General features: G+C 54.6%; 5 protein-coding genes and 1 pseudogene across 18 annotated transcripts; 4 read left to right on the plus strand and 2 right to left on the minus strand.

Moving 5' to 3' along the window:
• The first annotated feature begins 26,891 nt into the window (after positions 1 to 26,891).
• Positions 26,892 to 77,303, plus strand: PPP2R2D (protein phosphatase 2 regulatory subunit Bdelta). Of its 14 annotated transcripts, none has more exons than XR_016388214.1 (12): positions 26,892 to 27,023; positions 27,110 to 27,202; positions 53,172 to 53,269; positions 57,087 to 57,252; positions 57,660 to 57,772; positions 60,651 to 60,828; positions 62,440 to 62,604; positions 65,115 to 65,284; positions 65,358 to 65,449; positions 71,532 to 73,846; positions 74,007 to 74,189; positions 74,495 to 77,303. XR_016388214.1 is itself a non-coding variant. In XM_089898374.1 (10 exons), the coding sequence occupies exons 1-10, from the start codon at positions 27,017 to 27,019 to the stop codon at positions 70,022 to 70,024; spliced, it is 1,254 nt and encodes a 417-aa protein (XP_089754500.1). In that variant the 5' UTR covers positions 26,892 to 27,016; the 3' UTR covers positions 70,025 to 70,492. The 14 variants fall into 14 exon arrangements, 10 of the variants coding, with proteins under 10 accessions (XP_089754500.1, XP_030615187.1, XP_022424138.1 ...); XR_016388215.1 differs by having other exon boundaries at positions 76,952 to 77,303; XR_016388216.1 differs by lacking the exon at positions 71,532 to 73,846 and having other exon boundaries at positions 26,893 to 27,023.
• A 780-nt stretch (positions 77,304 to 78,083) lies between these two features.
• On the minus strand, positions 78,084 to 89,984 carry BNIP3 (BCL2 interacting protein 3). The gene is made up of 6 exons (XM_022568434.3): positions 89,801 to 89,984; positions 82,462 to 82,612; positions 82,039 to 82,123; positions 80,747 to 80,856; positions 80,516 to 80,668; positions 78,084 to 79,076 (listed from the first exon to the last, which is right to left on the minus strand). The coding sequence occupies exons 1-6, from the start codon at positions 89,844 to 89,846 to the stop codon at positions 79,031 to 79,033; spliced, it is 591 nt and encodes a 196-aa protein (XP_022424142.1). The 5' UTR covers positions 89,847 to 89,984; the 3' UTR covers positions 78,084 to 79,030.
• Positions 89,985 to 113,019: 23,035 nt separating this feature from the next.
• JAKMIP3 (Janus kinase and microtubule interacting protein 3) lies at positions 113,020 to 205,194 on the plus strand. Its single transcript, XM_022568415.2, has 24 exons — positions 113,020 to 113,149; positions 115,257 to 115,376; positions 160,262 to 160,489; positions 174,270 to 174,767; positions 180,358 to 180,573; positions 182,031 to 182,150; positions 182,706 to 182,852; positions 183,085 to 183,216; positions 184,410 to 184,445; positions 185,263 to 185,322; positions 186,651 to 186,779; positions 187,431 to 187,559; positions 188,474 to 188,557; positions 190,052 to 190,114; positions 191,966 to 192,064; positions 192,851 to 192,949; positions 193,036 to 193,089; positions 195,980 to 196,045; positions 197,006 to 197,074; positions 197,163 to 197,240; positions 200,355 to 200,558; positions 201,981 to 202,046; positions 203,800 to 203,841; positions 204,482 to 205,194. Exons 3-24 carry the CDS (start codon positions 160,355 to 160,357, stop codon positions 204,638 to 204,640), a joined length of 2,685 nt encoding a protein of 894 aa, XP_022424123.1. The 5' UTR covers positions 113,020 to 113,149; positions 115,257 to 115,376; positions 160,262 to 160,354; the 3' UTR covers positions 204,641 to 205,194.
• Positions 131,365 to 158,883, plus strand: LOC149747350 (uncharacterized; annotated as a pseudogene).
• Positions 205,195 to 225,488: 20,294 nt separating the features above from the next.
• Positions 225,489 to 241,863, plus strand: DPYSL4 (dihydropyrimidinase like 4). Its single transcript, XM_022568402.2, has 14 exons — positions 225,489 to 225,654; positions 229,244 to 229,332; positions 229,991 to 230,175; positions 232,130 to 232,294; positions 234,134 to 234,195; positions 234,292 to 234,372; positions 236,073 to 236,141; positions 236,509 to 236,629; positions 237,542 to 237,698; positions 237,954 to 238,095; positions 238,691 to 238,861; positions 239,130 to 239,309; positions 240,822 to 240,987; positions 241,735 to 241,863. The coding sequence occupies exons 1-14, from the start codon at positions 225,616 to 225,618 to the stop codon at positions 241,824 to 241,826; spliced, it is 1,719 nt and encodes a 572-aa protein (XP_022424110.1). The 5' UTR covers positions 225,489 to 225,615; the 3' UTR covers positions 241,827 to 241,863.
• Positions 241,864 to 244,265: 2,402 nt separating this feature from the next.
• STK32C (serine/threonine kinase 32C) lies at positions 244,266 to 260,138 on the minus strand. Its single transcript, XM_089898376.1, has 10 exons — positions 259,977 to 260,138; positions 255,874 to 256,047; positions 254,976 to 255,013; positions 254,787 to 254,876; positions 253,978 to 254,081; positions 253,253 to 253,369; positions 251,936 to 252,061; positions 251,730 to 251,861; positions 245,851 to 245,918; positions 244,266 to 244,793 (listed from the first exon to the last, which is right to left on the minus strand). Exons 1-10 carry the CDS (start codon positions 260,093 to 260,095, stop codon positions 244,649 to 244,651), a joined length of 1,113 nt encoding a protein of 370 aa, XP_089754502.1. The 5' UTR covers positions 260,096 to 260,138; the 3' UTR covers positions 244,266 to 244,648.
• Positions 260,139 to 280,930: the final 20,792 nt, after the last annotated feature.

Consider the following 280,930-nt stretch of genomic DNA (forward strand, 5'->3'; position numbering starts at 1 on the left):
GCGCGGGGCGTGCTGGGGGGACCCCTCCCCAGAACCAGCCCCGCTCTTGCAGCAGGAACAGGACCTGGGCAGTCCTGTAAATCGTCGTAGATCCCACACCAGAGGCAGGAAGCAGAGCCCCCAAGGCTGCCTGACTGCATCAGGCTCCGCTCTCCTCCCTAAAACACTCCTAAAATCAGGGACCCTAACACTGATGGTGTGCCCACGTCATGCCCTGCCCCTGCCCCAGGGCCTCTCCACGCCTACTTGCTCCTTGAGATTTTAGAGGCCAGTGCCTCTCCCTCTCCCAAAAACAAAAGGATGTAAGGCATTTGCCTCCAGAAGGCATGTTCCCCAGAGTCCCAAGGGGGCTGGCAGGTGGCTCGGGCAGCCCCTTCACCCTCTGTTAGGAGTGGGGTGCACACTGGCAGCCGGGCTGTGGAGCTGATGCCCAGCACCTAGAGCCGGGTGACAACCATCGACCAAGGGAAGGTTGTCCCATCCCACGGGGGCTGAGCGGGGCTGAAGCGGGGGAGCCGGAGCCACCTTCCCCTCAAAACCACCCCCTCTGGCTCCCTCCAGCAGGCCCCCCGCCCCCTGCAGGAGCACACGGAACCCCTGCGCTGGGGCCCGCCCCTGCCTTCCCTCCCCATCTGTCTCCCATGGACGTGGCAGGTTCCGGACTGCTGTGGAAGACAGGCCTGTTTAAAACACCAAACACAAACCCCAGCTTTAAGAACACGCCAGGTCTTCCCTGGTGGTGCAGTGGTTGAGAATCCGCCTGCCGATGCACGGGACACGGGTTCGAGCCCCGGTCTGGGAAGATCCCACACGCCGTGGAGCGGCTGGGCCTGTGCGCCACAACTACCGAGTCTGCGCTTCTGGAGCCTGTGCTCCACAACAAGAGAGGCCGCGACAGTGAGAGGCCCGCGCACCGCGATGAAGAGTGGCCCCCGCTCACCGCAACTAGAGAAAGCCCTCACACAGACCCAACACAGCCAAATAAATAAATAAGTAAATAAATAAATAAAATTTAAAAGAAGAAACACATGCCACACACAAATGCATACAACCTCAGGGGAGAATCCATCAGGAAGGTGTCTTGTGTACCTGAGAAGACGAGGGGGAGGGGCAGCTGCAGCTCTTCTGTTACAGTGAGTGGTGCCAGGGGACGGGATCGGACCCCGCAGCGCCCCCGGGTCCCCTGGGGACCTGCAGTCGTACTCCCTAGAGAGCACGGAGGGAGTCCGGCTCCCTGGGGGTCAGGGCACGCTGGAGGCCAGCACTCCAGAGCCTCCACCATCCAAGGCGACCCCCTCCCCCCGCCCACGAGGCCGCACCCCCGGTAGCACGCGGGGGCCCTGGTGGCTCTCTGGGGCTCACAAGGCCTGAACGGGTTCAGGGGAGGCCAGACCTGGGCCGGGGTGCAGGCAGCCACGTGGAGCCCAACACTGACCCCGACGTCTGCCTGGCTGGGTTGGCAGTGATGAGGTCCACTTGAACAGCTCAAGGGCAAGCCCAGGTCAGGCCCTGCTGGGGAGGACCCCAGACCCCAGACCCTGAGCTGGGTGTTTGCAGAGAGCAGGGCCGGGCTGCCCCTCTCCACCCTCCTCCCGAGAGCCTCCCAAGAGCCGCCCGTGGCCCCTCACAGCTTCTGCTCCACTGGCTCTGACCCTCCAGAGTCATTGCCCAAGTGACCAGTGCTTTCTGCCTCACTTACATCAAGGCCATAAGATCTAGACCATCTGTCTGGCTAGACTTTTTCCACTGAACCTGGGGTCAGAGGTCACTGACGAGCCTGGCACCCTTGACCCCCACCTGTGACCAGGGTCCCCAGCACGGCTGCTGTGCCCAGTAGAAGCTGCGGGAAGGTTGTCTTCCTCAGAAGTGAGAGCTCAGAGCTTGGCCAGCCCCAGGTTGTATTGTGATCACACGCCACCCTAGGAGTTTGCCATGAAAACAAAAGGGAATGAAAAGAAATGGGGGAAGAACCTAGGGGTAAGACGGGAATAAAGACACAGACCTACTGGAGCATGGACTTGAGGACACGGGGAGGGGGAAGGGTAAGCTGGGACAAAGTGAGAGAGTGGCACGGACATATATACACTACCAAACGTAAAATAGATAGCTAGTGGGAAGCAGCCGCGTAGCACAGGGAGATCAGCTCGGTGCTTTGTGACCACCTAGAGTGGGAGGGATAGGGAGGGTGGGAGGGAGATGCAAGAGGGAGGAGATATGGAGATATATGTATATGTATAGCTGATTCACTTTGTTATACAGCAGAAACTAACACACCATTGTAAAGCAATTATACTCCAATAAAGATGTTAAAAAAAAAAAAAGCAATGGGGGAGGTGGAGCATGGTGTCCCACTCCCCAGTCTCGGCCTCATGGGATGCTTGCTGTGTCTGGCGGTGCCTTGACCCCAGAACAGGCACTCCTGATAGCCAGCTGCAGCCGCTCCCAGAGTCCAGAGCAGCGGGCAGGTGCTTCCCTGGGCCAGCACCCAGCCCTCCTCTCCTCCCTGGGAGCAGCCCACCGGAGAGCCGCGCACCAATGCGGCCGAGGCACCGGCCAGCGCCCCCTGGACCCACTAGTGCCTCCAGGTGCCCCGTGACACCCCGGCTGGGGAAGGGTGTCAGACCCTCTGGGTAGATCGAAGAGGTTCCCGTTTAGTGATCCAAGAGGACTGTGGGTCTGAGACGGCTCAGAAAGGCCAGACCACAGAGGAAAACAAACACTTGACTTTAAGCACGCGGTTTTTGTGAACGAGTGTCTATTTTTCTTGAAAGCAGCACGGTCTAACCCCACGACACACAAGCAAACAGACCTCAGGACGAGGCGTCCTGCTGGCCGCACGCCCGGCTCACAAGGCCTTTACTACAGGAGAAACCATTTATTTCATTCCTTTGAGATGCCTTGACACGTAAAACACCTGCCCATGACACAGCCCCTCTGCCCAAGGAAGGGCTGCCATTTGCAGAATGGCCCAGACCTGCTGGCCTGTGTGGCAGTGACGTGGTCCCCGGGCCTGAGAGCCACCGTAGCTCGCCCGGCCCCACTCGGGAGGAGCAGAGCATCCGGAACTGGCCCAGCTGGAGCCCGGCCCTCCGGGGCCCAGAGCTGCTTCCTGAGAGAGGTCACCTCTGACCCACCTGGGCAGAGGCCTGAGAGCTCACACTCCCGCCATCCCCGAGAGCAGAAGAGGCTCGGCCCTGCTCCTAGGGGTCCCACCAGTGCTCCCCATATGTCCTGCTGTGACCCTTTCCTCCCCGGATGCAGCAACTCTACCCCCAGCCAGAGCTATGTGGTCCATCCCCCAAGCAGCTGCAAGGAACAGGAGCCCCACGCCAAACCCAGGGACCCCGGGAGGAAGATGGTGGGGACACGGGGATGCTGCATCAAAAGACAGGAGCCCTACGCCAAACCCAGGGACCCCGGGAGGAAGATGGTGGGGACACGGGGATGCTGCATCAAAAGACAGGAACCCTACGCCAAACCCAGGGACCCCGGGAGGAAGATGGTGGGGACACGGGGATGCTGCATCAAAACACAGGAACCCTACGCCAAACCCAGGGACCCCGGGAGGAAGATGGTGGGGACACGGGGATGCTGCATCAAAAGACAGGAACCCTACGCCAAACCCAGGGACCCCGGGAGGAAGATGGTGGGGACACGGGGATGCTCCATCAAAAGACAGGAACCCTACGCCAAACCCAGAGACCCCGGGAGGAAGATGGTGGGGACACGGGGATGCTGCATCAAAAGCCTGAAATCGTTCTTGCTTTTTACCAAAACAGCCCACTTCTGAGACCTTATCTTGAGGCACAAATGGGGGTTTCTCTTCAAACAAAGGCGTTACGGCCACTCCTTCCAAAGACCCCCTGAAATGACAGAAGAAATGTTTTGTAAATGTGAACCCACGAGCACAGAAGGCCACCGGAGAGAGATGGCGGAAAAGTTTCTGGAGAGAGGCAGGGGTCTGGGCAACACGGGAGTTCTAAGCGTTAAGCTCAGCCCCCAGCTGAGGTTAGGGGTTGTTAGGGGCCACACTGAGGAGACCCACAGGTGTAGAAATTGGAGCCCAGCCCCCAGTGTCCAGGGAGGTCCCCCAGCAAGGCCTCTTCGGGGACCCTCTGGTCCCTCTCACTTGCCTCACTCTTTGACACTGAGGAGCCACCAAAGACCAGAAGATGCTTGAGAAAACGCCTCTGTTAAATTAAAAGAGGAAGTACGGTGGGGGAACAGAGGAAGTGCAGGGTACCAGAGGAAACGTTTTAAAGTTATAATTATTCCCGACATTGATAAGAAACGATACTGCATCTGTGAAAAATCCAAAGGGTCCCCTCTGGGGAGAAGCGGGGCGCAAGGCATAGGGTTTTTGTTGCCCTACAGAACAGCCACAGTCAAAATACAGGACACTTCCATCACCCCGAAAATTTCCTCCTGCTGGCTTTTTAATCAACCTTCTCCCCACCTTCAGTCCCTGGCAACTACTCATCTAATTTCTGTTCCTCTTGATTTTTCTCTTCCTGGATGTCGTATGAATAGAATCATTGCATTTTTAATCTGGTTTCTTTCACTTCACGTGACATCCTTCGGATTTGTCCATGGCATTGTGTGGCTTCGGTCTGTTCCCCTTTCCTGCCATGTCATGGTGCTTCACACAGACAGGCCACAGTTTGCCCATCCACTCGCCAGTCGAAGGGCATTTGGGTTGTTCCTTGTTAGGAGCAGTTACGAATACAACCACTCTAAATATTCGTGGACAGGTTAAGTGAAGGTAACGTTTTCAGATACATGATTTGAAAAGATTTTTTCCCCCAGTTTGTGGCTTGCTTTTCCCTTTTCTTAGCAGCATCTTTCACAGAGGAGAAGTTTTTCATTTTGATGAAGGTCACTTTACTGACTTTTTTCTTTTATGGCCTGTGATTTTCGTATCATACCTAAAAAGTTTTTACCAAATCCAAGGTCATAAAGATATCCTCCCATGTTTTCAACTGGAAAGTTTTCTGTTATTCCAATAGGTATTTAAAGTTAAATTTGAGAGCTTGTTGGGACAAAAGAAGCAATGAAGGAAATAAAATGGAGGCGAGGGGGATAAATTAGCCATTATCAAGTAGGAAAGAATTGGAAAATCACGTAAATTTTCTGGATGGATTATCTTGTGGATACACCTGTCATAGTACTAGGAAAATGCAATTAAAGCCGAATACATAAAGTCGTTCCTAGAGGGCAGATATAGTCAGAAAATTAGAAAGCAAATCAATGAAATTACAAAATTAGTTTAAGCCACTGAAAACGAGGGGCAGGTGTTGGACACATTAGCAAAGCAACCAATCTAGACACCTACCATTAACTGTATTAGGTACATTTTTAGTCTGAGTATTTTACAGGCAGGGAAATGTACAAAGTGATCTCTCACGGTACTTTCTCGCACAGATGCTTTCCAGAGCACAGGTGGGAAACTTCCTTTCTTCATCAAAGGAAACCTTCTCTCAGGAAAGTGCCAACCGTGACTACTGCACACGTGTGGACAGCAGCTTGGTGCTTTAAAAAAAAGTCCTGAGTCGGAGGCCAAAAAATAAAGGACATAAATACATTTTTTTAAAGTTTAAATCACAAAAGGGGGGGGGAATCTCATTTGACAACCACTTCCTAGAGAAAAGGAAGCAGTTCCACGCTGTAATAAATGCAGGGATTTAAAATGTGGGGCAGAGGGAGGGGAGAGAGAAATAGGAAGAAAAATCCCCTGCAAAGAGGGTGTGAAGGTGGATGAGAAGAATGAGGAGGAGGGGTTGAAGACCAGCCAGAGCAAGGGGGAGGCGAAGGGGAGAAATGAGCTCGCCGTTCGCGTCAGACTTTGGGGAAAGTTGTCCATTCCAACAGTGTTGAAGATGTAGCCATTTTCTTGGCAATTTATTATTGATTATCTATGTGTGAAATAGATTTAGGTTTTAGAAATTTATTTTGCAAGCGCATGTGTCAGTTAGGTCTGGACAGATATCCCTGGGTGATCAGTACTTACCCCATCACACGATGCCTGATTTCGGGGGTCCTCATTCCAAAACGAGACGGCTTCATTCCTCAGCCTCTGAAGGCTGGGCTGGAAACCTATATTCATGTCAGGTATGAAACGACTTTTCCACTTCACATCGAGCTTTGATTTAGTTAAGGAACGTTCAGGGAACACGTGTACTGAGAACCTCTCCCCTCCAGCTCTGATCCAGAGCAGTTAACAGAGCGAAGCCGGCCTGGTCGCGGGAGCTCCCGCCATCCGCGTCGGAACACTGCCCTCTGCTGCCCACGGGGAGAACGGCAGGCCGTCCCCAAAGCCCAGGAGGGGCAGGACCCTCAGGGTCCCACACCCACCCCGAGGCCGCCCTCCTCCGCCAGGAGCCGGCGGGAGCCCACGCTCGCGGCCCAAGAGGCCGGTGCAGGATCCCAGCACCCCTCCCAGACAAGAGGGTGCGATTCCTGGTCCCGGTTCCACCCCCCCCCTCCGGGCTGTCCCCCTGCTCTGACTGTTCCCTGTAAAGTGGGAATGAATGAGTGAATAAATGAACGAATGAGTGAGTTAACAGAATGATGTGAAGCAAAGGGCCCCGTGACCCCTCCCCTGGTACCTGGTGCTAAAAGAGAGAGGAGTTTCAAATTCAAGCAAGATTTAAGAAAAAACAACCTCCATTGACCCATTTCTTGCATTACCGAGAATGAAATCTAAAGAACTGATGCTAAATATTCACAATGTTTTTGCATAAAAATATCCCTATAGTGACGTGCGGGGGCCTGGGGGCCGCTCAAGCGCCCTCCGATGGGACGCGGGCAGGACATTAGGCTGTTGTTAAAAACGATGATCAAAAAGATTTTTTAAATATGGGGGAAAGCAGGATTCAAAGTTGTATCTATAATTTAAAGCAATTAAATTAAACTTATGAAACATATGAAACTTATAAACATATGAAAATTATAAACATATGAAAATTAGCTAAGCTGACTGTTTAGGGAGGCAGGAGGGTAGCGTTGTCCTTTGGGTGGTAACTTCCCAGCTACTGCAGTAACTCATCTGTGTAGACGTGCAGTTGGGGATGTTGATAAGTAAATGTCTTTAAGATACGTGGCCCCCAGGCAGGTCACAGCCTGGACCGAGCCTTCGGCTACAAGGCCAGGGAGTTGTGCCCATTCTGGGGAGGGGCAGAGTGTCCCCAGGAGGCTGAGCTGCCTCTGATTCTCTGAAGGTGGTTGTCACTGATACACACACAGGACACCACTGCGACCCTTGTGTCCCGAGGCTGAAAAGGAGCAGAGGCCATACCCCGGCTCTGTGGATGATGGGGGCCAGGAAGAAAATGCTGTCAGGGCTGTGCAGCTGGGAGGACCCCGGGCGGGCCGGGAGCCCGGGGCAGCCTTCCGTGCGACTGGCACGGGCACCCTGCCTGCAACCCGAGTCACCGCCTCAGCACGCACCTGCCAGGTGCGGGGGCCTGAGGAGGGGGCAGCCTCCTCCGGCCGCGGAAGGAGCCCCTGCCTTCCATCTGGAGGGTGACCTGAGTCTGTAACGGGGCTGATAAGGACACAAAAGGGTCGCTCTCTGAGTTGACTTCTCTCCGGATCCATCAGAAAACTCCTGCGGGCTCTTCCGTTCTTGCTCCAGTGTCGCCAAAAGACACCGAGAAGACCCAGTCTTTTCAGAAAAATAACCTTCCCCCCAAAAATAAATAACCTTCCTGATTGAAGCTGCTCTGTCGGAAGGCGTTTGTGAAGTCTGGGCTCCCGCGATCCCCCTTCCTCCAGGGCCACACTGAGCAGCCTGACTGAATGGCGACTGGCTGACCAAGACACTGAGCCAGGGGGCTCCCTCCATCCTTCTCTCTGGGGGAAAGGCTTGTGGGAGGCATGGGGGGGGTGGCCTCCGGGCTGTGTCTGCTGTGGCCACCCACAGGGGCGAGCTGGGCAGAGCCAGGAGGATGACAAAGAGAGGATCACACTTGAGGCCTCGTCGGCCACCTGACCTGGAGGAGGGGCCAGGCTGCCTGTGCCTCCCCGAGACCTGGAAATCCCTTCCCAGGCCCGGAGTCACTGCCAGGGGGCCCAGAGAGAGGGTATCCCACCAGAAACCCACAGCCCAGCAGCCCCTGGGCAGCAGGAAGGCTAGCTGGGGACGGAAAGGGAAACCGTGCTTGCAGAGGCCACGGGGGCCCTCCAGGCGGTCTACAAGCCTGGGCTACAAGCCTACCACACCCCAGAATGCACACAGCACCCCTGAATTTACAAAGGTGGCTGTGAGGATAAAACAAAGGAGTGGGGATGAAACATCTGCACAGTGACGGGGGCCCTGGGGCAGCCTGGGGCAGCAGACTCCACAACCTTTCCCCGAGGGGAGAGGAAAGAAACAAGGTGAGTAAGAAAAATACACCCAATCCAAAAATGCACAGAAGACCTAAATAGACATTTCTCCAAAGATGATATACAGACGGCCAACAAACACATGAAAGGATGCTCAACATCACTAATCATTAGAGAAATGCAAATCAAAACCACAATGAGGTATCACCTCACACCGGTCAGAACGGCCACCATCAGAAAATCCAGAAACAGGGCTTCCCTGGGGGCGCAGTGGTTGGGAGTCCACCTGCCGATGCAGGGAACACGGGTTTGTGTCCCGGTCCGGGAGGATCCCACATGCCGCGGAGCAGCTGGGCCTGTGAGCCATGGCCGCTGCGCCTGCGTGTCCGGAGCCTGTGCTCCGCAACGGGAGAGGCCACAACAGTGAGAGGCCCGTGTACCGCCAAAAAAAAAAAAAAAAAAAAAGAAGAAAGGAAAAATGGAATTACTATATGAACCAGCAACTCCACTTCTGAGTATAGACCCAAAAGGATTCAAAGAAAGGACTCAAACAGGCATTGGGTTGGCCAAAAAGTTTGTTCGGGTTTTTCTGTAAGATGTTATGGAAAAACCCAAACAAACTGTTTGGCCAACCTAATATTTGTAGACCCATGTTCACAGTGGCATGATTCACACTTGCCAAAAGGTGGAAAGAATCCAATCCGTCAGTGGATGAGCAGAGAAGCAAAATGTGTCCATCCACGTAATAGAATGCTATTCGGTCTCTAAAGGAAGGAGATTCTGACACAGGCTACAACATCGATGAACCTGGAAGACATCAAGCTAAATGAGTTAAGCCAGTGACAATGTGGGATTCCACTTATATACGATACATAGATTAGCCGGATTCATAGAGATAGAAAAGTAGATTTGAGGTTACCAGGGGCTCAGGGAGGGGGTAGGGAGTTAGTGTTTAATGGGGACAGAGTTTCTGTTTGGGACGATGAGAAAGTTCCCAAGATGGAGGGTGGCAATGGTTATACAACATTATGAATATACTTTAACGCCACTGAACTGTACACTTGAAAAGAGTTAAAATGGTAAGTTTTATGTTACATATATTCACCACGATTTTTAAAAAGTAAAAATAAAAATAAAATGTACTTTTAAAAAGTTCAGGGTAGGTCCCTTGACAGCCCCTAGACCAGCCTGGACAGACTGAGACAGGCTGGGACCTGGGACCATTTGCTGCAGTGCTTGCACCTGGACAAACCTCTCCTAGAGCAACAAAATACAAAAACAAAAAACTATAAGGGACTAAAAATAACTGTGTCATGTGCAGTTGGGGCAAATTCTGGACAAAAGATACAAAAAGACCAAAAAAGCCCAACTGCCACTTCTGAAGAGCTGGGCGCAAAAGCAGGGGGTCGGGAGCAAAACCAGGGCACTGCACAGGCCCCCTGCACACGGCACCGACGGGGTGAGCAAACCACTGACGCCACGCTTCCGGCCCAGCCCCTGGACGCACCCCTACCCTCACTGCGTATAAGGAAGCAGCTCGCCCCGCCTTGGGGAGCGAGGAAGGGAATCTGTGGTTCTCACTCTGCCCTGCTGCAGCAGGGCCCCCAATAAAGCCTTGTCTGAATTTCTTGTCTGGCCTCTTCTCAATTTCTATTGATTGGGGAAGCCAAGAATGCTGTCCGTATCAAGACAACAGCCCAACTAGTCTGACAAGACAAATACAAAAGCTCAGAAGGCTGTGAGTGGCAGTGCCCAGGCCTGGGAAGGGAGGATGCCTGCAGGCGTGGGTCATCGAAGTCTGTGCCCAAACGCCCTGAGACCTGAGAAAGCACTTTTCAAGCTGACCACAGGAAAGAGTGAATATCATTTTATGTTCTGACAATAATAAACTAAAATTTCAACTTGATTATATTGAAACTGTCCCAAATTTATAACCCACCACATTTTGCGATTGAGGCAAAACAGACTCTGTGAGAGCTTTTGCTCTGTGACTCAGCAGATCCTGTGTCCTTTAAGGCCACAGAGCAGACCTAGAGCCCCGAGGCCCAGGGCCGGGCCCAGGTTGCCCTTTTACACAAGGGGACAAGGGGTGTTTTGTGGTCTGAAAATGTCTCTGAGAGGTTGAAGAGGTTCTGTACCCAGCCTGAAGATCTAAGCAGGAGACTCATTTGGACTCTTTAAGGACCTTTATCATAAGTGATATACAAATAGACGAACAGCAAAAAGCCTTCCAAGGAGGTCTTTGAGTCCTAAGGCCTGGTAGATGGATTGGCTTCCCCATCCTCTGCCACAGAGCAGTGCCACTGCTACGCTGAGGCTTTGGGAAGAAAGGGCTCTGGGTTTCTTGAGAAGCTGAGGACAAATGGGGATAGGTGTCCCCAGTGGCCCCCTGATAATAATCATTGTGAATTCTGTCCTAAACCTACATTAACAGACATGAGAAGATTTAGGAGAGGGCTGGACAACGGGAGAAAGATGGACTTGCCAAGAGGGGGCGGCAGCCATGCGGTACCACCTGATCCCCGCGAACCCTTCAGGGCAGGCCAGATTCTCCCAGCATGCCCCGGATGGCCTGAATTCTCCCTGAGTCTGGGATTCTCTCAGCATGCACAGTGATGGCCTGACCCTCCCATGATCCTGGGATTCTCCCAGCAGGCACAGCAGTGGCTGGACCCTCACTGGAGGTGGAAATGCAGACCAGCTGCCCCAGAGGCTCCTTGCCCTTCTGTAAAGAGAGGGATGAGCTCTAGGCCACCTACTCGAGTATATCTCCCGATATGGTAAACCATTAGCCACAGAAGCTAGTTCACTTAAACTTAAATTAATTAAAATTACATAAAATTTAAAACTCAGTTCTTCAGCCACACTAGCCACATTTCAATAACACCATTTCAACAGTCGCTAGTGGCAACTGTACTGGACAGTGCAGACCTAGAACATTCCATCTTGGCATGAAATTCTATTTGCAGAGTTCTCCTAGGTGTAAAACTCTGATTCTCACCTCCAGGCCACACCCTCCCTGTCTGGGTACCAAGGTCACCTCAAGGATCAATTACTTCACATCTACTCAGTGGGCCCCAAGAATTGAGCAATTCCAGAAGCAAGAGGAAAAACTCCAGAGAGCTCCCCCTTTCTGCCCACATGCTCAGTGGATGTTTCTGGACTATCCCCCAGTGTGTAAACAGCCAATGAAACCATAGTCATGTTGGCGTCCCAGGAAAACAGAGGACAGCTTGAGAAGGCTGGCGGGAGAGAATGACACTGCCGCCCCCCTGCTGGGGCGTACGCTCAGATGACATAAATCCACATTTACTAAATAAAGCTGCAGCGTCACCCATGTAAGGCGTGGAGTTGACTTTTCCCTCCTAAAGCCTTCATAATCACTTTTATTATTAGGCCAGAATTCTATCTCAGTTGAAATTTTCTGTTTTTGCATCCTATTAAAAGTGTTAATAAGCTGTATTTAAGACCTTACCTTGCCACAGGCCTACTAGAGAATGGACTTGAGGATATGGGGAGGGGGAAGGGTAAGCTGGGACGAGGCAAGAGAGTGGCATGGACATATATACACTACCAAGCGTAAAATAGATAGCTAGTGGGAAGCAGCCGCATAGCCCAGGGAGATCAGCTCGGTGCTTTGTGATCACCTGGAGGGGTGGGATAGGGAGGGTGGGAGGGAGGGAGACGCAGGAGGGAAGAGATATGGGAACATATGTATATGTGTAACTGATTCACTTTGTTATAAAGCAGAAACGAACACACCATTGTAAAGCAATTATACTCCAATAAAGATGTAAAAAAATAATAAAAATAAAAGCCCTTACCCTGCAATTATGTCAAACAGACTAAATAAATCAACACTGGCTCTAGTCCATTCAAGGGAAAAAACTGAACTGCTGCTAATTTAACAAATATTTCAGAAGTCAGAGCTGATGAACATTTAATGCTGTCCAAAGCATATTTGCTCTATGGCGATAAACATGGGGGGCCATTACCTGCAAAGCCTTGTGTCAGGGGGGTAGGGGAGGTAAGTGGATGGGCCTCGCGCTAGACCCCGGGGTGGGAGAGAAGGAGGGGATCACAGAAAGGGGGAAGGCAACACGGGTGATTTGACAGGACCCGGGGTTCCGACGCTCGGGTGTCCACATTCCTCTTTCTTATTGACGACCAACGGGCTCATCTGAGAGCAGCATTATTAAAGAGCTGCCCTCCCCCCCTTTAATCAGCCATGTCCCCGAGAGGTCCGTTGGGTGGAGCTCTGCAGGGGCCCCTTGGGTCTCCAGGGTGCAGCTCGCCGGGCTCTTTCCACAGCTCTGATCATTCTCAGTAGTACTGCTTCTCTCTTCCCCCATATATGACACGGAGAACATTGTTAAGAGGTAAAAATGAGCCCTAAGACTAAACTCCAATCAATTCCCAGACAAAAGTTTCAACACACTCAGGCAGTCACATCTCCAAATAACACCACCAAAGGCCTGAGTGGCTGAACCCGGGGATTTCCTCCTGGCTGGTAGGAGGGAAAGAGAGGGGCAGGGGCAGGCCCGCCAGGCGCAGGGCCCACGATCGCCCAGGGAGAAATGACGGGGTCCACACCAGGGAGACTGTGACAGGTAGGATGACACCTAACCCAGGGCTGCTTGAACTTTCTCCAAATTCAGAGGCAAGTGAACTCAGCACGCCAGCAGCGATCTGGGGTGTGACCCGGGACTGCCCGCCACGCACAGAAAGTATCGTACAAGGTTTTTTTGTTGTTTTTTTGTTTTTTTTTTTTTGCAGTACGTGGGCCTCTCACCGTTGTGGCCTCTCCCGTTGCGGAGCACAGGCTCCGGACACACAGGCTCAGTGGCCATGGCTCACAGGCCCAGCCGCTCCACAGCATGTGGGATCTTCCCGGACCGGGGCACGAACCCGCATCCCCTGCATCGGCAGGCGGACTCTCAACCATTGCGCCACCAGGGAAGCCCTCGTACAAGTTTTATTCACGATTTTTTAATTCCAATACTGTATTTCTCTCTATGTATTATATGTTCATTCACCTTCATATAGAAATACTGCTAAGTGAGTTACCATGGAGTAAGACGGTGGTCCAGGAAGGTACATCGTTTTTACCCAGTGGGTTGTGTGCTTGGGGACCCCAGCACGGAGGGAAGCAGTCCAGGCTGAGAAGCAGAGACAGAAGCGCTGCCCAGCAGGTGGAGACCTGGCCAAGGATGATCGCTCTTCACGAACACTTGCGCTATTATGGATGAAGTGGAGCAACTCCCAATCTCAGGGCGTTTGGACTCGCCTGCACCTTCCCGCGTCCGCAGGCAAACTCCACTGCTGTTAAACGCGTGGCCGGTCAAGTGGCCCAACGGCCCAGACTCAGCACACCAGCCTCCTTGGACACTTGTAATTGTGTGTCCAACTAACGGCAACGATGGGGCACCATTCCCAGCCAGCATGCAAGTGCTCTGTAGTCTACAAATGTACCCAAATTACTCATTTATTGTTATTTATATTATTTATGGAGTCTCGTTTTTCCAAACCAATTACTGAATATTTTCTCCTCCACTCTGATATACTGATCTAAAATGCCGAGCGTTAAAATGTTGAACACAAACTGAGATCCAAATTACAGCGAAATGAACCTTCAGGTCTTGGGATAGACGTTTCTGAAGCCTATTTGAACACGTGTATTTAGAATATCAGATAACTGAGAGATGGTAGAGAAAGGTTGTAAAATGTAAGGAGCTATCGCTTCATCACAGGAACTCTGGCGACATTACAGAGCGCTCGCGGGCATCACGTGTTTACGATGTGGGACACCCATCTCTCGATCACTCATTCAGCTGCAGAGGCCAGGTCTAACCAAGGGGAGACCCAGTGGGCGGGCAGATAAGCCCACCAAACATCACCGCCGTTCACAGCTCAGCCTCTGGGCCCAGGGTCCGTGCAAGGCTCGCTCCTGTCCCCCAGTGTTTTATGACCGCCTACCACACACCGAGCCCAGGGGAGACTGTGTGACTCCGGGCCCACGGGCGGGGCCTTACTTAGGGGTCCTCTGTACCCACCAGCGCAGAAGTGGAGAAGCAAGGGCCCACCGGGCCCTCAAGCTGCTCAGTCTGGAGGAAAGCACCAGACTCTGTGCTTGGACTCGGGAGGTAAGAGCCATCACTTCACATCTAGTTGCCCAAATGATGTCTTTCCTGGGCCCCTGGCATCTCCACCTGGGGGCTGCCAGTGCCCCTCCCTCAAATCCCACGTGGGAGAACCTAAGAGGCGTGGTTTCTAAATCCGCCTGCTACTGCCCCCTGCTGCTACCAGGTGTCACTGCAGCGACAAGGCCCGGGGTCCACTGTAGCCCGTGGAGCCCTCTACCTGGTGCCCAGTTGCCCAGGCTGTGAGCTTCACGGATGTCCAGCCTCGGCTTCTCCAGTCCTCGCTGACCACCAGCCATTTCCCACTGGCCACCATGTCACCACACCACCCGGGCCAGCCTCCTCGGGTGGCCCAGGTCCTTCCTGCCTGGGGATCTAAGTGGGGGGTCCCATCCACTGAGAACCCCCAAGGCTGAGCCTCACAAACCTGACCCCTGGCTGCCAGGAGCCCACCTCCACATGGGGAGAGGGAGGATTGGCCTTGGGGGTCCCCTGACGCCGCTCCATTAGTGTGACAAGGAGTGCTGGTCGTGGACTCGACTCAGCCCAGAAGGGTGGCTCTCGTCTCATCCACCGGACAGTGGTGAGCCCCGCAGCCTCCCAGCCCTGGCGGTCCCAGTGGCTTCATCCCGAGCCAGGGTGTCGGGGCTGCGGGAGAAGGAGCCCAGGCCTGGGACACACGGGGGCCCTGGCCCGGTCGCCAGGTGAGGGCAAGGGGCTGGCTTGGGACCGCCAATCCCCCTAAGAGGAACCGCCTCTTTGTGGCTGATCCTGGCCAGTCGCTAGCCAGTGTCCCTCCATCCTAGGAAGCAGCTTTGATGCTCTCGGGGGCCGTAGGTCTGCATGAAATGTGGGCCGAACGTGGTGGACGGGTGGTTCCTGCAGGCGGTGAGGGCCCAGGGCCCGGCCCCTCGCAGCTGGGTGTGTCCAGCGTGGCTCTGGCTCAGCTGTGACCCAGGACCCTGGGGACCAGGGTGGGAGGTGCCCATAGTCCCATCCACAGTCACGCGGGTGGCTTGGCCTCTTTCCTCTTGCCTTACGGAGCCTGATTTGTGACACAAATCAGGAAAGAAAGCTCTAAGCCCTGTGAAGAGCCACCGAGGACAGTTTCCCGGCACTCTCTGCTCAGGGTGCCAGCGGAACCCTCCACGGGGGCGACGACGCAGCCGGGGCAGCTTCATCCGTGTTCCCTTCGGGGAACTGTGTTTCCCGCGTCCACCCCAGCGGAGGGACCAGTGCCCGAGGGAGTCCTGAGAAACCGGCATCTTCCTCCAGAGGGGGCCAGGCAAGGCCTGTGTCCTCATCTCTAAAGCAGGGACAGTTACAAGAAGACGATGAAGATGGGGGGATGGGGGAATAACCTTGGAAAATACAACCGGGAAGTCCTAGTAAACTCAACAGCACTGTCTCATCTCACACGTCCTCTGGTTTTCCGCAAATTAGCAGAAGTCCAGCAAAAATTAAGGCACTAGAGCAGAGGCCGCAGGCGCCCACCCTTTAAATGAGGTGCAAGGGCGCCACCCTGTGGCAGCTCTCTCTCATCTGGTTTGCAGCCACTTTCTAGGTTCCGGCTCTGATACGGTGCGTTCTGCATCTTCCTTCTTTAAGTTTATTTATTTGGGTGCCTAGGACGTCCACACACCCCACGCAGCACGTACAGTCCCGCATCGTGCCGGAAGGCCCGGGGGAGCCGGGTGGTCAGCGGACAGCCTCCTGGCTGCGCCTTGCCTTCTTTCTGCCCTGGGGAGTCCGGACCCCGCCCCACCCTGGCCGAGGGGGTGTCTCCTGAGAGTGTGTCCCTGGATATCTCCCCAAGTGGTATGCGCAGAGCTCCAACCACAGAGCCTGGAAGATAAACAGTGAAGGGGGCTCAGCCGTGGGTGGGGCTTTCTGCCCCCGGGAGAGGCAGGTACCAAGTCAGGGAGTGTGTCATGAACCCAAATTAACTTGGGGCTGCTCACACAACCCAAAAAGGATGCTTTGTCTCTCTGGGGCCCAGGGATGGATGCCAGACTTTGTCTCCTATCCCCAGCTGTTGGCCTGACCCCAACCCCAACCCTCCAGACCCCCAAGGTCACCTCCACCCAGCAGCTTCCCTCCTCCTATAGCAGCAGTGGACCTCGGCTGGAAGACTTCAGCAGAGGCTGTGTGGCTCCATCGGGGACCCTGGTCAATGGCAACGTGCCCTCTCCCCCAGCCCCAGGGTCAGTGATCGGGGACCCCTTCCCGGGATGGCCTTGAGACCCAGGAGATGAGGGGGCAAAGTCTGCAGGGAGGGGCTGGCTGGGAAAGAACACTCCCCTTCTGGCCCCCTAGGAGCAGGACTGTTGGGCCCCAGGGTAGCCAGCTCTGGGCCAGAGTCCTGGGCCCCAGGCCCGAGGGTGGAGCCTAAGGAGTTGAAGTGGGTCCCCCTTCCCATGGTGGGAGGAGACACTACTCCCCACTCATAGTCTCTAATGCAGAGCCGGGCTCAGAGCATGGCAGGGGCTGAGCTGATGTGTGGAAACGGGACAAGTACCCCAATTCCCACCATCACCTGCTTTAGAAGGCAATCACAGGGTCGCCCAGGGAGGGGCCCGCCTCTGCCCTCCCCAGCGGGCTCCTGGGCCAGAGGAGGAGTCCGGCGTGGGTAGGAGGGCCGGGCTGGGGCAGAGGCTGACTGGGGACTGGGAGAGGCGGGTAGGGTGTGAGCGGCCCTGGCGGAGAGTTTTGCCGAGGACAGCAGATCAGCCACGAAGCCTGTGGGCCTCAGGTCTCTGCCGCCTTCAGAGGGAGGTGATGCCCCCCCCTCCCCATACTCCCACTGTCACCAGTGCCCACCCTCTGAGGCCTGAAGGACCCCACGCAGGAGTGCCACTGCCCCCACTCAGGGGCCAGGTCAGCACCCTGGACCCAACCGTCCCTGCCTCCTGAGCTCTGGCCACATAAGCCCATCAGTTCCTCCCTTCCTGGCCCCAGCTGGCCGGCGGGGGGAGGGGTTTCATCAGCCCCAGTGGGTCACCCCTGTGTCCTGGGCCTCCCTGCAGACTGGCCTTGTGGCAGGAGCTCACCTGCATCTGCCTCAGTTTTTGTGACTCTTCAAGTGAAGGTTTTCCCAATACATCCTCATCTTCAAGGTGTCTAAGTTCCACAGTGCATTTAGAAGAAATGCAGCACAGAAATGGGGCCGACATCCAAAAGGAATAAAACACCATTTAAAATCTTCACTGCGGCTGCTCAGAAAGCATCAAGGTGGACTGCCCCACAGGAGTCCTTGCTGTCTGCCTCTCCATTGCCCATGGGGCCTCTTTCCAGGCTTCACCCCAGCTCTTCACTTAGCCCGGTAGCTGCAGTCCACTTGCTCCCCCTGGGTGTCTGCATCTGTCATTGTCTCCTCTGTGCTGACCCTTCCTGCTGCTGACCGCTCAGAGATATGGGCCCAGGTCCTAATCCCTGGAACCTGTGAAAATGACCTTATTTGGAAAAAAGGGATTTTGCAGGTGTGGCTAAGCTAAGGATCTTGAGACGAGACCATCCTTGATGATCTGGGGGGCCCTCACAAGTGTCTTTTCGAGGGAGGCAGAGGGAGACAGATGCACGGGGTCGGGGGGGCGGCCATGTGAGACGCAGGCAGAGGTTGGAGTAATGCTGCCACAAGCCAAGGGATGCCAGCAGCCACTGGAGCTGGAGAAGGCAAGGAACAGACTCTCCCCTCCAGCCTCCAGAAGGAGCATGGCCCGGCCGGCATCCTGATTCTGTCCCAGTGGTACTGCTTTTGGACTTGTGGCCTCCGGAACTGCGAGAGAACAAACTTCTGCTGTTTTAAGTCACCACACCTGTGGTGACTTGTTACAGCGGCACAGGAAACTCATACTCCACCCCATCTAATTTCTCTGGACTCCTTTGTATATTTTGGATACAAGCCCTTTATCATATGTTCCTTTTGCCAGTATGCTCTCCCAGTCTGTGGCTTGTCTTTTTATTCTCTTAATAGCGTTTTTCACAGGGCAGAAGTTTTTTAATTCTAGTGAAGTATAACTTATACATTTTTCTTTCTTGGATTTGCCCTTGATGCTGCATCTAAAAACTCATCTGCAAACCCAAGGTCACCGGTATTTTCTCCTATGTTATTTTCTAGAAGTTTGCATTTTGCATTTAGGTCTGTGATCCCCTTTGAGTTAATTTCTGTGAAGGTGTAAGGTCTGTGCCTAGATTTGTTCTTTTTTTTTTTTTTTTAGATTCGTTCTTTTGCAGGTAGATGTCCAGGTGGCCCAGAACCACTTGCTGAAGACTATCTGTTCCATTGACTGCCTTTGCTCCCTTGTCAAAGGTTAGCCAGCTACATTTATGCGAGTCTGGTTCTGGGCTCTCTAATCTGTTTCACTGGTCTATTTTTCTCTTCTCTCACTGTGCCCATTACCACAGCTTTGTATTAAGTCTCGAAGTTGAGGAGCATCAGTCCTCGGCTGTGTTCTTTGTTCTTCACTGTGCCCATTACCACAGCTTTGTATTAAGTCTCGAAGTTGAGGAGCATCAATCCTCAGCTGTGTTCTTTGTTCTCCTTCAGTATTGGTCTCGCTATTCTAGGTCTTTTGCCTCTACATATAAACCTTAGAATCAGTTCACTGATATCCACAAGACAACTTGGTGGGATTTTGAAAGAGCTTGCATTGAATCTATAGGTCAAGTCAGGAAGAACTGACATCTTGACAATACTGAGTCTCCCTATCCATGAACATCGACTGTCTCTCCATTTATTTAATTATTCTTTGACTTCTTTCATCAAAGTTTTGTCATTTTCCTAATATAGGTCTTGTATATATTTGTTAAATTTATACCTCAGTGTTTCTCCTTTTTTGTGCTATTGTAAACAGTGTTATGTTTTTAATCTCAAATCCCATTTGTCATTGATGTTATATAGAAAAGCAATTGACTTTTTATTGAAGTATAGTTGATTTACAATTATGTGTAATTTCAAGTGTACAACAAGGTGATTCAGTTATACATATATATATTCTTTCTCATACTCTTTTGCATTACAGGTTATTATAAGATATTGAATATAGTTCCCTGTGCTATACAGTAGGTCCTTGTTGGTTATCTATTTTATATATAGTAGTGTGTATCTGCTAATCCCAAACTCCTAATTTATCTCCCCCTGCTCCCGCTTTCCCCTTTGGTAACCATAGTTTGTTTTCTATGGCTGTGAATCTATTTCTGTTTTTGTAAATAAGTTTACTTGTATCTTTTTTTTTGATTCCACATATAAGTGATATCATATTTGTCTATCTCTGTCTGACTTCACTTAGTATATGATAATCTCTAGTTGCATCCATATTGCTGCAAATGGCATTATTTCCTTCTTTTTTATGGTTGAGTGGTATTCCTTTGTGTATATGTACCACATCTTCTTTATCCGTTCATCTGTCTATGGGCATTTAGGTTGCTTCCATGTCCTGGCTATTGTAAATAGTGCTGCTATGAACATTGGGATGCATGTATCTTTTCAAATTAGAGTTTTCACTTTTTCCAGATATATGCCCAGGAGTGGGACTGCTGGATCATATGGTAGTTCTATTTTTAGTTTTTTAAGGAACCTGCATATTGTTTTCCATAATGGCTACACCAGTTTACATTCCCACCAAAAGTGGAGGAGGGTTCCCTTTTCTCCACACCTTCCCCAGCATTTATTGTTTGTAGACTTTCTAACTTTTTTTTTTTTGGCCCTAAGGATTGTGGGATCCTAGTTCCCCAACCAGAGATCAAACCTGAGCCCCCTGCAGTGGAAATGCAGAGTCATAACCACTGGACCACCAGGGAATTCCCTGTAGAATTTTTAAATTATGGCCATTCTGACTGGTGTGAGGTGGTACCTCATTGTGGTTTTGATTTGCATTTCTCTAATAATTAGCGATGTTGAGCATCTTTTCATGTGCCTGTTGGCCACCTGTATGTCTTCTTTGGAAAAATGTCTATTTAGGTCTTCTGCCCATTTTTTGATTGGGTTGTGTCTTGTCGTTGTTGTTGTTGTTGTTGAGTTGTATGAGCTGTTTGTATATTAATATTTTGGAAATTAAGCCCTTGTTGATCACCTCATTTGCAAATATTTTTCCCATTCCATAGGTTGTCTTTTCGTTTTGTTTATGGTTTCCTTTGCTGTGCAAAAGCTTATAAGTTTGATTAGGTCCAATGTGTTTATTTTTGTTTTTTTCCTATTGCCTGGGGAGACTGATCTAAGAAAACATTGCTACAATCTATGTCAGAGAATATTTTGCCTATGTTGTCTTCTAGGAGCTTTATGGTGTCATGTCTTATATTTAAGTCTTTAAGTCATTTTGAGTTTATTTTTGTATATGGTATGAGGGAGTGTTCTAACTTCATTGATTTACATGCAGCTGTCCAGATTTCCCAATACCACTTGCCAAAGAGATTGTCTTTTCTCCATTGTATATTCTTGCCTCCTTTGTCATAGATTAATTGACCACAGGTGTATGGGTTTACTTTGGGGCTCTCCATTCTGTTCCATTGATCCATATGTCTGTTTCTGTGCCAATACCAAGCTGTTTCGATTACTGTAGCTTTGTAATATTGTCTGAAGTCTGAGAGGGTTATGCCTCCAGCTTTGTTCTTTTTCCTCAGAGTTGCTTTGGCAATTCTGGGTCTTTTGTGATTCCATATAAATTTTGGGATTATTTGTCCTAGCTCTGTGAAAAATGTCATGTGTAATTTGATAGGGATCACGTTAAATCTGTAGATTGCTTTGGGTGGCATGGCCATTTTAATAATATTAATTCTTCAAATCCAAGAGCATGGGATATGGAAAGCAGTTGACTTTTGTATGTTAACCTTGCATCCTGCAACCTGGCTATAATTGCTTATTAGTTCCAGGAGGGTTTTCTTCAACAATTCTTTCAAGTTCTCTACATAGACAGTCATGCCATCTGTGACCAAAGAGAGTTTTGTGTTTTCCTTCCCAATCTGGATCCCTTTATCTTTTTTTCTTGGCTTTCGGCATTAGCTAGGACTTTCAGAATGATGTTGAAAAGGAGTGATGAGAGGCACATTCTTGCTTGTTTCTGATCTTAGAGGGAAAGCTAGTTTCTCACCATCGAATATGACATTAACTGTAAGGTCTTTGCAGATGTCCTTTATCAAGTTGGGGAAGTTCCACCCTATTAAACATTTACTAAGTTGTGTGTGTGTGTGTAAGACCACATTCATAATGATACAACTTGACTCTTCTCAGGTTTCCTTTTATAGTCTTTGGTTGAAATTTGCGTCTCTCACATTGAAAGCCTTGGTTCTTACCAACTTGGCCAAATGGCTCATCTGCTTTGTCCCACAAGGATGGGCTGTGGTGAACCCTGGATTCTGGCTCTGCTCCCTGGCAGGGACCAGGAGGGGAGCTGGTGTCCCAGAAGATGGGCAGCCAGCATCCCTGGCTTCCTAGAGAGAGCAGGGGTTGGGGGGCAGAACCCTCCCGATGGGCCATGGAAGTCATTCCCGGCTGTAGTTTGGCCTGCGTCCTGGGGCAGCACGGGTGGCACTAAAGGGACCCGGGTCTGGCTCCCCTCTGCCCCTCTCAGCCTGAGCCCTGGGCCTCGCACAGGGCAGGGCAACTCGTGCCTTCTACCTCTTGGAGTCTGCACTTTATTTTTTAAATTCAAATAAAAATAAATCAAAGGATGCGTTTCCTCCCAGGATGTATCACATTCATCAAACTCACACTCTGCAAGACAGTGGCCGTGGGGCAGCCATGGTCTCCGAGCAGAGGCTGTATTTCAAGAGCCACACCCTTGAAACCAGTGGCCTGAGGACCAGCTCCGCCTCCCAAGGGGGCCAGCCACAGCCCTGTTCACGGAGACCCGTGTCGAATGAGGGCTATGCTTCTTCTTTGCTAACGGTGGTTTGGCACAGGTCAGATGAACTGTCCACCCCCCAGGCGGTCCTGGTCGCCACCAGGAGGCAAGTCTATGCTAACACAGCCCAGTGGTCCTCCCCTCCACGTAGGACGCAGACACAGAGGGCTCTGTATCTGCTGCTGCCCCTCCACGGTGCTCACCCACCCAGAACGCTGAGCCTCCCATGTGGCCCCCGCCCCGAAGGTTCCCCCATTTCCAAGATGCTTTTGTGGGCACAGTGCCCAGCTCCGGGAGCACCCTCTCGCCTGTCCCCAAAGCACCTTCGCACTTCCCCGCGCGGCCAGCAGAGGGCAGCAGGCAGCCGAGGAAAGGTGGGCAGGGCCTGGGTCCCGCCAGTGCGGCCGCTGGCGGGGCAGCCAGAGCCCCTCGGCCACATCCTCCAACCTCGCCCCCGCTTTGGCAGTAAGCGCTGGGGGCCGTAGCATGATTCCCCTCCTCTCTAAAGCTCAGCGACTAAAATCACCCACATTTAGACACAGGCGACAGTTTTCAGAGATTCTGCCTGTCTTTTCTTGCGACCGCGTGACCTCTTGCGGCCGAGCGGGGATGGCCGATGCTCCTGTCTGCCAAGCATGAGGAGACAAACTCGGGCCCGGGATCCCTACGGGCCTGCGGCTGGAGACGCAGAGCAGGATTCGGAAACTTGTGACTCAGAGTCCAAGCGCCTCGGCGCCCCCGTCCCCCGGAGGGACGTGTGGACACCGGCACCCAACCGGGGCTGAGCACTCTGGTCACCACGCTCACAAAACAGGGGCCGCCTGGGGCGCCCATCCCAACTGCGCTCGCCCACTTTAGAGCAATTCCCAGGGGCTGCTGTAACGGGGTCCACACCTCCAAGTTCACGACCACGTGCTGGGACTTGTTTTTAGAGCTCAAACAGCTCCTGGGAACCAGCACGATCCAAGGTTGGGGCAGGTGGGAAGGGCACACCCTTGCACTTTGCATTTTCAGTTGATTCTGGAACTCTGTCTCAACTTGGGGGCGTGAGACCCAGTAGCGTGCCCGAGTGAACCCCTAGGTGTAATGGGCGCTTTGCACCTCACGAGGCCAGTGTCTGAAGCTGACGGTCGCCGCAGGCAGAAAGAAAGAGTTCAAGAAAAGGGGTCTCATCACAAGGCATATCTGAGCTGATGCAGGAGACGGAGGACAAACATGTGGGTTCTGGAGCGCAGCTGGGGTGGGCGGGCCCTTTCCTCCCGGGGCCTTCTGCAGCCTCTCAAAGTCACCTGATCAGTCAGGCTGACTCGTCTCCCTCAGGAGGCTGGGAGACTCAGATTGCCAAGGAGCCTTTGAAGAACAAAGATCTTTTTCAATGTACAGAATTCCTAAGTTACTAAGATAAATGGGGGAAGATTTGACATTTCTCGCACATAATTTAAAATTCAAATCTGCTTCCAGTAAAGGAAAATTACAAGATATTCTGAACTGCGATTCAGATCCTTTTGCTGACATGAGGGCTCGAAGCTGCTTTAGATCTGCCTTAATTTCTATCATCTGGAGAACAAAGCCACATTATGGAATATCATGAAGCTAATGTTTTTATGTTTGAAAGGAAGTTATTCTGGATCCTTTCATTCTGCGTAAATTTCTGAGAGTCACCCCTCTTGTTTGTATCTGTAGCTGCTTCCCTGTCATTACTGAGAAGTATTCCCTTGTATGAATAACAGTAAGCTAGACTCTAATATGCACCAGGCATTTCACAATCTGGCCATGAGATCTACAAATAATAAAACAAGAAAAATGCTTTGCGATACCCAGTGACTTGTAAACACCAATCAGAGTCCAGAGTAACTCACTGGATATTTAAAGTTCGCTGGCATTATGCAACAGAATGGTTTAAAATCTCTTGATATCAGCTGAGGCACAGTGGGACACAAAGGAGGCAGCTCTCTTTTCAGGAATATGTTCCTTTTGTGTTATTTTTGTTGTTTTAAGATTTTAATTTAATGGTAGCTAATTAACCAAAGAGTGCAGTCTAAACTAAAACTAATTCTCTTGCTATCACTTCCAAAGACCTATCTTTAACACACATTAAAGCAATTGCATATAAGAGAGTCTGAGAGTTAACCTGGGTTTTCAACTGCTCAAAGACCAGCTAAATCTATCAGTAAAAAAGGAGATTACAGCCCCACTTCTCCACTCCTATTCACAACAAAGGATTGTTGCCCCTCACTTCCTTCACTCTCGTCTTACTTTCTCTTCAAGCCTCTCAAGTGGGATGCACCAGCCACTCCACAGTGACTGCTCTTGTCACAGTAAGGGCGTCCCAGCTGCTACAACCAAATGGTCCCTCCTTGGAGCTCCTCCCACGGAGCTTGAGAGCAGACCCCTTCCTGCCCCGTCTTCATGGGCTCGGGACCCCACGCGCTCCTGGTTCTCCAGCCCACCTCCACGTGGCTCCTCCTCCTGGGCTCTGTCCTCGGTCCTCTTCCCCACTTACTCTCCCTCCTGGGGTGAGCTCACCCAGTCTCTTCTGGCTTGAAATGTATCTCGATGCTGGCGCCTCCAGAACCTACAGCTCCAGGTCGCGACTTCCCCAAGAGCTCCACGTCTGGGTGTGCAGCTACCTTTGCAACCGCTGCGCAAGTTCACAACCAATCTCTCAATCGGCCTGCACCCCTGCACCGGCCCAGCCATTCTTCCTGCAGCTGTTCCCATCTCGGCACCAGGAAACTCCCTTGGACCGGGTGCTCAGACCAGGGATGCAGTCATCCCCAAGTCCCTTCTTTCTCACACCGCAACCACTTCACAGTCAGCCCCCGGGGCGCTCCGCCTTCAAAATGCCTATCTCTGAAGACTGACCAGTTCTCAAGCCCTCTCCCCAGGACCACCACATCCATGACCACTTGACCGTCATCCCTCTGCCTGGACGACCTTGGCTCCCTACAGTGCATCCTCAGCAGAGCAGCCACAGTGGCTCCGTTCAAGGCCAAGTCAGCCGTGACCCTTCCCTGCTCATGGCCCCATAGCTTCCTATCTTGCCTGGACTCCATCCTGCTTCCCGGCACAGCCTCCTCCCGATGTCCGCGTGGCTGCCTCACCTCCTCGAGGTCTTCTCCAGTCACCCTGTTTAAAACTGCAACCTAGATGCACTCCCTTGCCCTCCTTCCTTGCTTTATTTTTCTATCCAACTTCATCTGACTTACTACCTATTTTGCTTTACTCCTGCTATTTTCTTTTATTTTATATATAAATTTATTTATTTATTTTATTTATTTATTTTTGGCTGTGTTGGGTCTTTGTTAATGTGCAGGCTTTCTCTAGTTGCGGTGAGCAGGGGCTACTCTTCGTTGTGGTGTGTGGGCTTCTCATTGTCGTGGCTTCTCTTGTTGCGGAGCACGGGCTCTAGGCGCACAGGCTTCAGTAGTTGTGGCACACGGGCTCAGTAGTTGTGGCTCTCAGATTCTAGAGTGCAGGCTCAGTAGCTGTGGCACAAGGGCTTAGTTGCTCCGTGGCATGTGGGATCTTCCCGGGCCAGGGCTCGAACCCATGTCCCCTGCATTGGCAGGAGGATTCTTAACCACTGCGCCACCAGGGAAGCCCACTCCTGCTATTTTCTGGATCCCTAAACTGAGATGTAAGCTCCCTGAGGGTAGGCATTTGCTCTGTTTACCCCCGCATCTCCAGGGCCGTGAACAGTGTGGCACATAGCACGAGCTGATCAAAAAATAATATTTGTTAAGTGGACAAATGTTCCTGATTTGGAATGATCATCTTCTAGAGATGCCACATGGTAACTACCAACTTCACAATATCACTGAAAGGAGTTATGATTTCGGACACATAAATCCCACAAATGAATAATCCCTCCGTAGGCCACAGAAAACACACCCAGGAATGAAGGAACGAACGATGGGCACGCTGTACCGCAACACCGTTTCCCTAAGATTGTACACTGATGGGGGCTCAAGGAATCCTGGTAGACAACGTGAGCTCTGTGCAGGGCTGCCGTCAAAGGTGTACACTGATTACCGGGACTCCAGCTGTGTCCGAGGAGAGTGATTTGCAGTGCGGCCTGGGTCGGTGGGCCGGCATGATGCTCTCAGGTGCTGGGCGCTCCAGGTGCGGCCCGGCCCGGAAGCTCCGCCCACCGGCCACTGAGCGCGCTCCCCATTGGCTGCTCCGCCGAAGGATCGCGCTCTCATTGGCAGAAGGCTCTAGGAACGGGCCCGGTTCGGCCTCGCGGCCTCCAAAACTCCCCAGAGGGACGGACGGCCGGCAGCGGACCCGCGGCTGATCTTCAGGGGAGCACCAAGCTCCGGGCTCACAGCCGCCCATCGGCCGGGGCGTCCCCGGCGGCCCTGAAGCCCCGTTCCCAGGGAGCGGGGCGCGGCGCAGGTCGCGCAGACGCAGTCGGCGCACCGGGAGGACCCACGCCCCCGCGGCCGTGCGTCCCGCCCCGCCCCGCCCCGCTCGGAGACTCCCGGAGGCCCCGCCCCCGCCCCGGCCGTCGGAGGCGGCGGGGGATGACGTCATCGAGCGGGACGACGGGCATTGGGCGCCATTTTGAAAAGGGAAAAAAAAATACGGCGGCGGCGGCGGCGGCGGCCGGGCTGAGGTGCTTGGGCGGCAGCAGCGCGGCGGCCGCCTCGTACGTCCGCCGCCGCCTCGGCGCCCGGCCGCGCCCGGCCGCGCGCCGGCCGACCGGCCATGGCAGGTGAGGGCCCGCGCGGGGCGGGGCCGGGAGCGGGCGAGGGGCGAGGGGCTAGGGGCGCGAGCCTGACGCGCCCGGTGTATCCGCAGGAGCCGGAGGCGGCGGCTGCCCTGCGGGCGGCAACGACTTGCAGTGGTGTTTCTCGCAGGTCAAGGGGGCCGTGGACGAGGACGTGGCGGAAGGTAAGGCCGTGCACCTGGGCGCTCCGGGGCCCGGCTGGGCCGCTCCTGGCCGGGGCGCGGGGCGGGCGCGCGATCGGAGGTCCGGTCCGCCGGGGAGGCGACGCCGGCCCGGTCCCTAGGGGAGGCGGCCCCGGGGGTTATGTCAGGGGCCCAAGGTCGCGGAGCGCGCAGATGTCGGGTCTCCCGAGTGGATTTTGGGTTCTTTGCGCTGCAAGTGGCTGCCTCCTGCGTTTGTTGGAGCTCCGGAAATAACTGCAGAAGCCGGGGACTCGAGAAACATAAGCTTGGGGTAACTGCAGACTGGCAGGAGTCGGGTGGGGAATCGCTCCGGCCTGGGTCAGGTCGGGGCCTCTGTCCAGTCACCTGTGCGATGGGGGCATCCTGTCCGGCCTCAGTTTCTTTTTTAAAAACAGGGTCGGACCCCTTGGTGCTTTAGATTGCTTTCTAAGGTTCCGAAGTTTTTCAGTTTTCTTATCAGCTCTTTCTCCTTCTCCGGCGGCGTGTCTTAAAGTTCCTGCTGCAGATTGCACCTTTGAACTTTGCGGTGTTGAGGTTGGTTGGTCTTTTCCGTAACGATGGTCGCAGGGGAGCGGCGTTGCGGGGGGCGGGGGCGCTTCCCACGGCGCCGCGTGTCGTCCTGAAGGAAGAACGCCTAGACTCGTGCCCGTGCGCGCGGTGCAGCGGCTCGGGAGTGTAAAGTCAGGCAGTGACTCTTTTGCTGTTGTTCAGCCGTCTTACTCAACATGGTGAGCCTTTAATCCTCTCTTAAAAAGTTTTTGTGTTTGCGTGAGCTACACCTTCTTTGCCCCAAGTAACTAGCAGCCTCTGGTCAGGTGTCCTGCGCCTTTCCTCCACCGTGCCCAGTCCCGTGACCCTTGGCTCCGTCCTCCTTTGCTCTGCACCTCCCCCTGGCAGAGTGACATCTGGAGATCCTCTGACATCTGGAGACAAGCAGTGCCCAGATCAGTAAGCAGGTAAAACGGTGCTTCAGGAATTTGTGAAGATGTATCTGACTTGAGATTGAGATTTTTCTTTACATTCACATAAGGTACGTTTTTTTTTCACTTTGCAGTGCCAAGTGGGTGACCGGTCAGCTTACTCAAAATTCCTATCAGGGATAAAGCAAAACCCATTTACTCACGGGTGGGAAGGTGGGAGGGCTTAATGCCTGTCTTAGCTTCTGGTTTCTTTCCCTTTTTAAGAAGGTTTAGTTGATAAGCCGAATGAATTAAAATGTAAGTCTAACTAAAATGGTGTATTTTAAGTGTGATGTTACACTTCGAAAATGGTATTCTTTACTTTTAAAAGTCTTGACGGAAATATTTTGTTCTCTGAATCAAACTGGAACTTTTTGCAATTTTACATCCCTACTTTAAGTAAAATTTTGACTACATCTAAAAGTTTGGTATTTTGAGTTACCTATTTTGTAAGATCGCTTTGTGGTAATTACCACATTTTGTTTGTTTGTTTGTTTTGCGGTACGCGGGCCTCTCACTGCTGTGGCCTCTCCCGTTGCGGAGCACAGGCTCCAGATGTGCAGACTCAGCGGCCATGGCTCACGGGCCCAGCCGCTCCGCGGTATGTGGGATCCTCCCGGGACTGGGGGCACGAACCCGCATCCCCTGCATCGGCAGGCGGACTCTCAACCACTGCACCACCAGGGAAGCCCCACATGTTTTTTTGATCGTGTGTATTCACAGCTCTCTTACTTCATACTTAATCCTCTATCAGGGTTAACACATTTATAACATTCATTATTTTGTCAAGTAGTCGTGATACTACCTGTTTGAATTGTACTATTTCCATAAAAGTCCATGAGAAAGAAGAAAAAAGTAATTGTTAACAGCTAGCGACTGTTAAGCAACGAGAATAAAGAAGCTGGTGGTGAAGCGTGTGCCCAGACTCAACCTTGGTGAAGAAGTGTTGATAAGAGATAATTAACGGGAGATGTAATTTAAGGGAGGTCACTGGACGTCAATACTTGGACTGTAGGACTAGAGGTATAGTAAATTTATTTGTGCAGATTTGTGGGTGGTGAGGTGTTTCGCTCTTTAAGGTTTTGCTCTGTTCCAAGCTCCACTTTGCAGAGTTCTCCGCTAACCCTAAATTTCGTGCCGTCTTTCTGCTTTCCGCTGCTGTGAGTGATCAGAAAGTGACTGAGGTGGGCCTCTCCTTGCCTGAGTATGGACATGAGGGGTACAGGGGCAAGTGGGGTCTCCCCTGACTTTTGAAGGTTGGGGAGTGCGTATAGTGGAGAGAGGCTTTTGATTTCCTTTTCGTTTTTAAAGCTAATAGAGTTTGGGGGGGACACCTCAAGAAAGTATTGTAATGTGTAAAATTTGATGATGGCTTTTTTTTTTATAAAATATGTCTTTATTAGAGTATATATATATATATATATATATATATATATTTTTTTTTTTTAGAAACAGCGTTTTGCTAGTGGGTCAGGTCAGCCCATCGTGCTATCAGGGATTTCCCATCTTCCTGCAAATAGGGATAGAGGTGGGCTCAAGAGGAAACTAGCAATTGTTCTGCTAGTGACAAGATGTGTGAGTGACAGTCCCTGGTGACTTGCCCCCTCTCCTTCCCCTATGACAAGCTGGCCAGGGTGGTAGGCATCGCCTCTGAAGGTGGAATAGGTGAGCTTTTATGCCTAGATGAACAAAGAGTCAAAATAGTAAAACCCGGGGGAGGCTTCCAGAAGGGAGTGAGAAAGTAGTTGTTAGCCTGTACCTCCAAATACTTATGCTCTAGACAATGACTACTCTTTGGAAGTTGTTAAATATTTATACAGGTTTTTCACACGTGATGTTTAGTCACCATCACCCAGCCCCACTCCCTTTTCTTGGGCAACACTCACTGCATGAACATCTTTTGCAGGTGTTGGCACACGATATTACAGTCCTTCGCTGCTCTGTCTTCAGCAGTGTGAGCTCTACTTAAAGCTTGAGGGCTAGGTGCCCCTCCCTCGCCCCACAGCCTTGTAGAAGACCCAGCCTGGAGGTAAAGATGGTTAAGTCTTATTATGTTCCCGAGGTTGCTTCAAGTTACTTGTGCCCATTAATTCAGTCTTCACACAACCCTGCAAAGGAGGAACTCTTGTTCTTCCCAGTTTTAGATGTGGAAGCCAAGGCCCAGAGGACAGATGACTTGGTCAGCAGAGTGGCCAAGCCAGCTCTGGAAGCTGGGCTCCAGGGCCCATGCATGGTGTGCTGCATCAGTGACCGTTTGTGGCCGGTACTGTTGAAGGCCCACTGCGGGGTGCGGCTCCCCAGCCGTGGGATTGCTCTGTCCTTCCAAAGCTCAGGAGAGGTCTCACTACCAAGAATTAGAGGAAACGACCTCTGAAAGCAAATGAAAATGAGCTGTCTTTAAAGGGAGTGCCTATCAAAATGGTCTAAGATTAGTAACAAGGCTTTCAGAACGGGCATCCTCAAAGTATTTTAAGAATAGATACTACAGAGACAGTAAGCAGGGGGAACATCTGAATGTCAAGTGAGTGATACGGTAGCCTTGCCTGCCGAGCTACTCTCACAGGACCTCAGCTGGCCTCTTGCAGGGAAGCTCTGGGTCTGCTGCTTTTGTACATTCATTGCTCTTCTGATTTTCTGGAGGAACGGGGGAACGGGTTAGAGGAGGGAAGGGCTTGTCATGAACTACTGCCTGGATTGACATAGTTTTTTGCATAGCTTGAGAGCAGCTGGTTCTTTTCATCTCAGAGTGTGTAGGTTTAAGTGTCTAGACTTTCTATTTGATGATTTTATTTTAACCGGTTTCTTCATCCACGATCTAATCTATTGCTTTGAATTAGACATTAATCTTTTTCTAAAGACATAATGCTTAACAAAACTAAAGGTTCATCTGCTTAATTCAAGCTTGAGTCTGGGAAGTTGTGTAAATAATGTAGGTTTCTGGGTAATCTGGTATGGCCAGCCTTTCTGAAAGGGTTTACATAGATGTTATGAAAGAAAGAAACATTTAAATTGGCAAAGGGTAACAAAAATTAAGAGCACTTGGGCGTCAGTAGCAGGAAGTTATTGTGTTTCATTGAATATAAGATACATGTGATTTCAAAGATGTGAAAATGAAAGAAAATGTGCTTCTTAGAATCAATGAAATACCATATTTGTGAATGCAAAACTTTTCAGTCGGGCTTCCCTGGTGGCGCAGTGGTTGAGAGTCCGCCTGCCGATGCAGGGGACACGGGTTCGTGCCCCGGTCTGGGAAGATCCCACATGCCGCGAAGCGGCTGGGCCTGTGAGCCATGGCCGCTGAGCCTGCGCGTCCTGAGCCTGTGCTCCGCAACGGGAGAGGCCAGAACAGTGAGAGGCCCGCGTTGCGCAAAAAAAAAAAAAAAAAAACTCAGTCATAGTCATTATTTCTAGAGTACTGTGATAGTTTTTTCCTGTGGAGAGTCTGCCTTAAAGAAATCAGATGTGTATGGTTTTTTTAAGATTAATGCATTCAGTGTACCTACTGAGCACAGCTACATTGTAGTGTCTCTGAAATCAGGCTGTGCATTCAAGAAGCTGGACTGATCTTAGTTAGATAATCAGGTGCAGGTTTATGGTAGTATCAAATCATACTCCTTGATTTCTTTATTCCTTGATTTTAAAAATCTGTTGTTTTGATGAGAAGTTCTGGGTTCAGTTCATGTCTGCTGTTTATCAAGCTTGAAGGCCCTTTCTAAACCTCAACTTGCTTATCTAGAAATCACATCATAAGATTTTTGTTGAGATAAAACAGTGCTGTGCTTTTGAACCTGTAAGGTGTTGTTGAAGTGTTAGGTACAGCTGTTCACTAATTTTCATGTATTTTAAGGTGTTTGGGTTTAGTTGTAGCTATATTTAAATGTGAAAGTAGCAGTCTCTTAGTTTTTCCCGACCTCCCGCAATCTCTCCACTCACCCCAGATCCCTTCCATAGGGCCTGACCTCTTGGTTTTTCCATCATTATTCAGTGATCTTCCCACGCCTTGATCTTGGCTCATATTTCTTTCCCAAAGTAGAATACAGCTTTCCCCTGCTATCCTATCTGGAAGCAGAGCATTCCTACAAAACCTTTCGTAAGCCGAAATGGTGTAAAGGGAGAAGCAATAATTACCTTAGCCATAGGTGTCAATTACCTTATGACACAGGCACAGAAGGAGTCAAGGTAAAGCCCAGATGCTCAGACACAGTTCAAAGCTCTGACAGCTTGATGCTGAGATGCTCAGTGTAGCTCCTGGAGAAGGAGCTTGGTGGGGCCCCTCTCACTGCTCAGGGTGCACTACCTGTATAATCATTTCCTGCAAAACAAATGCTGAAGGCTTATTTTGCCCCTTTTTTTTTTTTTCCCCAAAAGTGAAATCTTCAGATTTCTTTCAGTTAGCAAGCTGTAGGTCTTTGGTAAAAGCGAAGTGACGTACAGCGAGCTTTCAAAAAATGGGGGATTTCTCAGGAATTCTCTGTGGTAGTCCAGTGGTTAGGATGCCGGGCTTTGACTGCCCGGGGCCCGGGTTCGATCCCTGGTCGGGGAACTAAAATCCCGCAAGCCATGCGGGGTGGCCAAAAAAAAAAAAAAGGTGGGGGATTTCTATATTCTTTTAGGTTCCTCTCCTCCTTTCACACCTAGTCATCCATCTAAATCCATCTCAGATTCCACTTTCTTTATGAAACACTGCTCAGCCACTCTTAACATCCTTTCCTGTCACTTAGCCTGTCATGGTGTTTAGCATTGGCTGTATCCTGCTTGATCTCTAGTTTTATCATATGGGTTAGGCTTGCTCTTCAACTTGATGTGAATCCAGATATTGAAAGATTTTGGTACAAATTCCACTTCAGCCCTCTTACTAGCTTCGTGTTAATGTGACAGTTACTTACCTTCTGTTCCTCAGCTGTAAAACAGGGTGCTATTTCCTGTGACCTTTACAGGTTCTTAGAAAGATTCCAGGTAATGCAGGAAAAGCTTTGACAAACTGGCTCACAGTAACTGATAACTGTTAAAATGTTGGTATCTTTTTTTTTTAATTTTTCATACAGTTTTTAAAGGTTACTTTCCATTTACAGTTATTACAAAATATTGGCTCTATTCCCCATGTTGTACAGTACATCCTTGAGCCTATCTTATACCCAATAGTTTGTACCTCCCATTTCCCCACCCCTATATACCCCCCACCCCATAACCACAAGTTTGTTCTCTATATCTGTTAGTCTGCTTCTTTTTTGTCATATTCACTAGTTTGTTGTGTTTTTTAGATTGAACATATAAGTGATATCATACAGGGTTTGTCTTTGACTTCACTTAGCATAATGCCCTCCAGGTCCCTCCATGTTGTTGCAAATGGCATTATTTCATTCTCCTTTATGGCTGAGCAGTATTCCATTGTGTAGATGTGCCACATCTTCTCTATCCATTCATCTGTCGATGGGCACTTAGGTTGTTTCCATATCTTGGCTATTGTAAATGGTGCTGCCATGGACATTGGGGTCATGTATCTTTTCAAATTAGTGTTTTTGTTTTTTATCGAATATATACCCAGGAGTGGAATTGCTGGATCATATGATAACTCCATTTTTAGTTTTTTGAGAAACTGCCACACTGTTTTCCACAGTGGCTGCACCAGTTTACATTCCCACCAAGAGTGGAGGAGGGTTCCCTTTTCTCCACATCCTTGACAACAGTTGTTGTTTGTGTTCTCTTTAATGATAGCAAAATGTTGATGTCTTAAGAGACCCTCTTGCCTAGGAGAGTAACTTACTCTGTGTTGCTCCAGGGAGCCACCTTAAGAAAATGAAGGGTGTTATGGGGGCTAGCTTTCAGCTTAGTTCATCTAAAAAGTTGGCAACAGCATCCTGAAGGTGTGCTCGTGCTGAATGTTGCAGTGGAGAAACCCAGTTTCTGCCTCACACAACCATGTGTTTAGACAGCGACTGGCAAGCAGTTGGGTCCTGGCACCATCGTGAGAGCAGGGTATGTGGAGGGAATGTGATACAGTGCCCAGTACACAAGACCTGGGTGGGGAGTGAAGGGAAGGAAATCAGGGTGTAGGAAGAGGGAGGAAGGAAAGGGAGAAGAATGTTCCAGACTGAGGGGGCTTGGAGTGGAGATTGCAGAGAGCGTGGTGCATTCTGGGAAACCAGAGTACTTGGTGTGTTTGTCTGGCAGAGAAGGGGAAGGCCCGAGACGAGGGGCTGGCAGGGACCAGAGTGATGACTAAAAGCCTTGAATACGGTGCTGAGCACCTTGAATTGTGTTTCGAAGTAAATGTGATCATAAACGTTTAAGGTTCTCACTAGAGGAGTGACGTCAACTTCACGGAAGGTCACTCTGGCCTTTGGAAAATGGGTGGTGACGGGTACGAGTGGAGACAGGAATGCAGCTGCTCAGCTACTGCAACAACAAAGGCTGGCAATGTGAGCTTACACTAAATCAGAGGGTTTCGGATTCTTTTTAAAGGGCCCAATAGTAAATATTTCGGACTTTGCAGGCCAGTCCTGTCTCATCTACTCAACTCAGCTGTGCCTTTGCAGCAGGAAAGCAGCCAGAGACCCCAGGAACATAAGGGTGTGACGGTGGCCAGTACCACTATTTACAGATCAGCAAGGGCCAGATTTTGATTTCACATGGTAGTTTGCCTGCCCTGTGCTAAGCCGGTGGTTCTCAAAGCCTTTTGGTTCCAAAACCTCTTGGTTTGATACTCTTAATAATTTTTGAGGACCAGAGAGCTTTTTGTTCATGAGGGTTATGTCTATCAATATTTACTGTATTGGAAATTAGGACAACTGAAACTATTTATTATTTCACTTTAATAATAAATCTATTACATGTTATCATAACATTTTTAATGAAAAACAACTTTACCAAAATCAAAAAAGATTGAGTGTCATTGTTTTATACTGTGCAAGTGTTTTAAGTGTATGGCTTAATAGGAGACAGGTGGGTTCCCAGATCTGCTTCTATATTCAATCTGTTACAATTGCTTTATTGAAATATATGAAGAAAATTCGGCCTCATACTTACATGTAGTTAGAACAGGGAGGGGTGATTTAATAGCCTTTTCATGTAATTGTAGGTATTCCACTTTAATACTACAACAGAACTGCACATGTGGTGGTTTCTTCTAGTTACAATTTGGAACCTGAGACCATATCAATGAATTGTTTACCCCCTGTTGACATTAAAGGCCATAGTTCTATCTTGTACTTTGACTGTATCCCTTGCTCATGTGGGTAATTTGGTAGCATCACACCTTGGTCATTTAGAAATACATATTGGGACACTGAGTTGTTCAGATCTTCTAAATGTTGGTACATTTCATTGTACAAGATCAAGAAAATCACCACTGATCTCATTAGAAGAGTCTTAAAGTGGGAAGCTGTCAAATTTATAGTAGAAACAAGTTTTCCAAAATTCTGATTTCTCTTGAAAGCTTGGATTTTATCATTGGCAACAAATACCGTCAGTTGTTTTCTGTGTAGTGAGTGGCTCACTTTGCTTATTTTTAAGAAAAGTTCTGCCAGATGTCAAAACCTAAGCAACCATAGTTGGTCAGTTGTTCTTTCAGATAAAAGTGGCATTCCATGAAAATGGCTGGTTCAACCTGCAGCACTGACAACCGTGCACATGCTTTTCCTCGAGACAGTCACTGCACTTGGGGGTACAGCAACCCTGCTGTGTGCCTAGCGCCCACCTTACCACAAAGCGTATTGAAAAGACTCATCCTGGGGGCTTCCCTGGTGGCGCAGTGGTTAAGGATCCGCCTGCCAGTGCAGGGGACATGGGTTCGAGCCCTGGTCTGGGAAGATCCCACATGCCGCAGAGCAGTTAAGCCAGTGCGCCATAGCTACTGAGCCTGCGCTCTAGAGCCCACAAGCCACAACTACTAAAGCCTGCGCGCCTAGAGTCCATGCTCTGCAACAAGAGAAGCCACCGCAGTGAGAAGCCCACACACCGCAAAGAAGACCCAACGCAGCCAAAAATAAACAAACTTAAAAAAAGAGAAAAGACTCATACTAATGGGTTGGGATTGAGTAAAATTAATTTGTTTGATGGTTCATCAAGGATATTCCTCAGTAAAACTGGCTTTTTTCCTTTCTTTTCTTCCTGCCCTTGCGTGGTGTGAACAGCAGGACTGCTGGTGCGGTTCCATGCTGCTGAGCGATGTGTGCTGGACACCAGCAGTTTCAGCCACATTGCTTTTGCTCTTTCATGCAGATGACAACACAGTGAAAGTGGCAACGCGTATTATTGTGAAAATAGTTTTGACCTTGTGGTCCTTGAAGAGGTTCTTGGGTACCCGCAGGGGTCCACAGACCACACTTTGAGAACTACTGCTTTAAAGCTAGCTACTAGCAATAGGAATAACAGAACAGGGCAGATTTTAAGATTAACTGTCCCCTCTCATCTTTACTGGATTTTGCTGTTTTTGTCTCAGAATACAAAAGCAGAGCATTCATTATTTAAAGTAACTCAAGTGATGCAGATGTAAAAAGAGTAAAAGCAAATGTTCTTCTTCATTCCTCCCCGGAGGTAATGACCCTTAACAATGTGTGTATGTTTTTTAGACCATTTCCTATTCATCTATCTATGTACTTTTGTTTTAAAATTTAGTTTGCGTGTAAGCAGCACTTTTTAAATCCCTTACAAAGTGTGAATCCTATTATAAATGTTGTTTGCTTGCTTGTTTGCATCAGCAGTGTGTAATTTGAGATCGTACAGTGACCTGGGCTTTCTGCTGAGCTGTGCACACACTTGAGCCTCTTTGACCCTGAACATAGCCCCTGGAGATGTCAGTGCTACTGTTGCTTGTGTTTACAAATGAGCACATTGAATCTCAGAAGATGTAGTCACTTGCCCAAGGACACAGAGCTAGTGGGTGCTGAGGTCAGGATTTCAGCCCAGGTGTTCTGGGTCCAGAGCCCATACGTCGGTATTTTTAATGATGCTGCCTTCTTGCATAGCTCGATTTGATCCTTTTTGATGGCTACAGAGTATATAGTTGTACAGACTACTCATTTATTTAACAAGTCCTCTGTTGGTGTACTAAAGATGCTGCAGTAAAGAGACTTGTCCATCCATCTGCCTGGGGCAGGCATTCCTGTGGCTAGAGTCCTAGAAACAGACACACTCAAAGGCCTCCAACATTTACCTTTTTTGGCTGCCAAATTGTCCTCCAAAAGACGGTGCTGACTTACACCTTCCCCAAACTTTTCCTTCTCCACTCATGCTGGGAATATCAAACTTTTTAATTTTAGCCATTTTAATGTTGTAGTTTGCATTTCCTTACACTTAGGCAATTGAGATTGTTTTTGTCAACTATTTCTATTTCTTCCGTGAATTGTCAGATTGTATCTCTTGTCCATTTTTCTACTGAGGCTTTTAGAAATGAATTTTTAAAGCTTTTTAATACATTATAAGTACTAATCTCTGAATATTTTTTATTAGCCTTGAGTTTTAATTTTTCATTTATGTCCCCTGTATGTGTGTCTTCTGTAGGCGGGTTTTTTTGTTGCTGTTGCCGCTGTCGGGAACTAAGAAAAAGCTGAGGTCTTTGTTGGGTCAGTAGTGGTGTGGAAGAGGAGCAGTGCGGGACAACAGGAGTGATTCATAGGCTGGACTAAATATTGAGAGCCGGAGCTCAGAGAGTGACCGTGAGCACAGAAGAGCTTGGAAAGTTCACAGAGAGCTTGGTAAGGCTGTTAGACTTACACAGACTGGGGAGCAGACTTTAGCCCATTTTATCTAGATCTCCAGAGATAAGAAAGTCACAACTAAAATGCGGGTGTATGAATTCTATATCTTGTGCTAGACGTAGCACAGTGCTGGCACATAGGAAGTATTTTAATAAATTGTGAATTCTTAGTGAGTCATGATACCTGCCCCAAAGGTATTAAGTTCCCTGATAATGATGCGGAAAATTTGGGTGTAAAAAAGGAACAAACGATGAGTCCTCATTTTTAACCATATCTGTAAACGTGTCATTCATTTTTAAAAAGGGGTAAGAGAGTTCATATAAATCATCAAAGAAAGGGCATTAATGGGCAAAGACTTCTTTTTTAATTTATTTTATTTATTTTCGGCTGCGTTGGGTCTTTGTTGCTGCACGGGGGCTGCTCTTCATTGCAGTGCGTGGGCTTCTCATTGCGGTGGCTTCTCCTGTTGCGGAGCACGAGCTCCAGGCACGTGGGTTTCAGTAGTTGTGGCTCGTGGGCTCAGTAGTTGTGGCGCACACTTAGTTGCTCGTGGCATGTGGGATCTTCCCGGGCCAGGGCTCGAACCTGTGTCCCCTGCATTGGCAGGTGGATTCTTAACCACTGCACCACCAGGGAAGCCCACAAAGATGTTTTAATTAAAGCAGTGGTGAGGTTTTATTTTTGCTTTACATTTCTGGAAGAAGTATCTCTACACTCATTTTTCTGGAGGGCAATTTCACATGTATCTATAAAACCTTAAGCAAGGGTTGGGAGCCTATGATTCATTCCACTTACAGGAATATGCCAGCTTTTTTTTTTTTTTTTTAACTTATTTTTTTGGCTGCATTGGGTCTTCGTTGCTGCGCACAGGCTTTCTCTAGTTGTGGCAAGCAGGGGCTGCTCTTCGTTGCGGAGCACGGACTGTAGGCGCGCCAGCTTCAGTAGTTGTGGCACGCAGGCTCGGTAGTTGTGGCTCGTGGGCTCTAGAGCGCATGCTCAGTAGTCATGGCACACGGGCTTAGTTGCTCGGTGGCATGTGGGATGTTCCCGGGCCAGGGCTTGAACCCATGTCCCCTGCATTGGCAGGCGGATTCTTAACCACTGTGCCACTAGGGAAGTCCTGTGCCAGCATTTCATGAAGGTGTATTTACAGAGTTGTGCGTTGCAGCAATAAAATATCAGGGAAAAAATGCCCAGAAGTAGTGAAGTGATTAAATGCATTGTGGTGCACCCATATTGTGGTTTAAAGGGGTCTGTGCCTGCCGGAGGGAAGTTTGTGACGTATTAGGTGAAAAAAAGCAATTCATATAACAGCGATCGCGTGTAAATCTGAGTGGGGTTGTAAATGTCTGGAAGATGCAAGATGGCTAACATCAGTGGGGACCCGGGGGTAGTGAGGGGTCAGATTTGCATCAGAGGGACTTTGGCTTTTGTTCTACATGCTTCTGTATTACTTAATGTTCCACACCAAGGCAGGCAGCATTGTTTTTGTGATGATAAAAAGAAAAAGACCAGTTAAGAAAAGGGAAAGACTAGCTTTATAACAGTGGAGGAAGGGTTCCCTTCCTGCTACTTATGAACACCTGCTGTTTAGGCTGCCACTTGAAAACACCCTAAACATTTTTTGTAAGGTTTTTTGTTTCTTAGGGGTTTTTTGGAGTATAGTTGATTTACAATATTGTGTTACTTTCAGGTGTACAGCAAAGTGAGTCAGTTATATGTATATTTTTTCCAGATTATTTTCTATTATAGATTATTACTATACTGTAAGATACAAGACACTGACTATAGTTCCCTGTGCTGTACAGTAAATCCTTTTGCTTATCTGTTTTATGTAGTTTGTATCAACCGCATTTTTCTGAGTTTTAATTGTTCTGCTCCAGGTATCTGTGATGACAAAATAGACATCCATAGGAATATATACTGAAGCTCTAGTATTTGTAACTAGATGAAAGCAAAGCAAAGTGACAGCCAGCTGATGACTGTTGAAAGGGGGCCTTCAGTGCCTGGTGCATCAGTGCGTTTGTACATGGACCTAACGATCCATCTCACGGGGGCTGCTTGTGGCTTGGTTTCGGCCATTTGCAGTGTCCTGTGTATCTACATGTTTTAAAGAAATGTCATAATTTCTTTTTTTTTTTTTTTGGATATACCTTACATATAGGAGAAATATTTTTTTTTATTTTATTATTTACGTTTTGGCCGCGCTGTGCAGCATGTGGGATCTTAGTTCCCCTACTGGGGATAGAACCCATGCCCCCTGTGGTGGAAGCATGGGTTCCACCACTGGACTGCTTAACCACCACTGGACTGCTAGGGAAGTCCCTAGGAGAAATATTTTAAATCTTGAGACAACCATTTGCCACCTCACTTTTTTTTTTTTTTCGTAACAATATCTGTTTTCTTCTCTGTGGTTTTTTTTTTTCTTTTTTCTTTTTTTGGTCCTCTGGGTCTTAGTTGCGGCTCATGGGCTCCTTAGTTGCAGCTTGCCAGCTCCTTAGTTGCGGCAGACAGGCTCCTTAGTTGTGGCATGTGAACTTTTAGTTGCAGCATGCATGTGGGATATAGTTCCCTGACCAGGGATCGAACCCTGGCCCCCTGCATTGGGAGCGCAGAGTCTTAACCACTGTGCCACCAGGGAAGTCCCTGCCACCTCACATTTTGATAAACTTTATAGTTTTCCTTTAAAATAAGTAGTAATATACATATTATTAACATAATATCAATAATTATTATATAATTATTATACAGTTACATATAAATGTAAGGTATATTTATTTATTAAAATATATATAATATTATATGCTAATTGTAAACACCCATGTTCTCAACATTTGGTCATATTTGTTTCAGATTTAAGATGTAAAATTACAGTTGAAGTTCTCTCTCTCTTTTTTTAACTCCCCAGTTCCATTTCCTGTACTTTTCTCTCCTTCCTTCACCAGTGGCAACTTCTACCATAAAGTTGGCCTATAAATTCCCTGCTTCTGAATTTTTATCGAAATAGATGTACTGCTGCTGCTTTTTCTCCAGTTGTCTTGCTTTTGTTAGACCTTAAGGATCTAATTGAATGTTAGAGGTCAACGTTTCTTAGATTTTGACTTTGGTTATGATAACAAAAAGCATGTATCTGTCAGTTGTTGAAGTCATCTGAAATATCAGAGATAGTTCTTGAAGTAGTGTTAGCCACAGTGATCATTAATTTTTTTCTGCCATCAAGCCCTGGTTATGTTCAGGTATGTAGTAGTGATATCAATCTGAAAATGAGAGAATGCAAAAAGTCTTTATTTTAACCATTCTCAGTTTACTTAATGTCCATTAAAGCACAGTAGAATTCAGCAGGAAAAGGAGAAATTGATTGGAATTATCCACTTAGGACTTTCTGTGTGCCTTTTAAAGTACTGTTCAGGGTAAAATGTGTTCCTAAGTAAAATATAATTGTATGAATTGTTGCTTTAGAAATCCATTGAAATCCATTGGAAGTTTACCTTTGGGGGAATTCCCTAGTGGTCTAGTGGTTAGCACTCTCACTGCTGAGGGCCCAGGGAAGGGCCCAGGTTCAATCCCTGGTTGGGAAACTAAAATCCCACAAGCTGTGTGTGGCACGGCCAAAAAAAAAATTTACGTTTGGGGCTGCTGGCTGTGCAGGCCTGGTGGTGGCTGGCAGAGGGCAGGCTGGGTTTAGGGAGAACAGGTGCCCTCACCTTTCAGACTTGGCTCCTGAGGTTGCGTCTCCTTGTTTCATTTGACCTACAGAGAAGAAAATAACACTCAGGGTAACGTGGATTTGGCTTTTTTTTTTTAAGGTTTGTGAATTTTTTTTAATTGCAATAAACTATACATAGCTTAATATTGATCATTTTAATTATTCCTGTGTGTACAACTCAGTGGCATTAATTACATTCACAATATTGTGTGGCCACCACTACCTCTACCCAAAACTTCTTCATCTTCAACGAAAACTCCATACCTGTTACATAACAACTCCCTCTTCTCTCCTCCCTGCAGCCCCTGGTAATCTCTGTTCTGGTTTCTGTCTCTGTGTATTTTCCTATTCCAGGAACTGCATATAAAACTGGAATTATACAATATTTGTCCATCTGTATCTGGTTTATTTCACTACAAATAATGTTTTGAAGATCTACCCAAGTTGTAGCATGTATCAGAATTTTTTAAAGATTTTATTGTTCTGGAGCTATTTTAGGTTCACAGCAAAATTAAGAGGAAGGTACAACAATTGCCCATATGCCACCCTCCCCCTTCAACCTCCCCCATGGTCAGCACCCCCTGCCGTAACAGCATGTTACACGTGTTGCAGTCAAAGAGCCAAGATTGGCACATCATCATCACCCATAGTCCATAGTTGACCTCAGGGTTCACTCTTGACGTTGTGCATTCTGTGGGTTTGCACAAATGTGTGGTGACACGTCTCCATCAGTATAGTCTCATAGAGTCGCTTCCCTGCCCTCAAACTTCTCTTTGCTCAGCCTGTTCACCCCTCCCTTCCTCCGCCAGCCCCCCACCCCACGCCAGCAACCACTGATTGTTTTTTTTACTGTCTCCATAGTTCTGCCTTTCCCAGAATGTCGTAGAGTTTGAGTCATACCGTAGGCAGCCTTTTCAGATTGGCTTCTTTCACTTTGTAATAAGCACTTAAAGTTCTTCCCTGTCTTTCATGGCTTGGTGGCTCGTTTCTTTGTACGCTGAATAATATTCAGTTGTCTGGATGGACCACAGTTTATTAACCCGTTCACCTACGGAAGGACATCTTGGTTGTTCAGGTTTTGGCAGTTACGAATAAAGCTGCTACAAACATTTGTGTGCAGGTTTGTGTGTGGATGTACGTTTTCCACTCCTTTGGGTAAATACCAAGGAACAAAGTTGCTGGGTGGACCATATGGTAAGAGGACGTTTATTTTTGTTAGAAGCCGTCAAGCTGTCTCCTGAAGTGGCTGCACTGCTCTGCTCTGTGCTCCCACCAGCGAGGTAAGGGAGTTCCTGCCGCTCCGCACCCTCTCTAGCACTTGGTGTTGTCAGTGGTTTTGGATTTTGACCATTCTAATAGGTGTGTAGCGGTATTGTGTGTTGCTTTACATTTTCCTGATGACATATGCTGTGGAGCATCTTTTCATATGCTTGTTTGCCATGTGTATATCTTATTTGGTGAGGTATCTGTTAAGGTCTTTTGCCCATTTTGTAATTGGGTTGTTTTCTTATTGTTGAGTTTTAAGAGTTCTTTTGTATATTTGGATACCAGTTCTTTATCAGATGTGTCTTTTGCAAATGTTTTCTCCCAGTCTGTAGCTTGTCTTCTCATTCTCTTGAATGTATCAGAATTTCATTCCATTTTATGGCAGAATTAGATATGGATTTTTTGAAATAGAAATAATATGTTTCTAACCTCATTTTTTATTTTGTTTTTGGTCATTGAATGTACTTTTAAAATTTTTACCCTTAAACAATAAATGTATTCCTGAAAAGGTATTTGGAAATTGGATTATTTATATGCATGGAGTGAAATTACTGGTCAAAAATAGCTTGTTATAAGTTTTTTCTATAGTAAAAAATCACAAAGTTGGGGTGGATAATTGCTTAAAGTTTGGTAAACTCTGACTTGTTTTATCATTCACCTGGTAAAGTTCTCACTTACTTGGTAATCTTGCCTATTTTAGGGTTTCTCTAACTTAGATATCTGTGAGTTCTTTCATGTGTGTTTAAATATATTTAACTTTGTACTCAGTTATAAGGAAGAATCTCAAGGCTGTGTATGTTACTAACAGATGCTTACAAAAGTTGGCATTTAAGGAGAAACATTAGCAGCCTTGTTTTTCTAATGTGATGGACTAGGTTCAAATTTAGACACAGGTTATCCTTCTTTTGGTACCGGTTCCTCAAGGTAATGACCTTTTTACTGTAGATGACAAAAATACTAGTCACTGTCTTCTTGCTAGTTTGACTGAGTCTGCAGTCCAGTGAGGGGCTGTGTGTTGTTACGTGTCTAGATATGCAGCAGGGCAGAGGGGCTGAAAGAAGAAACTTTGCTGAGAATGGTTAGTGACCCGAGGCAATAAATGAACTTTGACCTCCTCATTCTTGCTTCTTGTGCATCCATCCATGGTGTGGAAGGTACCCTGAGTGAAGCACTGCTCTTCAACAGACACGGTCCTAGGATGGAAGCAGTTAACTAGTTAATTGCCATTGTGATGAGGGCTCCAGAAGGAGTCAAAGGGGTTCCCTGGGCAGTGGCCCTTTGAGCTCTAAAGTGAAGGATGGATGGGCATGGACTGGGTTGAGGGATGGGAGGCGTGGTCCAGGCAAAGTAGAACGTGGAAGAGGGCTTGAAACAGGAAGAATTATGACCCGTTCAGGAAACTGAAAGAGGCCTGGGTGATCAGACCATAGAAAGGAAAGGGGAGAAGAGAACGAGGATTCTGATCTTTCTCCTAAGGGCAGTGGGGATTCACGTGATGTGTCTTAGTGGGAAAATAGCGATCACATTTGTGTTTAAAAATAAAAATTGCTCCAGATGCAGTGTGCAGAGGTGGGCTGGAATCATTTTAGGGCAAGATGCTGCTTTTTAATTTTCAAAAGAGCCTAGCAAGTACGTTGATGATTGTGTTACAGAGACAGTGCCCTGTCCTTCATAGTTAGAGAGGGCTTTGGCGTGCTTTGGGTCAGGCTTCTGCCGTGGACCACACAGTTCTAATTCACCGAAAGAATTACTAGTATGAAATTAAGCATAAAATCTCCTGGCTGTAATTCAAGTGTGGGAGAAAGGTTAAAATGGACAGTCAGATAGCCTTTTGGGTTAAAACTTTCTAATTTTTAACATGTGGTGGGGGGAATAGAATGCAATATTCTGTATGAATTGGATTTTCCTTGAAAAGAGTGATTAATTTTCCAGTGGGCTTTAATTTTAATAACAGGTTAAATGTGGTTTCCTAAGTTTTGAAGTCTGCTGAACTTCATTAGGTAAGACATCTAGTTAGGGAATGATGTAAACACGAATTTTCCTGATAAACAACAATAAAAGATTCACCATATCCTTCTGCTGCCTTTGTCTCCTTATGCACATGCTTTGCAAGAAGTAACCAAAAAAAAAGAACAAAACCAAAAGCAAGGGATCTTTAGGTTTAAATGGAAGGGGGATTAAAAACAGTGTTTTGTTGAAAAATTCATAGCAGGGTTTTGTTTAGAAAACCTTGAAATAATGTAGTCTACTTTTAGAATATAACCGAGAAAGGTTACAAGTCGTGAAGACCCTTTTAATGACTTGATCCAAACATTTTATGGTGCACTTTCAGAAAACAGCTTTACTGAGATATAATTCACATAGCGTGAGACTCGTCCTTTGAAAGTGCGCAGTTCAGTGCTTTTAGTATGTTCGCAGCGTTGTGCAGCCATCGCCACGAGCTAATTTTAGAATATTTTCATCACGCCCAAAAGAAACTCACGAGCGGTCCCTCTCAATCTTTCCTCCCCCACCTCCTGGCAACCACTAACCTACTTTCTGTTTCTATGGATTTGCCTGTTCTGCACATTTCATTTAAATGAAGTCATATAATATGTGGCTGCATGCCACTCTGACAGGTGCAAGGGAGCATGAGATAAATGGCCACACCCTCAGTTCACGTCTTACACGTTCATGCACGGGGAAAGTTGACTGGTTTGGTGATGGTGGCAGAGGAGCTGGGTGGGTTGAAGTAGGTGCACCTGCCAAGTGGTGGGAGCAGACAGTCCTTAGAGGGGGCTCAGGAGAGAGTGGGAGGCAGTGAGTGCGGTGAGCCAGCCGGCTCTGCTTCAGGACCGAGGTGCGGCAGAGGCCAGAAGAGGGGTGGGGCCGCTTTTTTCCTTTAGGACCAAGGTGCGGCAGAGGCCAGAAGAGGGGTGGGGCCGCTTTTTTCCTTAAGATGAGAGATTGCAGCGCCCCTGTTTGAAAATGGGAGCAGTCTATTAGAGGGGAGAAGAGGGATGATTGACAGAGGAGCACAGTCCTCGAGGAGGCCAAGTAGCATAGGGCCTCCTGCTTTGGTTGGTCCCAGCTAGAAGCAGCGGCTCCTCCCGCTGCCACAGGGAAGGGGGGGTCAGTCCCCGCAGGTGCTGTATTTGTTCGTGGGTGTGTGTGGACGATCTCTTCTGGGCATTTCTGTTTTTCAGAGAAATAACACAGAATTATTAACAGAAAGTGAGGTGTGGGTGGCTGAGGTGCTGGAAGTGTGGGAGGAAAAGGTGTGCAGGGGGTGTTGTGAAGTAGGAGGGATCAGTGGTCTGGGAGCATCAGACGAAAATCTGTGAGCGGGCGTTGGGGAGCAAACAGCTGCCACCGGAGAGGGCTTTGGGGGAGCTCAGGGGTCGACATGTCTCAGAGCAAGAAGATGGAGGGAGCATTCCAAGGAGAGGGTGAGGCTGTAGTCAGAGAGAGGTTTGGGGAGGGTGGACTCTCGAGTCAGGCTGGGGAAGCACAGGGCCAAATGCGGAGAAGATGGATAGAAGTAAACAGGACACGGGGGAGATGCCCAAGTGTGCAGCACAGCGGTGTTCACAAATGCAAACATCCTTGGAAATGACCCAGATCAAGAAAGCACCTAACCCTTACCCGCAGCCCTGTTCCACCCCAGCTGCTGACATTATGGATTCCATCCCCCTGTTTCTGAACTTAATATAAATAGGATCGTGGTGTAAGTACTCCTTAGTATTTTCTTCATGAAACTAATCCGTATTGTTGTGTGCAGCGGTTGTTTGTTCATTCCACTGCTGTGTGGTCCTCCACTATGTGAACATTCCACAATTTATGCATCCTTTCTACTGTTGATGGACATTTGAGTCGTTTCTCTTGCAAACAGGCTGCTGTGAACATTCTTGTAAGTGCTTTAATGGTACACGTATGTGTTTCTGGTGGCTGTGCATCTAGAGTGAGATTGTGGGGTCCTGGGATGTGTGGACGTTTAGCTTTTGTGGACATCGCCAGTTTTCACTCCCACAAGTGGGGTGTGAGAGTTCCTGTTGTTCCCTATCCTTGCAAACACTTGGGACAGTCTTTAATTTCAGCCATTTCCCTGGGCGTGTAGTGGTGTCTCAGTGTGGTTTTTACTTGCCTTCTTTCCCTGACGGCTGAAGAGGTTGAACGCCATTTCCTATTTTATTGGCCTAGGATTAGTTTTGATGATACCTTAGTGGGGAGTAGATGACTGATTTTAATAGTGACCACTTCCTGGGACTGATCCTAATGCAGTTCCTAGTAGTGAGGAAGGGAGGTAGTGGTCTCATGAGGGACATGCAGACATTAATCCTGCTGATGGCTGTGTAGGTCAGCAGAGCTATGTTCCTTATCGGGAACACACTGTGATCACAGGCTGGGAGGTGGTGTTTAAGTAGCCCTGCACATCTTGAACTAGAGGAGAAGGGGAGGGAGAAAATGAAACAAACTGCTGGAAACTGCATCTCCCGTCTGATTGTTGTTGTGGATTCATTTTGATTGTGAAAGTTGAGTATTGATAGGGTTTTAAGCAGGGTGGTAATGTGACTTATTCCTTTAAACACATCCCTCCATCTGCCTTATGGAGATTGGACTCGAAGGGGCAAGGTGGGGGGTGGGGGGGGGCGCGCTTAGGAGGCTGTCACAATAATTCAGCCAGAGATTATGGTCACTTTGGACATAAGACGGTGGCAGTGAGACTGAAGAAAGTAGAGGAAATGAAATACTCACATCTATGTGTTTTTGTTTTGAAAAGCTTAAAAACTTGGAAAAGTACAAGAATAATATAACAAACACCTGTATACTCCCCCCCAGAATCTGCCACCACAGCTGCCTGTCTTCCTTCATTTCTGTGGCTTTGTATGTGTAAGTGATCTGTCTGTGGTTCTGCGCTCCGGGATCCAGTAGCATGGTTCTAGATCTCCTCAGTGCTGCCCCGTCTGAGCTAGTCCATAACCCTGTGCGTCCTGGTCGTCACCAGCTGTACCACCTCTGAAATCTTAGTTTAAGGTGCTTCTCCCTGGGGTTTCTGCCTCCCTCCCATGCTTCCGGCTCAGCTGGGCTCCTGCCCCCACTGCACCTTCCTCAGTACTGTCCGTCCCTGTCCCTCACCCTTCTCCCTGCTCTGCTCCCTCCCCTCAGCCGGGTTCCAGGGTCTAATGCTGTGTTACTTCTGGCTCGCTCTTAACCTTCTTGCCTCTCTCAGCCCCTGGGTTCATACTCCTGGCAAAACCCCAAACCTAGTTGAACCGAGCATCTGCCTACTCTCAGCCTACACCCGAGTCACCGGGCAGGGTGGAAACACGCGGCTACGGGAGCTGTGCTGGTTATTATTCATTCACAGAAGTGTCCATCCCAGGGGGGCAGGGACTTGGCCTTGTTCGTTGTGTCCCCAGTGCCTGTGCAGCACCGGCTTATAGTAGTCATTCAGGACGTTTGCTGGATTTAGAAAACTGCCCTCAAATCTCACGTGGGCATTGATGCTATGAGACAGACCTGCGTTTCCCTAGTGCGGTCACTCCTGACTTTCTGAGAAGACCTCCTTCATATGTTCTCCCAGGTTGCCTGTACCTCTCCCTCTGACTCTTAGCAGGTGCATCTCCTCTCATACCTCATAGAAAAAAGAGATAGTCGGACGCGCTCTCATTGTCCCAAGCTCAGGTTCACAGCCTGCCACGTGTGTGCCGTGTGCACCGTGACCTCCTCCCCAGATGCAGGTGTCCCTGCTCCTTCCTTCTGGCAGCCCCACCCCCACCCCCCACCCCCCGCTCGCGCTCTGCATCTCTGTCCCTGCCTGCTCATCCTGTAACCCTGTTCTCGCTTCTGTCCCCGCTGCCACGTCATGCCCATGGCACACGGACATGACTTTATATCCTCTGTCCTTTAAAAACCCCAGTGACCACATTTCCCCTTCGAGTCCGCCCCCTCCCCACTTCTTGTCCCTGCCTCCCTGTGTCGCAGTAAAAATGGTGTCTGACATCCAGTGCCTCTTTCCTTACCAACTGCCCCCTGCCAGCATCCTTAGCAGCCTCTGCGAAATGTCAGACACCGCGAGCTTTTGATCTGTGAGTCTGAACAGTAAGTGCTGACTTCCTGTTAATGGTACTGATGAGTTATTAGCTTTTTTGCTAACATCACCTTCCACCCACACATACTCCCCTCCTCCCCTAAAGAGAGGCTTTAAGAGAATTCTCTTGCGAGTCTTGGTTACATCAGTATTGTGCTGACTTTGTAAATATTGTTCATCACGGAACTAAAGTGTACATTTTCGTTTTCATACAACTTTTCATTTTGTCTAGAGCTAATGATTGCTTAATTTTTTCATATGCTTAGTTCTCTGTCTTTAGTGCTTTTTTAAAAAACAGTCACTCAGCAAATCTGTCAGATACCTAGCAGTGACTTTACCCAAACCCAGCAGATAATCCCGAGCCCTTCTTTCCTTTCCCCAGATGACCTCTCCTGGCTGCAGTCTCCTTCAGGCTGGACTGTCCTCTCCAGGCCTGCTGGCCACGTGGCTCCAGTCTTGGGACCTTCTTCACCATTGTTGAGATGTCCGATCCCCGTCTTCCTTCCTCTTGGTTTATTCTCATTTTGCCACATTGCATCTTCCAGTGGTTTCCTGATAAAGGGATTTCGTTGTTTTTGCTCTTTGCTTGTTTGAAAACACCTCTACTCCTCCCTCAAACTTGTTTCAAAATTTGGCTAGGTTTAGAATTGTAGGTTGAAAATTTTTTCTTCTCAGAATTTGAGGGTAGATGGTCTTCTATTCACCATTCTCCTGCCTCCTGTGGGATGCCATCTGATGCCTCTTGTGTGTGACCTGTTTGTTTCCTCTGGAGAATTTTTGAATCTCCCTTTTATCCTTGGTGTTTTACATTTCAGAGAGATGGGCCTTGGGCCGAGTCTGTTCATTCATTGTGCTGGGCCCGCCTTGTGCCCTGTCAGCCTGGGAATGTACTTGCTGCTGTTTAAGGGAATGCTCGTCTTACTCCTTTGATGATTTTTCCCTTCCTTTTTTCTGTCATCTTTCTGGAACTTGGTAACTGGGTGATGGGCCACCTAAACCTATCCTCTCATTATCTTTTCTTTCCTGTTGTCCACTTCTTTGTCTTTTTGTTTTTCCCTTTGGAAGAGGTCTTGAGTTTTTACATTACTATTATTACCCCTTGCGTCTCCAGGAGCACTCCCTTCTTCTTCCTTTCTCGGGGCGCTGCTGTCTTCTAAGGGCCCCGCTGGATGTGCTGGCGCCCTGCACTGTGAGATGCAGATAACGTGCCCAGCGCCTGCCCCGCAGGCAGTGGTGAGGCTCCCTGGGTGAGTCCAGGCGAGTGCGTTCCTCGAGGAGCACCTGGCACCTCAGCAAGCGCTAGGCCCACATTCTGACCTCATCGCTCTCCTTAGGGATTAGCTCCCTGCGGGGGTAGTTGTCGTTTCTTTGATCTTTTGTTGGTGCACTGTCCCTCTTCCCTCCAGCGTGCCTTCTTTGTTGTGACGTTTTCTCTCACAGGTCTTTCGACCCTGAGCTCTTGGTTCTTGTTTAAGTGGAGCCACTGTGGAGCAGAGAGGCAGGTCTGTGAGCAGGTGGGCTTTTCAGCTGGAGGACTTCCCTGTGGTTGGTCATTTCTTTAAGGACCTCAGGTGATTGAATCTCGAGGCCTTTTCTCTCGGGCTTTGGTGTTTTGGAGAGGAACCCTTGTGGAAACGATCCACTCCTGGCAGCCAGCGTTTGGGAAACCAGAAGTGGGAGTAGCTGTGTGCTCCTGCCTGACCGGACGGGGCCCGGCTTGGGGACCCAGCAGTTCAGCAGAGCAGGTAGACTTCCTGCCATCTCGGTGCCCAGCATCTGGCAGGGAGCCTGCCCCAGGCCGTGGATGCACACGTAGATGCCCCCAGCATCGTCCACAGCGCTTAGGGAAGCCCGCTCACACTGGCGGCCTGGCAGAGGACGCCTTTCCCGTCTCCTCCTGATGCCTTGGGGTGGGGGGCCCCTGTGCCCTGCCCCCACGCTTGACTGCAAGTCTCAGATGCTCCTCAGGGGCTGCTGGGCCTTCTCCATGGTTTTCGTATCCTCCAGGCAGCCACCCTGCAGCAAAGGGCGACATCGCCGCTCTTTGTGCCATCGCGAAGGCACTGTACTCTTGCCACGCGAGGAGCCGCGGGGCACTGGGGCAGAACAAGTGGCAGAATTGAGTCACTGCACAGCCCGTGGTGCTTTTGAAATGCCCAACTGGGTGCCCTCAGTCAGGACCACATATACGCTGTGGCATCAGTAATACCCATCAAATTCATGCTGGTGATTTAAATTTTATTGGTTGTGCAATTGTAGTATTTAGTTTGTCTGTTTATTTTGATTTTAGAGCTCTTCTAAATTCTGCAGAGGGTATTTCTCATTTTAGGTTCGTACTTATTTACGTAGCCTAATGAAAATAATTTCTCACCACTGGCAGTCATGCAGTTTTTCTTAAAAGATTCACTCCATTTTAATGAAGTTTGAAAATCACTGACAGGGACTTCCTGGTGACGCCGTAGTTAAGAATCCTCCTGCCAATGCAGGGGACATGGGTTTGAGCCCTGGTCCAGGAAGATCCCACATGCCGCGGAGCAGCTAAGCCCATGCGCCACAACTACTGAGCCTGCGCTCTAGAGCCCACGAGCCACAACTACTGAAGCCTACGTGCCTGGAGTCCGTGCTCTGCGAGAAGAGAAACCACCGCAATGAGAAGCCCGCGCAACGGAGTAGCCCCTGCTCGCCACAGCTGGAGAAAGCCCGCGTGCAGCAACGAAGACCTAACGCAGCCATAAATGAATGAATGAATGAGTGAAAGAAAATCACTGACAGAGCTAGAATACCATTAATTATATTGTGCACCCCCTGGGTATAAATGACATAAATTTTTAGTTCCTTTTAGTCCAATACAGAATATTTTAGTTTCATTTAAGCAAATTAGGTTATTTCAGGTAATTTAATTTAAAAAGTGACACTTCTAACAAGAAGCCTAATCCTTTCCCCAAGGCTTACTGAAGATTTAAGGGGAAAAAAAAAAAAAACAAGAATCCCAGGCGGTAGAATTCGGTGTGCTCTTAAATGTCAATAAACCATACCAAGGCAGTAAGAACTTATTTTGCAGGAAGGATATCATATATTAACAAATAAATGTATGTGCAGACCTTTAAGAATTGCAGTATATTATGACCACTTTTCGGAAGCATTCTTCAAGTAGTTTCAACTTTGCGGTCCCTTTCTCATTAGTAGGTAGGTCGTTTATAACAGCTGTTTAGTGCTATTTGTGTGTAAACACTTAACGACCTCGATGATGCTGGGGCCCTGGCACCCCAGAGAGGTCATTTTCAGTTGCTGGTAGGAAGGATATGCCCTTTGAGCTGGGGCCCCGGCAGCGGGGACGGGGCGGTAGTGGTCCATCCCTTCCTCGGAGCAGCCAGAGAGGAGATTTTCTGCGGCAGCTAAGGTGAAGCGTCCAGTTGTAGTCAGAAAACAAGCTCACGGCAGCCCCTTGGGAGACCAGGCCCGTACCTTTGTCTGATTCTTAGTGCTCAGCAAATCTGAACTATGGAGAAAGTGGTTTTCCCCTAAAGCCCAGCCTGGGATATTCTTTCTGATTCAGTAGTCTGTGTCATAAATCCAGATCCGTTTCCTCTACCTGAAGTATTAACCTTAGGACACCTGCGACTTTTCTAGGCTTGACTTCGTTTTTGTACCTTGTGGCCTTTACCCCTTGTGAGCTGGTGTCCAGATCTTGGTGTTGATGGTGTAGAAATCTCGGTGTCTGACCAGCAGTGTCTCACTAGGTAACGATGTCCTCGTTATCAATGGCAGTGACTTTACCCAGACAGTAAGCTAGGTACTGTCTGTAATGTTATTTCGTACAGAAGCCAACCAGTCACCGTGTTAATGTAATGCAAGAATCAGGTTTATTTTTAAAGGTCATTCAGGCATGCATTATAAAGTTAGGCAGCAGTCTTCTAGAGCCAACTTTCATCTGTTTTTGTTTTTTCTCAAAATTAATTTCCTAAATTTCTACCCTATATCTTATATCAAGACAACCCAGTCTAGATAAATGCTGGTGTGCCAGGGACCAGGCATTGGATCAGTGACCCATAAATCCACATGGGCTCTGGGCGCCAGAACCAAGAAGTGGCTGCTTGGTAATTATAAGTTTCCCACGAAAATGTTGCTTTATCCTTGGAGGAAATTTTATATGTGTGTACCTTTCTTTTGATCCTTTTTATTGATTTTTTTAATATTTATTACAACCCCTTTCAGAATCATAAACTGGTAAATTGCTTCTGTTGTTTGACAGCTGATGTCATCTCAACTGTGGAGTTTAGTCACTCTGGAGACCTTCTTGCAACAGGAGACAAGGGCGGCAGAGTGGTTATTTTCCAGCGGGAACAAGAGGTCAGTAATGTACAATCCACGAACCAAATGGGATCATCCAGCACTTCTCACATCACTTGTAAGGAAGGGAGCACAGTTATTTTCCCAGTGTCTAATTTCATTTGATTCCACTGTATCACGTTCACCATTTAGCATCTTCTTTCAGAAATTATCTCGGGGCGAACGAGAAGACCTGTGTTTCCACTCACGGACGTACAGCCCCCAAGTCCCAGTTAAGCCCCCAGCGCCCTCATCTGTAGGGCGGGCGGAGGGTCCTTTCCCCGCCCCAAGTTGTCGCAGGTGGCGGCCGGACCAAGTGAAGGGTGTAGGCTGCTGGGGTTCTGGATCTGTCTGCTCTCATCCCGGAGCAAATGAAACCCCTTCACCGGCCATGGAGGTGCTGGCCTCCAGCCCCGGGGTCTGCTGGCTGGTGCAGGCACTCTGAGTGCCCCGCAGCACTGGCTGCACCCTCGAGGGCTGGGGCCTCAGAACGCGGGCCTTGGAGGAGCCACAGATGAGCCTCACTCACGAACACTGACTATTAGGTCCTTCCCGTCTGGGGGAAAAGGGGAGAGGAGCGCTACTTTGTCAGTTACACGTAAGAGGAGAATGGGAGCTATCGCCAGGCCTTGCCAGCCCCTGTCGTCTCTCGTTTCTGGCGAGCAGGCCTCGCCAAGTGCCCAGTCAGGCAGGATGCGGCTCTGCTGTGCGGGTGCCCCAGGCGGGAGCCTCGGCACAGCCAGGCCCGGGGGTTCCGTGAGGTGCCCGCCTTGCCTTTTCCCGACAGAGCGCCCCTCCTGCCTGCTTCCTAGCTGGTAGGCGTGCAGTTGCTTTTCATCTCCAAATTCTGCCCTCTAACTTCTTGTGGTAACACAACTCTGGTGTCAAGGCGGGTGGGCCCTTGCTCCCTTCCCTGTGGCGGGGAGTGCCAGCCCTGCGCTGCAGAGGGGCACTTGGTGGCGTCTGTAGGGGGCAAGCCCTGGGCCCACAACATCTCCTGGTTAAAATATACCTGTTACAGCTCCAATGTTGATTAAACATTTTTTAATTGTATTTTTTCTGGTTCGGGACGGTGAGAATTCTTTTGTGAATATCATATATATTATCATGAATCTTTCTAAATCTTCACAATTTGATAAGTTTATAATTAGATTATAATTATAATCTTGGAGGTGGATCATCACAGTGCTACTTACAAAGAACTTTTCAACAAATAAAAGTCGGTGGCGGTGTTTGAATAATACTTTCAGCAGAAGGATTATTTAACAGATTACTTAGCCATAGCTGTCTTAACTTTAAGAGTTCACTTTTAGCTCCGTAAAGTCTGCCATTTGAATGATGTCCTTATAGAAAATGAAGTTTTTTCTTTTTTTGGGGGGTCATTGTTTAAACCTAGAAATATGCTAGCTTCAAATATGAAAGATTATAAAACGCAAGCATCTTGCTATAAAATGTGTTAAGTATTGTAGTTTTGAGAAGTTATCATATTGTGTTCAGTGAAGATGTATTAAGTCAGTGTTGCTACAGTTTTGTACAGTAGCAGGTCCCTAAAATTGTTTAAATCTGATAAGCCCGACCAACTGTAACTTCATAAATCCTGGGCAACTTTTTTCCGCATCTTTTTCTTCGTATTTTGGTTAATATAAAAAGAGGTTTTGTATCCCATCTGCCTTTCAGATATTTTAGTGGTTGCTGTATAATCCTCATTGTGGACTTGAGTGTTTCCAGTGTGGGTAAGACTCTGTCTTCGTCCATCATCGAAGAGACAGTTGATGATACTGCAGCACCACTGGGGTGAGGCTGCTGCCTGTTAAACTGCGGCAGCTCTCGAATAGAAACTGCAGTAAGCTGTCAGAGGCGTCAAAATATGTGTTTTAGAATCAGTGAAGCGTAGAGGGTTCCTGGAGGACAGAGCAGCACCCTGCTTGGCTGGGGAAGGTGCAGGACGTTCAGTCAAGAGGGAGCCATCGGAAACTAGGTGGCAACGTGATTTTCGAACTTTTTTTCCATGTTAGTGGTGGAGCCCTCTGTCCAAGGGACCCTAGCGTGTCAATCTGGGGCGAGCAGAGTCTGTGGACGTGGCTCCGCGGCTCCCACCCCTCTGCAGAATGCCGTCCCTCTGCATGGTCCGTCCAGTAACATCAGAGCTGTAACTGGGAATCAGCATGTTCCCAGACAAAGCGAGGCCCGCCTCCTCGTCGTCCCCATGCTCCCCGCAGCTGGACCAGCAGTCTCGGCAGCTCCCGCCCCACTCTCCTGCTGAGAGTCCAGTCGCTGTGCCCTGCCAGCCTTCCTCAGAGTCCCTCCCTCTCCCTGGACAGGCCCTCAGGCGCTGATGCGAGGTCTCCGGTGGAGGACAAGGCCGGGGGATTAGCAGGGGCCTTGGGTTTCAGGAGTTGAGGGCAGAGATCAGGGCAGTTAGTGGCAGCGTTAGAGGCAGGGCGCTGTTCCCGGAGAGAGTGGCCCGGGAAGGACGGGCAGCGCTGTGATGGGACTCGTGCCTGAAGCATGGGACTGACCGATTCCACAGATTTTCCCTTTTAAATATTTCAATCTCGGTTTGTTCACTTGAGAGTTAGAAGTACCCGTTGGTGTATTAGGCTTTTGCGTAGAGAGCGTGAGGGCCACGAAGCAGGAGAGTAGTGTGGATAGCATAAGCCTCTAGTCCAGCACACCCGTGGGACACGGGGTAGGGATTTCCACGGTCCTGCTGAGGATCGCTTGATCGCAAGGGGCGCGCAGTACGTACTTACCAGGGCAGCGCGGTAGAGAGATGGAGGGAGTTTGGGGGGATTTTTCTCATAATACATGGTCTTGCTTCAGAAACGTAAAGGGGTATCTATCTAGATATGAAGGTTATTTGTTTAGTTCAGTTTATTTGACACACACACTAATGTGTTAAAAATGTAAGATTTTAGATACTGGTTATAGAACAACAATTAAAATACTGGTCTCCTTGAGTTTTAATTATGAAATATTTACTATTTCATAGAAAATGTCATTTTGGACATGCAGGAGATTTCAGGGATTAATATAAATACACTTATGAACCCACCACTCAGGCTTTTATTCCTTTAGAAAAGGAAACCCTGGGCATGTAGATGAAGCACACACTGTGCCCCTCCCCCATTCTATCTTTCCATGTTACTTCCACATCCTATTTTATTATCCCTCTACCTCCTCCGAGTTGGCCATAGCTTGTTCTTTTGTTTTTACTGCAATGTGTAGAATTGTTTTGCGTGTGTTAAAATTTTGCATAAGAGGGATCTTACTGTGGGTGTGTTTGCGCAGCTTGCTTCTCTTACACATGCTGCAGGATTTGCCCTCCGTGGCTCCTTTGCCGTAACTGCTCATTTGTGACTCTGCCGATTGGCAGTCCCCTTCCCTGGCGGCGCAGCTGTGTGCTGGCTGGCTGTCCCAGGTGATGGGGAAGTGTGCGTCCCCGTGGCTCAGCCCTGGAGGGCTTGGGCCGGCCCAGCTGACTCTCCACGGGGCCAGATGGCAACCGCTGCCGCCTCTGTGGGCCCTTCAGCCTCTCTCGGAGCTGCCCCGGTAGCGCAGAGGCGGGCCAGAGCCAGCGTACTGGCAGGGAAGCTCGACTCCACACCCTGCCCTCGAGCGGATGCCCGGAAGTGCAAGAGGAAGCTGCGGAGTCGGCTCTCTTATTTGTTTCTTCCAAGTAAAGTAATTCTGAGCATCATCTGTTCGACATTTTTTTGACCCAGGATTTTTATTAACTTTTAAAAATGTGTGTGGTCATTTGATATTCAAATTGGGAGAACTGAAGTTTCTCTGCACTGTGCTTTGTTCATTAAAATGGCTTCATGTTTCCTTGCAGAATAAAAGCCGCCCTCATTCCAGGGGGGAATATAACGTTTACAGTACCTTTCAAAGTCACGAACCAGAGTTTGACTATTTGAAGAGTCTAGAAATTGAAGAAAAAATTAATAAGATTAGGTGGCTACCACAACAGGGCGCTGCTCGTTTTCTGCTCTCTACAAACGGTAAGAGCTTTTCTCCCTATGCGGCCCTTTGAGTTAAGGCTGGGTTTTTAATTTTCTGTGCGTAGATTCTTTTTGATTTTAGCCCTTCTGGAGGTTATCTCTGCTTTAAACTTTCGGGGAGGGTAAAGCATTAGGTAGGCAGGAAGAAAACTCAGGTTGAAAACTCAAAGTACGCAAACACACACACACTGGCAGTATTACGTTTCTCAACTCTGCAGACGTTTCTACATCTTTACTTATTGTAGGAAACAAAATGTTCATATACAACTGGAAGTACTAATGTTCAAATACTCCTAGCTTCTAAACCAGCATAGAACCACAGAGTTTTCTTGTATGATACTCAACTAATAGTGGTGCATGATATATGGTTTTTCTTTTAATATGGAGAATGAGGTTTTTATTTTCAGATAAAACTATTAAATTATGGAAAATAAGTGAACGGGATAAAAGAGCAGAAGGCTATAACTTAAAAGATGAAGATGGACGACTTCGAGATCCACTTAGAATCACGGCACTACGGGTATACGTCACATTTTCTTCAACTAGCCAATACTTGTCATGAATTAATCAGTAATGATGCTTAAGTCAGCTGTTTAGAGAATGCCGTTACATAGAAATACTGTGGGGTCTGTCTTCTTGATCTTGAAAGTTGTTCGTAATCATTTTCATGTATACTTGTTAAAATGGGAGTCCTTGTGTTCTCACGAAGACAAAAAGGTCACGCATCTTCAGAAAATATACTACTACTAAAGAAAAGACTCTGGTTTAATTCCATAACAAATCTTTCTAAATACATCCACTGCCTTTCACTCTGAAGGTTCAGAGTAGCACATTGGTGGGGTTGGAGCAGATGCGACTCAGCACACTTCCCTGGAGGAAGCAGCGTGGGTTGCAGATTGAGAGATGACCTGTGGACCAGCAGGATGGCCTTCACTGGATTTCCTCTGAGTTAGCTAAGGCAGATTCTGACCAGAATTCTTTGCTCATCAATCCATGAGCAGCATTACTTCTTCTTTTTCTTTTTTTTTAAATAAATTCTTCACTCCCTCTTTGGTGCCCCTAGGTACGGTATGAAATGACTGTGTTTTATCAATTCTAATACCTTGATTTTTTTCACATTTTAACATCTACGAAATTGAGTACAACTTAAAATCTAGTGCCCTGGGGTGGTGCCTTTAATTAAATGGAGTATGAGAAGGAGATTAAACAAGCTTGAATCCTGCCCAGATGCGCCCTGGTTAGGGCCCCAGGGTGCTGCCGACGGGCCGGGCCACAGCGGAGACCAGCGGTGACTTCGAGGCGCTCCCCGAACCGACCGCCTGGCTCATTAGAAAGCTGTTGGCCAGTTGGTTGGTTTTCCAGAGAGGTTTAAAACCTTTGTGGAAGTGCGATCTATCAGGTGAAGACCTAGTGGGTGGACACATTGTATTGGTAGCTGAGGAGCTACAGAGGAGGGCACGGAATTGCAGGAAGCTCCCCATCCCACGCCCCGCAGGGCCCCGGCCAGGGTGCGTGTGGTGGGTTTCGGTCTCTTTCCCCGTGCTCTGCTGGCCGCGCGCACGCAGGTGCTGGGGCAGCAGGCGCGCAGCACGGAGTCGCAGCCCAGCGTGCAGGGGTGCTCCCGACAGGAGCACAGTGGGTGTAACAGGTAAGCACTGCCAAGGAGAAGGGCGGGGTGGGAACTTGTAGGTCAGTGGTATTGCCCTGTTTCCAGGGAGTTGAGGCCAAGAAAGCTGTAATTTGCTCAAATCTAAACCCTACTTTGAACCAAGATGTTCTGATCCAAATGGTGGTTTCTCTGTGCCATGCTGCTGCTTTCCCACCCGTGAATTAGCGACAGTTTGTAGGCAAATCACTGTTGGTGACAGTAACACTAGTTTTACAGTTACCACCATGTAAACTGCTCCTTGGAAACTAAGTGCGCTGGAAGGATGAGGCCTGGGGTGCCCTGTGGGTGCACCTGAATCCCCTGTCTCGGCCGCCTCTCCCCTGCACCCGGCCCGGCACGCTCCCCCTCTCCAGGGAGCCCCCTGCCTCCCAGCCAGGCCTGCTTCTCCACCGTGATGCTCACATCCGTCCCAGCTGTGGGAAGTCTGTAAGGGCTTCTGAGGCCCAGTCTTCACTCTGGTCAAGGCTGCTGTTCTACAGTTAGCCTAACCAAGCTGGTCTCGTCCAGGGCCATGGCGAAGCATGTGACAGGTGTGAGGTCATCACAGTTGCAGGGTGGGCTGCGGCGGGGGAGAGATCGCAGGCCAGGTCACTCTGTATGTGGATTTACCTTTGTGAGTTCATGGACTCCTTTGAACTTTAAGAGGAAAACAAAATTTTGAAAGGGGAACAGAAATTTTGTTCTCCTCTTAAATTATTTGGGTGTCAGAAAGGGGCTCTTTCTGTCATCCATATTACAGTTGTTTCGTGTTTTGATTAATTAGAGACTTGTTAGAGGGCATGACAGGTCTGTCCTGTCCCTTGTGGAACCAACAGCTCCTGCACAAGAGGAGGGAAGCGTGTGCTCAGCACTTGGCTGGTTTAAAATGAGGGGAGTATTTTTATACATGTTTCCCCAAGTTCATTTTTACAGCATTTTGGCTGGAGAAAACTCAATTAAGAGATTCTCTCCTACCCTTTCTAGGTACACTCCTTGGGTTTTTAATTTAAAAAATAGCACACTTTAGTTTTCTATTTTGATTTTAAAGCTTCTGTTTTCCTCCCCACTAGATGTCAGTGATGCTGGGCCTTTTTCCTTTTTTTCGCACGTGTGACACCGTCACCCATGACTGTGCCTTTGGCTTTGGCCACTCTTGTGCCGGCTCCTCCCTCTCGTCCTTCGCCCGGCTGACCTCTCCTCCCTTTCCCTTTCTGTGTGGACGTCCCCTTCCCTGGGAGCCTTCCTGGCCACAGCACTCATCACGGTCGGGGTTTCTGTGCCTTTTTTAAAAAACCTTTTATTGAAGTATAACGTACGTACCCAGCATGCCTCTGCCATCTAAGTGAGCAGCTCCGCTGCCGTCTGCAGGCTGGACGTACCGCGTCGCGGGCACCAGGTCAGGAGAGGCATGCTCCCCCCGCCCAGTCCCTGCACCCCACCTGCCCAGCCCTGTTGCAGGGCGCGGGGGGCGTGGGGGGACGAGGAGATGCGCCTGCTCTCACTCTGGAGGCCGCGGCTGCAAGGCCAGAGGAGGAAGGGGGGCTCGACTCGGGCCCCACATCAGGCATCAGTGTCAGGGGCCATCTGCTTAACGAGCAGCCAGAAGCTACTGCTTATTTGGGGTATTGTCTGTACGTGCTGTTACTTAACTGTGCGCACACGTTTGTTCCTTTTTGTTGCCTACTGTGAGTGTTCTGATTTTATGCTGCTGGGATCTTTGTTTTCAATTCCTATTTCCTTCCATTTTTAGGTCCCAATATTGAAGCCCATGGACCTTATGGTAGAAGCAAGTCCACGACGAATTTTTGCAAATGCTCACACATATCATATAAATTCCATTTCAGTAAATAGTGATCATGAAACATATCTTTCTGCAGATGACCTGAGAATTAATCTATGGCATTTAGAAATCACAGACAGAAGTTTTAGTATCCTTCATCAGGCGGATATCGCAGCATTTTTATAGGATCGTTCTTGGATAGGTCATCTCATCTTCATTACACCCCTTTGTCTCAGAGTCTGTCCTTTGTCAGAAGCTCACATTTTCTCTCAATGATTTGTGAGGACTCTAATTCATGAAGGGTTCATTTATGCAGTCGTTTCTTTCATGGTTTTCTTAAAGATTTTGTCCCACCGTCATACTTCAAATGCCCTTCATTGCAACTGAGATCATACAGCACAGAAACAGGCATGTGCTTTCTGCTGTTAGCACTTTTATATACATACATATATATATAATGTTTTTTTGGTTTGTTTTTTTTTTTATTTTTTGCTGCGTTGGGTCTCCGTTGCTGCACAGGGGCTTTCTCTAGTTGGGGCAAGCGGGGGCTACTCTTCGTTGCGGTGCGGTGTCTTCTCGTTGCGGAGCACGGGCTCAAGGCACGCGGGCTTCAGTAGCTGTGGCTCGTGGGCTCTGGAGCGCACACTCAGTAGTCATGGCGCACGGGCTTAGTTGCACCACGGCGTGTGGGATCTTCCTGGACCAGGGCTCAAACCTGTGGGACGTCCCCTGCGTTGGCAGGCGGATTCTTAACCACTGCGCCACCAGGGCAGCCCCTATCTGTTAGCACTTTAAAAACACCTTGGATCCACTCACAGGGCCCAGTTAGTTGGTGCCCTCGTGGCCCCTCCCCTCCCACTTCACTTTCAGCCCAGCTTTGCTCTTTGGCGAGCTCTCGCATGAGCTGGGGTGCCGTTCTCTCATCTCTGGGCGTGGCTCCTTCCCCGGCTGGGCAGTGTCCTCACAGGCCTTTGCTGACCTGTTCTCAGGTCAGCAACCTAGGCATAGCCTGTTGGCCACTCTTCTCCGGCACTCGGCCCTGCGTGCCTCGTGTGCTTCCCCGGACTCCAGGCGGTCAGCGGGCTCAGCCTGGTCCCCGCTCTGCACGGTGGCCTGGAGACAGCCAGGACGGCGTGCTGGGCACTGTAGGGCTCCAGTCCCTCCAGGGTCCCTGCCCACGGTGTCTGGTGTCTGGAGACTTGAGCTGTAGTGTCACCAAATTTTTTAGCTTCCTTAGTTGTGATCTGTTCCTGCTATCCTATCTTGGCCCAAAGCCAAATTGTACACTTCCTTGTTTCTCCAGTTGAGTGATTTCTGTATTTGGCAACCTACCATGTGACGTTGTTCTGGCTACTTAGAGCAAGTTCTTGGTGTCAGATACTTAGCAAAGCAGAATCTTTTGGAACCTGGCAATACTCGTGTGTCTGTGTCATTTTTGTGGATGTTACTATGGGACTTTTGTGCAGATGGGCACTTGCTTGCTTCCTTATCTTTTAATGTGTGTTATGTTGCTTTGAAAGTCCCTTCCTAGAATGCTAGCAGTAGCAGCGAGATGAGAGCAGCCCTCGTATCTGCATGGCTGTGGCCCCTGTCAGGCACGCTACTGGAGCCTGATTAGTGTATTAACGTAGATCCTCTTACTGGTGCGCTCATCCGGCATAAAGTACGTGTAATCGCCTCCTCCACACCTAATCTCTTAAACCTCGTCACGTGGGTTATCTCATGCCTGCGAGCGCCCTGCCTTAACTGTGCGCTTCAGACATCGTGGACATCAAGCCTGCCAACATGGAAGAGCTGACGGAGGTGATCACAGCGGCCGAGTTCCACCCGCACCAGTGTAACGTGCTCGTCTACAGCAGCAGCAAGGGGACCATCAGACTGTGCGACATGCGCTCCTCCGCCCTGTGCGACCGACACTCCAAGTGTAAGTGCCGGGCGTGTATATAAACGTCCCGTCTAGAGCCCGTGTTGTCTGGGCGCTGAGCCACCTCCGAAGACTTACAGGTGCTTTTTGTTACGCGTGTGCCTGCGCGAGCATAGGCCGGCCTTGGTCCTCGCAGCGCTGCTGGCAGGGTGCGGAGCGAGAGGCCCTGCTTTTGTGGCGCCGCGGTGGAGCCCGCAGGTCACTCCTGCCAGCACTTCCATGCGGCGTCCACCTCCCTGGGGGGGCCCAGTGAGAGCCCCTTGTCGCCTCCACCTCTGTGCACTAGGACCTCTGCTGAGTCTGGAGACGCAGTCCACCTGTGACCTTTCTCGGCTCTCGGAATGGGCTCTGTTCCCACAGAGCTTCGCTGAACTTGAAGGCAGTTCCCTGAGGTGAAGGTCTAGTCTTTAATCCACTGAGTCTTGAAGTCCTTCTAGGTGAGGAGAGCTTTGGTTTTGTTTTTATTTTTAGCCATAACCAACAGGCCCTACTTTGTAGAAAACCAGAAGTCTGTGTGTCACAAGACATACAGAGTGTGTCCTGAGAACTTTGCCAACACGTTCCCAAGTACTGAGCAGTGACGCCATCCCAGCCTGGAGCGCCATGGGTTTTCGTGTTCTGGACACTTGGTCCTGCAGCTAAGTCAGTGTATCGGTCAGTCTGTCCAGAGTGTCTCCTGTCGTAAAGTGGGGCAGCTCCAACAGAGCCTGATGGGAAGTGTCCTTGATGACTGGTTCTTAGGAGCCTTTTTGCCTCATTCTGTCTCTTTTTGAGGCTAAAGTATAGGGGGAGGGGGGTTTTCTTTCGGTTTTAATTTTTGGTTTTTGGGGTTTGTGGTTTTCTTTTTTTTTTTTCTTTTGGCCACACTGCGTGGTATGTGGGGTCTTCCCCAGTCCGGGATCGAACCCGTGCCCCTTGCAGTGGAAGCACAGAGTCTTAACCACTGGCCTGCCAGGGAAGTCCACTGTAGTGTGTTTTTTTGTTTTTTGGAGTTTTTTAAATAAATTTATTTATTTTAATTATTTATTTTTGGCTGTGTTGGGTCTTCATTGCTGCTTCCAGGCCTTCTTTAGTTGCGGCGAGCAGGGGCCACTCTCCGTTGTGTGTGCAGGCCTCTCACGGCGGTGGCTTCTCCTGTTGCGGAGCACGGGCTCTAGGCCCGCAGACTTCAGTCGTTGCAGCACGTGGGCTCTAGAGCACAGGCTCAGCAGTTGTGGCGCACAGGCCTAGTTGCTCCGCAGCATGTGGGATCTTCCTGGACCAGGGCTCAAACCCATGTCCCCTGCATTGGCAGGCGGATTCTCAACCACTGCACCACCAGGGAAGCCCCTATAGTGTGTTTTAAAAGAACTTTGTACTTTAGTAGAATTCCTGCAATGAAAAATGAGTCTTTTCTAATGTTTGGCCTGTGTTTTCAAGAGAACACTCGTGAGTAACAATTTTAGATTCCAAGAGTAGTTTTATTTGTCAGCAAAGTTACTTATTTGAGTAAATGCTCAGAGTATTGCCACCAGCTTGCTTATAATCAACTTCAAATGCAGACTCAACAAACATAGGTTCCTACGTTAAAAAAAAGAAAATCAGGGCTTCCCTGGTGGCACAGTGGTTGAGAGTCCGCCTGCCGATGCAGGGGACGTGGATTCGTGCCCCGGTCCGGGAGGATCCCACATGCCGGGGAGCGGCTGGGCCCGTGAGCCGTGGCCGCTGAGCCTGCGCGTCCGGAGCCTGTGCTCCGCAACGGGAGAGGCCACGGCAGTGAGAGGCCCGCGTACCGGAAAAAAAGAGAAAAAAACAAAAAAGGAAAACAAAGAAAATCACAAGCCGCTGCAAACGAAGGGAAGGACAGAAATCCTCAGCCAGAGTTCACCAAGCCACAGGCTCGGCAGTGCACCGGGGCTCTGGCGTCTGGCGCGTGGGCAGGGGTGAGTGAGGGGGCACTCGAGTTACTGCTGAGAAAGCAAAAGTGTCAGGGAAAGAAAGGTCTGCCACGGAAGCCTGTAGAATCTTTCTGAAACTAGTGGTTTGGTTTTGTTAGCGTAAGTCTCGACTATTGAATAGTGAAGGAAAACCCCTTTCCTGACAGGCTTTGGCAGATGGGACTGTTCCGGTGTTAAAATCTGACCCAGGCGTTCGCGACTAAGGGCCGGGCCCTGCAGTGCACTCGCAGGCTCGTCGGCCCCAGGGCGCTCGGGGCACCATGTCGGCATCTGCTGTAGCGTCCTTTGTGTCTTTCTGTGCCAGGGACAGGATGGGACGTGGTTTGCTAGGGACTGGCATTCCGAGGATCTGCAGGGAAGCATCAGGTTAATGCAGAGGCCTCACCAGGATGCACTCAGAGTGCCCGAGCAGCGTTCTGGGTTGCAAGCCGGGGCCTGGGTGAGCCTGGGGCCTGTGCTTCAGGAAGATGGGAGGCCGCAGCGGTGTCGGGGGAGGGCCCGAGTCTCGCTTGGACTTTAAAATGATTTGTTCTCTGGTTTTTAAACAGAAGCTGAAAACATTGTATTTTCCAGTTTTTGAAGAGCCGGAAGACCCCAGCAGTAGGTCCTTCTTCTCTGAAATAATCTCTTCTGTGTCCGACGTGAAATTCAGCCACAGCGGTCGGTACATGATGACCCGAGACTACCTGTCGGTGAAGGTGTGGGACCTCAACATGGAGAGCCGGCCTGTCGAGACCCACCAGGTGAGGCCGCGGCATGGACCCTGCCACGTCTTGCACGCAGCCGTCCCTCTGACCTTCCTGTACTTTCATTAAGGTCCACGAGTACCTTCGAAGCAAGCTGTGTTCCCTGTACGAAAATGACTGCATCTTTGACAAGTTTGAGTGCTGCTGGAACGGCTCCGACAGGTGAGACCTGCGTCGTGACCAGGCCCGAAGCACGCTGATGTCCTCAGAGGCGGGCCGGGCTGCCAGGAGGAGTCCCGATGGGCTTGGTTTTCCAGGCCATCTGTGAGGTGGCCCTAGCAAGGTGGAAACATGGGATGTCTGGGCACACTTCTCACCTTGCTTATGATTCCACCTTGTATTTAGACAGCAAGCGTAGTACAAGGTTCATGTTGGCTGTTTTTAAAACGCTTAGTGGATGATAATTTCTTTTTTTGTTGTTATTTCCAAGATGAGTGAAAGGAAGGCGGTGGGGAGGTTAGTTACTGTGGCGTGTGTGGGATGGCCACGTTCCAGTTTGCCTTTGGGGACAAGTGGAGGACGAGACCTCAGAGTCGCTGCTGTGCTTGGACAGAGTGGGGGTGGCTGGTGTGACTCCGTGGTCTACCTCGTGATGAGGCGGTTTGAGGCCTCCGCCACCTTTTTGTGCGTGTCTTAGAGGTGACAGCAGTACTAGTGCTGCCGAGAGGTCTGTTTCATATTCTACGAAATGTCGCACCTCACGTGATGGAAGGAGATGAGCTTGCATCGTCTGTGATGGATTCTGTGCCGTGTGCTGCTTGTCAAGGGTGTCAGTGAGCAGAGGACCTCGCCACTTTCAGAGAGGGACTGACGGACATTCTGAGAAACCCTTTGGCACAAACACCTAGAAACATCAGATGTCACACCACAAATCTCTTTGTGAGTATAGTTGAGCTCACAACCAGTAAGGCCAGGAGTGAAGAGGAAGCAGGAACTAGGAGGGAGCCCTCGCTGGCCTCAGGGCACCAGCTGGAACCAGGAACCTGCAGCCCAGGAGGGTACAAGAGCTGTGGCCCTGGACCCACACAGGGTTGGCAGTTGAAACTGGGACCCTCGGGGTTATGGAAAAGGGATCCATCTACGTTCAGATGCGTCCCAAGGGAAATGTATCTGTCTGAGACCTTGGATTGGAGTGGATGAAGTCCCCTGACCTTTGTGACCGTAAGCCTCCCTCCCCGCCAGGGGCGTGTGTTTGTATTTGTACTGACCTGGAGAAGCTCACTGAGGGTAAGTCCCAGCAGACAGGCAGCCCCGGGCATCCGCACTGTTCACAGGCTGACGTGCCACCTGTTAGTGTCTCCTGCTGCAGACACGGGGCCCCTGGGTCAGAGGAGAGGACTTCATTCCTCACAGCACAGCAGAGCAGCACGAGCTTGGTCACAGTGCCTTGGGGGGGGCGGTGACACAGGGGGCCCGGGCAGAGGCCGCTCACGGAGCGGGGTTGGCCTCACACCAGCACACACTCAGCTTGGGGGTCAAGCTGAGAGTGGTAAACAAGGCTGCAGCCCTGAGATGTGGCCCAGGTAGAGAGCGCTGAAGAAACGCATTCTTGGCAAACCCACTGAAAACACGTAGGGGTGCCTGGCACCCGTGGCGGATTTGTCTTTCCCAGTGCTCCAGGGCTCAGGATTTCCCGAGATTAAAATCACTTAAACAGGAGCTCACAGGTGAAAAGCACCAAACACATGAAGGAAAGCCAGTGTGAGCAAGCCAGCAGAAACAACCACAGAACTGTGACCTCTGAGAAATCAGTTACTGAGATCATATGCCACAGGATATGAAATGAGAATGTGGAAATACTCACAGGTTAAAGGACGGAACCGGAACCTGAACGTGGAAGCACAAGGCCATTAAAAACCACCCAGGACATCTGCACAAGCATCATGCAGGACTTCTAGAAATGAAAACTGTAGTAGTTGAAAAATCACTGTGTGAATTTAGCAGACCCCGTGAAGCTGAAAAGATCTTGAATTAGTGAACTGAAGATGAGAAATATTTTAAGAAGAAAGATCAGGAGAGATTATCCAGGATGCAGCTCAGAGAGCCAAAGAGACAGAAAAAACATGGAAGGTTGGAAAACACGGAGGGTCAGATAAGGTCCAACGTAACCTAAGTGGAGAGAAGTGTCCAAATTGGAGGATTGTGGAGAAGTAGCAGTTAAAGTGTTAATGGCCAGGAATTTTCTATAACTGATGCAAGACTGAATGAATACACAGATTCAAGAAGCACAGAAATCCACATCCAGATCATAATGAAGTTACAGGGCACCAAAAACAAAGAAAAGATCTTAAAAGCAGCCAGGGGAGAAAAGACCCATTGCCTTCGGAGAAAGGGTGTTCAGACCGCGAGCAGACCTCTCGGCCCGGCAGTGGAAGCCGGAAGGCGCTCTGATGCGGCGTGTCGTGATCCCTTCTGACTCGCTTCCTGAAATTGTGTCCAGAGATAAGTGATCATGCAGGAATGTGCCTTAAACAAGGCCCCAAACCCAGACAAAGAGATCCAACTACATTGACTTCAAGCTTCTTTATATCACAATAAAACAATGGAAATAAAACCCACAAAAGCACGTAAAATTAACAAAGGGATGAATATCCAGAATACGTGAAGAATCGTAAGTCAGTGAGAAAGTCCTAACTACTCATGAATGGGAATTAACAGAAACGGGGGAATGAATAACAACACATCCTCATTAGTAATCAGCAGATCAAAGCAACAGGGACGTCCCTTCACATCCATCAGAGTGACGGAAATGTTGGGGTGGAGGTGGAGGCCAGTGGGCATGACCACTGCCACTGCCCTTCTTCTGAGGCTCCCTGGCGGTGGCCGGGTGGGCTGGGCACCTCTCGAATATACAGACAAGAAAGAAAACACGTTCCAAGACGTGCCCTGGAGGCAGCTGAGCCATGTCGGGGTTCCTCCCTGGGCGGGCGGACGGACGAGGAATCCTCCTCTGTTCGTGGTGTGGACCAGACACAGTGAAAGCCAGGGTTACAGCTGTGCAGACCTGTACGCGATCACACAAGTGACTCATCTGATGTCTAGAGCATGCAAGACGGTTTTGTTTTTAAGACCGTGTAACTGTTCAAAGGACAACCATGTATAGGAATGTTCCCTGCACGGTTCTTTGTGCTTCGCGGTAGATCCGAGATATTGCAAAATACGTTTAAATTACCCATCCCCGGCACATCCTGAAGCTTTCTGGTGGCGCCTACCTGTTCCCTCACTCCTGCCATCATGCCCTGCCTTCCTGCCTGGAAGCTTGTGTGGAGTTGGGGGCGGGGGCAGAGCCAGGTTTTTGCCACCATCCCAGTCACTCCGCCTGGGACGGCGCTGCCCAGAAGTTAAGTTTTGCCCCACTTCATCGTGCTCCAGGTTTGTAGCAAACACAGACATCACCATTAAGTTGCAAGTCCACTTACTCCTGTGTTTGGCGGTGTTCCCGCCTAGGCACACCTGGCCAGGTGCTGGGGAAGGCTCTCATTCCTGCCGTGTGGAGCAGCGGGCCCGGGGGACATCCAGGCCCACGCAGGTGCCGTCAGGCCTGCTGAGTAATAGTAATAACCGTCATAGACGGCGTGAAGGTTGGTCCGCTTTCATTTCTGTCGCGCACCAGCACCTCTAATCAACATTGATGATAAAATACTCCTTCCCGAAAAAATTCTTTTATTGGTCTCTGTTCGGAATAATCACTGCAGTTAAGTTTTTACATATATATTTTTAATTTATTTACTTATTTTTGGCTGTGTTGGGTCTTTGTCACTGCGCGCGGGCTTTCTAGTTGCAGTGAGCAGGGGCTACTCTTCCTTGCGGTGCACGGGCTTCTCATTGCGGTGGCTTCTCTTGTTGCAGAGCACGGGCTCTAGGCACGCGGGCTTCAGTAGTTGTGGCGCACGGGCTCTGAGGCGCAGGCTTGCGGGCTCTAGAGCGCGGGCTTCAGTAGTTGTGGTGCACGGGCTTAGTTGCTCCACGGCGTGTGGGATCTTCCTGGACCAGGGCTCGAACCCGTGTCCCCTGCCTTGGCAGGTGGACTCCCAACCACTGCGCCACCAGGGAAGTCCCTGCGGTTAAGTTTAATAACACAAATGTAAGCTTCAGATCAGCACGTTTGTTGCTTATCCTTTTGTGAGCATCGTGTTCTGTGTGGAAATTAAAGTGGGCAAGTGGCAGTTGCTGGCGGCCCTCCTGGGCCCCACTGCATGGCCCTGCTGCGTCCACCGCCACACGGCCCTCCGTCCCCGAGGTGTGTGCATTCCAGGCTTCAACAGTACAGGGGAGATAAGCCAGGAGGGCTTATCTTCTTTTGTGGTGCGAGGTTTTAGATGAGGCTAATCAGACACCGAAGGGTTTGCACAGTCGGGGTCAGCCCTGCGCCGTGTGAATGAGGCAGCACGTGCCTCGCGGGGCCTCAAGATCCGCCCTTGATGATGCGGGGATGGCCCGGGAGCCCAGGGTGCCAAGGAGGAGGCCGCAGGGCAGTCTGGTCTTACTGCGCCCGACGGGCCCGCTGAGGCAGGGGCTGGACGCACGTGGAAGCATTTGCCGGCAACCAGCCACTCTCCTCTTAGCTGTGTAGAGACCCGAAGTTTTCACCAGTGTGATAGAAGCGCGTCACGGTGCTGTGTGCTTCAGTGGAGACGCGGAAAGGCGTCAGAACCAGCCCGGAAGGGAAAAGACCACGGGCGCTGCTGCAGCATCTGGAGTGTCGGGAAAGAAGGCCCCGGCTGCCTTGCACGCTGACCCCGTGTCTGAGGCCCCTCCTAACTATTTATATACCTGTTCCTTCACGAGAAAAACGCCTTTAAGATTAAAATGAACTTTAAAACCTTGTCTGGTCAGTCGTGAGCAAAGATGGTAACAGATCTCACGAATGTCTCTCGAGCACGTGCGGAGCCCTGCCGAATCGGGGCAAAGTGCAGGAGGTCAGACCGTTACCCGAGCCTGGGGCAGTGACTGTGTTGGGGTTTTTACCTTGTTTGAAAACACATTAATGTAATTAAAAGTGTAAATCCATTACTTTTTTCCGTTGTATTTATCTTTACTGATAGGATTATGTATACGAAGTTTAGGAAGAAATTCTCACTGCGTCTCTCTCCTGACCATTATGATTTTTCATTTTTTATTTGTAAAAATGACCCTGCTGTGTAGAATTGGGGGTAGGAGAGGTAAGCAGCTCTATCCATGCGTCCAGGGCCGGGCCGGGCTGGGGGTTGGAGGTGGTCACTTAGAAGTCTTCCTGTCCTTGTTTTGAGCAGTGCAATCATGACTGGGTCCTACAACAACTTCTTCAGAATGTTCGATAGGACTACATGGAGGGATGTTACGCTGGAAGCTTCCAGGGAGAACAGCAAGCCTCGCGCCAGCTTGAAGCCTCGCAGAGTCTGTGCAGGTGGGAAGAGAAAGAAGGACGAGGTGAGCGTGGACAGCCTGGACTTCAGCAAGAAGATTCTGCACACAGCCTGGCACCCAGTGGAGAACATCATTGCCGTGGCTGCCACCAATAACCTGTACATATTTCAGGACAAGGCCAACTAAGGAGGCAGCGGGACCTGCATCTCGTGCAGAATCGCGCCTGCTCGTTTGGTGCCAGAGGACAGGCGACATCCTCTCCGTGAAGAGCAGGGACGCCCTCCTGCCTCCGCCCAGACTGCACGGGCTGGCCGCGCAGGTGCCCGCGGGCTTCTGCTTCAGCAAGGTGAGCCCTGGGTGTCGCTGCTCAGGTGAGAAGCCCGCTCGAAGCAGAGTGATGGACAGGACTCAGAAGAGGCCATTGCTAAAACGAACATATTTATTGAAGTCTGAGCCTTCCTTCCAATTTATAGACCAAAAGTTAACATCCAAGAGGAAAGCTGTCAGATTCAGTGTCTGCTCCTGTCGAGCTCTCCTCCTCCTCTGCTGTCATCCTGGGGCCTCCACGTGCGTGGCTGCTGCCCGCCTTCCCTCAGCCTCTCTCAGCCCAGGCGGGGCCTCGGCCGGCGCGGAGATTCGGCCGAGCGGGCTCAGGCCGCTTTACTCCCATCGCGCCTCTGGTGTAACCGCCTAATAAAAGCAACGCACTCTAAAAAGTGTTTTTAAGTCCAAAATCAGTATCGTCTTTTTATTTGATTTAATTGCATATAATGAAATTATGCAGAATTCAACTTTAAAAATCTTTTGTCCTTCGTTAACAGAATGGTGGAACGTGTGCAGTACTTCAAACTCTGAACGTATGTATCCACAAACTTCCATAACTTTTTTGTTTCTGTAGAAATGGTACATCTGACACACCAGGTAAGGTCTGGAAAGAGCCTTACCTGCAGCTGCCTCTGAGAAAGAAAATCCCAAGGAGTAGTAACAGAATCGCTGCTGAAAAAGTAACACGTGGTTTAAAGTATGCCTCAAATTCACTGCAGTTGAACACTTACGTGCTTTTTAAAGCTTCGTAACAGTACTTCGTGGGAAGAGGGTAACAGGCTTCTAAAAACTGCTGGAATTATATGCATGACGAATTTCACTGCATTTCAAGCCAGCAAAAATTAAACAATTTTAATTATTATGTAATGCCACCAGTACCTTGGTGGTTTACTTTAAAAGGTTGATAACAGAAATCAAGATTTCCCAAGACAAAAAAATACAGAGGTAACAACACTAAGTGATTGGAGCTTGCTGCCGTGAAATTTCACACAGGAGCCCGAGACCCAGTCCTCCAGGGGACGGGACAGCTGGGGCTCACGTGCTGCTCTTGAAATTAAGGTGTATTTTGGTTACTGGTGATATGGAGGTGCAAGAACAAATGTCTTGTCAACTCATTCCCCTGAATTAATGTTAACAGGATGCCACGTTAGCTCACATTATGTCGGAAATAGAGAATCAACAAGTCCATTTATTTTAATTTAAAGGTAATTCTATTACTGCATATTGGTTGACGCAGTTCACAAACCTGAGATGTGGAACAGAGTTGTCCAAGTATCAGTCAGCCCTGGCCCTTAAGGTAAAGCAGTTCTAGTAAGATGGGGCTGTATTTACTTGTTCAACTATTTTGACCAAAAGGTTTAATAAATTTCAGACGTTTTACCAGATTTTTTTACGACGTTTTTCCATCTTTAAGACGTATTTCCTACCAAACAGGAAACCAGCCTTCTGCCTCTCAGACGGCCCCGGGCAGAAGGCGCATGCGTGGTGGCTGCCACCGGCCGGGCGGGGGTCCCTGCGTCTGTGGGTTCTTCTCCCCCGAGTCAGGCACACGCTTCTCAGAGATGCTCTTGAGAAACGTGTAATTTAAGAGGTGTCTAGCAATTTCTTCCGTGTTCTTTTCCGCTAGACACTTCTGATTCCATTTAAGCCTTTTTCCCCTCCTGAGGAGGTGAAAATCCTATGGGTTTCAGACTTGACGTTTATTTCTTTTATATTCCTTGTTTTAAAAATATCTGTTGTTTTTTGTTCTTACAAAGCTTACCCCTTTTCTCCCGTTTAAAGCTAGAGAGAGCTAGAGAAATTCTATCTGTTCCTGAAAGGTAATCCTGTGAGTTTTCATCGTTCCTTAGAATTCTGTGCTCCTGCTTGTCCTGAAGCTTTAACGCTGTCTCGGTTGATGGCCCGGGTTGGATGAATACGCTTTACTCGTGTGTGGATTTAGACGTGCACTTTTTAAAGAACAGTGGCGGTTCTAGAAGCCAGTACAGGACAGGACTCAGAGTCTGATTTTAAACCGTCCCCCCAGTCGTGGGCGTTCGCAGGACGAGCAGCAAACTCCCTCCCCCGTGGAGCTGAGTAGCCATGGCCTCACAGCTGGGAGCCGGCCCAGACTGTCCCCTGGTCAGCGCGGTGGGGCCCAGGCCCCGCGGGCCGAGCCCAGGGCTCTGGTGCTGCGTGGCCGTCTGAGGAGGAACTGTCTGCACGCTTTTGTCGAAGGGGGTCCAGGATTGGCGCTGAGGCTTTTTCTTCTGAGCGTGTCTGTTGCCCGCGGGCAGAGGCGGGTGCGCAGACCGAGCCGGGGCGGGCCGCGCTGCGCCCCTCGTGGGGAGGACGGCGCTCCGCGCGCCAAGTCCGGGTCTGAGACCCGGTGCTGCCCCGGGGTCATGATGGGGCGGCGGGGGACAGTCCTCCCATCAGGAACTGCCCCCTGGGTGCTGTGCCGGGAGAAGCTTCCACAGGCGCTGGGGGGACCAGAGAGGGAGGGAGGGGATGCCACACGGGGCCCACCCCGCCAGGGCTTCTCCACGGGGGTGTGGTTAGGGCGGGGACAGCGGGGGGTCGGGTGGGGCCTGACCGGTGCAGCCCACGGGGCTGGTGACAGCCCTCCTGTACCGGGTGGGCCGCGGGCAGGCACCCGGCATGGGCTCCCCAGAACCAACCCAGCGGTGCTCGCCGGACGGACACGCCACAGCGCGGCGTCACCGGGGTCCGTGTCCCACCCGAGCCCTTGGTGGAGAGCTGGTGAGCCGGGGGATGGAGCGCCACCTTGATCTCTTAGGAACCGTGGCGGCCCTGACATCACGCGGAAGGGGGAATCGGAGACCTCAGGCTCTCTGCTCAGCTGTCACCCCTCTCGACCGACCGGCAGCCCCTCCCTTCACGCCACCAGCTGAGTCCCAGCGAGGGGCAGAGTCACGGCGGTGGGACGGGGGATGGGGAACGGGCAGCTGAGATCACAGGAGTCCCGGCTGGGGGGTTGGGGGGTCCTGAAGCATCCAAGGCGACAGTCGCAGCCCAGCCTGACCCCCGCCTCTGCGCCCCCCCCCAGGACCCGCAGAGCCTGTCCCGGGAAGGCTTCCCTCAGCTGCCCCACATCTGAAGAGTGAGGCCTGGGGCTGGGGCCCACAATCTCCTGCGACCCTGTCAGTGCCCGGTGAGTGACTGAGAGGACTTGCTGGTCCCATTTCCCTGCTCACCCTCCGGACGGTGATGCCAGCAACCGGAACCTCGGGTGAGTCTGCATCCTGAGCACATCTACAGGGTCCCTGGCCCCCCAGGCAGGACACGGGACCTTGGCCGAAGCCAGGGCTCCGGGCGGGACCCCGGCTCCTGTGGTGCTGGTTGTGGAGGCCGATCCTCACCAGGCTGCTCCGTGTTCCTTTGGGGTTTACTGTGTGTCCTGAGGTGATTCACTTGTTTGCCCCAGAGTTTATTAGTAGTAAATTATCTTTGTATATCTTGGGACATCTTTAAAAGATGTGTGTTCCAGGGACTTCCCTGGTGGCACAGTGGTTAAGAATCCACCTGCCAATGCAGGGGTCATGGGTTCGAGCCCTGGTCCGGGAAGATCCCACATGCCGCGGAGCAACTAAGTCCGTGCGCCACAGCTACTGAGCCTGCGCTCCAGAGCCCACGAGCCACAACTACTGAGTCCGTGTACCACAACTACTGAGCCTGCTAGAGCCCGTGAGCACAGCTACTGAGCCCGTGCACCACAACTACTGAAGCCCGCGCACCTAGAGCCCATGCTCTGCAGCGAGAAGCCACCGCAATGAGAAGCCCGTGCACCGCAACGAAGAGGAGCCCCTGCTCGCCGCAACTAAAAGAAAGCCCATGCGCAGCAACAAGGACCCAACACAGCCAAAAATAAAATAAATAAATGAATTTTAAAAAAAAAAAGATGTGTGTTCCGTAAGGATGGGAAGCTAATTTGTTATTCCAAGAACTAACTTTCAGGGAAAATTTGTTTTCTAAAATCTAATTATCTGAATGCAGTGTAAATCTACAGTTCTTATGAGAAATGTTGTTAGGTTGTTTTTGGTTTTCTTTTTCGAGGTGTAACTGACACAACTATATGAGTTTAAGGTGTACAACATAATGATTCAGTATTTGTATATGTTGTGAAGTGACCACCACAGTGAGTCTAGATAACTTCTGTCACCACACAGGAAGTTTTTTTTCTTGTGATGAGAACTTTCAAGGTCTCTCCTAGCAACTTTCAAATATGTGATAGTTATTAACTATAGTCACCGTGCTGTACATCTCCAGGACTTATTTCATAACTGGAAGTTTGTACCTTTTTACCCCCCCTTCTCTCTCCCTCCCCCCCCACACAAACACACATAAGCACACACATAAATACACATACATAAACACACACACTCACACCTGCCTCTGGCAAACACCAATCTCTAGCTGCAAGATTGGCTTTGTTTTTCTAGATTCCACATATAAGTGAGATCATATGGCATTTGTCTTGGACTTACTCACAGCATGGTACTCTCAGGTCCATCCACACTGTCTGAAATGGCAAGACTCCATTCTTTTATTGCTGAGTGATGCTCTGTTGTATATGTACCACATCTTTATCCACACACCCACCAGTGGACACCTGGGTTGTTTCCATATCCTGCCAATTGTAAATAGTGCTGCTATGAACATTGGTGTGCATGTATCTTTTCAAAGTAGTGTTTTCATTCGCTGGATAAATACCCAGAAGTGAAATTGCTGGATCACATGCCAGTTCAACTTTTAATTTTTTGAGGAACCTCCATCCTCTTTTCCATAGTGGCTGCACCAATTTACATTCCCACCAACGGTGCATGAGAGTTCTCTTTTCTCCATATCCTTGCCAATACTATTATTTCTTTTCGATAAATGTTTTTTCTTACTTTAAGTATTAAACTGGTAACACCTGTACAAATTTCAGAGCTCTAAAAGGATGGTAGCGAAGTGTTGCCCCTTCCGCTGAGCCTGCTGGTATTGATAACTCTTGTTAGTCTTGTCTTGGGCCACACTTTTTCTTATTCAAACACGAACATGACATATTCCCCTCCCCCCGTTTTTGCACACAAGGTAAGCGACGTGTCCACACCTGCATTTCGCTCTGTCCACCGCACGGTGGTCCTGGCCATCTCCCGCCCGTTGGGAGAAAACATCCAGCACCACGAGGATGCAGGAGCCAGACTGGGTGGGCATTCCCTGCCGGTCCAGGGATGCTCTCTGAGTAAAAAGATATTGTCTATTTATCTTACTTTTGTAACATTTTATTTGGAAATAATTTTAAATCAGTTGCAAAAATTGTAGAGTTCCTGCCTGCCCTTCACCCATCACCCAGGTTTAATTAACACCACGTAAAGCGGGTGAAGTCACCCCACAGTACTTGTAGCTCATCCACAGACCTTCGTGTTTGTTTTCCCAGTTGTCTTTTTCTCGCCCGGGATCCACGATGCATTTCATTGCCGCATCTTGGAATTTTTTTTTTTTTTTTTTTTTGGGGGGGCTGTGTTGGGTCTTCGTTGCTGCGCGCGGGTTTCTCATTGCGGTGGCTTCTCTTGTTGCGGAGCGCGGGCTCTAGGAGCGCGGGCTTCAGTAGTTGTGGCGCACGGGCTTAGTTGTTCCGCGGTATGTGGGATCTTCCCGGACCAGGGCTCGAACCCGTGTCCCCTGCAGTGGCAGGCGGATTCTGACCCACTGCACCACCAGGGGAGCCCACTCCGTATCTTTCAATCTGTAACAGATCCTCATTTCCTCATGACCTTGACCTCAGTTATTCTGTAGAACCTCCCCCAATTTGGGATGGCATGATATTTTCTCATGACTAACCTACAGTCACACATCTCGGCAAGAACACAGAGAGATGTTGGGGTCAGGAGATCCACGGTACCCTAGGTTCCCTTGGCGGTAATTTCCTGGGGAGGCAGTGACACCGGGCCCACGTCAGCAGCTGTCTGCCTGACGGTCACTCGTTCCCTCATCCCGTTTATTAATTAGATTCTGTCGGGAAGAACTGTCCCTTCCCCCACTTACTTGGTCTCCATCAGTGTGGACTTGGGGATCCTGCTCCAGTCTTGTGACAGCCCATCACCACCAGGAACCTGTTACCAGGCTGACCCACTCTGAGCCACTGCAGGTCCCTCAGGTTGGCTCCATGTCCTTCACCTCGTGGCACCACAAATGTTCCTCATGCCGCCCTGGAATTCCCACTTTTCCAAGGAGCTCTGGTTTATGGGAGAATGGATTCGACCCCCAGGATCTGTGTTATTTTAATCCAAAATTGTCTGGATATTAAATATTCTGTAAACTTGCTATTCTGTGAATAAAATGAATGATGCTGTTACTTGCATTAACATAAGGAGTGTGTAGAAAGGCTGTCGCCATTCTGCTATCCTCTTGCCCAAAAGGTCAAAACAAAAATACATATATAGTCACACATTTTAAAAGAATCAAACGTCCACTGGAATGTTGCAGTGAGAGGGGAAAACCTTGTGATTGGCTGCAGCAGGCACTTCCGGCCACCATCACGGAGCTCAGCCTGTGCCCTGGGGAGTGTCAGTGACAGGGCGGAGATGGAAGGAAGGATACATAACGTGGAGGAGAGGAATAGAGTAATAATCCAGCTAGAAGACGAGAGAGAACTAAGATTTTAAAAAGTGAAGAAATCAGACGACAGCTATTGGAATCAATCATAAATTAAAATTGGTGCTCCAGAGAAGGAAGGGAGCGAGGCCGGGGGTGGGGGTGGGGGGCAGAGATTACACTTAATAGCTCAGAACTCCCCAGACCTGGGGGATGCCTTGCATATCTCAATACACAGAGGCCTTCATCATGGGCCGGGTCACCTGAGTGATGGATTCACAGAGCTCTCCCAAGGGGTGCTGGCTCTGAGGACGCTTGGCCTTGCTGGAAGGTCCTGAGTGCAGCCTGGTGCTCGTGACACTTGAACCACCACCATTTGCTGTTAAAAGGGAATCATCCCCTTGGCCAGAGTGGGTCAGTGGGATGCAGGCTTAATGTTTTAGGGATAAATTACATAAAGAATCTTGATGCCATTCCATCAGCCGTCTCCAAATGAAAGGGCTGTAGGTCTCTACCTCCAAAGTAATTGTTTAAATAGAAACAAGTATTTTAAAAATTAGAATGTTACATTTATTTAACACAACCGAATTTAGTGTGGAAAAGTGAAACAAGTACAACAGCATTTATACAGTATATCAAAGGGGCGGCCTTTAAAAACCATGCAGTGGGGATACACCTGGTTTAATGAAAAAGCTTGTGTGACGTACGTAAATACCGTAACCAAGTATTTGGCAAAGATTCATTTTTTTTCTATTTCCAGGCTTTTAAAGTAGACACAGAATAGCTTAGAATAAAGCTGATTCTAAGAGCACACAAAAACTGAACACAAATAGACTGAATTTAGCAATCCCGAGATAAGAGACACTGATCGTCCGGTGGCTGCCGTCCAGGGCGGTCGTAAGTCTCAGCGAGAGTCCCTGTGCTGCACAAGGTGCCGGTGTGGGGACGACCTGTCCCACCCGTGTTGCAGCCTGGATTCTACACGTCACGTCACAAAGAACCACCAGCACAGTGAGAGCTGAGGGGCGTCTGTAGTAGACGGATGCATCCACTTACATACGGTCTACAACAGGGTTGTAAGGCCACAGTGTTTATTCGGGATAAACCCTCATGTAGTCCTTTTAATGTCAACGGTATTCGTTCTTTCAAAATACAGTGTTTAACTCAATCAAGGTTGCAGATAACGTGTTAAAGTACTACATACATCATGGATACGTTAAAATTATTCTTAAATATTTATAATATCCGAAGAAAGATTACCACCAAATTATTAATAGATATTAATCAATGACAGGCTTATTACTTTATCCCATAAGTATGATTATGGGAGAGCATGGTCTTAGTCTTTATTTTACTGAGTTAGGAACGTGGCATTTACAGAAGAAATGACACAAGTGGTGCAGCCACCCAAGGACCAAGACACCCTCCTCTGTACGCTGAGCTGCGGACAACACACATCCCCACTACGTGAGAAAGCTGGACACCAATTCTTCATCAAAACGTGCTGGTGGATGTCGTCAGGCGCCTTCCAATGTAGATCCTTAACAGAAAAAGGAATTGGTAGTTAACGTGGTCTCGCAACTCCCGGGCAAGTTTGCACAGCTGAGACAGGGCAGCTGACGCTGGTCCCAGCTTATTTACGTAAGGGGACTGGCTCTCTTATACCCACTGTTAAAACTTGGGTTTTATTCTTCATCAGTGTGTGTACATTTCAGCATCTAATTTAGAAGAATCCAGTTGTGCTCTAACAGCCATGCAGTGGATACACAATACAAGCACAAAGGAGAGGATTCTACCCAACCTGAAATGCCAGTACTCCATCACTGTTTTCTGGAACTGACCACACGCCTGCAGGACAGGTGATATCGCCAGGTTTATCGGCACCAACCTCACAAAGAGCCCTGGCTGAGCAGTGAAGCCCACGCCCCCAGGAGCCCAGAACTGAGGGGCATATGGGCATCAGAGGGCTGTCCGGGCAGAGGGGGCTGGGGAGGACGTCTTCAGGCCTGCAGCCCAGCACGGGGAGCTTCCTTAGAGCAACTGGTCGGGGTGGATTTTATTATCCTGACCGCTTTGGAGGCTGGTAAGAAGGGCAGACACCCCTGCTGGGGGCTGGCTGCAGAAATCCATCTTGACCTCAACCCGGCAGAGGCCCCCACAGAATCTGACTGCTAGTTGTGGAGGAAGCTCCAGAAATCCACCTCCCCGCGTGAGATTGGCAGAGTCTGACTCTGAAAAGCACTGTGCTGAGAGGGAAGGCCAAGGCAGAACCAAGAGGGAGAGGCCGGGGGCCTGGCCCCGCCAGGGAGCCCTCTCCCCGGGCAGGCAGGACTGTGGGCTGGGGTTCGGGAGGTCGGGAGGAACGCTGCTCTCGCCTCCCAGAGCAGGCGGGCTGGCGTCTCCTCTGCCACATTCACGAAGTCTGCGGTGGCACCAGCCCCCGTCAGGAGGCCATCTTGAGAATCCAGACGTCCAGGAAGCCGCAGCCACAGAAGCCCGTCCGTCCACACCAGGGCCAGGGAGACCCCCCCCCTCGCCCGCCTGGTCAGAGGCTGGGGATGAGCCCCCGAGGGCAGCTTCGGGCTCCTCAGCACCGTCTGGGCTCAGCGTCTCCATGACCCAGGCTGCCCCTCTGTGTTCCGCACGGTCGTCAGAACTGGCGCCCTCTTCTCTCACTGCTGAGTGGACGCCAACAGACACGTGCAGCCCGAGTTACTGACACTGCCCCCCTGCAGCCACCCCGCGAGGAGTGAGGCTGATCCGCACCTGCGTGCAGCGGTCCAGGTCAAGCAGCCAGACGAGCACCCCTGCGCGCAAAACCAGCCTCTGCTGCTGGACGCTCGGGGCAGCGCCGCCCCGGCTCACGGCCCTGGGCTCTGTTTCTTGACCGGGACGGGCTGTTTCACACGCCCACGTCGCCCGTGCTTCTAAGACCTAGAAGGACCCCGCGCTGTGCCATCCACACGGGCAGTCACTTACCCCAACCCGATGGCCAGCAGATGGGACAGCAGAAGAGACGGCAGAAAAACTTTGAGAAACTCCGCGGAGAAGATGCCCCCTTTCTTCATGACGCTCGTGTTCCGCATGCTGAGCGTGGGCGCGCGCTTCGGGCGCTTGAAGAGGAGGAACTCCCTGGGGGAGAGGTGCTGGTCAGCGGAGGCGTGCCGGGCCAGCCAGGCCAAGGCAGGCCCCCGGTGCAAACAGACTCACTTGGTCGGGGGCACGTTTTCCGGCCGGCTGGACCAATCCCAAATCCAGTCTGAGTTTTTCTTCAAGATGCTTTCGACTTCTTTCCTCCTCTCCATATAGTCTTCCTCAGACTGGGGCAGAGCGAATGGTGAATGCGAAATGGTGCCTGCCGCACCCGCAGCAGGACGCTCACCTCCCACCCAAGCATCGGACCGGCAGGTGGAGCTCGCAGCCCAGCCACGGGGGGAGGCGAGGGCTGCACCCCCCGGCTCTCCTCCCTCCTCCACACACATCGCCGGGCTGAAGGCCCGACTCAGACTCGAAGAGCTGCAGACACTGCCCCAAGGAAGCGATGCCAAATGAGGACAGACGTCCAGAGATGAAAACGGAAACCATCTAAAATGGCCCAAAACAGGGATGTGCCTAAGCAAGCAGGATACTGCACGGCAATGAAAGCAAGACACACTTTCATGTTAAATGGGAGAGAAAAAAAAACAAAAACTTACGTGTACCCCTGATTGCAGCTACATTTTTTAAAGTATATAATACACTCATTAAAGAGCTTTTAAAAGTTGGATTTTAGGTGTTCTTCCCTACTTCTTTGCATTTGAAAAACTCTGTACCTGATCATCTAGTTCCTCCTTAAAATCAGGGGGGAAAAAAATTGGTTCAAATTTTGGAAATACTCTAAAACACGGTACCAAAACCAACCAAATGCCTGGGCGCACCAAAGCTGGAGTGGACCCCACGTGTCTGGGGGCAGGCCGGGCGCCGCCCCTGAGGAGGCCTGAGCACCAGGGACTCCTGGTTTCCTCGGTGAGGGAGGCCTTGAGGGGAGACCAGCACGGGCGGGGAGCGGGGGGGGGGGGGACCAAGTGGTACTGACCGAGCCCACGGTTCCTGACAGCTTTCACAGCAAGTCGGGGACCCACGGGTTCCTAAAATACACTCCCCAGGCATCACGACCAGAAAGGACCTGGCAAGGACGCACTGGCCCCGGCCCAACCGAGGCCACCAGAGAAGCAGCACATAGGGCCCCAGGCTCTCTCCCACCCACACACTGCCCAGCAGACAGACCCACCGCCTGGCTCCCAGCTCCCCTCCCCCTGGCCACTCCCAGAGTCTCCCTGGACGGCGTGAGGGCAGAGGCGCCCGGGCCGCACAGCCTACCCAACCTAAGCCCCTGCCACTTCCGGTCCAGCGTGAAGTGCGGGGCGTGCCTCCCCCCCCCACCCCCTCCACTGCTTCTGAGGGCTGGATTCCACAGAACTTTGTACAAACAGATCGCAAATGTGTGCACGTGCACACCTTACCTGGGAGCTGTTCTTTTCTCCAAGACTATGTGTGTCTATCTCAGAAGCTCTGTTAGTATCTTGTGGGGTCTGTGAGCGAGGTGGGCTTGGGGAAAACACAATGTGTTAACTTTCTTTCCACCAGGAGAAGCAAAACCCCACAGGCAGGGGCCATCCTCCAGGGCCGGGAGGCTCCCGCCAGCACCTGGGGCCAGGCCAGGGCCAAAGCGTCCCTCCACCTCCTCAGCTGAACTCTGATGCCCCGCAGTCAACAAGCAGAAGCAGGGGCCCAGCACCACAAACACAGGCCCCAGTCGCTCCCTCCCACCTAAGGGCGAAGGGCCCGCTGTCTCGGGAGGGCTGGACTGAGGCCAGGCGGGCGTTTGCAGCCGTGCCTGCTCCTACCTGGCCTGCCAGCGCTGGGATACACACGTTTATGCCCACCTGTCACAGTGAGAGCTCCTGGAGCTGCTCCGTCCAGATTCACGCTGGGCATCCAGCAGGATTTTCTCCATGTCGCCATTATAAATAGAAACAGAGTCTGGAGCACTGCTCCCGCTCCCATTACTGCCAAAGTGTAATTCTACCCAGGAGCCTGATGGGGATAAAAAAAGGACATGGTTCCAATTTTCCACCCACTCTGGAGTCTGGTCCTAACAAATAACCAGCTCGCGCCCCCATTCCCAAGACGTGCCGGGGACTCGCAAGGAACCGTCGCCTTGAATCACGCTGCAACGCCCTTGAGGCCCATCTCTGGCACCTGCATTACAGTGAGCCTCCCCAGGGACCCTTGGGAGCCAAGGCAGTGCGCCTGCTGCCACTCCCAGACTACCTGCTCAGTCAGTGGGGTCCCAGTGACCAGGACACTCTCCTGCACTCAGTGCTTAGAAAGCAAAGGGTGTCAGCAAGAGCCTTAGGGATTTACACACTAAGGAAAGCTTTACGACCTATTTACACATTCCAGCGCCACGTTCTGACCCTGAGGTCCCACAGGATTCGTTACGATTACTGCTCTGTATCTTACATCAGATGAACAGAACAAAGGTAACTAAACCTGATTAACCAGAGCAAGCAAACCATCCCAAGTGCTCATCTAGCCAAGTCTGTACAGCAAGTAAACTCAGCATTCTTTAACTCGAACTGAAAACTGACGTGTATACACCCAGGTGTCATCAAAACAGAGAACTCCTTAGCGCCAAGGTCACCTGCTTACTAAATGTAGCACAAAGCAGCTACCACCCCAGATCCTACAAGCCGGCATTCGGAGCTTAGCTTTGTCTATCCAGCCTCACGACTTGGGAGCTGACTTGATGAATTCACCAAGGCAGCCAACAGCTGACCTGGCGGGCGCTCTGCTGCACCAGCCGTGCTGGGCTCCAGAATCGGGAGTGACCGGGGAGAGCCCCTCCAGGGGCACCCGTGAGGGGAGGCATCCCCAGTCCGGGCACAGCCGAGGTCCAGGTGGGTACAGGCAGGGGAAGAGGTGCTGTCGCACTCGGCTGTGTGTGTTTTGGGGGTTGACAGGTGCAAGAGCTGGAAGATGAGATCAACTCTGGCAATCCCCACAGGAGGACAGGTGTGAACCCTAGAGAGGTCCTGAAGGGGTGAAAGTACAAGTTCTGTGCGGCGGGGCTGAGCCACCCACAGGTGTGCGGACAAGGCAGGCGGTCAGGGCCCGGAAGCAACACCTGGGGGCTTGGACCAGAGGGGACCCCCATCCTGTTGCCGCTGTGCGGCGGACCCAGGCTGGCTTCCAGCGTTTCACGGTGTCCACAGGCTCTCACTTCTGAACCCACACCTAGGAGCAGGGTTCCAGGGTGGAAAAGTTCTAGGTGTACGTTTAATGTATTGCAACACCACTGCTTTCCGACACAGCCGAAGCAATGTGAGCATTTTTGTTGGCTCACACTTGGCATCCGTCTTTAAATATAGCCATTCTGTGGGTGTGTGGTGGTAGGTTATATGGTTTATTCTGCGCTTCTCTGATTTCTACTGAGGTTGAACATTCCCTCACTTGCTTACTGGCCACGTGGAGAGCATCTTCGTTGAAGCAGCTGTTGAAATCTGCTCCTCTTTCCAACCGAGCGGTCCACCTTTCTCCATCTAGCTCGATATTCAAGACACAAGCTTTTCTTTTTTTGGCCGCGCCGCGAGACTTGCGGGATTGAACCAGGGCCCCGGTGAAAGCGTCGAGTCCTAACCACTTGACTGCCAGGGAACTCCCGACACAAGCCTTTATTTTTTTGCGGTATGCGGGCCTCTCACTGTTGTGGCCTCTCCCATTACGGAGCACAGGCTCAGGACGCGCAGGCTCAGTGGCCATAGCTCACGGGCCCAGCCGCTCCGCAGCATGTGGGATCCTCCCAGACCGGGGCACGAACCCGTATCCCCTGCATCGGCAGGCGGACTCTCAACCACTGCGCCACCAGGGAAGCCCCACAAGCCTTTCTTCACTTGAATGTGTTGCAGGTAACTTGACAGCCTTTCCACTCAAGCCTTCTGCTGAACATAAAAGTTCTCGCTTTCAATTCACTCCTCCACCAGGCTCCGTTCACTGGCAAGACTGCCTCTGCAGTCCCCTCTGCCCCGTCCTGCTTCCCAGCTGGCCACGCGCACAAGTCTCCTGGGCCCAGGGCAGTTCCTCTGCTGTGTGTTGTGGGTCCAGGCCTCTCCGGGGTGGGTGCAGGACGGGCAGCGCAATGGCAGACCAGACTGAAACCCCGACGGAGGCTGGTAGTCACTGTACGGCTCCTCCAGGAACCATGACCCAGAGCTGCCGCTCTGCGCTCAAACCAGGGCCCCAGGGGCACCACACAGCACCACCCACTCGGGGCCCAGACCCCTACACGTCAGCCCCTCCCCGAGAGCCCAGGCCTGCCCTCAACAGCAGCTTGGCTGCAGAATAGGTCACATTCATCCGAAGAAAGCAAATCAAGGGTCCAGGAATGAAACGTAACACCGTTTATACCACGTCCAGCCTCCCACCTGGCTGCTAACAAAATGATCACCAGCAGTTTTCAGATGCTGATACGCTTCTCACTTCAGCCTCTCAAGTTACTTCATGTTGGCCTGGCCCGCACGAGGCAGGCCAGGGTCTGTCTGGGAGCCCAGGGCTCCCTGGACAGAAGCCAGGGCCACTCAGCCTCTGCAGGTCAGCAGAAGCTACAAGGACTCCACGCCATTCTTGAGACAGCCCGTCTTGACTGGGGACCCTATTCCCACCTACTCTGGTGGCTGTGCAGGGGTTAGGAAAGCCCTGAAGCAAACCATAAGAGGCTCTACCGTGCGACTCCTTCACTAGCCCTCCTTCCTTCCCAGGAGCAAGGTGACACTCGGCCCAGCAGCTCTGGCCCCCTACGGCATGGAAGAGGACCACGGCGCCCTGCTCTGGGCACAGTTCCATTTTTCTAGGTTCTCAGTCAGGTTCTGGGCCTGGCTGCCCAGATCACTTTTACTTACGGTGTCCGACATAAATGGAGTTTGAGGTGCAATGTCTTCTCTGACACCACTTCTGACATGAAATTGGGGCGGGGGCAGGCCTACACCAATAAGCAATTTCCAGTACCAACTGGCTGTCCAACAATTCAGTTCTGACACTACCTGGAGTGTCAGATCCCACAAGTTGAAGACCTCTCAGTCCCACAAGACTGTCCCCCCATCAGACAGCCTCACATGCCTGGGAGACCAAGAATTCAGGGGTTCCGACAACCCCCACCCTCTTCAGTAATTCACGAGAACTCCCAGTGCTTACACTTCCCCAGTCTCAGAAGGATTACAGCTCAGGAACAGCCAGGTGCACAGGGCAGGGTATGGGGGGCGGGAGTGGAAGGGGACAGTTTCCATACCCTCTCCCAGGACCTCAGTGGGTTCAGCCTTTTTCAAAGTTTTTTATAACCCAGTCTGCAGCCCCTCCCCTCCTGGTGGCGGTGGCGAGTGTGTGCTGAGCTCCCACCCTCGTGCTCCAATGCGCTTTCCCATCCCCACCCGGAGGCTACCTAGGGCCTCGTGAGTTACCTCATTAGCAGACTCAAGCTTCACCAAAGGGGCTCCTCATGAATAACAACATCTCTCGGGAAATTCCAAGGGTTTTTAGAGCTGAGCTCTGTCTGGGTCAGGAACCAGGGACAAAGATGAAATATATTTTTCAAATTGAGATATAATGGACATATAACATTATCAGTTTCAGGTGTATGTATATTATACCACAAGGGCCAACTCAAAACTCCATGGAGACAAATATATACGCTTTTTAGAATCATCTCATAGAAAGTCTCAAGCATCCTTCAGAAAAAAATCTCATTCTGGGGTGTCTACAGCAAAAGCTTTAGGTCCAAAAGCTGTATTCTAAGAAATGATTTACTAAAGGACAACAGTTTTATTATTAACCTGCAGCACCTGGGTAGGGAAAGCAGCTTCCTGGAAATTGAAGACAAGGTGTGCCATTAATCTCCTCGCATCTGCAATTAAGATCACTCACCTTCGTAAGCAAGAAAGACGGGATTCAGGTCGCTGAAGGGTAACCTTGTAAGGCTTCCTCAGAATCCCAAATAACCTATCAGATAATTGGTGTAATTAGGCCTCAGAAAAAAAACAAAACAGGTGGTGAAGCCGCTGATCCAGGCAAGCTTCCCCGATTCCTGTCCCCGCCCACAAAGGCCTGTAATTTAGGCTAACAAGACACAGGGCACTAACACAAGGCAGATGAGATGGACGGAAAGCCTAGGCTACCAATATTACATCACCACAGAAAGAAAACCCACAGGCCTTAGAGTTAACCCATTTCTTTTTTTTTTTTTTTTAAATCTCCTGTGACCTCCACGATCCTTGGTCCCAAAGAAAATAAAGGCCATGTTTTGACTTTGATGACCTGTGGGCCCCGAGATTTGTAACTCAAAATGTTATCACATCTTAGAGCCCTAGAGAGGCTACAGGAATTACCCAAACACATAGCTACTTACTACTGGGTAAGCCATAGGTGCCATTTAATTCAGCTAAACTCTACTGCTGTTAACTGAGTGCAAGCTAGGAACACATGCAGAAGTGTTAACCGTAGTTCACTGAGCCACTGCTTGGTTAGTTGGGTGGCGGAATAGATTCCAGCTGTCTCTGATTTACCCAGCTTGAAAACAGAGAGACAGCAGTACTTTTTCAACCTGTGGAAGGAACCCTTACTCTATCAAGTAACTTTAATATAGCACCCACGCTGTTCAGCCTAAATATTCTGCACAAAGCTTCTCAAAGTTCCTGCCGCCACTGTGGGACCCCAGGCCCTCCTACATCCCGGGGCAAACACTCCCCTCCAGCCCCAGCTGGCAGAGGCTCCAGTAGCTCAAATCCAGACAGTATCCCTAGACAGTATCCCTAGTCCAGGGTAGCAGGTCTCAGCCCTGGCTATGGAGGACCACCTGTGCGGCTTTCCCCCCCCATTCTCCAGAAGTCTAACCCAGCGGCCTGAAAATCCTTATTGGGAATGCTGCAATGGAACCCTGGTACATTTATTTTGAAAAAGCTGTAACGGTGATGTCGGGCAGCCGGGGTTGAAAACTACTAGGGGACCGACCTACACGACTATGGGATTAATGAGAAGGTGGAATCCCTGAGGAGAGCCCTGGGGCAGAGCAACTACCACCCTCATCAGAGGGCTTCTTCCCTGGGAGAGGTGGGATTTAAGAAATGACTGTTTTTAAAAGCTTCTCAGGTTAGATGGGACAGGAATGAGAGGCTTGACTGACAAGTGATTTTGAACATAAAGTCAAGCAGGTAAGTCATTCAGGTTCCTGGATCTTAACAGGAGCTGGCAAATCGCACCCATCCTTCTGTCTAATGTCTTCTGTCGCCGACGCGCCTGCCTGCCCTGTTTCTCACTTCACCTCTGGGCCTCACTGTGAACATCTGTGAAAAGTAGAGGTTGGGCCAGGATCTAGATGCCTGAAACCCCTTCCCTCCCAAACTGCATGGCACGAGAACTGCGAATTCTCTTCCTCTTCATATACCTTCAGCCGCGCTGGGTGCCTGGGACAGCGGAACCCTCTGGCTGCAGACAGAGCAGTGCGTGAAGGGGCAGGGGCTGTCTCAGGGTAAACCAGGAGCACCTTACTACATTGACCCCCCCCCAACACAGCAGGGGTTGGGGGTGGGTCTTCTGGGAAGTAAGGTTCACACCCCCTCCCATGATGCTGTGACACAGTATCACAAAACTCCATCTTCTCCCTGCATATTAGGGGTTGTTTATCTGAGGACAAGAAAGGCATATACGACATCTTGCTGCTGGTTCACAACTTTAAACTAGTAGGGACCAGGGGGCCGAGAGGCGACGTCAACTTCGCTGTGAACTCAGGGGAAACATTTGGTCCGAGGATACAAGCAAAGGGGAAAAGGTTTGCCATTGTCTGCGGGCTCAGCTACCAAGGCTCTCAGTTCTTTCCGAGGTAAACAAGAGGTAATCAAATCAACACAGAGCAGAGGACAAGTGTCGCCCCAGCCACCAATCCCTGCTCGGATTCAGTTTCCCAGAGCGGCCGAGGCCCCACGTGACTCCTCCCACACCGGGCGGCCGGGGAGCGAGTGCCCCGCAGCACGTATCCCGGAGAGCGCAGCCCGGAGAATCCTCGACACTTTCCACTCAGCGTGTAACTGTCTTTTTATAGAATACACAAAACAGAAAAATCTTTTAACCCACGAGCTGGCACTCTGCATTGCCAATGACTCAGCAGTTTGGTCTGCCAATCGAGGACCGAAGATGGAGCCGCTCAGGACACTCCGAACTCTTCCCGACAAATCTGACCCACTAATAAAACAGACCGTGTTAGCAACTAAGTAGTTTGATAACAGGGCTGACTTTAAAAGACAGTTTAGAAAATACTCCTTGGATCTTTTGTAAGACAAAGATTCAATCCCTTAATCTGTTTCAAAGAAAACAATCACTGTCGAAATTTAAGGAGCGATTGCAGGATTTTTAAGCTGCGGTTGTAGTTTTAAATTATACAACGCAGTAGACCAAGTCTTGCCTAGTGAAATCTTGTTTTGAGGAATACGAGAAACTAGTAGCTCAAATCCAGACAGTATAAAGATTTTTAAATCTTAACGAAACTTTAAAATTCACTCTCTAAGGCTTCAACGGCCCTCTCCAAAACTTATTTACGAGCTCCCGCCGCCGCCTGAACTGTTGCTTCAGAGAATAAAGGTCGGCGCCCGGCCCCTCCTCCAACCCGTGGGCCTCGGGCTCCTCACCGGGGCCGGAGGCGGCGGCCCGGGGGCGGCCCCGCGGGGCCAGAGCCGGGTGGGTCAAGGCCGCCACCGGCCCCGGCTTCCCGGGAGGGGGCGGGGTGTATGCACCGCGGCCACGGGGCCTCGTGCTCCCCCGCGCAAGTCAACCCCGAGCTGGGCTCTGAACGACCCCCGGACGAGCGAACGTAACTAAGGAAAGGCCAGCCGCGCCCCCGGCCCAGCGTTTCAGGGTTCTTCCTCTCACGGCGGCTCGCCCCGAATCCCGGGACCCCGTCCTCCCCAGCCACTCCGGACCGAGCCGCGGATGGCTCACAACCCGAGTCCACGAGTCCAACCGCAAGTCTGGGCGCCTGCTCGCCGGTAGCGGCACCGGCACCGAAACCAGCACCGGGCTGCACCTCGGAAGACCAGGCACCGCGCGGGCTTGGGACGACGTCGGCGCCTCGGTCGCCTCGACCCGGAGACGGGAGTCCCTCCGCAGGCCCCTCCTCTGTAGGCCGGGCGCCTTTTCCCCGCAGGTCCCCCACACCCAGGCCGGCCCCCGGCCCCCGTTCACCGTGCAGGCTCTCCTCCTGCAGCCCGGGGGTCTCGCTCTGCGACATGGCGGCAGGGCGAGGGCGCTGCAGCCGGCGGGTCGGGGTTGGGGTCGGCGGGCGCTCCAGGAGGGAGAGGGAGAGGGAGAGGGAGCGGGAACGCCGCGGTAGTTAGAGCGCGGTCGGCCCGCGGCTCCGAATGACTGACGCTCGCGGCCGGAGCTCCGCGGATAAGCGGCAGCACCGCCCACTGGCCGTGGGGCGGGGCCTGCGCGTGCGCGAGGGCGCGCGGCGCGTGCCGCGCGTGCGACGCGTGCACGGGTCGGGACGCGAGGAGGGGTCCGCGCGTGCGCAGCCGGGCGGGGGCGGGGCGCGGGCGTCTAGCAGGTGCGCGCGGGACGTGCCGGCACCGCCTGGAGACAGGCGGGCGGGAGGCGGGGCCCGGCGGGGTGACTCGTTTCTGCGACGCTGCCTGAGGCCTGACTGCGTCCCCTCAGACACAGGGCCGGGGAAGGGACGGGGGGCTGACAGTGGGGCTGCGTGTAGAGTCGGACCCGGGGCTGTGGCCTGCACCCTGCGGCCGGCGGCGAGGCCGCCCCTCACCTGCAGTGCAGCGACCACCTGCTGTAAGTTGGACCGGCAGGAAGTCAGACAGTGTCCCTAACAGCTGGTCCAGCAAACCACACATCAGCCCCTGGAACAATCAGCCCAAGCGGCCAGGACTTGGTCGCTGACTGACAGCTTCCCCGATTCCTGCCCCTGTGTCCCACTCAGGACCAGCCAGAGGAAGCCAAATATGACCGACGTTCGGTCCCCCAACCAAGCACCACTTCTAGTGGGCCGCCCCCCCCCACGGCCCCCACCTCCGTGGGCCCACCTGAGCCCCTCCTCCTGCGGGCCCCCCTCCCCCGCCCGCCCTGGGTCTCTGTAAACACGCGCACGTGGGGCTCGCCGCTCAGCAGCTCTGAGTAGGAGCCACCGCTGTGCTCATTTGGGGTCTTGGTTTCCTTTCTGGATGAGGATGCTCTTGGGAGGGGCGTTGGTCTTCTCAGCTTTCTCTCTGGTTGTGGAAGCGCCGGCCTTCCTTTCAGCTGGACCCTCATTCTCACTTGGTCAACGTGCATTTACCAAACGGCACCCTGTCCCAGCCCAACAGCAAGCAGCGTCCCCGCAGAGGACAAACTGCAAAGCCCGCCGGACAATGCACCTCTGCCTTGGTGCCTCTCCCAGCGCCTCGGTCACCCTCACCCGGGAAGCTGCCCATATGGAGCCTTCCAGCCCATGAACACCGTGTGTTTCTCTGTTATTTAGGTCTTCTTTGATTTTTCTCAGCAAGATCTTGTAGTTTTCGGTGTACGGGGCTTGCACATCTTTTGTCAGATGTATCCCTAAGTGTTCATATTTTTATGTTACTGCGATTACTATGGGTATATTTCATTTGGTTGCTCACTGATAACATATAGAAATATACTGGATTTTTGGGTACTGTCGCATCCTGCAACCTGCTAAGCTCACTGAAACTTATAGATTTTCCAAGTCCTCTGAAGTGTCTGTAGGCAATTACCTGAAAGTGTTTATAAGGAAATGTTTCTCACTCCACCTGGTTTTCCCTCCCCGTGTGGAGCCCTCTACAACTCCCAGCAAGTTCCAGCACTCGGAGAGCCCCATGTGAGAGAGGCCTGAGGCCTAGACTTTTGACAGCATCACTGTAAATGTAATGGTTTGCACAGCCCAGAGCAAAGCTCCACAGCATCGAAGGGATGCGAGTAGGAGGAGGTGATGGTGGAAGGCGGTGGGGAGAAACTGTTCACAGGCAGGTCAATTTTAGGAATAGTTTAGGACAATTTATTTCAAACTATCCTGCCTCTCCCTCCTTGAAAAGTCTTCCTGTGTACCCAGGTGCGCCCCAGCTTGAGACCACCCTGCTGACGAAGCCCTTTTCGTGCTGGCACTGGTGGAGAGGGGGAGCAGAAGGTGGACAGGGCAGGTCTCCCCACTCACGCACCCTGACAAGGTTGGGAGGCTAGGGGGCCGAGGGGAAGGGCAATGTTGAGGATCTGTTCTGCCACCTAGGGGAGCAGACACCAGGAGGTGCTGTCTAAAGTTTATAGAACCAGAAATAGATACTTAGGTATATTATTTTTAAAAAGACCTAAATAGAAAACATGTTTAGTTCCAATATCAAAACTAGGGATAAATCGATAGGGAAATGAGCTAATCTCTTATTTTTCATGAGGGAGTCAGTAGATGCTGTCCTAACTTGAACAAGGAGTTATTCGCATCTATTTTTCAAAGCTATGTTGGTCCTTACCTGAAGAACTGGAAGCAGAAGCGGTTAAAACTGGCTGCTTCTCGGGCGTGAGATAAGAGATCTCCACTTTTCATTTTGTGACCTGTATTATTTTGATTTTTTTTGTCTGGGTGTATATTATTTTGATTTAAAAATATTCACTGAAGCCATAGTGAGGAGGGGGTGTTGAAAAGACACGGGGGCCAGCTGGAGCTCTGTGAGCAATGACATGGCAGTGGGTTATCACCCAAAGAATGACATTCCCACGCCCACGTTAACGTATATAAATGATTGAATAAGTAAGTAAACGAGGGAAAAGAGACAAACCTGCCACACAGAAAAATCCCGAGTAAGTGACGTAGATGTCGTGCCCCAAGGAGGGAAGCACGACTCCCCCTAAGTGTCGGCCGCGCAGAGCGACTTCCTCCCGAAGAGCACAGTGTGGACAGGGAAGGAGCCACTGGACAGTGAAGTCACCTGACAGACACGGCCTCGGCCAGGTGGTCAAGGTCAACATCAGCAGAAATGCGTCGTGTTGAGAGTATGCGCCCCTGAGAGGACGTGACGTGTCTTCCTTCTAGAAACACACCACCCCAGCTCAGCCACCAGACAAACCTCAGACGATGCCCAGCAGAGGGAAATTCTACAAACTCCCCGCTCCTCCAATCGTCAAGTCATCAAAACTACAGAAACACCGAGAAACCGTCCCAGCCAAGAGGAGCCAAGGGGGACTCAAGTCTAAATGAAATGTGGTGACCACGGTCGCCTCCTGGGGCTGAAAAACGATTTCAGGTAAACACGAAGAAGATAAGAATAAAACACGCACTTTAATAATAATACATCAGTATTGGGACTTCCCTGGTGATGCAGTGGTTAAGAATCCGCCCGCCAACACAGGGGTCAGGTTCGAGCCCTGGTCCAGGAAGATCCCACAGGCCGCGGAGCAACTAAGCCCGTGCACCACAACTACTGAGCCTGCTCTCTAGAGCCCGCGAGCCACAACTACTGAGCCCCGCGAGCTACAACTACTGAGCCCGCGCACCTAGAGCCCGTGCTCCACAACAAGAGAAGCCACTGCAATGAGAAGCCCGTGCACCACAACGAAGAGTGGCCCCCGCTCGCCACAACTAGAGAAAGCCCATAGGCAGCAATGAAGACCCAACGCAGCCAGAAATAAATTAATTAAATAATTTTTTAAAAAAAAGAAATACACCTGCAAACATACTGAGTAGAATGATAGCAAATTGAGCTCTAAAGAAGATTAATACATTACAACAAGGAGGGTCTCTCCTGGGACTGTAAGGACAGCCTAAGAGTATATTTAATAAAAGGTTAAAGAAGAAAAAATATCTTGATCGTCTTATGAAATACCTGACAGATCAAAGATCAAGAATAGGGCTTCCCTGGTGGCGCAGTGGTTGAGAGTCCGCCTGCCGATGCAGGGGACACGGGTTCGTGCCCCGGTCCGAGAAGATCCCACATGCCGCGGAGCAGCTGGGCCCGTGAGCCATGGCCGCCGAGCCTGCGTGTCTGGAGCCTGTGCTCCGCAACGGGAGAGGCCACAACAATGAGAGGCCCGCGTACCGCAAAAAAAAAAAAAAAAAAAGAATCATCATCATTTTAGAAGCAAATAATTCAGTATGCATTCATGACAAGACACAGACACCAAAAACAAAATTGGTGAGCTGGGAAGGGGGTGGAGGCCCTCAGTTAATTAATTAATGTGTAGAAGACATTTAATAATTTTTGTTGGCTGCTCAACTCCTGAAGCCCTGCTCAGTGCCTGAATTCCCAACTTTTCATTTATAGGAACTTAAAATACTGGGTCTCACATCCTTAGCCTCCCTCCCAGCTGGGTAGGGGAAGAGCAGCCCTTCACTTCCTCTTCCCTTCACTTCCTTCACTTCCTGTCTTCACTTCCTGGAGTAGCTGTAGTAGCGGCAGCCTCCAGTGCCTGGTGCCGCCTGGCAACGGAACAAGCGTTTCTGTTTTGTCCAGCGGTTTCCTAACTGGACCAGGTGTGCAGTCTGACTTCTGCTGTGCTGGCTGTGTAGCTGCCCTTTGTTCCCGCCATTTTTCATGGCTAGTCCTTGGGCCTCTCCAGCAATTCTATGCAGCCTCCAATATTCCTTCAGAAAAATCCCTTTTCCACTGACATCAGCTGGAGCTGGTTTCCTTTACTTCAACTAAGAAGTCTTCCTGATGAAGGGACTCACCTGAAACCTACAGCAAGCCTCGTACTAACAGTGAAATGCTACTGCATTTCCATGAAGTCAGTAACGAGTCAGGGCACCTGTGACCATTCTGGTCTGGAGGTCTGAGGCAATGCAGGAAGGCAGGAAGGAGAAATGAAAATCTGGCATGTGGGATCTTAGTTCCCCAACCAGGAATCGAACCCACACCCCTTGCATTGGAAGCACGGAGTCTCAACCACTGGACCGCCAGGGAAGCCCTGAGAAATGAACATTTTAAGATGTCAAAAAGGAATATGCAAAACGGTCACTGTTGACCCCCCGTCATCCCCACCCCGTGTAAGTTCCATGAGGGCAGGAACTTCCATTGGTCTCTTGGGTTCACCAATGTACGATGAGCACCTAGAACCAGGCCTGACTTTTGGCAGGTGTTCAGGTAATATTTGTTAATGAAATTAATGCATTAACAAAGAATAATAAAGTTGTTTACCTAGAAAGTTGAAGACAACCAATGGAGAGAGTCTTTGAACAAGTAAAATGTGTGTAGTAAGGTTAGCACAGAAAAATCAACTACTTCCAGATTAGCAGTTTGAAAGTGGAAAACATTCATAAGAGCAACAAACAAAATATCTAAGAATAAACTTAATAAGAATTGTTCAAGATATGAAGAAAATTGTTTAATTTTGCAGGAAAATTTGAAAAGGCATTATTTATGATTTTAAAGATACAGCATGTCCTTAAAAGAAAAAATTGATATGACAACCCCTGTCACCTTACTGTGCACCCCACAAAGCTCTGAGCCTTGACATTTAAGGTGCCATCTGACCTCACAACAACCCAGTCAGGTGGGAGGATGGGAGGATTACTGCTCTTTTTTAAAAAAAAATAAGAGGAGGGTACAGTTTACTGAAGTAAAGGGAATTTGGGGACATAAAGGGACTCGACGGGAAGGAGCCACCTGCAATCCACAGAGCAGGTGAAGGATTCGTGTGGGGAAGTTGTAAATGGCCCAATACATCCCAGCAAGCTACAGACGACCCACCGGTAAGTGGACAAGAATGGGCACCTCACAAACGACAAACCCAAAAGGCCAGTGAGCATGTGAGAAGATGCTCCGGCTCACACGGGGAGGGAGTTCCAGCTGAGACAGTGAAAGACCGTTTCTGTCTCAAGCTGTGACCACTGCCGGTCCTGGCGGGTTCTCCAGTCTGTGTTTCAGCGTCCCCACCCCAGACCGCTCACCTCCACCCTCACGGCCCCGCACTGCCTTCGTCTCCATCCTCTGGTCGCCTGCTCATCCCTGCAAATGGCTTCAGGGCCCCGTCCCCTCTCCCAGCACAGCACCCACCTGCTTCCCCCCGCCCCCTCCCCACACACACAGGGCACCACGCCTGTATCCAAGCAGCAAAGCAGAAGAGGGGACATGCCGTGCAAACCGGTTTCATTTTCAGCTCGTGACCGCTCACTCCACGGGGCCCTGGGGGCACTGCTCCGTTCCCCAGGCCCCTGGGCCCCAAGTGTCTGTTCAGTCCTTGCCCGGGGAGGAGGAGTTGCGGTGATGTCACCCACTCTGCTCCGGATAGAGGATGCGCTCGGGAGGACGCAGACCCCCATGGCCAGCAGGCCGAAGTGTCCGTTCCCCAGGCCCAGGTGGGCTCTGGGAGGTGGAGGGGGGCCTGGGGGTGTCTAGGTCTGGCCAGCAGGGTCCCAGAAGGCAAGCAGGAGGCTGGAGGTACCGTCCGGAAGGGCAGCAAGCAGCTGTGACCCCACCGCCAGGGACCTCAGTTGAGAGGCCCAGCGTCCCCAGAGCCCCACGGGACAGTCAGTGTGAGTCCAGCCCAGGCAGTGCCCGCTCTGCACTGACCCTTTAGGTCGGGGCTGTCACTGGGGAGGAGGGGCTGGAGGAGGTGTGACGGTGTCCCGGCCAGGGCCAGTGGAGGGCATTCTGCGTGACCCGGAAATGATTTTGAAAAGCCTCAGGTGGGTCTCACAGGGAAAAGGAAGAACTGTCCTGGGGACGGAATATGCACGTCATTTGTTTCCCTAGCACCCTGGTGCTGCCGGTGGGGAGGTGGCCAGACGCGAACGTGCATGACCCTGACCGCGGGGGCCAGAACCTTTAGGGAGGGATTATCCTTCACCTCCTAGACTCGGGCGTCCTCGCAGAAACGCTATCCTGGGACGCAGAGCCGGGCCACGATTGCATTTCGAGTAGAATATGGGCTTTTCCATGAGGTCCCAGTGATGTCTGGGCCGTGGCAGGCTGCTTTTCGGAGCAGCTGGCGTGACGAAACACTTAGAGCTGTAAACAGTGTGCTCTCGCTGTGTGCTCCCACTGGGTCTGGTTTGTTCCAGCTCAAGTCCCCGGTGGTGCTGGAGAAACAGGATCCTTTCCAAGGAGAGGCTGCACTCTGATGAGAGCCTGCCCTTGCCTGAAATGTTCGAAACAGGGCGAGGCTCCAGAGCAGAGGCGTGCTCCTGCGAGCCTGGACCACGGGCCGGGGGCGCTGGGCGGGGCTGGGTTTTTGCCCCTTTTCCATGAAGCACTAGCTCAGCTGCTCCTCAGCTGGGAGGGGTGGCAGGCCGCGCCGTGTGTAATGACAAGCATGGTGGCCAGGGGCCCACATACCAAACACACGATGTCTGCGGCCCCGCCCGTGGGGAGAAGCTCATCTCAGCGCTCAGGCCCAGCAGGCACAACTCAGACCGTGAGCCCAGGTCCGCGAGCTCAGCCCCCGGCCCCCTCCCCGTGCCCACCTTCCCCGGCACACCAGGGGCCCAGGGAAAGGGACTAGGGGGGCCTCTAAGAGGCTGAGCTGATGCTCTCAAATGCCCTGAACCGCTGGGCTGGGAGCAGCTGCAGGGTCAGGCCATCACGTGGATGCAAAATGCTGAGCCCTACCTTGGTGGGAGAGGGCTGCCTGGGGTACCGCCCTTTGCCGGTGGTGAGGGGGACAAAGGCGCCCCCTGCCTGAGGTTTTACAAGGAGACTGAGGCCCGGAGAGGTCCAGTGATGAGCTGGGATTTGAAAACAGGCCTTCCTGGCTCCAAGGCCTGGTCTCACCACACATTGTTATCCCTAAAAAGACAGGGTCTATGGGGGCAGTGGTACAGCTAAGGTGACCAGTCTGAAAAGCCTGGGGACCGCTGGCTGGGGAAGTCCAGGCTGCATCCATCAGACCAGGGACTGAAGGGAGCTGACTGGGTCCCAGAAGAGCAGGCAGAACCCAGCCACCAGGCAGTGGCTCTGCCCCTAGTGGAAGCTCCTGGCTGCACCCAGGGTGGCAGAGCTCTCACCCAAAGCACTGAGACATTGCCCCCAGAGCCCTGCCCTACTTAGCCAGGCCTGGTCCCTGCATCCCAGGGAACAGTGGAGCTCTTTCTGGAATTCACCAGAGGGACCAGGTGGGGCTGCGCAGTGAAGGCCACGAGGCCATTGCTCAGCAGAAGAAGCTGAGCCCAGGTTCCAGGGGACAGGGCTGACTCAGGTGACTGGGTGGGGCGGGGCGTCTGGAATACAGCAGAGCCACTGAGCGGTGGGGGGGGGGGGGGGGGGGGGTGCGTGGGCGGGGCGCTTCCCCTGGGGCTGCACATGCTGGACGTGTCTCGGAGCCCACATCCGAGTGCAGGCTGGACACGGACTTGGGGGCCACTAGGATACGGCAGCCTGGACGGGAGCACAGCTGCTGGACGCCACGGGTCCAGAGGGCACGTGTGTGGACGAGGGACCAGGACAGGGAAGGGGGCTGTGGATCTGAGCCAGGGGCCCAGGCACACGCGGGCAGAGGGAGGTGGGCCAGGTCCCCCAGCCGCCGGCGCAGCTGGCCCAGAACTCTGGCAAGGGCCACGTCCTTCAGCTCGAGGCCGGGCACCTGAAGCCACAGGTAACTAGGCTTGGACCAGCGGCAGAATCACCCCAGCCCCTGCGACTTTTCCACTTCACCCCTGGACGTGCCATCTGCCCACTGGGGATGGAGTCAACGTTGGAGGCTGCCCCGCCCTCCTGCCCGAGGCACCAGCACCCTTTAGCCCCGGGGAGCTGGTCCCTCCCTGGCCTCCGGGACAAGCTGCCAGGTTTGCCCCAAGGGCAAACTCAGCTCTAAGCCACTCACTGACTCCCTCAGGGCCTTTGGAGAGATGGCTTTGGATGTCCCTCCTCCTGCTACATCCTTCCCTCCCGTGGGCACATCTCAGAGAGGTTTTCAGGTTTCCATACCTGAGTGGGATAAAGGAAGGGGAAACACAGAGAGAGAGAGACACGGGTGTTCTTAGAGCCACCCCCCTTTTCCAATCTGGTAAGTGGATATAATCCTATGAATACACGCTTCACAGAGTTCCGGTGAGGACTGGAGAAAGGATACAGGTCCTTGCTGGGGACACAGTAACATCTGTGATGGCAAGAGTGACAGGGCAGCAGTGGCAGTGGGTGTGGGGGAGTTCCCTGGTGGCCTAGTGGTTAAGATTCTGGGCTTTCAGTCCCTGGTCGGGCAACTGAGATTCTGAAAGCCATGTGGCGTGGCCAAAAACAAATGAAGACTGATGGGGCTGTAACCCTGCGCTGAGCTGCTCCAGGCGCCTGCCGGATCCTGGGCTCTCAGGTGCTGACTCTGAGGGTCTGGACGCGGCTGGGCTTAGAAAGACTAGCTCCCCTCCTTCCAGGATGTGCGGGTCTCGTGCACAGGCCGATGCCTTTGTGTGGCGACGGGCCTTAGATGCCTGATAAAGTGCCTGACAGGTGTTTAATCGGCGCGAGATCTTATTATGCAGCCTCCTTTGTGTTTCAAACCTATAAGCTCAGTGACCTTGGAGGGGGAGGCTCCTGTCGAGGTCCTGGTCCTGACTCCCGAGTGCTGAGCGCTTCTCTGCGTGACAGTAGGGACCGTTTTCCCACGTCCTTGCACTGGGGCAGCCTCCGCCAGTGCCCTGGGTGCCCGGCGGCTTTGCTCTCGGGTCCCCGAGGCCCGCGTGCGCTCTCGCCTTTAGATGAAGCTGCCTTTCCCAGGCCCGGCATCCGTGAAGGACTGCCAGGCCAGGGGTGGGGGGAAGGCGGGGGCGTGCCAGAAACTGAAGGTGGCTGGAGGAAGCAGTTCCCTCTTCTGACGGGTCTTCCCTGAACAGGGAATTCCTCTCCCTCCTTTCATTTTATTTTAGTTTTTTGGCTGCACCGCGAGGCTTATGGGATCTTAGTTCCCCGACCAGGGATGGAAATGCCCCCAGCAGTGGAAGCCCTTAGTCCTAACCACTGGACCACCAGGGAATTCCCCCATGACTGATACTTTTTGATGATACTTAAGAAAAACCTTTTGTTTATTATTTATACTGGAGTTTAGCTGATGTACGCACACTGTTATGTAAGTTTCAGGTGTACGATGTAGTGATTCACAATTTTTAAAGGGTGGATGATAATTTTTGACGACTGAGTTTGCCCAGCGCTGGGTGATGGTTTGCCCAGCGCCGTGCGATGGTTTGCCCAGCGCTGTGTGAGTTTGCCCAGCGCCGTGCGATGGTTTGCCCGGCGCTGTGTGATGGTTTGCCCGGCGCTGTGTGAGTTTGCCCAGCGCCGTGCGATGGTTTGCCCGGCGCTGTGTGAGTTTGCCCAGCGCCGTGCGATGGTTTGCCCGGCGCTGTGTGATGGTTTGCCCGGCGCTGTGTGAGTTTGCCCAGCGCCGTGCGATGGTTTGCCCGGCGCTGTGTGATGGTTTGCCCAGCACCGTGCAATGGTTTGCCCAGCGCTGTGTGATGGTTGGCACTATTGGATGCCACTGCTGCTAATGAAGATAACATAAAAAGCCAAATTGGGTGCCCCCCACCCCATCCGTTTAGGTGAGGACTGCTCAGGAGACCGCTGTTCAGGGTCCCCCCAGACAGCGGAGGAGACTCGGACCACACCCCCCAGGTGAGCACCCCGTACCTTCCTATGGTTCAGGTGCAGGAAAGGTGTTGGGGAGTGGAGCCAGGAAACAGGGCAGCCAGTGCCCCGACGGCTGTGACGTTTAGCCCCTGGACATCTTCTCAGGTCAGATTGGTCTCCGTGGAGACGGGGGTCCCGGTGCCTGGGGGGCGTTCCTCGCTCACTCCTGTGCCCCTGGAGAGCATAGGGACTTTATAGGTCACAGGGTCACTCAGGCCCTGATACTGCAGCCCCAGCCTCACTCCCGCCAGCTGCCCAGACCAGCGGCTTCCAAACGCAGTGGCACAAACCCGTCGAGTGGCACATTCCCAGGGCCCACCCCAGACCTACTGATGCTTGGGGACGGGGCGAGGACTCAGCATCTGAAACAAGACTCCCGGTGACTCTGAAAGCTGCACTGAGATTTTGCACCACGCTGTGTCTCACTCCTTCAAGCCTCAAGTCTAACTCTGTTCGTCCAGTTGAAGCTGTCTCCAGGGGCTTCTAGCCCTTGACACGTCTCGGGGAAGACATGATACGTGAGAAATACAGAGGTCACGGGAGCACTGAGGGGCAGCACTGATGGCCCTATAGGGACTCCCTGAGAATGTCCATTGCAGAGCATACCAGGAAGGATGCCCTTCCCGGGGCCTGGCACGAGGACACCAGCGGGCATATCCACGCCAGGTCCTGGGGAAGGTGCCCGCAGGCACGGCCCCAGTGGTGAGGGGGCCTCATCCATCTCTCCCCGCCTCTTCCCCTTGTCCTATCCTCCTGTGCAGCCTCCCTGGGCCATGAGGACTCCTCCGCGCTTGAGGCACCAGAGTCACGTCCGTTGGAGAAGCGGCTTTTGATAACTAAGGTCTCTCCTCCTGACAAATTCATTAATATGCGGCATAACGACTTTCTCGCTGAGATCGCCCGTGAGGGATGGTTGTCAGGGGGATGCTTTCTCCTCCTGGAGAAACCGTCTGGAGTTTCCATCCGCTGGCTCGCGGACACCCCCTGCTGTCCAAGACACAGAATCCTACAAGCGCCCGAGATGAGAAGCTGGTGCAGGAATGCTGGCAGCGGTTTTATTCATAATAGACCCACGCTTGAAAGAGCTCAGGTGGCCCTCAACAGGAGAGAAGAAACAAACCGTGGTAAACTCACTCACCAGGATACTATGCAGCAATAAGCAGGAACCAACTGCTGATCCGTGCAGTCCTTTGGAAGCCTTACACCAAGCGATTCCATTTACGTGACGTTCCAGGCTGAGCTAATCTACGGTGAAAGATATCAGAGGACGGTGGCCTCGGAGTGTGGGCACCGCCGACAGGGAAGGGGCCCTGGGGGCGCTCTGGGGAGGTGAGCACGTTCTGTGTCCTGTTAGGGGTTTGGGTGACAAAGATGCAGCCCATCGGCAAAACTCACCAAACGGTACACGTGAGATCTGTGCCTTTCGCTGAATCTGAACTTTCTCTCTCCCTCCCGAGAGAGAAGCTAGAAACAAACACTGAACTCCAGTGACTGGTGAGCAAGTTGCAGAGTGGGGGTGATGGGCACCAAGGTCTGGAACTTACCCGGAAGTGTGTCAGCAGGCAGGTGGGCTGATGGGTGGGTGTATTAATCGAAGATCCCCGATGGTGGGTGTGTGCAGGCTCACGCACTTCTTTCAGCTTTCCTGTATGTTTGGAAATTTTCATAATACAACGCCGGGCTGGAGGCAGAGCGAGGGAAAGTGCAGAATCCCTTTGAGCATTGAACTTGGCTCTAAAGGGAAAGGACAGAAGGTGCTGTGAGCACGTACAGCCAAGCTGAGCTCTCCCGGGACAGAGGAGCAGGGTGGGTGTGTGTGTTGCCTGGAGAGGCTAGGAGGAGCCCGCACTAAGGGGGCGCTCTGGGGCCGGCGACCGCCTTAAAGAGCCCTTTCCCGGGAAGACTCGCCTTTTCCTGGAGACGTGGGCTTGCTTAGCCGTTGACCTGACACACCTTCCTCCGCCTCAGCCACTGACCCAGGACACCTTCCGGAGGACCCACTATTTATGAGACACCCAGCCTAGCTGAGGTCTGGCTTTGCAAAGGGCAGGATTCAAAAGTGGATAAAACCTAGACTCTGGAGCAACTGCGGTCGTGGGGGGAGGTGGGACGGGGGACATTGCAGCACCGTGGAGGGTTGGCCGGTGTTTACATGTAGCACGTGGCATGCAGACACCGTGTGCACGGTGGGACCTGCAGAGCCCCGGGAGCCGGCACGGAGGCTCCGTCCAGGCATGGCCCAGCTGTGAGTGGACGCGGGGAGGGAGGCACAGGGTCGGGTGTGTCCTCGGCACACGTACGTGCACACAGGGTGGCGTGGCGCACGCCCGGTGCTTCGTATACGTTTCAGTGAAGGGAGCAGGAGGCACGTGTCTGTGCAGAGGCCGTGCTCGTCTGCTCGAGACGTCTGCTCGGCTGCTGTACCTAATTGTCACAGGCAGGCGGCTCACACAGCAAACTTGACTTCTCACCGCCTGGAGGCTGGAGGTCCAGCTGGGCTCTGGCGGGAGCCGTCTCCCAGGCTGCAGACGGCCGGGCTTCTCACTGTGTCCTCACGCGGAGGAAGGAGAGACAGGAAGCCAGCTCTCTCATGACTCTACCGCCCAACACTGTCACCCCCAGGAGGGCTTCAACATGTGAATCTGGAGGACACAGTCAGCCCATAACTAGAGGCTAAAAGGAGAGGTTGGGACCAGTTTACTCATGTCCTTGTTTTTATGCCAATATTTTGGTGTTGCCCAGGTAACCACACGTAGCACCAGAAGCTGTGTGGTGTATCTGAGTCTTTCCATGTAGACATTTGGTCCTCGTTACCCCATTTTACAGATGAGGAATCCAACACACAGTGGGGGTGAGTGTCTTGGTCACCAGGAGGAAGTGGCGGAGCTGGGACTAGAGCCGCTGGCCCGGGTCCTGAGTCTCTCAGCGCTGTGGTGACCTGCTGGGTTTAGGAGCCGGGGCGTGTGGAGCTGATGTTCCCTGGGGACGTCAGAGAGGTGTTGGCAGGGGCAGGCCTGCACTGCTTAGCCGGCAAGGTGGTCGGCTGGGAGCTCATGGACCTCTGTGGACTCTTCTGGTTACCTGACTTGCAGAGTGTGTATATATCTCCAAGAACCTGATCCAGAGGCAGTGCCTGCATTTCTAAGAAACTGAGCGCAATTAAATGCAGCTTCATTCATTTATTCACCTGCCCATCATCCCTCCATCCTTCCTTCCCTCCATCCCTCCTTCCATCCATCTATCCATCTATCCATCCAAAGTTCCCCTAGGGAGTGCCATTAAGCGGAGTCATAAACGTGAGAGGAAAAGTGTTCCTCTTTTTTTTTTTTTTTTTTTTGCAGTACGCGGGCCTCTCACTGTTGTGGTCTCTCCCGCTGCGGAGCACAGGCTCCGGACGCGCAGGCTCAGCGGCCATGGCTCACGGGCCCAGCCGCTCCGCGGCATGTGGGATCTTCCCGGACCAGGGCACGAACCCGCGTCCCCTGCATCGGCAGGCGGACTCTCAACCACTGCGCCACCAGGGAAGCCCAAGTGTTCCTCTTTGAGTGAAGAACAAATTTAAAGGTCCTGAGGCTTCAAAACCTGGGAGGGTTTAAGGAAAAGAGACCTGTTCGTCATGGAGCAGAATGAGCAAGCAGGGCACTGAGGAGTGCAGAGCGGCAGGAAGAGGTGAGATTGTGCAGAGCCTCCGAGGCCTGAGGAAAATGCGATGCTTACGATGCTTCCTAAAGGCTACCCTACGGTATGGGTGTGATCCGATTTGCACTTTTGGAAGATGCATATCTCCCATTAAGATGGGCCACTGAGGAAACGGAGCAACGGGACGGCAGGTGTTTGTCACCTCCTTGCACGCGTTTGTCCTGCTAGAGACGGGCACTGTTCTAGGCCCTGGGGACACTGCGCCAGCAGGACCGAAACAGCCTGTGCCCTCGTGAAATTTACAGTCTTGTGGGGAGAAACACGTAAAGACACATGCTCAAATGAACACATCACATCTCAGAGGCTAGACTGCGTAACAGAGACAGACACAGAGCAGTAAGGACGCAGGTGTGGATGGGGAGGGTGGCCATTTCACCCGGGCTGTGTAGGGAAGGCTGCGTGAAGGGCTGACATCTCCACAGAGATTTGAAGGAAGCGAAGGAGGGAGTCAGACAGCTGCCTTGGGGGAAAGGAGCAGCCAGTGCAGAGGTCCTGAGGGAGCCAGCGGGTGTGCTGGGTGGCCAGCACGCTCCCGTGCGGCTGGGCAGTAGGAGTGGGGAGACTGGCCAAGCGAGAGCAGGAAGCCAGACCAGGGGGACTTTGGAGGCCAGAGGGATGCCACTGGCCAGAGGCGTGGCGTGAAATGCCCACATTTTAGGGGCAAGATTGGGAGTGGGCCAATCCACTCCCGCCCAGTGCACTTGGATTCAGCCACGGTCCGTCTTGCTGGTTAGCACACAGCCAGGCACATTGGCTTTTTAATCGTAACGCCACTGAAAGATTCCCACAGACCCACCACGTGGCTTTTGGTCCAGCTGTTGTATCCCAGGACCAGGAGCCCAGGGCCCTGCGGGGACAGAGAGCCCGGGTGACCCCAGATCACAGAGCCCTCACCTCCCGGGCTGCATCAGCACCGTCGCCGGCTCCCCAGCCCAGCAGCCCTGCAGAGGTGCTTCCTGTCCCAGGTGCTGCTCTGTATGGCGTGGTCCTCCTTGTCAAGACTCTGGCATTTAAGCTAATGGGTTTCAGCAAGCAAGTGCTTCATAACCACGAATCAGTACTTCCTGTGTTGCAAAGACTCTGGGCTGGACGCAGAAGAGCCATGGGGGTGTGGCTGGAGGCAGGTCACCCCTCTCTGGGCCTCGGTTGGGCATCTGGAAAGTGAGGGGTGGGGCTTTTTCTACCCTTCCCTCCATTCGGGGGATTCTTTGCTCATGTGGAAGCTTCCTGGTTTTCCACCGGCATTGAAAAAAATTGGGGTATTGAATGTGATACGGAAAAGTCTGTAGATCATATATGTACAGCTTAAAGAAGAATTAGAAAATAAATACCATGGGACCACCACCCAAGTCTAGAAGGGAACATGGAAGCCCTCTGTAGTCGCCCCCCTCCACCCCACAGCCCTTCCCCCAAAGGCAGCCCCTATCCTGATTCCGATAGTAAACATTTCCTCACTTTCTTTTACATTTTTATCACCTTATCTACTTCACCAATGTTTAATTTGGCTTAGTTTTGAATTTTGTACCATGTGCTGTAAAAGGTGAAGGATTTATATGATCTGAAGAGAAACCAGAGTATACATAAGGTATTATATAAAAGAAACAGTTTTTTCTTTCTTTTTAAATTGGCGTACATTATTATTATCATCCAGTACTGTGATGTCTAGGACCCAAATACAAGTGTAGAATAGAAATTATGGTTGTGGGCACACTTGTCTTATTTCTCGTCTCACAGAAACTTTATCATTTTATTGTGATGGTCATTCCACTGTGAAGATCTTTGATGTGGCTTTGATTTTCTTTCTTTTCTTTTCCTTCCTTCCTTCTTTCCTTCCTTTCTTTCTCTTTCTCTCTCTCTCTTTCTTTCTTTTCTGTAGATACTCCTCACCAGCTTCAAAAATTCTTTTCTATTCCAAATTTGCTTAGATTTTAAAAATTACGAATCAATGTTGAATTTCATCCAATTACTTTTCCCGCGTTTATTTCCCCACTCACGCTTCCTAAGCTACTAATGTGAGTAAGATTGACCTATGACTCTCCTTCTCTCACTCTTCTCAGTAGGTTTTCCTACTGTCATGACATGAGTTGGAGTTGTTACCCCTTATTCTGTTATCCGGAAGAGTTTGTATAAGATTTTGTCTTTTGTTCCTTACACATTTGGTGGAAACGGCCAATAAAGCCATCTGTGCCTAGAGTTTTATTTGGGGGAAGGTTTTTTTCACTACTGATTCAGCACTTTCAAGAATCCATTTTTTTCTGAGTTAATTTTGCTACCTTTCCAGGAATTTATACATTTCATTTCTAATTTTCAAATTCATTGGCATAAAATTTACATAGTTTTCTCTCTTTTTTTTTTTTTAATAGCTGAAGCATTTAAATAAATTTGTCAGAGGCTAATTAAATATCTGGGTATTGCAAAGACCCATTTTTGGCTTAGCTTACCCTCTCTGTTGGATATTTGCCCCCTACTTCATTAAGTTTTGCTTTGTATTTATTAGGGCCTCCTTTTATTTCCTTGTGGTTTGGTTTGTTATTTTTCTAAGTTCCTGAGATAAATGCTTAGTTCCTTACTTTTCAGCTGTTTTCCCCTGTTATATACATTCAGGCATAAAAAAAAGCTAAGTATAGCTTTCGCTGCATCCCACAAGTTTGATATTTAGTATTTTCATCATTGCTTATTTAAAAGCATTTTCTAATTTTTATCATGACTTATCCTTTGACCACAATAAGTTATTTAGAAACGTGTTTATTAATTTCCAAACATATGGCTATTTTCTGCTTATCTTTTTATTATCGATTGCTAGCTTAATTGCATTATGATCAGAGAATATACTCTGTATGATTTTAATTCTTTAAACATTTTTGACACTTGCCCAGAATATGTTTGATATTTATAAAAGTTCTGTTTGGGCTTGAAAATATTGCGTGTTGTAGAATACAGTCTTCTATATAGGTCTATTAGATCGAGTTTGTTAACGAAGTTGTTCAAATCTTTATATGCTTATGGTTTAATTTTCTATTTATTCTAATAATCATTGAGGCAGGAGTGCTAATTTCTTCTGCTATGATAACGGATTGGTTTTTTTTTTGGCCGCACCATAGGGTACGTGGAGATTATAGTCCCCCGACCAGGGATCGAACCTGCTCCCCCGGCAGTGCAAGCGTGGAGTCTTAACCACTGGACCGCCAGGGAAGTCCCTGGATTTTTCTATTTTACCTTATACGTCTGCCAAGTTTTGTTTTATATACATTAGAGCTACGCTATTATATGTACACACATTTAAAATTCGTATATCTTCCTGATGAATCTAACACTTTATTATAAGTGACTGTCTTTATTTCTAGTAATTCATTTTGCCATAAAGTCTATTTTATCATATATTAATAAAGCTACACTGGCTTTGGGGATTAGGGTGGTATTTGTGTGGTGTTATTCTTCCTTAACTATTCACTTTCAAGCTCTCTCCATTCTTAAGTTTTAGGATGTGTCTTTGCTCCTAAATAGTTTTCCATATTCTGGGTCCAGTCATTGCTCCCCTGTGATGTCCTCCCCTGATCTACAGCAAGGCTGCTGTCAACAGATTCTGATTTTTTTCTTCATTTGAGAATATTTTATTTCACTTTCTGTCTTAGTCTGTTCAGGACTGTAACAGAATACCATAGACCAGGTGGCTTATAAACAACAGAAATTTATTTCTCACAGTTCTGGAGCCTGGAAGTCCGAGATCAAGGTGCCAGCAGACTTAGGGTGTGGTAAGAGCCTCCTTCCTGGTTCACAGACTGCTGTCTTCTCCCTGTGTCCTCATGGGAGAGGGGGCAAGAGAGCTCTCTGGGGTCTCTGTTATAAGGGCACTGATCCCATTCACAGGGCCGCACCTCAGGGCCTCATCACCTCACAAAGGTTCCCGCTCCAGATACCCTCACACTGAGGATTAGGTTTCAACATATGAATTTGGGATTCACAAACATTCAGCCTATAGCACTTTCATTCTCTGCACATAGAATCTTGACAGTTTTCTTTCAGCATTTAAAACTCATTGTTCCACTGCCTTCTGTCCTCCATGTTTTCTGCATTAATTCAGATTATTTCCCTACATGTAATGAGTCATTTTCCCCTGGCTGCTTTCAGGATTTTTTCCACCTTAGTTACCAAATTTGACAAGTTTTCTGCCATTATTTCTTCAAATATTTTTTCTTAACCACACTTTCCTCTTTTTCCAGAACTTCAATAACACAAATGTTAGATCTTTTGATATCGTCCCACTGCTTCCTGAGACTCTGTTCATTTGTTTTTCAATCTTTTCCCTCTCTGTCGTATCAGCTGGATCATTTCTCTTCAGGTTCACTGCCTCTTTCCTCTGTCATCTTTATTTTACTACTGAGTCCATCTAGTGAGGTTTTTATTTTGGTTAATATATTTTTTAGTTCTAAAATTTCCATTTGAGGGAGTTCCCTGGTGGCCTACTGGTTAGGATTTCAGGCTTTCACTGCCGGGTCCCGGGTTCAGTCCCTGGTCAGGGAACTGAGATCCTGCCAGCCGTGTGGCAGGGCCAAAAAATAATAATAATAAAATAAAATTTCCATTTGATTCTTCTTTGTATTTTCTATTTCTCTGCTAAGGTTTTCTATCTTTCCGTTTCTTCAAGAGTGTTTACTCTTATTCGTTGGCGCGTTTCTGTAATCCTTGCCTTGTCAGATAACGGTTTTTGTCAGGTAATCCCAACACCTCTGTCATCTCGGCACTGTTATCGTTGACTGCTCTCTCTCCACAGTCCAGCTGAGATTTGATCTTGTTTGCTGGGTAATTTGGGATTGTGCCCTGGACATATTGAATATTATGTTATGAGACTCTGGTACTGTTTAGGTTCTACGGGGATTGCTGATGTATTTCACTTTATCAGGCATTTGACACAGGTGAGTCCACCCTGAAAGCTCCATCCAGCTGTTGCAGGGCTGTTTGGTTCTGTCCCTTATGTGCACCACCCAGTGGGATCCGCTCTAGCCCATCATGCACCCTCTAAGTCTGCGGTGTGCTGTTTGGGGCCAGCGATCCCAGGCATTCACAACTTTCTTAAGTGAATTTTCTTAGCCCCTCCCTTTCTACAGCCTCCCCAGTGCTTCCCGGCTTCCTGGAGCATCTCCTTTTGGTTATTTTTCCCGAAAGCTAGAACGTATTTACCCTGCTTTGCCTGCATCCTTCTGTCTTCCGCACCTGCATCCTGGGCCACGTGGGAGGCGGAGGAGGAAGCCCCTCTTAATTATTTTTTTTAAATATTTATTTATTTGGCTGTGTCAGGTCTTCGTTGTGACACGCAAAATCTTTCGTTGGGGCACGTGGGCTCTGTAGTTGTGGCGTGCGGGCTCCAGAGCACAGGCTCAGTAGTTGCGCCGTCCAGGCTTAGTTGCCCCACAGCATGTGGGATCTTGGTTCTCCAGTCAGGGATCGAACCTGTGTCCCCTGCATTGGAAGGAAGATGCTTAACCACTGGACCACCAGAGAAGTCCTAGTTTTTAAAATTTTTATTGGAGTATAGTTGACTTAATATTGTGTTAGTTTCAGGTGTACATCAAAGTGAATCAGTTATACATATACATATATAAACTTTTAAATTTGACAGTTTCAGACTTACTGAGTATTGCAAGAATACAAAGAACTACAAAGAATACTTTGATATTTACAAAGAATTACTGTATACCCTTCACCTAGATTCCCCAAAGATTAATATTTTATCACATTTGCTTTATCTCTTTCTCCATGTAGGCGTATGTGTGTGCATATATTTTTTTTTTCTGAACCATTTGAGAGTAAGTTGTAAGCATGAAACCTCCCCCCACCACCCCCAATACTTTAGTGTTTATTTCCTAAAAGCAAAGACATGCGCTTACATAACCTCAGTATAACTAGCAAAGGCAGGAAATTAACATGGAAATGTTACTTGCTCATCAAATTTCCCCTCTGTCCTAACAATGCTTCTTCTAGGGAAAGCAAGCCCTGGGTCATGAGATCTTTAGTCTCCCTTATTTGGAATAGTTCCTCAGCTTTGTTTTCCATGATAGTTTTATTGCAGGATAACAGTTATTTTTGTAGAAGTGTCCCTCAGTTTGGGTTTCTCAGATGTTTGCTCACGATTAGATTCAGGTGTGAATCTGGGCAAGCATCCTGCAGAAATGAAATTGTGTTTTTCTCAGTTCTCATCGTTTGAGGCACTTGATTTTGATTTGTTCCATTGCAGACGTTAACTTTCATTTTTAGGTTCAATTGGAGTCTGCCTGGTTTCTCCACTGTAGATACACTATTTCCCCTTTGCGATTACTAAGTATCTTGGGAAGAGATACGTTGAGACTACGTATCTATCCTACAAATGCTGTTTATTATCAGACTTTCAGCTACTAGTCCTTTTTAAAATTAAACTAGTCCTTTTTAAATTGGTCTTAATTTTTCAACATGGGTTTGCCTATCCTTGAGTAAATAGAGAGTCTGGATCCACTGGGCTAGCTGGAGCAATCTGAATGGGTCTAAGTGTCCTGTCCTTTGGTTAAGCGAAACCCGAACTCAGTGCGGAATGAAATTGAGGTGCAAGCAATTCCTTTATGTGCTGGAAAGAATCTAAAGCCTTAGGGAGCCGGGCACGTTGGATGGATTTATCACGTGCATTAAGACAGACATCGGTGGGGCAAGGGCCTGATTCCTGGGGAAGCGGTGCAGTTAGTGGCTGTTTTCTGTGGGTCAGGGATAAAGGGGCTGCCATGAATGGGCTTCCTGATTCCAGGGGACAGAGTCTGTACCCTGTAGTGCCAAGGTACAGCAACAGCTCTTCACTGCCAAGAGCAGAGTGGGTACAGGTACCTCCGCCGGCGGAAGAGTTGGGTGCTCATTAGAATGGCTTGACCCACAGGAATTTTGGGTGGCAGTGAACTATCATGTGGTTCCCGGGACTGAAATTGATAGGAAACCCACGAAGGGCTGACTTGTTACATTTGACTGAAGCAACAAACTGGAATTTTAATGAACACAGCCAGCTGGTGAGTCACTGTGCTAGAAGTCACAGCCACTAGCTCAGTGGTCAGACCTGATTCAGTTCTCAGTCCCAGAGTCCTTTTAATTAAGGAAAAGATGGGTGTTCCTAGGGACGGATCCTGTGCTGGCACCATAGGTATTAAAACAACAATAGCAAAAATTTTTCTCCTAGCCTTTCTGAAAAGGACCTGCAGCCACATTCCCCACATGGTGCCCTGGGGAGAGCAAAATATTCGGACCTTCGGGGGATCACCAGACATTTACTCTGAGCCAACACTGATCCTCAGGAGAGAGACCCCACCAGAAACCAGCCCTGCTGGCACCTTGATCTCGGACTTCCAGCCTCCAGAGCTGTGAGAAAATAAATTTCTATTGTCTAACCCCCCCACCCCCCGTCTGTGGGAATTTGCTCTGGCAGCCCCAGTAGACTAACATGAGCTTGTTCTCAAGCTCACCCTAGTCACCCAGGGAAGCTGCAGGAGCAGGTAGCTTCTTCTGGAGGCGCCCTTTCCAGGTCCCTCCGCTTGCATCTCTGATTTTATGGGGAGTTCCCTAAAACGAGTTGACTGACTAATAAAAAATAGAGCCCGCTACAGTCACGCTAAGTTGGCACTGGCTGGAAAAGGACTGATGGCATCCCGGCCCTACTGGACTGGCCCAAGTGGCCAGTGGGCCATTTTTGAGCAATAGATTTGGTTATGTTATCCGCTTTACCTGGAAGGAGAGTTGACGGAGATATTTGTCTACACTGATGATCGGGGACTGAGAAGGAATGGGTTTGGAGGGTTAGGGTTAAGGAGGTCTGGGGAGGAAGTACGGGGATGGACAGAACTTTTGGAGTGGGGCCAGATGTGAGAATATTTGCGTTCCACATGCATCTCACCAGATGTTCCTGTTGTGTAGGATGCGCTGGACAGCCAGGTGGAGAAGATGGCCCATTCTGCAGATGTTGGCCGCTGCCTTGTCCAGCCATCCCAGTCTTTGCACAAAAAGTCCATGAAAGAAGTGCCAATGGCGGCATGGCTGCAGACAGTCTGTGGATTAACAACACAGGTCTCTCCCCACCGAGGCCCATCTGGCCGCCGTCCAGCGCTCAGTCTCTCAGCAGCTGAGACTCACACGGAGTGGTGATGTGGCACCACATCCTGGGCTCCCAGCAGCCACCCGGCAGCCAGTCCATCCCATCCAACCTCGCTGAGGACATGCTTATCCTGGGTGTGGTTTTCCTTCCCATCTGGATCCTTCCTGAGTGCCTGCTTCACTTTCACACTAACCTATCCACGATCGCCTCTGACCAAGGAATCAAGGGAGAGCCTCAAGGCCTGACACCCATGGGGCCTCTGAGTCTTCCCCGTGTCTCTCATCCAGAAGGGCCGAGAGGAGGAATGGCCCACGTAAGGTGCCCAGGGTGCCAGCTGGGGGAACAAACCTTGAAGGCTGGGTTTCTGCGCTTCAGATGTGTTCTCAGCCAGCAATCAATAAACAGCACTGGTTTTCCTGTGGCCAGAAAGCATGGGTCCAGGGCAAAGTGGGCGAGGCCTCTGTCACTGTCACGCTTAAGGGTCCCCACTTGCTCTCTGTGCTCAGAACTCCGGGATCTGCTGGTTTATTAAGTGTTGGTATCTGGGAAGGAATGTATTCCACGGGGGAAGCTTTTGCCTGTACACAGGTTTTCCTCAACAGTATTTGCCCTTCCTTCCTGCCACATTTATAACTGTACCTCCTCCACCAACTCTAAGAAGTGGGAGTGGGCAATCCCTGCCACTTTACAGATGAGCACCCAGACCCCCGGAGGAGGCAGCAGCGGTGGCGCTGGGATCCTGGCGCCAGCAGGCCCCGAGGCGCGTCTTAACCATGGATCTGTGGATCTGAATCCTGAGCAAGGACTACTTTGCTCCACGCAAGTCTCCCCAAAGCGCTTCTCTCATCAGGGCGGAGAAAGGCAGCGTTTGGAGATGGGAAGCCAAGAGTTAATGGGTAAAACACACACGTGCAACAATCCCGTGCTTCCTCACGGCTGCTAATCTCCGACATGAAGTGTGGGTGAGTAATTCTCACCGGGATGGTAACCGGTGGTCAGGCGCTCGGCCGTGCGCGCTGCACGGAGGCCGGCCTCTCCCCCCGCCCCGCCCCGCCCCGCCCCGCCCCGCCCCGCGCCCTCCGGCCACAGCCGGGTTATTTTTGGCAACACGGTTTTCTGATTTTAATAGACCGCAAACCTGCTCCTTAAAAGAATCGGATGGGCAGAAAAGGAGACGAGGAGGTGGGGTGGGGTGTCTCGGAGCCGCGCGCGGGGGCGGGGGGAGGGGCGGGGGGGGAGGGCCGGGGTTTGGGGCGCCCCCACCCGCGGTGACGCGCGCCCCCCGCCCTCCGCAGCGCCACTGCAATGGCTGAGCCGGGCCGTCGGACGCCGCTGCCCGGAGCCCCTGAGCCGCCCGCTCGCGGGGAGCCTCGGTGAGCAGCCGCGGCCGGGCCAGGCCTCCGCGCTGCGCCCGGGCCTGGCACCGTGCGTCCTGGGCCGGGGCGCCCTGCGCGGCAGGGTTGGCCGAAGATGGCCCGGGAATGGCCCGTAGGTGGCTGTAAGGTGGCTCGGGGTTGGTCGGGGATGGCCCGGAGGTGGCCTTGAGCTGACCCGGAGATGGTCGGGGGTGGCCCGAAGGTGGCGGGGTGACATCCCGCAAGCCGGGGTCCCGCGCCCCCAAGGCGCCCTTGCTGGGGGCGGGAGTCCTCTCTGCCTCTCCAGGCGCCCCCGAGGGCCATGGGCCACCCCTCTGGATTGCGCTGGTTTCCCGGGACCCCGCGGGGCGCGGCGGCAGGCGCACAGGCCCTGGCTGGGCGCGCAGGTATTTGCCGGGAGCGGGGCGCGACTCCGGCATTTACGCGTCGCCGACCGAGCCTCCCTCAGGAAGGCGCGGCCCTTGCGATTTTTAAAAATTTTTTTGGTGTCTAGTTTTTAATCTCACGTGTTTGCGTTTCCGGGGGATGGTGGCGTAGCTGTCGGATGCTCACAGAATCGGACGCCACAGAATAAAGGGTTTAATTGGGTGTCAGGAGTCAGAGAGGAGGCACCAGCCTCCACAGTTTTCCTGGAAAAACCTGCCCCTCCCTTTGACCTTGCATCTTGGGAGAGGCGGATCCGATTCTCAGCAATTCCCTCCCGCTCGGCATCTTAGGTTTTGATTCATTATCCTCGTTCTGCAGCGACGGAATGCGGTAAAGCTTCTCTGTTGCACTTGTCTGCAAATGCAAGAAACGGACCTGCGGGTCGGGGCGCTGGCTTGCAGAACAGCGGGAAATCGGAACTGCCTCTGGGCCTCGGCTGCCACGCCGGGGCCGGGCGCTGTCAGGGGCTGGGAGGACCTGCTGCCCACCCGGCCGGCCGGAGGCTCCCCTGCCCTGGGGCGGGTGGAGGGAAAAGGTACCGGGCAGGCCGTCTGCCAGGGTTCAGGGCGCTTATAGCCCTTCGCACCTTTCTGAGAGCTGATTTGTGCCCGTGAACTAAGACTCCATCTGGCAACTACCTGCAATAGTTTCTCCCCACATTCACGGCAGACAGATCCCTGCCTACCTTCTCATAAACTTCCGTATTAAGGAGCGAAGTTCCTCCTTTAACGTGTTTCCAGGACACGTGACCAGAACGCTGCCGGGCCTTCAGAAGGGCAGCGGATGGTACCACCGTGAGCAAGCCCCGGGGTCTGGGGCTTCGGCACCACAAGTTTGCATTCATGATGCCTGCGAGATCTAGGCGACTGTGAACATGGCATACGATAAATAAACTGTTATAAGAAAGAAAAAGATGAGACAGAGGAGGGTCATAATCAAAATGTCACCCATTCCGTAGCACCTGCTATATGCCAGGCACTGTTCTGGTTTCTCTACCTGTGCTCAGGTGTGTAGCTATCACCCTGCAGGAAGCCTAGGAGAGGCCCGAGGACAGAGGTGGGACTTTAGGGAACCAGGCTCGGAGCACATCCTCCAGGAGCCTGCAAGGGAGGAAGTGAGGGTCTCACAGTGAATCACTCAGAAGTGAGGAGCCTAAGACCCGGGGAAGGGAAGGTCCTCGTCCCAAGTCACAGACGAGCGTTATGCCCCGTGTCTCTTAGGCGTAGTCAGGGGACTTAAGGGACCTCCGCTGGGGCCTGGATCCCGCACCAGGCCTGCGTCCTCAGCTCTGCCCTGCCCGACCCTGGGGTCTGACAATCCCATCTCCCAGCAGAGCTGCCTTGCCTCCACACTCACCCTGCTCCCGGGCAGGGCGCAATGCCTGGACCCTTCCTATCAGGGGTCGGTGGGCTGCGAGCCGTACCCCCAGCGACCGTGCTGTGCCATAATCCAGTGCAAAGTTGTGAGACCTTGTCCTTCGCACCCAGCCAGGATCTCCTGCTGAGAGTGACCTGCCTGCGGCCGACCTCAGTGAAAGGGTCAAGCCTCCCAGCCGATTTGCGCCTGGAATAGACCTCTTAAGTCAGCGTCACATCTGTGCACTCCAGGTAAGCAGCCTTGGGACCCCCGCTCCCTCCCTGGCGCTGGGCTGTCAGGCTGGCTAGGTTCCCTGCAGCAGCATCCAGCAAAGATCCTGCAGACGGGGGGCCCTTCCTTGCTGGCCTCTTCCGTGACTCTACCTCTAGCCTGTGACTCAGATGAGCACTGGGTCAACTCAGCTCTGGCAGATCTCTGGGGTGCCTCTGTCACCACTCCAAAGGGCTGGGACCCTCTGTGCAAGTCTCACCATGTGTGAGGGACTCCCCCTCCCAAGTCTTCACCAGTACGCTAGGTAAGCATTTGGGCCCCTTTACCTCTGACTTTTGCCTTTTTTTTTTTTCCTGATTATAAAGGAAATTCTAAAATTATAGAGAAGTGCAATCAAGACAATCAATACTACCCCGAATTAACACCTGCATAGGTAACTCCTGCACATGGATAGGTGCTGCTGTGGACTGAATTATGTCCCCCGAAATCATTTGTGAAGCCTTGACCCCCAATGTGATGGCACTTGGAGGTGGGATCTTTAGACGGAATTAGGGTTGGATGAGGTCGTGAGGGTGGGGCCCCCAGGATGGGATTAGTGCCCTTATAAGAGACATCAGAGAGCTTGCTCTGTCTCTGTCTCTGTGTCCCTCTGCCATGTAGGGATTCTGAGATGCATCCACATTGAGTAGTTCACCCCTTCTCTGAGGAGCCTTCTGTGATGTACGTGTTACAGATTTTTTTTTTTTTTTTTTTTTTTTGGCCATGCCATGTGGCATGTAGGATCTTAGTTCCCCGACCAGGGATCAAACCTACACCCCCTGCACTGGAAGCGTGGAGTCTTAACCACTGGACCACCAGGGAAGTCCCCAAATGCTTTTTTAAAGTTTTACAAGCGACTAATTTTAGACTTAAAGAAAAGTTACAAAAATAGCACCGAGTTCTGTAGGTTCCCCTGGTGTTAACGTCTTCTGTGACATCTTCCTGTAGATCATGGTCAGAACCAGGACACCTCTACACTATTCACCGGACAACCGGCCTTCCTCTCACCAGTTCCCCACTGATGCCCTTTTTCTGCCCCACCAGGATCCCAGCTGTTGTGCTTCCTTGGTCTCTTCCAGTAGGTGACCCTTCCTTAGTCTTTCCTTGTCTTTTATGACATTGATACTTTTAGAAACTATGTACTGACGAGTTGTTTTGTAAAATGCTGCTCAAATTGACTTTATCTGCTCTTTTCTTGTGCTGGGAATGAGGTGATGCATTTTTGGCCAGACCACCCCCACCCCCTCTGCCCCCCCCCCCCGCTCCCCCTCACCAGCGCCCATGTGCCTGTCTTCACGAACTGCGTCAGGAAGTCGCCGTGTCCACACGGCTCGTTGCCAGTGATGTAGGGCTGCCTCGATGCTTTCTCCGTGTGAAGTGGCCATCCTTCCTTTCCCTGAATCCTCACTCACCAGTGCCGGTGTCTCGCACATCTTGCATCTGCGTTATTACTGTGGTTGCTGTCAGGCCTCCCTTGTCCTTTTCTTTTTCACTGCCGGTTGGAATTCTCCTGGAAGGGAAAGGCGTGTCCTCTCCTCGTCCATTTAGTTGATTATTTGTTCTTATCTGTAGGGACACATGAATGATGGCTTTGCTCCATGGGTTAGAATCCAGTGGTAACAATATTTTGTCCAGCAGATGGTTCCAGCGCTGGCTTCAGGGACAACCTCAGGCTGCTGCTGGACTCTCTCAGCAAGCCCATCTTTTCTTTCTCTTAAGTTAAAATATTTTTTTTCTCATTGTCTTACTTTCTGGAACTACAAGATGTTCCAGGCTTGGCTGGTTCCAAAAATCCTTGGTTTGTGGTTTCTTTCACTGAGTTTTTGTTTGTTTGTTTGTTTTTTAATGTTTTCCATCGTTTCCTTGCTTCTGTGTTGGTTTTAAACATCTGATGCTAGTCTCATTCTTTTGACTCTGTTGGTTTTGCCTGGAGGCCTTGAGGATTTTATCTTTATCTTTGGAATCTTATAGTTTTACTAGGGATGTTTCAGAGTTGATTGGCCTGGGTTTGTTTTTCTAGGTTTGAGATGTGCAGATTCAGGTCGTTTTCTGTATATGGAAAGTTTCCATGGATTATAGCTTTAAATATTAGCTTTGTTTGTGCCATTGCTTGTTTCTCTTCTTTAGAGATCCTGAAGATATGAATACTATCCCTCCTCTGTTTATCTTCCCTTCTTTCTCTCTGACTCTTTACTGTTTCTTTATGTCACTCCCTTCTCTTGGTGTCTCCTGGCCTGGTCTTCAATCTTCGATGCTCCTTATTAGATTTTCATTTAAGTTTATTCTTCCTTGGGCACCTTATACCCTATTTCTCATTTATGAGATGGTTTTGGCTTTCTCCTTCTCCTTCTCCTTCTTTCTTCTCCTTCTCCTTCTTCTCCTTCTTCTTCTTCTGTGAATTTGATCAACTGTCTTTTCACTTTTCCCCATTTTTGGTTCACTTTAGTGTTCGAATTTCTAATTCAGGGTGGTTTTACACACCCTCAGATGGCTGTTTGAAGATGCTTAATTCTGTATGGATTTAGTTTTCTCCTGCGTCAGGTTGCTTTTAAACTGGGGGAAGTTGTACCAATCCTTTTATGTGAAGTTTTGTTTCCTGATTTTCTCCAGGAGTCTCCTGTGGACTTTCTTTTCTTTTGTTTGTATTTATGATTTTGGGGTGTTTTACAAGATTTCTAGCTTAATGGCCCCCTTTTGTGTCATCCTGGGGACGTCCAGATGTTTTAGTGAGTTGTGTGTGTGCTGTGGTGATGGGGGTCTTTGTCTTGAAGACTGCATTTCTTTTTTCTTCTTTTCTCTTTCTTTACCTGGTTACTAATAGGAGTTTCTCTCTTCCTTTTTTCCCTTTTTCTCCTCAGAAGCTCTGTGTTTGGAAAGCTGACCTTTCAAATCATGCTGTCCTTTCACATCACTCTGGCCTCTTAACTTGAATCCGTTAACTTTGAAAGGCTCACTTGGCCCTTTATCTGTCTTTACATCGTATGTCTGCCCTCCCCAGCCCACCCTGACCTCCCCCTTCTTTATCAAGATTAATCACATAAAATTGTGTCCATGTATGATATACAACCTCTTGATTTGATGCATTTATAAATTGAAAATGATTCCCACCATAGTATTAGCTACTATCCCCATCCTGTTATAGTTACCATTTGTTTTCTGTGGTGAGAACATGTAAGATCTGCTCTCTTAGCAATGCCGTGCCCTCTGATGGGGTCTGGGCCTTGTAGTTCTGTGAGCTCCCTTCCTGCAGTCAGGAAGGGGTTCTCGTGTTGAAAGTGGCTTTCATCTTTCCAGTGCCATCCACTAATCCACACCAGCCCCATCTGTCCTCCTGGCGCTGGGTGGGGGCTGGGTGGGGCTGGATGGGGGCGTGAATGATGGTGGTCCCGGGATTTGTTGATTTTTCTCCCTTTACGCACGGTTACTTGGAGGTTCTGCTACTCTGTCTTCAAGTAATGCCAAGGGTGTAGTTTGGCAAAGAATCTTTGATGTTGTGAAATTCTTTTGTGGAATTTAGCGAGGAGATTTTGGGGGGACTTGATTCTTGTACAGCTACATTATCTCCCTGAGGAACATTCTTGTCCAAGTCTTTTGTGGCTGTTTGTCTTCATTTCTTATGGAAATTCCTAGGGGTGAAGCTGCTAGGTCACAGAGTAGGTGTGTGTCTTGTTTTATAAGAAACTGTCAGAACTTCTCCCCAAATGGCTGCACCATTTGATATGAAAATTCCAGTTGCTCCAAGTGCGTGCCAACATTTGGCGTTTGATCTTTTTAACTCTAGTCTCACTGGGGAGTGTGTGGTCGCATCTCTTTGTGGTTTTCACTTCCGTTTCCCTGGTACTAATACATTGAGCACATCTTTGTTGGGCGTTTGTATGTTTCCTTTTGTGAGCACATCTTGTTGGGCGTTTGTATGTTTCCTTTTGTGAGGCGCACGCTCAAATCTTTTGCCTATTTTTATTGGGTTGTTTGTCTTATTATGATTGAGTTGTAGGTGTTCTTTATATATCCTAGATGCCAGTTCTTTGTCAGATAGGTCTTGTGACTATTTTCTCCCCATCTGTGTCTCGCTTATTCATTTTCTAAAGTGGACCTTTGGATGAGCAGAAGTTTTACATTTTGAGAAAGTCTAATTGATCAGGTTTTGTGTGTGTGTGTGTGTGTGTGGTTATTTCTTTTTGTGTGTTTTGTCAAAGAAATGTGCCCTCCTCCACGTCCCAGCCGTCTTCTCCTGCATATTCTCCCTGTGCCCTTCTGACAGGACCCCAGTAGTGTTGGACAGCCCCCTCGTGTTCTGGTCTGAGAGGCTCAGCTGGCCCGTGTCCTGCAGAGGCTGGAATCGCCACTTGCCCCGGGAGCTCCAGGTCTTTTGGGGGAAATGTTATCTGAAGACCCACACGGCTGGGTGCTAGCGGAACTCATGGCTTCTGCATTGGTCTCGACTTTGTGTATTTTCAGAGGACAGCACTAGAAACAATTTTAAGAGAAAATGCATCGTGATTTTATACTGAAAATTTTAATTCAAATTTAAGACTATAGATAATTATTTCTTTATTTTTATATGTCCATCTTCTTTCTCTTAGGCTGAGATTCTTGGCTCCTAATGATGTTCATAAGATTACCTCTTTGCTTTATGCTATTAGTTTCAAAATAATATCAATGTGTTAAAAGAGTACGGTTAGTAAAAAAAGAAGTTTGATTTCTTTTTTCTTTTTTTTTTTTTGCGGTATGCAGGCCTCTCACTGTTGTGGCCTCTCCCGTTGCAGAGCACAGGCTCCGGACGCGCAGGCTCAGCGGCCATGGCTCACGGGCCCAGCCGCTCCACGGCATGTGGGATCTTCCCAGACCGGGGCACGAACCCGTGTCCCCTTGTATCGGCAGGCAGACCCCCAACCACTGCACCACCAGGGAAGCCCCATCTTTGTCTTTTTAACCCTCTTCTCTCTCCTCTGTTGGTAATATTTTTAAAGTCGTTTTTGATTTATGTTTCTACTTAACAGTAATATAGGCAAATGCATGTGTATTTCCACTTGCCTTGTGCCGTCTTAGGGGAAGGGTAACCTGCTATGAGCCTGTTGTACTGTTCATTGTGCTCACTTAGTACCAGGTCTCAGCATCGCTGTGCAGAGATTGCCCTCATTCTTGTCCTCAGCTGCCTAGCATTCCCCGAGGGGCTGGATCTTAACCTAGTCGACGAGCTCTCTGTCCACGAACATTTGGATTGTTTCCAGTTGAATATCCTTGTGCACGCATGGTTTTTATATATTTTCAAGTATATCTTTGACTAGGTTCTTAGAAGTGGGATTTCTAGGCCAAAAGGAAAATGACTGTGTACTTTTGCTATATATTGCCAGAATCCCCTCCCCAGGAGTTGCACTATCGTGTGGCATTCTACCAGCAACACATGAGAGCCTGCTTCTCACAGCCTTGCCAACAGACAATGTTGTCAAACTTTTGGGGGTTTGCCAGGTAGGAGAGAAACGGTAAATTCAGTGTATTTTTATTTGCATTTCTCTTACCAGGAGTGAAGTTGAGCATCTTTTCATGTATTTAAAGGCTTTTTGCATTGTGTTTTGTGTGAACAGTTTATTCATAAGTCTTGCCCATTTTTTTCTTTCTTCTCTGGGGTTGTTTGGCTTTTTTCTTCTCAATTTTCGGAAGTTCGTTATATATTAGCCTTTGACCTATGATATAAGTTGCATATATTTTCTCTATTTTGTCATTTATCATTGAACTTTGCTTATGGTAGGGTTTTCTTTTCTTGTTGTTGTTTTTCCCATGCAAAATCACATACGCGTTTATCCCACCAAGCCTCCATCTCAGGGGGGACCACTCCGTTTTGAGGTGCACACTTGCTAATGGTTTCTGAGTTCCCAGTCCTCAGAACCATCACACATCCCTTTTCCCACGCTCACCAGCTCCTGCACGGTTTCTTAGGGGGTTGGTGGTGGTGGTTTGGAAGTAGTGGCTGGCAGAGTGAAGCTGGCTGCAAAGTCCCTCCTCTGGAGTCTGGGCTCCTTTGTGGGGTTTAGTGGTGATGCTGTGAGGCCCGGGGCTGGGTGTCAGGAAGCAGTTAGCCTCTGCAGAGACCTCCTGGCAGGCTCGCTTTGGGGATGCCCACTGTGACGGCACAGCCCCCGTAGGTAAGAGGCTGAGGGATCCTGAGCTCCCAGCCCCTGCCCGAAGCAGAACCCCCAGAACCCAGGGAGTGAGAGCAGGAGCCCCGCTGGGGTGCAGCCGCTCCAGACACCACCTGGGGCAGGCGTGAGCCTCCCGCTAAGCTTTGCGCACCTTTCTGACCGCACAACCCCAGTGAAGTAGGACGGTTGTGCTAAGCTGGCAGGTAGTGACCGGAAGAGAGGCAACGCTTTGCCATCTTTTTGTGGAAGATGTTTTTAGTTTGTTTTTTGTTTTACTTTTCTGGTGGCTCCGTTTAGTATTGAGAGGAAATTTGGGGAGGTTCAAAAATGATGACAGCCATTTCGCCTCCAGCTCAGAAGTCTATTTCTTAATTTCCACTTAATGGCTCCATTGATGTATTTGGGTTGAAATCCCTTTCATTTTCTGCTTCCTATTTGTTGCGCCCTTTTCTTCTTTCTTGCCTTCGTCTGCATCGACTGAGGTTTTTCTCCTCTCTTCTATTTAAACATCGTATATTCTATTTTCTATCATCTTCATGACCATCACTAAAAAACAGCAGACAGGGCTTCCCTGGTGGCGCAGTGGTTGAGAGTCCGCCTGCCAATGCGGGGGACGCGGGTTCGTGCCCCGGTCCAGGAAGATCCCACATGCCGCGGAGCGGCTGGGCCTGTGAGCCATGGCCGCTGAGCCTGCGCGTCCGGAGCCTGTGCTCTGCAACGGGAGAGGCCACAGCAGTGAGAGGCCCGCGTACCGCAAAAAACAAAACAAAACAAAAACAAAAACAAAAAAAAACCAGCAGGCAAAATTAACTTTTCAAGGCTGCAGTGAACCAGAACCCTCCTCCCAGGTAATACAAGGACTTGGGATACTCTCCATCAGTTTCTCCCTCTCCTAACTTTTATGTTTTCTTGTTTGGCATTTTGTTTCTAACTTGTTTACTTTGTAACACCACTAGAAATCGTTGTTCGTTCTTTACACTCATTTATTTTTTCTAGTTCCTCACGTATTTAGCACTTTTGCGGCCTTTCCGTGTTCTTCTGGCCTCTCAGGTCCCTTTAGAACCATTCTCTGCCTGAGACAAATCCTTTAGTTTCCTTTGTTCAGTCCTGGCATCCAACCTCTCAGCTCCTTTTTTCTTTTTGGGGGGGGGTCTGAAAATATCTTCCTTTCAAGAATGAGGGTGGAATCTGTTTTTACTAGGGCTTGAATTCCTCTTTGGCCTCTTTGGCAGGTACTTTTTAAAGTGCATTTACTCCTTTATTCCATTGTCTTATGGCTTCTGTTGTTCTGATGAGAAGTTAGTCGTCAGTCTAACTGTCCTTCCTTTGAACATAAGTTTTTATTCCTCTGGCAGATTTTATTATTTTCTCTTTGCCTTTGTTTCTTTTTTCCTCAAGTTTCATTATGATGCGTCTAGAGTTTGACTTACTTTGAATCTTTGGATGGTTGTCTTTCATCAGTTTCAGAGAATTCTCAGTCGCATCTCCAAATTTTGCCTCCAAGTTTTTGCCCTCATTTTTCCTTCTGAGAGACCTTCTCATCCTATCTCTGCCTCTCTCACCTCTCTTTTTTGTGTTCCTCCTTTTCTGTGCTCATTTCTGGGTCATTTTTTCTATGTCATCTTCCAGTCACTAGTTCAGTCTTATGCTATGAGGTGTCCATTCTGTTTTAACTCCAGTTACTATATTTGTTTTTCTAAAGTGCTCTCTGTTTTATTCATGTTCGAGATACTACGTCTTGTCGTTTTCTGCTCCATGAAGTTGTTTTCAAGCTTCTAACTTATTTCTTTCAAAAAAGTAGAACCAGACCGTGGGGAGGGGGGAGAAGGGGTCTCTGGGGACTCTGCTCAGATGTGCTGTGAATCCAAAGCTGTCCCCCAAAGTAAAGCCTATTTAAAACCTAGCAAGGGTTGCTGTTCTGTGATCGGTAGTTGTTAATTCTGCGCTGAGGTCTGTGCGGGTCTCTTTCTGTTTTGTAAACTTGGTTCTTTCTCAGTTGTCGTGTCCCCTGCCCTCCCCGGTGTCATTAGCTGTCCTTGAACAATTGTCTGTGGGTTTCCCTGAGACCTCGGGTGAATGTGCTCTTCTAGGAGAGGGTCACACTCACTCCTGCCGGGCAGCTGGGGCACCTGGCTGGGAACCACTCCAGACCACTTCTCTGCCCGGAGGCCCCTGTTCCCCTCTGGGCTCCTGCTGTGCGAGGACCGACTGGTGTGGGCACTCCTCAGGGCTGGGCTTCCTGGGGCTGCTGCCTTCACGGCAGCTCTCTCTGCAGCCCCGCGGGATGGGGTGGTGGATGCAGTAGGGGTGAGCACAGCTGAATAGCCCCCGAGGGTCAGCCCTTTGGTCCTAGCTTAGCCCCAGGAGGGTAACTGGTGGAACTCCCCACTGGAGCAAGTACGCCGTCCCGTCTTGTCCACAGGAGGTGTTGGCTTTAGGCAAAGGCTGCCTTAGTTTTTCCATAATGTGCTATCTCTCCGTCCAGGCAGTCCCGGGACTTTGGCGTCTCAGCATCTTTGTTGCCTTTAGTTGGGAGGCGAGTGAGTGAGTTCTGACCTAACCAGCCCACCATTACCTGAAAAGGAATTCTGAAACTCTTCTTTGCTCCCATGGAGTATTGCAGATGGTTTGGAGATGTTGGTTTCCGTCCAGGGTGGGGCAGTGAGCACAAGAAGCGGCCTTAAAGTGGGGCTGCAACCTTGAGGCCACGTTGTCACGATTTCAAGGCCATAGTTGGAATGACCACAGGTGGACCAGGGAACCTTACCCTGTGAACTTGGAAGAGGATGTGGAATGAGGTGTCCACACCCTAAAACAACTTCTCATCCCAGTGCCAGCGCCAGTGCCAACCACAGCTTGGAGAAACTAGCAGCGTTTCTGGGGAGGGTTCAGTTCACGTGAGGAGCATGCCTGGGAAAGGCTGGACATCTCTCTCTCTCCTGGTCACCCTGTCCACCAAGAATCTTAGAAGTGAGGGCATGCGGGGCAAGTCACCAGGGAGCTTCCTCTGTGGACAAGCTCAGGGAATAGCTTCTCGGTTAATGTTTCTGGTACCTCTCATCCCAGGGGCTCAGGCCAACGCGGGAGGCCCTGCCAGTGGTTAGAGAGCTGGTGGACACAGGGCGGATGAGTTGTCGAGCTGACTGGGCCGGCGGGGCGTGGATGAGTCCAGACAGAGCCACCAGCGTGCAGCCCGATGAGTGCAGAAGCCCTGCAGAGCCGACGCCCAAAGCCAGCTGTGAGTCAGGTAGAGGCAAGGCTGGCTGCAGCATCCACTCAGGTGGGGTCAGCTCATCACTAGGCGCGGTCAGGGAGCTGAAGTCGGGAAGAGAGTTGAGAAAGGGCAGCACCCTAGACGGCACCGTGGGAAGCAGGCTGCGCCCCTCACTCGCAGCTCCCGGGCCAGGTCCTCCGAGGGTCCTGCACCCCACGTTCCCCCGAGGAAGGCAGGCGGACCCTCTGGGTGTGTTGCAGGGTGTTGGCTACTTTGAGGCTCGCTGGGGCAGATTTCTTGGGACTGCTGGTGTCTATTTAGTTCGTTCTGTTTCTCCTGGAGCCAGAGCAGCAGTTGTGCAGGTTGGACTCTTAACTGGGAGGTTGACGCAGGTTCTGTCTTCAGTGGGGGTGGTGCATCGGTGAGCACGTGCCCAGGGTGTCATGCAGAGGTCGCACGGCTGTCCCCACAGGCCACGCGCACGGTGGCGACTCGTCTTGCGAAGCACTGCTCAGGGCAGTTGGCTTGCGAAGTGGCGTGAATCAATTAAAATCCAACATCTTTTTTTTTTGGGCAAGATTTGGGAGGGAATTAAAGCAAAGCAGCCTTTGCCAAGAAGCCCATAGGCCGTGATGACGTCAAGTTTGGAAGCAGATGGAAGGAAGGGTGAGCGCACCTGCGGTCAGCAAGCTGGTGTACCGCCGGCAGGTCCGAGCTGTGAACTGCCCACCTTGCTTTTAATTAATGCCTGCTCTGGCTTCACTTTTTTTTTTTTTTTTTTTGCGGTACGCGGGCCTCTCACTGTCGTGACCTCTCCCGTTGCGGAGCACAGGCTCCGGACGCGCAGGCTCAGCGGCCATGGCTCACGGGCGCAGCCGCTCCGCGGCATGTGGGATCTTCCCGGACCGGGGCACGAACCCGCGTCCCCTGCATTGGCAGGCGGACTCTCAACCACTGCGCCACCAGGGAAGCCCTCACTTTTTTTTTTTTTTTTTTTAATACCATCTGAACTTGGGACCCGGGTCTGCAGGAGGGGAGCGAGCTGCTCCTTTGTTCTCTCCTGCCAGGGTCTGCAGCCCATGTGGTCCCTCGTGCCGCCCGACACTGGGGCATTGAGGGACCCAGCAACTGGCCTTCTCCCCTTGGGGTCCCGGCCCTCAGACCCCTCCCCCTTGTCTTGTGCCAACATCCCCTGGTGGGATTGCACCTGCCTCTCTCCCTAACTCTCCATAGCACGTGCTCATAATTCAAGCTGAATTTTCCGCCGGGCGCCGTCAGCTGCAGCAGTAGGTCGGCGGCGCCCTGACTGATGGTCCTTGGCCAGTGTCGCCTGCTTGTTTGTGGGCAGTCAGTGTCTGTCTTTTCAAAGCCTGGCTCGAGCGCAAGCATCTGAGTCCAGTCCGGCCTTGCTCCTGGTGGCCAAGGTGGCTCCGGGCCTCTTCTCTCACCTCCGGAGCCCAGGTGTGTGCTCTGAAGAGCGGGTGCCGCTGGCCGGGCTCTCGGGGTGACGGCGGGGCACGCCCGGCTGCTCGCTGGGTCCACTCTTGGTTCAGTCAATCGCAACTATGGGCCGCCCTCCCCTGCTCCTCGTGTAGAGAACCCTCTAGAACTTAAGTGTCTGTACCCCTGCCAACCTCACAAGAGCCCTCAGAGAGCAGACTCGCAACCCGGAAGGGAGCCCGACCTGGTGACTGTGGTTCTTGGGGAGAAGTGGGAGGGATAGGGTCTTCCTAAACTGGTGCCACCAACTGGGTTCACAGGACTCCCAGCACATGGCCGGGCTCTGCCCACGCGCATGTGCGAAGACCAGCCAGACCGTGTGCTGTCTGCACCCGTCCTTCCCTGTAATAAAGGAGAGGAGCTTGTATAAAAAAAAGAACAAAGGGACACTTCTTTGCAAAGCAGCCGATAAAGGGACTTTCCTGGCCGTCCAGTGGTTAGGAGACTGCGTGCTTCCACTGCAGGGGTCACGGGTTCGATCCCTGGCTGGGGAACTAAGATCCCGCAAGCCGTGCAGCATGGCCAAAAAGCAAAGCGAAGAAGAAAAAGCAGCAGATACAGTAAAAAATGCAATTCTGCTGATGGCTCTTCCCCAGGAGCCGTTCTGGACTGGCCCTGCTTCCCCTGCCGCGTGCAACGCTCGGAGGACCGAGCCCGTGCTCGGTGCCCGGCTGGGCCAGAGCCCATTCACAGACCCCCAGGCTGGTCCCCGCCGCTCGCGACGCGAGAGCAGATGTTCCAGGTTGCTGCCCTGAAACGGGCTGACTCTTCAGGCCTTGGCCGCACGGCAGTTCCTGTAGCTAAAAGCTCTCTGAATTGGGGAGAATCCCTCCGTGCAGCGTATGTCCGACCTGGGCCTCATCCCCTGGAGCCGGGGTACCCCGCCTGCGTGCGGTCAGGGGCTAGAAGGGGGGCAGATCCCCGAGGGCACGGGGGCTTCACAGAGCAGGTGGCACAGGCTAGAGGCTCCCATCTGGGAGGAGAGACTCTGGTTGAGCCTGGCAGCGTGTGGAGGGAGGCGGGCTGCTGGAGGGGGGTCCACGGGGGGGGTCACTGTGCAGTGACCTATTTCCACGCCTCCTTCCGGGACTCTTCCTCCAGCTTTCCACCCGACTTTGCATGAAGCTCTTAGGCTTCAGCAGGGCAGCCTGCAGACAGAAGGCTCTCCCAGCCCGGGGGGTGGGCAGGGGGGCTGCTAAGACGAATGGGACTCTGGGAGGCTGCCGTGGTCCCTGGCAGATTGGGACAGAGGCCCTTCCATGCCCGAGGACCCCAGCCTCTCCGAGGGTGTGTGACCAGGCTGCTCAGCTGCATAAATGCAAGTCAGCATTGGGCTGGTCGGTACAGTTTTCCGCGGCGTTCTTTGGCATCTGTGGAGAGGGTCTTTCACGCATCAGTCAGTCCTGTATTTTCTTGGCACTAAGTTTTGATCTATTGACGGTCTTCTCAGGGTCTCTTGATGTCGGGTTAAGGTACATGGGTGACCCCCTTCTGCAGCGGGTTCTGTCGGATTTGGGGTATCACGTTGTGTGGCAAGAAGGTGATGCCTTTAAGTGCAAATGGGATTCAGGGACGTGCAGTGAAACAGCCATTCGCCGGCACCGGAGTAGCGGTGGGGATCCCACCCCCCTTCCCCCTGCACGCGTGTAGGATGCTGGGGCCTTCGCGGTGTGTGCCGGGTCCACCAGCACGCTGCCTGCGAGACAGTGGACGTGAGCTCGTCTGAGGGCCGTCAGGAGAGAAGGTCCCAAAGTGTCCACCATGAAGAGAGCAGGAGGGAAGCCCAGCCTTGGGCGAGGCCCCGAAGGACGGCTGCTGCCCCTCCTGCGGGAGCAGATGGCATGGACCACCCCTGCAGTGGGGTTTAGAAAGAAGGCTCGGGCCAGGTCAGCAGCCATGTGCTAGCTCCCGGGCTTGGCCGACTGTCAGTGAGCAGACTGCATCCAGCTCGCTGGAGACGCCGCCCGGCCACGTCTCAGGTGCTCACGACCCTTGGTGTGACCGAGGGGGCCGTCAAGCCGAATCACGTGGCACGGTGGGCCCATCTCTGGTGCTGACTTCCCCTCTGGTTGACCATTCTGGCGGGGCTGGGGGCATCCCAGGCCTCTGTTTGACCTTCCCAAATGGCCGGCTTGCTCCTCCATCCAGGAACCTGTCACACAGGCTTCGTGGCTGCTGAGGGTGCCCGTCATGGCTGTGCACCTGGGGACCCAGGATGGCGTTCAGGGTCCTTTGGTGTCAGGGTCCCCTCAGACCCCATATCCGCAGCCTCCCCCGGGAGTCACTGTGGTCGACAGCTGCAGGCCCCTGGGGAGGCACTGGGGGACGTTTATTCCTGATCCTGGTGGCGATACCCTGTCATCACGTGGGCCGGGGGTCTGGGACGTGTCTTAGAGCTGGTGACCGGTGATAAGGCGAATTTCTCTCCCATGGTTTCTGGCTTGTGAGCACCAGCTCCCAGTTGTGTTTCAGTTGTGCCCATCTTTTCACGGCTGAGTAGTATCCCATCATATGTATATATATAAACCACATCGTCTTTATCCACTTGTCCACCTGTCGTTTCCTTTGTGCAAAGCCACCTTGCTGGCTAACTGCACAGTCCCTGCAGTGACCCTACTGTCCCCACCACCCACCTGCCCCTCGTCACCATCCACCACCAGTGAGGCTGCTGCATCCGAGGGCCCGTGTCCACCAGCAGTGGGGCACTTACCCTGCTTGATGATGAACAATCCACTTCTAGAATCCCACCCTGGGCTCCAGAAATCCATCCTGGGCATCAGAATCCCACCCTGGGTGCCAGGATCCCACCATAGGCTCCAGAATCCCACTTCGGGCTCCAGAATCCCACCCCGGGCTCCAGAATCCCCCTTGAGGCTCCAGAATCCCACCCTGAGTGTCAGAATCCCACAGTGGGTGCCAGAATCCCCCTGAGGCTGCCCTCCACGGCCACGGCTGGCACCAGCTCTCTGGGATGAGATCCTCCCAGAGTCCTTCCTCCCCAAGGCAGCCCCGGGACAAGGCCCGTGTGTGGGGCATGTATTTTAGGAAGGGATCCCAGGGAACAGGAATGGGGCTGGGAAGGACAGCCAGGGAAGGGGCGTGCGGGAGGGCTGTTGGCAGCTGGTCACTGCTGTGCACACTTCTGGGTGGACCCCCCTGGAGCCGAGCTGCGGGAGGATGGACAGAGGGACATGCATGCAGCAGGAACCCCGCGTCGCCTGGACACTGCCTCACTGGCTTGTCTCAGGACAGAGGGGACAGAGCACAGCACTCGCACCCCCGCTGGCACGGTGAGCTGGCACTCACCCTCCCAGCCATTGCGTGTGGCCTCCCCGGCCTGTCTGTGGCCTCACACGAGGCCATCTCTCCCTCTTCCTCACGCGGCCGGTTGTGGGCCCTGGGGCTGGGCACCCATGGCGGGAACAAGGGCAGCTGTGTCCTGTGTTTTTAACCCCCATGAAAAGGGCGTTCTGTCCAGTTCCAGCCTGGGACAAACGCCCACCTCACTGACCCGGCGTGAATGCGCCTATTCTTTCCTATGGCTTCGGACAAACGCGCCCATTAGCACCGAGCACAGTGGTGCTGTGTTTGCAGTGCACGGGTTGGTGGGGGACCTGCAGCACAGGGAGGGGGTCGAGTGACGCCCCAGCAGGAGGACCACCCTGCGGGCCGCTCTGGGCCAGGTAGGGGTTCTGCCAGCTCCATCCTAGCACCTGCGTGTAAGCCCCGCCTCCACCCTTCCCACGGTTATTGATTGAGGGCCCAACGCAGGTGCCTTGGGGCTGCTTGATGGTGAGTGTGCCTCACCGTCTGCTGCCGATGGGATTCGGACTCTTGTGAGAGCAGCAGGCATGTGGGCGTGGTCAGGGCCTGGGCTGCATGTGGGCGTGGTCAGGGCCTGGGCTGCATGTGGGCGTGGTCAGGGCCTGGGCTGCATGTGGGCGTGGTCAGGGCCTGGGCTGCAGATTGGGGATGATTTCAGGTGCAAGGCTGCTTCCACCTGGTGAAGGACCTGCTTAGCATCTGTGGGTGGAACTGCAAACTGGGGGCCGAGGAGTTAATTTCTGATGTTGCGCTTGACAGGGGCTCTGGAACTAGTTAACGCCGGGGTTGTGTTACCTGCAGAGAGGGCACAGGTGTGCCGGGGCCCCAGGTGCGCGGTGTGCGTGGCCTCGTGAGGGCGGAGGGCGGGGAGGCTCAGGTCAGCGAGCAAGGGCGCTGCCTCCCCGGGGAGGGAGGCGCCCCACGTGCGCTCAGGAGGCGACGCTCAGAGACGCTGGACCCACAGGTGAAGCCGCAGAGATGCTCCCTGCCGTTCTCCTTGCGTGCTCCGTGTGTCACATGGGCTTTTATGTGGAGGCGTGTGTGGAAGGACTCATAAAACCAGCCACGTGAAGCAGTGGGGCAGGGACACACAGGTTGCTGGAAAGACATGTTTGGTCCCGATGGGAGGAGCGCTTGGAAACAGAACTTCGGCCCTGAATTCCACCGACAAGCCACCGTTCCAGCTCCAGAGGACCCAGCTTCTGTCTCGTGTCATGGTTCAGCTGCGGTGCCCGTGCTAGAACATTCTTTGGTTTTGCTGGACTTCCCCGCAGGAGGGGGCAGAGCCCTTCTTTCCCAGCCAGCTCTCTTCTGGAGGCGTCTGGTGCTGCCGGGCCCGGCGAACAGAGAGGTCGGCGTCCCAGGAGCGGGCCGGGTGGTGGCCTGGGTGAAGCGTCCGCCGGCTCACCCTGGGCCCGCAGAGGGTGCGTCTCGCCTTGATGTGAGCTGAGATTGGCCAGGTCTTCCTCCTTCCTGGAGGGAGGTTTACTGAGGATGAAGGTGTGAATGATCACCTGTCCAGGTCAGGAGGGACCTTGAAAACACCAATGTTCACGTATTTTGAAGGAAAGCCGGTGTTGTGCGCGGTAACTACGGCCACACGCGGGTGATCAAGCTGTCCTGGGGAGGAAGCCAGGGGCTCCGGCCTCCGCGTCTGTCCCTCCCAGTGGGTCTGCACTGTCCCCTCCCCGGGCCTGGAGGGCAGCCCCTCAGGGGGTCTGACCTCAAGGATGGCACCGGAGCTGCCCGGTCTCCAGGAAGCTGCAAGAGGGGCCTCAGGATGGGCGTGGCGGCCGCAAGTTTGCCACAGGGCAGAGGCAGGTGGGCAGTCGGAGCTGCGGCTCGGAGCAGGGGCCCGGCCGGGGTTCCCAGGCTCCACCACTGCCTGTGCATCCGCTCTTCCTGCCCGGCTCACGCACGGGGCTCAGATTCCAGGAGAAAGCTGATTTTACCTGGAGAACCAGAGGGTATTGGGAAGTGGACATTTTTTTTAAAGCTTTTTGTGTCAGGGTAGAGCTGCTGCTTAAGAAGTAAATGGAGTTGCTGGCGAGACAGCCAGCAAAGATAGAGACTCTCTCCTTCCCACACGCCCTAGAATGCAGGATGGAAGTAACCGGAATTCTCCCTGGCTCATTTTACAGGGGAGGGTGGGAGGGAGGGAGAGGGAGAGAAAGGAGGGAGGGAGAATGGATCTGGGAGTCAGAAGAGAAAGCTGCCCCCTGCCCCCTCCCGCTCTCCCGGCCGAGCTGGGAGCCATGGGCTGTGGCTACTGGTGGGAGGGGGGCTGCTGTCCCAGGGCCAGGGGCCCGCACCTTCATGCCCACGTGCGAAAGGAAAGAGGAGGCAAGACTTTGCTGGACGAACTGGGACTCGGCCCTGGCGCAGTGCTCAGACCCCTCCTGAGCGTGGACCGTAGCACCCACCAGCACCAAGAGGTGACCGGGGACCTTGTCTCTCTCTGCTCCATTCGGCTGGGGTAAACATTTTAGGGAGAGTTTGAAGAGCCAGGTCTGTGCCTCTCCCTCGTTTGAGGCTTGAAATGATGTGATCCCAACTCCCAGTCAGGAGGAATGGAAAGATGGGTCCAGGCAGGTGATCCTGGGGTGGGGTGGGACGGAAGCAGACACAGGCCAGCTCCGGAAGGACAGGGAGAAAACACTGCGATTATTCGAACAGGTGCAGGAAAAGCGTTTGATAAATTGCAATACCCATTCACAATTTTAAAAAAAACTGTGCATTTAGCAAATTTGCAATGCAGATACATTCTTTAGCCTGATAAAGGGAACCTACCAGAATCCTGCGGCAAATGTGGTACGTAATGGGGGACCAAGCACCTCTCTTCAAGAAAGAACACAAGAGAAAGATGCAAATATCATTACTTCTCCTTAACAGTGTGTGGAGGTCTCACCCAGCACAGGAACATGGGAGAAACAATGTGAAAGTATGAAGACGGGAAAGGAAGAGACAACAAAACTGCCCTTCTCAAGAGAATGTAGAAATGAACAACTATTGGAACAAATGAAATTTCAGCATGTTGCTGGCACAAGGTCAATATAAAAGAATCAATAGTGTTCCTCTCAGCCCTCGTCCTGCTGGTTATGTGACGACAGTGACGTTAACACACACAAATGCCTTTCATGATAGGAGTGCAAATACTTGGCACCTAAGGGATAAGTGTGTCAAAAGTTGTGCAAAACCTTTTGGAGAAAATGATACAGCTTCCTTGAAAGACACTTTAAAAAGTCCTAAGTGGGCTTCCCTGGTGGCGCAGTGGTTGAGAGTCCGCCTGCCGATGCAGGGGACGTGGGTTCGTGCCCCGGTCCGGGAAGATCCCACATGCCGCGGAGCGGCTGGGCCCGTGAGCCACAACTACTGAGCCTGCGCGTCCGGAGCCTGTGCTCCCCAACGGGAGAGGCCACAGCAGTGAGAGGTCCGCGTACTGCAAAAAAAAGAAGTCCTAAGTAAGTGGAGGACTATACTATGTCCACGCACAAAAAGACTGCAGCACCTTACGTTCCTGCCCCAAGTGCACAAGCGTTCTCGTTTCTCCACATCCTCGCCAGCACTCGTTGTGTCTGCTTTATGTGTTTTTAGTAGCCATCCTAATGGACGTGAGGTGGAGTCTGATGGCATTTCCCTGATGATTACTGATGTTGAGCATCTTTTCACGTGCTTATTGGCTTTTTGTCTGTCTTCTTTGAAGAAATGTCTATTGTCTATGCAAGTCCTTTGCCCATTTTTTAATCTAGTTGTGTTTTTGTTGTTGAGTTTTAGGAGTTCTCTCTATATTCTAGATACTAATCCCTTATCAGATTTATGATTTGCAAATATGTTCTCCCATTTTATGAGTTGCCTTTCTACTCTGTGGATAGTGTCTTTTGAGGCACAAATTTTTTAAAATTTTCATGAAGTTCAATTTGTCCATTTTTTTCTTTTGTTACCTGTGCCTTTGGTGTCCAAGAAATCATTTTAAAGTCCAATGTCGTGAAGCTTTTGTCCTATATTTTCTTCTAAAAGTTTTATTGTTTTAGGTCTTACATTTAGGTCCTTGATCTGTTTCGAGTTAATTTTTGTATATAGTGCGAGGTAAGGTCCAACTTCATCCTTTTGCATGTGGATAGCCAGTTTTCCCAGCACTCTTTGTTGAAAAGACTATCCTTTCTCTAATGAATGGTCTTGGCACCCTTGTCAAAAATGATTTGACCACGTATGCGAGCTCTCTATTCGAGTCCGTTGGTCTATGTGTCTGTCTTTAATTCACACGCTTGCTTTTAAAAATAGAAATGAAGTCATACCACACACATTTTACAGCTGGCTTTTAAAAAACTTAACACTATGTTGTTTATGTGTCTCCGTGTCAGTACGTACACTCATGCCACGTTAGAGAGTGCCGTTGTGTTGGGGTTCACGTGTGTCCCTTGTTTATGTAAATACCTGTTGGACATTTAGGAGGCTTCCAGTTGTTCACTGGTGTGTTATGGGCAATGTTGTCATAATTATCCTTAATTGAGTTTTATTTAAGGTGCTCAGAGCAGTGCCTGGCACAGGCTAAGTGCTATAAATGTATCTGCTAAATAAAACCTGTACAAACGCCATTACGATATCACTTCCTCAGGATACATTCTTAGAAGCCACGTTTCAGGGTTAAAGCACACGCACTTTCAAAGGGTCACCACCTGCTGTCTCCGTCTCACCTGCGTGGAGCCGCCCTGAGATGGGGCCAGGCGTGGGGCCTGAGCAGACCACACAGGGTGGGGGCGTTCTTGTGTCAGGGCCCAGGCGTGCCCCTTGCAGGGTTTGGATCTTGGTCTCCAGAGCCGCAGCCCTCTCCCCATCTCCAGTTTGCATCCCGGCTCCAGCCCCTGCCAGTGGGGTGATCGTGGGCAAATGTCCTGGTCTCGTGGGGCCTCGGTTCCCACACTGCCGTGCGGCCTCAGCGCCTGTCCTGCAGGGCAGTGTGTGTAAGGCCCCCGCACCCCAGTCCTGTCTCCTTGACCAGTCAGAGCAGCTGGACTCTGAGTGCCCTGCAGCTTGGAAGCCATGGAGAACCTGCCTTTTCTAGAGCGCCGGCGAGGTTGCACTTTGCTTCTCCCAAACAGGGTCATTACGGAATATGGCTGGAATGACGGAGGGCGAGCTCGTGCGCTCATCCATCACACTCGTGCTGGCCGTATTTGATTCATTTCTGTGTTTTCATTCTTCAGAGTTTAATGGATACTAATGCCTTCTATCACCTCACCATTAAAACAAAAATACCCTTGAAGTGGAAGTTCATATTACTGACCTTATAGCTACATGGAATCCAGAGGGGATTCTCTAAGGGAAAGGGGCCGGAGTGCTGTCCTGCAGTGCCGGACACGGAGGGGAGCATCGTGGGCAGAGCCGTCAGCATCACCTGTCCGACCTTCACTTGCCTTTTCCTGGAGGATGTGGCCAGACCAGCCGAGTCCAGGTTTCCCTCCTGTGTGAGCACAGAGAAAAGCCGCTTTCAGATTCCCATCTACATGGCATCGCTTCCCCCGGGCCCCGCCCGCGTCATCCCCACAGCCTCTGAATGGAGCACGCCCTGTGTGCGTGTAGCATCTCCAAGCTCCAGCTCCAGCTCCGGAGAGCTTAGTGATCCTGCTTAGAAACGGCCGGGAGCTGGTCCCTCCCCCTGGATGTAGTCACCTTGTGGTAAATTCCATCTGAAAAGAGGAGCTGAGCGCTTTGCTGAGTCACAGAACCCTCAGAGCTGATTGCACAAGCCGGGCTGAGCGCCGAGGAGCTGAGAGCACTTCCCAGGGCCAGATGAAGACGGAGGAGCTCCGGGTGTAAGTGCTTCGCTTTTGGACGCTGCAGGGCTCTGCTGTGTTCAGCTGGGCCTGAGGGCTTTTTGCAGGGGTTTATCCCATTTGAATTGGCTTCTGCATTTAGTGTGCACACGATGTAGCCGGAAAGTTCACGGGGCGGGGGAGGGGATATGTTATCTTACCTGTGCAGAGGGCATCACGGAAGAAAGCGTTCCATCTGCCTTTTGTACATTTGTGCTCCCGAGTGCTTTTGGGGGAGGGCTGGGCCTGCTCCCTCAGGGCACTAGGCTTCTCTTCTTAAACACGGGGTTTCTTTGATCCGCGCTCAGAGCTGGAGCCTGTCCTCATGGCAGCTGTGGGGTGGAGGGATGCTGGCTGTGCCTGCCCCTAGTGCTGGGTGCGGCGAGCACCCCGGGCACAGCTGGGAGGCCCTGCCGGCCCCCTCGTCCTGGCTGGGGTGGGGTGAAGGGGGCTCCTGGGCCCTGTTTTCTTTTTCAATAACAGGTGTGTTCATGGCTCCCTCCTGCCCTTTGGAGGGATGCTGTCTTCTCTTTAAAACTTAATCAGGAATCACAGTCTGTGCATTGACGTTGCTTCTCATGCCAGGAACTCAAGTGTTACAGCTTATTATCTGATTTCCAGCGCCTTTCCTTGAAAGCAGCGGGTGTTGCTGCGTCTTGTGCCTCAGTCTCTCCAGTTCGGAGGAGCCGGAGGTTGATCGGGGCTGGCAGGGTTTGGTGGAAAGAACATCACGGGGAATTTGGTCAAACGTAAACTGTTTTGATATGTACTGAGTTGTGAATGCGGCTCCCTGGGAAGCTGTGTAAGTGGGGCTACAGCTGTAAATACTGTTGCCGTTGATTCAAAACCCAGATCCAAGTTGTAGATTTGAGGATATTCTCAGTAGATCTAAGCCTTTGAACAGATCAGTTGTAAACTCTAGCCTAGTTCCCGAGGGGCGCAGCACAGCAGAAAAGGAGAGCTGGCCGTGGCGTGGCTTCCGTTTCTCTCTACAGCATTGCCAGCGCAAGGCCGGCCTTCATATGAGCTGCTCTGGGGATTTCAGAAAGTAGATAAATGCATAGAGGATGGTGCATTCATTCCTAAGGCCGAGGCCCATGTGCATCTGTATCTAAGCCTTCTTTCCTTGGTTCTGGGATGCTCTGAGGGCTCACCTATTAAATCCAAGCGCCACATGCACCTGACTCGGTCCTGTTACCCGGCAGACGACCCTGGGAAGACCCACCACCTTGAGATCCTACCTGACAATATGGGGCCAACCGGGTGGCAGTCCCGTGGCCAGGGAGCTGGGGAAGAAGGAAGAGCTCCTCGTCAGCCCCCGGATCGTGGAACTCGCTGCCTCGAGAGAAGCCTGAGCGTCCTGCCAACGCTCTTGGAGGCTGATCTGGACCGTGGGCTCCTGTGAACTGGGGATCCCATTCAGGGCAGATGCCACATCTTTTTGGTTTTCCCTGCTCCTTAGTTTCCAGACAATCAAACCGGATGTGAAGTGGGTGGCGATGTTACGTTTCCACTCAGACCTCGAAACAGCCCTGTCCCGCACAGGATTGGGCAAGTCCAGGACTCAGGCCACAGCGACAGTACCTCTTTTTGAGGCTGTCATCCCGTCTTCCTCCTTCGAGCAGGTGCATTTTCTGCCTCAGAGGCGCCGGCTGTGGGTCCCGCACCCCATGGCCAGCTGTGCTTCAGAGCCCCAGGCCCACGTGCTGCCCGCCTTGCCCCCACCCTCCACAGGCCTGCCCTGTTGGGTGCTTGCGAGGCCCTCGGGCGCTGGGCTGGTACTTGCCGCCACTTAGACACCTCAGGCGGACACCTGAGGACAGACCCGTGGTCGTCGCTTTCCGTGCGGCACAGCCGACAGGTGGTGGACGGGGCGAGTCGTGGGAAACCACACCAGAGCCACAGAGGATGGGGTCAAGGGCAGCCTGGCTCAAAGCAAAGCCCAGTCCTGGCAGAGGGAAGGCGTTCCACACTGGGGCTCCTGTCCCACTCAGGATGGAGGCTGGGACTTGACAGGGAGGTCCGGAAGGTTCAAGGCCGAGAGACCTCGTGGATTCAGGTAACCTTCATGCAACGTGGACTGGTGCTTTTGAGGTTGCAGCTGCACCTGTCAGCAGCTCCCTGCTAGGTGAGCGTTATCCCACCCCGAGGGGCGTTTTCCGTGCCCTGTGAGCTGACTTACAGTCTCTCTGAGCCGCTGCCTTTCCTAGAACTCTGCCTCCCTGGTGGTTGGTTGACCCAGTATGACTTTGGCTTTGAAGAACCACCCGGGCCTTCCTGCCTGGGAGAACGCTGTGTGCGCGTCCGCCGGTGGTGGGCGGTGGGCACTGGGGCAGGGGGACAAGGCCGGGGGAGGAGGCTGGTGGTCTGGAGGGGCGTGTGTCTGCGTCATGCTACTGGGTGTCATCTGAGCTCCGGCACTCCCTCAGGGTGATGGGGGTGGGTCGGAACAGGAAGGGTGTTGGAACCCGTCACATTCATGCTGAGGTCCCCCCAGACAGACCTTTCTGTAGGTCGTTTGTCTTCCGGAGATGGACTCCGTTCAGGAAGAGTCAGACAATTTCTAAAGCACAGAGGGGCGTTGCCGCGGTTTTGCACGTTTAGTCTGGGGTTCATCTGAGGGCAGGCCCCCTGGTGTTGTAGTTGATGCATGTACTTCAGAGTTTTATTAAAAAGCAGAATTAGCTTGTACTGTGCTCTGATCTCAGGGCAGAAAAGGCAAAACCCAAGGCCAGAAGGACCTTCTGGCGGCGTTTACCAGATGGAGAGGCAGGGACTCGGGGTTCACCATGCCCATTGCTGCCGCTTCTCCACGTGGGCCTCTGTGGGATCAGGCTCCACGGGACACGGGGGTGGGGGACAGTCTCAGCCAACGGGAGAGTCCACAGCCTGCCCAGCGCCCCAGAGAGGGACCTGGCAAGCCGCCGATGGCCCACTGATGACGTGCCATTGTAGTGCGTCCCCCCGCCCCCCGTGGGTGTATCCACCCAGAATCGCCTGTCTAAACAGGGCTGTCATCCTCTGAAAGTGCTTCTTACTGCCCTACTGCTTTTTAAACTCTTTCGACCATTGATTCCCATGCATCGCCTCTGCTCTGTGAAGCAGAGCTGCCTACCCTAGAAGACCTTCCATTGACTTTCATTCCTTCATTCATTTATTGTTATTTTCCTGTTCGTCCAAAGGAAGGGGAACCCAGCTCTGAAACTGGCCTTAGCACCTACCTTTTCACATTTTCAGGGATGTTAGTTTAATTTAAGAAGAGCCCCAGAGCCCCACGCGGGCTTCCTCATCGTGGTGGTGTCATGGCACCAGGTTGGGGCGAGTGTAATATTTGCTGGAGAAAACCTGGAGAAGACAGAGGAGGCAGCTTCTTCTGTGACAGGCAAGGCTCAGAAACACAGGCACCAGGTCCACACCTGGTGACGAGGGAGGAGTGGTTTCCTCCCCATCCAGGGAGCCCCCAGGCCACCCAGCATCCGCCCGTCACAATCGTGAGCCGCCGCTCAGGGCCCTGGTGGGACAGTGATGCCTTCTGAGCTCCAGAAGACCATCGGCTGTGTTTTCTTTATGAAACAGGCTTTGTTTAGTTATTTTGTTTGTTTGTTTTTTAATTTTTTTAATTTATTTATTTTTGATTGTGTTGGGTCTTCGTTTCTGTGCGAGGGCTTTCTCTAGTTCTGGCGAGCAGGGGCCACTCTTCATCGCAGTGCGAGGGCCTCTCACTGTCGCGGACTCTCTTGTTGCGGAGCACAGGCTCCAGACGCACAGGCCCAGTAATTGTGGCTCACGGGCCCAGGTGCTCCGCGGCCTGTGGGATCTTCCCAGACCAGGGCTCAAACCCGTGTCCCCTGCATCGGCAGGCAGATTCTCAACCACTGCACCACCAGGGAAGCCCTGTGGTTTTGTTTTTTAATATTTATTTCTTTATTTGGTTGCACCGGGTCCGAGTTGCAGCAGGCAGGCTCCTTAGTTGCAGCTCGCCTGCTCCTTAGTTGCAACACGTGGGCTCCTTAGTTGTGGCTCGCGTGTGGGATCTAGTTCTCCGACCAGGATCGAGCCCAGACCCCCTGCATTGGGAGCTTAGAGTCATATCCACTGTGCCACCAATGGGTAAGTCCCTATGAAACAGTTTTGTTATTTTTAATTTCATAAAACAAATACATTCTCATTATGGGAACTTTAAAAATATCTAGAAAAGAAAAAAGATAAAAAATAATCACATTCTTCCAAGGTAAATTATTACCCACAAGGCAAATTATTAAAATTTTGGAATATCTTCCTTTTCCTTTTTTCTGTTTTTTTTACATTTTTATGATCATCCTATCAATTACAGTTTTGTCTCTGTCTCTTCCCCTTACATGAGATACTCATTTTCCCTTTTAGAATAATTCTTATTAAGCATGGTATTTCCTTGTGCAGCAACTTAATTCATAGGTATTGAGGTTCTTTTCAGGTTTTCACTATTATAAATAACATAGCATTGAACATTTCTGCGCGTAAAGTTTTCTCTGTATTTAGAATGACCTCTTTGGGATAGAATCCGAGATATGAAATTCCTAGGTTAAAAGTTAGCAGCACTTTTAAGATTTAAAATTTCATATCATCATATTGCTTTCCAAAAGAACCATACCAGTTAACCTGTCTCATCAGTGATACCAAAACCACCAATTAGCATATTATGTATGGCTTTGAAACTTCTTTTTTAATGGTTAAATAGGATAAGTTTTGACATGTATACGCCTGCCAAGCCGTCTCCACAGTCAAGATGGTGAACATGACCATCACAGCTGAAGTTTTCTTTCGTCTTTGCATCCCTTCCTTCCTATTCCCCCTGACAACGCACCATGTCGCCAGGCAACCACTGATCTGTTTCTGTCATTATAGACTAGTTTATATTTTCTAGAATTGCATTTAAATGCAATTATATAGTATGTTTCTATTTAGATCTAACCTTTTCCACTCCGCATAATTGTTTTGAGATTTATTGTTGCATGTATCAATAGTTTATTATTATTATTTTTTTTGCTGAGCAGTATTCCATTGTATGGATGTACCCTAGTTTGGTGCCTGGATTTTGGGTTGCTTCCACGTTTTTCTATTACAAAGGAAGCTACTAGGAGCATTCCTGTGCAAATCTCTGTACAGACACATGCTTCCAGTCCCCTTGGGCAGACACCCAGCCTGGATGATATTGTAGGTGTGTATTTAACTTTTTAAGAAACTAGCGAAGTGTTTTCCAAAGTGGTTGAACCATTTGCATTCCCACCAGCATGTCTGAGAGGTCCCGGTCTCCCTCACCCTCGCCAGCGCTTGGTGTGGGCAGGCTCCTTGTTTTAGCCATTCCAATAGGTGTGCAGTGGTCTTCTCTCTTGTCTCTTTTTCTCCTGATCAGTCTTTGCAGAGATTGGTCAGTATTATTATTTTCAAAAACCCTTTCATTAATTTTTTCTCTTGTGTATCTGTCTTCAGATTTATTGATTCCTACTAACATCCTTATTATTTCTGTTCTGCTTACTTTGCATTTACTTTATTGTAATTTTTCTGTGTTTTTAAAATGGAAGTTTACACTAGGATTAGATTATGATTGGAGATAGTTACTATTTTCTAATACAAGCATTTACTGGCATAACTTTTCTCTCTTACCACTTTAGTTGTGTCCAAAATGTTTTGATATATCATGTTTTTATTTTCATTCAGTTCAAAATATTTTTCTAATTTCTTCTTTCACCTATGGGTTATTTAGAAGTGTGTTTTTTAAATTTCCAAGTATTAAATTTTTCCTTGATATCTTTGTATTATATATTTCTAGTTCAATTTCTTTGGGGCTACTTTGAATCATTTCAGTTATTTTAGCTTTGTTGAGATTTGTTTTATTGCCCCGTATATAGATTGTCTGGATGAATGCTTTATGTGCACTTGAAAGCACTACATGTTGTGCTGTTGGTGGGTAGTGTATCCTACTGTGTGAGGAACTGCCAGACTGTTGGCCAAAGCAGCTGAACCATTTTACATTCCCACCAACAGTACACAAGGGCTCCGATTTATCCACATCTTCACCAGGACTTATTATTTTCTGTTTTGTGTTGTTTGCTTTTGGGTTTTTTTTTAATTTATTTATTTTATTTTTGACTGCGCTGGGTCTTTGTTGCTGCACACAGGCTTTCTCTAGTTGTGGCGAGTGGGGGCTACTCTCTGTTGCGGTGTGCGGGCTTCTCGTTGTGGTGGCTTCTCTTGTTGTGAAGCATGGGCCCTAGGCGCTCAGGCTCAGTAGTTGTGGCTCACGGGCTCAGTAGTTGTGGCTCGTGGGCTCTAGAGCGCAGGCTCAGTAGTTGTGGCACACAGGCTTAGTTGCACCGTGGCACATGGGATCTTCCTGGACCAGGGCTCGAACCCGTGTCCCCTGCATTGGCAGGCAGATTCTTAACCAACGCTCCACCAGGGAAGTCCCATGTTTTATTAATTTTGAACAGTCCTCTGTCATTTTGTTTCTTTATACATTTTTTTCACCTGTTCTCTGTCCCTGCTTACTCTGTGACCCCACCTGTATATATGTTAGGCTGCTTGATATTGCCTGACAGTTTTAGAGACTGTTTTGTTTTATTTTTTCTTTCTGTGTTTCATACTGGATACTTTCCATTGGCCTATCTTCCTGTTCACTGAGTCTTTTCCTCAGTGCTGTCAATTCCACTGATGAGCGAGTCGAAGAATTCTTCACCTCTGAAAGCATGTTTATTATTACTTATGTGTCCATTTGAGCCTTTCTTATAGTTTCCATTTCTCTGCTGTAGTTCTCCATCTTTTCATCCACGTTGTCCACCTTTTCCACTAGATGCTTCAACATAAAAAAAGAATTGGAGTTACTTAAATTTTCTGTCCGGCAGTTGCAACAACTTAGCATCTCTGAATCTAGTTCTATTGAGTGCTTTATTTGTTGACAGTGGGTTGTTTTCCTTGCTTTTTTCTGAGTCTCATAATTTTTGATTAAATGTCAGACATTGTCTGTGGAAGAACAGTGGGGGCTGAGGGAAAAAATATCCTGCCCAGAAATGGGCACGTCTCTTCTTGGGTTAGGGTGTGGGTTTGAGGCAACCCAGGCAGGAGCAGTGTGGGCCAGGGTGTGTTGTTTCTGTTGTCACCCTCCAGTGGTGGTGGCCTCGTGCTGTATGCAGTGTGGTGCCCGGGAGTTGGAGGGGTTATGCTATGTCCCCACTCCACGCTTAGCTTTTGGTGCTCTGCACACCTACACCGCAGAAGGGTCTCTTTCTGCACCCTGGCCCCTCACCCAGCACTGGACTGCTGTTGCTTGTACCCAGTGAAAGCTTGTTTGGGGGAAGGGGGTCTTCATTCTTCTGGACCAGCCTTAGAGGAATCAAGGGCCATGTGCCTGAACTTGAGGGGTGTCTTCTCAGCCTTCCCACCCCTTCCCCCAGCCGCCGGGCTCTGCTTTGTGTCACTGCAGGATCCTGAACCCCAGGGCCTCCCTCTCCTTCCCCAGGAGCAGGTGTTTTTGGCTTCCACTCTTACCCTAGAGGCAGGGGTCTTCTCCTAGTTCCCGGGCAGAAGGGAAAGAGGGGCTTTCCTCTCACCCTCTCCCTGTGACCCTGAGGACAAGCGGGTTTGCTGCTCTCCTCCTAGTGGCGTAAGGCTTCTGCTCTGCCTGGAAGAGGGGCCTGGAATTGGGGAGTGTCTGGTTCCCTCCCAGCGGCAGCCACCTGCTCCTGCATCCTGCACCACGGGGTCAGGGTGCGGGGGGAGCGGAACCCCTCCAGCCTCTGTCCTGCCCTCAGCCTTCCTCAAATTTGGGCTCCAGCAATTCCAGACTGATGTGCCAACCCACGTTCAGCCCTTGGAAACATGTTGAAATTGGAGCTGATTTCTTCTCCCCCCTGATCACTGCCAGAGGTAAACCAGCTCAGGTGCCTCTGTTCCCTTGGATGGGCTTCTCACCGTCTGGTTCTCTTGGGACCTAAATTTTTCTGGGCCCAAAGAAAGATATGATTTGGTAGATTATGTGGTGGCTGTTTCTCATTCTCAGGATGGGAGGAACATTCTCTCGTGATTTTCTACATCTTAAGCAGAGGAAGTTTTCTCATACGTTTTTAAAATCACTTTTCTTTCCTTTTTTGCAAATTATCTCTTTTGATAGTTACCTGTTTATCTTGTGACTTAGTGTTGCCATTGAGTTTCACAATCTCCTAATATAGTAAAGACACTTTTTTGTTGTATTCACTGCAAATATCGTTTCAACTCGTTTTTAGCTTCTTAATTGCATCACACTGGTAATAAAGAGATGTGAAATTTTAATGCAGTGGAATCTATTGATCTTTCCTTGTGTGAATTCCTTTTATCTTCTTTAAGCCTAGAAAATCCTCTCTCCAGAGCTTTGAGAAATGCTCCTTTCTACTCTCCCCACTAGTATTAATGACTTGATTTTTCACCCTTAATTCTCTTAATCCGTTTAGAATTTTATGTTAGAAAGTCAGTATTCCGTAGATTTATTTCCTTTCAGCTAATCATCCCGGTACTTACGAATGATACTCTTCCCCTTGTCGTTGAATATAATGTATTATATTCTTGCATGTAACATAGGGCCTATTTCTGAACCACAAAATCTTTTTCAGTCACCTGGCTATTCATGAGATCGGGTTTTCTTCTTCTTAGTAAAGTTACACGTTTAGACTAAAGAAATTATTTTTCTGTTGGAGAAACATTTGCCACGTTTCTCCCAGGCCCATGTCAAACTGCTCTCAGGGCAGCTCGGTCAGAAGCCTCGGAGTGTGGTGGAGAGGACTCGGTCCTCTCGCTGCTGGAACTGTGCAGCCCGCTGCCGGGCGTCCGTGGAGACTGACACGTAACATGGCCACCGAGTTGCCGTGTGGCCCGAGCTGCCCATCGTGACCTCGGTGTCGTCCAGCCCTCCAGGCCGTCAGGTTAGGTGTGCACAGTGGTGCTCAGTCCTCACGGGGACATCGGCCCGAGGGGCCGGGGATGCAGGGCAGTTGCAGGAGGACGTGGCCCGAATGCCCGCAGTCTCACCCGGCCACACCGCCTGCTCCCTCCCCGCTCACATGGTGGCCTCAGGGGCGGGGGGGGGGGGGGACTTCCTTGTGACCAGGGGACCGAGGAAGAGAGGGCGCGTGCCTGGTGCACCGGTGGTTCTGCCGAAAGTGGACACTGCAGCCCTTCAGCCCCTTGGGGACTAGTGTGTGTTGATCTTCTGTTGCCCCCCAGGCAGACGCCACAACCAGCCGCGGAAAGCAGCACAAGTGTTATCTGGGTCAGAGGCCTCGGCGGGGGAGGGGGCGGCAGGCGTTAAGCCAGGGTGCAGCCGCTGGCTCCCCTGCGTCCTGGGGCCGCGTCCCTGCTCACTCGGTTTGTTGGTAGAATTCACTTCCTTGTTGTCCTGGGACCCACGTCCCTGTCCTCTTGTGCTGTGTGACCTGAGGCCACTCTGAGCCCCTGGAGGCCGTGTCCGCCCTGGCTGGGGCTGCTCTCTCCACCTCAGGGCCAGCAACGTGGCCTAGTCTTCCTCAGGTCGGTCTCCTGACCTCAGCTGGGAAAGGCTCTCTGCCTTTAGGACTCATGTGGTTAGCTGCGGCCGCAGGGATGATCGGACAATCTCCTCATCGCAGAGTCCTGAACCTTCACCACGCTGGCAAAACCCCTTCTGCCGTGGAAGGTGATGTGTTCACGGGATCCGGGACTATGACGTGGACAGTGTCGGGACGTTATCTGCCTCTCACGCTGGGTGCCCACAGCTTAACCACGACCCTCTTCCCCAAGTGAATACAGTCTGTTTTGCTGGGACGAATAGTCATGTTTCTAAGAAATCTTATATTTAAGAAACAAAAATAAGCAAATAAATAGTTTTCATGGATAAAATGTCAGGGAGCTGAAACTTTCGGGTTTACAATAACAATGTCAGTTTCCTACAAAAATCTCACTAATGACTGTACTTTGTAACTAAGTGTATTTTTTTACTGATAAACAGTATATACTCGTTAATCAAGAGAGACAAAACCAAACCTGAATTTCTGGAGCAGATTCTAAGCAAGGGAGTTTGTGTCCGTAGCACAAGGTTCCAGGACCTTCTGGGTATATTGCAGTTGGCTCGACAGCTGCTGGAGTGAACGAAGCAACAGCACCTCCTGAGAGCTGGCTGGGGCGTGGAACGCCCGGTCTGTGTGCAATGCTGGTTCCCAGGCAGCCTGCCCACCGCACACACCTCAGCTTCCTGTTTTCAAACTCCTGCTGTCAGAGAAAGCGCATCATTAATTGGGTGTTTTAGATGCTATTCTGAGCAAGTTTCCTTTTTTTTCCCTAAAGAGCTATTTTAGGAGTAAAACGCCTCTGGTTCGGGGCAGAGCTGTCCTCTCTCTGCCTGCACTGACGCAGCGGGTCCCCCTGGGCTGCCGTCAGGACCGCCCTGGCCCATTGCTCAGTGTCGTACCCACCCCCCATGCATCTACGGACACACGTACATCTTTCTCATACCTCTGACAGAGAACACTCCTTACCAACCAGCATAGCATTTCCCCTAAATTATGTTGCAGAACACTAGTTCTGAGCCGTGTTCCGTGAACAAAGGGTTTCCTGAATTCCTCTAATGGCAGCTATAGAGTAACTGGTAGTCAACTTGTCCTACTACCAGAAAATACCTCTAAACCGTACGGGAGAGTGAGCCAGGCGTTAACCTGTGGCCAGAGCAGAACTTGGGGGCCTAAAGAGGGGAAGACACGGGGTGCCCCGGGTGACGCCCCGTCCTCTGACTGGCACTTTCCCATGGAGGGAACGGGAGTCTGGGTGAGGGAGAGGACTCACCGTGTGGCCATCTCACTGTGACCACGAGGCCAAGCCCGTCGTCCTGCCCACAGCCTCTGGGCATCCGCGGTGTGAGGTGCTTGTTCACATCTCTGCCCGCTTCCCCCCGGGTGGTCCGTCTGTATCTAGTTCATTGTCAGAGTTCTTCCCTTGCTCTGGACAGTCCTCGGCGAGCGGGTGTTTAGACGTCTTCTCTGAGCCGGTGGTTTGCCTTTTCCCTCTCCTTTGTCCTTGATACAGTCCCAGCTACCCAGTTTTCCTTTATGGGCAGTGCTGTTTGTGTCCTGATAAGAAATCTGTGCGTTTCCAAGGTCATGAAGCCCCACTAGGTTTTCCTCAAGAGGATGACTGTTTCACCTCTCATGTTTATTTCTGCAGCCCGTGGGAAAGTGATATTTTGTCTGCAGTGTGAGGTAGGTGCTGCGTAGACCCCCTGTGGGCGCCCAGGCAGCAGAAGGGCCATCCTCCCCCAGCCATCATGGTGTCCCTTCATCACACGGGTGACGGTACCCGTGTTGGCCCGCCCAGCCTGCCCCTTTGACCACAGCCTGTTCTTGTCCCACTGCCACCTCCCCATCTTTATTCAGACCCTCAGAAGGTCCAGTCCTGGTAGAGTGTGCATCCTCCAGGTCTGCCTCCATCTCTAGCTGCCTCAGTGGCCCTTGACCCTGCCGTTCCACACAGCATAGGACCAGCTGGGGCAGGGCACGTGGGTCAGCAAGGCCTTCTATGCAACTCACAGCCCTGGGAGCTGGCCGCTAGCTTGTGAAGGCATCTCAGTGGTGATGAGACCCTTCCCCTCCGGGCAGGGGGACCACGTGTCTCTCAGGCAGATACACGGCAGGCCGTGCCCCGGTCGTGCGCGAAACAGCATACCTGATGTTGATTCATCAGTAATAAGACATTTCTTTTAGAACAGATAGACCCTCAGCCAGACCTTGGTTGAACTTCAGGAGATGTAGGAAGAGTGTTTTCAGGAAGGAGGACAAAGGAGGCTGCTTTGGTCCATCATTCTGCCTGTCTGTCTGCTCACTCACTCACTCTATCTATCTATCCATCTCTCATCTATCTATCTATCCTTCCTATCTATCTATCTATCACTTATTTAGATTAGCTGTTTTCCATTCATCTCGGCCACGCATGTGAGCAGAAACGACCCTGTATGTCAGCAGTCCCCAGGGCTGTGTCTATGAGTGAGGCTCTGCCCTGTCTGGGTCATTCCAGTCCTGGTCTCAAGCCAGGACGCAGGCTCAGAGGCTGGGTCCCATCCTCAGCCAAGGCTTCCTGCGGGGTCCCGAGCTGAGTGGCAACCCCAGACCCAGCCACTCTTCTCAACTGGGCCCAGGCATTAACACGCTTGTGGAAACACACTCCAGATACCACACTTTGAACCCTGCGTTTCGGTTCAGTGGCTGGCAGGTTTCAGAGCCAAAGAAGCTGTATGTGAGTACAAAGATGGAAAAAATGAAAGTGTTTCATTTAAACCCTTTCTGTATTTGACGCAATGAGTGCAGTGAGCCAGTGCGGTGAGAACCAGATGGCACTGTGCCAGTGGGAGGTGACGTCCCCCGGCCCGAGTTTCCGGGTGAGCCGGACTTGGGGGGGAAATGCGAGGTTCAGGCCGCGAGGTGCAGCGAGAGGCTCTGGGGTGCCTTCTGTCTCGCCGGCTGCCCACCAGGCCCTCCGGGAGTGGACATCATTCACCAGTGCGCCCCTGCCCTCTCCAAGGCCAGTTCTCCCATCCGTCGTGTGCACTCCCGGTGCCAGGAGGGATTCTGCAGAGGCTTCCCGAGAACCTCCTTTGCTTCTTTGCAGCCCTGACACCCCTTGCGGGGACCTGGCCTTCGCCTCGTGTGCAGCCCGTCCTGGGCTTTCAGAAAGCCCTGGGACCCTTTCTGAGACTGTCCAGGATCAGCCCCCAGGGCGGTGTGAGAACGTGAGGCACCAGGCAGGCCCCGAGCGCCTGGACCCTGGGCCTTTTATGCAGCACCTGGGATGCACAAAGGCCCGTTGGTTTGGTTGTGCAGTGGTGGGGACAGTGGTCTTCAAGCAGCAAGATGCGCACCCACTGTGCGCACTTAGAGGGCTTTCCGAGGGGGAGTGTGGGCTGCCCGCAGCTCCCTCTTCATCTCCCCCCGCCCCCCACCGGCTCTACAAAGCCAGGCAGACCCTCCCCTCCCCAGGTGGACAGCTCTTGGGCACCAAACACAGGGAGAAGGGAAAGCTTTAACTAAAGTACTGAGACCGGCAGCCCCCTCCAGCTTACTCAGAGATGCGTTTCTAATACGATTTACTTCTTACATTTAATAATTTATCAGAATTTGTAATTGTGCTATTTGAGCCAGTTACACAGCCATAATAGTTGCAACGATGACTCAACCTGAAAGATAAGTTTGTATAACCTCGGTGCTGAAGGTCACAGTAAAAAATCTAAATTTCCATTTATATGCATTTTCTTGTGCTGTAAAGATGTGGTAGGGTGATCAATGAAAGTCCTTCAATCAAAAAAAGGTATCCCATTGGGGGCCATATATAATCTTACTCTGTGTGGTTGGTAGAATTTCAAAAAGAAGAGGAATAATGTAAAGATTCTACTAAAGAAGGGGTTGTTGACATATTTTTTAAATCGATGACAGTAGGTTTCCAATCACTGTTCTGGTTGAGACAACTTTCATTGCTCTCTTTCAAGTTCACGAGCCCTTTCTTCTGCGATATATAATTCTGATGTTAACACCATCCAGCGTATTTCTCGTCTCAGACACGGTGTTTTATCTCCGTGTTATTGACTTGGATCCTTCAGAATTTACTCCATGTCTCTTCTTCGCCTGCTGCTGTTTCCTCTACCTTCTGGAGCTGTGGTTTTATCGATACTGTGGCTGTTTTAACATCCTGGTCCTACTAATCCTCACATCTGCCTCACGTCTGCATTTCTTTCTATTAGTTGTTGTTTTTCCCCCTCATTAGGTCTTATTTCCCTACTTGTTTGCATGCCTGGTCATTTTTGATTGAATGCCGGACATTGTGATTTTATATTGTTGGGGCTGAATTCTTTGTGTTCCTTTAAATATCTGAGCATTGTTCTGGGGCGCAGGTGAGCCACTTGGGAAGAGTTTGTTGCTTTTGAGGCTTTCCTTTCAGCTTTTCTGAGTCAGAAACGGAGCAGCTTTCAGCCTCGGCTAATGTGGCTCACTCTTGAGGTCACCCTTCTGGGGTCTGTCTCCGCTGCCTCAGGATCACAAGCCTTGAGGGGAATCTACCAGGCCACGCTGTGCCATGTGTTGTGGGGAGAGCAGGCCTGGACCAGGCGTTCCTTGGGGGACGTGCTCCCTCTGAACCCCAGTTTCTTCATCTGAAGAACCAGGTTTTGGCTGATGATCCTGAGAGTCTTTCCTGGAAATCTGGTGGTTACATGTCTCCATTTTTATTTTATTTTTAAAATTTATTTTATTTATTTATTATTTTTGGCTGTGTTGGGTCCTCGTTGCTGTGCACAGGCTTTCTCTAGTTGCGGTGAGCGGGGGCTACTCTTTGTTGCCGTGCGCGGGCTTCTCATTGCGGTGGTTTCTCTTGTTGCGGAGCATGGGCTCTAGGTGCGCGGGCTCAGTAGTTGTGGCTCGCAGGCTCTAGAGCACAAGCTCAGTAGTTGTGGCACACGGGCTCAGTAGTTGTGGCACACGGGCTCAGTAGTTGTGGCACACGGGCTTCAGTAGTTGTGGCACACGGGCTCAGTAGTTGTGGCACACGGGCTTCAGTAGTTGTGGCACACGGGCTCAGTAGTTGTGGCTCGTGGGCTCTAGAGCACAGGCTCAGTAATTGTGGTGCACGGGCTTAGTTGCTCTGCAGCATGTGGGATCTTCCCGGACCAGGGCTCGAACCCATGTCCCCTGCACTGGCAGGTGGATTCTTAACCACTGCGCCACCAGGGAAGCCCACACGCCTCCATTTTTAAACGTGATTGGGCAGGTGATGGGTAGAAGCAAAGCTGTGTATAAACCTGGTTCTGTTGTTTTCAAAACTCTTGCGCTGCCACCTGGAAGACATGTACAGCGCTCAGTGGTTCACTTTGTAAAGTCATAGCTGCTGCCAGTTCTTGTGTCTCAGGAGGGACATCCAGGGGTTAATGTCAGGTAAGCCTTCCTCCCTGGACCAAATTAAAGCGCCTTATACAGCACGTGTTTTCCCCCAAGAGCCGTTCACTCAAGTGCGGGGGTGATGACCCTTTCCTCAAACAGGTGGGTGGTTTCTACAATCATTTAATGTCATGTCTGTCTTTGATCCTGAGACTTGAGCTGGAAAATTTCAAATCGTGCTTGTGATTTAAATTATAACTGAAATAGTCGTAAATACAAGTCCAAGATTTCCTTCTTTGCTCACAAAGTTGTGGCAGGCCTTCTGCCTCCAGGAAGACGGAGCAGACATGCTTCTCCTGTTCCTCCTGTCAAGACAAGAAAAACTCTGCACATTGGGTCTAAAACAAACATAAGGAGACTCTGAAAGGGGGCATGAAGGAGGCATCCGGCTAGGGTCCTCGAGACCCAAGAAGATACAGCGCGGAGAGCTCCCTGGGTTTCCTTGGCCTCGTACATTCCGGCGTTGGGAGTTGAAGAAGCCAAGTCAGACATACCAACAGGCACAGACAGAAACAGCCCCAAGAAAAGCCTGCTCTCTCTGACCAAAGGGCCAGCAGCAGAACAGCTGAGAACAGCCTAGCAGCAGACGTCTTACTGAAGAGGATGTACAGATGGCAAATGAGAACATGAAAAGACGTCACCAGTAGTGGTTAGGGAAATGCCTGTGAAAACCACCGTAAGACATAAATCGTACCAATGTTTTCTTAGGTCAATCTCCCAAGGCAGTAGAAATAAAAACAAAAATAAGCAAATGGGACCTGATCAAACTTACAAACTTGTGCACAGGAAGGGAAACCATAAGCAAAAGGAAAAGACAACCTATGGAATGGGAGAAAATGTTTGCAAATGACGCGAGCGACAAGGGCTTAGTTTCCAGAATATACAAACGGCACATACAACTCAACAGCAAAAGAACAAACAACCCAATCGGAAAACGGGCAAAACGCATCTCCCCATACCTGGCAAACAAATGCAGTATTGCCTCACGAATTGACTGCTTCTCTGAGGTACCTACCAGTGTATTTGGGGAGAAGCTTCGAGAGCAAGTTGAGGAGCGGCTGTCCTTCTATGAGACTGGAGAGATTCCACGAAAGAATCTGGATGTCATGAAGGAGGCAATGGTTCAGGCAGAGGAAGCGGCTGCCGAGATTACTAGGAAGCTGGAGACACAGGAGAAGAAACGCTTGAAGAAGGAGAAGAAAAGGCTGGCTGCGATGGCGGCGTCTTCAGAGAACAGCAGTAGGACCCCGGAGGAATGTGAGGGGACAATGAAAGACCCAAAAGGAAGCAAAAGCAAAAGCCCCAGGAAGCGCCTCAGGAGAATGGAATGGAAGACCCATCCGTCTCCTCCAAACCCAAAAAGAAAAATCTTTTTCCAAGGAGGAGTTGGTTAGTAGTGATCCTGAAGAGACAGCTGGCAGTGGAAGTCTCACCAAGAGGAAGAAATCTTCCCCCAAAGAGGAACCAGAGAGGGACCCTGAAGAGTCAGGACACAAGAGGGTCCCTGAGAAAAAGAGGAAATTCTCTTCCAAGGAGGAGCCCCTCAGCAGTGAACCCGAGGAGGCTGCTGCCAGCAAGAACCACAGCTCCAGGACAAAGAAAAAAGCTCTGGAAGCTCCTCCAGGAAGATGAGATGGACACTTCCCTAGTGGGGCACAACTTGCAGGGATATTTCCCAACCCATCCCCTATAGCCCAATAAAAATAAAAACAAAAACAACAACAAAAAAACAATGGGCAAAAGACCTGAATAGACATTCCTCCAAAGAAGACATACAGGTGGCCAATAGGCACATGAAAAGATGCTCAACGCCACTAATTATTAGAGAAATGCAGATCAAAACTACAATGAGGTGCCACCTCACACGGGTCAGCATGGCCATAATTAAAAAGTCTACAAATGACAAATGCTGGAGAGTGTGTGCAGAAAAAAGGAACCCTCCTACACTGTTGGTAAGAATGTAAATTAGTGTAGCCACTATGGAAAATAGTACGGAGGTTCCTCAGAAAACTAAAAACAGAACTACCATATGATCCAGCAATCCCACTCCTGGGCATATATCCGGACAAAACTATAATTCAAAAAGATACCTGCACCTCTGTGTTCATAGCAGCACTATTCACAATAGCCAAGACATGGAAACAACCTAAATGTCCATCAACGGATGGATAAAGAAGATGGGGTACATATATATAATGGAATATTACTCAGCCATAAAAAAATGAAATAATGCCATTTGCAGCAACATGGATGCAACTAGAGATCATCATACTGAGTGAAGTAAGTCAGACAGAGAAAGACAAACACCATCTGACGTCACTTATGTGTGGAATCTAAAATATGACACAAGTGAACCTATCTACAAAACAGAAGCAGACTCACAGACATAGAAAACAGATCTGTGGTTGCCAAGAGGGAAGTGGGTGGGGGAGGGATGGATTGGGAGTTAGGGATTAGCAGATGCAAACTCTTATATAGAGAATGGATAAACAGAAAAGTCCTACTATATAGCACAGGGAACTATATTCAATATCTTTGGATAAACCATAATGAAAAAGAATATAAAAAAAGAATGTATATGTATATGTATAACTGAGTCTCTTTGCTGTACACCTGAAACTAACACAACGTTGTAAAGCAACTCTACCTCATTAAAACAATAAAACCACAATGAGATACCACCTATCGGAATGGCTAAAATCAAAAATAGCAACACCAAATGCTGACGAGGATGCAGACAGACCAGATCCCTCACACGCTGGGGGCAGGAGTGTCAGATGGTGCGGCCCCTCTGGAAAGCAGTTTGCAGTTTCTTAAGTGACTAAACGTTCAACTGTGTACGATCCAGCAACTGTACTTCTAGGCATTTGTATCAGAGAAATGAAGACTTACGTTCACACAACAGTCTGCCCATGAATGTTTATGGCAGCCTTGTCCGTAATAACCCAAACTGGAAGCAGCCCAGGTGTCCTTCAGTGGGTGAGTGGATAACGCGACCACACTACGAGTGCTACGTACACAGCAGTAGAGACGAATGAACATGAACTCGACACATACAACTTGGATGGATCTCCAGAATTACGCTGAGTGAAAAAAGGTGATTCCAAAAGGTCACATACTATACGATTTCGTTTCTATAACATTCTTGAAATGACAAAATTATAGAAATGGAGAGCAGATTTGTGGTTGCCAGAGGCTAAGGAGGGGATAAAGGTTGGGTTTAAAAGGCAACAGGAGGGATCCTCGTGGAGAGAGCGTGTTCCGTAACCTGACATTTCCAAAATCAGTGTCCTGGTCATGATTCTTAGTTTCTCAAGATGCTTCCGTGGTGGGAACTGCACTGAGGGTACATGGGATCTGTATTAGTTCATATGGCTGCATCTGAATCTACAATCATCTTGAAGTTTATTTAAGAATAAGTCGTGGCACCTCTAGGAAAGTTCAGTGTTTTAACCCATTCACGGGTGAGTCAAAACTGCAGCCTTGAATCACACACATCTCCTTCCAACAAAAAGGGAAATGCATTGGATTCAGTCCTGTAAACTAGAAATGATGACTCACCATCAAATTTATAGATAAAAATACGAGTGTGTTGAGGTCACGGCAAAGATCTTGCGGCTGAACCACGGGCCTTGTGAGAAGAACCGGCATCTTCTCCACTGGAGGATCTTATCGTCTGTTGTGATGGTCACCGTGGTGGGAGCACAGATGTCCCACAGGCCCTGTAGAAGCACACACCACCCCCCCCGCCGATGCATCCAGTAGGATGCATGTCAGGTGGGTCGGCCATCTCACCAGGCACGGGTGGCCGCCCGCCTGGAGCCCCGTTTGGCTCTTCCTCTCCTATGGCCTGTCTTCACAGTAACCTCCTGCCACGTGAGGAGCGCTTGGGCTGAGGAGGGGACTCCTTACCCAGACGCTTCTCTCCCGGAGCTGGATTTCCTACACCTGATGATGGCCAAGAACAGGGTCTCTGCCCACCACATGGACTCCTGGGCACTTCCTCCTCCTGGAGAGCCTGGACCATGCTTTTGGGGGCTTGAGAATCATTTTCTAAAATATCTCTGGGAGGTCGTGTGCCTGGTAGCAGGACAGAGTGGGCAGGGAAAGGGGACCACCCTGGTCCGTTCAGCCCTAACTTCCCGGCCAGGTGGGCCGTGCCTGGTTCCTAGCGTTCTTCACAGCAGTTCCCACCAGAACCCGGAGGGAGGGTATTGGAAAGTTTCCTTTCCTTCCCTTCTTCCTTTTATCAAACACCACCACCCTATTTTCTGCAAACTCCATTTCCAGTCAGGGTTTGTGCAAGATCAACACACATTTGAATTCTTGGAGAATGTTGCAGTTAGAAATAACGGTTATAACCCAAACCCTCAATAATTCTAATCTCTCTTAGGAGATACATTAAAAACACCGTGCGTGTTTCTAAGGGTTGCTGTCAGTTTAGCACGAGATGAGCCCTTTCTTCACACGTCTGATTTGATTAGCAACAAAAGTCTTGCTGTTACAAGCGAAGGGCATTGCGGCAGAAGCCCACCAATCCCTGACGATTTCCGGGCCGTGTCCAGTAGGACGCATGTCATTCCTGGGAGGAAATGAAGCCAGTCAGATGCTCCTTCCTGTGAATTCGCAGAAAGCCGTCCCCAAACTGGGATGTGTCTGAAGTCGGTGCAGGAAGGCGAGTTGTTTCCGAGCGCAGCGTTGGGCGCACGCCGTGCGGGGTGTGACACCCAGACTTCCAGGTCAGAGAAGCACACCCGGAGCACCCCTCAGTTGCCCCCGGGCCTGCCGCCGGACTCGGCCGTTTTTCTCCTCCTTGTACCCTCGGACGGGATGCCTCTGCCTAGGGGACCCGGTGGCCTGACTTGAAGGTTTGCCAGAAAAGTCCCTTTGATGGGGTGCTGTGCGCGGCCGCCTCTCTGGGCCTTTTGCTGAGCCGAGAAAACCCTGTGCTGGGCAGTCGTGTCCTCCTTGGGGTCAGAGCAGGACGGCAGAGGCCTCCTTGCTGGGTGGGGGAGGAGAGGGGCTGCTGCCCTGTTTGCTCAGAGCTGTTCCGACCTCAGGACGAGAGATAGCGCGTGGGTAGGGGCTCAGGGTGCAGGAACTTGGGCGCTCGACCGAAGGCTGACGTGACTCGGCTCCCCGGGTCGTGTCCCGCAGGCACAGGCACTATGGCTGGTGTGGCTGCACTGGGGCTGCTCCGGGCCCTGGTCCCCACGAAGCTTCACGCTGTAGCCTCGTGCACGCCCCTTGGACTCCTGACCTCTGCCTCTGGCCCCTAGAAAAGTCTATTCAGCCTCAGCCTCTTTGCCCCGATAGCCCTTCGGAGGACCGTCTCCCGTCCTTCATCTGCGGGAAGGCCCCAGGATGCTCAGGGGTCCGCTGTTCCCAGGGTCGGCGATGGGAGGGCCAGGGGTGGAGGCCCTCCGGGCTTCTTGGCTAGGCAGCCCTCTGCCGCCGCCTGCACCTGCACCACCCTGCAGCCCCCGGAGCCCGTGCTACTCCCCAGCCCCACCCCCTTGAGGCCGGGCCCTGCTGGGGGCTTCCCCGCCTGCCCCATGCTCTCCCTGTTCCGCCCAAGCAAAACTCCTCTTTCTGGAGGTCTCCAGGCGTGGGTCAGAGTCTTTGATCAACACTTACATCCAGCCTTGCATGACCAGTTGACTTCCCTCTCTGGGGGATGTTGATGTTTTCCAAGAAAAATGAATTTTAATGGAAAAGGGGTCTCTTCAGGGCTCCTCCGGGGCCCACGGCTGGCCTGTCCCAGGGAGTAAAATGTGTCCGCTCTGAGCCATAGACCCTCGCCAGCCCTGCCGCCAGGCTCGCAGTGAGGTGAGGGTCCTGCCTGGGGAGGAAGGCGCCTGGAACCCGCACCCCAGCCCGGTCTGAGTGCCCCACAGCCTACACCCTGTGTGTCCGCCCCGCTGCCACTGGGGCCTGGACCTGTGCCCCCTCCTCCGGCCATTGGTCCCGTGGCCTGTACTTTGGAGGTCCCTGTGGAATGCGACAGGTGCCTCTGGCCCTCCCGCACCTTGGATTTCCGTGGAATTGACAAGATCAGAAGCATCAGGTACATCCTTTCTTCTCCGTAGATAAACCGCTTAACCCAGAAAGAGCCCATGTAAATATGACCAGCTTTGCAAGGTCAAAACCCCGTTATGACCCTGGCCGCTCACCCATCGCTGGGGCGTCACCCTGGCTGCGGTCTGCCTGTTGGCGGTTTCCTTCTACCCGCACGTCGGGGGCGGCGCACCAGCCCGGAGTCTCCACGTGGAGAAACGCTGGATGGAGGCCGGCAGGACGGGTGGGGGCCAGGCATACGGACCGGCTTCCCGTGGCGACTGATGCATGGTACAGACATGCTCGTGGACCGCGAGCTTTGTCTCCTCTCTCAACCCTCCCAACACAAAATGACTTATTCAGAGAGATCAGAACAGACCTCTTCTGCTTGTTTTATTACCTCCTTGGAGACCCCGAGACAGAGGCGGACAGACTGCACTATGGATCCGATAATTTAACAACTTCTGACCAAAGCGTGGCAAATGCGGTTGGTCTGGGTCTCAAGTGGGAGCTGGGTTGGTGCAGGGAGCATGAGAGGACTTGGTGAAATCCCCCACCCCCTCTCCTGCACCCCTGGGCTTCCCATGTAGGCACACGACACTCGTATTTGGGAGAGTCTGATTCAACGGCAAAGATTTAAGGCGCCCGGCACCACGACGCAGACTCCGATTACGGGAGCAGACTGACTTGAGGGTGCTTAAGTGAGTATCAGGCGGGCTGCAGCCTGGTCACCGCCCCACGCATGGCCGGTCGGACATCGCCCCTCCCCTTCCCACCAGCACCGCAGCTCCCAACCTTGAACTGAGCGGGCGGGAGGCCTGAGGCCTGACCCTGAGTCTGGGGGCGGTTCCACATCTGAGGTTCAGACAGCGTGGCTCCACGTGGAGGGGACGGCTCCGGCCCACCCGAGACCTGGTGGTAGGGCTGGCACAGCACTGCTCCGATCCCTCCAGAGGGCAGTGACGCTTCCTGGCAGGAGTGCCCACCCGACGGCCAGAGCATACAGGAGAGCCCGAGGCCTTCCGTGCGCTGGGCCCCGAGGCCACAGAGGGCTCCGTGGACGTTCGAGAGTGGCCACCCGGAGCTGTCAGAGCTGGGGCGGCGTGTGCAGGGCTGGCTGCGGCTCAGGGGTGGGGCTGCCTGGCGGGAAAGGAGAGCAGGTGCTGGGAGGGTGGGTCCTAGCGTGGGCGCCCCATCATGGGAGGTGGCCGAGAGGAAGGGGGGCAGGCAGTGGAGCCCCTGCGGATGTGTCTGCGTTTAGCAAGCTGCTCCAGTTTCCCCAAGGGAGGGACAGGCACGCCCCCCCCATCCCCACCCTGACCACCCGGCATCCAGTCTCCATGCAGGCGGCCCCGCCTGCTGCAACCTGTGACCACCATCCCTGCAGGATCCATGCTCAGCCCTTGGCCCGTCAGCTGCTGTGAGGGCCCCACCCTGGGTGGGCAGCTTGGGCTTCGCGGGCGGGCCCGAGGGTCTCAGCCAGGGAGGGAGAGCCCTTGGCAGAGAGCGGTGGGGCTGAGCCCTGGTGAATGCAGCCCCCGTGCGGATCCAGGCCCACGCTGGGCAGCCAGGGTGGTCACAAGGGCCCTGTCCAGTGGGTGCCCGTTGTGTCCTCCTCGGACGGCCCCGCCGCAGCCCCTCAGGCCTGTGCTCCCACTGGCTAATCACGGGCCTCCTCGGAAGAGAGCACAGCCCTGGCACGAGCCAGCTGAAGCCCCCGGCATCCCCGAGGTGGAGGGCTTCGCAGTGCTGGCCGAGACCTCACCACTCCCAAGGCCTCTGTCTCCCCTCCGTCCGCCCTTTCTTTCTCCCGGGGTGGCAGGAAGGACATGGAAGCATGTGTTACGTATGTAGCATCCGTGAGACTATGTGCTTTGTGGGTGTGGGTGTGTGTGTGGCGAAGCCACAGGGTGCAGAGAAGCACGTAACAGGGACCAGGGGACCCCGAAGCTGCCCGGGCACACGTGGCCTCCATGTCACGGGAGCCCCGTCTCCCTCTAATGTGGGCAGTGGTGCCCATGGGGAAGTATGGTGGCTCCATCTACCAAAGTGCTGACTCTCCAAAGGCTCAAAGCGGTTGCGTTCAGTACAAATAGGATGAGGGGGAGACCCCCATGCTGCTCCCCAGGAGTCGCCCTGAAAAGTGCCCCCGGAGGACGAGCATGGCCCAGGCAGAAGGAGGGGCCCTGGACGCCCTGCCTCGGGTGTGGGTGAGTGGGACCCCTCACGTGCTCCCAGTGGGCTCTGGGGAGATTTACTTTGTCCACACTCATTTCCATAAATAACGAGGTCAAGACACTTATCGAATTTGTGCCTAAATGGATGTTGGAGAAAACCGTGAACTTGCCTTTAGGGAGATGCCAGGCTGGGGCTGAAGATCCATTACTGCGTCGAAAGCTCTTGGTGCTGGGAGGCCAGGGCCAGGGTGGAGGCCGCTCAGCCCCTGGGGGTCTGAGCCAGCCAGAGCCTTCGGGAGGAAATAAAGGTGGACTGTGTTCTGGACCAGCCCGAGGCTGGGTGGGCGGGGCAGGGGTCTGGCTGGGGGCGGGGCACGGAGGGCCCCTCTGCTGCCGTCCAGTGGGGCGCCCCACCTCCGGCGTCTCCCTCAATATTACCTGGCCCTTGGTTACCTGTTAGATGGCTGGTGATGCTGCCTCTCTATCCAGGAACGGCCTGCAGAGCTTCATTTAAAAACAAGACCATTTTCAGAAAACATCGGGTAAATAGCAGTTGGCGAGGAGCTCAGCCAGTGAATCGCACAGGCGCTGGGAATTCACTGCGATGGCAGGACACGGGGAGGCGGGAGGGTAGGGCCGGGGGGCTGGGTCCTGGCACAGTTGCTCGTGAGACGGCGTGGAGAACAGGCTGGAGAGGGTCACGGCGGGGACGTAGGGAGGGTGGGGCTTGGTCCAGGGGAGTCGCTGTGAGACCGGGCCCGGGGACACTGCAGGGCAGCCATGGGGCCAGGTCCCTACTCACAGAAGGCTGAGGGCTGGCTGACGGCACGGCCTCCCACCCAGAGCTCCTGGCCAGTGGGTCCCAGTGGTCCCCCAGGACCTCCCAGACCAGGGCCTCCCAGACCAGGCCTTGAAGAGCCTCACCAGGTGGATGGGACCCGCTGTGCACCTCAGCATGGGTGTCTAAAGCACAGGATGGAGGCCTTGGGGGACACTGGGGGCACTCTTGTATCTCTCTGTGCAGGTGAGGAAACTGAGGCACGGGGTGTCGCAGGGAATGAGTGCAGAGCAGGACTCAGCCTGCCTCTGCTTTTTCATCCAGGCAAAGTTGGTGGATGCACCCATTTCCCACACTTGCGCTGGCACTAGGACACAGGAGGAGGGAGGGGCGGCCCCAGGCCTGGGGGCAGCAGATTCGGGCACGGGGCTGGGTGATGGATGAGCTGGCCTGGGGCGGGGTGCTGGCACCCAGGGTGGCCCAGGGCACGTGCTCACCCGCTGAGTTGGCTCGGGCACCTGGGCTGAGGGTGTGACCCCTTCCGAGGTGAAGTTTGTAGGCCCCGTGGAGGGGCCCAGGGGTCCCAGCCGCCACTCCCTTTGGTGTTTCTAACCCACTGTTCCCATCAGGCTGCTGCACACCCTTGTATGAAAGACGGGCCTTAACTTTGGGTCCCCGGTGTCTTATTCCAAAGGGGCAAAGAGCAAACATTCATTAAGCGCTGGCCACATGTGAGGCAGGGGACTTGCTCTGGCTTTGGGGGGGTCCCCGTCAGGGGTGCTGTGCAGAGCGCAGAAGGCCCCTGCGGCCCGGGGCTGTGACCTGGCGGGCAGTCAGGAGCCAGCGCGGCCCCGCCCACCCTGCCCGCGGCGCCGAGCTCAGGCCTGCTCACCAGGTGTGCTTTCCCTGCAGGTGACTGAGAAAATGTAGCGGAGCCCAGCTCGGCGTGCACAGCCCAGCCCGGACGAGCGGCCCGCCCCGAGCGCTCCTCGGGCCACCCTCACCATGTCCAAGAAGGGCGCGGGCGGCCGAAGCAAGGGGGACAAGGCAGAGGTCCTCGCGGCGCTGCAGGCCGCCAACGAGGAGCTGCGGGCCAAGCTCACCGAGATCCAGATCGAGCTGCAGCAGGAGAAGAGCAAGGTGGGCCCCGCGCCCCCCCGCGCCCCCCCGCGCCGCCCCCCGCCTCGCCACGCCTTTCTGGGCCCCCCGCCCCCCCCCCCCCCCGCTTCGCCACGCCTTCCTGGCCCCCCCCGCCTCGCCACGCCTTTCTGGGCCCCCAGGGCCTGCCCGGAGCGGGTGGAGCCAGGTCTCTGCAGATATGCCAGCCCAGGTGGTCCCCGGGTCCCAGCGGCTCTCAAGGCAGCTCGGGAGCACAGACAGCGCTGGGGAGGGGGCTCCAGATCCACAGGGGAGCGTGCGGACATGCCCTGACCCAGCGGGAGCAGCCCTGGTCCTCAGCGTGTGGGCCGAGGGGCCTTGTCCAACCACACCGTCCCTGGAACGGTGCCGCTTCCCCCTGAACTGGTCACAGTGGAATTTCACCCAAATATAACAACCCCAAAGCAAACAGCCAGGCCCTGGGCTCAAGGCTTCCAGGTGTTGGGAGGCAGCTCTCCTAACCGACCCACTTGGAAGCGTCAGTCCCAGACCCCAGCGGGCCCTACCTGGGCAGCCCTGTGATGACCCCCTGCCCCGACACCCAGCCCTCGCGGGTCCTTGCAGCCTGCAGGGAAGGCTGGGCTTGTGCTGCGGCTGAGGGGGTCCTGGTCAGAGGATGCCCTCCTCTCTCAGTGCCAGGCCAGGCCCGGGGGGCCGTCCCCTGACCCACGCTTCCCTCCCTCTCTGTCACCTCTGTCCTCTCCTCGCTCCCCACCCAGGAGCCACTAGGAAGTACATGGGCTCTTGGGAAGGAGATGGAAAGAAGAGAAAGTCTGCAGAGAGGGAGGCGTGGGGAGGGGAGAACACCAGGGCGGGCTTCTCTCCTGGAGGGTTTGAAAGGTCCCTGGCTGTGGTCTGGCCGGCGTAACGGCCCCTCAGCCTTGCCCTCCCGGGAGGCCCGGTCAGGGAGGGAGTCACGGGAGGCGGGGGCCAGCTGCTTCGCAACCTCCTGGTTAAATCACAAGAGGGATGGTATTTTGTGATGTGTGATGATTATAGGGAATTCAGACTTCATTGTTGGTAGATAAGTCGTTAGGACCCGGCCCCGCCCGTTCATTTACACATCAGCTTAGTAACAGCAGCACCATCTGAGCCACAAGCCTGAAAGACTACGTGCGTGGCCCGTTACAGAAAAAGCGTGCCGGCCGGTCCTGGTCACCTCCCTCCCTCCTAGGTCCCCTGCTCTGTGAAAGGGGACAGAGACAGCTCCGGGCGCAGGGCCTCCAGCATGGACACTAGAAGGCGGCTGTCACAGTGACCACGTGGCTGCTCCCGTGGCCAGGCCACCTCGCTGGGCCTGCAGGAGAGTCAGAGCCTGCTGAGTGCCCATGGTGAGGACCCAGGGAGTTGGAGAGCATCGGTGTCAGCACCTGCTCTGTGCCAGGTGGTCGCAGAGCCAGCAAGGACAGCCCAGGGGGCCCCGACACGCTGCCTGGCTGGAGCACGGGGCAAAGGCACGAACATCAGTGGCCTGGGATGGAGAGTTGTCGAGTTGTCCCCGGACGCAGAGAGCATCTGTTCTGCGCCCTAGAGGCACGTGGGCGCTCCAAGCATCTTGTCCTGACCAGACTGTAGGGGCTGCGAGGCCAAGCCTCGGACATCACTCTGGCCCTCCTCTTCCCCCGTTTGCGGATGAAAGAGAAGAGGGGCTGACTTGTTGGGAACCTAATGATAATGAAACCCTTTGTTTTATTGGGTAAAAATATAATAGCAATTGTCTTTTCAATGCAAAGAAACGCCGCGTGATAGAAATCACTAAGTAAGGGTACTTTTGCCGGAATCTCTTGATTCTGTCCACCATTTACAGCAGCATCGTACGTATTCCACGTGCAGCTTTTATCAAAACCCATCCATCCTGCGGCAGTCCAAGGGGGCGTGTGCCGGCCCCTGGCTGGCCAACAGCCCAAGTCTGGCCGGGTCGGAGCTCGCAGCTCTCCCTGGTGGCAGACAAGAGCCCTGGGCCTGGTGTCAGAGGCTCTGTTATTTATACAAGGTGTACTTACTGCCTTTTGAGAAGATGATATAACCTCTTGGTTCAACTCCAAAGGAAGAGAAGAAAAGGCCCAGCATCAGGGAGCCTCTGTTCTTTGGGTCCACACCCCAGGTCACCTCCCAGAGGGGTTCCAGTTACAGTTTCTTGAACGCACCTGTGTGTCTCTTTTTAAAGCATAAATGACACACGGTTCTGAGTCCCTTTTTCTTCTTCCCTTCACCGTGTGTCTGGGAGGCTGGAACTCTCGAGGGTTCCTTCATCCCACTCACATGGTCCAGCACATGCAGCAGCCCTGCGGTGAACACCCCTGTCTGCGTGTCCTGGACCACACGTGCAAGAGCGTGTGTGATTGCAGTGCGACAGTGACCACAGCAGGGCCCATGAGAGTGCAGGGGGCCCTTCAGGGAGGTGGACGCAGTTGGAAGCTCCAGGACTCAGATCCGCGTCGAATCCACCCTGGACTGGGTTTGCTGCCCGAGTGCGGGCTGCTCTGGCCGCACCAGCCTGTCAGCGTGCCTTCCTACAGGCACCCTCGTTGCCCCGGCTAGAAAAGGACTCATATCTTTTTTACCTCTGCTTGTGGTTCTTTCTAGTTAAGGCCCCTTAGGCTGTGGTTTCCAGACCTCACTGTGCATCAGAGTTTCCTGTGACTCTTGTTGAAAACACAAGACCCTAAAAGACAACCTCCTAAATGGGAGAAAATATTTGCAAATGTTATGAGCAATAAGGGGTTAATACCCAAAATATATAAACAGCTCGTACAACTCAACATCAAAAAAACACAACCTGATTTTTAAATGTGCAGAAGAACTGAATAGATGCTTTTCTAAAGAGGAAGTGCAGGTGGCCTACAAGCACATGAAAAGATGCTCAACATCTCTAATCCTAAGGGAAATCAAATCAAAGCCACAGTGAGACATCGCCTCGCACCTGTCAGAAAGGCCATCGTCAAAAAGGACACAAACAGCAAGTGTTGGTGAGGGTGTGGAGGAAAGGGACACTCGTGCACTGTTGGTACGAGAGCAAATTGTTGCAGCCACTGTGGAAAACAGTATTGATGTTCCTCAAAAAATTAGAAACAGAGCTGCGATATGACCCAGCAATCCCACTCCTGGGTATATATCTGAAAAAAAAACAACAAAAACACTAATTTGAAAAGACACATGCACCCCAATGTTCATAGCAGCATTATTTACAATTTCCAAGATATGGAGGAAACCTAAGTGTCCGTCAACAGACGAATGAATAAAGAAGATGTGGTACATATATGCACAATGGAATATTACTCAGCCATAAAAAAGAATGAAATTTTTCCATTTGCAGCAACATGGATAGACTTGGAAGGCATTATGCTAAGTGAAATAAGCCAGACAGAGAAAGAGAAATACCATTTGACATTACTTATATGTGAAGTCTAAAAAGTACAACAAACTAGTGAATATAACGAAAAAGAAGCAGACTTACAGATGTAGAGAACCAACTAGTGGTTACCAGTAGGGAGAGGGCAAAGGGGAGGGTCAGGATAGGGGTAGGGGATTAAGAAGTACAAACTAGGGCTTCCCTGGTGGCGCAGTGCTTGAGAGTCCGCCTGCCGATGCAGGGGACGTGGGTTCGTGCCCCGGTCCGGGAAGATCCCACATGCCGCGGAGCGGCTGGGCCCATGAGCCATGGCCGCTGAGCCTGCGCATCCGGAGCCTGTGCTCCGCAACGGGAGAGGCCACAACAGTGAGAGGCCCGCGTACCGCAAAAAAAAAAAAAAAAAAAAAAAAAAAGAAGTAGAAACTATTATGTATAACAAATAAACGGCAAGGATATATTGTACAGCACAGGGAATATAGTCAATATTTTATAACTATAAATGGAATATAACCTTTAAAAATTGCAAATCACTGTGCTGTACACCTGTAACTTAGATAATATTGTACAGCAACCATACTTCAGTTGAAAAAGGAGAAGAGGGTTTCCCTGGTGGCGCAGTGGTTGAGAGTCTGCCTGCCGATGCAGGGGACACGGGTTCGTGCCCCGGTCCGGGAAGATCCCACGTGCCGCGGAGCAACTGGGCCCGTGAGCCGTGGCCACTGAGCCTGCGCATCTGGAGCCTGTGCTCCGCGATGGGAGAGGCCACAGCAGTGAGAGGCCCGCGTACCGCAAAAAAAAAAAAAAAGAGAAGAGAGGGAAAACCCCACAGGCCTATGGCCTCACCTTCTGCAGAACTGAGCTCTCCGAGCCCCGGCTGCTCTGAAGCCTCCACTTTGGGCTTCGCTGCCGAGAGCTACCTCCCCAGAGGGTAGCTGCCAGTCCCACTGGTCCTGCTGCCACCCCTGTCTTCTCCCCGGCCCTTCTGCCCCCCTCCCCCGCCTCCTGGCTGAGCTGGAGCGTGGGCTGGAGGCAACAGTGCCCCAGGGGCCGAGGCGGGACGTGCCATCCCAGGGAGCACTGGCTTTCCTGCAGAAAGACACACCCACGTGGTGTAGTAGGTAACGACCCCTCATTTCTCTGCTCAGCCTCCGGGCCTGTGGCCGGCCCAGAGCAGGTGCAGGGGGCAGTGGAAAGGAGCAGCAGGGGTACAGACAGACCAGGAACGCAGGCCCGGCCGCGAGACCTGAGGACGTTCTCTGAGCCCACGCATCATTATCTGCCACCGCCCGGCCTCCCGGCTCCCACTGGTGCGTCCCAGCCAGACCTGCACGTTCCCAGCCAAGCATCATCTAAAACATTCTAGATTTTTGTTTAATTGTATTTATTTATTTATTTTTGGCCGTGTTGGCTCTTCGCTGCTGCACGCGGGCTTCTCATTGCAGTGGCTTCTCTTGTTGCGGCGCGCAGGCTTCGGTAGTTGTGACTCACAGGCTTCAGTAGTTGTGGCACGTGGGCTCAGTAGTTGTGGCTCACGGGCTCTAGTGTGCAGGCTCAGTAGTTGTGGCTCACGGGCTCAGTAGTTGTGGTACACGGGCTTAGTTGTTGCACAGCATGTGGGATCTTCCTGGACCAGGGCTTGAACCCATGTGTCCCCTGCATTGGCAGGCGGATTCTTAACCACTGTGTCACCAGGGGAGTCCCAACATTCTAGATTTTAAGAAGTGTGTGTGTGTGTGTGTGTGTGTGTGTGTGTGTTTTCGCGCGCGCGTGTGTGTACAGGTACCTGCCGCCCGGCATTAGCACGTGCTGTCATTTTGGATTTGAAGGTGGATGAGCCAGAAGCTGGCAGACCCGCTGCCCGCCCTTATTTCCCCCGCACGGTCCTGGGTCCGAGCCCGGCCTCGCCCCACACCCACCAGGAGGCCTGGGCCTCCCTGAGACCGAGAGCCATGGCGCTGGTCCCACGGGGCAGCTGTCATGGGGATGTGGGCTCAGACAGGGGCTCAGCTCACGGGAGGTGCTCAGTGACCCTGACGCGGCACCCAGGGTGGGGGTCCTCGGTTTCCATCACTCCATTCCCCGATGGGCGGTGAGCTGGGAGCAGCGCCTGGTTTCCTTCCCAGCGCAGGGCGCACACGGCGTGGGAACTGCCTGCGGTGTTTCCTCTTCGGTTCTTGCCTGCGTTTCCTTCCTCTCCCTGCCGTCAGTCCAGTAAATAGAAGATGCGTCTGTGTTACCCTTGGAGTCTCTCCCGGGAGGGCGTCTCCTGCTGTGGCCGCCAGCAGGGCTGCACCAGGACCACAGGCAGCTCCCGGGGAATCTCCTCAGCTCTGTCTGCGCAGTCTAGAGACGGACGCTTTACCCCAAACACGCGGTGGGTTGGTGGTGCCTACGCCCTGGCCAAGGGGGGAATAAGAAGCGAATTCGATCTTTACGGCAAATGCTAACAGCGTCCACCCTCGCCACCCTTCTGAAGTCTTCGCACGTGTTAACGTCATTGTTACAACTGCAGGACAAATGTGTGCGGCCAGCTCTGTGGACTTGGAGCCTTCCGTCCAGTTTCCAACACATTCCAGATGCTCCTGCAGCACCCAAGGAGGAGGGCCTGGTTCTGGACCTCATGATGGAAGTGGGTGGATGGCCGGAGGGACCCTTTCCCGGCCCCCAAGGGGCTGGACAGAACAGGGGTGGAGGCTCTCGTGCCCCAGGGGTGGGGAAGGCGGCCTCAGGACCGGGCGCCAGCTGCCTCCTCTTCCTTATTAGGGACTCAACACCTCGTCTTGCAGGTTGCGGTTTCCAGGGTCAAGAAGGTCCCTGTGGAGCACAGAGAGATGCCAACGTACGCGGCAGCCGCAGGCTAAGCGTTGCGGATTTCAGGCCCACGGTTAGTTCATCACCGAGGGGGATATGCAGGAATGGAGACTCAACAGCAAAGAATGAAATTATTTAAATGAAAACAGGCCTCTCCTGCTGCCAGGGTGCTGGAGATAAGTGGGACCACCTCGGATGGAGACCCTTCTGAAAAGAGGGAGGAGCTTAGTAGGGAGAAGCTCCAAGGGAGAGGCCTCTTGGAAGCTCCGTCTAAGTTAACTCCACGTTGTATTAAAGGGGGGGAAGTACTGGGATCCTTGAAGCGGAAAGAAGAAAGAATCAAAGCGACATGATGCCCCTGTGTCTCTGTCACAGGCTCAAGGAGGCTCCGGCTCTAGGCTGGGCACAGAGCAGCCCCTGCTGCCTGCACCCCTCGGTCCCTCCTACAAGCCGTGCCCCCAGCTTGGCCTGGAACCGTGTGTGAGGAACAGAGCAGACACACCCAAGCGTTACACCTGCTGTTACGAAACACACTAGTCCTAACTGGGAGGAGGGGACCCCATGGGGAGAACCCTGTGCTGAAGTCCAGCCACCCCCCAGCTCCAGGCCATGGACGGCCACGCAGGAAGGACGTACTGAGCACCCTGCCCCCAGGACCACATCCAGGTGGAGGGAGACATGCAAGAAACAGGAACTGGGCAGCTGGGCGGGGTTACAGCCTCCAAGCCGACATGTGAAGGTGGGAACGAAGGGGGCTCCCGTAATGCAACCGGCGGCCAGGAAGAGCGTCAGGAGAGGTGGCCTAGGGGTCAGGCCACGGAGGGCCATGCAGGTGGGAAGGGCCTAAAAATGTACTGTCTGGACCAGGACATTGGAGAGAGACTGAGACCCACAGGGGACCATGAACTTGGTTGACAGCTGCCTTCAGACTAGGTATGTCCTGGTCACCAGGTCAGCATATTTGTTACCGTAAGTCATGCGAAAAAAGCATGAAGGTCATTGTCTTTCCAAAGCTAGTGAGGTGGGTGATGTAGATGCCAGCATGTTGCCTGTTTCACAAAGAGGAGGGGGTACAGCGGGGAAGCCGAGAGGGGGAGACAGAGAGCAGCGGGAGGATTCCACGCCAGCAGCAGGAGGCCATGTGCACGTGGGGCTGGGGCCGCCCTGTCCCTGGAGACGAGTGGGTGTGATAACACGGGAGTGATCTCCAAATCCGCAAATCCCAGTTATGCCCCAAACTCCTGTGGGAGACCCCTTCCCCCCACACCCACACGGGAATGCTACATCCTCGCAACAGCTCCAGGGGGCAGGCCGCAGACTTCGACTTCTCGCCTCTGTGGACAGAGCCACTTGGGACCCTGTAGACAAAAACACTGTAGAAAAGAACACACCGAAAAAAATAATGAGCCAGAGGAAGAATGCCTCCCCCTCCCCTGATAACCTGGGAGACCAAGAAGCAGGACCAAGTGTTCAGGAACCTGGCCCGACATGCAGAAGACCACAGGCAACTCAGAGCGCCAGGAAGCATGAGGCTCTTGGGGAGTCAGGGGTCGCGTCCATTTATTCAGAGGGAAGCTCTGTTACACGTGAATCAGGAGTGGGACTGTGCCCTTGTCCCATCTTTACACGCACCTGGGCCAGGGCACCTGGCCAGGGAGGGGGAGGGGCAACACCAAGAAGACCATCCGACGTGGGCAGGGCTGCGGGTTCTGCTCTAGTGTCTGTTCCTGAAATGGACCCCGATTGTAGAGCAGTCGTTGGAGATTGGCAGGAGATAATGTTTCTAGAAGTAAGACCACAGAGGAAAACATCCTTTTTTTTTTTTGGATTTTTATTTATTTATTCTTTTTATATAGCAGGTTCTTATTAGTCATCCATTTTATACTTATTAGTGTATACACGTCAATCCCAATCTCCCAATTCATCCCACCACCACACCCCCTGCCCCCCGCCACTTTCCCCCCTTGGCGTCCATACGTTTGTTCTCTACATCTGTGTCTCTATTTCTGCCCTGCAAGCCGGTTCATCTGTACCATTTTTCTAGGTTCCACATATATGCGTTAGTATACGGTATTTGTATTTCTCTTTTTGACTTACTTCACTCTGTATGACAGTCTCTAGATCCATCCACATCTCTACAAATGACCCAATTTCATTCCTTTTTATGGCTGAGTAATATTCCATTGTGTATATGTGCCATATCTTCCTTATTCATTCATCTGTCGATGGGCATTTAGGTTGCTTCCATGTCCTGGCTATTGTAAATAGAGCTGCAATGAACCTTGGGGTGCATGTGTCTCTTTAAATTATGGTTTTCTCTGGGTATATGCCCAGTAGTGGGATTGCTGGGTCGTATGGTAATTCTATTTTTAGTTTTTTAAGGAAGGAAAACATCCTTGCTGGTAGAAAAGTGATGTGTCTAATCGCTTGTGAGCAATGAATTAGGATCCCTCCCAGGGCACTGTTTTATCCATTGAGCTTAAACTTCTGTAGGCCCCTGAGCTGTCTCCAGGGCCCCGCACGTTTGTTAACTGGCCTTTGAGAGCTCCAAATGTTTGCGGCGTTACAAGTGGTGGCCGTTTCCACCCAGAGCGGGTGTTGCACGGACCGCACCAGAGCCCTGGGACCACGAGGCACGAAGCTCTAGGCCACAGTGCCCGGCGCACCCTGCTGCCCGGCACTGAGCGCGGAGTGCAGGGCCCGCCTGTGGCCGGTCCGACGCTGCCATTAAAGAGATGCACCTTCTCTCTGCAACTTAAATCAGCAACAGCACAATCTCAGCTCTTAACCGTAATTTGATTCTGATGCCTTCTCTTCTCACGAATAATATCTGACAGACTTGACAAACAGCATCTCCATTCTGCTCAGCAATCTGTCGGTGGAGGACTGTGTCCCCAGGCTCTGTCTTTCCGGCATAACGACTGCCCGTCACTCTCAGGGACGTCCCGGTCAGGACTGTGCATGTGGCCACCCTGTCCTGTGACGCCTGCTCTGTGCCAGGTCTGTGCTGGTCACGAGCTGGGCGTGGTCCATCCTCGTGGGGCTGTGGTCTGGCCTGAGTATTGAAGCCGGTCTTGACCAAGGACAGTAGCACGGCGGTGGCCACCGCTGCTGAAACGGCCGACCTGCGAGCTGCCTGGGCCATTTCTTTCTAAGAGCAGGTCTGAGCCATTTGGCTAGTCGGCTGGATGGGGTCCCGCCGTGCCGGCGCCCCACCTGCTGGGAAAAGGCTGCCTCGGCCCCATGTGGGACTCGCTAGTGTCCCCCCGTCTCCAGCCCCAAGGTTCTTGTTCTTGTCCAGTTTCCAGGTCTGCCCTGATGCTGTCTGGAGCCCCCTCCTCTGCCCCTGAAGAGTCCCAGGCCCGTGGTGGCCTGCTGGGCCCTGGTCCAGCCCCCATCACTCCCACTTCACACGGGGCCGCAGCACCAGGGCCTCCACCACGGGCTGACCCTGAGCATCCATCAGAAGCACATCCGGACGTCCAGCCAGTCCGTACGGTCGGCTGCCGTCTGTTTTCACCTGGCAGAGGGGCTCGCTGGGCCTCACGGGACGGGACCCGCTTCCGGGCAGACGTGAGTGGGAGGAGGGCATCCTCAACCCTTTTATTGGATGCCGAGGAACAACTGGTTTTAACTGTCCTTCTCACATATTTCACAGCCCCAGAGAGCACACCGCAGCTAGAGTTCCACAGCCCATGTGTGCGTGTGAATGTACACGCATGTACATGTGTGAGGACAGGTGTACATATGTGCATGGTGTGTGTGTGTGTGTGTGTGTGTGTGTGTGTGTGTGTTGGGGCCTCTCTGGGGTGATCGGCGGGCCTAATGGGCCTGGCCCCAAGTTCCTGGGGTTCCCGCAGCCCCCCCAGCTCTCCCCAGACTTCGTGTTAGACCCCAGGGGTGGAGCCACGACAACTCTCCTCCTTGCCTTCACCTCAGACTCACCTGGACAGGAAATGTAAAAGGAGTCCCAAGGCCCAGGCCACCCCTTGCCCCATGACAATATGTCATCATTTTGGGGTGTGAGATGCAGGCGCCCGTGTTTTTTAAAGCTTCCCTGGTGCTGTCATGCAGTCAGCGTGAGACCCACTTGCCTGAAGGGTCTTTGCCCAGAAAAAGTCTTCTCTGCATCGGAGACTGTGGGTTAATTTCTAGGAGAGGCTCAATGAGAACTTTGGAGTTTGGAGGAGAAGCTGTTTATTCCCATGCAGGTTTGTGGAGCAGACAGGGTTCCACATGGAGGAGGAATCCTGACGACAAACCCACCCTCCCTCCATCGTCCCCCTCCCTCTTCCCTCCGACTCCCCGCCCCCTCCCCTTACCAAAGTGAACTTCACTCTGAGAGGGAAAAGAGGCCAGCCTGTGAACGAGGCAGCAAGGGGGAAACGTGCTGAAAGATAATGATAAAAACTGGTGCTTATTTGCAGGAGTTTATGGTCTGCAAGCAGGTTCCTGTGCTTTTCTTACTCCCAGCCTCTGAGGAGGGTACAGTGAGGCCGAGGTTATTACAGAGCTGCTGGGAGCTCCTAAAAAGTTCTGTGTCATGGAGAGCTGTTTGAGCTCAGGGATCCGGGTCATGTTGGTCAATCTTCAATTTTCAGTGCTATTTGGGGCCATGAGCCCTTTCCCCCCTCCACCCGCTGGAGCTGCACACCTGTGCACACCTGTGCACACCCTGCGTGCCCGCCATCAGCCGGTCTCCGTGGCCAGGGGAGCTTGTTGGTTCGGCCCAGACACTAAGGGAAGGAATTCACCGCTCCTTAGTGGACGGAGCCTCAGAGAGGAGAGGAACAGTGAGCGCGTGGCAGAGACAAGTACCAGTGCACTCACGGGCGCCTCCTGGCGGGGCTTCCAGGAAGCCACTGGACTGGTCCTTGTGGTCAGTGCCTTTGCTCAGAACTGCAAGTGAGCGAGCCCAGCTGAGCACCAATTCCAGCCCCAGAGCGTCTCCCGGGACCCTCACTCGTGTTGCTTGTTCTCCTCTCCTTCAGCTGCCAGATCTTCCTCTCCAGCTTCCGGTAACCACGGTGGCCGTCGTGGAGGCAGGGGTTCCAAAGGGAGCCCAGCCATGCTGTTGGCTCTGTCAGAGCCAATTGCTCCAGCAGCATTGGGGCTGCTGCGGGGATGGGCAGGGAGTCAGGGAGGCTGGGAGGCCCGGAGGCCGGGAGGCCGGGAGGCCAGCCCCGTGTCGGCTCATTTTTAGCCAGGCCTCTCGTGCAAGTCTGATGTGGGCTGTGGCAGACACCTGTTCCACAGCAGAGTCACGGGCACTGGACCGAAGGGTAACCACAGGCGGGCGTAGTCTCCGTTTTCACTGCACACAGCTTAGCTCAGAGGGTTAAACCCCATCTAACCCTGAACTGTTCGGCTGATGTCTCTCTCTCTGCTCCAAACAAAACAAAACACAAAACACGCCTCTATGATACATGCTACGTCATTTTTCTTTTCTCTGCTGATTCCCATCCAAGAGGGTGTCCTGAAGGTGGGTGTTACGTCATCCATCAAGGGGAGAGGAGCTGGGCCCTGGATCTCAGATGCGGGTGGCGCTTCTGACTCCACCACGTCCAGCTTCAGGACCCACTCTGCCGACCCTCCGCACCCCACCCGCTGTAGGGACGGCAGCACCTCCCGCCCTGAGCAGGTTCTGAAATGGCACCAGTGGGCTCCCCTAGAGAGTCACCACGCCCACACGACTGAGAAATTCCCCCCATCCAAATCTTGCTTTTCTGGGTGTCTTGAACTCAATTTAAACTGGACAAAAGGGAGATTCACTTAAATGGAAGATGAATATCTGTCTGCTCGAGGCTTTCAGCAATAGCCCAGTTCTCCAGGCAGAAACCCAAAGAGCTGGGCCGGTGCTCACGGTGCCCCGTGTGCCGCTGGGGACTTGTCAGGGGCCCCGGTTATTAGAGTTTCTGCAAGCATTGCAGGGTCTGAGCCATCCTGAGGGCAGGCTCGGGACCAAACCCCACTGGACAATAGGACTGCCCGTTGGGGTGCACCAGCTGAGGGAGTCAGCGTCCCAGGTCTGCTCTAAAGGGGGAAATAACAGAGGACAAGGTGGCCACGGCCCTGGCAGGGAAGGCAGACGGCTCAGCCACAGAGAGAGAGAAATAAGGCGCTTGCGGGAGTGACGACTGCTGTGGAGACAGTGACACAAAGTAACGGGGTCGCTGCAGGGGGCCCGGGAGCTCCTGACCCCAGGAGGCTGCCGCCCGAGACCGCGGGAGACCACTCGGGGCTGAAGCTGGGCCGGGCCGGGCAGAGCAAGCCAGGAGGGTGGCAGCAGGCGCACGTCCAGGGTCGTGGGGTCAGAGCCTACACGCCTCTGCGGGGAGAGAACAGAAAGCGCAGGGCATGAGTCCCCACGGAGCGGGGCCGTGGCCCGTGCCTCGTTCTCCCGCAAGGATGTGCCCCGTGGGTGGCACGGGGTCTTGCAGGTGGTGCCCTCTTTGCTGGGGCTGGTGCTGCTTTTATTCCAAATGCACCGGGAGACAGACAGAGAAGAGGCTCACACGGGGACCAGAGTGGCGAGCTTCGTGCTTCCTGAGCTCTCTCCGTGGAGAGTGGGTGGTGGGGAAGGGCGGTAGGAGGCAGCGGAGGCCTGGGAGCCGTGGGGGGGCCAGGGAGGTGACAGACAAACGGTGCACCCTGCAGGTGGTGGTGGCAGGACTCGCTGACGGGACTGGGGTGACGTGAGCCGAGGATGACAGACCCGCTCGAGGTGCCTGGACTGAGAGCACAGACCTCTGCGGCTGGTGGGGGGAAGGGAAGCGTCCCTCTGGACACACTGAGTGTGAGGGGTCTGTAGGGGGCTGCGTTTCTCAGGGTTCTGGCAGGAAGCGGAGGGCACCCTTGGCGTGTCTGGGGAAGGGTGGCAGGGCTGTGCACTCAGGTGTGCCTCCAGCCGGACTCCTCCTGTCTGTCTGCCCCTCGCCCCCCACGTAGACCCGGGGCAAATCCGGATCCCAGCCATTCTTTCATTTCCTAAATAGAGTTTGAGCGGCGGCTTCATGCCACATGGTGTGTGGTGGGGTCATTCAGCCAAGGTCAGAGCTTTCGGATGGAAATAAACCATTCAGTAAAAAAAAACAGTGAGTGTCCCCCAAAATCTAGACATCAGACATCATGTAGACAGACAGTACAGCTGTCTAGATCGGTTTCTCCGTTTGCCGAGAGTGTCACAGAAGGTAAGCGAGACATCCCTTTATTTGGGCTGAAGGGGGAGGGGCCGAAGCCATCTGGAGGGCAGGAGCCCGCACCCGCCCTGCTCCCCACGGGCTGTGCCCATTCCTTGGCAGATTCATTTGAGGTGAGGGTTTCACCCTCCCGTGCACTGCAGGTTTCCGGGGGCCCGTGTGTCTGCAGTTTTACTTTCCGGGCCAGTGGGGCTTCCAGGCTTGACGCCTCTGGGTGCACATTCACGCTGTCCACCGACAAGGGTTGATTCTGTTGTCCAGGCATGTTTTAATGAGCCATCCTCGAATAGACGGTTGCTCCCAAGTTTGCAAGAAAAACCGCCTTCCCAAAACTTGCACTTGGGTTTCAGCAAACGTGGAGTTTGGCTCACGGACAGTGGGCATTGCACTGGTCTTGCAGGTCAGCCGTGTGGAAAGGGAGAAGAGCCAGGAGCTCAGGCAGCTGCGGGAGCACGAGCAACACAAGAGCGCCGTCCTGCTCACCGAGCTCAAGACGAAGCTGCACGAGGAAAAGATGAAGGAGCTGCAGGCCCTGCGGGAGACGCTGCTGCGGCAGCACGAGGCTGAGCTGCTGCGGGTCGCCAAGGTCAAGGACAGCGAGAACCAGCGGCTTCGGGCGCTGCTGCACGCCCTGCGTGACAGCGCCCCCGACAAGGTGCGCGCCATGCTGCTGTCCGAGGCCAAGGAGGAGGCGCGCAAGGGCTTCGAGGTGGAGAAGGTGAGGATGCAGCAGGAGATCTCCGAGCTCAAGGGGGCCAAGAAGCAGGTGGAGGAGGCGCTGACGATGGTCGCCCAGGCCGACAAGGTCAAGGCCGCGGAGATCAGGAGTGTGTACCACCTGCACCAGGAGGAGATCTCCCGCATCAAGAAGGAGTGCGAGCGGGAGATCCGCCGGCTGGTATGTGCGGGGCGTGGGGCGCAGGGCGCGGGGTGCGGGCAGCAGGGGCAAGGGGCAGGCATGGCTTCGGCCTCGCTCTCGGGCAGGGTTCCCTGCACAGCGCACCTCACACCCCTACTGTTGGTTTGCAGACTGCAGAGAGGCCAGGCTGCTAAAAACAGCCGGGTGCGTTTCAGAACTCACCACAGTCAGCGCCCCCCAGGGCCGGGGAGGCCGCAGTCCTCTCCCCTCCACCCACCCAGCTTTCCTCCCAGTTCCAGCGTGGCCAGAACAAGGGACCTGCAGAGGAAGCCCCGTTTCCTGGAAGGGGTTTCTGAGGCCCCCTCGCACAGCCCCGGGTTAAGCTCAAGCCAGGCAGCGGCTAATGTTTGACGGCACGAGTCCGCACACTCCATAACGGCAGGTTCTGCGGTCTGTGAGCTCACTGGACCCGGAGAGGCGAGACCAGAGGCCCACGGCTGATGGTCAGGGGCCCCAGGCCCTCCTGACATTCCCAAGCTGTGCACTGTCTGGGAAAGCGTCGCGCTTTGTGGGTCAGGAACTTCATCGGGCGCATCCTCCTGGCTCCAGAGACCAGGTGCCCAATATATGCGTGTGTATATATATGTGTGTATATATGTCTCTGTGTGTATATTTCACACATATATATCTTTCATGTGTGTATCATTGAAGACATACATGCCTGATAGCAAGAAGACCAATACTTCCCTTTTGAGACCACCCCGCCAAGAGTCCCACAGCTCCGCGTCTGTCTCACTTAGCCCAGCGGGGAGGAAATGGGCGGTGGGGTCACATTCCACCCACTGCATCTCCCGCCCCTTCCACCAGGTGTCGCTGTTGGAAGCCGGTCCACAAGGTGCTGGCCGCCGGCATCAGGACCCAGCGCCCCCCATCCACCTCAGCTACTATTCCCAGAGCCCAGCCATATTATAGAATATACAAAATAATTGTTTCCAGTTTTTATGGCATATAATTGACATACATCACTGTATAGGTTTAAAAAGTGTGCAAGATGGTGGTCTGACTTACATATATGTGAAATGATTACCCCCATGAGCTTAGTTAGCTCCATCAGTTCATGGAGACACGATAAAAAGAAAAACCAAAAGAAAAGTTAAAAAATGTTTTCCTTGTGATAAGAACTCTTGGGATCTACTGTATTAACAGCTTTCATATATTTCAGTACATATCAATGTTCTGTTTTTGTGCAATTTAAAGCAAATAATGAAAAGCACACATGAAGTCTCAGCCACGTGCCCAACACACAGGAGGTGCTCCCAGAGCGAGGGCCACAGTGAGCACCAGTTCCCGCCACCCGCGAGCCCAGCATCATGGCCCAAGCCTCTCTGCCAGGACCCTTTCTCCGTGGCGGTGCTGCCCCCGTGGTGCCCCCTTGCTTAACTGAGGCCCAGCACGTCCTCGGCCTTCTCGTTTAGGCTCTAGCTGGTGAGAGCATCCTGGCCCCTAGGCCCGGCTGCGGGTTCAGGGGTGACACCCAGCCCAGCTGTGCGGACACGTCTGAGGTGACCATGACTGAGGTCAAGTGTGACGCCCCAGCCCGGGGGGATGGGCGGCCTTGGCTGGGAATGGGGGCTCCGGGGCCTTTTCAGAGAAGGCGGGGTTGGAAAGAGAGGGAGCGGTAGCAGGGCTAGAGCAGAACTGGAGGGTAGAAGATGTGGTCCAGAAGAGGCCCCACCGCAGGGGCCTGGGGGCAGGTCTGAGGAAGGGGCCTGGTTTGGAGGGGAGGTGGGCTGGGGGCTGTCCAGAGGCAGGGCCTGGCCCCGAGCCACAGTGCAGGGCCAGCAGTGGTCAGGGCGCTGCGGGCCAGAGGAGGGACGTGGTCCCAGGTCCCAGGACAGCCACGGTGCAGCGAGGTTCACTGACGCGGCCCCAGGGATGACCGTGCTGACGGCCGTCGGGGTCCCAGGGCTCCCGCACAGAGAGGCCCCGTCTGCCATTCCCTTGGAAGATGTTTGGCGATCCCAGTTTCTTAGAAACGTCAGGCAAAGAGTTGCTGTTCCCCCAGCCGTGGCACTGGCCCATCCCGGGGCGTGGTGATGACTTCCCTGGGTCTGGGAGGAAGGCGCGTGGTTCCAGAAGGTCAGAGGTCTACCAGTGCTCAGGGAAGCGCTGGCCTGGGGGAGACGCGCGGCCCCCCTTCCCCACGCGCCACCCAGCGCTGGACGCTGAACCAGGGCATGTGGACGCCGAACCAGGGCATGTGTGACCGCAGGGGCGGCTGTGCAGCAGCCAGTGCCAGACAGGGTTGCAGCCGAGTGAAGGCCAGCCCGGGGCCTTCTGCAGCCCAGGCACAAGGCCGCAGCGCAGGGGCCGTGGGCAGCCCGACCGGGAAGCCAAGGAGCGTGCAGGGAGGTCCGCGCCTCTGCGTCCTCGTGTGGCCGGCGCCCCGAGCGAAGGGCACCCTGCCGACAGTGCTGCTTGTAGCGAACCTGGGGCCTGAATTCCCTGCACCCTGGGGGACAGGAGCCCCGCCTGTAGATGGGTCTCGCTGGCAGCCCGGCCCAGGGAGGAAGGGAGGGGACCTCAACAAGGAGCAGCCACTTTGCAAAGAACACGACAACTCCCAAGTGGCCCAAAGCAGGAGGCTCCCCTGCAGCATCGTGGTCAGTCCGGCTGGTGTTCGGGGCCTGGCCCCTGCCCACTTGCCCCAGCTCTTCCAGCCCTTGTCCTGTGGCTCCAGCCAGTTTGGGGTCTTCTGGGTGTGGCTCACAGGGTCTGAAGGGGAGGCTGTAGCCATGTCAGAGAGGCCAGCAGGCGGCGGGCTGGCCCTGGTGAGGTGTGAGGCTGAGGGCCCCCGCAGGGCCAGGCGCGGGCACGAGAAGGATGGCTGGGCCAGCCAGCGGGGAAGGGCCGGGGAGCTGTGGAGAGTTAGGTCCCTGCTTTGACCCCGGGACCCTGGGTGCTGGCCGGGGCTGTGGCACCCCGTGAGGGCACAGAGCTCTCAAGGAGAAGCTTCCTGGAGGGTGGGGATGCGGCGGCCGGCAGGCACGCCCAGACAGAGCCAGGGAGGCCCGGAGCCGGGTGGGCTGCAGGGCTGCAGGAAGGGCTCGGGGCTCAGAGGTTTTTCTCACCGCGGAGCTCGCCTTGGAACGCCCGGGGGTTTCAGGAGGTGACTGCAGGATTGGGGCCTCCCTGCTGAGGCCCAGGCCTGTTGTTTTTAGGGCTCCCTGGATCTTATAGAAGGGAAGTCTGGAGCCCCAGGAGGCTCTGGAGCTACCTCGTTAGCCGTGCCCAGCTGCACAGCGACCCTGGAGAGACTCGGTCCTGGGGCGGGGGGGCTCCTGACCAAATTTTTACCCTGTCAGAGTGGAAGGGAAGGAGGTGGTTCGCTCTGACTTCCTCTGTGAGCTCAGGTGCGTCCCCGTCGTCCCAGCCGCGCCTGGCTGGTGGCACACTCTAAGGACTGGGCTGCAGCAGGCGGGGAGGGGGTGTGACTCTGGGCCCCAGGAACAGCTTCGGGCACGTTCATGCTGTGTCGTTGTGGAATCGGGGGATGTCTGCCGATCATTCGCTAAAATACGAGCTCAGATGGTTATTAAAAATTCTATAAAACCGAAGAAGTACAGGCAGCTCCAATTTCACCTTTCTCATAAAAGCCTACGGTGTGTGGCGCTACCTGGACAGCTCGTTAGAGTGGTTAAAGCCGTGCAGAGACTGCTGGGGGGGCGTGGATTCTTCACGGCGCTGCTTGCACGTCAGGAGAGCAGCCCAGCTTCCCCGCGGCCGCCCGCCGAGGCTTCCCTGGCCATCCCGTTACCCGGGTTTGAATGTGCTCCCTGAGCTGGAAGCAGCCCCCTGAGTGAGGTGGGGGCCCCATGCATCCGACAGAGCGTGTCTCCCCTCGGCTGGGCGTGCCCGTGGTGCACACGCACCTCCTTCACGGACGGGCCTCTGTGTCTAAAGCAGCGGGACCGGGAGATGCAGGAATGTGCCCTTGGCTGAGACCCTTGGCATGTCGGGCGCAATGAGACGCTGAGTGCGAGGCCCCTGGGATCTTAGAGGAGTTTCCATCTTCAGAAATCAAATACCCCCCTCGGTGGGGTGGAAGCAGCTGCACGCATTTCCTTGGTGAGCAGATCTCGGAGCTCTACCTCAGGGTGGACCGGCTAACTTGGCCACGTTACGTGACACGTACAGTGACTTCCCTGGGAGGTTGGCTTCCTGGTCCAAACCATCTGGTTAAACAGCTGATTTAGGTGGGAGAGTGGAGACTTGTTCTCACCTTTCCTGATGACGGAAAAGTGATGTTTCCAAAGTGTCTGTGTGACTGTAAATGTGAGACTAGAGGACATAGCTGCTTCTTAATATGACTTTATTTTCACCGGCCTCTTTGTTTCCACTAACTGAATGGGTTGCCTCTTTCCACTTTGCTGTGTGCTCCAGGCAATGGGAGTTTAGCAATTAAGGATTTCTTTTCTTCTGTTCAGTGCGTTGCTGGCCTGTGAATTCTGTGATCTGGGCTAATTAGACATCTCTACTCTTTGTTCCAAGCTGACCTCAGCAGACGGCTGATTTATTAACTTACTCAAACCTTAAACAGCAAAAAAAGCAGCAGGATATCCTACCCTGCTCTGCTGTTTGAAATATGTTTTAAACCAAGGCTTCTTGTCAATCTGGTGCCATTTGTAATGACACCCCCAGCACCCGAGCCCGTCTGTCTAAAGAATGGGCCGCACGGGGCCCGTTACGCCTGGCCCTCCCCCAGGGCAGTGGCCTGCGCTTTGGTCAGGGCCGCCCCTGTGGCAGCTGGGAGGGGCCCAGAGGCCAGGAGCAGCTGTGTCTGGAAGGGCTGGCAGCTATCAGGAGGCTGACACTTTAGGGAGAGTGTGCAGGGCTGCAGACCCCTCACAGCCACCAGACTCCCTGGGCACCCTGTCCTCCCGTCTGGAGCCTGCTTGTCCAGGGGCCCCCCGCCCCAAGCCTTAGCTCAGAGGAAGCTGAATTAAAAATGTGGCTTTGCCTGCGAGCAGTCAAGCAGCGCCCCTGCTTTCTACCCACACCTTGGAGCCAAGGGAGGACACGCACGTTGGCCCTACACACTGTCCAGCCTTCCCAAGCCAGGCGCCCGCAGAGCAGCGGGAAAGAGGCCGAAAGGGCTTTTGGGCCCACGGCTCCTACTTCTCTGTTCACAGCCCGCCTGTTTTAACACAGACCTTGCTCATCCTACTGATGGGGTACAGGAAACGGGGTGCCCCTATTCTGCCTGACGTGCAACAGAAGGCAGAGGGTAGAGGTGGCCTCTCCAGACCCTGCCGGACAAGGGGTCCCCGCAGGCCAGCCTGGGAGAGGGGAGTCCTGCCAGGACCCCAGGGAGGCTGGGGAGGGGTGTGTGGTGGAGACGTCCAGGGAGACGTCCTCGGCTCCCCCAGCTTGGTCTGAGCTGGGGAGTCACGTGAGGCCTGGGCGGCGGGGCACGGCTCGCGGTCCAGGGCCACTTTCTTTGCTTCGGGTCTGCTGCTGTGCTGGTGCCCCTCCTGACGCTTGTGCGAGAGTCACTCCACCTGTTTCTATGGTAACTGCAGATCTGTACCCTGCCTGCGTGTGTGATTGTGTTCTGTTCTCCTTGTAGATGGAGGAGATAAAATTTAAAGACAGAGCAGTCTTCGTGCTGGAGAGAGAGTTAGGGGTTCAAGCCGGGCATGCTCAGAGACTTCAGCTCCAGAAAGAGGCTCTAGATGAGCAGCTGTCCCAGGTCAAAGAGACCGATCGGCACCTGGGCAGCCCCAGACGGGAGCTTCCTCACGCAAGCGGTGCAGGAGACGCCTCAGACCACTCGGGAAGCCCTGTAAGCACCTCCCATGCTTGGCCCGGCGACCCAGAGTCACAGACAGGACTGCCCGTGGCTCGTGGCCCCGCGGGCAGCTCCCTGGGGAGTCCAGAGCCCAAGCCCTCCTGCCCTGGCGACACCGACCGTGTCTGCAGCGCGCAAGCCAGAGGGACCCTCAGCTTCGCTGGCTTGGCTGAGAGGGCCCAGAGACTTCCGTCTCTTCCCTTCCTTGTGACGTAGCACAGCACAAGCCCTCCTGTGTCCCCTGCCATGGGCCCTGCCCGAGGCGTCAGGCTTAGCTGCACCCACCTCAGCTGCCGGGTCCCAGGCCGCGAAGGGTCCCTGCCCTCGCTGGTGGGAGCTGCGGCTGGGCCGCTCCATCGCTGCGCGCATGTGGGCTTTGCCTCGCGGCCCAGGGCGGCCCCCTGCTCGCCCCCCTCTGGCTGTGAGCCTCCCGCAGTGGCTTCGGCCGCTCCCGTCACCATTTGCCTGCCGCTCTCCGCATCCCACGCCGCTTTTGCTCCTTGGGCTGCATGGCAGCAGCGCAGGGGCTGGGACACCATCCGTCTCCTCACGGCCGCTCCTGATTCAGAGCCCTCTGAGGGGTTCTGGGAATCCGGGAGGGAGTCTAAATTCCACGGACCCTCGATGCGGTCCTTCCAGGTCTGCCCCCTCGCCTCTCCTGCACCTGCTGAATGAGGAACCGTTCCTCGGTCCTTCCTGGACACGTGTCTGTTTGCTTGGAGGACAGAACCGCGTTTGAGCCGAGCCAGCCCTAGGACAGTGACATTTCGAGAATAGAGCACAGACATTTTATAATCTTATTATAAATGGTTTAACTGGATCAAAACCAGCTCCTGCTCTGGCGTTCGATAGCTTCCGTTAACTCCAGGGAAATTCCGAAGCCAGATCAAAATGTTTTCTTTGATTTTTCCATCAAGTTCTAGTGGTTCCCGAAGTGACCTTTTAGAAACTAAATTGGAGGGACCACTTTTCTTGGGAAACCCACTTCTGAAGGTCTAAGTGGAACACCTTTTCCTGGGCTCACGTTATAACACGAGGAAAATTATGCCCCGACTGCAGTGCAGGGCAGGCCCCCCTCCTGAAAGCTGCAGCCAGCAGTGGCCACATGAAGCATGGTGCTGGTTTCCGGGGTTTTCTCGGCGTCACGCAAACCTGCGGCATCTGCATCGGCATGCCCTCGCCCCCATATCTGCACGCCCTCGCCCCCCACATCTGGATACTTCTGGACATACCTGCTCCTACATCCTGTCCCCAGCATACAGTTTGCTGTGCCCACGGCGCTCGAAGCAGCGGTTGCCGGCCCCCAGGAGGGTCCACACCCACCCCCAGCTGTTCGGAATCACGGGCGAGCATGACGCAGAAGTGCCTTGGTTTCTGTGGTGTGTTGAGATTGGCAATGGTTTTTGTGTCTGTGTCTAGGAACAGTTATTTGCAGTTGATTTTTGTTTTAGGAACAGCAGTTGGATGAAAAGGATGCTCGGCGTTTCCAACTTAAGATTGCGGAGCTGAGCGCGATCATCCGGAAACTCGAGGACCGCAATGCCCTGCTGTCGGAGGAGAGGAACGAGCTGGTGCGTGGCAGCGGGGCCTCTGGATTCTGTGGGCTTGTGGCTGCTGTGCAGGGGGAGCTGAGGCATCCTCTTCCAAAATTCCCTGTGGAAAGGAGGAATGAGGGTGACAGGGGTGGGCCTTGCGTCCAGGCTCCTTGGCTGTTTCCAATAAAACTTTATTAACAAAATCAGGTGGGAGGCCAGATGCAGGCCTCAGGAGCTGGCTGGCTGACCCCTGCCCTGCGTCACCGAGGCACAGTATCCTCAGTTCCGCGTGTGATCGGGAACATGTGAGGACCTCGCCCTTCAGCGGCGCCCTCACCATTAGTCCTTATGGCCATGAAAATGCCCCAGTGACCCGTGCTGCCGGGGTGGGAGCTCCCCAAGGGGCCCCGAAGGGTCACGAGCCGGGCTGCTTCCCGCAGCTCTTATGGGCTGAATAGAGCGCGGGCCCGAGGCTGCCGCCCTTTGTGGAACCTGAGGCTTATTCTGTTCACTTTACCGCCTCTGTTTGGAGACCACTGGTTCTCTGCACGCTTGTAAAAATCACTCTGTATGATTTATTTTGTCTTTCAGTTGAAGCGTCTAAGGGAAGCTGAAAGTCAGTACAAGCCGTTGCTGGACAGAAACAGACGCCTGACTCGGAAAAACGAAGATCTGTCCCACGCTTTACGTCGGATGGAGAACAAGTTAAAATTTATCACCCAGGAGAACATAGAGATGGTAAGGGGCCTCGCTCCCGTGTAACCAGCCTCTCCTACACGAGGTTTGGTAACAAGATCAAGCCTTTGGTCTCACGGGCGTTTGTGGGACCAGGAGCTCGCCGGCAAGGAGGCCGTCCACCCACAGCCCACGGGTGGCTGGTGACAGGGCTGCTGGGATGCAGCAGCCGCCCTTCACCAGTCGGGCCCCCTCAGCCCACATGTCGTGTCGTGTGGTCTGGTTGGTTTTTCAGAGACAGAGAGCTGGCATCCTAAGGAGACCCAGTTCCTTAAACGACCTGGACCAGAGCCAGGACGAAAGAGAGGTTGACTTCCTGAAGCTGCAGATCCTGGAGCAGCAACACCTCATAGACGAGCTCTCCAAGGTGACCGCTGGGCACCACCCCGCCCACCCGCCAGCCGCGCTCCTGTCCCCTCCCATCCCCGCTCTGCTGCCCCCAGGGCACCCTGAGCCTGGGCTGGGAGGGGCCTGCTGGAGATGCGGGACACCCTCCCGCAGGGTCGGCTCTAGGCGCCCCCCCGCCCCCTCCACTGAAGCCCTCTGCTTCCCTCCCCCCTCGGGACTGCGACCTCAAGAGCAGCAACAGGGCCTGTGTTGGCCCCGGGCCTCTCACAGCACTGGGGGTGGGATCCAAAGTCAGGGCGCTGGCAGGGCCGCGCTCCCGCAGACGGTGTCGGGAGGATGGATCTTTGGCCGCCGGCCACACCCCTCTGACCTCAGCTGTCTTCCTGGGGCCTTTCCCCTCTTCTCTGGACACCCACCCACCCTAATCCAGGATGGTCTCCTCTCAAGGTCCATGACATAATCACTCCGCAAAGACCCTGTTTCCAAATAAGGCCGCAGTCCCAGGCCTGGGGCTTGGGGTGTGGGGATATCTCTCCAGGGGGCCCCACCCTCCATCTACGTAGCCCTCCCCCTGTGGCCAGCCCCAGCACAGCTCTTCCAGTCCTTCCACAGACCCTCCTGCAGTTAACCCTCATCAGGGCATCTTCTGCGTCTTTTTGGGACCCTGACTGACTGAGTCCACGGTCAGATCAGAACAAGCTGCTTTGGTCATTCTGTGCCCTGGGCGGGGGCAGGGGGAGGAAAGCAGAGGGGACAGCGGTGCTCTGTGTCCTGTCGCAGGCATGGCGCAGGGCCAGGGAGCGCTGGTCTGTCTTGTTTCCATGACTGAAATCACCTCCGAAGTAACTGAGATGGGTCGGGGCATCTTCCCACCCCGTGGGCAAGATGGGGTCTCACCACCCAGCCTTCCCTGACAGGGCCTGAGGTCAGAGCTCTTGTCCCTTCGGTGACCAGTGACCGTGCACCCCCACAATAAGAATGCACGAGGGGAGGAGGACAGAGACAGCATCCTGAGCAGTCGCAGACGCACACTCACCCTGAGCCCCTGCAGGGTCCCGGGTGCCCCTGGGGGCACCAGCTTAGGGAGGGAGGAAGGGCCGGGGCCAAGTAAGACCCTCCCTCTCAGGGCAGGGGGTGGGCGAGAGCAGTGGGCTTCTGGGGGCCTGCGGGGCTCGGGGGCTCCCACGTCTCCATGCGCCTTCTCTCTTCCAGACGCTGGAGACGGCCGGCTACGTGAAGAGCATGTTAGTAAGTGCCACTCAGCGTCCTCTCCTGCATCTCGTCCCACTTCCTGGGCCTTTGTCCCCAGAGCCTTCCTGTGCCAGTGGTTCCTCCCCACCCAGATAGGAGCATCCACCCCCTCCCTGGGTGGGTTTTATGATCACAGTGCCGCTTGCCCAGAGGCTTTGCCATGGGACTGAGAACGCCCACCCAGCAGGGTCACGCAGGGAAACGGCCAACACCCCAGTTGGCTTTTGGCAACGCCTCATCCAGAGCTGGCTCCCCCTCCAGCCCTGGGACACTCACCCCGCCATGGGTTTCTCCACCCCGGCATGGACCCCAGTCTGGGCCTGGCTGGCTTCCTCATGGCCCCATAAATGCAGCCTAGCTCCCTGGAGAGAACAGGGCCACTGGTCTCACGTGTTAGCGAGGTCTGCCTCCACCGTGTGAATGCCACCCTGTGGACATCTGCCCTGGGAGAGCGGAGAGGGGCTGGGCCCTCCGTCTTTCTCGAATTTCCATTTATGTGTGTGTCACTCTAACCCCTGCCCCGCAGGGCCCCAACCCCAGACAGTGGAGGAAGCTCCAGACGTGAGCTCAGAGACACCCAAACCTGCCGTTCCTATTCCAGCCCGAGCTGCAAAGATGGTCCATCCAAACCCTCAGAGCAAACTGCCCTGAGCAGACCTCACTGCAGTGTCTTTGTGATGATGCAGGCGATAGACCAGCCTCAAGGTCACCCTCGGTCCATTCAGATGACGACTCGGAAATATTAACCTGTGTATTTAAAACTGACAGAGCTGTTCAACTACTCAAAAAAATCTCCTCAACTGGTTTTTTGCAGGAGCGTGATAAGCTTTTAAGATATCGGAAACAAAGAAAGAAGATGGCAAAACTCCCCAAGGTAAACGAGTACATGAAACGTGTATTTTAAAAAGCCACTTAACAGGAATGAACCTCTTCCTTTAGATATGAAAAGAAAATGGTTTTCTTATTTCTAAAAATTGTTCTTATGAAATAACCAAAACAGGACCCAAAGTAAGTATTCCCCTTATATATATATATATTTTTTTAATTTATTTATTTATTCATTTATTTTCGGCTGTGTTGGGTCTTCGTTGCTGCGCGTGGGCTTTCTCTAGTTGCAGCGAGTGGGGGCTACTCTTCGTTGCGGTGCGTGGGTTTCTCATTACGGCGGTTTCTCTTGTTGAGGAGCACGGGCTCTAGGCGTGCAGGTTTCAGTAGTTGTGGCACGCAGGCTTGGAAGTTATGGCTCACGGGGTCTAGAGTACAGGCTCAGTAGTTGTGGCGCACGGACTTAGCTGCTCCGTGGCATGTGGGATCTTCCCGGACCAGGGCTTGAACCCGTGTCCCCTGCATTGGCAGGCGGATTCTTAACCACTGCGCCACCAGGGAAGCCCTCTATGTTTTCTTTCTTTGCGGTACGTGGGCCTCTCACTGCTGCGGCCTCTCCTGTTGCGGAGCACAGGCTCCAGACGCACAGGCTCAGTGGCCATGGCTCACGGGCTCAGCCGCTCCGTGGCATGTGGGATCCTCCCGGACCGGGGCACGAACCCGTGTCCCCTGCATCGGCAGGCGGACTCGCAACCACTGCACCACCAGGAAAGCCCTCTTTATGTTTTAAATTTAAAAAGCGAACCTTGTTTCCTTTAAATTTCCAAGAGAAGATGCGAATTCACCACAGTAATGAGGAGGAGAAGGTAGCTGCGACACGCTCCCCGCCTGGGCCAGGGCCGCGGGCGGCAGCGCCTGGGTCTCTCCCAAGCGGACCGGCGCCCCTGCGCCCCTAGGGAATTTGAAGACCTGGGATAGTTTCTTTGCTGCGCAATCCTTTCTGATAAACCTGAGATTTTTATTAAAGGAGATTTGGGAGACATTCCCAAAGGACCTAACTCGTATCCTGCTTTTTACAAAATGTGTGAGGTTTTTTTTTTGGTTTGGTTTTGGAACAACCAACGGTGATCCCCATACAGGCTGTTAGAGATTCCTTAGGCACAAATATGGGCTTGTCTGGCCCCTAGAAAGGCCGCTAGGAGGGCCATGTCCCACTCTGCTGTCCGCCAGCCCGGATGGTGGCCCCCTTGGCCCGAGGTTGGGCGGCCCGAGCAGTGCGGGGCGCGGGCGGTCCAGGATGGAGGCCGGAGTGCGCTTGGGGGCGCCCAGGCAGCTGGTCTGGGTTTGGATTAAAACACCGTCCCTTTTGGTCAGAAGCCGGTTGTCGTGGAGACCTTCTTTGGATACGATGAAGAGGCTTCCCTGGAATCTGACGGTTCTTCCATCTCTTATCAAACGGACAGGACAGACCAGACCCCGTGCACCCCAGACGACGACCTGGAGGAGGTACCCTCCTGCGGCAGCTTCTGGACAGGCCCAGCGGGCGGCGCAGAGGCAGGCAGGGTCGGGGTCAGGAGACTGCTCCCCGGAGGCGGCCCTCACTGGCTGTCACCCTCAGTAACCCACGATTTTGTGCAGTGGGAAACACCTCCCCTGGCAGATCCTGGCGGATGGCCCCACGACCATGAACCCGCTTAGAGATCCAGGACAGGGTAGCACAGCTGCCGCCAGTGAGGACGGGCCTGGGGGAGCTTGGGCCCGTTAGGGTTCCCGTCCGGTCACTCCTGGACATGGCTTGTTCTCCTCTGAAGGCCAGCAGCCCCCCGCCTTCTCCCTGGGGCAGCAAGTGACATCCCAGCCAGGGGGAGGCAGCAGGGGTGACTGTGTAGGAAGGGAGCCTGGAAGGTGAGACCTCAGCTTTAAGCCTTTCACAAGGCCCAGGTCCCTTCCCCACACGCTCCGGCAGAGCGGAGCCTCAGGGCAGCCTGGTCAGGAATGCAGGGTCCCCGGCTCAGGACAGCCTGGCTGGCAGGTGGGCCCCAGCCGAGCCCTGGCCTCGGATCAGCCGGCTCGGCCTTTCATCCCAGGGCTCAGGGCCTGCCTCTCGGGTCCCCTGTAGAGGCCCGGCTAACGCTGTGTCTCCGTGCGCCCCTCCAGGGCCTGGCCAAGGAGGAGACGGAGCTGAGGTTCCGGCAGCTGACTATGGAGTACCAGGCCCTGCAGCGGGCCTATGCGTTGCTGCAGGAGCAGGTCGGAGGGACGCTGGACGCAGAGCGAGAAGTTAAGGTCTAACTGACGTCCACGCCACCACGTTCCAGCTCCCACTGGGCTGCCCCGCTTGACCCCCGCCTTGGCAGGGACCCTCGCACCTTCCAGGCCCGGCCCTTCTCTCCCGCCGTCACGGTCGGGCCTGGTGACGCTCACCCAGGCGACCCACACGCGGTTGTTTGGGAAGCAGCTCTGGCGGTCGCTCAGCGGCGGGTGGGCCCGGGCCAGGGCGGGGTCCGAGTGGAGTGGAGGCACCCTCACACCCTGTGTCCCGATGGCCCAAACGCTCTCATCCGTTTGCCCTGGAAGCTGTTCCCAGGGCAGCCGGGGCACCCATCACGATAAAGTGCCCTGCGGCCTGGACCCTGTGAGAGCAGATTAACTCGAGGGAAGGGGGCTCAGACCCCCTAGAAGCCAGCTGGTGCTGGGTGGTGGGCTTTCACGCAGCAGGGCGCCGGGGGCTGGTCTTCTAAAGGAGGTCGGGCTCCGGGGAAGAAAGTGAAAGCGAAGTGCGGAAAAGGAGGCGAGCCCAGGGCGGGCAGAGCGCGGGGAGGGGAGGGAAGGTGCCCGGGGGCTGTGCCTGGTACATCGCTCAGCAGCCCCTCTGCGTGTGTCCTGGTCATTATTGTCCAACGACTAAAGCAGACCCTTCCAGCTCGCACCCAGCAGCTCAATCCTTCTTCATCCTGTAAACGAGGATTCTCCCTAATAATCCCTTCAAATGAATCTATAGATCATCCCCCCGTAATCTCAGCGAGGTCGCGTGCTTCAGCTAAGCCTCCACGTTTCCCCTTTACTCCAGAGCGGTCCTTGCCAAGGGGCTGCTCTCCACTGGTTGAACCAAAAGGCAGACAGTCCCCTTAAAGTCCCGTCCAAGTGGGCGCGTCTGGCTTTTAGAGAAAATTTGATGTATGTCTCCTCCCATCCTACAGACCCGTGAGCAGCTACAGGCGGACGTGCAGAGGGCGCAGACGCGGATCGAAGACCTGGAGAAGGCCCTGGCAGAGCAGGGGCAGGTGAGCACAGGGGCCTGGGTCCCCGGGAGGCTGGGGTGGTGGCCCCCGGGCTGCAGTGCCCCGGCGATGAGGGTGGCGGTCTGTGGGTGTGTCTGTCGGCGAGAACTGTTCATCTGTACGCTGAAGACTGGCGCCACAGCTCCCTGTACTGCGTGTGCATCACACCTCAGTGAGAGATTTCAAAGCGGAAAGAGTGCATACATAAAGGGACTCCACAGCAAGCCTCGAACAAGGCAGGGATCATCCTGGCTGTCCGTACACGCCTCTCTGGGCTTCATCAGAGATCCTGTCCGTCTCTTAGCTCAAGGCCTGCATTTCAGGTCCCAGGGCTTTGTCGGTCACTCCCCTCAGCCCCCCTCAGCGCTGGACTCTTCAAATCCCAGGGGAGGGCCTCCATCCCACGGGGCCTGAACCTCCCCCTGCCCTGCTGGATGCTGCAGCCCCAGGTGGACCTCCAGGACGGGCTGGAGGACGTCCAGTGGGGCTGGGAGGGTCTGGGTGGGAGAGGCCAAGCACCGTGCAGACCCACGGAGGACCTAATGTGTTAACTGCTGGGGAGACGGCCGGACAGACGGACAGGGCAAGGACGTGAGCCACTGCCTGGCCAAATTGCCACATCCTCGCCTGAGCGCGCGAGGCCCCGAGTCCAGTGCTGAAGCACCTGAGTCACACAGGACCGGCCCACATCCCCACTCCTCGGGCCCTGAGCCCCCGGGCTGCGCTCGGCCTGAGCGAGCTGCACTCCGGAGCTGCGCGCACAGCGCCACGACCCAGACCCGGAGGCGTCATTCCTGGACCCCATCTGATGTTGCCGCCGAGCGTCTTGCGCCCGAGAAGCACAGTAGCCGAGCTGGGAAGCGAGAAGAGGAGGGGAGGAAGCCGGTGCTTTTGTTGCGGAAACGAGTCCTTCAGACTTGCAAAGAACTTCACAGAGGACTCTGCTGAGAAGAAATTTGGGCCCGAGTTCAGTGTCTGGACACCTCACTTTGTGACCAAATGCCGGTGGTGGAGGTTCCTCCAGGGCCTGGAGCTGGAACCGGGGGTCGAGGACACCAGGCCTCCCCCAAGGCCTGACCCAGGGCAGCCCAGAGGGCGTCCACACGGGCCCCACCAGAGCTCAGAGCCTGCCTTGGGCCCCGAGTCCCCAGGTGTGAAGTGGGAGGGACCCCCACCCTGGCACCTGCCCTCTCCCCACCGGCCCGAGCCCCCTGGCTCCCGCTGGCTGTGTGTCTGGGTCCCCCAGACGTGCAACGTCCACATGGGCGCCTGGCCTGGGCTTGCACGAGCCTGGGTGCCATCCACTTCTATCCGGGACCCTCCAAGGAAACGGGTGAAACCCTGGGTTTTCATCAGCTGTGGGGCAGAAGCTACCACTCCCTGGTTACTTCGGCAGCTGGGTGTTGAGTCTTTTCGTCACATCCCCTGTCTGCTGAATTGTGATTTCAATCGTGGTTCCACCCTGCGGTGTATTTATTTCTCCACTTTGATTCCAAGGACATGAAGTGGATTGAAGAGAAGCAAGCGCTGTATCGGAGAAATCAAGAGCTCGTAGAAAAGGTACGCCCCTGCCAGGCCGCGTCTGAGAGTCTGACTGCTTCCCGAAAAGAGCAGGAATTCCCTTGCGCTCAGGGGTGTGCGGGGTCCCTGCGGTGCTGGGCGGTGGGGAGACGGCAGAGGTTCCCCAGCGGAGCCCCAGCCGGGCCTTCTGTGCTTCTCACTCCCATGGGGCTGCCCCCCCGACCCACCCCTCCTGGGACAGGTGGCCTGGAAGGAGGCACCTAGGGTCCCGCCAGCCCCATGTCTATAGCGGCTTCTCGATTCTTGTTTTCTTGCCTGATGGGTTCTGTGGTTGGGGACGGTTAGAAAACCTTTGTGGGTAGTTCATGGCCGTCCCCAGAGGAATGGGCCCAGGACGGCTGGAGCCAGTCACGTGGAACGAGGTGGGAGGGGGCAGTGGCTGCACGTCCAGAGGCAGGAGGGCCAGTGGGGCCTCACTGCTCGCTCTGGCAGCCCCCTCGTCACCCTGTCCTGGTGAGGGTGCTCTTGGTGACCCGTCCCCACCAGCAGCTGGCCTTGTCCACAGGCAGAGGGCGGGCGGGGGCAGCACCTTCTACGGCAGGCACAGCCCTTCTAGAAAAGAGCCAGGCCGGCCACAGCTCGCGAGCCTGAGGGCACCGAACCAGGCCCATGGGCAGAGGCCGGTCCTGCCCCACCCGAAGCCATCAGGCCCACACGGGGCAGTGCTTTGCGTGCCATTCATACCTTAAATGCTGAGCTACACCTACCTGCTTGTCGTGGACCCTCTGCACACGTCTTAAATCAGCACAGTTGTTTCCGTGATGCTCTCAGGCTCACATAAACACTCTTGTGCACCTAAATGCTTGTGTGTACACAGAACGACCGCATACTTAAATGCGCACGCACACATGTGAATGCTCGTGTGCACATATAAATGTTCACGTGCTCACGTAATAGCTTGTGTGCACTCAGACACACATGTGCACCTTTAAACACTCATGTGTGCACATCAACACCTACATATACACTTGAACACAGGCACACTCAAATGTTCACGAGCACACACACACTTAAACACTCATGTGCGCTTAATTGTCACCTGTACACGTAACCCCCACATGCACACGTAACCCCTCATTTGCACACTTGAACACTCATATGTGCACTTAAAACCTGTGTGTTCGTCTGGCACGGTGCCCATGGTCCGTGGGTGCATCCCAGCTGTCCCAGCCGTGCAGAGTGACACACAGTGCAGTGGGAAGCCCCAGCCCCTGAGGGCACCAGCTAACTCAGAGGGCACTGATGCTTCTGGATCCACCTGGACCCATTCCGAGCCACAGAGCAGGCCCCTCGGCCCCCAAGTTCAACGCGGGGGGACGGACCGAGTTGACGGTGCCCATGGTGGACACGAGACCACTGAGGACATGTGCCACGGGCTGCACTGTGCTTACCCCTTGGGAGGCGTGGGCCTCACACACGTCAGTTCTGGAGGGGGGCCAGGCAGCCACGGCACACAGCCCCGCCTTCGGACAGCAGTGTTCCTGAGGCTCTGGGCCAGCCTGGGCTCCAAGGGCCGCTGTCCTGGCCGCGGTGAGGGGCGGGCAGCATGGCGACAGCTTACGCCTCTGCCCGCGGTGGCCCTTCTCTTCCTCATCTCTGCTCAGATGGCCCCCCGCCCTGTGTCCCCCGCCCACCAGCTGCCGGTTTAGCCCAGGAGGGGACTCACCTGGTCTCACCAGGGCAGCCCCCCGCGGACTGAGGCCGGAGTGAGGGCTCTGGGCCGAGGACCTGGGCCAGGCGGCCATCCCCGTGACGCCAGCAGCCGTCAGGGGAAGCTGAGAGCTGGCCTCACGTGAGACTCCAGGGCCTCACACGTCTTTTGTTTTACAGATTAAACAAATGGAGACAGAAGAGGCTCGGTTAAAGCATGAGGTCCAGGATGCGAAGGACCAAAACGAGCTGCTGGAGTTCCGGATCCTGGAGCTAGAGGTGCGGGGTTGGGGTGGGGTCAGAGAGCTGTCACCCCGAGCTGGTACCATCGAGGGCTGCGAGTCCAGCCCTGTCACTCAGAGGAAACAGATGCAAAACGAAACAAAAGTGTCCGCACGCAGCTCTGGAGCCTCCCTCGCTCCTGGTGCCTCGTGGCCCTGGCTGGCAGGCATGGCCACCCTCTCCTACGATGCCACCGCCCAGCTTCGCTTGGTGCGTCTGTGCACCGGCATTTCTGCCTGCCTGGTTTCCCGGCGTCCACGCACGCCTGCAGTGTGGGGAGGGGGCCCCCACGAGTCCAGAGGGAGCTGCCCCTCAGGGTCCTCCCGTCCGCCTCCCGGGGGCAGGAGGGCTGTGTGGCCACTCCGTGTGTGTCGCCCCGTGGCCCAAGGGTTCGTGCGTGTGGTCCTGGGTGAGGACGGTGGCGGCCCCTCCAGCCACTGTCCTCTGTCCTCAGGGTCACTGAGGTCAGGCCCGTGCGGGACACTGCTCCCGGTCCCCTGGGACTCAGATCAGCTCGTCGGCCTCTCAGCAGGCGGGGGCCGCTCCCAAGGGCCTCCCCGTGGGTGGCTGGGAGGCCCCTGCCCCCATCAGTGTCCACACAGGGCCGTCCCCTGGGCAGGAGGAGGGATTGGCCTCTGCTGCGGCAGCCAGGGCTTCGTCTTCACAGAGACCACGCTGACCGTGTTGGGTGGACTTGGTGTCTTCACCGTGTCCCCGGGCGGCCCAGCACTGCCCTCCAGGAGGGAGGGGATGCCCGTGCCCAGACTTCCGCTCTCTGTCTAGGAGAGGGAGAGGAAGTCGCCGGCCATCAACTTCCACCACACCCACTTCGTGGACGGGAAGAGCCCCCTGCAGGCATACTGCGAGGCCGAAGGCGTGATGGTAACGCCCGCCCCTGCCCGCGTACCCCTCAGCGCCGCGGCCGCCTGGCCGGCGCTCCCTCCCAGCAGCCTGTCCCCCTCCTCTAGGACATCCTGGTCTCGGAGCTGATGAAGAAGCTGGACCTCCTGGGGGACAACGCCGTAAGTGTAGGTCGCTCTCCTGACTTGTGCATGCCTCCCCGTGCCCAGCGCCCTGCACGGTCCAGGGGCCCCTGTGAGTCCCGCTGTGGCCCCACCGCAGCCCACACCCTCCCAGGCGTTTAGGAGAAGTGTCGTTCTTTCTGACACTGTTCCCACACGGGAGTTCGGGGCCTCTGCTCTCACACCTGACTCTTGCAGCAGAGGTGCTTCTGGCCCCGTGTTCTCAGTTTCTGGAATCCCTCTCAGTCTCTAAGCTCTTCCATATTCTTGGTGGGGATGGGGGCTGTGGGTCCTTAGTGTGCCTTAGACACCTCAAACTCAGGGCTTCCCGTTTACTTAGTTTGGGAGGAGGGGCAGAGCCTATATAAATAATCCCCGAATCTCACTTAGGGCAGAGTTCCAATTTCTACAGCAAACTCCAAAAGAATACTAATTGCTGAATGGGCAGAGTGACTGCATCCCTTCACGCCACCCTCCATCCTCCATCCTCTGTCCATCCATTCTCCATTCACCCTCCATCCATCATCCTGTACTTGTTGAGCCCCTGCCCAATGCGGGGGGGATCAACTGTGCTGGAAGAGGGCCCCAATCCACACCCCAGAACGTTTCCGCCACAAGGTATCCTGACAAGTGTACAGTCTACAGCTGGTCCTAAAGCACCTTGGACTTCACGTCCTGGTAACTGCTCTCAAGAAAGATCAAGGCACTAAGTCAAATTGGTGCACTCCGTGCAGTAGATGGAGGAGAAAAACACATGCAAACACACACACACACACACACACACACACACACACACACACACACTTCTCACAACGCATACCAAAACCCAGGCGCTCATGCACATCCTTGGGGCCAGTTCTTCCCAGCAGCTTCAAGGTGTTCAGGGCCCTGTATTGACAGGAATCCCTCCTCTCCCCACCTGCCCTTGACTTGGGAAGCAGTGAGGGTGGGGAGCGGGGGGAAGCAGCTCCCAGCAGGGAGGCTCTCCTGGCTGCATTGCCCACCCTCCGACCCTGCCACTAGTCAGACCCCTGGCTCCACCTCGGCCGCAGGTAGCAGAGGTGCTGGTCCACAGCAGGGATGGCATTGTCACGATGTGCTCCGGGGTTCAGCCTGAGTATCAGCCCCCATCATGGGCTCTGGGAACCTTTCAGTTCACAGCTGGAGAGACCGAAGCCCCAGAGGGCACCCACCTAGGTCACGGAGCTGCGGTACTGGCCAGCTAGGATGAGCCCAGGTCTGCCTAGTTCTGTTTGGGGCCCCTCCCAGCCCAAGAGCACCAGTGCACATGACGGCCCTGGAGCCATCACATGGCCTCAGAGGCGGGGGCAGAGGACACACTGCCGGTCTTACGTGCAGGTGACCTCTAGAGACCCTTGACAGTTTCTGAAGGACCATGGGGGCGACCCTTAGGTCTGTCGTGTGCACATAGACACACTTCAGGCAGACGACAGGGATAGCCTGGCCCTCTCCCCTTCTTAGCCAGGGCACGCTGAAGCTGTGGCCACTGTCTCCAGGCTGCTTCCCAGAAGGCTGCAGCCTCCCAGCTGGCCACGGGGCACCTGAGCCCCAGGCCTCGGTTTCCCCAGGAGTCAGGGTCCTTGGAGTGGAGCAGAGGGGCCGGCAGGGGGCAGAATGGACCCCTGTCCTCCCTGGTGGGCCATCTGCTCACTGCTGCTGCACCTGGGCCGCAGTGGGGACAGGTCACCCAGGGAAGGCTGCGAGGGTGGAGGAGACAGCACATTGCCAAGGCCATGGTCACCTCCAGGAGGGAGTAGCTGGAGCCCAGCCAGGCTGCCCACCAAGTGGAACATCGCGGGCCCTTCAGCCTGGCCTGACCACGTCGAGGCAGCTTCCCTCAGTTACCCGGAAGCCCCCCGCAGTCCCCCACACTCCCCATCCCGGCCATTAGGCCCAGCCCTGCCTCGGGAGGAGGGTGGGGACAGCCTGGCAGTGTCCCCGGAAGCCAGAGGGATGAGGGGCGCCTGGCCCCGGCACCACACCGAGTTGGGCTGCAGCATGCCTGAGGACGGAGCCTGCCTCTGTCCCAGCAGCTGGCCGCCGACCCCCACCTGTGCCTACTGCTGCCGGGGTAGGGGGTGGTGAGAGACCCCTGCCCCTGGGGAGCTCACGCTGTGGAGGGAGCAGGCGGGAGGTCTTTCGGAGTGGGTGGCCCTGAATCAGGGAGGTTCTGGGGTGGGGGGGGCCGCCCTCAGCTCAGCGACCCTAGTGGGCTCCTCCCTGCCTGTCTCTGCTCCCCTGACCCCTGTTGGCTGTCCCACAGGTGGGCCCAGCAGTGGGGACACAGCCCAGCTGCCTCCACCCTGGTGCTGTTGCAGGTGGCACATCCTCTGAGGATGCCCCCTGGCCCCAAAGCCAGAGTCACCCTGCCCAGAAGGACCACCCAGGCGGGCCCTTTGGGGCGAGGCATGAATAAAACATGCAGAAAAAAGGCAAAACGGCAGGGATGGGAACCATTTCATAGCCATGAGTGTTTGATCTTTGCTTCACATTCGTAAGTTGTGCTGTAATAATTGAGGCCGCCTGTGCGGAGAGCTGGCTTTAAATAAAAACCCAACAGAGAACCGGGAAGCCTGGCTGCTCGTCCCGTCACCCACTGTCCCATTCTGCCTCACTGGCTACCTTAGACGTGGTCACCAGCAGTGAGAGGACCAGAGGGGGCAAGACGGAGAGCCACCCCAGAGCTGGCAGGACCAAGAGGAAAGAGGATCAGAGACTCCCGGGAGGGCCTTTTAGTGAAAGCGACATTTAGCTGTGATCCCAGCTCCCTTGCGCCCGTCCCATCAGCGCCACGGAGCGCCCGTCACTCAGCCCGGCCACCCAGAAGGCACTTCCCCTGACCATGCGTGAATTCTGCTTTTGGGTGCAGAATCTGACCAATGAGGAGCAAGTGGTCGTCATACAAGCCAGGACAGTCCTGACCTTGGCCGAAAAGGTAACAGTGACTGTGGACGCTGTCGGGACGGGGCCGGGCTTCCCGAAGCCTCCCTTTCTGGCTCAGCACACAGAAGACGCTCACCCTGGGAGGAGGGCTACCGGGAGGTGGGGTTGGGGTCCACAGATCCCGTTTGCCTCGGGAGGTCTGGCACACGCACAGGTCAGCCAGCACTGCTACGCGTGTCTGCAAGTGACAGATTCAGCCAGACCTCTCCCCAAGGCCACTCTGCCTCCGCCTCCCCCCAGAGGCTGGGAGGTATGGTGGTCTGTAAATCAGCAGCATCTGTCTCACCTGCCGGGACCCTCCTCCGGGGTCGCCCAGCCCTCCCGGGCTCCCCACCCTCCAGCCTCTCTGCTCCCACGGGCCGCCAGCCTGCGCCCGGTCCCACCCCCGCAGCCAGAACCCATGGGCCTGCTGGCAGCGCCCCCTCCCAGCGGCCCCCAGCAGGGCGGGCAGGGGTGTCCAGCAAATGGGAGCTCAGGGGCCAGCACCCCGGGAGAACGGGCCGCCTAACGTCCCTCCTCTCCCGGCGCTGGGGGGCAGACTCCCCGGACACGAGGCGGGGCTGCGCGGGGGCACCCGGGCCTGGCCCGCACGCCGGGCACACGGAGCCCATGATGCCAGCCCAGCCCTGACTCCCACGAGGGCTGAGCCCTCCCCTCCTGGAGGAAGACTGGGAAGGGCAGGGAGGGCCAGGCCCCCAGGCTGTCTCCCCGGGGCTCGGCGAGGTGGGCTTCGACGCCTGAGCACCTTCCGTTTGTGTGGAGTGGCTGCGGCCTGAGCACCTTCCGTTGTGTGTGTGCAGCGGCTGCGGCCTGAGCGCCTCCCGTTGTGTGTGTGCAGCGGCTACGGCCTGAGCGCCTCCCGTTGTGTGTGTGCAGCGGCTGCGGCCTGAGCGCCTTCCGTTGTGTGTGTGCAGTGGCTGCGGCCTGAGTGCCTTCCGTTGTATGTGTGCAGTGGCTGCGGCAGATCGAAGAGACGGAGTCGGCCCTGCAGCGGAGGATGGCGGACCTGGAGAGCGAGAAGGTTCGTGTGCACCTGGCCACGTGGGCCCGCGGCCCCGCGCTCCAGGTCGGCTGCGCCAGGCCCAGGCACAGGTCCTCTTGCGTTTCAGGAGCTGTTCAGTAAACAGAAGGGCTACCTGGACGAGGAGCTGGACTACAGAAAGCAGTGCTTGGACCAAGCTCACAAGGTAAGAGAAGTACAGCTGCCGGAACCCCCAGGGGCGGCAGATTTGGGGTAGAAACGGGGAAGGTTGTTCCCACGGCCAGCATGGTGCCTCGGGGGCCACGTGGCCTCGGACCTGCCTGGGAAGATCCTGCCCCCAGTATGACCAGCGTGGGGTCACTCTTCGCATTTCTCCTGCCGGACACCCCTCGCCCGGCGAGCCCCGAGGACGCCTTACTGCTCCGTCAGCACCCCTTGGCCCCAGGAGTGCAGGCACACGAGCAGAAGTCAAGTGGGTATTTGAAATGAGCTGAGAAATAGAATTCATTGAAACAATGCATTTACAAATGAGGTGAACACAGCTGAATGTCAGTCAGCCCATCATCCCGCCCGCGACCCCCGCTTCTGTCCATCTGCACCAAGCAGTGCACACGTGCCCTTTGTACGTGCCTGCCCCATGGGAAACCATTTCCCCCCTGAGAAGCCTGAAGGGACGTCCCCGTGTGCGGTTAACCCCGACATCGGTGCCGAAAAGATGGGTCCTGGAGATGACATCAGGGAGGTGGCTTTGTGACACATGGACGCACGAACACACGCGCCCGCGTGCCGCAGGAAACGTCGCCCCGGGACCGTGGAGGGTGCTCCCGCACACAGGGCCGAGGGATGCTGTCAGGGCCCCCGGTGATGCTGGGTCCACTCCTGGTCTGATGACTGTCAGGGCTGCTCCCCGCGTGATACTGTTTGGGGGCCCCCTTCCTCCAATTCCGGCAGGAAGGCTGCACGTTTGGCTCTCCCTCCCTGGTTTTCTTGACTCCATAGTTAGGCCTGTACTTCCTGCTGGATAATTAGCCATTTTATCTGCCATTCACAAAGCCCTGTGCAGGAGGGAGGCACCTACTGCCTTGGGATGACCTGGCGGGGGGGGACACAGGCCTGTGGGAACCTGCTGGGTTTCACACCCTCCCTGCTCTGTGAGCACAGGAGCCACAGCTGGGTTTTGAAGGGGAAGGGTGGTCCCCGCGTGGCTGAGGGCCGTCTAGGGCAGCTGGGAGCAGAGGCCTGGCCATTCACAGATGAGGACGCGCGCTGGGGCGAGGCTGTGCACACAGAGCCGGCATCCGGTGGCCTGTCGCTCAAGGTCATGCATGCAGGGAAGGTCAGAACATCTCCATCTCCTGCCAGTCTTGGGGTTAAGCCATCGTGATGCTAATTCTAAGCCCCACACTCAGCTGCGTTTATTTTTTTTATTTTTTCTTGTGTGTGGTACACGGGCCTCTCGCTGTCGTGGCCTCTCCCGCTGCGGAGCACAGGCTCCGGACGCGCAGGCTCAGCGGCCATGGCTCATGGGCCCAGCCGCTCCGTGGCATGTGGGATCCTCCCGGACCGGGGCACGAACCCACGTCCCCTGCATCGGCAGGTGGACTCTCAACCACTGCGCCACCAGGGAAGCCCTCAGCTGCCTTTATTTTAAAGCTGGAGCGTATGTTAAACACACTAAGGTCTTTTGCTCTAGGAAGTGGCAGCCGATGTGCTGTGTGAGCTGGCAGTGACAGCTGGGGACGGTTTATTTTGTAGCCGTCAGGAACAATAATAACACATAAGCGAGGAACAAAGGTCCCCCCCCCCATTTCCTAAAATGTCTACTCAGCCAAAAGGACTTTCCATAGTCATTTTGCCTGAAGAAGGAGAAACATTCATTTCTGAAGAGGTTACATTTTTGATGGGAAGATGGGAAGAATATAGCTTTTGCAAAGATTGTATCTGTGAAATTTCCTGAGGAACAAGCTTTAAAAGTGCTCCAGATCCAAGTGCTAAGTCACTAGGAATTTATAACAAGGTCTGTGTTTTGGCGGCTGGGTGGCAGCAAAGGGATGACACTGCATGCGTGTCTGGGGACCAGCGGAATGGCCGGCTCTCCACGTCGGAGCCCTGGCGGGGCAACGCGAGGGCCCTGGGCTGGAGCCCCCCTGGAGTCTGAACCCCGCTCCCCACCAGCAGGGCCCTGTGCAGGCCGTCCAGCTCGGCAGTCATCAGCCTGCCTCAGTGCCCTCACCCGTGAGCCGGGCCTAACAAGAGCACCTGCTTCCTGGAAGGGGCGGGACTGAAGGGCTTCATGGAGGTGAAGCCCTAAGCCGGTACAGGCACCCACGGGCACCCACGGGCGTGGGCACCCTTAGGGCTATCATTTGGGACAGAGGAGGGGAGGGGCTGGGAGGCGGGCAGAGACCGGACACGTGGGGCCTCATGTGCAGGCAGCAGGGAGGGAGGCAGACAGACAGACAGACAGACAGGGAGAGAGAAGGGGAGGAGAGGTGGGGCAGGTGTATGTCTCAGTCTGGAGGCCAGAAGCCTGACACCAAGGTGCTGGCGGGGCCACATCCGTCTGAAGCTCCAGGGGAGGCCCTCCTGCCTCTTCCAGCTCCTGGGGGCCCAGGTGTTCCCGGGCTTGTGGCTGAGTCACCCCAATCTCTGCCCTGTGGTCACATGGCTTCCCCGCATCTTCCGTGACTGTCTCCAAGTTGTCCTCTTCTTCCAAGGCCACGAGTCAGTGGACTGAGGCCCCCGATCCAGTCTGACCTCACCTGCACTGGGTGGCATCTGCCTATTTCCACATGATCCACATTCACAGGTGCTGGGGGTTAGGGCTTGATGTTTCTTTGAGGACACGAGTCACCCCACAGGCAGCACTGGGGACAGCAGAGCTAGTGGCCTGGCCCCTCGGCACTACTGCAGACAAACCCTGTGAGCACCGCCCTCCTTCCTTCTTAGCGACTCAGAAGCCCAGGGTTTGGCGAAGCTTGTGAGCAAAGGAAGAAGCCTTTGTTGTTCTTTCCTCAAGGGACACCCGCCCAGCCCACTGCCCCTCTGGCCCTCATCCGACTCTGGCCTCAAACTCTGCTGACCTCGATGTCCCTAATGTTTCACTGCACGTTAAACATCGCGTGGAAGGGAATGCTCTTGAAATAATCACTCCCGGACTGCTTCCAGCCTCCAGAACATCATTTAACTGGTCCAGGCGGAAGCAGTCCCCTCTGTGGGCTGGCCTGGTGGCGGCGTGACCCCAGGGCGGGGTGCCCCAGTCCCCCAGGCCGTCCCCGGAGGAGGAGGCAAGGACTGACGTGTCCCCTCCCGCCCCCAGCACATCCTGGAGCTGGAAGCCATGCTGTACGACGTCCTGCAGCAGGAAGCTGGGGCCAAAGTGGCAGAAATGCTGCAGGAGGAGGAGCGCGAGAAGCTCAGGGTGGCGGTGGAGCAGTGGAAGCGCCAGGTCATGAGCGAGCTGCGCGAGCGGGACGCCCAGATCCTGCGGGAGCGCATGGAGCTGCTGCAGCTGGCGCAGCAGGTGCGCAGCAGGGGCGCCGCGGGCGCAGGACCTCCGGGCGGAGCGGGGCTTCCCATGCCTGGCCCTCTGATGGCCACACCTCCGGTGACAGCACCCTCCCGTGGCTGCGCCCCCCAAAGGTCATGCCCCCAGTGGCCACGCCCCAAAGATCATACTCTCCTGTGGCCACGCCCAAAGGTCATGCCCTCCCTGTGGCCACGCCCCCATATCCTTGCCCTCCAATGATCATGCCCCCAAGGCCAGGGCCTTCCACTGGCTGTGCCCCCCGATGGCCATGCTCTCCAGTGGCCGTGCCCATGGGGGACCCTCCTGCCGGACTGCCTGTCCCTCCAGACCAGCCTCCTGGGCCATCCCACCCAGGCGTCTGGGTGGCACAGCCCCCCTCCTGGGTCCCCCCCCCCCCGCTCTGGGTCTCTTCTGTGGGTCCTCCCTCAGTGGCAAGATCCCAGTGAAGGTGTCATCTGGGGAACAGCGGCTCATGGGCTAGGGACTTGGGGACCTTCTCTTGGCCTACAGGCACTTGGGGCCCTCAGGCCAATCTGGCCAGTTCATTTCTAACTGGGGGTGAGGGATCTTGGCAGACTAGACAGGCTTGGTGTGTAAGACATGCCTCAGCTCCACTGTGTGTGCTGGCGTGGCCTTTGTGGCTGTGTTCCGTGTTCAGATACACTAGTGAATCCAGGTTTACTGTGAATGTCAGAGGGCTAATGTCTGACCAGAGCATTGGTCAGCTCCCAGGACTCTCGCTGCCAGATCTGGGGTGGTCAGTGTGAGGACTGCCGCCTGCAGCCCCTCACTCCCATCAGGTGGGCTCTGATCAGAGCTCAGCTGCGTCCAGGCTCCAGGCCAGGCATCCAGGTCCGGCATGGGCACACACGTGTCCATCTGCCCGGCATTGTTCACCAAAGTGAAGACTAGAGTTTCCAAACTTGAGGTCAGCCTTGCCAGGAGAGTCCTCCCCGTGACTGACTTTGTGACCCTTCTGGCTGCTCCTCTCACTGCCGTAACGGCGTTTTGGAGACTGTGAATTGGGCCCTTACCATTTCCTTGGGCTTCTAGCATCATGGTTTATGACCTGGAGATGTAGGAGGTGGGAGGGTGTCATTCCCGTCACAGGGAGCGTGGCCGAGGGGAAAGCTGTCCTCTTCGCTCTTGCTGTTGCAAAGAGCAGACAGAGGGAGGCTGTGTCCGTAACGGAACCTGAGGCAGGCACACTGGCTCTCCTCCCGAAGCCGAGGCTCCTAAAAGTCGGCGGCGGGGGGGGCAGCCTGAGGCCCCGGCCCCCTCGCCGTGGCCAGCATGGCAGCTGCTCTGTGGCGACTGGCCCACCAAGAACATGCGTGAAAATCCTGGAAGGCTTTTGCCCACTTGGTTTCCCAAATATTCTGATTATTGAGGATTTTCCTGCTTTTAACATTGCAGAGAATTAAAGAACTAGAAGAAAGAATAGAAGCTCAGAAGAGACAAATAAAGGAACTGGAGGAAAAGGTAAGGCAAATACGAATCTGGGGGCTTGCTCTGTTGTCGGAGCTCACACACAAAGACAGGACAGGTATCTCAGGATGCCATGTAGCGCTAGGTCTGAGGTTGGGGTATTTTTGGACAGAAAGAGGCTTCAGGGACGTGTCTGCTCGGGACAAGGAGCCGGAGCCCAGGGTCTGGGAATAACCCCGTCCGTGACAACCCAGCCGTGCCACCCCGAGGGCCGTGCCTCTCACGGCCTCAGTTTCCCCGGCCGTCGGGGTGCCTGCAGACCAGCGACCAGCGGTCCCTTTAGTGTGATTCCTTGACTGTGGCTCCCAAGTTTGGAAACGGCAGGTGCTGGGGTGCAGTTGGTTGGGGGCCATGTGGCTTGGGGTCGGGGAGGACTATCCAACTCTTCTCCCGACGGCTGGCTCTGCAACTTCCAAATCAGGGTGCACAGAGCACCCTCAGAAAGAAGCCTGCAGCGTGTACTTAGTTCTAGGACAGCTGAGCTCTTTTGGTCTGTGATTTAGGACGTTTCGATGGCTTCTAGCAGGCAGACTGCTTGTTCGCATCTTGTGACCGGTCTTGCCTGTGGGGTGGATCTCACCAAAGGCCGGCTCCCCTCTGAGCCTCCCTGGCTTGTCCCTGCCAGAGAGAACGGGAGGCTGGGGTCTGGACAGGACCCGCCACCCGCAATAGGCCACACGTCCTCAGCCCTGCCTGGGCAGAGCTAGCAGAGGCTCTGTGCTCGCGGGGCACAGGGACCCCTCCCCACGGCAGCCCCTGCAGCTGGACCTCCCCCTGCCCCGCCCACCCCTCCTCCAGATGAACCCGGCCCCTTCCCTGGCCACTTTACTGCCATCTGCCGAGCAGTCTTGGTGGTAACTTGCAAATCCAGAGCTGGTGACAGGCCCCTAGAACCGTGAGGGGCACGACCTGCAAAGCAGAGAGGCAGCCGGGGAGCAATTATGTGCCTGCCCATGGGCGCCAGACCGTGGGCGACACACACCTGGCTCGCCTGGGGAGGCCGGCGGGACGCGCAACCTCGAAGCGATGCAGTCTCTCCCCCAAAATGAACCTCTCTTTCCTTTTGCATTTTAAAGTGAGAGCATTTGTTTGTATTAAATACTAGAATTTAAAAAATTCGGTGTTTATTCTTTTAATCTAGCTGAAGCAGCTCTGCTTTTCCAAGCAGTTGTACCACCATCAGATTTTCTCTTGTGTCTAAACTGGCTGGACACCTCCCCCGACCCAAAATGAGGCTCCAAGTGTGAAATCTATTCAGCAAGTTGGCTGTACTTTATCACTTATAATGGGACTGAGACCAAAATATCATCACGGAGGGTGGTGTTTGCCTGTTGGCACTTGGATTGTCTTTCCGTAAGATTCCTGTCACCATTATAGCCACTTAGCGCCCTCGCCGTCAGCCCTGGTGACAGGTCCAGATGGCCGGTCCCCGCCGCTCCCCCAGAGGCGAAGTGACCAGCAGAGCCTCCCTCCTGACTGTCACCCGCAGCCTGGCCTGTGGACGGTGCAAGGTCCCTGGGGAGGGGACAGCACCGTCGCTTCAGGCCCCTGGCAGCGCAACCCTTAAACCACTGGACACCAGGATGTGCTCCTGAGCCCCAGCTGGCATCTCCACGTCGCTGTGTCTGTGATCACGTTATTTCTTGCCAAAAGCCCTACAAACTCTTTTTTCTCTTTCTTTCCTTCCATGTCTCCACCCTCCCCTTTCCTTTTTAGTTCCTATTTTTGTTCTTATTTTTCTCCTTAGCTTTCATTCTGTGGTCATAGCTCTCCTGGGCACCCTGGCGTGGTGAGTATTTCGTCTGCATCGTAAGGACCAGCACGGCCCCCGCTGTTCCGTAAGCAGGGGGTGCTTCCGGAAGGGGACAGCCAGGGGTCCCCCAGGTCCTAGAGGGGAGGGGCCTGCCATCGTCAGAGGGGAAGGGGCGCTTGCCTTCCTCGAGAAGGAAGGAACGCAAAGGACCCCCTCCCACGGAACCTCCGCTGGGGAGAGATGCGCACACAAAACCACTCCCTGTTCTCTGCTCTGGGCAACTCGGCCGGGAGCAGTGCCGGTGGTTTTGTGTCTTTTTGTCTTTTCCGTTTATGAAGTACAAGCTTGGGTGACACTGGAAATTCAGCCAGAGATGCCCACTTTCCCCGACAATCTGGGCTCACTCACGACGTCACAGTCGTGCTGAACTGTGGCATCGTGCCCGCGGCTTTCAGGCCGAGGCCGCCTGTGAAAGCTTGACCACCACTTCCTTCCCAGACAAGATGAGAGAACAAGTAGGGCGTGGCCTCACCATCCCGTCTCCGTCTGTGGCCCCCGCCCTCAGAGGACCTCCCCTCGGGAGCAGGGCCACCCTTCCTCATAGCCCCATCCCTCCAGCCCTTCCCTCTCGCCCTGCAGCCTCCCTGACCTGTGTCCTGCATCTCTTTTCTTCCAGCCCTCCGAGGAGCCAGACCCCTTTCCTGCAGTTGGACCAGAGAGCAGCAGGTGCCCTGGTGGCAGAGGGAGACGCCGCATCTCATTCCTGAAGACTCAAGAGGATCTGGGCTCTGTATACCCCCTCCCGTCGAGGAAGAGGGAGAAAGGGGGTCTTTGAGCACCTCTGCGGGGGACTGTCCATTTTGATGAGCCAGAATTAGAACTAGTTCTCTGACTGGGGCTCCTCTGAAGAGACCTTGTCTTGGCTGTGGACCCTGGGGTCCTTCCTCGGGACGCGGCCTCCCAATCCTAGTTACAGGGACGCACGAGTCCCCTGCTGCACAGGTGTGAAGAGCTGCTTCTGTGCAGGAGCCCCAAACTCCCACCTCCCGTTGTTCCCTTGATGACCAAAAGGTGTCTCAAAGGAAGATTCCCAGAAACAACGCAGGCACCCCGCAAAATGACGCAATGAAGCTGCCACCACGGTGGTGACCTTCGTTCAGGGAAATGGGGACGGTTCATGGAGCATCTCAAGGACCGTTGCCCCGTGTCTTCCAGGACGGACGGGCTGTGAAGACGCCGTGACTCACTGGCTGGGGTCCTGAGCACTTACTGAGCGACACATCCTGCCACCCTGCCTTGTTGATGACGCTGTCACTCGCGGGAACAGAACTGTGGCTGCCATGATGCCATCAGCTTCCCGCACTGAGCTGCGCCGAGGGCCTGACCAAAGGGATGACTGGGGAGCCTGGTAGTGGGAGCTGGGACCAGAGCAATGGACCGACTGGGAAGGGGCGTGAGCTTGTCAGAGACTCAGGGGCCAGAGGACACCTCGGGCTGTGCAGCACCGTGGAGCCCCTCAGGCTGCAAGCGGCCAAAGCTGCCCCGTGCAGAGCTCCAGCCTGCACGCTCAATGGGCAGCGCCCAGCGAGGATGACCGTGCCCCGGGGCTCTGCGGACGTGAGAAGGGGGCCCGACGCCCAGGTGCCCAGCAGGTGAGGCTCGGCCGTCATCCCTGGGGCGTGGCGTCTTCCTTCCCACCCTTTGTGGGCCCTGTGGGCGCCAGCACACCTCCTTCTGGTCTGTGGGATCCCACCTCCTCTGCGGCGAGGTTGGCCCCGTTTGAGATGTAGGTTCAATTTGCTGGGACGCGGGCCCTGCAGCAGGAGCCCTGGTGTCTATACAGGTGGGCGGGGGCAGGGTGAGGGCGGCTCACCTCCTACCATGGCCTCTGGATCGGAGTCTGCTCCCTGGGGGCATCTGGCGTGGGCTTCTCCCTGGTCTGAGGTGCTGAACCCATTACAGGTCTTCTCCGCCCAGACCCAGGATACCCCCCGCCAAGGCTAGCCGAGGCCTCCAGAGGTGCCCAGTGGTGGGTCCCAGGGCACATCCCTGAGCTACAAGGGCAGCCTCTCTCAGCTTCTGGCAGAGAAGAACTCCTCAAGGGCACCTGACCACTTCTGCGGACTCGGGCCCTGGCCCTGCACCCCTAGCTCTGCTGGCCTGCCCCGCCCACCCCGTCTTGCTGCTCCCACAAACTCCAAAATGAGAGAACGTCCCACCTTGTCTTGTGGAGCCATCCCTCCCACTGACCCTGACTCCCAGCTCAGTGGGCCTCCCTGTGTCCCCAGATCGTCACCTCCTCTCCCTGCCGCAGGGCTCGGAGGCATCCCTGGGGCGGCCGAGTGGGTCATCCCCACGGCAGGGACGGAAGATCTGGACGGGCTTCATGCTCCACTAGTGAGCCTTCCTCTCCAGGCAGAATCTCCTCGGCAAGTGTGTTTCTGTGGGACGTGGTGAGGCTCTGGTGGGGATGCAGTTCTGTATCTGAGTCTGCAGGGCGTGATGTGGGGTGCCGTGTCCCCCCATCACAGAGCCGCCTGAACCTGTAAGAGTGGGGCTGCAGGGGCCGCAGGAGATGCACCACTGGGCAGAGAAGGGAGTGAGGCAGAGCAGATGCAGAGCGAGGCCAGAATGAGATCACCGCCGGCTCACTCAAAGGGGCCTCGGGACACTTTGCTCTTTCACGCGGCATGTCTGGGCACGTGTTCCTCTAAAGGGGCTCATCTCTGGAAACCGCATGCGGTTAGCCTGGTGCAGGGCCCAGGCACGGCAGTATCTGCTCCCGCGTCCGCAGGGGTGCAGGGCATAGCCTCAGGCTAGAAAGATCACTCTGGAGGCTGGTTCTGGAGTGGAGCCCGGTCCCCGCCTGGTCCCCGGCCCAGTTCCACACGTGGGCCCTCAAATCCGAACACGCCTGGTCCCCAGAGTTCGGGGTCCCTGGAGTTCGGGGTCTCCTCTTAGAACTTGCGCTGAGGTCCTTGGGCTGCGCCGTATCGTGTGGAGGAAAGTACCAAACGCACCAGTACTGCGTGTCCGATTGCTTGGTAAGGATGATCCACTGTCACGGCCTGACCTCAAAGGTCACTTGTAGCCGGTGAAGGACAATGAACGACACGCATAGGCACGGCAATGCCTGAATCAAAACGCACTGCCCACAGTCCCCAAAGGCCCGCACGGGACGCGGGGTCACCTCTGCCCCATCGGCGTCATCCCCGCAGCCTTCCCCCTGCTGAGCCAGCCTGGCTCTGGGGTCTGCCTTGCCATGTGCCCAGCACCGGGGACCGTGCCCCAGAGCTGTGAGCAGGTCTCACCTGTGGAGGAGCCAGAGCCAGATAAGGATGGCTGAGAGCGTGAGAACAGGTCCAGAGGCAGGGGCGCCGGGCAGGCACGGCCTCCCTGGGGGCCCGGAGACCTCCAGGACCTGGACGTTGATGGGGGCCCCCTTGGACAGAGCCATTTTGTGGGTCTGGAGACCCAGAGGTGGCTCAGACCAACTCCCGGGTGCTCATGTTGGGGTAGCCTGGGTGGGGGGCAGTGGGTGTCACAGTTCGGGGACGGACCTGTGCTGCACGTCTCGGCTCGGGACACTGCACAGCAGCCTTGGAGCCAGGGTCAGGTGTACGTTTGGTGCAGTGCGTGCAACACGAGAAGTTAACAGCTTCCTAAGCAAGCACCTCCTTTCTCCCGTCAGCTTTTTTTTTTCTAAGATTATTTTTGATGTGGACCATTTTTAAAGTCTTTATTGAATTTGTCACAATATTGCTTCTGTTTTATGTTTTGGTTTTTTGGCCGAGAGGCATGTGGGATCTTAGCTCCCCGAACAGGGGTCGAACCCGCAACCCCTGCACTGGAAGGCAAAGTCTTAACCACTGGACCCCCAGGGAGACCCCATCAGCTTTTTAAAAACCTCTTATTGTAAAATAGTTACAGATTTAAAGGAAAGTTGCAAAAATATTAGAGTATAAAGTTCCTGTACACCCTTCACCCAGCTTCCCCAGGTGTTCACATCTCATGGAATCACAATGCACTTTCCAAGTTTAGCTGGCCACCCACTCAGTTCAGACAAGCGTTTCTGCTCCAGGACCCCATACTCTGTTGAGTCGTTCTCCTGGTCCCTCCCGGTGGGTGACAGTTTTCTTAGCTTCCGCGTCATCCTTGACCTTGGCACCCTATAGGAGCTGGTGGATTATTTCGTGGATTGTCCTCCAGTTTGATTTGTCTGATGTGTTTGAATGATTGGACTGAGGTTATGCATTCTTGGCGAGACTGAGCCCAGGTGACCCCCTCTGAGTGTGTTCGATCAGGGCGGCACGACGTCCCTACACTGTATCCCTCTGATGTGAACCTTGATCAAGGTTCTGCCAGGTTATCCACTGAAAAGTTATCATTTATAACTATAAATAGATGGGGAGAGACACTTTGAGACTAAGCAAGTACCCTGATCCTCTTTAAACTTGTGCCCAATAACTTTAGCAGACATGAGTGGGTCTTTCCTGCCACAGTGATTACTGCCTGTTCTCGTGGTTTTCTATCCCTACGTTCCTTCTATTTTATTAGAATTTTTCTCTGGAGAAGACCTGTCCCCCTTCTCTCATTTTTTCTTTATCCAATTATTCATAGCAGTGTCGGCTCGTGGGTATTAATTTATTCTGTGGGTGATAATCCAACACCACCTTTAGCTATTTTCTTGCTCAGATTGTTCCAACTTAAGCCACTGAGCTTTCCAACAGGTTCACGCCTCTGTCCTTTGAGTTCCCTTCTGTGTCTTGAGCCCTTTCTCACTTTCTGTCTCCTCCGGATGCTCAAGCTCATCTGTATTTTCCCTGCCCCAAGCCTGAAAGCAGCCACTTCTCCAAGGAGCTCTGGTTCCTTCTGTTGGAGGATGGTGTTTAGGAACCAACATCTCTGGGCTGGGTGTGTTTGCTACTCCTGGGTGATAGTATTTCTAGGCCCTCTCAGGGGCAGAGCTTGGAAACAGACATCTGTGTGCTAATACATGCATACCCCCACTTCTCTGTTTATTTCTGCTTCTATCTATTATCTACCATCTGTCATCTATCTATCATCTATCTACCATCTATCTATGTATTTATATAGCTATTATCTATCATCTAGCTATTATTTATCTATCGTCTGTCATCTATTTATGTATCATCTATGTATATATCATCTATCAATCTATCATCTATCTGTCATCCATCATCTATCTGTCTATCCATCTATCATCTGTGGGTCTGTTATAAAACCACCAGTTCATACTGACACTTGGAATTCAAGGCCAACCATTCAAGACTCATTCCTGCCCCCCCGCTTTCCTCATCTGTAATTAGTTTCTTTGGAGATGTGGCTCTCTCCATATAAACTGTGTTACTTATTTGCCCCACCCTAGTATCCACACAAGGACATTTCAGAATTGCTAACCCACATCCCCTGTGAGGAGCAAGTTTACCAGCGAGGAGACATTTGAGTGCAGAGTCCCTTTTATCTTTAGCCTTATAGTCGCCAGACCAAATATTGTTTTCCAGAATGACATAGTCTGGCTCTTTTCCTCTAGTACATTGTCCATTTGTGACCGTTAGGTTTGTTTGTTATATCTTGGGCTCCACTGGAGTTTCCTTCACAGAGTGATTTCTTAAAAATTTACACAGCACAGTCCTGTTTGTACTGTATAGTCTCTGGGTCTTGACACAGGTGGGCACAGAGTCACGACACAGGACAGCACCATCGCCCCAGCTCCCTCTGCTTCCTGCCACAGTCACCCCATCCATCCCCAACTCCACCCTTGGCAACAATGGGTTATGATCCCTTCTTCCAGTTTTGCCATTTACAGGTCTTATAAGTGGAAAATATGATACGTGCATCCAACGTGGAGCTTTGGGGTCTGGCTTTGTTCACTCAGCAACATGCATGGAGGATTCCCCTACGTTTCTGTAGTTCATCCCTTTTTATGCTGAGTCATCTCTGTTGCACGGATGTGCCACATTTGTCCACATGTATCTGCTTGTTTCCTGTTTAGGGCAACTGTGAATCAAACTGTTACAAACATTCATGCACAAGTTTTTGTGTAAATACAGGTGTTCGTTTCTCAGCTAAATAGCTAGGGTTGATAAATGTGTGCTCAATTTTATAAGAAACTATTGTCCAAGGTGGCTGTACGTGTTGCATTCCCACCAGCAAAGTATGTGGGAAGACTGTTGCTCCACGTCTTTTGCAACACTTGATATGGTCAGTCTTTTGGGGGGGAGGAGGTCCATTCTAATAAGGGCACAGGGGTATGTTATTTTCGTTTTAATTTGCGTTTATCTAATGACTAGTGACGTTGGGCATCGTTCTATGTGTTGATTTTCCATATCCGTGTATCTTCTTTGGTAAAGTGTCTATTGAAATCGTTTGCCCATTTTTTTAATTTGATTTTTGCTTTCTTATCATTGAGTTTTAAGACTCCTTTATACATTCCAGACATACACGTTTGTTGGTGCAAAAGTATTTTCTCTTTTATCTTTTTGTTCTCTTAAGGGTATCTTTTGAAGATAAGTTCCTAAATTTTGATAAAATCTAACTTACCAACTTAAAAAAAAATAGGTTTTATGGTATTGGACCTAAGAAAACTGCCTGATTCAAAGTCACAAATATTCTCTCCCATGTTTCCCTCTGTAACTGTGTGACGTCATGTCTTCCATTCATACTCACGGTCCATTTTTAGTTCATTTTTGCATTCGGTGCAGTTTTGGTTGAAGCACACTTTTTTTTGCACGTGGCTGTCCAGCCCTTGTCTCCTCCCACCCCCATCGTAAAGAAGTCTTCCTCTTTTTGATTAAAATGCCTTCTGCTTGGCTGGATCGAGTCCCGCTCTGTGGTCAGCCCTATCCTGACTGGAGCGTCCTCCTGGACTCTGAGTCACCGCATACCAGGAGGCAGGGGGACAGAGCTGCTGTTTGCTGGCGTCCTCCACGCACGGCACGCCTGGTCCCCACTGGGTCCTGGGGGTAGGGCTGGGTCTCCAAGGACCTCGCCTGCCCAGCTCGGGGCCTGGAAGCCCAAGACGTGTGAGATTAACTGTCAGTCGCTGAGATTTACAGCTCTGGGCGGAGCAGGCACTGAACACCGACGAGCCGCCTCTCCTCTGAGCCTGGTCTCAGATTGCGTGCGCTGCGCTGAGGCCAGGCGGCCAGAGACGACGCTGTTGCCGTTTGGAAACTCAGGGATGAGCTGCTCTTGCCCAGAACACGTCCACAGTTAACGAGCATCGTGCACACGTGGAAGGGGAACCTGCATTAAAGAAATATCCGTAATATTTTGCATCATAACCTAATGAAATTGTCTTTTTAATTTGTGTATATTGTTTTATGTTTAAGCAGAGGAATAAAAGGTAAGGTGTTTTTGATCCTCGTAGAAGGTTCACCCAGGTGTGAACAGCAGTTCGCGGGGCCGGTCGTGCTGGCAGGTGGGGGGTGTGGGGGACGAGCGCTGCCTCTCCATTTTGGGAGGAGGGACGGGTGGTGGAGGCCCCCAGATCCAGGCACTGAGGGGCCCTGTCAGGGCGGCTTCGTCAGCCTGGGCTCCAGCCCCAAGCGGGATGAGGGGGGCTCGGGGCTGAGGTCAGACACGTGCTTGTCTGATGGCAGGTGACAAGTCAGTGCACGGAGCATGGTGGCCATGCTGGCTGAAGGGCCACTGCTGCCCCTCGCAGCCCCTCATCACAGGGCTTTCTTTCTCTTTGCTCCTTGGTGCACAGAATTGCCTTCATCCTGACACTGGCTCATTCCTGCCACTGGTCTGGGAATGGCCCACGTGCTCATCTTGTTTCCTGGCTATGCTGACTTCTAACCCTATGACCCCGCTGACTTATCACCCGCCCCTCCTCCAGGAAGTAACTGTCTTCTGGGCCCCGGGGCAACCGCCCTGTGCAGAGCTTTGTGGCAGACGCGTATGTTTCTAAAAGGTACAATTGTTACTGTGTTTTAAGTTCTTGGAAGAGGTGTCATGCTGTCCGTGTCTTTTGGACACACTGTGCACTTAATATCACTGTGCTTAGACTCGCCCGTCCTGTGACCTGTGTGTCGGCTCATCCCTGTCTGGGGCTCTGTCACAGAATTCACCACACCTCTAATGGACGTTTGCGTTTTGCTGTTGTGGACGATGCTTCATGAACATCCTCGTAAAGTCTGTGGATGTGCTGGTGCAGGAGTTTCTTCTGGGTGTCCGCCTAGGGGTCATCAGGGGTCATCCAAACACAAGCCCTCGACCTCAGGAGATACTGACAAACTCCTCCAGCTCGTGTTGGCTTTGGAGCATTGCTTTTTTTTTTTTTGCTCTTTGTTTAGAATTCTGTGTTTACCTTATGACAAAAGCCGGTCCTTACTGAGAGCTTTGCGCAGGGTCTCAGACAGAAGTGGGATAACTGGCTGGAGGCGGACGGTTTCCCCTCCCCCGGTTTGCGCCTGTCCAGGGACAGCTCATGGCCTGCGGCCAGCTGTCTAGCGCTCTGTAATGTCACCATCTTCGTTAAAGCAATGATGCGTCTTTTCACTAGCATGACCACGAGGCCATTGATAAGAGATGCCATTATTAGAGAAGTCGGTGACAGAAAAGAGAGCTGGACGCCCCCTTGTAGGGCTGTGAGAGCAGCTCCTAGTAACCCAGGCAGGAAACAAAACAAGAACCAACGGAAAGAAGACAGAAAGGGTGTGCTCCCACCCACGTGCGGGTCTGCGCGTGTGGTGGGCACGTGTGGTCAGGTGCAGGCCTGGGAGCCTGGGCAGCTGATTCTGCGCCCACACCAGCCAGGGAGACGGGTGTGCGTACAGCACGTGAACACGAGCAAGTCGCCCTTGTCTCGAGGAGGAAAGGACTGAGCTGGCTTCTGTGTACCTTCCTGGCCATCCCCCGGGGGCCGTGCCCTGGGAGCCTGGGCCGATGCGGACGAGGTGGGGTCCTGGGTGCTCAGACGGTTGGAAGGTGCGGAGCCCACTCAGTGCCTGCCTCGGCCGGTCCTGCACCGTGAGCACAGCACCAGAAGCTTCCCCCCTGCCTCCCGCTGGAATTCCTCCCCCACCCCACCCCGACCCCCTCACCGGAATGGTCCTCCTGGTACCCAGGGGCAGGGGCGTGTGAGGCCATGGGAGTGGAGGACAGGCCCCTCACCAGGCTGAGCAACCGCGAACAGGGGAGCCCAGCCCCGGGGCTCTGATGCGCGATGCCTGTCACCCTGCGCTTGGCGCCACCCTGCCTTCCAGAGCCCCAGGGCCGCCGCCTTGTGCGCCACTAAGAGCCCAGTGGTGTGCCCGCCACCTGGCCAGCCGGGGCCCAGCCTGTGGTGGTGCCCGGCCGCCACACCCTGTCCACGCTCTGGGCCGCGGGCCTAGCACTCATGGCCCCGAAGCTGCCGGGAGCTGCCTTCTCTGCAGGAGGTGCCGGGGCCGCTGATGTGCGGGGCCACGGGGCTCCCTGTGGGCTGCTCAGTCGAGGGGGGGGAAGGAGGCCAGAGACGAGTGGGTGGCGGGAGGGCAGGAGCCCCCGCACGGGGCGGCCACGGTGGACCTGGGACCAGACAGCGCCCCCAGGCACAGCCAGTGCGGGCTGGGGGTCTAGGGATCCAGTCCGCGGCCCGATCCCCCTGGCCCCGTGCCCGTGTCACGCTGTCCCCGGCAGAGGTGCGTCCCCCCCGGCAGCCCGACCCCTCCTCTCTCCAGGCTGGCTTCCCTCCCCTGGCTCCCACGGTCCCCGTCTCCTGTGCTCACCGCCCGTTCCCTCCTGGGTGGGTCTCGGCTGGGTCTGCTCCAGGTACCTCCCGCTGCAGGGGGACCCCTGCCCTGCCAGCTTGGCTGGTTCTCTGGTTCCCTGGAGGAGGGGACAGAACAGAGGTCGCCGGGGCTCCCGGCAAGCAGCTTTGGGCAGAACTCACGGAAGCCTGGGCCCCTCTACTCGCCAGGCCATCGCCTAACGCGCTCCGTGACGCCCTAACTTCACCTGCCCTGGCACTCCAGGGAGCCGAGGTCTTGGGGGTCCTGAGAGGTGGGGCCTGGAGGCCGAGGGCCTCACTTCCCATGAGAGGAGATGGCTAACTAACTCAGAGTTACGTCTCCAGAGCGGGGGGCTCCGTCGGACGCGCGGTCTGGGGGTGGAGGGAGGGGCGCAGGTGGGGCCTTTGGGAGCTTCGTGAGGTCACTCAGGAGCCTGCCTCCCGCTGGCCTTTCCCGCTGGGCCCAGAGAGGCAGCTCTGGGTCAGGAGGCTGGCGTCTGGCCGGCGGACGGCCGAGAATTTCACAGATGAAAAGACGCACAGAGTCAAAGCAAATACAGCTTTGCAGGAAGCTGCCTGCAGGGAGAGACAGGTGCATTTTGTGACTGAGTTCACCCTGCAGACAGAGGTGCGCCTGGCTCACCCTGGGCTCTCACGCCCTGTGCACCCCTGCTGCTGAGCTGGGCAGGGAGGGACCCTGGGTCTCAGGAGGCTGGTGCGGACTCCGGGGCGCCGTGACCTTAGTGCTGGGCAGGGATGGGTCTTCGGACGCACACCCCGGGTCTGCTCCACCACCAAGCTGATCTCAGGCCAAGGTCAGACTGCGAGCCTGTGCACACAGGCACCCTTGATGCCCAGCGAGGTGGGAGTGCCCGAAGGGGTCAAGGCCGGCGGGTCCCACCAGCAAACATCCCAGGCCCTGTGGAGGAGGTGGGCAGCACCCAGAGGGCTCCCTGTGGCCCTGGAATGTCCGCCCCAGCTGAGGCAGAACTTAGGTCTCTAATCCCCAAATTACTGGGTAGAAAACGCAGCAAACAGACCGTTAGGCTCATGTAGTTATTCTGTACAATGGCCGTTAAGGGAAGAGGTTTTGGGAGACTCAGGAACACAGTTTCATGGAAATGGCCCTCAAACTGGCGTAACCCCGGGTCACCTGGAGGCTTATTAAACCGAGACCACGGCCCAGCCCCCAAGTGCCTGGTTCCGCGGGGCGGCGTGGCCCAGGGCCCACGTCTCTGAAAAGCCCGGGAGGTGCTGAGGGTCCTGGGACCCGACTTGCACCCCACAGGTGCCTTTAACCTCCCCCGGAGTTCAGGCTGTGAGGACACCGGGCTGCTTCCTGGTTGCAACTCATGTTTCTCCTCAGTTTGAATTTTCTTCAAGTGACCCTCTGATACACCCTGGGCTTTTCAGACCTCGGAGCCCATTTCACGGCATCTGTGGTCTTTTGTCAGGTTGCTCGTGTGAGATGTGGGAGGGGCCGTGGCTGCCACTCAGGAAACTCGGTGGTAGCGAGGTGGGAAGGGCAGCTCTGGGGTCACACGGGTCGGGGCTCGGGTCCTCCCTCTGCACTCTCTTAGCCACGTGGCCACGACAGGTGAGCTGACCTGTGTCCACCTGGGCCTCCTGCTTTGAAAAGGGGTCACCCCCTGAGGTTGGGTGGCTAGCCAGGTAATGCATTTGTAGAGTTGAGTTCCCCAGAGAAACAGAACCGGTAGGCTGGCTCACGTCTATCCATCTGTCCATATTTCTCTCCATCGGCCTGTCCGTATAGACAGAGGGAATTACTGTAACAAATTGACTCGTACATCTATGGAGGCTGAGAAGCCCCAAGATCTGTGGTCGTCAAGCGGGAGCCCCAGCAGAGCCCATGTGTCCGTCCAAGTCTGAGGGCAGGAGAGGACCCCTGTCCCCGCTCAGCAGTCAGGCAGAGGGTTTCCCTCTTCCTCAGCATTTTTGTTCTAGTCGGGCCTTCAGCTGATTGGACAAGGCACACCTGCACTGGGGAGGGCCATGGGCTTTACTCACCCGACCATTCAATGCTAATCTCATCCAGAAACACCCTCAATCTCCCTCCCCCCCCAACCAAGCACACAGGATAAAGTTTGGTGAACGCCTGGGCAAACCTGGCCCGGTCAAGTTGACACATAACGTGAACCATCGCAACTTTCAAGAGCGCTGGGGCAACACACCCATGTGTGACCATCTCCGTAAATAGGCTGCCGCCTTTACTGTGTGTCCACTAGGCAGCTGCAGAGTCAAAACCAGGAGGAGACCCTGAGCAGAGCACGGCGTGAGCGTGGACCGCCCTGGAGCAGAGTGGGCCTCCCGCAGTGGGCTCTCCTCTGTGGGGGGCTGGGAGAAGGACCTTGTAAATGGCCCAGGTTTGGGAGACTGACAGCAGTACTGTCACCGTCTGTGGGATTGATGGAAAGGCCCTGTGGAGAGCTGATGGGGGCAGAAGGGGTGAGAAGGAAGCTAAACTGGGTCTGGGCGAGACCACCTATTTCGTTTCTTGTAAGTTTTCTAAAACATATTTTATTTATTTATTTATCTATCTATCTATTTATCTATCTATCTATTTATTTAATTTATTTATTTATCTATTTATTTTATTTATTTATTTATCTATCTATTTATTTATCTATTTATTTATCTACCATCTATTTATTTATCTATCTATCTATTTTATTTATTTATTTATCTATCTATCTATTTATTTATTTATCTATCTATTTATTTATCTATCTATTTATTTATTTATCTATCTATTTATTTATTTATCTATCATCTATTTATTTATTTATTTATTTATTTATCTATCTATCTATCTATTTATTTATCTATCTATTTATTTATTTGGCTGCATCAGGTCTTAGTTGCGGCACACGGGATCTTTGTTGTGGCATGTGGGATCTTTCGTCATGGCGCACGTGCTTCTTTCTAGTTGCGGCGTGCCAGTTTTCTCTTCTCTAGTTGTGGTACATGGACCACACGGGCTCTGTAGTTTGCGGCACACATGCTCTCTAGGTGTGGCGCGCAGACTTAGTTCCCGTGGTACGTGGGATCTTAGTTCCCCGACCAGGGATCGAACCCGCATCTCCTGAATTAGAAGGTGGGTTCTTTACCACTGGACCACCAGGGAAGTCCCCAAGACCATCTATTTCTTGATATTTCCCCCAAGTCAGAGCTTTGGGGAAAGAAGACCTTGGCCCCAAACGAGTTTGTTGTCGCCATCTGTTTCTGTTGGGTTTGAAAATGTTTGTCTACGACTTCCCAGAATAGTAGTTCTCACGTGGAGAGGTTCTGGTTTTAGCCCACCCTCCGCTGTCCCATAAGCTGATCATACATGGATTTGTGTGGGTTACTTCTGAGGGGCTGGGGCCTGGAGTGGGGGTGTGTTTGGGGGCAGAGAGCAAAGATCTGGGCTGCAGGGCCCTACCCCTGCCAAGTGCCTGTGGAGTTGGGCTCTTGCCCGCCTGGACCTCTGGGTTCAGTGTGCGGACCCGGGTTCACTTGTCTTGTGTGTGTTTCTGGAAACCCCGAGAGGCCCCTTGGGCTTTCCCACGGTGCTCAGTGTAGTTGGTTCTGACCCCAGGAAGGTGCTGGTCATCCCTACCAACAGCTTCATGTTTCCCAACAGCTGAGGTCCCAGTGGGACTCCCCAGCACAAACACAGGCGGCAGGGCCGGTTACTTGGACTCTATTTTGACATAAATCAGAGTGTTTTTTCCTAATCCATATGTACGAATGCATTTGCGTCTGTTACCGACGGGTGTTACTGTGAGAATTCTGCTTCTGCAGCTCTGAGCGAGGTTCTGACATCTCTGTGCCTATTGGGCTGGGCACCAATGTAAAAATAGCCCTGCTGCCAGCTGGGCCGTGGTCTGGCCAGATGCCCTCCTGTCCTCTTGTCCCTCGTCTGTCCATGTTGGTAGCTATGAAATGAACCCACTTAGTGACGTTGTTTATCAACGTCCTCCTGTCCTTTATACCTCATCTCCCACCCTCAGCGCAGCCCGATATAAAATCACGTAACCTCTCCCTCCAGAAGGAAGGTAAGGGTGCGGTCCGCGGTGCCCACCGTTATCGAGACATCACCCCTCACCAGGCAGTAGTCCAGCAGACTCCGCCCCCCCTGGGCTGGGAGCACCACCACGTGCCATGATTCCCTCCACGCCCTGCGTCCCTCCTCCCACACAACGTGCATCCTCGTCTCCATCAGTGCACTGTCCTCCCGCCTCTCTGTGAAGCGCTGCACACGCAGGGACGTGCCCAGCTCGCTCACTGTGGAATCCTCTGTGTGGGACGTGCCCAGCTCGCTCACTGTGGAATCCTCTGTGTGGACCCCAGTACACACTCAGGTCGTGCCTGGCCACTAATTCACAGTCAGATAAATGACGACCCAGTAAGTGGACCGACGTGCTCACGAAGGCCAAAGGCCATGTCTTCTCCATTCTGCAGCCTCACGGCCTCCTGAGGTTCCAGAAAACAGTGGAAGTGGGGTGCTCCCAGGTCCCCAAGACCACCCGCAGGCTCAGTGGCCCACCAGGATTCTCAGGACTCAGTACAGAGTGGTGCCACGGCTCGGATCTATTGCAGTGATGTCATCAAGGTAGGCAGCTGGCTCTGTAAGGGCAGAAGACACAGGAGGAGGCTGGAGGGACCCAGGAGCAGATTCCCTACACTGGCCGCACAGAGCACACCCTCCCCAGCCTGAAAACGCAGCTGTGTGTGTGCGCTGTCTCTGCTGGGGAGCCGGGGGTGTCCATTGGAGACTCGGAGCTCAGGGTTGGTACTTGGGCTACCCATTTGGGCACCGCCTGCCCGTTAGAATGCCGGCCCTCAGAAGGAAGCAGGTGTTTGCCGTAAATCACATCATTTGTACAAACAGTCTAGGCCAGACCACGAGCACAACCTCTTCTCTCCGGGAGAGTTTCAAAGGCCAGGTTTCCAGATGCCAATCAAGGGCCAACCTGGCAGGCAGGCCCCTGTGCAGACTGCAGCTCAGCTTCTGCCCAAAGAGGCACTCTTGAATGAGGAGCCCCCCAAGGCCAGGGGACCAAGGGCAGACCCACCAGATGACCCCACACTCACCTGTCCTGGGTCTCGCATGGCTTCAACGTGGTGAGATCTTGGGCTGACTGGGGGGATGGTCAGGAAGTTGGGCCAGTGGCCGAAAAGGGAGGGGTGGAGGACACCATATCGGAGGACATGGGACTGAGGGGCCTGTAGGGACTTGAGAGGTCTGGAAGCCTGGAAGCAGAAGCATGCCTCGGTGCGTGTGTGCGTGTGTATGTGTGTGTGCGTGTAAGTGTGCATGTGTAGTGCTGCAGTCCCAGAGAAAGCAGAAAGCCATCCGTCCTGGGCACAGTGGTGGTGAACATTAGCAAAGTAGGGTAGGACTGGCTCAGGAGAGGATCAAGTGACCTCAGGCAGCCAAATGTTGTCACCTTGTCCCTTCAAACTGGGGAGTGACTGTTTTGAATTCTGCACCTTATTTTCGCCAAGATTCTTGTTCTGTGTTTGCGTGTGTGCAGCTCATAGCCCAGACAGTTATCATCTTAGCTCAGGAAGGCAGTGACATGCGTGGAGGGCGGTGAGCAGGTGGTCAGGGCCCTGGCTCTGGCCAGCCTAGAACTGCGAGCTCGGGAAACTCCTTGTAATCTCCAGGCTTCAGCTTTTCCATCTGCAAAATGAGAGGGTCCTTTCTAACACACTAGAAGTGGATGAATTGACTAGAACCTATTTAGAGATGGATCAGATTGCAGGCATAAGGAACAATGTAAGTTTAACGCAGCAGATTTCAACGATGATGTGTGCGATACTCGGTAAAGTAAGCACACGTGCGATTCTAATGCGTTTAGCGTTCATTCTACTTAGTGGAGTGTCCTCTGACTGAGAAGTTAGTTTTAAAGTTAAAAACCAAAAAAACTCTGTGGAGTTTCTAATGTCTGTGACCCCAGGTGGTGCGCTCCACCACCCCGCCCCTCCCCCCTCCCCCTCCCCTCCCCTCCCCCTCCCCCTCGCCTCTCACCCACGATGCTGGGCTGCTCCAGGGTCCGCCCTCCATGTTAGAAAGAACCTGGGAGGCTCCTTCTTAACTTCTAAATATTAAAGATGTAAAAGGTGAAAAGGAAGAATTAGTACCTAACAGAGGCCCACTTTCTAAGTACTAAGAAGAAATGAAAATTGGGTGGAAACGTGAGCACTCTCCCACAGGTGGGAGGGGGCACTGAGGTCGCTTCTGCACATGGTCTCATGGGGCACGGGGACTCGTCTTTGTGGCCTCGCATCTCCTGGGAAGAGCCGTTTGCATCTCCCAGACAGAGGCTCAAGTGTGGCGCCATCCTGGGCTGGAGCCACCACAACCGGATGTCCACCTACAGAGCCAGCGCCTGGTCATTTCTCCAGACCTTCCCCGCCGGGAGTCCCCGCCAGTGGCTCAGATGTCTCACACTAACAGAAAGCATTTGTCTTCACTCTTTTGCAGAGGAGAAGCAGCACGTCGCTGAAGCCTATTTGAAGCGTGATTTCCATTCCTGCCGAGCATCCTGGTCCACAGCCGACTCACGGCTTGGAGGTGGTGCATCTGTTGACCTCGCACCCTTGGGGGCCTAAGGTTGTGCTGTCAGTGCTGAATTTGCAAGGGGTACGTGTGCATGTGTGTGTGCACGCATGAGTCTGTGTGTGAGCACACGCTTGTGCTCTATCAGAAGACAGTGCACAGGACTGGGCTCTCTGAGGCACCTAGAAGTTGACCTGCTACGTAATGAGAGTGCAGCCAGACGAGAATGTAACGGACAACATTGTATAAAAGAAACATAAACTGCATCGCCCAGTGGCTGGAGGGAGGTGCGCCTATGTTGTCTGGAAGTGTTAGGTTCACTTTATATTTGTGTCGGAAGAAACGTTCAACTACGGTGCAGACGACAGTGGCAGCCAGACCAGGATGAACTGGGAGAAAGCTTATAGGATCAGACAGACGTGCTTTTTTCTCTAGAGGGTGCAGGTTTTCCGCTGGGCAATGCATTGTTAATCAACACTTGTCCAAGAAGGACACATCCTTTCTATTGTCATTAAAGCCACAGTCACTTAGTCACTTGAACAAAAAACGGGGCCAGTTCACTGCTTCTCCAGCTGAGCTTGGAGTCAGGGTTTGTATCTCAAGTCCGAAATCTGGCTGAGTCCTTCCTGCATACTTTAGTTTTGGTCTAATGACGGCATTGTCTTGGCACATTTGTCGTACTCAGAACCAAACGGCAGACAATAGTCTTGTGTTAACAAAAGCCGCCGTGGAGCTATGGATGAACTCCCAGATTGAAGCCTGATGGACTGTAGGATGGAAGCATGCAGAAGCACTCCGCAGCTCCAAGCACTCCCCGTGGGCCTGCCCACCCCATGTGTACCTGTGCGGGGACAGCAGCTATGCAGGTTGGCCATTTCAGATCCCAGAATGTGCGTGTGAAACGCAGATTCACGCCCCTCGAGTTTATTTGGGTCATCATTGTCCTACATATGTCTGGAGTTCTTCATATGCAACCCCACACCCCAGACACTCTTAAGCACAGCTTTGTAATTTTTAAAAGAAGGCAAAGTCTACAGGAAAGAGAAGCATGTAAATATGTACCAGTGCTTATGAAGTTGTTATTGTCTGTATGTAGAAAGGATGTGCACTGGAAAGGGAAAGTGGCTCAATGAATGTTTTAAATAATACTTCACGTACCAAACTGCATTTGGTACATTCAGGAAAGCACACATTCAGTTGCAATGCCAATTCTTCTCTTCAGATATTGTTCTTATTCATGTATCATAGGCACCTTCTTTTCACCTGATTACAAAATCCAGCATTTCAGGATTGGGCTTTTGCAAAACAAAAAAGAAGAAGAAGGGCTTCCCTGGTGGCGCAGTGGTTGAGAGTCCGCCTGCCGATGCAGGGGACACGGGTTCGTGCCACAGTCTGGGAAGATCCCACATGCCATGGAGCGGCTGGGCCCGTGAGCCATGGCCGCTGAGCCTGCGCGTCCGGAGCCTGCGCTCTGCAACGGGAGAGGCCACAGCAGTGAGAGGCCCGCATACCAAAAAAAAAAAAGAAGAAGAGAGAGAAAGGGGCAAACATGAGCCTTTGTCACTGATTCCTGCTGGTCCAATGAGCATCTGAAGAATTCAAGTATTTCATGATAACATGTGCTTTCTAAATTCTAGAGTGTACCTTGTTGCAAAGCCAGTGGGCTGGACTGAACTCCCTGCGAGTATCGGGACTCTCTTACCGCTAGCTCTTCAAACAGGGGACGTGTGTGTGTAAGTGTGCCACTCCCTAATGCAGCAAGAGGAAGGACCCTGAAAGGCTGAAGCACAGAAGTGTTTACTGTGCAACTGGGACGTGGACACGTATACAGCGTAACAGTTATCGCCATAATCACTGTGTGCACAATACCCAGAAAAACACAAATGTTTTCATTTGTCTAAACTACAAATCCATGTAAATTTCAGCTTTCCTTGTTGACACGGATGTGTGTACCTCGCTTCCATGGTCTAGAGCTCCAGTCGCTGAAGGACCGTGGCTCTTCCTTAAAGGGCTCTGCCCTCGAGGAACCTGTAGCCTTCAGGACGCCCCGAGTGCCTTACAGGGCTGTGAACACCAACTCTGGCAGTCAGGAAGGAGGGTGTGCCAGGAGTGGGTTTGGAGGCGCTGTGACATTAATCTACACTGACCATTACTGCATCATTGACCTTTAGATGGATTGTGTGTTTTAACACAGTAATGGATTTACGTTTAGGCTCAGGAAAATCAAGGTGTAAATTATGTATCAAGTCATATATTTGTTTACTGTATATTTTTAAAAAGCTTTATTGTAAATTTATGCAGAAACGAATGAGGACTTGTTTTCTCACAGCAATGCGCCAGGCAGTATTTGTGTTCCCTGAAGCAATTGCTTAATAACCACACTCTAAACACCTGATAACTCTGTTCAGTGCTAAACAGTATTCAGAGGCCTAAAATAGGTTTGTATCGTGATCAACTACAAAATTTTACACATATTTTTGTATTGTGATTCCTATGATATATACCAGAGAATTTTTACTCATTTGTAAATTATTGTACAGTTTTTAATAAAAGGTTGTTTTAAGTCTTAGAATATCAAAGTTCTCCTCCTCACAAAGTATTAAAGTTTGGACGTATCGGCTATGTTAGCCACTTCTGTGTTCCATGTCCACGCTCTGAAAGACAGTGCCTCTTTCCACACCAGAAAGGGAACTTGGGCCTTCTGCTCACTGGGGAGGGGCTGCCGGGCATCTCACATATAGCCTCAAACTAAGTCATGGGGAGTCTTCTGGAGCACAGGCTCTGAAATCAGAGGTCCTGGCAGCATCTGGCTGAAGTCAGCCACCAGGGAGGACTGCTCCTGTAGCTGTTTGTCAAATGAGAACCAGAAAAGAAAAGTCAAACCACTGAGAATGGTGAAAGAATTTCTGTGAATGAATAACAAATTTTAGTCACAGTGATCCCACACAGGTGATTAAAGCCTGTTTGATCTCTTTGGGGGAGTGGAAAACCAAGGTGGGACTGGGACAAGGGGATGGGAAAGTGATGATTTAGCTCTGCAGGTGTTCTTATGCCAGCCAGTACTGGAGTGTCCTCGCACTGACTCTTACTGTCCCAACTTACGCTTTGAAATTCCAGCTGCACTGACAGAACGGAAGGGTTGGGATGTCTTTTCCTTAAAAAACAGTCCCTGCAGGGCTCGACTGAGTGACAGCATCGCCCTATGACTCTGGGTGGGCTGAGAGTCCTCCTACTGTGTCTCACCCCAAACCTTGAAGATTTTTTAAATTAATTAATTAATTTTAATTTTGGCTGCATTGGGTCTTCGTTGCTGCACGCGGGTTTTCTCGAGTTATGGCGAGCGGGGGCTCCTCTTTGTTGCGGTGCGCGGGCTTCTCATTACGGTGGCTTCTCGTTGCAGAGCACGGGTTCTAGGCGCGCGGGCTTCAGTAGTTGTGGCTCGCGGGCTCTAGAGCACAGGCTCAGCGCATGGGCTTAGCTGCTCCGCAGCATGTGGGATCTTCCCAGACCACATGTCCCCTGTTCCCCTGCTCGAACCCGTGTCCCCTGCATTGGCAGGCGGATTCTTAACCACTGCGCCACCAGGGAAGCCCTGAACTTGTTTTTAAGGGCAGTCAGGAGCAGCTCCCGTGGGCGCATTCCCTCCCCTCCTCCCCCGCCCTGGCCCTCCCGACTTGCCAAATGTTTCAGAGTCAGAGCCTCCTTCCCTGACGTGAGATCGCCCACAGGGCCTGGAAATGTGGCTGGAGTTCCGAAAAACTGTGGTTTCTTCCGTGCGTGGTCCCCGCCTGCCCTTCTGCGGGTTGAGCGGGAGGTCGGAACCCCGGTTTGCCCCGGGGGCGAGCTGCGGAGCTTCGCTGGGACAGAACGCGCGCCCTCGGCCCAGATCCGGAGCGTTCAGCACTCCCTGCGTGGACAGCGCCAGCTCCGAGCGGATGCCAGGCCGGGCTGAGGGGTGGGGGGAGGGCTGGGGGGCTGGGGGGGGGGCGCCAGGCCCGGCTCCGCCCAGTCCACGAGAACTCGCAGACCCCGCCACGGGAGGCTCCAGGAACCGCCGCCCCTCGCTGGCTCCCGCTGTGGCAGCACAGCGGCCGCAGGAGCCAGCAGAGGCTCGGCCCGCGTGCCCGGGGATGCGGGGCATAGGAAGGCCCGGGCCGGCCCAAGCTTGGCGGAGTCTTCCGCTGCCTGGAGGACGCCTTTGAGAACAAGACGCTGCAGCTGGACGCGCGGGGAGGCGTACACCAGGGTCCGCGAGCAGGAGAGCCCCACAGCGGGCCAAGCTGCCACCAGGAGGGACGCAGCGAGCCAGGCGGAGACGGCCCAGAGGCTGCCACAAGTCTCCCAGAGAGGCCCAGCGTGGCCCAGCCCCGCGGCCCACAGCAGGTAGTGGCCGCAGTGCAGAGGCGCGGGCATCGGGGCCAGTGAGAGGGGGACGCGGGCCCTGGACTCCCTGAGACGCCACACGTCCACGCCGGAGGCCGCTGGGGCGCAGTCCAGGGGCTCGCCCTCTTCCACCAGCCCCCAGCTCCTCCAAGGGGACGCGAGGGCTCGCGGCGGGAACTTCTTCTCCCTGACTGGCCGTGTCTGAGCCTGGACTTCTATCCTGCGCGCCCCCCTCCTCAGAACCCGCCCGGAGGCCTGGCCTCTCCTGCCCTGGTCTGCCTCTCCGGTCCGTCCTGGGTCCTGGGTAGCTCTTTCTCTCTGTGTCTCTCTCGGTCTCTTTCTATCCCTTCTGTGTCTCTCCAACCTCCCACCTGACATCAAGCTTCGCGGGGCTGGCCCTGGGGCAGCCTCACAATGAGGTGTTTCACAATGAGGTGTCTCCACTGTCCGGTCCCAGGGCCAGCGCATGACCTGGCGTTCCGATCCCTGCCCGGGCAATACTCCAAGGAGCCCGGCTTTGGCCTGAAACGTCTTTCCGGACGGAGTCCAGCCTGAGCCTGGACTTGAGATTGCATTCAATCCCCGCGGCCCTGGGTGCCTCGGGTCATCAGGGAGCTGGTGGCGGTCCCTCGGCTGGCCAGGGTGGAAGGGGGTCCTGGCAGGACATTGTCGGAACGCTCACTCTCCATCCCGGGTGCAGACTCTGCACACACACTGGCCGGGACCGGTCGCAACCCTCTCCTCCTGCCCACCCTAAACAAGTTCGCCTCTCGGTCCTCGCAGGGGCCGGTCCGGGGCCTCAGCTCGCGCCTAGGGCCGGGGTTGCTGGTACAGTCACCGAGCCCGGCCGGGGCGGGGCTTGAAAGCAGAGCGGCGGCGGCGGGCCGGGGGGCGCGGCCGGGGGCGTGGCCGGGCCGGGGGCGGGGCCGGCAACGGAGCCGCGCGGCTCAGCGCGCTCCCACTTGGACGCCCGGCGCCCCCACGCGCACGCCTGGGCTCTGTGCGCCCCCACGTCGAGGCCTAGCTCGTGCGTCCGCCGCCGGGGACCCCCAGGACTGCAACTCCCGAACTGGGCCGCGCCGGCCAAAGGAGACGGCGGCGCAGCCGGAGGAGCAGGATGTCCTTCCAGGGCAAGAAGAGCATCCCCCGGATCACGGTGAGCTCCGCTCCCGGGGCCCGCTCCGCGCCTCCGGCCCACTGCCCCGGGCGGGACCTGGCCTCCGGGCCCCGGGGAAGACCCTCCCGGCCCTGCGCCGGGCTCCCTCCCTCCGTGTCCAGCTCCCGCGCTTGCCCCTGTGCCGGCGCGCTCCTTCCCGCGCAGCCCGGGGTCCCCGCGAGCGCCGCGCCGGAACCCCTTTATGGAGCCGGCGCATAGGCCCAGACCCTCCTCTGCTCCCGGCGAGGGCTGAGGGGAGGGCTGGGGCCGGGGGAGGCCTGCTCCCCACGCGCAGATGCACCTGCCTCCTCCCCCACCACCCCGCCCCCGTGCGTCCGGGCCTCTCTGGGAGCTCCGATTCGGAGTGGGCCGTCGGCGCGGCCCTTTGTTGACACCCACGGTCCGGCCTCCGGCCTCGGGGCGCAGAGATGCCATCCCCGCCCTGCGCCCCTCCGCCCTGCGCCCACGCCGCCGCCGCACCACCAGGAGCTCTTTGTCCGAGACAAAGCAACTCAACCCGGCCCGGAGCCCTTGGCGACCCGAACCACTCCGTGGAGCCGGGGTTCGGAGCCCCCGGGGTGGCGGGCGGGGGGGGAGAGAAGGTGGCTCGCTAGTCACTGTGCGGGCATCAGGCAGCTCAGGATACGGGGAGGCGACCCTCTAACAGCACACGCACTGCTGCGGGAGGTCCCACTGTCCACCCCGCGCTGCCAGGAAACAAAGCCGCCCCCTCCGTGCGGCCAGGAGCCCAGCGGGAGGGAGGGAGGGAGGGAAGGACGGAGGGAGGGAGGCGGGCGCCTGGGCGCCAGCTGGACGGTGCCTGGGAACCCACGGATTCAGATCCAGCGGGGAGGCGGTGGGATGGCCCAGGGAGTGGCCAGTTCACTTCCTGAGATACTCAGGGAGGAAGAAGCCCGCCCCACCCCTCGCAAACAGGAGAGGGTCAGACCTGATGCAGGCAGGGAGCCAGCCAGGGCCGGGAGGGGGCTGATCCCGTCTCTGGGCAGCTCAGACTCAAGTGGCTGGTTTAGGGGAACTTCTACCCTCATCCTGAGGAGCATGGCACCTCATCCTGCTGCATTTCCCCCTTGGTTCCAAACCCAGGAAGGCTCCCAGAATCGGAGTCCAGACGTCTGAGCATTGGAGGGTGGGGGATTGAGCAGGGCACCCAGGCCACAGTCTCTTCCTCTCCAAAGCCTTCCACGTCCTCTTCTTGGGCATCTCTGAGAACGCGCTGGTCCACTGGGGCTGGAGTTGGGGCTGTTGGAGTGGGGGCACTGCAGGGGGAGGCAGGAGGGTCTGAACACTGGCTCAGAAGGTGGGCAAGGTGGGTCCTTGTGATGTGACCTGTCAGGGCTGGGTCTAGGGCCCAGGGGACCGGGCAGTGAGCCTCTGCAGAACCCAGAAGGGAGAGGCCCAGGCAGCTGGGGCCGGGCCATGTGGTAGACCAGGAGTTGGCAGTAGGTCACACAGTAGGCATTTTCAGCTTCGAGGGCCACACTGTTTCTGGTGCAGCTACTCAGCCCTGCAAGAGAGCGGTCCTGGGTGTGACTGCTCCAGTAAAAGCTGAGCTTGGACATTGAAACGTGAATCTCATGTAACTTTTATGAGTCTTGAAAGTCTTCTTACGATGTCTTTCAACCAGCATAAGATGCAAACCATGCTCAGCTCCGGGCTGCACAAGGACAGGTCGAGGGCCGTGTTTGGCTTGTGGCACAGTTGGCCACCCTTTTGTAGACTGTGCGGTGGTGGTTTTACCTTTAGTCAGTAGAAATCTGAGAATTCAGCCCAAACTGTTAGATGTTAATAAGAATAGAGAATGATGTGATAAGGCTCATAGGCGATGAATTATTTATCCTCTCAGCAGATTCGTAAGAGAATCTGGCATCCGTCAGTTCTCTTGGCGTCAGGCTGATGGTGTGCAAAGAGCCGGAACCCCCGGCCTGGAGCCCTGCCTGGCCTCTGGGTGGGCACCCCTGAGCCCCGGGCCAGGTCCCAGAGCCCCTGTGAAACAGCCGTCACTCCGGCCTGGTCAAGTCGCAGAGAGTGGGAGGCTCCAGCAGGAGGGAAAGTGCTGCAGGGCTGGGCTCTCGCCTGCTTCGTTCTGCACTCAGCTCTTTGCTCCTGCTTTGTGTTTCTCTCCGTTTTTCTCCACTGAGGTCAGACCATCACCCCTGACATCATGCACGGCTCCATTACTGGCTCCCCCTCTGCCTCACTCCCTCCTTCCTGACCATCAGAAGTGGGCTTATGGCTGCCCAGCTCCGGGCTGCGGGGTGCCCCAAAGAGCTGGCCGAACTTGCTGCCACTTTGTTCACCCCCTTGGGCCACCCGCAGGCGGCACCAGAACCGGCACCAGAACCGGCACCAGAACCGGCAGGCCCCCGCTGTCCTCCGGGCCCTGCATCAGCAGCCCCTGCTCCCCAACCCCCGGCCCCCCTGGAGTCCATCTCTCACCCGCCCCCAATGCCGGCCCGAGGCCCCCCTGGAGTCCATCTCTCACCCGCCCCCAATGCCGGCCCAGGGCCCCCCTGGAGTCCATCTCTCACCCGCCCCCAATGCCGGCCCGGGGCCCCCCTGGAGTCCATCTCTCACCCGCCCCCAATGCCGGCCCGGGGCCCCATGTCTCACCCAGACCACATCAGACCCGACTCCAGCCATGGCCCTGTCTCCATCCTTGAACACCACGGGCTGCTCTCTACAACAGGCTAATGTGAACTCTGTACGATCATTTAAACCCCAGCTTAAGGCCTCCCAGGTGGCGGCCCACTGATTCCCCAAGTCCAGCATGCCCCACTCCTACCCACCTCCCATTCCCCCCACCCCCTCCACCCCGCCTCGTTTCCTCTCCTGCATCAACCAGACTCTTTACTGCCTCAGGGCCTTTGCATGGGCTGTGCCCTGGCCTGAGCTTGAGTCACCTCCAGTTTTAGCTCCTCTGACAGGCCCTTCTCGGTCCCTGAGGCAGCCAGGCCTGTCTCCCATCACGCTGTCACGTCACCTGCTTTGTGCTCTTGCGTCTGTCACCATCTGTGACGGCCATGTGTGTGATGTCTGTCTCCCTCCCCAGGGGTAGGGCCCCTGCCTGCCGGCACTGCCTCAGGGCACAGAGATTCTGGAAGGAGCCCGCCCCAGCTGTCAGCCGGAGCCGCCTCTGTGGGTGGACGAGTAGGGCAGACCTTCCAGGCCAGCAGGGGCGTGTGAGATGTGGTCCACCTCCGCCCTCGGCCTGGGCTTTACAAATTAGGTAACGGGTGTGAAGATGTACGCGTGGTTCACGGCACTGCTGTTCGCACCGCCTCGGCTTTGCCGTGGTGAAGCAGGGAGCTAGCTGGTCGTACACCCTGTGCCTTTGGCGAGGCCAGACTGCCTGACCTGTGTTTGCAGGTCACGTGCAGGGCCCGTAGGCAGCTGCCCCCAAGGGCCACCGTCTCGGGGCACCCTCTGCCCGCCCTTGGTGTGTGCTGGATTTCGTGCCCACAAGTGTGCCTGAATGTTTCCGTCCTAATCCCAGGGTAAAGCTTCTGCTCAAGATACTGTTGAGTCACTTAGTTGGGAGGAAACTTACCCATTTCTTTGTTTCTGATAGAGTGACCGCCTTCTGATCAGAGGCGGGAGGATCGTGAATGATGACCAGTCCTTTTACGCTGACCTGTATGTGGAGGACGGTTTGATAAAGTGAGTTTCTACCTCAGATATCTTCATGGTCACACGTTGATCACACACTACCCAGAAGTTTACTTTTGGGCGAGATCCATGTGAATGGTTCTTTCTTTCCCAAAAGCTCGTTCCCTGGAAATAGCTTTTGCCCAACCCGAGCCTTCAGTGAAGCCTCAGAGAGCGGAACGATGGCTTCCTCGTTTCTTTGTTAACACAGCTTCAGTACGGTGTGGGGCTCAAAGTAGGTGTTTAATAAATGCTTATCGACCACACCTATCAGCTTGTCTGCTCGTGCCTGTCAGGTAGCTCCAGGGACTTCCCTGGCTGTCCAGTGGTTAAGACTCCACGCTCCCAATGCAGGGGGTGCACGTTCGATCCCTGGTCGGGAACTGAGTTCCCACATGCCACGCGGCAGGAACAAAACAAAACAAAGGAGCAGCTCCAGCCTCTGGTCAATAAGCAGCGAGTGGACACCTAAGTGACCGGCACAGGGTTGGCTCCTCCGTGTTGACGGTCCTGAGCCCCAGAGTGTGGGCTGGTCAAGTCTTGGCCGTATCGCCCTTTTCCTCAGGGACAAGAGCCCAAGGGCAAGAGTCCCGGCTCTGCATCATTGCCAGGAGCCCGTTCACGTTTGCTCAGGTCTCTTCCTAACCAGCGAAATCTCTGTTGCTTTCAGACAAATTGGAGAAAACCTCATTATCCCTGGGGGCATGAAAACGATTGATGCTCACGGCCTGATGGTCCTGCCGGGCGGAGTGGACGTCCACACAAGGCTGCAGATGCCCGTCCTGGGCATGACCCCGGCCGATGACTTCTGCCAGGGGACCAAGGCCGCCCTGGCAGGAGGGACCACCATGATATGTGAGTGTCTCCTGTGGGGAGTGTCCATCCCAGCCCGTGGTCCTCTGGCAGGTTTGCATGTCGCAGGAAGAGCTTTCCCTGATGGTGTTTTTCTCAGGCCTCTTTCCCTTTATTACATCTCATTCTAAGAAATCCTTGAGTGCCTGTCTAACCCTGTCCCTCATCCTGAGTCGTGCTGCCTGGGCCAGCTCTGGAGCGTGCCTGGGATTTCCACGGGAGCACAGGGGTGTACGCCCAGTAATGTTATTTCCCGGGAAGCTAGCAGCTGGCTAAGGACCAGGTTTGGAAAACCCAAGTGCAGGGGTCGTGTTGCCTGAAATGTCAGACACAGTTGCCCCTGAACCTCACACCCTGTGAGGCTTGGTTTGCAGAAACTCCCTGCCCGTGTCAAAAGAGCTAAAGACGGAGCCTGTGTTTTAGGAAAGCGATGATGAAAAATACCATTACCCTATCAACAAGCCCCAGAGGTACCGTTTCTTTAGTGCCGACCCTGTGCCAGGGCACGAGCGCCATCCTGATGAGTCTCAGCTCCGTGCTCTCCTCGTACAACCCCCTGAGCTGGGCAGAGAAGCCCCAGTTAACAGCTTGTGAGGTGAATTCACTTGCCCACCGCGAACTTGCTCGTGGCCAGCGCAGGGGCCAGGAAGAGGCACCAGCGTGCAGCCCTCCTCCCGTGGCCTTGAGCGCCATCAACTCCGCAGTCCCGAGCACAGACATGTCCACTAGGTTGGACCTGGCCTAACACACCCAGTCCAGCCCCGGCTGCGCCGCATCCTGGCTGTGACTTCAGGCAACGCAGCTCTCTTTTAGACGCGTCTCGCCTCCCTGATCTGTCAGAGGCAAGAGGAAGCGGGCGGAGGATGGAGCAAGCGGGTGCACGTCGTAGCTTTGCTGTGTCTGTGTGCCACCGGGAAAGGCTGCTCTGGGGACCCTGGGCTACTTCACGAGTGACATTTAGATGTTGCGACATCCTGGCCTGGTGTGGTTTACTGAACTACGACGTGGAAGGAAAAACCCAACAATGGTCCACCTTTTAGTCTGATTAAATCGCGAGTTGCGATTTCAGGCCCTTGGTCCTGCTTGTCATTGGTGGCCCCCCGGGCTGAGCAGGCGCCGTCGTGGTTATGTCACCTGCGCCTGCTGGTGCTGAGGCATCAGACCGGCCGTGAGGACAGAGATGCTGCAGGGCTGGGCTGGCCTAGGCGGAGCCGCCCGCAGCTCCAGGCTGGAGCTGTGAGCGGCCTGCAGGGCGGGGCCCTGGGCTCGTGACCTGAGCTGTGGGAAGCAGAGGGCCCACGTGCGGGCGCGCTGCAGGAAGGCACGGCATTTGCCTGTAACCCCGGGGCGGTGTGCCTCCCCCCCGCCCCCCCCGGCCACCGCACTCCCAGCTCTTTCCCTGCACCTGGCAGAGGCTGCGAGCGGGGTTTGGACCTTGGACGCGGGGTTGCCGGCAGGGTGGGGTGACGGTGCAGTGTCCACGTGCGTTCCCAGTTTCCCCGGGGGGTGGGGTGGGAGCACCGCTCGAGGGCTGTGCGGCCAGTGAGGCAGGAGGGAAGCCAGCCCCGTGCACTGCTGTGGGCAGGCTCGCGGGTCCAGCGCCACGGACAGTGGTGCCGCCCCTCCCCCTCCAGGGGCACCTCACTCAGGCCAGGCCTGTGCAGGAGGTGGAGGCCTAAACTACCGCTGGGCTCTTTGCGGGGTGTCCACTGGAGAGTGAGGGCCTCCCCTCTGCTCAGAGAGACGCTGGGGACGAGGGGCGGGAGACGCCTCTTTGGACAGAACCGACGGGCAGGTTCCCAGCAGCCTCAGCCCGGTGTTGGGTAGGAGGCCTCTTCTCTGCTTTTCTCAGACGTGCTTCCTGGTTTCCTGGGAACACGAAGCCGCTCTCCCTTGGAGGCCCAGGTGGTTCCGGTGGCACGGGTGGGGGGCTCAGCTGACCACGCTGTCCCCACAGTGGACCACGTGTTCCCCGACACGGGTGTGAGCCTGCTGGCAGCCTACGAGCAGTGGCGGGAGAGGGCGGACCGTGGAGCCTGCTGCGACTACTCCCTGCACGTGGACATCCCCCGCTGGCACGAGAGCACCAGGGAGGAGCTGGAGGCCCTGGTGAAGGACAAGGGTGAGCGGGACGCCCGGCCGGGTGGAAGGGCAGCTGCAGGGCCTGGCTTCCCCGGCCTCGGGTGGACGCTGTGTGCACCTGAGCCCGGGGCAGGTGGTCACGAGCTGGGAGAAAGTTGGACAAGAGCCATTCGAAGATCTGCTAGGCTGAGAGGTCACCTGCGTCCGAGTCTGGGGACGCATCCCGTAGCTGTTGTCCTCACAAGAGGACACAGCAGGGACCTCCCTGGAGGCCCAGTGGTTAAGCCTTCACCTTCCAGTGCAGGGGGTGCGGGTTGGATCCCTAGTTGGGGAGCTAAGATCCCACATGCCTCGCGGTCAAAAAACCAAAACATAAAACAGAAGCAATATTGTAAGAAAATTCAATAAAGACTTAAAGGAAAAGAGGACGCAGCAGTCACAGCTGTCACCTCGGTCCCCTTGTGTCTTGGCCCTGGATGAAGGGTAAGCGCTATAAGCCTTCTTAGCATCTTAAGAGCCTTTAGAAGGAGATGCCTTAAAACCTACTGCCAAAAAAAATCAAAATAAAATAAAACCTACTGCTGCCTCAGCTGAAACAGGACGGTTTACAGATGAGGCTTAATTTTTTTTTAAATCAAAAGTCCTGAAGCTGAAACCACATCAGAGTTTATAGAGGATTTGACAAGTTAGCTGGACGTCGTAACTGAGCTCTGGCGACTGGCTTTGAGGGTGGGCCTAGCGCACAGCCGGGAGAGGAGCTGGAGAGGCTGAGATGGGGGGTGCTGGCTGCAGACCCCTGGCCCGGGCCCTGGAGGCCACAGGGCCCTCCCCACAGGAGACGCTGCCACCCGCCCCACTGTACCTCCGAGGGAGGCAGGGAGGTTCCTGGAGGCCATTTCCCAAAGAGCGACGGTCCTCACACCAGTAGCCTTTGGCATTTAGGACCCCCAACCTGGGGATGGGCAGGGGGCTCTCAGCCTCTGCACCTCATTCCAGGCAGTGGCTCCGCCACCCGGGTTGTTCCTTAACAGGATCGGGAGGCCTGCGGCCTTGCAGCTCCGAGCAGAGGTAGAAACCAGGCACCTGCCGCCACCACCCTCCTGCCGGGGCAGGGCGCTGGTCCTGGCCTGCTGCGTGGAGTCCAGGGACGGGCCTGCATGCTGACCAGTAGCCTCCACCAGGCGCCCTGGGGCGGGTTGTCACCTGGGGGGTCGGCTCGTGTGGCACTGGGTGACAGTTTCCTCCGCGTGCCTTTGCTCAAGTTCGCACTTTCGACCCAGCGAGATGACAGGGAGGAGGGAGGGGCCGCGCACCGCTGGTTTGGATGGTGGGGGGGTCAGGTGAGTCCCCAGCTGGTCCCGAGTCCACACAGCACAGGAGAGCTCGACCCTGGCCTGATGGGCCCCTGACGCCGCGGGCAGCTGGTCCTGTTCCTTCTGCTTTTCCTGAGGTCCTGAGCGGGCGCTGTGAGCGGGACCTGGCAGGTGCCACCAAGGCCCGCAGGCCAGGTGGCCAACATGAGGGCCACCCCGGCGCCCAGTGCGGGAGGGGCTCCTGTGCAGCCCGGGCGGAGCTCAGGCAGCGAGCCTGCAGCTCACGGCTCCCTTCCGTCCAGGGGGCACGGGGCTCCCGGGGCTCCCAGGGGCCATGGGGGGTTAGCGGGTGGGGGGCGGGGTATCACCTGGCTCTGCCACTGGGGAACAATTGGTTCCTGACCCCAGAGCTCGAGGAGCGGGAGGCGCCGGGGTGACTCTGTCCCCATCCCGGCCCGGGAGAGTGTGGGGCTGGTCCCCCAGGGCCACCAGGCCAGCTGGTGGGGCCCCTGGAGCTCAGGGAGCAGTGGAGGCTCCTGGCATCCACCTCTCCTGCCTCCCCCCAGGTGTGAACTCCTTCCTGGTCTTCATGGCATACAAGGACAGGTACCAGTGCACGGACGGCCAGGTAAGGCCAGGTGCCGAGTGGGGGAGCGAGCAGGTGTCTCAGGCTGCTGTGGATGGGAGACACACAGCCTCACACAGCCCATGTGCCTCTCCCCAGATGTACGAGATCTTCAGTGTCATCCGGGACCTGGGAGCCGTGGCCCAAGTGCACGCGGAGAACGGCGACATCGTGGACGAGGTGTGGGCGGGGCTGGCGGGGTGACCCCTGCCCACTTGGGTGTGAGCACTGATCCCACAAACCCTGACGGAGGGAACCTGGAACTTGACCCAGTAAATGGCTTGCCCAGGTCAAAGGGCAAGCAGGCAGGGCGTCAGGGAGTCTGGGGGGCTCTTGGCCATAACAGATTTTTCCATGATCATCATACTTCTGATCAAAAAGCTTCCAAAACCAGGGACTTCCCTGGCGATCCAGTGGATGCGATTCTGCACTTCCACCGCAGGGGGCGCAGGTTCCATCCCTGGTTGGTGGCGGAGCTCCTATGCTTCGCGGTGTGGCCAAAAAAAAAAAAAAAAATTCTCCGAAATCAAAGTGTTGCTTCTTGGTGAGGGGTGCCGAGACTGGGGTCTCCGAGCCCTCCGCCCCCTGGACTGAGGCCCCTCCCATGAGCACACCTGTTGGGTTAGTGGCGCTGTCCTCAGTCGCGCCCCAAGCTGCCTGGGGGGTGCCTGGCCCTGCTGCGCACGCCCCCACCTTCCCTGTGGGCCCAGGGCTGTGAGGCGGGTGCCCCCAGCCTCTGCCCCTCACCCCGTTTTCCCGTCCGCCCACAGGTGCAGGTTGGGTGGGGTGCCCAGGAGCTTCCAGGCCTCCTGGGGACCTGGCGGGAGGTTGCACACACAGGGCCACCTCCCCAACATTCCAGACCCACAGAGAAGCTTCCTGGGACCCGTAGGGCTCTGCCCCTCCCAAGTTCAACGGGAGGGTGGTGACACTCAGGAGGGGCATGTGGGGTTCCGGGCATCGGGTACTGTATGTGCTTCCAGGGTTCGAGGCCAGGCCCGGCAGGAGACGTCGTGGGTCATGCTTAGTGTTCAGGACGCTGGGCCGCGAGTGCCAGGGAGGCTTATTAGGGGGTCGGTGGGATTCTGCTCCCCCATTCTCCACGCCGAAGCTCGTTTACACCGTAGGGTGCTGTGGCTCAGACCTGTAGTATGAGTGAGCTTGCCCAAGAAGAAGCCCCGTCCCCGACTGTGCACAGCCGCCACGCACAACCCGCTGCGCACGCCGCTGCCGCGCATGCCCGCGACCGCACTCCCCCACACGCACGCCCCCGACGCACACGCCCCCGACCACACTCTCCCGCCGCGCATGCCCCCGCCACGCACACCCCGCCGCGCACGCCCCCGCCGCACACTCCCCAACACGCACTCTCCCGCCGCGCATGCCCCCTCCACGCACACCCCGCCGCGCACGCCCCCGCCGCACACTCCGCGACAACACGCCCCCGCCGCGCATGCCCCCGACAGCACGCCCCCGCCGCGCATGCCTCCGCCACGCACGCTGCGCCGCGCATGCCCCCGACCGCACTACCGCCCACCCCCCCCCGCGCATGCCCCCGCCACGCACACCCCGACGCGCACGCCCCCGACCCTCACCCACTGGGGAAACAACACGGCAGGCAAGGCTGTGGGGTCTTGTCCCCTCACTTAGGGGGCCTGCGACCTTGGGCAAGTCCTTGCCCTTTGCAAGCCCCGTTCCCTCATCTGTAATTGGGGGCGCTGGAGTCACTCCGCTTCGGGACCCCTCTGCTCCGTTCTGAGTTCTCTGGGATTGGTGATCCTCAGGGGCCTGGAAGTCTGGGCTCATCTCGGGGAGCACGGGTCGTCTCAGGGTCAGGGTGTCCTGGGCTGTGTCCAGGCTGGAACGTGGTGTGTATTTAGGAGCAGAAGCGGCTGCTGGAACTCGGCATCACCGGCCCCGAGGGCCACGTGCTCAGCCGCCCAGAGGAGGTAGGTGTGAGCTTGCTGGGAACACTCCCCCGACTGGGCGTCCATCAGGGGTTGGGTCTGGCCCTGTGGTCCCGGCAGGGCTGTGCTCCCTCTGTCCTCGTCTGGAGGCGTGAATCAAGGCTCACCTTCCCTCCTACCACTGGTCACCCTGAGGCCTTTATGCGAGGCCAAGAAGGTGGCGTGGTCAGCCCTGGGGTCTGCATGGGTCGGCCCAGATTCTGGGCACCGAGCCCCAGGCTGGGGTCCTCACCCACCCAGGGGTGCTCCCTCTGGGCCCGGGATCCATGGGTGGTCCGGGGGCATCTCATGCCCATACTGGTCAGGAGGCCCTAGTGTTTTCGTGTGGCCTGAGTGCCCCCATCCCCAGGTGGAGGCTGAGGCCGTGTACCGCGCTGTCACTGTAGCCAAGCAGGCCAACTGTCCCCTGTACGTCACCAAGGTGATGAGCAAGGCTGCGGCCGACGTGATCGCCCAAGCCAAGCGCAGAGGTGAGTGGTGGCCCGGACCGGGGCGCGGGGCCAGGGTCTCTCTGGGGGTCTGTCACGTCCTCAGCTTCCCGGGGCTGGGCCAGCTGGACAGAGGCTCAGCGCAGGCAGACCCCACGGGGACGCAGTGGCTGCCCTGCCAGCCCCTTCATGGTGGGGTGGCCTCTGGTGTGGGGTCACCAGGGCTGTGGCCGGCAGGAGATGTGGGCACCTGGTGCTTGTGTGGGGTGGGTGGCCTGAGTCTCCCCTCTTGTCCAAACAGCAGTGGAGCACTGGGGGGCCTTGAAGCAAAAGTGAGGCCTAGTGGCCCTGTTTGCACAGAAGTGAGTGTCAGAGCTGTGCTCCGTGTGTGCGTGTGTCTGTGCGCAATGTGTGTGGCATGTGTGTGTGTGTGTGTGGTGTGAATGGTGCATGAGAGTAGATCCTCATGTCGTGTAAGGGAGCTTGGCCCAGCTGACCCTGGGGGCCCATGTTACTGTCCGCTGGACACGTCCTGCGTCCAGGAGCTGGGGTGCGGGTCCCGAGGGCTGGATGCCCTCTGGCCCTGGAAGCCCAGGCCATGGAGGAGGCAAGGGGTCACTGACGGAGCCAGGTCCTTGCACAGAGGCTGTGGCCAGGCAGGCCGGGCAGTCAGTTGACGGTGACTCACTGCAGCCTGTGGGCCCAGCAGGGGTGTGAGGCAGCAGGGACAGAGGACCCACTTAGGGAGCCCCAGGTGGCCTGGGCCGGGCGCCCCCAGAGCAGGGGAAAAGCTGTCCCAAAAGGCTTGGGGGATCGAGGGGCAGTTTGCGTCAGCCCTGGGACCACAGGGCCAGACCCACCCCACGATGCAGGCCGGGTCAGGGGGGCGTTCCCAGGCCCTGTCTGGGTCTGGGGACATGGGGGCCGGCAGTGCCCCTCACGGCCTCACCGCAGGTGTGGTCGTGGTCGGGGAGCCCATCACCGCCGGCCTGGGCACCGACGGCTCCCACTACTGGGGCAAGAACTGGGCCAAGGCCGCAGCCTTCGTCACGTCACCCCCCCTCAACCCGGACCCCAGCACTGCAGACCACCTCGCCTCCCTGCTGTCCAGGTAGGGAGCTGCCTACGTGCCCCTCGCCCTGGCCTGGCCTGTGCCCGCCGGCAGCTCCAGGCCTCTTGCGTCCGGAGACTCCACACCGGGGTCCTTGCCCTCCCACCTGTGCCCCGAGGCCCCAGCTCTGACCTCTCTGACAACCTCTCCCCCACCCCCCGTGGGCCGAGCAGCTGGGTAGGGGTGGAGCCAGCTGGGCCTTTGGCGGCTCAGGAAGGACAGGCCCCTCTGGGCTCTGACTCCGGCTCTCCTCAGCGGGGACCTCCAGGTGACCGGCAGTGCCCACTGCACCTTCACCACTGCCCAGAAGGCCGTCGGCAGGGACAACTTCACGCTCATCCCCGAGGGCACCAACGGCGTGGAGGAGCGCATGTCTGTGGTCTGGGAGAAATGCGTGGTGGGTGCAGAAGTGGGGACGCAGGGTCCTCCCCACAGAATGCTGCCTGTTCATCAGAGAGGGAAGCCCCTTGAGCGGCAGATCCACCAGAGCAGAGGTCGGGGCTCGTGGGCCCCAGGGTGTTGTCCCCCCAGCCTTGCCATCCAGGGCTCCCTAGACATTTGCTTCTGGTCCTAATGCACACGACCCAGGGAGAGCGGGGTCCCTGCCCTGGTGGAGTTACACTCCGCGAGATTTCCTCAGACATCCATCTCGCTCGGAGGGTCCTGCCCACGGCCTCTGCCCCCATGACCCCAGGCCTGAGCCCTTCCCTGAGCTAAGGCCCTGACCCCAGGCTCCTGGCCACCCCAGGGGGATGGTCGCGTCCTTTGGGGACACAGACATCATCGTGGAAGCATCAGCTTCCATTTGCCCACAAAGTGAGCGTGGAGACCAGCTTGGTGCCCAGGAAGAACCAGACCTGCAGGCACGACTGAGGCACACGACACGCGGCCTAGGGGACAGGGGCCACCTCCACACAAGAGCCCCGAGACCAGACCCTGCCTGCGGTCAGGAAGGGCCCCCTCGCGACTCACCCCCGCCTCTTACTTCTCAGGCCTCGGGGAAGATGGACGAGAATGAGTTTGTTGCTGTGACCAGTACAAATGCAGCCAAAATCTTCAATTTTTACCCAAGGAAGGGACGGGTGGCCGTAGGCGCCGACGCCGACCTGGTCATATGGAACCCCAAGGCCACGAAAGTCATCTCTGCCCAGAGCCACCACCTGGTGAGAGAAGCCTGGGCCCATGTCGGGGTCGGGGGCCTGGGGAGCCCTGCAGCCTTCCTGGGGGGTGGGCAGAGCAGCGGAGGCGGGAGGGTGAGCCCTCTGCCGGCTCCTCCAGGAATGCTCTGTGCTCCTGAGAACCATGCCTCAGGGGCAGGGGTGCAGGGCGCGGCGGCCACTGCCCTCTGAATCCCGGCCCGGCCGAGTGGGCGCCCTGCTCAGGAGTCCTGGATCAGGAGAACGCTGAGCAGCCCCTGGCTGTTCTCCCCAGAACGTGGAGTACAACATTTTCGAAGGCGTCGAGTGCCGAGGAGCCCCCGTGGTGGTCATAAGTCAGGGCAGGGTCGTGCTGGAGGACGGGGCCCTGTTCGTCACCCCCGGGGCTGGCCGCTTTATTCCGCGGAAGACCTTCCCCGACTTCGTCTACAAAAGGATAAAGGCTCGCAACAGGGTAAGGCCTGAGCCCGGCAGGCGGGTGGGCATGAGCTCTCAGGCCTCCTCCGGGTCAGCCCTGCCCACGGCCACTGTCGGGAAAGCACAGCGGCCCCATTGCTCCGGGCGCTTCTTAGCGGTGCTTCGCCCGCGTTAGTTACCAGGCAGCCCGTGTCACTGTAGAAAGCGTGGGTGTGAAGCAAAAAAAACGCCTCGTAGCCACCCTCCAGGTACACTGCCACTAAGGCTAGCAGAACCCGCCCAGGATTTCCCCGGGAGCAGACGTAGATGTTAATAAATTAAGGAAGGAGAACACGTGGTTTACACGGCATCCATGAACTTGGAAGTTGTGAGCCCTCGTCTTCCCACGCGGGCTTGGCCATCTGCCCGCTGAGTCTGGTGGATGCACCAGGTGTCCACCCAGGCCCTGCGCTGCATGCACAGGTGGTTCACACATGCGCACAGGCACACACACACACACACACACACACACACACACACAGCTGCACACGTGGTTACTGTACACTCTGGTTTGCTTTATCCCAGCCCTGTTTCCAGTTTTCTAGACTAAAGACGTTGTCTGAGCTCGTATGAGGAGGGATGGCTTTCGGGCTGGGCTGAGGGCCAGGTGCTGGTCTCCTTCCCAGGAAAGGAGAGCGGAGGCTGCCCTAACTCGTAGACGCTTCTGTCTCAGGCTGCAGGGCCCACACCACGGCTGCTGCCCACATCTGACCTGGGCACACCACCCCCTCCTCTCTCAGGGTTCGAGCAGGGCTGAGAGGCAGGGTCCAGGGCAGAGGGCTGGGCATCGCACCCCTTGGGGTGAGGTCCGGGGCACCCCTGGGCATTGGCCACTGGGAAGCTCCGTGAGGTGGCAGGCCAGCCCCACATACAGCCGCAGCATGGAGCAGGGAGAGGGGACGGCTCCCCGTCACACACCCGGGGTGATGGGGGCAGACCCGAATCTGCAGAACGCCACACCCCACAATCGCTCTTGCCCTGCGCCCCTGCCCCACTGTGACCCCTGCAGGGCAGGATCTGGTCAGAGGCCCTTGGGGCTGGGTTCAGCCGCACAGTCACGAGTGTAAGCCACAAATCCCCAGGCAGGTGCCAGCTGCAGACACAAGCACAGCTGAAGGCTTTGCCTCAACCCTCGGACTGTTGGTCCGTCATGGTGGCCACTGGGAAGGGCCTCTGCCTCTGGGGTCCATTTTCAGGGAGGGCAGGATGCAGGGCCACCACCTCAGGGCTTCCTCAGGAACACAGCGGGGGCTGCGTGGGGGGCCACAGTACGGTGGGTACTGAGGAGGCAGGGACTATGTTGGGACCAGTTTCTGATTCCAAAAGGAGCCTCCTCCACAGGCCACCCCTGTCCGAGCATCTCCTACAGCTTGGGGCACTGCTGCCCAGCCTCGGGGGAGGGAGGTACGTGTCCACACTCGCGGGTTGTCACCCCTGTTGGCGGGGAGCCCCCTGCCCTCGAGCCCGGGGCCCACGCAGCACCCCCTCATGCCAGCCTCTCGGCCCACAGCTGGCAGAGATCCACGGCGTGCCCCGAGGCCTCTACGACGGGCTGGTCCACGAGGTGATGGTGCCTACCAAGCCAGGGGCCGGTGTGCAGGCCCGCGTGTCCTGCCCGGGGAAGATCTCAGTCCCACCCGTTCGCAACCTGCACCAGTCGGGGTTCAGTCTGTCTGGTGAGTTGAGCCCAGTGTCTGTGGGACCCGAGGACCACGTGGTAGTCCAGCCTCCAGCCCCTCACTGCCCCATAGCGCAGAGGCACACATGTGAGGTGCATAAGGATGGGGCCTGGGGGCTTCAAGGGCTCTGGGGGCCCAGCGTGCAGCCACCAGGCTCAGGCCTCTGATCAGGGTCTCAGCTGTGCTCCCAGCATGCTAGGATTCTAAGAGAAGCCCTGAGCCCCAGGCTCTCCCTGCACACGGAGCCAGACCCTCCCTCTCTCTTCCCAGCCCTTGGTTGGGGGCCCACCAGCCCCTGACATCCTGTCTCAGCCTCCCTATTGAGGTGATGGACGTCCCTGCCTACCCCCTGGGGATGTAGGGCCAGGGGCGGGTCCCCTTTGGAATCCAGCATCGTCCTAAAGGCTAAAGGCAGCCTTCTCCCATCATGGGGGTCGGTGCGGGGCAAGACCCACGGGCGGGGCAAGCAGGACTGGCCCAGCCTCTGCTCCTCCGGACCGGATTCCCAGAGGGTCAACCTTGACCTCCAGTCTCTGGCCGCATGCACACCTGGCCTCACTTGTCTGCTCATCTGAGGCCTCAGTGGTGGGAGTGCCTGACCGGTGGCCTGGCTGAGCTGCCAGGGCCGTCGGGGAGCGTGGGGGGCCTGCCGTGTGGGGCTGTGGCTCCGCATCCCTGGCCTCGCGGGTGTGGCCTGTTTGCGTCACCTCCCTAGCGCCACTTCCACTCCTGGCTTCCCCACAGGCTCTCAGGCCGATGACCATATCGCCAGGCGCACGGCTCAGAAGATCATGGCGCCACCTGGCGGCCGCTCCAACATCACATCCCTGTCCTAGGTGCTGCTCGTGCCAGCGGCGGGCGTGCCTGTGGGCGACAGCCACTCCCCTCTGTTCCCTTCCCTTCGTTGAACCTATTTTGAAAGGTGCCTGGCCTTACCTTCCCCTCCCCAAAAACTCTCTTCTTGGGGTCCCAGGTCCTGTTACCAGGAGCCCCCGCAGGAGAGGCTGAATTTGGGGAGGTTTCACTGCCAGGGCAAGGAGGCTGGACATGGTGGCGGGGACAGCTCAGGTGGCCCTGAGCCCGGGTGCCAGGCGCCTCAGGAAGACAGGGGCCTCCTAGGATGCCCAGGGCAGCTGGGCCAGGACGAAAGGCTGGGGGTGTTTTGCCCTCGTCCCTATCAGGAATCATTGCCCTGAGGACCCCCAGCTCTGCCACCCGCTCCCACGGGCAGAGGTGCAGCCCGTCCCTGTGTGCCTTAGCGCAGGCAGGAGCGCCCCGGCCCTGCCCAGAGCTGCTGTGACTCCAGGGACCCACCAGGAACACAGTGTAGGGCAGCTGCCGGCAGGACTTCTGCAGATTCGCCTGTACACTTGTCCAGGGGCCAATCCTCTGCTTCCGTAGAGCCCGTGTCCAGGGCACTCTAGGGCCCTTTAGCTGAGATGCTTTCCTTTTACTGAGTGTGCGTCGCAGTAGTTCACTAGAACAGCAGATTTGTGTGGTGAGGACGCCTGTAGCCAGGAGCCTGCCTGCCACCCACAGCCCAGCAGCACTGTGCCCCAGTCCATGTGACTCAAGTCGATTAAAGGCATCTGGGCTGGAAGCCGCCGGCGTGTGGAGAGCCCCGACTTCTCTACCCCTGCGCCATCCCCTGGGGGTTCACGCTTGGGATGCTGGGGAGTACCCTGCAGCCCCCTGGCCTGGCTTCGAGCTGACTGTGAGGCCGGACCTCGAGACCACCTGCAGGGCCAGCTGTGCTTGGCCTCCGGGCACGGGCAGGGCTGGGTCCGAGCCATAGGGAGGCTCTCTGCCTCTCAGGGAAGGGGCCCCAGGCCTGCAGGTCAGAGACAGCCAGACATTCAGAGGGGGAGGGGTGGTTGGGAGAATGCCCGCCTACATTCTACTTGATGGGCCCAAGCCAGCCCAGCAGGTTGGGGGCAGCGTGACCCCTGGGGACCCGCCAGGAACAGCACGATGAGCTCACACCTCCAGCGGGCAGCAGCGGGGGGAGGTGTAGCCTACATTCTGCTCCCGTAAGGCAGAGCAGCCCAGGGTTCTGATCCAGACCCATGGACTGAGCTGCACCAGAACCCCTCTTCTCATAAAAACGGCGCCAGTCCCCCAGATGTGGGACGCTCCCAGGAGGGGTCTTCACCCCAAGAGCACCAGGAAGGGTCAGGGGCAGCCCCGCCCCCCTCACACGGCCAGGCACTCTGGGCCCTGCCCAGGCATCCACTTCTGGTCATGCTCCCTGGGGGGATATGAACAGCCCCATCTTTGAATCCGGGCCTTCCATGTGCTGTGCTGGACCAGGGCAGCCCCCGGAGATGGTCCGTCCTGGTGGTCCTGCAGCACTCCCGGGGGCTCCCTCTGGTTCAGGTTTGTTTGGTCAGTGGCCTCAGAGCTGGATTCCTGGGGCTCCACTGAGGCCAGTGTTCACGGCACCAGTGTCCCCCTCCCCCAGAGGGAGACAGGGTGATCGGGGAGCCAGACCACACCCACATCCCTGCCACCGACTCAGGAGATAGGCAATGCTGTCCCCTCGGGCCTCAAAAACGCACTTAGATGTACACAAAAACCCATGTAAAATATGAGTTTATACAAAACCCCAAACCTACCCCCTGCCCAGTTCCTGCCTCTGACATCACGAAGTCTCCACCCAGAACTTTCTCTGGGGATCGGCACCGCCACAGGGCATCCTGCAGTACCGCCCACCTCTGGACCCTGGCACTCCGGTGCTACCTGGGCCCATGTGCCCCCGTGTGGGCTCGCTGTGCTGTCCTGCTGACCCTAACCCCCTGCACCTGGGTGAGCGAGGGCCGTGAGCTGTCCCACTCTGTGGGTGCACCGGTCCTTGTCGATTTCGCGGTTCTGCCCCAGGTGCCCCTGCCCTCTGACAGGTACCACCTGCCCCTCAACCCTGCAGCGGCCTTAAGGCGCCGGGGGCAGGAGATGGGCATCCACCCCAAGGCTGAGGACCGGGGCTCTGGGGAGGCCCTGCCCCAGCAGGCACCGCCCCGACTCCCAGACGAACGTTCTCTGTAACGCAGCAGGCACAGAACGTGCAAAACAGCCAACACCATGGTTCTCATGTTGTTTTTCTCAGAGGTGGAAACTATACAGGAACACAGCAGAAATTACCAGAATGGTCTGTATCTCTATAAAACACTCTTCACGCCCACACCCCTCCCCCCTTGATGGACAGGAGCCGAGCAGCCCCTGGGCTGCCCCCCCCACCCCCACCCCGGCTCCAGGCGGCACGGCCGGGCGAGGCGGGCTATGTACAGCAGGTGGCAGGAGACCAGGGTGCCCGTCCAACCACGCGGCCCATTGGGGGGCCACCAGGAGAGCCCGCGTGGGGGCCACGTGTTTCCCTCCGCCATGGCCCGGGTGGCCCCGCCCTCCGCGCCCACTGCTCTTGGCCACACCCACAGCCTCTTGTCACCACGTGCTGCCGAGAGCCGGAGGGCAGCCTCAGTGGTCAGACCGTCCAGGGAAAGTCCAGCCGGGGTGCAGCGGGAGCCGCTGGCCTGGACCTGGGCCTGGACCCGCCGGGCCGCTCCGTGGGAAAGTCGATGCTGGGCCTCCGCCCGCCGCCGGGTCCCTCTGGAGGCCCCGAGTCTCCGGCGTGACCTGAGCTGACGCCGTGGGCAGGGGCCGCCTAGCCGCTCCCGGCCGAGGGGCAAATGGTACCGCACACACGCAGGGCCGAGCGCGCCCCCTCGCCGTCTGCCAAGGCCTCTGTGCCCTCCCCGGGCTCAGGTGCGGGCAGGGGCTCGCTCGTGGGGTCCTGGCTCCTCTTCAGCCTGGGGGGGGAGACACAGGGAGGGCCTTGACGCGGCCTTGCCGGCAGCCCCGGACGCTGCTCGCTGGCGCAGGGCCTGTCCAGGGACTCCTGGAGTGGGTCCCGCAGGAACACGGACACATGCTGGGCATCTCTGCCTGGGCAGAAGCTCCTCCAGCCACACTGGCTCAACAGGGCGTGCGGGCACACGGGGCGTTCCAGCCCAGCACCCTCTGTCTGGCCGTTCGTGGCCCTCGGTCTCGGAGTCGCAGGGCCGGCAAGTCTCAGCCCATTTCCAGCCAGAAGCTAAAGGGGGCCTAGTTTAAGCGCAGGTTCTGCGGGTCAGCAATTCTGGAACAAAGCGCCTGGCCAGGTCCCATCACTACGCAGGCTTGACCTCCAGGATGATGGCCACTGTCCTAAACCAGTGTCCACACGTCGTCCTGGTCACTGAGGCCCTGGCCAGGTCCCATTACTACGCAGGCTTGACCCCCAGGACGATGGCCACTGTCCTAAACCAGTGTCCACACGTCGTCCTGGTCACTGAGGCAGGACAGAGCACCAGCTAATCCTGCTCACTTGCCAGGCCAGAGCCGCCTCCTCCAGGAAGTCCTCTGGCCTCGCCCCACTCCTCCTCCTCTCGGGCCCCACAGCACTGGGCCGCCTCCCTCCACTGTGGCAGGTGTCTTGGGTGTCTATTTGTGGCCTGTCATATCTCCCTGCCAGCCAGCTCTGCCCTTTCTGCCCCACAGGCCTGAATAACCGAGTGAGGGGTGGGAGTTGTGACTGCAGGGGCCGCCCAGGAAGTCGTCTGCCCTCAGCTGGGCAGGTCCACCCAGCGTCTGCCCAGGAGACTCTGGCCATTGGCTGAAAGTGCCCAACGAGCCCTTCCCCCAGAAGCCTGAACAGGGACCTCCCACCCTCTCCCCCAGGGCCACTGCTCAGAGACCCCGAGGAGGGCAGGGATCAGGCTTCCCAGCCCCGCTGACGCCACGTGGCTGCAGTGGCCAAGAAAACCGAGGCCCAATTCCCCAAAGTCCTTTCTGCCCCCATTACTGGCCCCCAGCACGCACACTCACTTTTCTCTATTAAAAATCACAAAGTCTTGCTGGATGGCATCAAGGCAGTCCTGAAGGTAGTCATTCTCCTGTTAGTCAGAAAGACACACAAATGAGCGCAGCAGACCCCGCCAGGTTCCCTCGCATCCCTCAGGTGAGCTCCTGGGCACCCCTGGCCCGCTTCTGCTCTGTGGCCTCCCCCTCTCTGAGGAGCCTGCCTTTGGGCTGTTTCGGCAGCCGGAGTGCATGGGAGTTTGTATCTCCAGGTGACCCTTAGCCAGAGACAGAAGGACGCCCGGCCCCTATCTCAGGGTGGTTGCAGTGTGTGTAGAGCCAGACTCGTGTGGAAGCCACACCGGGCTTGGTTCCCTCCCCTCCCCCGCACACACCAGGTCCTCCTGGTCACTTGAGCCTGGTACACAAATCCCATCTGAGGGTCTGACTCCGGGGAACCTGACTAAGAAGGTCCCCGGCAGGAGCTGTCCCAAGAAGCAGACGCTCAGCATGGGGTTCTGGAGTTGGGTCCCGCCCTGGCCAGATGCAAGGAGTGCTGAAGGGCCCTGGCGGGCGTGAGACCCCAACCGCTAAGACCCTCGCCTCAGGTGTGTCGGGAGAGGGTGCAAGTGGAGGGGACGCACTGGGACTGCGGGTCAGGGTGGTCGCGCCTGGCCCCATGGGTGTGTGAGCCACGGGCTCGGGGCGGCCAAGCAGCAGCCCCAGCCAGCCGCAATGTGGAGACGCTCCATCCCGCAGCCCCGACAGGGAGCTGGAGACAGGCTGAGACGTCCGAGCAGCGGAACTTCAGAGAACGCTGGACTCACAGCCTTGAAGTTTCCTGCATCAAATGTAAGGCCCTGATAGGGAAGGAGTGGGCCTCTGCGACGTGGGAGGGGATGGTGGAGGGGAACATCCACCCGAGGGGATGTTCGTGGGCATGTTAACCCTACGCCCCTGCACTCCCGAGCCCGCGGGAGGACCTGAGTGATGCCTCCACCCCAACTCCTGCGGACGACGCAGAGCTGCAACCACAGCAGGCGAGACACAGCACTCGCCCGCTCAAGCCCTGCCCCCCCGCCCCCCTCGTCACGTGCACCCCTCGCAACTGCGCAGGCGCGCAGCCTGCTGGTAAGGAAGGTGTTACTCAACGAACCGGCAGGACGGGCCTGGGAGGGGCCTGGGGGTGGGGCTATGTGGCTGGACAAGGGAGAGTCTGCTCTTCCAAGACTTGGGTCTAATTCCCTGGCAAGAGCCCCTGACGTGTGTGGGTCCTAATACACTGCAACGTGGAAACATGGAAAAAATGACGGCCCAGGTGAAGAGTCCGGAAGGTTCAGAACGGCCTTGGGAGAATGCCGAGGGGTGGCGGGCGCGTCAAAGTCTCAGAGGACTGGGCAGCTGGAGTGCGTCAACAGACTCAAGTATAAAGACCCACGGACCCATCAGATGACCGTGTTCCTCTGGAGGGCCCGAAGGACACTCCTTCCAGCCAGATGACAAGGAATGAGCTGGGGGGGGGGGGGCACGGTGCCCTGGGGAAGCTCAGTGGCGTCTGTCTTGTTCAGGAGGTTCTGCTCCAGGACCGAGCCCCGAGAGGAGGTGATGACGGGACCCAGAACAGTGGAAGCCGTAACCTTGCCTACTCAGCCGCACTAAGGGGGGTGGGGCTGCCGCAACAGGCCTCCAGGTTAGAGTGGCACGCAGGGCACCCCGACCCCCAGGGATGTGGACGATGTTCGACAGATCACAGCGCTCCCAGGGGTCAGAGACGGACAGCCAGTGCTTGCACGCGCGTGCGCACACACACACACACACAGATCAAGGGTGCGGGAGCAGAAGGCTGGCGTCGGCCACCTTGATGGAAGGTCACAATTCTTTTTCTCATTTCCACATTGAATTCGGTTCTCAGACCTAGACCCATGGGCTGAAGGAGGGGCAGGCTCCCTGTAGGGAAGGCCCAGGCTAATTCACAGAAAGTGTACACGGCAGCCATACCCTCAGCCCTTCCCAAAGGTATCTATGACCACTTCCCTCATGTCTGCACACAGGAGCGGGGAAACGCCCGGCCGTTTAGAGGTCTGTTGGAGACAGGGTCTGCGCTAACCCTTGGCCCACGTCCATCTTAGCCTACCCAGTGGCTACCGCCCCCTAGCTGCTGCCTGCATAACCAAGACCGATGTATTTGGTATCTAGCAGAGTTCTCAGATTAGTACCTTGACCTGTGGAGTAACAGCTATTATCATGGAAAAGCCCAGTGATAGCTCCTGAAACTCTACCACCTCTCAACAAACCAGCCGAGACAAGAAATAGAAAACAAATCCACACCCAGAGTGGAACAGCAGTGACAGGTGCCACTGCGAGGGACGTCTGAGGCTTTGCCTTTACCTGTGGGGACCCAAGGATGCTGCTTCCATTGTTTTCCCGTTGAATTCATAAGCCTGGCCCTGCAAAGATCAGACGGCTCGTGGCAGGAGAGGGGAACTGGGACAGATTTAACCTAGTGGTGGCCCGAGCGCCACCGCTGAGCCTGAAGCGGACGCTTTACCAGAACAGATGACACAGCTGCTGGTGTGTGGCGTGCAGCCACTGACTAGACACACACATTCTTTCCGATCCCATCAGCAAAGAGGGTTGGTATTTTGCATTCACCTAGGACTAACACAGTATAAAGCCAGTCCCCAGTTATGATGGTTCGGCAAACGACCTTTTGACTTCACAGTGGTATGAAAGTGATATGCAGGTAGCAGAAACCGTACTTCGAATTCTGAACTTTGATCTTTTCCCGGGCTAGCGACACGCGGTCCGATCCTCTCCTGTGATGCTGGGCAGGGGCTGCAGCTCCAGCTCAGCCCCACGACCACAAGGGACCCAGACAGCCATTCTGGTTTTCATTTTCAGTACAGCATTTGATCATTTACATGAGACAGTCAACACTTTATTATAAAATAGACTGTGTGTTAGATGATTCTGCCCGGAGCGTTCTAAGCACGTATAAGGCAGGCCGGACTGAGCTGCGATGCTTGGCAGGTGAGGGATCGTAAGTGCATATTGACTTATGATATTTTCAACTTACAACGGGTCCATCAACCCTGGCTCAGTGCTGATGAAAAACGGACAGGTGCACAAACTCCGGCCGGAGCCACTTCTGGACCGGAAGCTCAGGCCACTCAGGGACGAGGGCCGAGGTCACGCCAGGAGGTGAGCCCCTGATGCATGCAGACCAGAAGAGGTGCCATCTGAGGGTGAGGAGGTGCTAGAGTGGGGATGGGGGATGGAGAGACGCTGTCTGCGGCCTGGGGGTTGGCGGGGGGAGGGGCTGCGGTTCATCTCACCCTTCCGCACCCAGGTTCTCCAAGGACAAGAGACACTCCTGCCCAAGGAGCCGCTCGGAGGGTCTGGGCAGCATTAGAGGTAGACGGTGTGCACAGTGACGTGCCCCAGGGACCCCTCCTTCCCGAGCCATGGGCTGTGCTGTCAGCAGGGAGCTGGGGCTGCGCTGTGCACCCCGTCCGGCTCCGGCGCCTTTCCTTGCAATGGCACGTGCGTGTGGTCCAGCGACCTGCTGTGGGCTTTTGGACCCTTTGCCGCACAGAGTCAGGAAGCCACGGAAATGTCTATCCCTCTGGGGCCTTTCGCTGACTGGGTGCTGGGTGCAGGGGCAGGAAAGGCCGCTTCCCCAGAGCGTAACCCGCGCTCAGGTCCCTGAAGGGAAGGCTGCTCTCCGAGGACGCTGCCCCTCACCCCGACTGCATGAGTGGCTGTTCCGGGAGCCCTGCCTGAGTCAATCCGTGCACACGATCCTCGGGGTCTATCGATGCTGATACACACAGCGTCTGACCCCAGGTGTCACCCAAGGTGGGGAGTGACAAAGGGCCTGGGCATGGGGACCAGGCACCAATCCCTAACTTTGTCACAAATGACCTGCTGAGCAACTTAGATGTAATTCCCAAACCCCTCAAAATGCCCTGGAAATGCAAGGGACCCAGAGTAGCCGAACCGTCTCGACAAAGAACAGGTTGGAGGACTCACACTTACTTCCTGACCTCCAAACTCACCAGAGAGCTCTAACTGTCAAGTCAGTGTGGCACCAGCAGGACAGACACACAGCTCAGCGAACTAGAACTGCAAGTCCGTAAGTAACCCCTACATTCACTCCATAAATAAACCCCTACGTTCACGGTCAATTAATTTTTGAAAATTATGCCAAGCAATTCAACGGAAGAAAGAAGAGCTCTTTCAACAAACAGCGCTTGGACGACTGCATGTCCACAGGCAAAAGAATCAGGTTGGACCCTACCTGACACTATCCATAAAACTAACTCGAAGCGGATCCTACACCCAAAATGTAAGAGAAAAAACATAAAACACTTAGAAGAAAACACAGGAGTACCTCTTTGTGACCTTAGGTGAGGCAATGGTTTCTTAGAAATGACACCAGAAGCATGAATGAACAAAGAGGAAACAGATACGTGGGACTTAATCAAAAGCACACTTCCGCTGCAGATGGTGTCAACCAGAAGAAAGAAAACCCACAGGACGTCCCTGGTGGCGCGGTGGTTAAGAATCCGCCTGCCATTGCAGAGGACACAGGTTTGAGCCCTGGTCTGGGAAGCTCCCACATGCCGTGGAGCAACTAAGCCTGTGCACCACAACTACTAAGCCTGTGCTCTAGAGCTCGTGAGCCACAGCTACTGAAACCCACACGCCTACAGCCCGTGCTCCGCAACAAGAGAAGCCACCACAATGAGAAGCCCACACACCGCAACAAAGAGTAGCCCCCGCTCGCTGCAACTAGAGAAAGCCCGCGCGCAGCAACGAAGACCCAGTGCAGCCAAAAGTCAATAAATTAATTAATAAATTTATTTTTTAAGAAAGAAAGAAAACCCACAGACTAGAAGAAAATCTTTGCAAATCGTCTGTCTAAGGCACTTGTGTGCAGAATATGTAAATAAATAACTCTTATCGATCAATAATAAAAAACAGAAATAAGAAATGTAACTTCAGCTCTTTCATATAAAGAACTCAAAGCCATCACTCCCACCCTGATAGCAAGAACAAAGTCAGACCAACAGGAAATCAAGGACAGCTCCACACCTGCAGTGCCCCTGCCGGCACCAGGGGCTGCCATCAGGGGAGGGGATGGGAGCCCACCCACCTTCTCACTGAGAAATTGAGGCTTCCAGGGAAGACCCCATCCTGGCCTTTCACCGCAGTGAGAAGAGGCTGACTCCTATCTCTCTGCCCAGGACCCAGGCCGGGGGCAGCACAGGCCCCCCAGGTGTGAGAGGCTGCGTCCCAGGACATCCCCACAGGCTCGGCCGGGGCCGGGGGCTGGGGGACTGCCGAGCGCACACAGGGTCCCCGCTGTGGCCACCACCGTCCACACCCGCAGCCCTAGCTGTGCTGTGAACACCGGCCATACCCCGGGGACGGGTCCAGGCTGGATCCCCTGCTCCCCGGGGACGCCCCCCACGTCCAAGAGCAGCTGACCTGGGGCAGGATGGGGGCTTTGACAGGTTAAACCATGTCCCCCAGGGTGGGGTCCTGGCCCCAGTTCCTCAGAATGCGAAACGACGTCCCTGCAGACGCCACCAGTCAAGTAAAGGGCAGGCCGCCTGCACTACGCGTCCTACCCAGTGTCACTGGTGTGCTCGTGCGAAGAGGAAGCAGAGACACCCACACGCACACGCACACACGCACCCACGCGTATGCACGCACACGCATGCACAAAAGCGGGCATGCACTCACGCACACAGGTGGCCCCGTGACCACGGGGGCAGAGCCTGGCCCTACGCAGCCACAGCAGAGCTGGGTGAGGCAGGAGGCACCCTCACACCCCGACGGCCAGTGCCCCCCCTGCAGAGGAGGGAGCAGCTGGGCTGGGCGCGGGGCCCCGAGCTCACCGACTGGGAGCTGTCCCTGCTGCTGTCCCGCGACCTGTTCTTGGCCAGGCGCTTCTTCTTCTTGTGCAGCGGCCGCGACTCCAGGATCATCTCCTCCAGCTCGAAGGTGGGGTCGCAGTGCAGGCGGCCTTTCTGTGGAGGACGGTGCTGAGCCCGGCACCCGGCCACCCTCGCCCGCCCCGTCCACCCTGGGCCTACGGGCTTACGTTGGGCACGAAGCCAGGCTCCACCTTCTTCTCACTCAGCTCGGTCCACAGCACATCGGCCAGTGCAGGGGCCGCCTGCATGTCCTGCAGGCTGGACACGCGGTGCTTGGGGTTCACGGTGAGCAGCTGGAACAAGGCCCCGGTCAGCCTGCCCCGGGCCCAGGTCTGCCCGGCGCTCACCGGCCGCGGTGCAGGTCTCCCTGGAGCCATCAGTAGGCAGCAGCTGCAGCCTGGCTGACTGCCCTCCCGCCTGGAGCCCAACAGGATGGTGGCTGTCACGGCCCCAGGAGGCCCCAGGGCAGCCGTGCGTGCGCGGCCAGCATCACAGCCATCGCCTTTTCCGGGGGAAACAGCAGAGACCCGGTCCAAGCTCCCCAGCCTGGTGTGCGGACCCTCCTCACCCCCGGCCTGGGCCCGCGGCGGCCAAGGTCCCGCCGTGTGAGCCACCTGGCTGCTGTGGGCACAGCTGCGCGGGGCGAAGGCTGTGTTAAGAGCCCCTCTCGGGGTCTGGGGGAGGGCCTCTAGCTGCTTGGCTACACTTCCAGGGCCAGAGGTCTCCGGGCAGGGGCCAGGACCTGCCCAGCAGGACCCAGGGGCCAGGAGACGGGAGCTGGGGGTGAGCCGGGCCACAAATGTCCAGCACGCCCTCCCTCACCCATCCTGACCCAGCTTCGACGCCCCAGTGTGCTTGAGGGATGGCTCTCCGAGTGGGGAGCTGGCTGGCCAGCCGAGGAGCGGCCCCCCGGCCCGGACCTGGACCCCAGGGGAGGCACTCTGGTGGTGACACCACAGCCCCAGGTCCCCACAAGGCTGAGGTCCCCACCAGGCTGAGGTCCCCGGGCCGCTGCTGACTCACGCTCAGGACCTGGGATGTGTGGGGGTTCTGGGGTTTTCTCTGCTTGCTCCCCGCAGGGGGCTGGCAAGGCCAGTGACTGCCCACCTCCAGCAGGAGGCATGGGGCAGAGGGGACCAGAGCAGGGCGGCCCCGGCACCCAGCCCCACACACCCTCCCTCCAACACACACGATGGGGTGACCTGCCCTGAGTCTGGGCATCTGTGACGCGCAACCAGGTCGTGAGGATTAAATTCAGCTGCACCAGTGCTCACGTTACACGGGCCGAGCTGTTACAGCAGGACAAGGAGCGGGTGACCGCTGGAAGCCCGGCCAGAGAGGGACACAAGACGCAGAAGGCGCGAACCAGATGCCTTCTCCGGACCAGGGCCTCCGGGCTGCCCACCCTCGGGACAGGATGCCTGTCGAGCCCCACGTGTCTGGCCGGGCCTGCGCTCCAGGCAGGGCCAGGAGGGGCGGCTCACCTTCCGCAGCAGGGCCACCATCTCCTTGGACCAGGTGGGCACGTACTGGACGCTCACGGTGCTGAACAGCTGCACCAGGGACTCCGCGGTGTTGCCCGAGTGGATGTCGTAGGGCCTCTGGGCAGCAGAGGCAGAGCTGCAGCAGGTGCCTCCCCGAACCCAGGGCCACCCGAGGTGCGCCCTACCTGCCCCCAGCCCCCGGTGCAGGCCCAGGGAAGAGCCCAGGAGGCCAAGCCTGCAGTGCAGCCGGGGAGGCGACCCGAGAGGCTGCCAGCGGGCTGGGAAGGACGCACAGCACCCCCAGGGCGCCTGGGCCTGGTGGACCAGCTGCAGAGGGCAGAGGGGGCTGCCTTGCCTAGGGCCTTCTCCAGGGCACAGTCCTCGGAGGCCCCGACGAGGAGGTGGGAAGGGCAGGTGGTGACCTGACGAGGCCCCCAGCCTCCGGGGCTCCAGCGCCGGCTGGGCCGTGGCAGCTGCGGGGATAGCACAGGGGCCCACCCGCGCACAAGCCTCACGGGAAGTCCCGAGGGGGCAGCCCTGCTGGACGGTTCTCTGCCTGCCCCCAGCCCCCTCCAGCGTGCAGCCTCGCTGACGGAAAGCACGGACTGCCCTGAGCACCTGGGGGTGGGGGCAGCCTCACCCCTTTGGGAGCTGGGGCCACCCCGGGGGGACGCAGCTAGCTCGGGGTCTGGGGACTGAGCCCGCGGGCCGCAGGAGCTCCGTACCCATCCACGCAGCAGTTCGTAGGCCATCACCCCCACCGACCACCAGTCCACCTCGAAGGAGTAGCCGGTCCCACCGTTGACAAAAGACTGGAAGATCTCCGGAGCTTTCCAGGGAGGGAAGGAGGAGCTGAGCATCCCTGACCGCAGGGCCCGTGACCCCAGCCCCGGTGACCGCAGGACCCGTGACCCCAGCCCGGGTGTCCGCAGGGCCCGTGACCCCAGCCCCGGTGACCGCAGGGCCCGTGACCGCAGCCCCGGTGTCCGCAGGGCCCGTGACCCCAGCCTCGGTGACTACAGGGCCCGTGACCCCAGCCCCGGTGACCGCAGGACCCGTGACCCCAGCCCCGGTGTCCGCAGGGCCCGTGACCCCAGCCTCGGTGACTACAGGGCCCGTGACCCCAGCCCCGGTGACCGCAGGACCCGTGACCCCAGCCCCGGTGTCCGCAGGGCCCGTGACCCCAGCCCCGGTGACCGCAGGGCCCGTGACCGCAGGCCCAGAGACCAGGCTGCCGCCAGAGCTGGACTAGGACGCTGCCCTCAGCGGTCAGTCCGTCCTTCCCCACTGACCGCCTGGTTCAAATCCCGGTCCCACAGCCTGACGAGGGTGGTGGGCTATCTCATTATCAGACCCACAATACACGCCCGTCACTCAGATTCTTCTGCACGGATCAGACCTGGCTGTTCTTAGCCTGACCGTCCCCTGCTGCTGTGCCTTTAGGTCAGTGACCCGACCGCACCAGCCACAGGCCAGGGGAGGAGACCGGCCGGCAGGCTGGCGGGGGCCGCGGGCTGGGAGGGGCGAGGCTCACCCATGTACGGCTTGGTCCCGGCCAGCGCAGTCGCCCTCTCGCCATCCTTTATGATGGTGGCGATGTTGAAGTCAGTCAGGTGTGCATGTCCTGTGAGGAGAGAGGACAGCATGACTGTCCCAAGGGGATGTGTCCTGCGGGCAGGGGTGCACACCCTCCGCGGCTTTGGGCTCACACGCCTAGGCTCACCTCGCTCATCCAGGAGGATGTTATCGGGCTTCACGTCTCTGTAGAAAGAGCAGGAAGCAGGGAGATGAGTCCAAAGATTCCGGCAGGGCTGGGGGTTTCCATGAGCTGGGTCCTAAGACCCCCTCCCCACCTGGCAGCACCCTGGCAGAGTTGGGTGAACCCAGCCCTTCACCTCCTGAGGCCAGACGGCGGGGAGAATGCCCAGCACTGGACGCCGAGGGGCACCGAAGCCCCCAGAGGATGAAAGCAGAACCCCTCGCCTGGACCCCCGAGGCGGGGCCCTCTCCCAGAGCCCCGCAGCTGCGCAGAATTGTCAACTGGGGGTCTGTGGCTCCACCAGCTGGCCTCAGGCCTTGCCTTCCCAACCTCTCGGCACTCAGTAAATGTTCGGTGCCTGCACCGTGACCAGGTAACAGAATCCCCACAGGCAGAAACGCAGAATCATGTCTACTTCACTTTATACCACATGGGATTTTGTGTTTTATCCTGTGGATGCAGCTTTATCTTTCTCATTTCATCTGCCTTCAGATGCTAAAATTAGTTTGAATGTTAAAATGTTAAAATTAGCTTGCATTTGCCAAAGACATGGCAGATGGGCACAAGGGCACCTGCTGGGCGGGGGCAGCGATACTGCAGTTGAACAGACCAGGTGAAGCCCCCCTCCCCACCCCATGAAGGGCACCAGCCCTCTGTGCCCAGCCAGCTGGGGATGCTCAGATAGGACCCACCCCAGGTGGCCATCATGTGTGCAGCCATGGAGCTGGCCTCGGAGCCAGGCACTGATGGGCCCGGTGCCACACGTGGGGGCAGGGCTGCGGGTAAGGGCAGGGCAGAGCACACAGGAGCCCATCTGGGTCCTGCTGGAGTGCGGCACCCGCCCCGTCAGGTGTGCACACACCTGTGGATGATGTGCTGACTGCGCAGGTAGCCAAGGGCCAGTGCCATTTCACAGATGTACAGCCTCACGGTGTCCTCAGAGAACTGGACGTTCTGCTGCAAGTGGTAGCGCAGGTCTCCCCCCGGCAGCAGGTCCACCACCATGAACATGTCCTCCTCGTCCTGGAAGGAGTACCTGTGGGCACCGTGGGAGGACCTGGCATGCGCACGGCTGGGGGGCCAGAGTCACAGCTCCTGCCACACCTGACGAGTCCCCCTATAAGAGCCCTGGCCCCAAGGCCACCCCCCACCAGGCACCCCCAGGAGAGGGGCCCTGCCCAAGGAGCCACCTGGAGCCAGAGCCCTCAGGAAAGACAGAGAGGCCTGTCCCCATGGGAGGTGCCCAGCTGGGACAAAGATGCCCATGGCTGACTGATGGAGAGTGGAACACAGCACTGTCTCTGGGCCATTTTCCTGCTGCCCTGGTTTCCTCTTTGCCAAAAAGGGGATAAAGAGGGGTGTTAAAGAAGAAATTGAGACAGTGAGGAGAAATGCTTAGGTAGGGCTGGGCAAGGGACCAGCTTCTAACAGCCGGCAGCTGTAGTGACTGTGGTGGTGATGGTGGTTGTGGTGGTGATGGTGATGATGGTGGTCACGGTGGTGACGATGGTGGTGATGGTGGTTGTGGTGGTGACGATGGTGAAGATGGTGATGGTGATGGTGGTGATGGTGGTGACGGTGGTGATGGTGATGGTGGTGATGGTGGTTGTGGTGGTGACGATGGTGAAGATGGTGATGGTGATGGTGGTGGTGGTGACGGTGGTGATGGTGATGGTGGTGATGGTGGTTGTGGTGGTGATGGCGGTGATGGTGGTGATGGTGGTTGTGGCGGTGATGGCGGTGATGGCGGTGATGGTGGTGATGGTGGTGACGGTGGTGATGGTGGTGATGGTGGTGGTGGTGACGGTGGTGAAGATGGTGATGGTGATGGTGGTGATGATGGTGATGGTGGTGATGGTGATGGTGGTGATGGTGGTTGTGGTGGTGGTGGTGGTGATGGTGGTGACGGTGGTGACGGTGATGGTGGTTGTGGTGGTGATGGCGGTGATGGCGGTGATGGTGACGGTGGTGACGGTGGTGATGGTGGTGGTGACGGTGGTGAAGATGGTGATGGTGATGGTGGTGACGGTGGTGATGGTGGTGGTGACGGTGGTGAAGATGGTGATGGTGATGGTGGTGATGATGGTGATGGTGATGGTGGTGATGGTGACGGTGGTGATGGTGGTGACGGTGATGGTGGTGATGGTGGTTGTGGTGGTGATGGCGGTGATGGCGGTGATGGTGACGGTGGTGACGGTGGTGGTGGTGGTGACGGTGGTGAAGATGGTGATGGTGATGGTGGTGATGATGGTGATGGTGATGGTGGTGATGGTGACGGTGGTGACGGTGGTGATGGTGGTGGTGACGGTGGTGGTGATGGTGGTGGTGACGGTGGTGAAGATGGTGATGGTGATGGTGGTGATGGTGATGGTGGTGATGGTGGTGACGGTGATGGTGGTGATGGTGGTTGTGGTGGTGATGGCGGTGATGGCGGTGATGGTGACGGTGGTGACGGTGGTGATGGTGATGGTGATGGTGGTGACGGTGGTGATGGTGGTGGTGACGGTGGTGAAGATGGTGATGGTGGTGATGATGGTGATGTGATGGTGGTGATGGTGACGGTGGTGACGGTGGTGATGGTGGTGGTGACGGTGGTGAAGATGGTGATGGTGATGGTGGTGATGATGGTGATGGTGATGGTGGTGATGGTGACGGTGGTGACGGTGGTGATGGTGGTGGTGACGGTGGTGAAGATGGTGATGGTGATGGTGGTGATGGTGATGGTGGTGATGGTGATGGTGGTGATGGTGGTTGTGGTGGTGGTGGTGGTGATGGTGACGGTGGTGACGGTGATGGTGGTGATGGTGGTTGTGGTGGTGATGGCGGTGATGGCGGTGATGGTGACGGTGGTGACGGTGGTGATGGTGGTGGTGACGGTGGTGATGGTGGTGATGGTGGTGGTGGTGACGGTGGTGAAGATGGTGATGGTGATGGTGGTGATGATGGTGATGGTGGTGATGGTGATGGTGGTGATGGTGGTTGTGGTGGTGGTGGTGGTGATGGTGGTGACGGTGGTGACGGTGATGGTGGTGATGGTGGTTGTGGTGGTGATGGCGGTGATGGCGGTGATGGTGACGGTGGTGACGGTGGTGATGGTGGTGGTGACGGTGGTGAAGATGGTGATGGTGATGGTGGTGATGATGGTGATGGTGATGGTGATGGTGGTGATGGTGACGGTGGTGACGGTGGTGATGGTGGTGGTGACGGTGGTGAAGATGGTGATGGTGATGGTGGTGATGGTGATGGTGGTGATGGTGGTGATGGTGATGGTGGTGATGGTGGTGACGGTGGTGATGGTGATGGTGGTGATGGTGGTTGTGGTGGTGATGGTGGTGACGGTGGTGACGGTGATGGTGGTGATGGTTGTGGTGGTGATGGCGGTGATGGCGGTGATGGTGACGGTGGTGATGGTGATGACGGTGGTGATGGTGGTGATGGTGACGGTGGTGACGGTGGTGACGGTGGTGATGGTGGTGACGGTGGTGATGGTGGTGATGGTGACGGTGGTGACGGTGGTGACGGTGGTGATGGTGGTGACGGTGGTGATGGTGGTGACGGTGGTGATGGTGGTGGTGACGGTGGTGACGGTGGTGATGGTGGTGACGGTGGTGATGTTGAGGATGGTTTTGGGGATGAACGTGATAAAGAAGAAGACAGTGGTGAGATGATGAAGATGGTGGCAGTAGGAAAACAATGGTTTAAGGACCTCCGTCCACTTCGTAATCTCTTCTGTGAGCTCTCAGATAATCAACTCGCTCTTGTCTCCAGAGTAAAGTTACAAAGAATTAAGTTTTCATGTCATGTTCCTCTCTCCCCCCAGAAGCCACACTGTTCTTATTCTAGGGGCTCGCAGGACTCCAGGGAGAGCGGAAGGGGTTGATCTCACTGCAGGCTCCCCCACCCCCCAGCTAGTCTTGGTGCCCAGTTTGTGGAGGAAACTCAGATTTAGGCGCTAAAAGTCTCCCTCCCGGACTTCAGTGCCAGAAACTTCATGTGTCACAGGCATCCTCTGTGGGGAAGTCTGGGCTTCCTGCAGGCCAGGAAGCCCTGCGTCAGTGCCGTGTGTGTGTGCGTGTGTGTGTGTGTGTGTGTGTGTGTGTGTGTGTGTGGACACCTAGTCCGGGCTTCCTGCAGGCCAGGAAGCCCTGCGTCAGTGCCATGTGTGTGTGTGTGTGTGTGTGTGTGTGTGTGTGTGTGTGGACACCTAGTCCGGGCTTCCTGCAGGCCAGGAAGCCCTGTGTCAGTGCCATGTGTGTGTGCGTGTGTGTGTGTGTGGACACCTAGTCCGGGCTTCCTGCAGGCCAGGAAGCCCTGCGTCAGTGCCATGTGTGTGTGCGTGTGTGTGTGTGTGTGTGTGTGGACACCTAGTCCGGGCTTCCTGCAGGCCAGGAAGCCCTGCGTCAGTGCCATGTGTGTGTGCGTGTGTGTGTGTGTGTGTGTGTGTGTGTGTGTGGACACCTAGTCCGGGCTTCCTGCAGGCCAGGAAGCCCTGCGTCAGTGCCGTGTGTGTGTGTGTGTGTGTGTGTGTGTGTGTGTGTGTGGACACCTAGTCCGGGCTTCCTGCAGGCCAGAAAGCCCCGCGTTAGTGCCATGTGTGTATGCGTGTTTGTGTGTGTGTGTGTGTATGTGTGGACACCTAGTCCGGGCTTCCTGCAGGCCAGAAAGCCCTGCGTTAGTGCCATGTGTGTATGCGTGTGTGTGTGTGTGTGTGTGTGTATGTGTGGACACCTAGTCTGGGCTTCCTGCAGGCCAGGAAGCCCTGCGTTAGTGCCATGTGTGTGTATGTGTGGACACCTCCCAGGGCACTGGGAGGCGAGGGGGGAGAGAGGGGAGGCGGAGGGGGAGGGTGCCCAGGGCAGGACAAGGCTCCACCCCGCCAGCTCCTGGGAGGCTAGGCGGGGAGAGAGGGGAGGGGAGGGGGAGGGTGCCTGGGGCAGGAGAAGGGCTCCACCCCCGCCAGCTCACCACAGGTTCACCAGGAAGACGTGCTCGATCTCCTGCAGGATCTCCAGCTCCCGGAACACGTTGCGGACCTCGCCCCGCTCAATGCACTGATGCTTGTTCATGTACTTCATCGCGTACATCTTCTCCGTGTCCCGCTTCTGCACGATGCACACCTGGGGGCAGAAAGCACGTCAGCACCGCTGCCGGGACGCGTACCGCGGCCGTAACAACACTGAAATGACTGGATTTCACGTCCTTGGCGGGAATAAGTCTCCTGTGCAGACTGAAGCTGGGGGGACCCGGCCTGAGAGCACAGATGCCAGGGGTGGCTAGGCCTGCGTGGTGCCCGCGCCCCTCATGGGCCGAGACCTGGGCTCCCCCTTCTCAGGGCTTGGGGCAGTGGCTGGTTCGGAGGGTTGATGGGGCATGAACGAGAGGACCCCCCGCTTGGTGCCCTGCACCCAGGGAGCCCAGAAGCAAGAGCTGCTGCTCCCACCAAGCACAGGCCACCGTCCCCATCACAACAGGGACGCTCCCAGATAGTGGGGCCCTTGCACAGCTCAAATCCCAACCCTCTGAGCAGCGAGCTGCAATGTCAGTAAGCAGTGTCGACACTGCCAACACGGGGCTAACTGCTTGCAGAGAGACCAGGATGCAGAGGGGAGTGAGAAGCACAGAATAAGGAGAAACTCGGCCTGGGGTCCCTCGTGGCCAAGGAGCATCAGTCAGAACCCAGACAAAGGAAACCAGGGTCAAAGAACAAAATACTGGGCTGCAGAACCAGTGCCACGCCCCCCATTCAAGTGGAGACACCATCCCCCCAAGACAGATAACCCCAAGCCATTTCCCACAGACTTCAGTCTCCAGATCTTCAAGGAGTGACAGCCAGAGACCTGGAGGAAGTGGAAAATTCTGGAGCTCCAGATGGGTGGGGGACTGTCCCAGATGCCTCACCCAAAGGCAGGTGGCCTGGCACTGATCAGACATCTCAACGGGCACCAGATCTTGGGCCAAACCTGCTGGATCCAACCCTTTGGTGAAACCCACGTCCCTCACGCAGGAACGCATCTTAGAAACACAGTGACTTTTCCAAAGATGTTCTTCACAGGTGAACAAACCGTATAACACACTTTCAAACCACCTTAACATCCAACATCCTTATGGACACGGGCAAGTAAGAGCAATGAAATATCACACAGCCACTGGAATAATATTTATAAATACTTTTAATGACGTGTGACAAAAAACGCCAAGGGAAAAGGTCAAGCTACATTATTTAATGCAAACAGTGTAGAGATGACACACCCATATAGGCAGAAGCCAGACCTGCTCGGGCAAACAGAGCAGCCCCGCTGGGGCTGGGGGCAGGGCACGCCGAGCCCCTCCCTGGCTTTCGTTCCTGCAGCGTCATCGTGGCGCCATCTGGTGGCAGACGCCCGAGGCCCAGGCGCACCCACGTGGTGAGACAGCCAGAGTCCTGCACACCCACGTCTACCCGCTACAGTGACCCTCACGGGCACAGCTGCGGTTTTGAGGTGACTCCACGCTCACCCCTGCGCTGCCCACAGGCCGTGTCAGGAGCCCCAAGAGACAGAGCTCACAGGTGACGCCCACGGGCACAGAGGGGGCATCTTTCATGGCTGAGCTCTGCACACCCCGAGCCCACACTGCCCCACCTCGAACCCAGGGGCACAAACCCCACCAGGGGCTACGACGGCCACCCAGACGCCCACGAAGCCCTGCCTGAAGCTGCGTCACCTGGGCCGACGCCCCAGGAAGACCCCACCCCGGGGACTGGAGGGGTGGGGCTGGGGCGCTGGCCTGAGACCCACATCGCTTCAGGCCTCCAACGCCCACCTGGTCTCGAAGCTGTGAAACCACGCGGCCCCGCCGGCGACAGAGCGCGTGCAGAAGGGAGCCCCGGACTGTGGGTGGGCAAGGGCAGCTCTGATGTCGCCCCAGCTTCTCTCCCCGGCCAGAGGGCCCTGCCTCACGGGCCTGTCCCTCCCCTCAGGCCTGTCCACTCCGACTGGCTGGCCGGTGGCCTCTGAACTTGGCTGACCCTCCGTTTCTCCATCTGGCTCGCGAGCTTGTGAGGGGTCAGTGAGGGCGGTGGGTAAGAGGCTTCTGCCAACTGGTCGTGGTCAAGGGCAAGTCCGGGCCTTGTGTGCACGAGTCCACCCAGGGCCGTGTTCCCTGCTGTGACCAGCTGAACGATGGCCCCCACGGGTGTCCACATCCTCGTCCCCAGACTTTGTGGGCATATGACATCACCTGCAAAAAGGACGCTGCAGGTATGGTTAAGCTGGTGATGTCGAGGCGGGAGGCGGTCCTGGCAGGTGCAGGCAGCCCTAATCGTAATCACAGGGTCCTCGCGGGGGCGGCGGGGGCAGAGCAGAGACAGAAGAGGGTCTTACTCGGCTCTGGCCCCACAACGGAACGCCACAGGCTGCGCAGCTCAAACAACAGGTGTTTCTCTCATGTATTCCGTGGAGGCTGGACGTCCAAGGTCAGGGTGCTTCCTGGCTCGCAGGTCACCGTGTCCTCGCGTGGCCTCGCACGGTGACATCGCGTAGAGAGTGAGCCAGCTCTGGCCTCTTGTTCTTACAAGGACTCCATTCCCATCATGGGGGCCCCTCCCTCACGACCTCATCCAACCATCACAAACACCATCACCCTGGGGGCTGGGCTGCAACGTGGATCTGGGGATCCAGGCCACGCAGAAGGAAACGTGACACCTGAAGGGGCTGCAGCTCTGGCAGGAGGGCTGAGGCAAAGGACGGACTCTCCCCTCCAGCCTCCAAGGGAGCACGGCCCTGCGGGCCCCTTGATCCTAGCCCAGTTAGACTGAGGCCAGGGCTCTGGCCTTCAGAACCATGAGAATAAATGTGTGCTGTCTTAAGCCACCCAGTGTGTGGTCACTCATTACAGCAACCCCAGGAAACAAATGTAGCCACTCAGCCCTCCAGGTGCCCTGAGGGACCCGGACGAGGGTCGGTGTCACTGCCATGGAACACTGCTTTCCAAGCTGCCAGGGCTGCTCTGGGCCGTAACAGGCAACTGTCACTGAGCACGCCAGGCCCTGTTGGACAGAGACTGGCCAGGAGAGAAGCCAGGGCAGGTGGCCACACTGCAAGGCCCCTAAAGGCCACGCATTTTAGGACAGTGAGCCTTTCTGAATCTTTCCTCTCATTTCAGCAAAACGGCCCCCAGGTTGCCCTGGGATGGCCAGAGCACTCTCCCCAGCTGGCTGCCCTGGGCGTTGGGGACGCACTCCCAGAACCTTCCAAGCTGCCCGGGGACAGCACGGGCTTGACTTAATGTACTTTCGTGCGTCTCCATGTGCCCGGTCCTGGCCGGAGAATGTCACCCAGAAATGCAGACTGACGAAGGGGAGCCAGAGACCCGGTCCTGGGCGGCTACGTAACTATGTTTGGTAAAGTGCAATTACACCAGTTAAAAGCCTGTCACACCTGCTCTCCAAATGCCTTCTCAGGACTTCTGAGCCTGTGGCAGGGTTGGGGTGAGGCACTAGACTTCTCCTCCACCGCCCCCCAGCCAAAGATCCAAGGGGCCGAGAAGGAAGCGGCCGGCAGGGCCCCAGAGGGGCAGGTGGGCTGCCCCACAGGGGCTCCTGGCCGAGGTCACGGGAGAAGAACCCCAGAGCTTCTGCACATGCCGTGGGGCACATTCCGTGGCTGTCAGCCTGGCTGAGTCCCTTGGGAGCTCTGAAGGCCAGTGCCTGCCCCTGGGGCTGCCCCCAAGCTCCTCACGATTCCATCACTCAGCAGGAAGAACAGCCCTACCTACCTCAGCCGCAGGGAAAGGCCCTCGAGCCCTTTTAAGTGTGAAACTTCAGCCTCCTTCCCACCCTTGGCCTGGAGCTGGGAGACCGGGCTGATGGGTGCTACCTTTGTAGGCTGCCAATCTGGGCAAGAAAATGGGCTGTTATGCAGACATGGGCCAGAAACACAAGTAAAATTCTGCCACTGCTGAGATGCAAGGCCAATGGCTCCCTCCCAGAGAGCCCTAACGTAGAAACACCACGTCCCAGAATAACATTAGCTCCAGCTCCAGCTGCCAGCCGGCTTCTGATCACACAGACCAGCCAGTGCAACGCCACTCGCTCTAGTGGACGCTGCCCCAGGGAGGAGAGCGTCAGCTTCCCGCGGGCTGTGGTGCAGCCAGGCAGCACCTTCATCACCAAGAGGAACTCAAGGCACCACCACCGAGCCACCTGGCCCGATTTTCCAGATGCAGTGAAATTCCGGAAATGGAAATCCCCAATGTGCCCACCAGGTGGCCTGACGGCAGAAGGGTGGGCCATCCGTGGTCTGAGGTTTCTGGATCCAGAGGAAGCTGTTAGAGCTGGTCTTGGCCTCAGCATCACCCGGCCCTGCCTGGTGGGGGGAAACCTGGGCCCGACAGGACAGGAAGGGCCTGTGTGCTGAGGACCACACCGGCCCAAAAAGGGCGGGAGCCCGCTGCAGCTGCGTGGGGCTGCCATGCAGGGAGGTCAGAAAGAAGCCCAGAAAGGGTGCTGCCGACGTCAGTGAAGATGGCCTCAGGACAGTGATTTTTTTCTGAACTTTCTGCATTTCCTAGATCACTTCTTTTTTTTTAAGATTTATTTATTTACTTAACTTTATTTACTTTTTGGCTGTGTTGGGTCTTCGTTGCTGCGCACAGGCTTTCTCTAGTTATGGTGAGCGGGGGCTACTCTTCGTTGCAGTGCGCAGGCTTCTCATTGTGGTGGCTTCTCTTGTTGCACGGGCTCTAGGCACACGGGCTTCATTAGTTGTGGCGCACAGGCTCAGTAGTTGTGCCGCATGGGCTTAGTTGCTCCATGGCATGTGGGATCTTCCCAGACCAGGGCTCAAACCCGTGTCCCCTGCATTGGCAGGCAGATTCTTAACCACTGCGCCACCAGGGAAGTCCCTTCTAGATCACTTTTTTTTTTTTTTTCTGCGGTTACGCGGGCCTCTCACTGTTGTGGCCTCTCCCGTTGCGGAGCACGGGCTCCGGACACACAGGCTCAGTGGCCATGGCTCACGGGCCCAGCCGCTCCGCAGCATGTGGGATCCTCCTGGACCGGGGCACGAACCCGCATCCCCTGCATCGGCAGGCGGACTCCCAACCACTGTGCCACCAGGGAAGCCCTAGATCACTTTTAACATTATTGTTTTGAAAGCCAGTCGAAATTTTCAAAATGAAAATAAGCGAGGGGGTCCTGGGAGAGCTGACAAGAGCTGCGGGATCGCTGGCCAGAGCCCCTTGCGGGCGGTAGAGATTCCTCCTGGCTCTTCCCTTCCGAATGCAGGCTGGCGGGAGGGAGACACTTGTGAGAGCTGGTCTGCGACTCTGGGGGGCGTGGTGTTGGGAGTCCGTGGGTCATCCATGGACATACAGTGCCCAGGAGTGGTCACTGCCGTCCTGTGTCTTGCGTGTCACTTGTCATTCAGAGCCATACGGACCTTTGCCAGCTCCCCCCAGACGGCCTTGTCTGTGCTGCGACATCTCCGCGTAGCCTGTCCAGCAGCACAGCTCAGAGGGTGCTCAGTTCAGGAGAGGCCGAGTTGTTTTTGACAACCTGTGACACGGCGGGCTTTGCTCTTCTGGGCTGACCTTGGGAGAAGCTCTGGATCTTGGTGAGGGCTGCACCTTCTGTGCCCTCTTCCGGGACGCCTCTGTGTCCGTGGTTAAGTCACAAAAGGCTGATTGGTTTTAAGCCATGAAAAGGCTCATTGGTTTATAGTCACATTAAAATAGGTAGCCATTTAAAGACTTAACTTTTATTTACCAAAGATTATCCCAGATCACATGAACTTGAACAACATTTGGATTAGTTTCTGTATTTCTGAGAGTTTTAGAGATAATTAATTTATATAAAGGCTTATTTGTCTAGTCCTAGGACTAGACATGACATTCTGTGTCTTCTTTTTCATTTAATCTTCCCATAGGATGAACAAAGAGTGTATTCATAAAAAAGAGGTCATAAAAGGTTTTTCTTTACCTTTTGAGTAATCTGCCTAGAAAACAAAGATTCTGGGTCTTAACCAAACAATTTCCTGGGCTTCGTGTTGCCTTTATCACATCTTTGATTACTTGGAAAAATGGACTCTTCTCAATATCAAAAGAACTAAATTTTCTTTTTCCTCAAGTATATGACTTCCTATATTTGCCTTTAAAATCTTTGTCACTTCAGAAACTAACACAACATGGTAAAGCAATCATACTCCAATAAGGATGAAAAAAAAAATCTTTGTCACTTAGGTTCAATGGCTGAATATTGTTTCACAGTGACCTGCAATCTTATTCAATCGTGTTTTCAACTTTTTGACATTTTTTACAAACTTCCCAAAATCAAATTCAAAATAAAGTCATTTCGACCTTGAACTAAGTTTGGGATTTTCAAGAGGGCCCCTGGAGAATCTCAAAAGATTTATTATCTTACCTTATAAAAATAGAGATATTAAACTAATTAGGCATATTTGATATGTTAAATTACACGGGAAATATTGTCAAATTAAAACTGGTGATAAATCTTCTCTTTATTTGTATGGGTATATGTTACTTACGTATAAGTGTTTCCAAAGTTATACAAAATGGTTAGAAACTTCTCAGTGTCCTCGCTCTCTATATAATCAGTCATAATTCCAATTATTATCTTAAAATACTATATGACACAGAAATCACCAAATTTCCATGTCAGCTGCATCATTTTTGCAATAAACTCATCAGATCTTTGACCATGGCTATTTCTCAACTTTAGTCATTTACACATAGTTACTGTTTTACTCTGATGCTTTCCTGAAAGCTTTTACAGTGAACTTCAGACAAAAGTGCTTCATCTTTAAAAAGTTCACGGAAAGAACTCTGACAAGGACCCTGGAATACAGGTTCCTGGTAACTAAAACCACACCACTGAACCAGATGAGCCTTTCTAAAATCTAGTGGAAAAACTGATGGCTTCATAAAACTACTAATCCAAGATCAAGGAAAACAAGAATTAATTACATGGGACTAAATGAACTCATGAAGATGGTTATTATTTTTATGACTTTTTGCTTGAAGCACTGTTGGTTTTTTAACGTTCTGTTTTCCAGGCTTAAGAAATTATTTTTCTCTTTCTCTTTAAGCAATCTGGAAAAGTATACCTTTGTAAAGAGAACTGAGGCATTTATCTTTTCCCTGATCCCTCCAAAATTCAGAAACTCTTATAAAATGTCCTGTTTCATGACACTATAGTTATTTACATATAGGGTCAATAGAATATGTTCTCCTTGTAACAGGATTTAATTTAAAACATTGGTTATGTTACCAGACTTCCACTAGAATGTCGTATTTTAAAACAATGTACATGGGATCAAGTGGTTCTAGGTATTTTCACCATAAGAATCTTTGCTGCAAGCAGAGAAAACTGATTGGCCATAATACGATTTTGCCATAAAAGATAAAATAATAAAAATAAAACAAAGAGAGACATTTAAAAAGACTTAATGAAACATGAAAATTAATAGCAAAAATTTTTAAGGATTTTATTGTAAAAAATAAAAACGCAAGAAAGATTTGAAGACATTTAACGTGTGTGTAGATTCATGATTATAGCTGTATTTGGGTATAGCTTAGAAAAAGCAATGAAACTTCCTTTCTTAAAAGTCGACCGACCATTAAGGATTCAAGATTTAATGTTGGATGTAAATTCTTGACGATATAAAAAAATCTGCTTTCTCTCTGGATTTCCCTGGAAGTAAAATGAACAGACAAGGGATGCTGCTGTTTTGTATCAATATATGGAATGTACATAACTAGTAGGACATATCTGGGCTACACGGAAACGTTCTATCACATGCTCAGCCCTTGTATTTCTCCAAATCATCTCCGCCAGATTCTGTGCCAAATACCAAAATTCGGTCTACATCACGTTCTCCACCATCAAACAGCAAAAAGGTTTCACCACTTTCAAGAAATGTATTCTCATCAGGAATCACGTAATCATTTCTTTCTAGGGAACAGGAGGAGGCTGGGTCTCCTTTCTCTGCCAACTTCCAACACTGCATATGATACATTTGGGAAAGATGGCGTGAGACACTGTATCTAAATTAGCTACAGGATTGATAATTAATGCTCTCCAAGACTGTTGTGAATTACTAGCCACCTCTTTGACATTTGCTGTAGTTTGGGAAACTTTTGGTTTTGACGGGTGGGAGGGATGGCTGTGCCCACGAAGAATTTGCCGACTGACATGTTATTTTCAAGTGTAGTTTGCAATCTGGCTTTTACGGCATTGAAACCCAACTGTCAAACCAAACTGTCAACCAGTTATTTTATCTTTTACAGCCAATTAGATGTGCAGGGAGACTGCTTGGGACAAAGATGTTTACAGCGAAAATACCTGACACTCGAATCAGGTTTGACCACAGACTAAGGTCGACCCTATGGAGCAAAGCTTGTAAAGCCCGGGAGGTTGTGGCCTAGTGCCTGGTTTACGGGGCTCATGTCCTCACAAGTGAGTAAAAGTCACTTCTTAGCAGGTCCAGGGATCTCAGGACGTTCTGGGGACATCGAGAAGAGAGGAGTGCACCCAAAGTCATGGGTACTGAAGGTACAGTCTGGTGACAAGTTGCTGGCTTGGCTTCTTAGCCTCGAGAGGCTTTTAAAAGTCTAATCTGGAATTCCTTATAAAAGTTCCAGCAAAGCAGACTTAAAAGACCTACATGTTCAATCTACTCTTGCTGCACTAATATCAATAATCAGGCCAAGTTTAATGAAACCAGACTGATTTTGCAAACAAACTAATCTTCCATTATCTCTATTAAGAATGGGGGGGCTTCCCTGGTGGCCCAGTGGTTGAGAGTCCGCCTGCCGATGCAGGGGACACGGGTTCGTGCCCCAGTCCGGGAAGATCCCACATGCCGCGGAGCATCTGGGCCCGTGAGCCATGGCCGCTGAGCCTGCACGTCCGGAGCCGGTGCTCCGCAACGGGAGAGGCCACAGCAGTGAGAGGCCCGCATACCACAAAAAATTAGTAATAATAAAATAATAAATAAATAAATGAATGGGGGTGATTGTAGGGACAGAACTCTGTTTCAGTAACGGTACAGCACACCCTGTGGGGTGTCCAACGGCCACGTCTCTTTGTCAGCAATTAACATTTCCAATTTCTCTCCTACCCTTCTGACCTGGAATCACGAGAAATGAAAACTTCCCCTACAAGCTGAAGCTTGACGACTTAGTACAAACTTCAGAGAAATCACACAGGTTACACGTGGACCATCCCCCTGGTGCTGGCTGGGGGCTGCTCAGAGCTCACCCGACGCCATGGCCACGTCCCAACTGCAGCCCAGGAAAAGCAGTGGAACTGCCACCAGCTACCCTTGCCCCCCCCATTCCAGGGAGGCACAGAGACCTCCCTCCTGGAAGTGCCCCCGGCTGACCACCCTCTGGACTCAGGCCCAGCTGGACAGTTGGCTTTTCCTTTGTTTCCACAGAAGTACCTCCCATTAAATGCTGATTGCTTAGACCACGCAAAGGCCTCACTTCGGCGCGAAGGCCCTCCAACGCCGCCTCCTAAAATGAGACACGACTGCTTAACTAAACTGACCTGTTCTCAGGACTGAGAAACTGGTTCACTGAGACATGGAGCAGTTCACAGCTGTGACTCTTCCCGACGGGGGGTGTTGGGGGGAATCAGGGCGGTGGGACACGCCCTGAAAGGTGCACTCTGGCCACGATTACCTCCAGCCAACGACCCTCACAGAGCAGCAGGGCAATGGGCACCTGCACCCCCCTTTCCCTCTGCAACCAGAGAATCACCCCATGTGGACGATCTTATCCTCAGGATGCGAAGTCCAGGCCGAGAGAATTCTGTGCAAGCAGGCCTTGCTGAAGCATTTTTTCTCCTCCTTCGGCCTCCCACGGACTCTAGTTACCTTTCCAAGTCGCCGCTTTGTCCGACCCACAGCACAGAAACATTCAGGTTTTGCCTCCTCTGGGTCTTCATTTCCTTACGAGGGCTCCAGCGCATCCAAAACTTATGTTAAACAACGTGTATGCTTTTGAATGTGAACTTACATTAACTGTGTACGCTTTTCTCCCGTTCCTCTGCCTTACGTCACTTTAATTCTCAGGTCCGGCTGCAAAGCCTAGGGGAGGAGAGGGGAAATCCGGCCTCCCCTCCAGCCCCAGGAGGGGCCAGCCCGCGGCCACTTCCATTCCAGACCATGGGAGAACACATCTCTGTTGTCTGAGGCCGCCCAGTTGTGGTGCTTTGTCACGGCCGTGAGAACATCCTGCATCCTGCCAGTGTCTGTGACCAGGCCTGCGGGCACTGGCCCGCCCGGCTCCCACTGGCCTCCCCCAGGCACCCTCCCACCTCCAGGCGGCCCCAGTCCAGCCCACACCCTGAGCTCCTTCACCACCCTGTCCCACCCAGGCCAGGGGGCGCCAGCGCGGCCCCAGCGGCCCAGACCGGCCCCCGGAGGCCCACGGCCGCCGGGCACATTCACATTTGTTAGAGCCGGTGCTGGGCTTCCCCTTAGAGTCAGTGGCATCCGAACGCTCTCTGGAGGGGCAGCCGAAAAGGGCTTTAGGCCCCCAGCGGCCCAGCTGGAAGAGGCCGAGTGGGCCCGGCCCCTGCGGGCTCCGCAGAGCCCCCAACGGGAGAGGCTCCAATCAGAGGCCGTTTAAAGCGCTGGGGTTTGGTGCAGAGGGACCCCGGCCGCAGCTCACACAGAGCAGCGAAGGGCCAGAAAGCCTCTGGCATTTTATGAGCAGCTCCAAGGCTGAGAGCATCGGTCCCATGAAACCATTTCCTCAAATGGGACTGGTCTCGGCTTCTGAGCTGCGTCCTCCCATAATCGACTTAAGACAGACAAAGAAGAAATGGAATTAGATCTAAGCATGAAAAGGAATAAAGTCTGTAGATCCCAGGGCACCAGGGAAGCCACTGGCCTGACATGCCACTGGCCGCAGCGGTGCCTCCAAGACCTGGAATAGTTGGTGACAAATGGCGGGGTAATTTTCATTTTAATTGAACGCTGTTTACACGTTTGGCAGATTTTTTTTCCTGGAGCTGACAAGTTGGTCACATAATTCATAGGGAAAGACAATCAAGTAAAAATAGCCAAGAAGAAAACTTTAAAAGAACAGCAAGACAGGGACGTGAGCCCTAATCAGGTGTCAGAGCGCGTTATATACACCTTCCGTGATAACGTGCGGTCCTGCAGCGGAACAGGCAGGCAGGCCAAGGGGCAGGAGGGAAAATCCAGAAATAGACCCAACGGCATAAGGATACTTAGTACATAACAAAGGATACTTAGTACGTAACAAAGGCGGCGTCTCAGAGTTATGGACAAAATAGACTTCTTATGAAAAAATGGCGTTGGGATAACCGAACAGCTACATAAAGAAAAGATGTAATGTGATCCATTCGTGACACTTTACAAGCCAGAATAAATTCCAAATGCATAACAGGTTTAACATGATTAGGGAAACACAGACATGCTGAAGGAAACAGGATGGGGTCCTCTATAGCTAGAAGGGGGTCGCATCCCTGTGGCCCCAAACCTGAAAGGAAGAAGACCGACAAACACAACTACACACAAGGAAAAACCCACAGAAACAAAGTTGAAAGACAAATAATAAACTGGGAAAATATTTGCAACTCATTTCGAAATAAAAGGTTAATATCACTAATATAATGAGGCTTTAAAAATAAAAAAGACCATCAGCCCAAAAGGAAAAGGGGCAAAGGATGTGAAAATGGTCTTTGAACATTTTAAAAAGATGCTCAACCTTGCCTGTCATAAGAAATGTGAGATGCCATTTCTCGCCTGTCGGGCTGGTGGAGGCCCAGCCCTGGCAGCAGCCCTGGGCAGGGGCCCAGGGGCACGCGAGCCCCACGGACGGCTGGTGTGTCTGGCAGCATCACACGTGCATCCATCCTGCATCCCACGCAGCCCACTTCTAGGAACCAAATGGAAGACGCGCTGGGTCATGCGTGAGGCATGATACCCGCGGCCCCGCCTGTGGTCGCAAAGCTAGGAAGCAGCCTAACACTCACCAGGAACACATGTGGTCGCAGGACAACGGGCCCCTACATGCCCATGTCCCAACCCCTGGACGCTGCGAACGTGCCACCTCATGTGGCTGAGGGGACCCTGCCGATGGGGGTATGTGAAGGAGGGTGAGATGTAGGGGTTGCTCTGCATGATCCAGGTGGGCCCAGAGTAACCACCGGGCCCTTCGAAGGGACAGAGGAGGTGGCAGGGGGGAGGTCAGAGAAGAGGTGACAAAGGAGCGGAGCTCTCAGGAAGGCAGGGCCACAAGCCCAGGAACGTGGCACCTCTGGAAGCTGGAAAAGGCGGGACACGGGTGCTCCCCCGAACCTGCAGGAGGGCCCCGCCCTGCCCCACTGCAACTCCAGCCCAGGGCTGACCAGTCTCAGACTTCTGACTCCAGGACTGTCAGGTGGCGCGTTCGTGTTGCTGCAGCCATGGGAGCTCGTCAGCATGCCCACCCCGTGGGGGGTTGTGCAGCTGCAAAGGGCAGGGATTGGGGTGGTTCTGAACGAAGAGCATGCCTTCCAGAAACACCGTCAAGTCAAAAGCAAAGTGTAGAGAGCGTGTGAACAGCAGGCGACCGGGCACCTAAGAAGCAGGCCATGCGGATATAGTGAAAAGAAGCCAATGGAAACAGAAACCAAGCTTTTCCAAAAGGGATATTCAGGGAGGGAGGGAGACGCAGAGAGAGGAGATATGGGGATATATGTATGTGTATAGCTGATTCACTTTGTTATAAAGCAGAAACTAACACACCATTGTAAAGCAATTATACTCCAATAAACATGTTAAAAAAAAAAAGGGATATTTGTAGGAGGAAGGCAGAAACAGGACAGAAGGAACAGCAGTGGAGGCTACACTTTGTCTTACAGATTTTAACCTGACATCATGCAAGTATCTTACATAATCATTAAATTTAACATAAAAGGTAATCTCTAAAAAATGAGAGCAAAGTAAAAACATAACGTTAATTGCACACACAGGCCTCCGCCCCCCTGGGGTCTCAGGCAGGCTGACCTGGGCCTTTGGTACCAAGGGGACAGGTTGTCAGCTCAGTCCAGGAAACGTTCTCCAGACCCGGTGGCTGCATCTGAGCCTCGGCGGAGAAGACCCTATCCCAACCGAGGGCATCACCCTCACCCCCATCTCACAATCACAGCTAGAGAAAACAATAGAAACCCTAACAAAACCAAGCAACGTAGAAAATTATCCAAATTGAGCATAAAAGAAGTCAAAATCCTGAATAGGCCAATAAACAGAGATCTAAACAGAAACTAAAGCTCTACTATTAAAATACCACAAGGCACCATATGATCAAGCAATTCCACCGCTGGGTATGCACCCAGGAGAATTAAAAGCAGGGACCCAAACAGGTGTTTGTACACCCGGGTTCACAGCGGCCTGAGTCACACTCACCTAAAGATGGAAGGAATCCAATCCGTCAGTGGATGAGCAGAGAAGCAAATGTGCCCATCCACGTAATAGAGTGCTACTCGGCCTCTAAAGGAAGGAGATTCTGACACAGGCTACAACATGGATGTACCTTGAGGACATCAAGCTAAATGAGTTAAGCCAGTGACAATGTGGGATTCCACTTATATACGATACATAGATTAGCCGGATTCATAGAGATAGAAAAGTAGATTTGAGGTTACCAGGGGCTCAGGGAGGGGGTAGGGAGTTAGTGTTTAATGGGGACAGAGTTTCTGTTTGGGACGATGAGAAAGTTCCCGAGGTGATGATGGCTGTACACCAGTGTGAATGTACCTAATGCCACTGAATTGTATGCTTAAAAGTGGTAAATTTTATGTTATGTGTATTTTACTCTAACTTTTTTAAAAAAGTTAATATCAAGCCAACGTATGTCCCAACTAATGGAGTCAAGAAACACCATTGCTCGAAGGTCTGGGGGCGAGGCTCTCTGACAATGGGGACAAATCCATGACATCTGCTTGGGCTGCAGCCATGGACTGGCCCTGCCCTGAGTGGGCAGTGGGTAGGGGCGGGCAGAGGGGGCGGGCGGCAGGCCGGCTTGCCTTCAACGATGCTGCCCACGGCCCCCCGAGACCACCTGTGTGGTCGCAGTCGAGGGTGTGATGGGAACACGGGGGCTGGGCCGAACGTCCGGGGCACAGCACGCAGGCACAGGCTTCTGAGATCCAGAGCCCAGATCGGCGCCTGGACATCTCAGGAGAAGGGGCTTCGAGCCTGGTCAGGGAACTGGACGGTGATGGCAAGGGCCAGAGCAAAGCCCTCGCCGCCAGTATAAACACCAGGATCACAGGGCCGAGGACGGGCTGCAGGCAAAGCTGTCTCCAGCAGCCCCGGTGGTGGCTGTGGACAGCCAGGTTCGAGTCCCAGAACCCGACACCTCCACACTCTCGGCCACAGATGCCCTTTCCTCACGGTGTTTCCACCATAAGGGATGCACGGAACCCCAGGCAGCTCCTCCTGGGTTAACTCAGCAAGATGTCACAGCAGCGCTCGGGAGGGCTGATCATTTGCCACCCGCCGAGGTGTTGCCATAGCAATCGCAAGCAAAGGCTTCTCACTCAGATGGCAGCAGGGGGAGGCTGGGCAAGGTGGCGTCACTGGGGTGCCCTGAGAACAGGGTCCGGGAAAAGAAGCAAGGCCGAGGGCCCCCAGGACGGTACTTGTCCTCCCTGCAACCACTCTCTTGCTCTCCCACCCACCCCATCCTCCAGGTCCACCCGAGAGTCCGGGCGGCAGGAGACTCCTCGGATGGCTGGGATCATCTTACTTCTTTCCCCACAAACTGGAGAAACACAAAGCCATGGGCCTGGGCTCTGGCCACTTCATCCCCTGAGGTTGGTGCCTTCCTTCCCTCCCCAAATAATCACCCAACCAGCCCTCCTTCTGCAGGAGCAAGGGGCCAGGGATGAGCATCTCACCCCCAGGTTGGGCCCAGGTGACCAGAAAAGGGTCCCTGGGCCTCACAGCTGGAGAATAGCCCCCATCCCTGCCCTATTTCACAGTGAGTGTCCTGACTCGGAACCCACGGCCTCCTGACAGGCCTAGGCTGGGGGAGGGCAGAGGGTGGCCAGGCCCTCCTACCCCAACATTGACTGCGGCAGGCACCCCAGAAGCAGCCCCTCTGTCAGTTCCAGCCCAGCCTTTGTGCAGATGCAGAGAGAGGAAAAAGGGGCACCGTGGGGTGTGGGGTATGCAGAGCAGTGGGTGAGAGGAGGCCTGGCCAGCGAGGGCAGGACCCCACCCAGAGTCGAGAAAAGGCCCCGGGAGCCAGAGGGGCTGGAATGCAAGACGGAGCCCTGGACGCCCCCGCTCATACGCCAAGTCCCGCCCACTGTGCAGAGCTCCGCATCCAGGGCCAGGGCCTCTGGGACTCGCCAAGGGATGCCCCGCCCCCGCTCCCAGGAGCCAGCCTTTCCTCCTGCACGGCTGTGGCCATCAGATGCCTCGACACTCACTTCCTGATGCTGCCCGGTCTGGCTGGCTGCCCACTGTTAGGGGGCTCTGCAGACCCCAGTCGAGAGTGGAGACCCACCTCTGCCCCACGGACAGCATCATGGGAGCACATTTAGCCCCAAACGCCCCTGGTTAAGGCAGCAGGGGGCCTCACTATTCCTGGCAGGGATGAGCCACAAGCCGGCAAAGCCAGGCCACCACCCTCCGCCCACACCCGGGACCACCCACCTCCTCTGCAGCTGAGGGCAGGCAGAGGGCAATGGGGGTGGAGGGGGGTGCAGCGGGCCGGGGCACAGAAGCCACCGTTCCCAGTAAACTGGAAATAAAGCTGGAAAATAAAACATATTCACAGTAACATAGAAGATAATACATAACAGCTGAACATAAAACAACTGTAAGGACTAAAAGAACCATAAGAACAATATATACTAAACACGACAAAATGTGAAGGATCCCCAGGGGGGAAGATAACAACTTTCCTCCCATTTAATCTTAAAATGCAATTCCTACTCAAATTTCAATGAGTTTATTTTTGATCTTGACGAAATTTATTTGAAAGCTCAATTGGAAAAATAAATGCACGAGAGCAGCTGACATTTTGGAGGATCATGGGCCGGGCGGCTGTTACGCTCTGAGGCTTTTGGGGGTTAGAACGAAACGGAGTCCCTGAGTCAGGGCAGAGGCCACAGAGAGCCAAGGACAGGCAGCAGTTCCCCCTGAGGACAGACAGACGGACGGATGGACAGAGCAGCTGAGCTCGCCAACTGAAAAATGTTAAATTCCAGAAGGAGTGAAGTTCTTTCCCAAAACAGAATATTTTCTTTGTTCTGAGTGTAAAAGTAGTAACGATCGTTGTAAACAAAGGCCAGTGTGAGACAATGCTCCAGGTGGATGTGGGCAGACGCGATGGCCTCCCGAGAACTCAGGGAGGGTGCACGGGGCCTGGGGGCCAGAGGAGGAGGGAGGCCAGGCTGGCAGGAAAGGAAGGAGGGAGGGGGAAGAGATGGGGAGGGTGGGCGGGCAGCGATGAAGCACAGGTGTCATCAGAGCAGCTCCTGGGCAAGTTCCATCTGGAGAGACGGGACATTTGATTCTTACCTCTAGCCCACCGCCCCACCGCCGGGAAAAGGTGGGGAAGCCACAGGCGTTCCCTCTAAAAGTAGAAACACACCTTCCGTGTCCTCAGGTAACCAGAGCCCTAGGGAGAGTCCAGGCTTTCGGGAGGAGCGGTGTGGCCAGAGAAGGGCCAAGTGACACTGCCCACTTACACAGCAGGCCAGGGCCCAGCCCCAGGGGTCAGCGTGGTCCCGGAAGTTGCCGCCACCCTGTGCACACGTGCGAGCCCCCTCAACAGAGCCTGTCCCAGAGGGGCCCCGGGGGCTGCGCCCCTGCGCTGGGCCGCAAACACCACTGATCGGGAGGGTCAGGGGCTCGGAGCAAACGCCCGTCGACAGGTCCTGCAGCAATCCTGTGACAGCGCAGCGTGGAGCTGGAATTCAATTTCCTGTGCAGATCAGACCTGGCCGGCAGTGCTGGCGGGGAGGCCCTACTGCGCGCGCACACACACACACGCGCACACACGCGCACACACACGGGGGGGGGTGGATGGTGGCGTTTGAGGGCTAGGCCATCACCAACACCCACAAAATATAGGCCGATTTTCTCCAAGTCTTAATTATTCCACCGAAACGATCTGCCTTGGAATAAACTGCAGCCACGTCGTCCACGGATGGAACTTCGGGAGACCCCAGCTGAGGCGGGGGCTCATGCCCATCACACCTGAAAAGCACCCTCATTCCCAGGAGCCGCTGAGTACAGGCCCCGGGCTGGGCAGCTGGAGGCCGGGGGAGCCTGAAGGACTGCCTGGGACCTTCCAGTTGCTTTGACGGCCCCAGACAAGGAGGCAGAGCCTTGCTCCCCAGGCCCCCTCCCCAGCAGGGGCCCCATAAGTCCCGGGCGCCAGGGACCCGTGGCCAGGCACGTGGAGGGCAGGGCAGCCCCGAGCCGAGGGGCCCAGAGGGCAGCCACACGCCAGGCTCACCTGGGCCGCAGCCGGGGAGACGGGTGCCCAGGAGGGGGACGCACACCCCAGGGTGGCCCCAGGAAAGGTCAAAGCAAGGGTGCCACAGCTCACAGGTTGGGCCCCAGGGCAGGCAGTGAGGCCACAGCTGGAGGAGTCAAGGGCGGGGAGGTGGCCCTGCCCTCCGCCCAGGGGTGCCCGTTGCCCGTGCACAGTCCCCACGTGGCCCCGGGGAAGCCCAGGACTCTGCTCCAGGCCCCGCTGGGCACTCACTGCGCGCCGAGGGGCCGCTGAGCTCCATGAGAGCTGTGTCCGTGTCAGCTCAGGGCCCAGGGCTGGGGGCTTCTCAGAGCCAAGGATTGAAGGGAAGCAGGGGCTGTGAACGGGGCGGGGGAGGGCCTCAACCCCGGCGGACCCACAGCTGGCAGGAGGGGGCAGGGGAGTGTGTGGGAGAAAGAAACTTGAGGGCGGCCTGTGTGGATGTAACGATGCGGGGCAGCCCTGCCTCACCCTGAGGGTGGGCTCCTCTCAAGGAAGTTTCTAGGGCGCCAAGGAGGGCCTGCCTCGGGGTGGGGCAGGAGACACCCCAGCACAAGATGCTTATGAGGGCCCCCCGACCACAGGACCCTTCAGTCCTGCGGCTGGAGCCGCCCTGGTGTTCATGAACTGAGCAGAGACTAAGCCATGAGCAATTCCAGAGGAACAGGCCTCTGGGAGTTTGGTTCTTAATGAGCCAGACCCAGAACCTGGGGCAGAGGCAGGCAGGACCCCACAGGCCAGCCCCAGCGGGTAGGCGGGCTGTGCGCTGGAGGCGGCAGAGGTGGCGGTCTGGGACCTATAGCTTGGTCCACAGGGCTGGTGCCCCCAACACTGACCCAGGAGCTGGTCTGAGGTTCCCCAGGGCAGCCTCGGGCCTGGGGCAGGGAGGGAAGTAGAGAAGGGGGCAGGGAGCGGGGTCGGAGCTGGGGAGGAAGGGAAAGGGGAGGAGGAGAGGCTGGCTGGGAAGGGCCCCCAAAGGCAAAGGTCTGAGCCCGGAGCCCCACCCGCCGGGCTCCCCACTCCACACACCCCTGTGAATGAACCCTGTCTTCGACCCCCGCCAGCCGCTGCTTCTGCTGGGAAAAGACTCAGCTATGCCAGCAAATGCTCTGTGCAGGCAGGGGCAGCGAGGTCAAAGTAGGGACTGCCCGGCTCACAGGGACTGCAGCGCCCCGGGGCCCCTGCCCACCTTCTGCTTGTAACGGATCGCTGTGGATCCCTATAGCCCGTGCCCCGACTACAGTGAGTGGGGCAGGGCAGGAGCACGTGGTCACACCAGCCAATCAGAGGGCTGCCCCGGGCCATCTCAGGCCAGGGCGGGAGGACAGCAGCCCTCGTCTCTCTGGCCGTGGAGCTCGGAGGTCATCCAGAGCTGAGCCGGAGAGAGAGGGCCCGGGTGGGCAGAGACCATGAGCCCTGGCAGGAGCCCAGCCCAGCTCAGCTGCCTCGGGGGCCTTCCCCACCCCTGCCCTTCCCCACCCTGGTGACATTAGCTCTTATCTGTCACCCTTTTCCGCTCTCTTGAATTAAGCGTGTGTCACCTGCGGTCTGAGATTCCGGGTACGACACACAATGCCTGGCCAAGGGCTGCCACGAGCATCACAGTGGAGGTCCACAGTCCCACTACACCTGCCCCTCCCCCAAGGAGGCCCGCCGCTGGGGGCTCACATCTGCACAGACACGGCCGTGGGAAGCCTCGCAGCTGCCAGCGCCGCGTGGGCACGGGCACGGGGGCGGCGGGAAGTGTCCTGTCAGCAGTATCACTCCGGCCCGGCCTCTGCTCTGAGGATGGTCCCAGCCTCCTCGCGGGGTCAGCTGGCCATGACGTCCCCAAAGGCTGGCGGACAGAGCCCAGTCCGCCCTCAGGCTAGTGGGGGCTGTGTCCTCCCCACTCATGGCTGCTGGGCCGGACCACCACCGGCTCTCACTCTGCCTTGGAGAACAAAGCTCTCTTCGCTGGGGTACGATTTCTCCAAGAACTGGGAACTTGGGAGGGGCTGGGGGTGGTTAGCTGGGTGCAGGATTTCATTTCACAGGTTGGAGACGGCGGGGTGACGGCTGCACGACAGTGGGGATGTTCTTAATGCCACTGAGCTGTGCAGTTAAACATGGTTCAGATGGTACCTTCCACATGCTGTGTAATTTACCACCATAAAAAACTGGAAACAAAACCAAACAACATCCAGTCTTGTGTCCAAGGCCCACATGCAGCAAACCTGGATAATCCATCTCCGGGAGCTACTGCCCTGAAGGGTGGAGCCACCTTGCTGGGGGCAGACGGGTCACGTCACACACACCGACCACTGTGCCTCCGTGCATGGGGGCGGGGGGCGGGGGGCCGCTGAACATTCACACCCGCCTGGCCGAGATGGGTTCCCCAGCAGTTTGTAAAGCCGGTCTTCACTGGGCGTCCGGGCATGGCTGAGCCAGCGCACACCCTCTGAAATAAGGCCACGTGTAAACGGGTGCGCATGCGGGTGTGCACGTGGCCCCGCCGTGCACGCACTCTCTCTCCTCATGGGGTCACCACCAAGCCACCGAGAGCAGCGGAAGGACCAGAGCCCACATTCCAGACACATAACCGCACCTGGCACCGGCAACCGCGGCCCAGAGACCCCTGGAGGCCTAACTAGGGAGCAGGAAGCAGCCCTCCAATTACACCATAACCTGCGTCTGAAGATAAAACCCTGGCAGTACCCCACACTTCCTCCTGTCACCCCACTCTGAAGAGCCCCATTCCTGGGACTCTGTGGCCAGCTGGATTTTCAGAGCCGAGAACGGTCAGAGGAGCCAGAATCCTGGGGTCCTGCAGACACTGCGGGGCGGGCGGGCTGCCCAGCTATGCACCTGAAGGGAGGACAAGCCCCTCGCAGGGGTGCAGGGGGCCCAGCCTGGGGGGCGATGGGGGTAGGGACAGGGCAATGCGCCGCCCACCCCAGTCGGTCTTCGCCCCAAGAGCTTCCCTCCCCGGCCCACGTTCCAGTCATCTGTACGACACCCGTGTCTCCCTGTATAAGCCATCCCTCCCAAACCCAGTCTCGGCTGGTGTCCTCCCCCCCCGGGGGGGGGGCACCTTCCCCTAAGCCCCACCCTGCCTGCCCCCCTCGCCTCCCACACACCGGTGCTGCCGTGGGAGAAGCCAGGTGGCGGAGACTGTCTCAGGCACCACCAACGTCTGACAAGCTCACCAACCAAGGACCTCATCTTTGCATCGACCATCTTTGCACAATGAACAAAAGGCCCAGGTCCATCAGTCACCTCCTGACTCCGAGAGACGTTCAAAATGCTCTCTCCCTAATGCATACAGCATTTCAGTGGATTTGTGCAAAGGGGCTAATTTGCTCTGGCTATAATTACCCCAGGCCTGGTAACCTAAGGCAGCACTCGCTGTGATACAATGAGATGGA

Source organism: Delphinapterus leucas, chromosome 16 (assembly GCF_059928025.1).
Source record: "Delphinapterus leucas isolate spDelLeu-1000000601 "Yukka" chromosome 16, BTC_Dleu_Yukka2, whole genome shotgun sequence".
Classification (NCBI taxonomy): Eukaryota; Metazoa; Chordata; class Mammalia; order Artiodactyla; family Monodontidae; genus Delphinapterus; species Delphinapterus leucas.

Excerpts from the sequence above, each read along its gene's own strand:
- PPP2R2D (XM_022568427.3), top strand. Across the intron at positions 27,203-53,171 it reads GGACGAGGACGTGGCGGAAG|CTGATGTCATCTCAACTGTG; the intron begins GTAAGGCCGTGC and ends GTTGTTTGACAG. Across the intron at positions 57,253-57,659 it reads TTTTCTGCTCTCTACAAACG|ATAAAACTATTAAATTATGG; the intron begins GTAAGAGCTTTT and ends TTTTATTTTCAG.
- BNIP3 (XM_022568434.3), bottom strand. The coding sequence starts at position 89,846 with ATGTCGCAGAGCGAGACCCCCGGGCTGCAGGAGGAGAGCCTGCACG. Across the intron at positions 82,124-82,461 it reads AGGAGCTCTCACTGTGACAG|CCCACCTCGCTCACAGACCC; the intron begins GTGGGCATAAAC and ends GTTTTCCCCAAG. Across the intron at positions 79,077-80,515 it reads CTGCTGGCCATCGGGTTGGG|GATCTACATTGGAAGGCGCC; the intron begins GTAAGTGACTGC and ends TTTTCTGTTAAG.
- JAKMIP3 (XM_022568415.2), top strand. The coding sequence starts at position 160,355 with ATGTCCAAGAAGGGCGCGGGCGGCCGAAGCAAGGGGGACAAGGCAGAG. Across the intron at positions 182,853-183,084 it reads CCCAGGAGAACATAGAGATG|AGACAGAGAGCTGGCATCCT; the intron begins GTAAGGGGCCTC and ends TTGGTTTTTCAG. Across the intron at positions 193,090-195,979 it reads ACCTCCTGGGGGACAACGCC|AATCTGACCAATGAGGAGCA; the intron begins GTAAGTGTAGGT and ends TTTTGGGTGCAG.
- DPYSL4 (XM_022568402.2), top strand. The coding sequence starts at position 225,616 with ATGTCCTTCCAGGGCAAGAAGAGCATCCCCCGGATCACG. Across the intron at positions 232,295-234,133 it reads GGCCCTGGTGAAGGACAAGG|GTGTGAACTCCTTCCTGGTC; the intron begins GTGAGCGGGACG and ends GCCTCCCCCCAG. Across the intron at positions 234,196-234,291 it reads ACCAGTGCACGGACGGCCAG|ATGTACGAGATCTTCAGTGT; the intron begins GTAAGGCCAGGT and ends GCCTCTCCCCAG.
- STK32C (XM_089898376.1), bottom strand. The coding sequence starts at position 260,095 with ATGTACGCGATGAAGTACATGAACAAGCATCAGTGCATTGAGCGGGGC. Across the intron at positions 256,048-259,976 it reads GTCTTCCTGGTGAACCTGTG|GTACTCCTTCCAGGACGAGG; the intron begins GTGAGCTGGCGG and ends CGGTGCCCACAG. Across the intron at positions 253,370-253,977 it reads ACGAACTGCTGCGTGGATGG|AGGCCCTACGACATCCACTC; the intron begins GTACGGAGCTCC and ends TCTGCTGCCCAG.